The sequence below is a fragment of the Loxodonta africana genome, chromosome 4 (genome assembly GCF_030014295.1).
Source record: "Loxodonta africana isolate mLoxAfr1 chromosome 4, mLoxAfr1.hap2, whole genome shotgun sequence".
Lineage (NCBI taxonomy): Eukaryota > Metazoa > Chordata > Mammalia > Proboscidea > Elephantidae > Loxodonta > Loxodonta africana.
The window spans coordinates 144030362-144282429 of record NC_087345.1 but is presented as its reverse complement, the minus strand read 5'-3'; the positions used below and the strand labels follow the sequence as shown (position 1 = coordinate 144282429).

Sequence of the window (252068 nt, the reverse complement as noted above, 5' to 3'; positions counted from 1 at the left end):
AACTTAAAAGGGCCATTTCATATAAATCACTGCATAATGAAATCTTATTTGTCAGCTAACGCAGTAACTTATTTTTCTGTTATCTGGGAAGGCACAAGATGTCCTTCCCAATACTTGGTTATTTATTTCTCATAGGAGTCAAGGCTAACCCTGGGATTTTTTCCAAGGCCTTGGGCAATTGAGATTCAGTGGTCAAAACTGCAACTATTCCAACAAAACAGGGACTTATGTTCACTTTTTCCTGATAAGAATGCCAAAGATGTGGTGAAATCCACGTGAATTTGTTCACTGCAGATCAGTAAGCACAAGTAAGCTGGTGCTTACCTGTGCTTACTGGTCATCCATCCCTGTCAAGGACTGTAAATTTAAAAAGAGGCTTTGATTCTACAGGAAGGTGATGTGGGGTTGGGAGAGAGACAGGTGCCAGCCGTATCTAGCAGGATCTTTCATGTGGTGAAAAATGTGAAATTGTTTACTACAAATGGTTATCTTGCCTATTGGATAATTCACTCCTGTGAGTCTTGGTACTGATTTCATTCCTCTATATACAGGAATTCAATAAAAGTTGTAATCTATGGCTCATCACTGTAATAGTCTCTGATATGCAGTTCCTGGAAGTTTTATTTTTCTTTACCTAAGTGTTAAGAATATTGTGAATTCATCTCTTTATCCACACATACACTTTCTTAATCATTTAAGAGTCATTAACCACTTTGGGATGGATTGAATTGTGTCCCCCCAAAATTGTGTCTACTTGGCTAAGTCATGATTCCCAGTATTGTATGACTGTCTACCGTTTTGTCATCTGATGTGATTTCCCTATGTGTTATAAATCCTATCACTATGATATAACGAGATGGATTAGTGGCAGTTATATTGATGAGATCTAAAAGATTAGCTAGGGTCTTAAGCCAATCTCTTTTGAGATTTTAAGAGAGAAGCAAGCAGAGAGACATGGGGGACCTCATACTACCAAGAAAGCAGCACTGGGAGCAGAGCACATCCTTTGGACCTGATGTTCCTGCACTGAGATGCTCCCAAACCAAAAGAAGACTGATGACAAGGACCTTCCTTCAGAGCTGACAGAGAGAGAAAGCCTTCCTTTGGAGCTGGTGCCTTGAATGCGTATTTCTAGCCTACTGGACTGTGAGAGAATAAACTTTGTTAAAGCCATCTACTTGTGGTATTTGTGATGGAGTCTTCCTCTGGAAAAATACACATGTACATTACATTTTGCATCTGAGGGATCATCCATTTAGAGGCATCATAAATATCCCCTAGGTTAGGAACTCCTGCATTAAGTATTTATTCAATGCCTACTATGAACTAGAGGCTGAGGGGGAAAAAAAGATGAATAATGTAGAGTTCTGCCCTTAAGAGGTCCACAACCTAGTAAGATTATAGAGCAATAAACAATTACAACCCACAGTGATATGTGCTAAGAGAAGGGTAATAGAGTACTGTGGTACCCCAGAGTAGAGGGATGTAATCCAGATTGCAGCAGTAAGGAAAGATAGCTCAAAGAAGTGACATCTATACTGGGACTTCAAACAAGTAGAAGAAAGCAAGGTCACCTAGAAGGATAGGGAAGAACTTTCTAGGCAGAGGGAAAAGGTCCAGAAGGCATTAGAGTATATTAAGTTCATGGAACTCAAAACCGTTTAGTGCACTATGCTAGTCATCTGTCTTTTGGCTCTCCGTTCCTGCTTTTCTCTGTATTATAGGGGCTGAAAGTTGGCAAATCACATTTTCAAGGATGATATCTAGAATTCTGGTTTGGGCAGAGTGGAGCCAGTCACTGCAGAGCCAGAAATGGCGAGCAGATGAACAGTTTATGAGGGCATAGGTGTGGGTAAGTGATCTACCATAAACTAGGAAATAAATTTTTAAAAAATTATCTTAACTATCCTGTTTTTTCTTCAACATGAACTACCTAGATTTTAAACATATTTGTATTTTATGGTGCAGGGTTAAGTGCTAGACTGCTAACCAAAAAGTTGGCAGTTTTAACCCACCAGCTGCTCTGTGGGAGAAAGATGTGGCAGTCTGGTTCTGTGAAAATTATAGCCTTGGAAACCCTATGGGGCAGTTCTACTGTGTCCTATAGGGTCTCTATAAGTTGGAATCTATTCGATGGCAACAGGTTTGTTTTTTTTGTTGGTCCTAAGACCCTTTAAAATACTAATTTTAGTATCTTTTACTATAAGAAAAGTTGTACTTCTCAAAAGTATTAGGAGGAACTGGTACCTATTTCATCACATTCAGGCCTTGAGGAGTTCTAGGCATCAACTTCCAGGTCTCTCATTCATTCATCAAATATTACTTATCACCTACCAGGTTCTCAGCTCTTTTCTGGGTGTTAGGGGCTTAAGTGTAGACAGGATAAATAAGATCTCTACCTTCGTGGAATTTACGTTCTAATTGGCATACAGACAAAAAAAAACAAGTAAAGAAAATAATGACCAATTAGATAAGAGTAATGAAAGAAATAAGCAGGGTGCAGATAGTGAATAATGGTTGAGGGCTACCTACTTTAGATAAAGTGGTCAGGGGTGATTTTCAAGCTGAAACCTAAGGAAGTGGAAAGAGCTGTGTGAAGAAGTGCAGGGGGTAAGTTACGGTTGGTAGTTATGGGACCAAAAAGAGTGCAAAGGCCCTTCAGTGGTTAAAAGCCTGACCAGATTCTAGGAACCGAAAGATTATTGTGTTTGGAGTGTGGTGAGCAAGGAGTATAGCAATGCAGAAGCTAGATTAAACAGCACGTTATAGACAATACTAAGGAATCTGTATTTTATTCTAAATGCAAAAGATATGTAGAAGCATGAACATGCATTTTAAAAAGATAATGGACAGAACAGATAAGAGGGGAATAAGAAAAGAGGCCAGAAAATCAGTTAGGAAACTGTTGCACTGGTCCAGAAGAGATAAAGGTGGCCTGGACTAAGTTGTTGTTGTTGTTAGGTGCTGTCGAGTCGGTACGACTCATAGGGATCTCATGCACAAGAGAACGAAACACTGCCTGGCCCTGGGCCATCCTTACAATCGTTGTTATGTTTGAGCTCATTGTTGCAGCCACTGTGTCAAGCCACCTCATTGAGGATCTTCCTCTTTTCCGCTGACCTTGTACTTTGCCAAGCATGATGTCCTTCTCCAGGGACGATCCCTCCTGACAACATGTCCAAAGTATGTAACACTTGCTTCTAAGGAGCATTCTGGTTGTACTTCTTCTAAGACAGATTTGTTCGTTCTTTTGGCAGTCCATGGTATATTCAATATTCTTCGCCAAAACCACAATTCAAAGGCATCAATTCTTCTTCGGTCTTCCTTATTCATTGTCCAGCTTTCACATGCATATGATGTGATTGAAAATACCATAGCTTGGGTCAGGGGCACCCTAGTCTTCAAGGTGACATCTTTGCTCTTCAACACTTTCAAGAGGTCCTTTGCAGCAGATTTACCCAATGCAACGCGTCTTTTGATTTCTTGACTGCTGCCTCCATGGCTGTTGATTGTGGAACCAAGTAAAGTGAAATCCTTGACAACTTCAATCTTTTCTCCGTTTATCATGATGTTGCTCATTGGTCCAGTTATGAGGATTTTTGTTTTCTTTATGTTGAGGTGCAATCCATACTGAAGGCTGTGGCCTTTGATCTTCATTAGTAAGTGCTTCAAGTCCTCTTTATTTTCAGCAAGCAAGGTTGTGTCATCCACGTAACGCAGGTTGTTAATGAGTCTTCATCCAAACCTGATGCCCTGTTCTTCTTCATATAGTCCAGCTTCTCGTATTATTTGCTCAGTATACAGATTAAATAGGTATGGTGAAAGAATACAACCCTGATGCACAACTTTCCTGACTTTAAACCCATCAGTATCCCCTTGTTCTGTCCGAACAACTGCCCCACGTCTGTCAGTTTGTCGTACTGTGGGGGCTTGCATTTTGCTGTGATGCTGGAAGCTACGCCACTGGTATTGAGATACCAGCAGGGTCACCCATGGAGAACAGGTTTCAGCCAGGCTTCCAGACTAAGACAGACTAGGAAGAAGGACCCAGCAGTCTATTTCTGAAAAGTATTAGCCAGTGAAAACCTGGACTAAGGCTCACTGTAATTTTCTTTCTTTAGACTCAGTCTCTTCCTTGGTAAAGTGCGGATGGAGACTTAGAAGAAACAGATCAGCAAACAATTACTCCCAAGTATAGACTTCTACTGGACTTCTGCTTTGTGTAAAGATTTGGAGTACTTTCAAGATTGATGGGTTTTCCACTCCTCTCCACCAACCAACCTACTTCCCCCAAACCTAAGGTTTCAGTGTAGCAGGAACTGCAATCTATGGTCTCTGATATACTGAACCAATTAGTGGCTTTCAAGTCACTTCACCATAAATATATTTGTTTCCAACCAAGCTGCTTGGCAACTAGCATAGATGGGGGTGGAAGAGCCAAGAACATGTACAAAACAATTTGAGATTGACTCAATCTGTTTTTTTTTTTTTTTTTGGTACTTTTACAGGACCTGTAAAACAGTTGCCATTGAGTTGGCATCAACTCATGGTGACCCCATGTGTGCCAGAGTAGAACTGTGCTCCATAGCGTTTACAAGGGCTTTTTTTTATTTTAATTTATTTTTATTAACTTTTATTGAGCTTCAAGTGAACGTTTACAAATCAAGTCAGATTGTCACATATAAGTTTATATACATCTTACTCCGTACACCCACTTACTCTCCCCCTAATGAGTCAGCCCTTCCAGTCTCTCCTTTCGTGACATTTTTGCCAGCTTCCAACTCTATCCTCCCATCCCCCCTCCAGACAGGAGATGCCAACACAGTCTCAAGTGTCTGCCTGATATAATTAGCTCGCTCTTCATCAGCATCTCTCTCCTACCCGCTGTCCAGTCCCTTTCATGTCTGATGAGTTGTCTTCGGGGATGGTTCCCGTCCTGTGCCAACAGAAGGTTTGGGGACCATGACCGCCGGGATTCCTCTAGTCACATCCAGACCATTAAGTATGGTCTTTTTATGAGAATTTGGGGTCTGCATCCCACTGATCTCCTGCTCCCTCAGGGGTTCTCTGTTGTGCTCCCTATCAGGGCAGTCATCGATTGTGGCTGGGCACCAACTAGTTCTTCTGGTCTCAGGATGATGTAGGTCTCTGGTTCATGTGACCCTTTCTGTCTGTTGGGCTCTTAGTTGTCGTGTGACCTTGGTGTTCTTCATTCTCCTTTGCTCCAGGTGGGTTGAGACCAATTAATGCATCTTAGATGGCCGCTTCTTAGCATTTAAGACCCCAGACGCAACATTTCAAAGTGGGATGCAGAATGTTTTCATAATAGAATTATTTTGCCAATTGACTTAGAAGTCCCAAGGGCTTTTTTAAAAAAATAATTTTTATTGTGCTTTAAGTCAAAGTTTACAAATCAAGTCAGTCTCTCACATATAAACTTATATACACCTGACTACATACTCCTGCTTACTCTCCCCGTAATGAATCAACCCACTTCCTCCTTCCATGACCATTTTGCCAGCTTCTAACCCTCTCTACCCTCCCAGCTCCCCTCCAGACAGGACATGCCAACATAATCTCAAGTGTCCACCTGATGCAAGTAGCTCACTCCTCATCAGCATCTCTCTCCAACCCATTGTCCAGTCCAATCCGTGCCTGATGAGTTGGCTACGGGAATGGTTCCTGTCCTGGGCCAACAGGTTTGTGGGTCATGACCGCTGGAATTCTTCTAGTCTTAGTAAGACCATTAAGTCTGGTCTTTTTATGAGAATTCGGGGTCTGTATCCCACTGTGTTCCTGCTCCTTCAGGGGTTCTCTGTTGTGTTCCCTGTCAGGGCAGTCATTGGTTGTAGCCAGGAACCATCTAGTTCTTCTGGTCTCAGGATGATGTAGTCACTGGTTCATGTGGCCCTGTCTGTCTCTTGGGCTCGTAATCACCTTGTGTCCTTGGTGTTCTTCATTCTCCTTGATCCAGGTGGGTTGAGACTCATTGATGCATCTTAGATGGCCGCTTGCTAGAGTTTAAGACCCCAGATGCCACACTTCAATGTGGAATGCAGAATATTTTCTTAATTTATTTTGCCAATTAACTTATATGTTCCCTGAAGCCATAGTCCCCAAACCCCCGCCCTTGCTCCGCTGACCTTCGAAGCATTCAGTTTATTCAGGAAACTTCTTTGCTTTTGGTTTAGTCCAATTTTCCTGACCTCCTCTGTATTGAGTGTTGTCCTTCCCTTCACCTAAAGTAGTTCTTATCTACTATCTAATCAGTAAATAACCCTCTCCCACCCTCCCTCCCTCCCCCCCTCATAACCACAAAAGAATGTGTTCTTCTCAGTTTAAACTATTTCTCAAGATCTTATAATAGTGGTTTTATACAATATTTGCCCTTTTGCATCTGACTAATTTCACTCAGCATAATGACTTCCAGGTTCCTCCATGTTATGAAATGTTTCACGGATTCGTCACTGTTCTTTACTGATGTGTAGTTGGCTGATTTTTGAGAAGAAGATTATCAGGACTTTCTTCTAAGGTGTCTCTGGGTGGATTTGAACCCCCAACCTTTTGGTTAACAGCCAAACACATTAACCATTTGCACCACCCAGGGACTTCTATAGGACATGTATTGCCAACAAAACCAAATTAAACTTCAGCACAAGGGATGGGACTGAGGAGCCTTATTAGCCTTAAATTCAATTCCGTTATCCCAAGACTTTTAAGTCTTTCAGTAACTGTATCTGAATATTAATGAAATATTCACTTAAAAGATAATATAATTCAGCTGATATGCTTAATAGCCTCTTCAGCTCACCCAGAACCTAATGGCATTACATGGGCTAGTTTGTATTTTGTTATTATTGGTTTTTTAAAAATGGGTCAGTATTTCATGTTAATTGAAAAATACAGGTATTTGACTACTTCAAAACAGATAAAGCAATAGCAGGAACTTCTTAAGGCATCATCTCTTTAGCCAACTGAAAAGTCAGTTACACCAACTGTTATATAACTAGTTCAGCAGTTCAGTAAACTTTGTACTTGACTTTGTCTACTTGTAAAATTCAGTTAAGGTTTGTATGTAAATTGACGCTGATTCTTCTCCCTCCTCCAAAAAAATTCTATTGTCATACCCTCTTAAACTGGTTTTATGGGGTAAAGAAACAATGTAAAAGTTGTTAAATTCTTTCCTGTATCTGAATGATTTAAACATGGAGTTCTGCCTACCAGGATTCGCTTTGAACAGTTATTATCTAGCTCTATTTGAGGCAAATCTTGAAGGAAATACCAAATCTTTATTGGCTGTTAAGAATACAAATCTATGGCAGGCTGAAACAGTTTTAAGTGTCAACACCTTTAAGGAAATCACTTGTCTAGAAGGCCTCTTCTTTAGTAAACCTCAGGGTTTACTCCCCTTGGGTTAAAAGAACACAAGCCTCTGCTTATGCTTCTCCACACAGAAAGCCAGAGATTCCAAAAAAAAAAAAGAAGAGGGGCGGAGAAATGGAGGGCAAACGAATAGTTTCCTCTATGCTTATGGCCTGAGCACTTTTATACACTGGTCAGGCACTATTTTTATACCTGGCTTAAGTTTTAGCTCTCAGTAGGTGCAGATGTGCTTCCAAATCAAATCTGGCCTTCCCCATTATTTATGCTAAGGGTTATTTTTTCTTAAGAGGCTTTTTTTTTTGCCCTTCTCCCACATTTCCTAAGGTCACACATGGGTATGATCAACGCACCAAAAGCAAGAATGACATAGGACAGGGGAAAAAAAAAAGGAATTTCCGAACTCTTTCCTTTTTGTCCCAGAACAAAGGAGGCAGGACAGAAACAAAACAAAGTTACAATTAGTAAAAATAGGGGCAATTGCAGGTAGTGCTCAAGCATCCGGAGGCTGGTTGCCTGGACGCCTGGAACACACGCCCAGTTGCAGCTCTAAAGTCCCACCAGCCCATCCCGTCCGGAGGCAAAAGCGAGTGTCACGCCACATTACGTAACCTCCTCAGTCAGCAATCCCAAGCCACGCACGAAGAGCTGCAAATCCGCGAGACACGAGAGTAGGGTCTGCGGGACTGGGAAACAGGCCTTCCCCAGTCCGCATTCCTCTCACAAGCAGCAAACTGAGCGCCTGCAGTTTTCCAGACACTCGCGGCAGAGTCAACACTCCCCCCCACGTCCCACGTGGCCGCTACAAGCACAAGACAGCGCGCACAGCTCAAAGTCCAAAGGTGGCATGCGGCCTTTGGAGGCGACTGAGCTCCCACAGATGTTGCAGTAGTTAGCTGACAGTCACTGTCTAGCTTCTGGCCATACTTCCTTCCCACTTAATCGCTAGAGCCGGACCACCGCCTCCGCCCCTCAACCACCGTGGCAGAGGACTCGGTGGGTAACCGGAATCTAAGCTGTTTACGCCCAACCTCTTCTCGCGTGAAGTCTGAGAGGAAGATGATTGGGCGAGTGATGGGGAAGTAGCCAATGAGAGAGAAGGAGGAGCGTGATCGCTGGTCCGCCGTTGCACCTCCCCCTAAGTCCCGCCCCCCAGGCTGCGGAGGGCTCCTGTTGCCCGCCCCGCCTCTCTCCCCCCTCCCTTCCCGTCCTTCTCTTCCCCCTCCCTTCCCGGCTCTTCTCTTCCCGTCTGAGGTGGCGCGCAGGTTCGCCTTCTTCTCAGCTCCATTTTACCTCTCCGGTCTTCCTTTTTCTCTTGGGCTCCGAAATCGGCCTGAGCTCTTACACCGCCGCCTTAGGGTTGATATATAACCCCCTTGGCTGTCTAGAATCCCTGCGCTTTCTCCTTGATCTTGTCTTCCATCCTCTCCCTGTCCCCGCCATGAATGAGGAGTACGACGTGATCGTGCTGGGCACCGGCCTGACGGTGAGTTCTAGGCAGCGACCGCGGCCGAGGAACCCCGGAGCATGTGGCCCGGACGCGGGGCTAGGGGGCGGGGGAGCAGACCCCAGCCCAGGCCAGAGCTGTCCGGGGAAGTCAATGCGGCCGGGACAGGGGCGGCTGCGGCCGCGGGTGCTCCGGCCCGCACAGCTCCTTGTCTTGCCGGCAGGTTTTGCAGTCTCCTTCCCCAGGTCCCCCGCTAGTTTACCGCACTGTCTTCCGTTTCCTCCGACTTGTGGATGTGTAAGGTGTGGGCTCACCTTTGGACGTGGACACGAAGAGTCGGCCTGTCTGTGTTTCTGTTCCTGAATCCCCGGTTTGCAGGCATCTGGGCATTGCCTTGAGAGGGCGAGCCGGCCTGCGGTTTTGCATCTCTTTTCGTTAATACTTTGTCGTCTTTTTTTTTTTTTTTTTCTCGAAGAAGAAGAGGTGGTTCTCAAGGTTGTCGGTAAAGAGAATTTTCGCTGGTTGGAATGGGTGAGTTCTGAAGGAGTTTCAGCCTGCGGCAGAATCTAGCGCTCTCGTAACCTCATGGCAGTTTGTGTCGGTTGCAGGTTGGAATAGATTGTTTAATGTGGAAGGAAAGAACCAGGAAATTGAAAACCCAGAGCTTTAGTCGTGAAGCCGGTCAAGCAGATGATGAATACTGATGGCGAAATAAAAATAGGTGGAAAAAAGAGAGTTTCATTCTCCCACAGAGTTTAAAAAAAAAAAAAAGCCTGGTTTGGGGTGTTGATGCTCCTCCACCTCCCTTTTTGGTTTGATGACTCTTCGGATAGGAAACGGAAAAGCACAAGGCAGAGTGGGGGAGGGTGGAGGACACTTGTATTTCCTATTTAGTCGTCAACCACTAGCCAGTCTTTGGCTGCCAAAGCTAGGCAAAGATTTTGCGACAAGTCATTGGAGAATCACTGTTCGGTAATTGTTACAGCTTAATTAGTTTTCCTTTTTAGAGAAAATGAACAATTAGTTTCTTATTCTCCCAGCCTCAAATAAGAAACATTATCGATTCTTTTTAGCCACCTTCCCCACTCCACTTATTGAGCATTTGTAGAATGGAAATGAGTTTTGTCTTAAAACTTGTCTGTCAGATGCTTTTGCACCTGACCTTTGTCATCTTTTCCTTTTGTTTGGTTTGTCCCCTGTCTCCATTGTCTGTTCTACATGCTTTCCGCTAAGAAATGGATTGGTGATGGATTGGTAGAGGCCAAGTTCTCTCTCTACTACTGTATTCTCTTTAGGGATTTAGACGGTAAATCAGTAACAACATAATTACGTATTACTACATACAATAGCAGTACGAATGCAAGCTGTTCCTAATACCATGGTATCTTTATTTTCCTGGGCATCTGTCTGCTTAGAGACCTTTGGATAATATTCTGGAAATAACGCAGGCAGGTGTTGTATTTTGTACTTCTTTGTCTTCATACTTTTTTTTTTTTTTTTTTTGGAAAAAAAAATCCATTTGAAGAGAGGACCAGTTTGTCAAATTTCTTTGGAAATTTGGAATTCTGTCTTTGGACTACTTCTGTCTTAATAAGGTGAACATTGATGAAAATCTTCCGTATCTTATGAATCTGACCTCAAATTCCTGAGTCATTTAATGCAAACCACCACTTCAAATGAGCTGAAATGCTTTGTAATCTCTCAAGATCAAATTAATTTTTTCAGATAACATTAAAATAGCTATTTTAGGTTTCTCTAGACACGAAAAAAAAATCTTTGAACTTTTACTTGGCTAATTTTTTAGGAAACGGCTGTTAAGAATTAGAATAGCTTTTTATTCTGGTAAAATGATTTTTTAATCATTAAAATCACTGATACATCATTTTTGTGTTTATAATGATTTATGGTGATTTTTTTCTGAATGTTTCTGAATGTTTGAACAGTCTGGAAATACACATGTGACTGGCTAGGAAATAGTTCCAAATAGATGAGATCACTTATCTAGAAAGCCATTTAACTATTTTGAATGTGAGGGATTCAGTCTAATTTCTTTTTTGGTGGTGAGCTGAAACACTGTTGGATCCTAAATGAATAGTCCTATGCATTGCAGAATTTTATTCTGTTTTTTAAGTGTCTAATTGGAATTCAGAGCTGGGGCTTAGCAGTTTGTGGTGGATTTTGCCCATTGGAATGGGTACTACTGCTACCAGAAGGTTTTAAGAGCCGGTTAGTTCTATTGTTTTTCTAAGGTTATTATTGGTCTTTCAGATTTGCTTACAGTTAAACATGACAAGTGAGTGCAAATCTGTCATCATGCAGGTTAGCACCTGCCAGATTCAGAGGCATCACTTTGTATCAAAGATGGCAAGTCTCACTGTGTAACAGCCAAATGAAGAGAATGCACTTTATTTAAATTTTCACTTGAATAATTGTGAACTTTTTGATAAGTAGATAGATGCATACTCAACTAGAGATAAGACCAATTTCTGTTGTCACTTTATAGCTGGGATGATTTTAATACCCTGTGAACCTTCCTAGATTGTTTTGTGAGGCGATCGTTGAGAATTATATCAATTTAGGTCATTTTTGTTATTCCATCATTGATAGAAGAAGAGTAGTGGTGGACTGTTCCAACCACGGACCCAAATAATGGTCCCGGAGAGGATGGGAGAAAAATGTAGAACAAAGCTCAAATTCCTTAAAAAAAAAAAAAAAAAGGCCGGACTTACTGGATAGAGACTAGCAGAACCCCCAGAGACTATCGCCCTGAGATATTCTTTAAACTTGGAACTCAAACCATTACCAGAGGTCATCTTCCAGCCAAATAACAGATTGGCCCATAATATAAATAGTATCACCTGTGAGTAATGTGCTTCTCAAAATAATTGTCTAAATGAAACCAAATGGTTAACATTTACCCTAGACCAAAGATGAGAAGGCTAGGGGGTACAAGGGAAGCTAGATTAATGGAAACAGAACAACCAAAATGGAAATAACAAAAATGCTGATATATTGTGAAGAATGTAACCAGTGTCACTGAACAATATGTATAGAAATAGCTAAATGAGAATCTAATTTCCTGTGTAAACTTTCACAAAAAATACAATAAAATATTGAAAAAAAAGAGTAGTGGTGATAGAGTGATTTTAATAATGATAAATATTATACCCTTATTTTTAGTGTTACAGGAAATTCGCTTACTTAGTTAAGTCAAGAGACTACCAAAATTAAAACGCTTAAATTAGAATTAACTGAGTATTTGGAGTGAACATGCCGTTTAATTTTCTTTATTTTTAGTGCCTGAGTCTTAAAAATCCAAAGAAAGGCATTTAAAATTTCCGCTGCAGGTATGGGTACCAAATACTACCTGATACCTGCGTGTCAAATACTTTTTAGTGAGGTTTGCTTACTATTAAAGGGAAGTGTGAGGAAGTATTGGAGTTTCTCTGTTGCTTACTATTGTCATTGTGTTGTATCAGTTGAGACTAAATTAAGGTCATATTAATTCATAAATACTGATAATAATTTTAATGAAGAATGCATAAAAGGATTTGGTATAAACTGGAGTAAAGTCTTCATTCTCTCACTGCCTCAAAGAAATTTAGTATTCTGTATAAATGGAGTATTCCAACAATTGAGTTTTATAAGGAATTGAGGGTTATCCCTTTAAAGAACCAAAAGTTGTTTCTAAAAGCCTTTCTAAATGATATCACAACTTCTTAACTAAGCAACAGAAGTAATTTACTTGATAATTAAGATTTCACATTGTGAGGATTAATTATTGTCCTATGCAATTACTATGGGGCAGTTCTACTCTGTCCTAAAGGGTCACTATGAGTCAGAATTGACTGGATGGCAACAGGTTTGGTTTTTACTGGTTTTATCACTTAATGAAGCCATTAAGGCCTACTAAGCTTTGTAGGAACTTTTGCCCTCCTTGCTAACTTCTCAGATTGCTCTACTTTTTGAGTTCTTTTCTTTGTTTTTCAATCCACCCCCACCCCCTTACTTTGCTGTTAGGCTGGCAACTTTTACTTTGCTTTCAGCATGTGTGGGCAGCCTCACATCACCTAATTTGCTTTTTCTGATTGACTGTGGACTTGGAAATAAATTTATGAAGCTTGTTAGAAATAATATATAAAATAAGAGTAACTAGCTCCACAGCTATTTGTGCTGCCCAGAGGTCTTTTTTTGTTTTCCTGTTTTATATAGTAATTCTATTAAGGCGTTACGAATAGAAATGTGTATTTTAGTGATATTTAACCAGATTATTCTCAGTTTTAAACGTTTAAAAAATTGTTTTACATCCCGTGTAAAACATGCTTTTTTAAAAATTTTCTTCCTGAAGAATTTGTAATTTCAGAGAGGACGTTTTGTATGTTATTTAAAAATCCTGAACTGTAATTTAGATTGCGATTTAGATTTACTCAATCTTAGATTTGCTCCTTGAAACCCTTGCCATAGCAATGTTAAAGTTCTGTAGACAAAGAACTTTTACTGCAGTAGTGATTATAGGGCCAATATTTACAAATGTCTTACTTTTTGAAGGTATAAATGTCTTGTAGGCAGTCTGTATTTTAGATCAGCCTTAAGCATACTAGCCCAGTAGAAGATCCAGGTAAAATCAGATATATTTTAGCATACTAGTGTGATAGTGTGAAGTTTGGTATGAAGAAGGGGATGCATTCAGGGATAGGGAGGACTCATGGTTCAGTTTGCCTGGAACAGAAGGTATGAGGAGTAATGGGAGATAGAGGTGGAAAGAAGGCTTATTACCAAGACTGTTGAAGTACTAGGCTAAGAAATTTGAACTTTGTATTATAAACAGTGGGCTAAGATTTTGAGCAGGAGAATGGCATATTTAGAGGCAAATTTCAGGAAAAGCTATCTTTTAATGAGTAAGCTTTTTTTTTTTTTTAAGTTGTATCACTGACCTTTTTTTATGTTTTATATCTTTTTGTATTGTAAAAATAAAGAGAACACAACATTTGCCAGTTCGGCGTTCTTCACGTGCAGGATTCCATAAAACCAATTCAATCGTGCAACCATCACTAATAGCCATATTGAGTAAACTTTTAATGAGATGCGTTAGAGGGGCAGAGACATTTAAACACTCTGCTGAAAACTAAAAGTTTTTATTATTACGTTATTATTGTGATATATATACACCATTGTGATAGTTAAGTGATTTAAAATTTTCGTACTTAATAAAACTTCCTCATATAATTTGATAAGTAGCCTTGTGATCACACACTACGTTATTAGTACCTTGTTTTCCTAACCACATTTTTGTGTGTGGATTTATTTCTGTTAGTTTTCTGATCACAAGAGAACTTAAAAATACAGTAGTGGCCACTAGGCCGCCGCCGCCCGGGGCACCCGCCTCCCGCCCGCACCGGGGCCTGGCTGGCTGGCGCCAACCAGGCTGCTCCCACTGCGGGCGCTGGGCGCGGCCTGGCTCTTTGTAGTCCGCTTGCCGCCGCTGGGCTCCGGGCGAGAGGACGAGGAGGGGCCCCGAGGTGCTGTTGGGCCCCTCTCGGAGCGCCCTGGGTCGGCTCCATTTTGTGCAGGAACTAGCCCGGGGGACCTGCTCTGGAACCCCGGCCTGGATCCTGACGCGGCCATCTGGCTGGAGGAACCCCTTTGGCGTCAGCCGCCGCCTGGGGACCTACGGGTAGCGCCACCTTCCGGATCACCCGCAGGAGCTTGGCGGGCCGGCTGCTTTGTCTGCCCACTGCATTCCAGGCCCCACGTGGCGAGTGGGCGGCGGTGGCGGCCGTTGGGGCCGGTCAGAGGCCCAGAAAGTCCCTGGCGCGGCAAGTCGGGGTTTAACGTGGGGGTTGGCCACCGTGTACACGTGGTACTGACTTCTCGGCTGGAACGGGTGGTGGCGCTGCCCCCCACCCCCCACCGCCAGAATCGTGGGGAGGAAGCGAGGTCCCTGGGAGGAAGGAATGGATTTAGTTTCTCTCAGTCTGGTTTACTTGTTAGGAATGCAGCCATCTGGTGGCTTGTGGTCCCTAGTGGGAAAGAAGCCTCTCGGGTTAGACTAAGGTTGAAATTGGTAAAGATAAGACATCTTTTTAGACAGGTGTTCTTAAGCACCATTGACAACACAGTTCTGACAATATTTCACAACACTTGGAAGAGTGGAAGGATGGTATGACTCTTAATAGAATTGCAGTAGTGGAAAAGGAGACCCCCCCCACCCCCGCCCCGGCCCCTTTGTTGGCAGGGAATGGGAAAACTGAATGGTGACAATTCTACAACAGATGTTCTCAACTAGGAATTTCTGCAGGAGGTCCTTATGTTATACAGCTTCATGATAATACTGAGGACAGCATAAACGATCATGAAGACACAAATGGTTCAAAACAAAGTTTCAGAAAACAAGGTAAGTATCTTATATCTTCCAATTGCAGGTGTGGCAAGAATAATGAAAAATGCCATACCTCAAATGGGAAAGATTGCAAAAGATGCCAAAGAAAGTGTTCAAGAATGTGCGTGTGAGTTCATCAGCTTTATAACATCTGAAGCAAGTGAAAGATGCCATCAAGAGAAAAGGAAGACAGTCAGTGGAGAGGATAATCTCTTTATCATGTCTACCTTGGGCTTTGCAGGTGGTCAACAACCATGTTATGGTTTACACAGTATCATATCAGCAGATTTCTGATGTTCAACAAATTCAGTTTTCATGATCTGAAGACATGATGGAATGGGCAGTGCTGAAGTGAAAGATGCTGTACGATTCCAGAACAGAGACATGAGGGAAGAAGTGATGGTGAAGAGCTGTCTCTTTGTGTATTGAACAGCTGTGATGTAGCTTCCTGATGCTTGATTAGTCGAGGTGTTAATTCAGACTTGAAAATCTTTTTCATGCGTGATTTTAAAGGTATTAAACTATTTTTGTTTAGTACAAGAGTTTGTTGCTCTGTATGACTCCTGCATGCATTGTGTATTGCAATTTATTACTAAAGAGATTCGTAGAGTTTCTTATTTTAATATTGAATCATGTTACTTTTGTAATTCAGGTAAGCGGCTGAGTTAATTCATCGTGTTTGCCCTTCTCATAAAATCTAAGGGTAGAGTTAAAACAAAATACAGTAGTATTTGATAAGATGTTTTTCTAAAGTTTTAGTTGGTGTTTAGTTTGGTTACTTACTATATCAGAATATTAATAAACTTTGTTTTCTTCCAAGCCTAAGTTGCTTTCTTAAAGGCGGGGGCATTAACTTTTTGGGTTACTAGTATACCATTTAGGACCCCTGGTGGCACAATGGTTAACAGCTCAGCTGCTAACCTAAAGGTTGGCAGTTCCAATCCACCAGCCGCTCCTTGGAAACCCTGTAGGGCAGTTCTACTCTGTACTGTAGGGTTGTTATGAGTCGAAATCGACTCGATGGCAGTGGGTTTGGTTTACTTTTTTGTTTATTGTTATACGTGAAAGAGACTCAGGAAGCCAGTGTACCTCATGCACAACCACCACCCATCTGTCAGTGGAGGCTTGCCTGTTGCTATGATGTTGAACAAGTTTCAGCAGAGCTGCCAGACTAAGACAGATTAGGAAGAAAGGCCTGGCAATCTACATCCAAAAATAAGCCAGTGAAAATCCTATGGATCACAATGGGCTGAGCTGCAACCAATCATGGGGATGTCCCACGACCAGGCAGTGTTTTGTTCTGTTGTGCATGGGGTTGCCATGAGTCTCAGGTGACTCAAGGGCAGCTAACAACAACGGTAAGCGTTGTATGTAGGGTACTGAAGGGAAGCAAACTTCATTATCACTGATGCGGGCCTTCCCCCATTTCCCACACTCACTCATTTACACATACTGGAACTTTGCTACAGCTAAACTTTCAACAGTTTTTGTTGGTTACCTCTTTTTATGTACCCAAAAAAAAACCCAAACCCAGTGCCATCGAGTCGATTCTGACTCATAGCGACCCTATAGGGCAGAGTAAAACTGCCCTATAGTGTTTCCAAGGAGTGCCTGGTGGATTCGAACTGCCGACCCTTTGGTTCGCAGCCATAGCACTTAACCACTACGCCACCAGGGTTTCCTCTTTTTAGGTAGAGAACATGAAATACCAGATGAGTGGTGGATGCTGTTATAAAGAACTTGGATTCTGAAAATGGTTTCATAATATTAGTTTTTTATATGTGTTTGTATTTTTAGGTAATTTATGGGTGAATTCAAAGGATGGAGATTAAATATGGAGTACTCTCATTAGGTTTAAAACTAACACGTTGACTAATTTATGTAAACTTTCTGGTAAAAGTTAACAGTATTTTTCACATGTATGATGGGGAGACCAGATTTTTTAGTACAAAGGAAGAAAACTCTGCATTTTCTATGACTTTGATGTGCATTACTTGTTAATATGAGTTCACCAGATAGGTAGTAGATTTTAGTTTTGAGCTGTTAATTTTGGAAGATGTTAAAATTTTTAGAATCATTAATGTACACCTTATGCCCAGATATGATTGATGAATTTTATCAGTGAGTTAGTGACGTCTTCCCATGTTTTAAGGCAAAGTGTAAAGTACAGTGAAACCCGTGAGAGCTGGAACTTACGGAGGCTGCCTTGTTTTTCCAGTTCTTGCAAGTTTTCCTGCTTTTGACAGGGTGCAGTCTTACTTCTTTTCTGTCGTTCTCTATTAAACAAAAAATCCAAACCATTGGCATCGAGTTGATTCAGATTCATCGCAACCCTATAGCAACACCTTCTATTAGTGGAAAATATTTGAATTTTCCTTCTCTGATAGGTTTCTACCTTGCACAGTTTCTGGCTTTTAGAAGTGTTACTGCATTACATCTATGCTGCTATTATTTTATTCTTTTAGCAATGTAAAAGCAATCTTTTTTTTCCCCTATTAAAAAGAAAAAAATCCTGTTGCCGTGGAGTTGGTTCCAATGCACAGCAACCCTACAGGACAGGGTAGAATTGCCCCATAGGATTTCCAAGGCTGTAATCTTTTTTTTTTTTTAACCGTATTTTAAATAAAGGTTTGCAGAACAAACTAGCTTCTCATTAAACAATTAGTACACATATTGTTTTGTGACATTGGTTGCCAACCCCACAAATGTCAACACACCCTCCTCTTCTTGCTCTTGGGGTTCCCCATTACCAGCTTTCATGTCTTCTCCTACCTTCTCATCCTTGCCCCTGTCCTAGTGTTCCCATTTAGTCTTGTTTTATGGGCCTGTCTAATCTTTGACTAAAGTATGAACCTCAGGAGTGACTTCATTACTGAGCTAAAAGCGTGTCTGGGGGCCATACTCTTGGGGTTTCTCTAGTCTCTGTTAGACCAGTAAGTTTGGTCTTTTATTATTATTTTTTTTTTGTGAGTTAGAAATTTGTTCTACATTTTTCTCCAGCTCTGCCTAGGATCCTCTATTGTGATCCCTGTCAAAGCACTCAGTGGTGATAGCCGGCCACAATCTAGTTGTGCTGGACTAAGTCTGGTGGAGGCTGTGGAAGTTGTGATCTATTAGTCCTTTGGCCTGATCTTTCCCTTGTGTCTTTTGTTTTCTTCATTCTCCCTTGCTTCAGAGGGTGTGAGACCAGTGGAGTATCTTAGGTTAAAGCAATCTTTTTTATAGATGGAGTTAGAAGAATTAGTGAAACTGTCGATTTTTGATTAGCTTTGGCTAGCACCTTTAAAGGTAGTTCCTGTCAGCTCTTTGGACTCTACTCAATCTTTAAATTATTGAGCCCCTTATTTTAGGCCTTAGACTTCAGTGTGTGCTTTAGAGCCATGGTCCAGTGAATCATGCTAATTTACAATGGAGTGTGAAAAGTTATATATAGAAGCTATGCTAATTCCATCTGTAAAAGATAGCTTTTACTTGCTGTGGTTTTTGCTTCTGAAAGTTGAAGCCAGAAGTCTACTCTTGTCATCTGGGAATTTGACTATTTAGTCTTCTTCTGTTTTATATAGTGTAACCTATTTTTGGGTTGGTATGAGTCGGAATCGACTTGACTGCAGTGGGTTGTTTTGTTATTTGTAACCTATTTTTGAGGTAGTAAATATTATTCTACTTTCATATAATATGTTGAACCATATATGTTAGTGTTGCTTTAGCTTCTTTTTTTTTTTTTTTTTTGAACAAGTGAATTGTTTAAGAGTGTTATGGTTGATTTTTGTAATTTTAAAATACCTCCAGTTCTTTTTGCTTATAAAGACATTAAGAAAGTGAAAAGGCAGGCCATAGGATGGGAGAAGATATTCGCAATACGTATGGCTATCAAACTTATATATAAAGAACTTTTACAAAGTGGTGAGAAAAAGACAGAAAGCCAATCTTAAAAATGGGCAAATAATTTGAATAGACACTTACCTAAAGAAGATACCTGAATCAGTAAATTATAAAAAGGTGCTCAGCCTCATTAGTCACTGAGAAATACAAATAATAAAATACCACATCCTCACCAGGATAGCTAAAATTAGAAAAAAGACAAGTGTTGGGAAAGAATATGAAATGATAGGAACTATTGTACGTTGCTGGCAAAAGTGTAAATTGGTACATCCAAAAGTTGTTTGACATTATCTATGGAAGTTGAACACGCTCACGCAGCAGTATCACTCCTAGATACATACCTAACAGAGATACATACTAAAATAAGACGTATGAGAATGTTCATAGTCTGAAGCATTACTTGTAATAGTCAAAAACTGGAAACTACCCAAGTGTTCATCAGTCATAGAAATGATAAATTGTGGTATATTCATTCAGTGGAACCCTCTACAGATTTGTTACCAGAATTGTGGTCCATGGATCAGCCATATCTGCAGCCTGAGAATTTACTAGAAATGCAGAATCTTAGATGCCATCCCAGATATACTGAATCAGAATCAAATTTTGAGAAGTGCTGTTCTACTAGTGGTTCTCAGAATTTGTTCCTGACAAGCAGCATTAGTATCACCTGGGCGTGTGTTAGAAATGCAAATTCTCAGTCTCCACCCCAGACCTACTATATTGAAGTTCTGGGAATACCCAAAAAAAAAAAAATTCAGTTGCCATTGAGTCAATTCCAACTCATAGTGATTCTCCTATAGGACAGATTAGAATTGCCCCATAGAGTTTCCAAGGAGTGGCTGGTGGATTCAAACTGCACACCTTTTGGTTAGCAGCTAAGCTCTTAACCACTGCGCAACCAGGGCTCAGCAGTATGTTTTAATCAGGGTTTCCAACCAGTTCATTCTGGTTCGACCACTTGCTGAGAATTTGGATTTCTACCCACCCCCATATACTGAATTATAATGTACATTTTAACCAGATCTCCAGGTGATCCTTATTAAAATAAAGATCCAGATTCTGTATATCTGGGATGGAAAGTGAAATTCTCAGCAGAGGGTCAGACCAGATTGAACTGGTTGGAACCCTGGGTTTTAACAGGCCTTCTTGGTGATGTGGATGAATGCTAAAGTTTGAGATCTACTTAGAATTTACATTTCTAACAAGTTCATGGGTGACGGGTAATTGGGAACTAAACTTTGTGAACCACTGCTTGCTTGCAGAGTTGGCAAACTTTCTGTAAGGGCGAAGATAGTAAATATTTCAGGTTTTGTAGGCCATACAGTCTCTGTCACAGGCACTCTGCTGTTGTTACACAAAAACAGGCGTAGACAATAAGGAAGTAAACAGGCCATAAAACTTAAAAAAAAACAGCTGGCAGACTAGATTTGGCTCCTATAGTTTGGGGATCCTTACTCTAAAGCGGTACGATTGCAGTGCGTTAAAAATTGACTTGACAGTATCTAACAACTCCATAGCAATGAGAATGAATAAATTACAGTTATACACAAAACATGAATGAATCTTTCAAACATTTTGGTTAAAAGATGTCAGATACAAAATGTACACACCATATGATTCCGTTTATACAGAGTTCAAAGCAGGCAAAACTAATGTTTGGTGTTTAGAAATCAGGAGAATGGCTATGGGATAGGGATGGTTCTAACTAGAATGGTGCAGGAGGGGGCATTCTGGAGTGCTGATAATGTTTTATTTTTGATCTTGGGTTCAGTTACTGGATGTATTTCACTTAGTAAGAATTTATGGAGCTGTACACTTCCAATATGCTTTGTTTTACATCAATAAAAAGTTTTCTAAAAAAGAACTTCAGTTTTTAAAATTTGTCTTGATTGCCATAGGTTGGGGAAGATGAATTCTGTGGACTCTTTTGAGGCCAAAATAGCATTAGGTTCAGAATGATCTAGTAATGCATGTTAGAAACCACTGCAGTGTATCTGAATGCGATACAAGGTTGCAGGTAAACAGGGGCTTAGGACCTGAAATGAATGGATTTATAGCTAAACTATCTTTAGGAAAGATTGGAAATTAAATAAAATAATGTCATAATTGAGGACTGTGGTATCAAATACTAATATTGATATGCCATTAGATTCATTTTCTCAGGAACAAACATAGATTTTCCTTATACCACTGGTGAAGATTAATAAAACTAGGAATAATTAAATATTTGGAGCTCAAATTATTATGTAACCCTCTCCTTCATTTTTGTCTTCCGGTGACTTAATGTTTTCAGCTGTTTGGTGTTTTAGCTTTTATTTACGGGAATTAGACCAGATTGTTTTTTTAATTAAAAAAAAAAAAGTTGTATAGATAATAGTTGCCTAGTCACTTCTTCATTAAACACTAACCTAAAACGCGGTGAGATGTATCTTTAATGGGTATGCTTTTCAAACCAAGTTACATGTACCCTTAGGGAAGTGATGGGTGCTATGTAGTATGCAAAAAAATAGAAAGTTACAACATATAGCGATGTACTCATCTGTACTAATATTCAAACCTGATGGTTAGTAATTGAAAACATTAAAAAATACTAAAATGAATAAATACTTTATGGAGGAAAATGTGACATTTCTTTGAATTTAAAAAATAAAGGTGTAAAGAGTTCTGAGGGCATGAGATAGTACTTTTCTGCTATCTAGAGTCCTTTGGATAAATTTGAGAAGCATGAGGGATTTATTAAGATACGTGGACTTTTCTTTGTCTTTTTATAAAATAAAGCACTGATCACCTGAACCCTGCTACAATGATTTTAAGTGAATATATACCCCATTTCTGTTTTTCTTCTCTTTAGTTGTATTCATTCTTGATTTTTTTCCCCCCTTCTTGCTTTGGTTTGTCTTAATATATCCATGATTTATTTACCTTTTTCTTGAGAGTGGGCATTTATAATCCTCTGTGGATTATTAATTTATTAATGGTTATCCTGGATCCTTCCTTTAGAGTACTGGGTCTCAAACTTTCTGGTCTCTGAATCAGTTTACATACTTTTTTTTTTTTATTGTGGTGAAAATACAAGAAAATGCCAATTCAGTGACCTCCACATGCACAGTTCAGTGACACTGATTACATTGTACATGTTGTGCAACCATTCTCACTGTCTTTTTCAAAAATAGCCCACTGTTATTAGCATAAACTCAATGCCCCCTAAGCCAAAACTTTCCCTTCCCCCTTCCTCCCATCCCAGGTAACCACTAGTAATCTTTGGCCTCTATATATTTCCTTAGCTCATGTAAGTGAGATCACATAGCATTTGCCCTTTTGTGACTGACTGATTTTGTTCAGCATAATGTTTTCAAGGTTCCATGTCCTCTTCTGAATCTTGCTTGAACTTCCGTCAGTTCCTTGTTGATGTACTTCTCCAGCCGCTTTTGAATGATCTGCAGCAAAATTTTATTTGTATATGATATTGTTCGATAATTTCCACTTTCTGTTGCATCACCTTTCTTTGGAATAGGCACAGACATGGATCTCTTCCAGTTGGTTGGCCAGGAAGCTGTCTTCTAAATTTCTTGGCATAGATGAGTGAGCACTTCCAGCTCTGCATCTGTTTGTTGAAACATCTCAGTTGGTATTCTGTCAATTCCTGGAGCTTTGTTTTTTGCCAGTGTCTTCTGTGAAGCTTAGATTTCCTCCTTCAGGAGCATTGGTTCCTGATCTTATGCTACCTCCTGAAATGGTTGAACGTCGACCAATTTTTTTGGTACAGTGACTCTATATGTTCCTTCCATCTTCTTTTGATGCTTCTTGCGTCATTCAGTAGTTTGCCCGTAGAGTCTTTCAATATTGCAACTAGTGGCTTGAATTTTTTCAGTTCTCTCAGCTCGAGAAATGCTAAGTGTGTTCTTCGCTTTTTGTTTTCTAACTCCGGGTCTTTGCACTTTTCATTCTAATACTCTGTCTTCTTGAGTCACCCTTTGAAATCTTCTGTTCAGTTCTTTTGCTTCATCATGTCTTCCTTTTGCTTTAGCTACTACTCTGCATTCAAGAGCAAGCTTCAGGGTCTCTTCTGACATTCATTTTGGTCTTTTCTTTCTTTTCTGTCTTTTTAATGACCTTTTGCTTTCTTCATGTTTGATGTCCTTGCACAATTCGTTTGCATGTGAAAGCTGGACAGGGAATAAGGAAGACTGAAGAATTGATATCTTTGAATTGTGTTGGTGAAGAATATTGACTATACCATGGACTGTCAGAAGAACGAACAAATCTGTCTTGGAAGAAATATACCCCGAATGCTCCTTAGAAGCAAGGATGGTGAAACTTCATCTCATGTACTTTGGACATGTTATCAGGAGAGACCAGTCCCTGGAGAGTGTAAAGTTGAGGGTCAGTGAAAAAAAGGAGGACTTTCAATGAGATGGATTGGCACAGTGGCTGCAACAAAGAGCTCAAGCATAATGATTGTAAGGATAGTGCAGGACCCGACAGTGTTTCTTTCCGTTGTACATGGAGTAGCTTTGAGTTGGAACCAACTCAAATGCACCTAACAACAACAGCAACAACATGTAACTAGAACTGGGGTTGCTGAGTCATGTGGTAGTTCTGTGTTCAACTTTTTGTGGAAATGCCAAACTGATTGACACAGTGGCTGCACCATTTTACATTGCTACCAGGAATTGATTGAGTTTTGACTTCTCCAGAACCCAGGCAACATCTGTTGTTTTCTTTTTTGGTTGTTTGTTTTTTATCATTACTGTTCTGATGAGCATGAGGTGATAACTCATTGTTTTAGGGTTTTTTTTTAATAAGATAATTTTAGATTTATAGAAAAGGTACAAAAGTAGTGCAGAGTTCCCATATCCCCTTCACCTGGTTTCCTGTAAAGTTAAGATCTTACATAATGATAATAAAATTATTAAAAATTAAGAAATCAACACTGGCACAATACTGTTACCTAAACTATGTACTTTGTTTGGATTTCACCAGGTTTCCCACAAATGTCCTTTTCTCCTATAGGATTCAATCCAGGACACCACATTGCTAAACTGAATAGACATGTTTTCTTTGTTTCCTTGAATCTGTGACAGTTTCTCAAGTCTTTCCTTGCTTTTATAACCTCAACACTTTTTAAAAAAATTTTTGTGATCTTTTTTTTTTCTAAACCTGTTTCCGTCGAGTCGATTCCAACTCATAGTTAGCAGCTGTAGCACTTAACCACTGTGCCACCAGGGTTTCCTTTTTTTTTTTTTTGCTTTAGGTGAAGGTTTACAGAGCAAATTAGTTTCCCATTCAATAGTTCATTCACAAATTGTTCCATGACATTGTTTGCAATTCTCACAATGTGTCAGCACTCTCCCTGTTAACACCCTGGGTTCCTCATTTCCATTTGTCTGGTTTTCCTGCCCTTTCTTGCTTTCTCATCTTTGCATTTGGGCATACGTTGTCCTTTGGTCTCATATAGATGATTGTTCTAAGGAACACTTTCCTCACATGTGTCATTGTTTTATTTGTAGGCCTGTCTGTTGTTTGGCTGAAAGGTGATCTCCAGAAATGTTTTCATTTCCAAGTTAGAAGGGTGTCTAAGGGCTGTCAGTCTTAGGGGTTACTCCAGTCTTTCCCAGACCAGTAAATCTGGTCTTTTTTTATTAATTTAAATTTTGTTATACACATTTTTTTTTTCGCCATTCTAACCGGGACTTTTCTCTTGTGATTCTGGTCAGAGTGGCCGATAGTGGTAGCTGGGCATCATCTAGTTGTTCTGGTCTCAGTCTGGAGGAGGCTGTGGTTCCTGTGGTCCGTTAGTCTTTAGGACTGATTGTGTCCTTGAGTCTTTGGTTTTCTTCAGTCTCTTTTGCTCCAGACAGAAAGAGACCAATAATTGTACCTTCAATGGCCCATACAAGCTTTCAAGACTGCAGATGCTACTTAGCAAAGTAGGGTGTGGAAGGTTTTCTTCATGAGCTATATTAGGCTAGTCGACTAAGGTGTCCCCTGAGACTATGGTCCTCAGCCTTCAAGCCCAGTAACTCAGTCCCTCAGGGTATTTGGATATGGCTAGGCTGTTTCCATGACTGTGCTACCTCATATATATAATATGAATATTCACATATATAGTATCCATTTTATATATGAATATACATGCAGCACATACAAATAAGTGTATGGAAGTATTCACAGCCAAACTTGCATATGCATGTGAGTACTCTCCCATACACCCTCCCACACCTAATAGGATTTATATCTGCCTGTGTATTCAGTGGTCATTATTGTTTGTTAATACCATTGGATTATGTGTGTAATAGTATTTACCTTCTTGGCCTTTTATTTGTGTACCTCTCAATGTTTTCCCTTGCCTTGGTTATGTTAGGATCTGTTTATACTCTTAAAAATTGAAAAGCCTCTAGAGCTTTTGTTTATAAGGGTTATGTCTATAAATATTTGTCATATTTGAAACCAACACTGAAATATTTAAAAAATATTATTTCACTTAAAAATAACAGCATAATGTTTTTAATGAAATATAACTACTGCATTCTCCAAAAAAAAAAAAAAACTGTGAGAAGAGTACTATTGTTTTACATTTTTTGGCACATCTCCTTAATATCTACCTCAATAAAAGATAGCTGAATTCTTATATCTGGCTAAAGTGTATCAGCAAAATCAGACCTCACACAGATGCGTAGTTGAGAAGGAGAGGAGTATTTTAATAGCCATTTTATATTATTATGGATTTTTTTGATATATACTGGAACACAAGTGATATATATATATCTTTTTTTATTCTGCTTTAGGTGAAAGTTTACAGAGCAAATTAGTTTCTCATTAAACAATTAATACACAAATTATTTTGTGACGTAGGTTGCCAACCCCGTGGTGTATCAACAGTCTCCCCTTCTTCATCCTGGGTTACCGTTCGTCCAGTTTTCCTCTCCCTTGCTGCCTTCTTGTCATTGCTTTTGGGCTGGTGTGGCCATTTAATCTCCTATTCATGTTTGAACTATGAAGCATGTTTCTTATGTGTGTTATGATTGGCTCTATAGACCTGTCTAGTCTTTGGCTAAAGGTGAACCTTGGGAGTGACTTCAATACTGAGGTAAAAGGGTGTCCAGGTGCCATACTCTTGGGGTATCTCCAGTCTCTGTTAGGCCAGCAAATCTGGCCTTTTTTTGTGTGTGTGTGAATTTGAATTTTGTTGTACATTTTTCTCCCGCTCTGTCTGGGACTCTCTATTGTGATCCCTGTCAGAGCAGTTGGTGGTGGTAGCTGGGGTAGTTGTTCTGGGCTTAGTCTGGCAAAGATTGTGGTAGTTGTGGGCCTTTAGTCCTTTGGGCTAATCTTTGTCTTGTGCCTTTGGATTTCTTCATTCTCCTTTGCTTTAGTCAGGATAGGACCAGTAGATGTATCTTAGATGTCTGCTCACAGGCTTTTAGCATCCCAGACGCCACTCAACCACAGTTGGATGTAGAACATTTTCTTTATAAACTGTGTTATGCCAATTGAGCTAGATGTCCCCTGAGACCATGGTTTCCAGCCCTCAGCCCAGTTGCTGGGTCCCTCAGGGAGTTTGGAAGTATCTGTGAAGTGTCTTTGACTTTGCCTTGGGCGGGTTGTGTTGACTTTCCCATTATTGTGTACTGTAGGAAACCCTGGTGGTGTAGTGGTTAAGTGCTACAGCTGCTAACCAAAGGGTCGGCAGTTTGAATCCGCCAGGCGCTCCTTGGAAACTCTATGGGGCAGTTCTACTGTGTCCTACAGGGTCGCTATGAGTCAGAATCGGCTCGACGGCACTGGGTTTGGTTTTTGGTTTTGGTCTTACCCTGCAGCAATGTTACCACTTTTTTACTACCTAGTTAGTGTTTTTCCCTTCCCACCCCTCCCATCCATGTAACCATCAAAGATTGTTTCTTTTTCTTGAGTTTTTATAATAGTGGTCTCATACAGTATGGTATATATTTTTAAAGCTTAATTGCAGTGTGATATCTGCAAGTCCATCAATGAATGTTTCATATTGTTACATTAAAATCCATTGATCTAGCTTGCACTTTGAATTCATCTTTTATCCCTCTGCATGATTTTGTAAAATCATTCATTGGTCATTTGGGGGATATTGGTTTAGTGAATAATACAGATCTTCCAAATGGTGTAACACGTTTCATTGTATAGTGTTAAAAATCATATTTATTAATATTATCACTGATAAAATCTAATTTTTTTTTTTAAAGTTTCGGTGACCTGTTATGCCCACAGTGGTAGATATGTTTTACGAAATACTGATTTTTAATTGAAATCTTGACTTTTCGTTATTGGCAACAAATACGGTCAGTTGTTTTCCTTGACATTCATTTTTGAGAAAATGTCTGTCAAACACCTAAGTCTAAATAACCATAGTTCGACAGTTATCTTAAGTAAAAATTCTGTTCCATAAAAAAAAGCTACTTCAGATTATAAATCAATCACGCAAAAGCTTTTATTTTTTTAGATACAAGATTTTTATATGTACTTCCCATTTTGTCACATAGAATATTAAAAAGATGTGTATTCAAGGGTTTAGATTTAATAAAGTCAATTTTTAATGCTTTATCAAGGACCTTGTTCATTGAAATGGCCCTTTATTTATTTATTTATTTTTATGACTGCCTCGTAATTAAGAATACAATAGCTGCTAGTACAGTTTAGAGTCACTGTCTTAATTCGTTTTATCCAGCATGGATCTTGCACCATCAGTGTGAATGCCAACACAGTTTAAAAAAAAAAAAAAAGATGAATAGTATCTTAGTGTTATTATGAAAATAGCTTTAACATTAGGACCTACAGGGGTGCACAGACCACACGTTAAGAACTGTTGCTTTAGGGTTTCATCCATATCTTCTAGAGAAGATTATCGCACATATAGAAGTGTAAATTACTAAAAGAATGTTTAATAACAGACTTTTAAAAAAGAAAGTACCTATTTTAAACATATTGTGCCACTTTTCTTCCATTGAAAATACTTATACTTTCACTGTAGGAATGTATCCTGTCAGGCATAATGTCAGTGAATGGAAAGAAAGTTCTTCACATGGATCGAAACCCATATTACGGAGGAGAAAGTGCGTCTATAACACCACTGGAAGATGTAAGTATTAGTAAAGATTACTGTGACCTTTATACTTCGGAGTATTTCACTTGAGAATCTCAACTTTATTCCTTATATGTGAATTTGATTTTGCTTTATTAAACTAGGAAACCCTGGTGGCGGAGTGGTTAACTGCTACGGCTGCTAACCAAAGGGTCGGCAGTTCGAATCCACCAGGCGCTCCTTGGAAACTCTGTGGGGCAGTTCTACTCTGTCCTATAGGGTCGCTATGAGTTGGGATCGACTCAATAGCACTGGGTTTGGTTTTGGCTTTTTGGTTTATTAAACTAATAGAATATATGGAACCCTATAATTTTTCAGGAACTTCTAGTTTGTGGCTTGTAAAAATTTAAATTGTCACCTTTGCTGCTATCTAGAGCAAAATTATCTATTATTTCTCAAACTTAATAGAGTACAGACTGAAAAGAGTTGGTAGAGGCTCACATTTTAATGAAGGTGTAGTATATGCCAGGTACCATGGCAGTGCTTTCTACATGGTCTCATTCATTCTGTCAGTCACCCAGTCAAAGAGATATTTTTATCCCCATTTTTCACAGGACAAAATAGTCTCTGTAGGGTTTGCATTGCAAAGATGGATTGTGAACCTAGCTTATATGACTAAAACTTTCCTCCTTTTGCTATACTGCCCTGTTGCCAACTCTTTATGAACAAAGACACATAAAGCATTTCAAAAGTGTGTGTTTTACTAAACATATGTATTTCTCTGTGTGGAATTTGTTATGCATCCACATATACAGATATGAGCTCTACTGTTTTTTATAGGCAATGATATAAGTCATCAGTGACTTTTTAGATAATCAGTGATAATTATACTAAAAAATGTTTAGAATGTATTCAGGCATACAGAAGAGTTGAAAGAATAATACAATGCGTTGAAAACCTTCCACTTGGATTCAAGAGTTAACATTTTGCTATATTTGTTTCACGTCTCTTTGTTGTTGTTAGTTTTGAACCATTGAAAGTTAAGCAGACATATTTGACCTAAATATTTCATCATTGATATAAAAATAATATTCTACATAATCATAATACCATTATCATACTTAAGAAAATAAGCAGTAAAATCCAGGCCATACTCAAATGTCCCCAGTGATCCCAAGAACGTCTTAATGTCTTATATGGCTGTATAGAAGGTTTTTTTTGTTAAACCAAGATTAACTAAAGGTTCAAGCATTACATTTGGTGGTATTTCTCTTTACTCTTAATCTATGAAGTTTTTTTTTTTTTTTTGAAAAGCCCAGTCTGATTTATAAGAAAGTATTGTTAAGTACTTAATATTTTATCACATCAGGAGATACATAATGTCTGGTTAACTCACTGTTAATGCTGCTAAGTTTGATCCCTTGGTTGAGGTCATGACCACCAGATCTCTACATTATAATTGGTCTGGAGTGATATGTTTGCAATTAATAAGTAATCTGTGGCGTGATACGTTGACACCATTTATTAGCTGATCTTTAATGAGATGAGCAAGCTGCCTTCTTTCCCTTTTTTTGGTAAATATACTCAGAGACTCATAAGTTTCTATTGAGTGAGTTTATACCAACTTTGCTTTTTCTGTTCCATCTTAGCAATATAGAATTCATGAGCTTGAATCATATTCTCAGACTTTATACTACATGCTGCCTTTTACCTAGAGCTCCTATTAGAACAACAACAAAAAAAAAACCAACAAACTAGTTATAGTCAAGTTGATTCTGATTCATGGGAACCCCATGTGTTACAGAGTAGAACTGTACTTCATAGGGTTTTCAGTGGCTGTGATATTTTAGAAGTAGATAGTGAGACATCTATGGGTAGATTCAAACTCCCAGCCTTTCTGTTAGTAGCTGAGCATTTAACCTTAACTGTTTTACACCTTAGAGCTCCCCTTAGGTCATATAAATTAAAGATTAACTGGAACTAATTTTAATTGCGTTTTCTGATTTGAAGAAACCAAATTTTATTTTTAGCTCCTTACATCATCACAGAAACAAAAGTAAGCCGCTGTTAGCTTTTTGTTCAGGAGAAAATTGAATTTCAGTGATTTCTACAAATAAGGGATGCACCAAGAGACCTAATGTGTCATTGGCAAATAGTTTTGTATTCATGCTTTTCTGCTAGGAAAAAAACCCAAACCTTTGCAATATTTGTTTATTTTAGCATTCATTAGTAATGTATTTAATTTATACATATACATGTATTAGAGCCTTGCTAAAAATTTTATGTGATACTAAATGAAATTCCCTTGTTGGACTTCACTTCATGTAGTAGTGTTAGTTATTAGACCAAAACCACTTCATCAAAAAACAAATGCATGTCGTGATGAAAAATTAAAAATGAATTTTGTTACATTATGGGTATTTTTTGCTTTGATTTTAGTTATACAAAAGATTTAAAATACCAGGATCACCACCAGCATCAATGGGGAGAGGAAGAGACTGGAATGTTGACTTAATTCCCAAGTTCCTTATGGCTAATGGTAAAGAATTCTAACTTAAATTTATGTTAGAAACTAACTCTTGATTATTATCCCTAGGTATGTAGGTACATCTAAATGGGTTTTGTTGAATGGCGATAATATAGTGAGTAATATGGTCCTTTAAGGGTGTCAGAAGACAGTAAGTTAAGAATGGAGAGAAGAAGGTGTGACTTATTAGTAATTGGTTCTAGAGAAACAAAACTATGATGTGGCACAATATATACCAAATTGTAAGCTTGTTTTCTATTTCTTTGCCAGCATTACATAAATTATTGTACAGTATGTTTTAATGTCTGGCTGCATAAAGCTCTCCACATTATTTATTTCTTTTCTCAGAAAACAAATTTTGGCTACCCCAGTGGCCAAATAAGTTTTAATTTTGTTGGTTTTTCAAACAACTTTGCTAGTTTTGTTATACCAAAATTTCTTTGTCTCATAGGCGGGTAATATTTCTAATTGTAACCCTGGCTTTTTCTTTATCTGAAGTTAATGCTCACTTTAATAAATGTAGATTGGCTTGAAACTGAAAAGCACAAATTACTAAAAAGTTTTACCTGTGAGATGCCACTCTTTACAATATAAGAACTGTAAAGAAATCCAAACCCATTTATAATAATACTACAATTCTAAATTTCAGACCATAGCATTTATGAAGGCCAGCTGATAAGGTTATTAACCTTGAAGTTGTAACATTTGGAAAAAAAAAAAAAAAGACTCTTCTTACTGTGCTAAGCAATAGTATGCATTCTGGTTGTCCTGTTTAAGATATGGTTTTGGAGATTTTATTTGTAGGAGTTACTAGAAAATGTTAAGAAAATATTGGGAAGCTGTATTAGTAAATGTGCTTTTATTTCTGCTAATATTTAAGGGTGGTAACATTTAAGTTATAGTTTGAATTATGTCACTCTTACAGGTCAACTGGTTAAGATGCTGCTTTATACAGAGGTCACCCGCTACATGGATTTCAAAGTAACTGAAGGGAGCTTTGTCTATAAGGGAGGAAGAATCTACAAGGTTCCTTCCACTGAAGCAGAAGCCCTGGCATCTAGTAAGTAATTTTATTTTGTTTTCTCAGAATAAGATTTTATAATGGAAAAAAATCTTAGAGATAAAATTTAATACCCCCTAAGCCATCTGTAGGAAACCCTGGTAGCATAGTGGTTAAGAGCTATGGCTGCTAACCAAAAGGTTGGCAGTTTGAATCCACCAGGTGCTTCTTGGAAACCATATGGGGCCATTCTCGTCTGTCTTACAGGGTCACTCTGAGTTGGAATCATCTCGATGGCAATGGGCTTGATTTTTTTTTTTTTTCTTCAAGCCATCTGTGGAGCCCTGGTAGTGCAGTGGTTAAGAGTTTGGCTGCTAATCAAAAGGTTGGTGATTCAAATCCACCAGCCACTCCTTACAAACCCTACTCTGTCTTATAGGGTCATTATGAGTCGAAATTGACTCGACAGCAACGGGTTTGTTTTTTTTAGTAAGCCATGCATACATGCATCCATCCATCCATCCATCTATTCAGTCAGCAAATATTTATTGAATGTCTGTTATATGTCAGTCACTGTTTTACGCAATGGGGTGTATTAGTGAATGAAATATTTTTAAAAATCCCTACCTTTTTGAATCTTAGAGTTTAAATGACTATTTGTAAATAAGTGATCTAGTAGTGCCCTTTCCATAATAATTCATAATCACTATCATTTTTTGAATCTTTTGCATCCCTTATTTGTAGAAATCACTGAAATTCAATTTTCTTCTGAACAAAAAGCTAACAGAGGCTTACTTTTATTTCTGTGATGATGTAAGGAGCTAAAAATAAAATTTGGTTTCTTCAAATCAGAAAACGCAATTAAAATTAGTTCCAGTTAATCTTTAATTTATATGACCTAAGGGGAGCTCTAAGATGTAAAACAGTTAAGGTTAAATGCTCAGCTACTAACAGAAAGGCTTTGTGCTAAACACTTCACATCTATTTTCTTTCTTATTTAACTTTTGAAACATGAGAAACACAGGTGAGATCACATAAGTAACTGTCAGGATTGGACTTGAAGCCCTGGTAGTATTGCTCCAGAACTTCTTTGCTTAACCATTTTATTAAGCTGACCCCTGCATTGTATTATCCCAACCCACCAAAAAAGAAAAGAACTCCATTCTGGTGATGCTTGTCTTCTAGTTGTTGCTGTTGTCATTCCTCAAGATCTCTGTTTTTAGGAATTCCCGGTGGGTTTGAAGTGATTTTATTCTTTGCCCAAAATTATTTCCTCTACTGGCTCATTGAAGATTCCAGGTTAACAATTACCTCTGGTATCTCTTTGAAATAGCAGATACCCCTGGAAAAGACCTCCTGTCCTTCAAGGTATTTTAGTTGTCATGAAGAGCAGTTCGAGGCAGGGTAGATGTGTATAACTGAAAAGTAGAGGAGTTTTACAGACCGTAAGTGCTCTAGGAGTTTAGAGGTGGGAAAGGCTTAGATTAGGAGAAAAAAAGTGCCTTTACATTCTCTACTAATTATTTGGGCATCAGTGTTGAAACTTTTCTTACTTTTAAGCTTATTTTGAATTATTTTGGCAGTTTCTCTAAGTTCATTTATTTACGTTGTGTTATTAGAGAAGAAAACATTGGGCAAAAAATGTCGAAAGATGCTATTCAGAAAATAAATACCATTAAGAATTGTGACTTGGTTAGAAATGACAATTAGGGAAGGAGAAGAATGATTCCTGATTAAGTTGGAGCTAGTGATGTAATCATAGCCTGAAATTATTTTTAAATCTTTTAAATGACAGTATAAGTTTTGTCTAAATAAAGATTTTCATAAATAGGAATTCAAGAGTTTGAATAGAATCCTTTTTAACAAAATTTGTTTTATTATTTTTTAATTTTTGTTGTTTACTCTTAGAGCTCTTATCTATAGTAATAGCTTCACCTACTTCATTTAATAAAAATTTGAGGACTTATCTTTTGGCAGAATTTTTTTTTTACCTCTTTGATTTAATTTTTTCAAATATGTGAAACCTTTACATGACTGAAAGTCAAACTGATATAAAAAGATATACTCAGTGTCTTATCTCTTATCCTTCTTTATTTTTTTTACCCGATGGATAGCCATTTTCATTTGTTTCGAGTTAATCTTTTGTAAAAATAAGCAAATGTGTTTATGTATGTAAAGTTAGGCTTTTTGAGGTATAATTTACCTGCAGAAAAATTCACCCTTTTTAGTATACAGTTTTATTAATTTTAACCAAATTACTACCTGATCAGCAGCTGTTCTTATGTTAATAGACAGGATTTTAAAGTAGGCAAGAAAATTCTAGAGAGGATGAATGAATGGGACAAGGAAAGGTATAAAGGTGAAGTTCCGGAGAAGAATGGATAAAAACAAGTTATTTAATAATTTTAATAATAGCTTTTTATTTTTTTTTAACATTTATATACCAGGCATATATGTATTGAGTTCTGAATGTGTATTGTCTAACTTTATTTTAGATAATACTTCACTACAGCCCTGTGACGTGGGCACTATTATTATCTTCATTTTAGAAATGGGAAAACAGCTATACAGGTGTGAAGGAAAAGCCGAAAGCTCCATCACTAGTGACCGACAGAACTGGATTGAAGCCAGGTTTATCTGACCCTAGAACTTGACATTCTTACTGTCATACAGCAGTGTAGACAGCTTTTTAGATACTTTGCAAATATCACACACCCTCTAATTCTTTTTTTCTTCATGTCAAAATTTCTAGTTACCGTAGCTATTTGTTGTATGTTATCTAGATCTCATGGCCAGTCTTCTTTGGAAATTCTCTGATGTACCAAGATCCTGTATATAATACGACAGCTACACTGGACACCATACTCCAAATGTTTTCTGTTAATTCAGTGTCAGTGGGACCGTTAGTTTCTTAGAACAATATATTTTCATTAATGTAGCCTAAATTTATATTGACTTTTTTAGGAAATGTATACATTGTTCTTTTGGCAGTTCCTGAGGTCAACTAAAACATCAAGGTTCCAATAAATATTTGTTGATTAGCCAAACTAAAATAGTTAAATCAGTGAAAATATATTTGACCTCTGGAGTAATGTTGAACACAGATACTATGTCCAGAGATATCTTGAGAAAGTTTTGTGAATACCTTTGAAATGTACCCAGCAAAATATGTCTTAAATCTTTAGCTTGTTTGTTTATTCTAAATCTTACTGCTGTGAGGTATCTATTTGTCTAGAGTGTTAGTACCTTTGATATCAGCAAGTCACTTTTTAAAAAAAAGCTACATCGTGTGGACTTATCATAGTTTGTTTATCATTCACTCACCTATTGAGGGACATCTTGGTTGCTTCTAAAGCAGATCATTTTTGGTATCACAAAACAAGTGAATGGGCGCTATGAAGTAGGCGTGACTGCTGCAGCACCCAGTTGCTAACCATCTGGAATGTAGTCATTTAGGTCTACCTTTTTTTTTTAATTACAGGTAGTGCCTGACTTACGACACGGTACTGTCCCGTTGACCCTGTCTTAAGTCGGTTCTGACATAAGTTGAATACCTCATTTTTTTGTTTAAGTTTTCATTTTTATTGCCTTTTCTTATCAGTATCTTTATAAATCTGATCTTTATTTGTCTTTGGGGTTTGGCATGAGATTGCTAACATCAGCAGATTACCCACTACAACATCGTACATAGTATATAGTACTAATGATAAGATGTGCCCAAAAAAAGTGATGGTCGAAAGTGTGGTTCGCTGTAGCTGGAATACGTGGTAAGTTGGGGACTACCTGTATGTATTGTGCACCGTATCTTAGTGTTCTTAGGACATTTATTCTACTCTTAATTTTTTTTTCCCCCAATAGTCTGTGGTCGAATCATATACCTATGACTGGAAAGCTTTTATCTGGTCTCTTATTGAAACTGCTCTGTATTTGGTAGTTCTTCATGTTTTAAAAATCCTGGTATAAGTTATATTTTTTAATAAATAAATATCAGTATATAGGTGAGTGAAGAAAGTAAAACAGCATTTGAAATGCAATTAAGACTCTTATTACTCAGAGTAGCATAATCCTGAAAGAGATTTTTCCTAAATCTTTTATCATATATGTGAATATTCTTTATATACCATATATCCAGTATATAAAAGTCACCTTTTATTTTCACTCTCATCATGTGTTAATTCATGGATTAAGTATGTATTGCGCACTTGCTATGTGCCAAGTATTCTTCTTCTAGGTTGGGCGCTGGGAAAGGTACAACAGAGGGGAAAAAAGAAAACTAAAAATTCTTTATCTTACAGAGCTTACATTAGTGGGAGACCAACAATAAACAAACAGATGAGGAAAAATAAGTCAGATGGTGATAAATAAATGCTATGGAGAAAGAAAAAATGGGAAGGGAATTGGGGGAATACAGTTTTAAATAGGATGATCAAGGAAGGCCTCATATAAAAATTATGCAAATTACTATTTGAACCTTTCAATTATGATTTTTTTTTTTTTTTTTTTTCAGAATGAGCACTGCATGTCTAAAATGTTTGCAACAGCAGTGCTCCTGGTTCTGATGCCATATCAGCTAGTAACTGAGACCAGTAACTTGGTGCCATGCATAACAACATAAAAATAAGGGATGGAGAAAGAGCTAGAGCATCTTTACCGTGCCGTAGAACAGAAGCAGGGCTGATATCTGTTACTAACAGGCTTAAGGACTAGGTAAATGAAGAGGAGGAAAGAAAAAAGGAAATGTAAAAAAAACATGATAGATTTTTATTTTGATTAATTGAAAAAGAAGTTATGAGATACTCCAAAATAAACTGTCGATAATAGCTTTATGTCCCAGCAGGCAGTGTCCACCACAGTATACATGGGTTATAAGGGCATTTGAAACAGTGTCTTATGTTTCATTTTGGCTGTCTTATTCCTGCCCCTGACAACTAAACTTGTGTCTTAAGTAGAGTGTTGATAAGGTAATGGAATATTTGTTTTTAGCCATATGCCTTTCCTGTGAATATATTCAGTCCATTTTTTTTAGCTGGGTTATAAATCTTTTTTTTTTTTTTTTTTAACTTTTATTGAGCTTCAAGTGAACGTTTACAAATCAAGTCAGACTGTCACATATAAGTTTATATACACCTTACTCCGTTCTGCCACTTGCTCTCCCCCTAATGAGTCAGCCCTTCCAGTCTCTCCTTTCGTGACAATTTTGCCAGCTTCCAAATCTCTCTATCCTCCCATCCCCCCATAAATCTTAATTTAAAAAAATTAAATGTAGTCAGCTATCATTAATAGCCTCATGATCATTTTAAGTTTTATTAGCTTCAACTATAAAATAGTCTTGGGGGGAAATAATATTAAAAATATTGAAACATTAAATTGTCAACAGATATAAAAGAAGTGTTTGAAAGTTTTCTTGCTTTTAAAGCTATGGTTGTTTTTAAAGTAGCTGTACAGTTTAGGAAAGGGGAAGAAGGGAGGTAAAAACAACTTTCTTTTTCTATTGGCCACTTGTCTTTTTACCAACTATATACTAAAAAAAATACTATATACTAGTAGTTTGAATACTGACTCGTAGGAAGAGCTGAGGATTTATGAAGTGGTAGTTTATAACTGTCTCCATCTGCTTTTAATTAAAGCAGTGAGCTGATTATCTGGGACTTCATTAAATAATGTAAGTAACTAGCAACATAACATCTAAATTTCACTGAGGTCAGTTTGTTCTTGGAATCTAAGCTTCTTTTCTATTCAATGCCAGAGGGTATCTGAGCATATAGGAAAGGAAAGGGAAGAATTTTAGGCAATTCCAGAATTTTCGGCAGTTGGCTGGGTATAGATCAGAGTTGTCAAGGGAAGAACATACAGGTAGATGTTCAAGGATAATATTCTTCTAGAGTTGTTATTTACCTTTTACTTAAAGATGTAATTAGACTTGTATTACATTAAAGCCCTGATTATAATTACTTGTATTTTAAAATTGAAGTAACTGACCTGTTGTAATTATATCAGCTTATTTTTATTTTAAAAAGTATTGCGAAAACCAGAAAGCCATGTTACCAAAGTCCTGTATCTTATATTGCACAATGAACTAAAAGAGACTCAGTTAATAACATAGCCATTTAAAATTTCTGCTCATCTATTCCCTTTTACTCAGTACTCTATTGTAAGTATGTACTTTTTAAAAAAATCTTTTTTAGGCTTAATGGGGCTGTTTGAAAAACGTCGCTTTCGAAAATTCCTAGTGTATGTTGCCAACTTCGATGAAAAAGATCCTAGAACTTTTGAGGGTGTTGATCCTAAGAAGACTACAATGCGAGATGTGTATAAGAAATTTGACTTGGGCCAAGATGTTATAGATTTTACTGGTCATGCCCTTGCACTTTACAGAACTGATGAGTAAGTTTTTTGGTTTTTAGATTTGTTTTTGTTTTTTTTTTGGAACTTTCTTACTGAATTTTCCAATTCTCTAAACAGAAAATCCTAACAAAACAAACTTAAACCATGTTATACTGTGAAAGAAGAGGGTCTAGCTGCAAATTAGTTTTAGAACCTTTTAAGTGAAATATGTTAGGTTGTAGATTTAAATCACTTCTGAAAAAAAAGAGCTTTAAATTGAAAACCAAGAATTAAAACTAAAACCTTTTTCTAATATTCATTTACTTTTCTCCAGTTATTTAGATCAACCATGTTGTGAAACTATTAATAGGATTAAACTTTACAGTGAGTCTTTGGCAAGATATGGTAAAAGCCCATACCTTTATCCACTTTATGGCCTTGGAGAACTGCCACAAGGATTTGCAAGGTAAGAGCCCACATTTAACTTGTTAGCTAAACCTGACTCATCCTGACTCTCATCTTCAGCGTAAGTATATGAGATATGGTTGTGAATAATGAAATGAGATATGGCTGTAATGAGCTGCTTTTTATTTCTCTTTTTATGTGTTATTAATTTTTTATTGTGGTTAAAATATATATAATAGCATATGCCCACTTAATTTCTACATGTACAGTTCAGTGATGTTTATCACATTCTTCAAGTTGTGCAACCATTCTCGCTGTCTATTCTAAATCATTCCACCACCATTAACATAAACTCAGTGCCTCCTAAGCAAAAACTGTCCTTCCCCTCCTATTTCTCACCCCTGGTAAAAAATTTGGTTTCTGTGTATTTGCCTATTTCATGTAAGTGAGATCATTACAGTATGTGTCACTTTGTGACTGACTGATTTCACTCAGCATGATGTTTTCAAGATGTTCCCTGTTGTGGCATGCATCAGGATTTCATTTGCCTTTACGGCTGAGTAGAGCTCCATTGTGCGTATATACCACATTTTGTTTGTCCCTTCATCTATTGGTGGACATTTTGGATGTTTCCACCTTTTGGCTATTGTGAAAAGTGCTTCAGTGAACATTGGTGTACAGGTTTCCGTTTGCCTTCCTGCTGTCACCTCTGGGTATATACCTAGGCTTGAGATTGCTGGGTCGTGTGGTAGTTCTATGTTCGACTTTTTGAGGAACCGACAGACTGTTTTCTGCAGAAGCTGACCATTTTACATTCCCATCAGCAGTGGATGAGGGTTCCAATTTCCCCACAGCTTTCCCAAAACCTGTTTTTCATTTTTTGGATCATTTGCATTCTAATAGGGGTGAGTTGTATCTGGTTTTAATTTGCATCTCTCTAATGGCTAATGAATTTGAGCATCTTTTCATATGCTTTTTGGCCATTTGAATGTCTTCTTTGATGAATTGGCTTGTTCAAGTCCTTTGCCCATTTTTTTATTGGTTTTTTTGTCTTGTTGTTGTAGAAGTTTTTTTGTATGTATTGTTTGGATATTAGACCCTTATCAGATACATGGTTCTCCAAAATTTTCTCCTAATCCGTAGATTGTCTTTTCACTTTTTGATAAAAGTCCTTTGATTCACAAAAGTATTTCATTTTTATGAGGTCCCACTTATCTATTTTGGCTTTTGATGCTTATGTTTTTGTTGTCATGTCCAGTAATACACAGTTAAAAACTAGGCCCTGCAGCCATGCCTCTATATTTTCTTCTATGAATTTTACAGTTTTAGGTTTCACATTTAGGTCCCTGATCGATTTTGAGTTGATTTTTTATATGGTATGAAGCATGGATCCTGATTTATTCTTCTGCATGTGGAAATCCAATTTTCCCAGCATCATTTATTGAAGAAAATTTTGCTTCCCCATTGAATATGCTTAAACATCCTTGTCGAAAATCATTTGATCAAAAATCATTCCACTGGTCAACATTTCTTTTATACCAGTACCAGACTGTTTTAATTACTGTAGCTTTATAGTATGTTTTGGAATCAGGAAGTGTGAGTCCTCTTACTTATTATTCTTCAAGATTGCTTTAGCTATTCAGGGTCCCTTGCCCTTCCGTGTAAATTTAGGGATTGACTTTTCTATTTCTGTCAAGAAGGCTTATTGGGGTTTTGATGTGGATTGCATTGAATTTATAGATTGCTTTGGGTACTGTTGACATCTTAGCTATATTAAGCTTCCCAATCCATGAACATGGAATGTTTTTCCATTTATTTAATTTTTGGGTTAGTTTATTTTAGTAATGTTTTATAGTTTTCTGTATACAAGTCTTTCATCTTAATGGTTAAATTTATTCCTAGGTACTTTATTCTTTTAGATGCTGTTATAAATGGTAGTGTTTCCTTAATTTCCTTTTCCACTTGCTCATTACCGATGTACAGAAACCCAACTGAGTTTTGTGTGTTGACCTTGTACTTTGCCACTTTTCTGAATTCATTTAATGCTTTTTATTTTTAAAAACTTTTATGATTGAAATTAAATTTGTACACAATGAAATGTACAGATCTTGAGTAAAAAAATCAGTTGATTTTTGATAAATGTTGTCTTAGTTATTCAGTGCTGTCATAACAGAAATACCACAAGTGGATGGCTTTAACAAAGAGGTATTTCTTCACAATAAAGTAGGCTAGAAGTACAAATTCAGGGCGTCGGCTCCAGGGGAGACTTTCTCTCTCTGTTGGCTCTGGTGAAAAGTCCTTGTTCTCAATCTTCCCCTGGCTGAGGAGCTTCTCAGGTACAGGGACCGCATGTTCAAAGGATGCGCCCTGCTCCTGGTGCTGCCTTCTTGGTGGTATGAGGTCCCCAAATCTCTGTTTGCTTCTCTTTCATCTCTTGAGAGATGAAAGGCGGTGCAGGCCACACCCCAGGGAAAATCCCTTTACTTTGGATCAGGGATATGGCTTGAGCAAGAGTGTTACATCCCACCCTGATCATTTTAACCATAGGCAGAGATTATGTATAACACATAGGAAAATCACAAAATGGAGGAAAACCACACATAGCCTAAACAAGTTGACACATATTTTGGGGGGACACAAATCAATCCATTACAAATGTATAGACTTATGTAACAAAAACCCCAATAAAATATAGAACATTTTTGTTACCCAGAAACTTCCCTTGTAGCATGTCATGATCAATCCCCACCTCCCATAGACAACTATATTTTTCATTTTGTAGTGATTTTTACCACTATAGATTACTTTTACCTGTTCTTGAAGTTCATATAAAGGGAGTAATATGTACTCATTTTTGTCTGGCTTTTGCTTAACAGTATTTTTGAGACTCATTCATGTGGATCCATGTACTGGTAGATTTTTTTTTATTGTTGAGTAGTATTTCATTATATGAAAACACTACAGCTTGTGTATCCATTCCCCTGATGGTGAACATCTGAATTTTTTGGCTATTATGAATGATGCTTCTATGAAATTTTGTGTATAAGTCTTTCTATGGACATAGGTTTTTATTTCTTTTGGCTAAATGTCCAGGTGTGGAATTGTTAGTTGATATGGCAAATATGTGCTTAACTTCATAAAAACTGCCAAACAGTTTTCCAGAGTGATTCTGTCATTTTATATACTCTAATTTTTTTTTTTTAAGCAGTATATGAGTTCCAGTTGTTCTACATTCTTGCAACATTTAGTTTTCTCTTTTTAATTTTAACCATTCAATAATTGGATGTGAAATGCTATCTCATTGTGATTTTAACTCGAATTTCATGAGAGCTAATGTTAATCACCTTTTTGTGTGCTTCTTGGCCATTTGTATGTATTTGTGGTATGATGTTCATGTTTTTTGCACATTAAAAAAATGAATTGTCTTTTTGATTTGTAGGAGATCTCGATGTATTCTGGCAGAAAGTGTTTTGTCAAGTATACATATTGTGAACATTTTCTCTCATACTTTGTCTTGCCTTTTGATAAATCAGTTTTAAATTTTAATCAGATCTAATACATCAAAAAAGTTTTTCATACTTAGTACCTTTTGAGTCCTATCTAAGAAATCCTTGCCTACCCCAAGACACAAAGATAGTCTCCTGTGTTTTTTTCCTAGAAGCCTTATAGTTTCAATATTGTGTTAAAACTTTTAAAGTTTGGGATCTATCTCGAAATAATTTTGGTGTGTGGGGTGAGGTAGGGCTCGTGGTTCATTTTTTCACACTGATGTGTAGTTGTTGTAGTACTGTTTGTTGGAAAGTCTTCCTTTTCAGGTAAGCCTTGGTGCCTTTTTGGAAGATCAGTGATTTGTTCTAATGATCTGTTTACCTTTCCTATGCCATTAATACATTGCCATGATTATTATAGTTTTATAATAAGTCATGAATCAGATAATGTAAGTCCTCATTTGTTTGTTTTTCAAAATTGTTTTAGCTATTTTAGGTTCCTTGCATTTCCGTATACATTTTAGAATCAGGCTGTCAATTTCTAGGAAAAAAAAGCTTGCTAGGATTTTCATTGGAATTGAGTTATACCTACAGATCAGTTAGGGGGAGAATTGTCACCTTAATAATAATTTCGTCTTCCAGTCCATGAACAAGCTATATCTATCCACCTATTAGACTTTATCTCAGTAGTGTTTTGTAGCTTTCATGGTAGAGATCCAGCACTTTTTTTGTTGTTGTTAAATTTATTCATAAGTATGTTGTTATTTTCATGCTGCTGTTAGTGAAATTTATTTTTAATTTTATGGGGCTTTAGGTCGGCGCTTACAGCTCAATCAAGTTAGTTTCTCATTCAAAAATTTATACATGTACTCTTTTATGACTTTGGTTGCAGTCCCCACAGTGTGACACCCCGGGTTCCCTGTGTCCATTCGTCCGGTTTCCGTCCCTTCCTGCCTTATTATCTTGCTTTTAGGCAGGAGTTGCTCATTTGGTCTTGTATACTTGATTGAACTAAGAAGCACATTCCTCATGTGTTACTGTTTGTTTTATAGGCCCGTCTATGTCTGAAAGGTGGACTTTGGGAGTGGTTTCAGTTCTGAGTTAGCAGAATGCCTAGGGGTCATAGTCTCAGGGATTCCTCCAGTCTGTCAGACCAGTAAGTCTTATTTTTTGTTTTGTGAATTTGCATTTTGTTTGGATTTTTCCTCCTGCTCTATTGTGATCCCTGTCAGAGTGGTTAGTGGTGGTAGCCGGGTACCATCTAGTTCTTCTGGGGTCAGGATGAAGGAGGCTCTGGTTTACATGTTCCTTTAGTCCGTTGGGCTAATATTTTCCTTGTGTCTTTGGTTTTCTTCATTCTCTTTTGCTCTGGATGGGGTGGGACCAATAGTTTTATCTTAGATGGTCACTTGGAAACTTTTAAGACCCCAGAGGCTACTCACCAAAGTAGGAATGTAGAACATTTTCTTTATGAACTGTGTTATGCCAGTTGACCTAGCTATCCCCCGAGGCCATGGACCCCAGCCCTTAGCCCCAGTAACTTGGTCCCTCAAGGTATTTGGATGTATCTAGGAAACTTCTGTGACTTTACCTTGGTCAGATTGTGCTGACTTCTCTTATATTGTGTGTTGTCTTTCCCTTCACCAAAGTTGACACTTGTCTACTATCTGGTCAGTGATTTCCCCTCCCGCTCTGTCCATCAAAAGAATTTTTTTCTGTGTTACACCTTCCCTTGAGTTCTCATAATAGTGGTCTCATATAATATTTGCCCTTTTGTGATTGACTTACTTCATTCAGCATAATGCCTTCCAGATTCATCCATGTTGTGAGATGTTTCGAGGATTCACCATTGCGTGGTATTCCATTGTATGTATGTACCATAATTTGTTTATCCATTCATCTGTTGCCGGGCACGTAGGTTGTTCCCATCTTTCTGCTGTGGTGAATAGTACTGCAATGAATGTGGGTGTGCAAATGTCTATTCTTGTAATGGCTTTTATTTCTTTATGATATGTTCCCAGGAGTGGGGTTGCTGGAGAGTATGGTATTGCTATTTCTAACTTTAAAGGAGATGCCATATTGTCTTCCACAGTTGTTTTACTGTTTTACATTCCCACCAGCAGTGCATAAGAGTTCTAGTCTCCCCACAGCCTGTCCAATATTTGTTATTTCCTTTTTTTTTTTTTTTTTTAGTGCCATTATTGTCAGGGTGATATAATATGTCACTGTAGTTTTGATTTACATTCCTCTAATGGCTGGTGACTGCGAGCATTTCCTCCTATGTCTGTTAGCCACCAGAAAGTCTTTGGTGAAATGTCTGTACATATCCTTTGCCCATTTTTAAATTGGATTATTTGTCTTTTGTTGTTGAGGTGTCTAATATTTTATAGGTTTTAGAGATTAGACCCTTGTTGAATATGTTGTAGCCAAAAAATTTTCCCAGTCTGTAGGTTCTCTTTTTACTCTTTTGGTGAAGTCTTTTGATGAGCTTAAGTATTTAATTTTTAGGAACTCCCAGTTACCTAGTTTCTTTTCTGGTGTTCATGCACTGTTATTGTTTGTATTCTATTTATGCCATGTATTAGAGCCCTTAGCATTGTCCCTGTTTTTCTAACATGATCTTTATTTTTTTAGGTTTTATCTTTAGGTCTTTGATTCAGTTTGAGTTAGTTTTTTGTGTATGGTGTGAGGTATGGATCTTTTTTCATTTTTTTACAGGTGGACATCCAGTTATGCTAGCACCATTTGTTAAAGAGACTGTCTTTTCCTCACTTGAAGGATTTTGTCAAATATCAGCTGCTCACAGACAGTTGGATTTATGTCTGGGTTCCCAATTCTGTTCCATTTGTCTGTGTTCTTATACTAGTACCAGGCTGTTTTGATTACCATGGCTGTATAATAGGTTCTAAGATCAGGTAGTGTGAGGCCTCCCACTTTGTTGTTCTTCAGTAATCCTTTACTTATCTGGGGCCTCTTCCCTTTCCATATAAAGTTGGTGATTTGTTTCTCCATCTCATTAAAGAATACTATTGGAATTTGGATTAGGATTGTATTTTATGTGTAGATTGCTTTGGGTAGTATTGACATTTTCACAGCGTTGAGTCCTTCTATTCATGAGCAGGGTATGTTTTTCCATTTATGTAGATCTCTTTGTAGATGCATCTGTCTACATAGTCTGTCTTCCTATTCTTTCCATGTGTGCATCTGTGTCTATTCTGTCTTTTTAGAACTCAGAAGTGATTAGGCTTAGTATCCACTCTATACTGGTGATTGATTATATTACATTAGATTACATTATGGAAGGTCATTACGTTACATATTAGGTGTCGTCCCTGGGTGGTGCATATGTTAAGTGCTCAACTGTTAGTGATAAGATTGGCAGTTCAAACCCACCCAGAGGCATCTTGGTAGACAGGCCTAGTGATCTGCTTCTGGTGGGTCACATCTTGAAAACCCTATGGAGCAGTTCTATTCTGTACACATGGAGTCGCCATGAGTTGGAATAGACTCGACGGCAATAACAACAACATGTAATTACAGTACGTTAGATTACATTATGGAAGGTAATCTGCTCTACCCAAGACCAACTTGATTTATTCACGTGTAACTACTCCATGACAGCAGCTAGACTAGTGTTTGGTTAAACACCTGGGAAACGTTGCCTAGCCAAGTTGGCACATAAAATTCCGCACCCCCCCACCCCCCGCCTTTATTATAACACTTGTTAGGACTTCCAGAGGAATGTTGAATAGAAGTGGTGAGAATGGACATCCTTGTATTGTTCCCAGTCCTAGGAGGAATTTATTCATTATTTTGTTATTATATATATTTTCTGTAGATTTTTTTTTTTTAATCAGATTAAGCTCCCTTCTATTCATAGTTTGCTGATAGTTTTTATCATGAATAGGTGTTGTCACTGAGTTAATCCTGTGGCTTTTCTTTGTGCTGTTAATGTGGTGAATTTCATAGATTGATTTTTGAATATTAAACCTTGTATTCTAGGATAAGCCACATCTAGAATCTCATCCAATTGGTTCCTTTCAGGAGTCTCACTTCTCCATTTTCCATTGCTTTTAGTTACCCTCCAGTGCCTTCTGATAGTTTTTCCCCCCGTGCAGAGTTGTATTTATCTGCAGGAGGATTAGGCCAGTATAAGCTACTCCTCCATTTTTGGTCAATCAGTGCTTATTTTGACTTGTATGTAACTGTGCCACTTATTTATCCCTCAGTTTGTCGTTTTGTCTTTTATAACTGATGCTTTAAGAACTCTTAAGCCAAAGCCTTTTCGAAGGAAATTGAGCAAATGTGTATTGTCTATAACTCATTAAGTTCTAAGGAAAGAGACAATTAATTGGAATTTAAAATTTTTTCTAGGCTAAGTGCTATTTATGGAGGTACCTACATGCTGAATAAACCAATTGAAGAAATCATTGTGCAAAATGGAAAAGTGATTGGTGTAAAATCTGAAGGAGAGGTGAGTAGCTTTTATAATTTAAACAATATTGTGTTCTCACAAAGAAAATTGTATTAACTGATAAGTACTTATTTTGGTGCAGACATTGATGCTAGATTCCAGACTTTATATGAATTTTTTATGCTACGTTGATGCTCATAATGACTAGGGACTAGTGACAGATGGTGTGCTTTATTGTAAAAAATCCACAGATCTTAGTGTTTGCGATTATGTTGATTGCATATTTTATGTAGTGTGGGTAGCAACCTCTCAGATATTCATTTAAACTTAGCTTTATTTGAACCACTTAAAACTTATTGGTTGAAATTGAGCTTGGCCAATATTGAACACTTTATTACCTGATTTGGCGTTTAGCTGTGGACCTAGCCATCCCATCCACAGGTGGAGCTTTGAGCGGTGTTTCTCAAATTTGGAAATCATGTTCAAGTGCATATGCTGATTCAGTAGGTCTGAGGAGGGTCTGCATTTTCTTACCGTCCCTTGCCAGTGCTGCTAGTCTGCAAACCACTCCTTACAGCAAAAAATAAAGATAAAAAAGTTACTCATTCTTTCCCTTTTATCCCCAAAATGCTTAATTCTTTTGCCATCTGACTCAGTTACCACCCTGAACAGTTCTTGCAGTACAGGATGCACTTTAAAGTCCTACTTTTAAAATTCTTTTATTTCTAAATTCTAAAAGTCTACGCTTTATCTTTTCAACCTGAAGCATTGAGTGAGTTAGAAGACAGAAACCTCCTGGAGGGGTGTATTTTCATTTGTTTAGATCTCACTGGGAAAAAGATTCTTTTTTATATGGGTAGTAATGTGCATAAGGGAGAGAAAAACTGGCCTAGGGCGAAAAAGCATAATAAGAAAGTATCGAGCAAATACTTTATATGCATTATCTTATTTATTCCTTATAACAATCTTACATGGTAGGTGTTACCTCCACTTTACAAATGTACTTAGATTAAGGAACTTCCACAAGGATACACAATTGAGTGAAAGGCTGAGGTAGAATTTGAACCAAGGCATTCTGTCCTCACAGCCCTCAGTTGTAATCCACTTTGGGATAGAATTCTTGTGCCTGTAGGATAGTGTTGTTAGGTGCTGTTGAGTCAGCTCTGATTCATTGTGACCTTACCCACAACAGAACAAAATGTTGCCCAGTCCTGTGCCGTCCTCAAAGTTGTTGCTATGTGTTTTTTTTTTTTTTAAGCTTCAAGTGAACATTTACCATTCCAATCAGTCTGTCACATGTAGGTTTACATACATCTTACTCCCTTCTCCCACTTGCTCTCCCCCTATTGAGTCAGCCCTTACAGTCTCTCGTTTCGTGCCAATTTTACCATCTTCCCTCTCTCTCTATCTTCCCATCCCCCCTCCAGTCAAGAGTTGCCAACACACTCTTACGTGTCCACCTGATTTAATTAGCTCACTCTTCATCAGTATCTCTCTCCCCCCCACTGACCAGTCCTTTTCATGCCTGATGATTTGTCTTCGGGGTTGGTTCCTGTCCTGTGCCATCAGAAGTTCTGGGGAGCATTGTCTCTGGGATTCCTCTAGTCGCAATCATACCATTAGGTATGGTCTTTTCATGAGAATTTGGGGTCTGTATCCCATTGGTCTCCTGCTCCCTCAGGAGTTGTCTGTTGTGTTCCCTGACAGGGCAGACATCGATTGTGGCCGGGCACCAACTAGTTCTTCTGGTCTCAGGATAATGTAGGTCTCTGGTTCAAGTGGCCCTTTCTCTCTCTTGGGTTCTTAGTTGTCATGTGACCTTGGTGTTTTTCCTTTGCCTTTGCTCCCGGTGGGTTGAGACCAATTAATGTATTTTAGATGGCCGCTTGTTGGCATTTAGGACCCCAGGCGCCACAATTCAAAGTGGGATGCAGAGTGTTTTCATAATAGAATTGTTTTGCCCATTGACTTAGAAGTCCCCTCAAACCAAGTTCCCCAGACCCCAGCCCCTGCTTCGCTGACCTTTGAAGCTTTCATTTTATCTCGGAAACCTCTTTACTTTTAATCCAGTCCAATTAGGCTGACCTTCCTTGTTTTGAGTGTTGTCTTTCCCTTCACCCAAAGCAGTTCCCATCCACAGATTGATCAGTAAAAAGCCCTCTCCCTCCCTCCCTCCCTCCCTCCCTCCCTCCCTCCCTCCCCCCTTTGTAACCACGTAAGTATGTGTTCTTCTCCGTTTTTTCTATTTCTCAAGATCTTATAATAGTGGTCTTATACAATATTTGTCCTTTTGCAACTGACTCATTTCGCTCAGCATAATGCCTTCCAGATTCCTCCATGTTATGAAATGTTTCAGAGATTTGTTTGTTACAGCCACTGTGTCAGTTCACCTCATTGAGAGTCTTCCTCTTTTTCAGTGACCCTTTTTCTACTTTACCAAGTATGATGTCTTTCTGCAGTGATTGGCTTTGATTGGCTTCTCCTGATGATACGTCCAAAGCAGGGCTTTGAACCGGGTCTGCCGTGTTCAGTCATGGCCAAGGAATCAACACCAGACAGACCCAAGTTTTAAAAATTTGGGTGATTCGCCATGGTATCCGGAATGGGAATAATGACCGGTTGAAGCCCAGCTAGAAACTTAATCTCCCTCTTAGAAAACAAGGGCAGAAGCAGCGCGGCCCTGCTCAAAGATGGCGCTGATCTTGCTGCTTTGAATGTGCGTCGTTGTGGACAGTCCTGCCAGTAATCCAGTCTTACACATCAGGCTTCCAAAAGGGCTCACTAAGCCTCTTTCAAGTTTTGCATTCCAGGGCTTTGACCAGTAATTTTTCCTGTTCTGGGTACCATGGTGAATCAGCCAAGTTGTAAAACTTCGGGTTTGTTCCTGTTTCGCTTTGTTGGCTGTGATTGAACTGGTTCAAACTGGTTCGAAGTCCTGGTCCAAAGTAAGTGAGACAAAGTCTTGCCATCCTTTCTTCTAAGTAGCATTCTGGCTGTACTTCCTCCAAGGCATTTGTTTGTTCTTCTGGCAGTCCTTGGTATATTAAGTATCTTTCACCAGCAAAATTCAAACGCGTCAATTCTTCTTTGGTCTTCCTTTTTATTGTCCAGTTTTTGCATGCATATGAGGTGATTAAAAATACATTGGCTTGAATCAGACGCACCTTAGTCATCAACGTGGTGTCTTTGTTTTTTTTTTTTTTAACCTTCAAGAGAAGATTTTTCCAGTGCAATATGTCGTTTGATTGCTTGACTGCTACTTCCATGGGCATTGTTCCATTGTTGATCCAAGAAGAATGAAATCGTTGAGAACTTCAGTTTTTCCACCATTTATCATGATGTTGTTTACTGGTTCAGTTGTAAGGATTTTTACTTTCTTTATGTAGGATATTGGCTTTGTAAATTTTATCTTTTTTTTTTTTTTTAATTTTTATTATGCCTTAAGTGAAAGTTTACAAATCAAGTCAGTCTCTCATACAAAAATTTATATAGACCTTGCTATATACTCTTAGATGCTCTCCCCCTAATGAGACAGCCTGCTCCTTCCCTCCACTCTCTTTATGTCCATTCTGCCAGCTTCTAACCCCCTTTGTGCTTTCATCTCCCCTCCAGATAGGAGATGCCAACATAGTTTCAAGTGTCTACTTGATCCAAGAAGCTCAGTCTTCACCAGCATCTTTTTCTATCCCATTGTCCAGTCCAATCCCTGTCTGAAGAGTTGGCTTTGGGAGTGGTTCCTGTCCTGGGCTAACAGAAGGTCTGGGGGCCATGACCACCACAGTCCTTCTAGTCTCAGTCAGACCACTAAGTCTGGTCTTTTTACGAGAATTTGAGGTCTGCATCCCACTGTTGCCCTGCTCCCTCAGGGATTCTCTGTTGTGTTCCCTGTCAGGGCTGTCATTGGTTATAGCTGGGCACCATCTCGTTCTTCTGGTCTTAGGCTGATGTAGCCTCTGGTTTATGTGGCCCTTTCTGTCTCTTGGCCTCGTAATTACCTTGTGTCCTTGATGTTCTTCATTCTCCTTTGGTCCAGGTGGGTTCAGACCAATTGATGCATCTTAGATGGCCACTTGCTAGCGCTTAAGACCCCAGAAGCTCATTTTCCAAAGTGGGATGCAGAATGTTTTCTTAATAGATTTTATTATGCCAGTTGACTTAGATGTCCCCTGAAACCATGGTCCCCAAGCCCCCACCCCTGCTACACAGGCTTTTGAAGCATTCATTTAAGAATATGGAATGCTTCACGAATTTGCGTGTTATCTTTGTGCAGGGGCCATGCTAATCTTATCTGTATTGTTACAATTTTAGTGTATGTGCTGCCGAAGTGAGCACTGTTTTATCTTCTGATGGGCATTTTTACATTTTTAAGTGTTAATAGGATCTTTATAGTTTAAGCATGTATTTTATGAATAACCTCCAAACAACTTCATAAACCCCTTTTCATCTTGCCTCTGTCATAGTGTGATTGGCTCATCTACTTTAAATGAATTAGAAACTACAAAATGAATAAGATTTTGTTTGATACGTTCATTGCAAGATTTTAGTTATGCCAATTTAACCCTTAGGTTATCAGAACTGTTGTCATCACCGTTCACCAGCTGGCTCCAAAGAACTCCCCCTGCCCCCCGTTTTTTTTTTAGTATTTTAAGTCATTTTATGAAATTATAAAGGGGTAGTGAAAAACTTTATTAAAATTATAAGAATTTGAACATATAAACTTCTTTATAGAAAAAAAAAAATTTGAAAGGTGAAAGAATTGTTAACAGATGAAAGAATATTGACATATGTCCTGTTTGCAAAACAAGATGGGCCCAGGCTTTTGTTGTAAAACATGGTGTGATGAGGTCCTTGTTGTTAAATGACTAACTACATGAATGTCTTGGTTATCTAGTATTGCTATAATAGAAATTCCACAAGCGGATGGCTTTAACAAACAGACGTTTATTCCCTCACAGTCTAGTAGGCTAGAAGTCCAAATTCAGGGTGTCATCTCCAGGGGAAGGCTTTCTCTGTTGGCTTGGAGCAAGGCTGTTGTCATCAACCTTCCCGTGGTCTAGGACCTTCTCAGCACAGGGTCCAAAGGACGCACTGTTCTCTTTGATTTTGTTTCTTGGTGGTACGAGGTCCCCCATGTCTCTCCGCTCGCTTCTTTTATATCTCAAAAGAGATTGACTTAAGACACAATCCGGTTTTTGTAGATTGAGTCTTGCCTCATAACTGCCACTGATCCCATCTCATTATCATAGAGGTAGGATTTATAACACATAGGAAAATCACATCAGATGACAAAATGGTGGACAGTCACACAATGCTGGGAATCATGGCCTGGGCAAGTTGACATACATTTTGGGGGGACACAGTTCAATCCATGACAATGAGAATACCATACTTTCTTTTTGTCCTTAGAACTATATTGTTCACTCATGAATTCTTAAGTTTGAGAAAATTATTTAGGATATTGTCATCTGAAGACTCATAGTCTGAGATGTCACTTATTTAATGAATTTCACCATTATCGTTAGAGTTTAGAGTACTGCTGTATATTCACATTCATCTTCTGATTCATGTAATAAACGTGACACATTTACATCTGTTAATTTTATTCTCTTTGCCCATATGGGCAGAAAATGAAAAATACCGAATTCTTGGTTGTATTTATTGAAAGCTAAAAAAGTGGACTACAAAAATGGTGCAGTACAGTTAGAAAAATGAAGGATGACGTTTTATTCCTTTTTACCTCATCCTTCTAGTTGATTCTGCCATTGTTTTATTATTTAATTCCTAGTACGATCACTAAGATGTCATCGTAAATTGTCTCTTTCCATTTTTTTAGATTTCTAAGAAAGAATAAAATCATGAAATATAAACTGTTACAAATTGAACTCAAAAAAGAAATGTAAAAACTATATATATATGTGTGTGTATTTTTTTTTTTTTAGTATTCCTGATAGTTTTCCAAGGGTGTTAGGAACTGTATTATCTACTTACCTACTTTAACTAGTTGGCCATCTGAACCTTTATTATCGTTTAAGTCTGTTGTGGAGCCCTGGTGGTATAGTGGTCAAGAGCTATGGCTGCTAACCAAAAGGTCAGCAGTTGGAATCCACCATCCACTCCTTTGTAACAACCGTGTGCATTTAGCATAATAGGGTTTAGGAGATATGGATAAATACTTTAATCTAGTATCTCAAAGTTCTTTTTATTGCAGAGCTTCCTTTAATCTCATTCTTCTTTGCTTCACACAGCTGCTTCCTCTTAGGAAACCTCTGGGCTTTGATGTAAGACAGAAGGCTATACTACTGTCAATCGGCCAGGTTATATACCATTTATCTCGCAGCCAAGATTTTACTTGGAAAGCATAGCCTTAAGAAGAAAGTGATTTTGGTCTGTTTATAATAGCTGTACTATTTATTGAGCATTTACTGCACATCGGGTAGCTTTACGTATCATGGAAGCCCTTACGTATGTTTCATTGAATCCTAACAATAATCCTTTGAGATTGGGTAGATCCAGAATTTGAACCCTTATCTGACCAATTCTAAAATGTGTGCCTCTGAACACTATGTAACAGTTTCCTATTTTTTTTAATAAGATTTAGAATTCATATATCTGTCCAAGAAGAATTGCTGGCAAAGCTAGTTTTGATAGTTATCTGTAGTTCAATAAGTATCTACAATTAACTTTTGTATTTCTTAGGTTATGAAGATAACAGATTGTTTTCCAGGGAAAGTGGCATCAATATACTGTTTAAAAATATTACGGACAGTGAATACTGTCTTTTTTTAACGTTTTGTTACAGATTGCTCGCTGTAAACAGCTCATCTGTGATCCCAGCTATGTTAAAGATAGGGTACAAAAGGTGGGCCAGGTGATCAGAGTTATATGTATCCTAAGCCACCCAATCAAAAACACCAATGATGCCAACTCATGCCAGATCATTATTCCACAGAACCAAGTCAACCGAAAGTCAGGTGAGTTTTGAAGACGAACAGATGTTTGTAGAATTTGGTAGAACCATTTGCTTAATATTTTATCCCAACTTTCTAATTTTATATGCTGTATTGTAGGGAGGAGACTTTAGTTTACATTTAGGACACAAAATGTGGTTCCTTTTAGCTCATAGTCATCTTGAAGCATTGTGTTGAAACGAAGAAACTTGACTAGGAGCTTGGGTTCTGATCTCAGCTCTGCCTTTTACTTGTGTTCGTGACTCTTGGAATTTACTACCTCATCTGTAGAATCAAGAGGCTAGGGATGAACTGACGATCTCTTCCAGCTCTGACATGTGTCTGTGGAGGTTTATGCTTATTTGTTTAATTGACTCCACTGAACTTCTGAACTGATACAGCTGCTTTTTGTCATTATTTATAAACTTAATACTTTTAAGATCATAATTCCTAATCTGTTTTCTTTAACCAATGGTTTTCAAGCATCAGATGTTCCCATCTTTCAATTATATCTTTTATTTATCTAAAATTCAACTTAAAAGGGGCTATCGGCTTTTAAATGGACAGTAAAGAGCTATCTGTATTATGTTCCCCCCCCATATCAAATCACAGATTATCACTAGAACAAAGGGATGTGAACTGAAATAATCTTCCAATAGTTCCCCAGAAGGTAAAAAGAATAAAGGAAGTCCAAGGTATTTTCTATATTGGAAATTTTACAGTTACTTTAGAGTAGAGGTGTACAGACCAAGTAGAATCTCTGGAATTATATCAGTTTATTATGTCAACTCAGGAATAGTTTATACTGATTTGCAATTGTGTATTACTTTAATAAATGGGAAAATCAGCCCTTAATAAATCTTAGCTATTCAACACCTTTCAAAATGCAGTGTCCAAAGGGTAGAAAGCTGACATGTTGGTCAGGCTTTTCACAGCTAGCTGTGACAGGCTGGGAAGAATCCAGTAGCTTACTGCCACCTAAATCCTTACAATTCCAATTGTTAAATATTGGTGTACTTTATGTATGACCCTGTTTACTTCCGTATAGAATTTAAGCTTAGAAGGGACTGCCTTTTTCAGATGATAATATGTGAGACCTACAGATGTCCAAGGTTTACAAACTTTAGGACATAAGATGATTTCATTTGTTTTTAGATATCTATGTTTGCATGATTTCTTCTGCACACAATGTGGCAGCACAAGGGAAGTACATTGCCATAGCTAGTACAACTGTGGAAACCAAGGAACCTGAGAAAGAAATCAGACCAGCTTTGGAGCTCCTGGAACCAATTGAACAGAAGTAAGTGATGCAGTCATATTAAAATCAACTAAGGTGCAAACTGAGTTCTTTGATTTTGGCCCCATGGTAGGGTGAACATGAGAAAAATGAAAGTAGCCATTGGCTGCTGTGTGGGGTCCTGAATGAGGAGTGTCTCATCTCTACCAGTCTTATCCCTTGTTTGAAAGTCAGGCAAAGCGATGATTTAATACGGGGTCTGCTAACCTACTTCTTTTTCCCCTCCAGATTTGTTAGCATCAGTGACCTCTTTGTACCAAAAGATTTAGGAACAGAAAGCCAGGTGAGTGTGGAGACAGAAGTATTACCAGGCTTTACTGGGGAGACATGCCTCAATAGTCTTTAAGTCTCTGTAATTTTTATTTCCAGATCTTTATTTCTCGTGCTTATGATGCTACAACTCACTTTGAGACAACCTGCGATGACATTAAAGACATCTATAAGAGGATGACAGGATCCGAATTTGACTTTGAAGAGATGAAGCGCAAGAAAAATGACATCTATGGGGAAGACTAACAGCAGTACATGTTATCGTCTAATTAGAACAAATCTAAAATTTGGCAAATAATGCATATTGTATGAAATCAATATTGTAAGGCCTGCTTTTGTAATCAAAAATGAGAGATTGAAGAGTACTGTACCAGTAAATATTCCTCCCCTTCATCTTTTTAATATCATGTATTAACTCTTTTTCATGGAGTGGCTGTATTCAGAATTGGCAGTTTCCCACATTCTGTTCAATTTAACCAATACTGGCTTTTTTGTTTTCCTAGCAAAGAATCAGTTTTAAAAAAACATTGTGATACTGATACAGACAACTTGATACAGTATTTGTATCTTTTAATCGGTGTAGCCTTTGCAGTTATGTGCTTCTGCTGCTCAAGAGCTGGATCAGTACAATTTGTGTGCCGTCTGTCCTCTTGACATGAAGGAGATTCTAAATTGAATATTCCAGCATCCCTAGGTTTTTCCCTGTAACTTTACATTTTGTGTTACTCCAAGTATTATAACGATGCCCAGATAGCATAGCCACAAGTTTGGTTTTTGTGGGCATAGAATTCTAACTAAACTCCTGATTTTGGGAGTCATTTGGGGAAAGCCTGTGTGGCTAATGGTTCCATATAGTGTTTTAATCTAATAAAACTGATGAGCGAAAAGGGGAAAGAAACCTATCATAAAGCAGGTGGAATGCAGAAGCATCTTTTGTACCCCAGGTGTGGCCTCTTCATGGACCAAGCTGCAATGCAGTATTGATTTGACAGAGCCTCTGCTTCAATGACGTCTCCCTCAAAATGGCTCCAAATGATTTCTGTACTGCAAAATAAAGCCAAACTCTGGAAACCAGTACTCTGTTTATTGGTCTGTCTGTGCCCTGATCTTTATTAAGTACTGTTATGACTACCACAAAGCCACTGCTTATATCCTTCAGTAGAGCCGAAAACTTGCCAGGAAAGATGCCAAAGTAAAAAGCCATGCCCGGTAGCTAAAAGTATATACCCTTCCTAATTTAGATGGGTAAAAGGCCCGTCATCTGGCTTCACTGTGAGTAGACCCCAAATTCTTGACATAATTATTAGACTCATTATTCTTAGTAGTTGTTTAGAAAAGTATTCTCTTCCACACAAATCCAAGTACTGCCTTTGATAATTTGCTTACGGCAGCCATTATAGTACTTGAATATTTTCATGTAATTAATGCTATAGTCAAAAATTACTGGTACCGTTTCTCCCTTGATAGAACTATCAAGTCTTTTGTATATGCAGCTGTTTGCCACAGATGAATGAGGACATTTCAACCGTACAGGTATACGTTGCTTAACATCCACAAAACGTTCTGTGAAATAGGATGTTACGTGATTTGAACGTTGTGCAAACACCGTATTATATACAGGTAGTCCCTGTACAATCCGGAGTTGAATCTCCACAAAGCCTGTTAAAACTTTATGGGAGCCCACAGGATAAAGCCTGAGAGCTGTATCCCCTGGATACAGAAGGTTGGCCTTGCAGAGTGTGTGGCTGGGCAGGGCAGGGGCTGCACCCACGGCCACATTGGGACTTTGTGCTGGTGCAGGGCTGGGGGAAGGGGGAGTGGATGGGGGACTGGGAGGTACAGAACCCGAGTGCAGCTGGCAGTGGCAGCCCTGGCTACCGCTGCCCAGTTGGTGTGGCTGCTTTCTGATCACATGCGGCTGCTGTCATTGCCTGGTGCCAGAAGCCCATGAGCACCTGGCCCATCCGGCGCCAGCCAGTGGAGTGGAGGAGCCACGGCAGACACTGCCCTGTGCAAGAAGTCAAAGGCTGCACAGTGAGTGAAGCCAGGAGGTGGCAGAGGTGGCCCTGAGGGCATTGGGATTCGCCCTGGAGCCCCCGCTGCCTGTTTACTCTGGGACTTTGGGGTCTTTAAAACCGCTCGGGGGAAATAACAAAAGGATGGCTGCTTTCCCCTAAAAAACAAACAAAAAACCTTATGGGACCAGGACAAAGATGTGATTGGATGTTGCCTGAATGGATATTAAGCGATGTATACTTGTATTTTTTAAGACTATTTTTGACTCTTACAATTAAGTATGAAGGAGACAAAGGTAGATGATCTGTGAAAGGCCTTACTTAGAAGAAGAATTGAGATGGTTATTCTGATCGTCTGATTTTAGCTCAGTTTCCCAGCCTCACACTACTGACATTTTGGGCTGCGTAATTCTTTGTTGTGGGGGCTGTCTTGCGCATTGTAGGATGTTCTGCAGCATCTCGTTACTTACCTACTAGTTGTGACCATCAAAAATGTCTCCAGACACTGTCAAATGTTCCCTCTGGGGTAAACCTGCCCTACTTGAGAGCGACTGCTTTAGCTATACAATAAAATTAAAATTCCAGCAAGCCTTTCCCTTCTCATAATACTTCAAATTATGAACTTATATTAACACAGGCAAAGGCACAAGGTGAGTTAGTACTAAGTGAAGAGGAAAACTTTTACATTCATTTAACATATGTATTCATCACCTACTTAAGTGCTATGCCAACGGAGTACTGAGATGGTTAAGGCACAGTTAGTCTCTGGAAAGCTCACAGTCTACGGGAGACATGGTTTGGTTAAACGCTAAAAATAGTTATAGAAAAGGTGGTACGGAAACTGAGGAAGGTGGCCCTGTCGGTGTAGGAAGGCTTTTCAGGAAGGGGAGATTAACATTTCAGGTAAGATCTGAAGGATGACTATGTTAAGCAGACAGTGCCTGGTAGGTAGTAGGTGCTTAATAAATGTTAAGTTTCTTTTTCTTTAGTAATTTTAAATTCAGCATACCAAATACAATTAATGGCCTCTTAATAGATTCTTGCCCTTGGGGGCAAAAATAAAATGATCAGCTTTCTATGCAAAAATCGTGTCAGTAATTCAAACCATCAGTCCTTCTCCTGCTGAGAAAATAGTAAAATTGGGATTTTTGTTTAAGGAGGAATTTTACAAAGCATATTGAATGACTTTTGAAAGAAGCTTCTATATAGGTCTAATATAAGCTATATATTATATTCACCTATATAGGTGAAAAGAAATCACTTGAAATTTTCTCTTACTGAGGAAACGTATACCAGAAAGTACTGGGCAGGTCTGTGGTAATGAGATGTAACAGCAAGGCCAAAATGATATAAATGGTAGGAACTGATTCCTCTGCAAGCTAGTTATTGTGGCTAAATGGTTTAAAAATTGTTAAAACATTCTCTACAAGTTCAATTTTGCTTATAGAGTCACTGCAGAAACCACTGAGTGATTTTTAGTTGTCTTTATTAAAAAAGGAAACAAATTAGGTACAAAAACCTTTGTTCCAAATAGATACTGTGTATCTTACAAAAAAGTTTTTGGCTTGGTTTTGAGTTTTAAAGATTACTGTAGAAATTATTTCTAATATCATAAATATATGATGATTTCTTCCTCAGGGTTGACTGTGTAGTGCACTATTTACAAAAACCGAGTAAGTGAAAAATGACAATTTATACATCCACCATTTGGAAAAAAATGTTTAGCTTTATGTAGTGTTGTTGCTTTAATAACAGCAAATGAATTCATTTAAGATTAGAGTGTTTACGAGGGTGGTAAAACCTTTCAAACATACCATTAACATGCATTACATATGCCTTACTAACATTAACATGCAAAAACATATTTCTGCTTTGAATCAGTAAACATGTTAGCTAATTTCTTATTTTTAATATTAAGCTCAATTCATGGTTTTGAAGGCATTCTGTTTAAAATGAAAATTTAAGACAATACTATTTAACACTGAAACCCAAAGCTAACGGACAACTACTGTACCACTGTGAAGTCAAACATTTTAGCAAAATATAAAAAATGAAAGGACAACTTCCCATACGGTGTAAAACACTGGGTTTTTTCAAACATGAGAAGACAGTTCATGTGTATTTCAAAGTTTTCCAAAGAAGAGGGAAAATATTAATTCGTTGTCACTGCCCACGTTTATGCAAGCTGCAGTTGAATCACCTGGATAAACACAAAATTGATGATAATTCTATCTTTAAAACAAAACTACCAAGAAATATCATAAAGGCATGCTATCTACAGGGGAAAACACGTAGGTATCTTAAGGCTACATTATCTTTTGTCCTGGTAATCTATGTCAACTGAAAGCATAAATGCATATCCTTTAAAGTTGGTAATTTGAAGTAATTTGGTTATTTTATTAATGATACTCTAGAAATTCCCATTTATGCCCAACTAACAGCAGTTTCCACCCCCAAAGAAATATTTTAAATTTATAGCATGATGTATAAAGAACAGAGCTTCAAAACAACTGGTTTCCTTACACACACGCCAATCTGCTTTTAACAATTCCACTCAAGTGGGAGAGCTATATATAAAGTGTTCTTACCAATAGCTACTCCTAAAAGGAGCTGCTACTTTTTGTATATTTTCAATAAAGTTATTTACATCTGTAACAAGGATTCCACTATTTTCAAAGACCTCTCTGGAGACAGTAGGCTTATCTGTAAAAAGAAAATGACAACTTCAGTCATTCCTTTAAGGGAGGGCGTAGATAATATTCACATAAAACAGATTAAGTATAAAATTGGACAAACACCTGTAGGAGCTGGTTAAATTTAATGGAAAGAACTATGTTACAGGACTACTTACTAGACAAAAAAAGTAACATTTCCCTAACCCTGGCCTTATGTGGATTTATCAAAATACAACAGGTTAAAACTTTATCCCTGATTCCTGATGGCTGGAGAGATTGATCTTAGGGTATCCAATAACTACTTAGGGAGGGCATTTCTAGAGCTGACCTATTCTGATATGAGCTGAATAATGAAAATGAGGCAGAACTCAGGCTCTGAATTTACCTGTTAGGAAAACAGCAAACCTGGCATCGATATGCTGAATTTGCAGGTTTAACAAACATTTCAAATTTTCTGCTTTTGTTGATGATTGAGAGTCACACTGGTGGTAATGAAGCAACTCAATGATATTTGCACTCTGACATGATTTCATTATTAAGTTCTTTTTATGTGCAACTGAATCCACTCTGGAAAATATTTTACATGGAAATGTTAATAACCAAATTTAGATTCCAGTATTTACGTTTACGACAGTTTATGTTCTACTACATCTTAACTTTCAGTGATTTTATTTCTAGACTTTGTCTTCAATATACTACTTGTATTTTTATTTAGTTTAACCACTTCTGTAAAAACATTCAAACTCATGAGGTTCTTCTCTTTCCTTTTGATGCTCTTTTTCATGGCACAGTGGGCTTCCTACAAGCCTAGAAGTCAGTGTCCTGTAGATGAGAAAAGTTGTCTTGACAAACATGAGAATGAGATCAAAACCACACACTGATGTAGGTAAGCTAATCACCATCAATCAGCAAACATCTATTTCAGCACTCTGACAGGTGCTACAGGAAAAAAAGATGTGAGATATATACATACTTTAAGGAAGAACAAGGTACTTTTTGAGTCACAGAATTGCCTGAAAACAGCACAACTGCACTGATTTCTTTTTGTAAACACAGATTTTAAATGTGGGTCTTATTCCAAGGAAGAGAGACAGCCACACATTTATCTACTACCACTTTCTGCACCCTGTATCATATACAATGATTCCAAATATTTTAGTATCTTCGAAACCTCCATCTGACACACATTTTGGTAAGATCGCCACCAAGTTCATTAAAACTATGATGGCAGCCAGAGTTCTCTTAATTTCGTACCTCCTGAAAACTTGGCTGCTACCTATCTTTTTTCCTTCCTCTTTTAGAGGAAGATGAATCCTTAACTCTTTCTGCATTCAACTTTTTAACATCTCTGCTCTTGATTCCACCTCTAGTCTTCTCCATCGCTTACGTTCTCCCTCCTGGCATGGTGGAGAAAACCAACATCACCCATATTCCCACAACCCTAGTGATAATCACTATTAACACTATTGTCATGGATTGAATTATGTCCCCCCAAAAATGTGTCTACCAACTTAGGCCATGTGTGGTTGTCCTCCATTTTGTGATTGTAATTTTATGTTGAGAGGATTAGGGTGGGATTGTAACACCACTCTCACTCAGGTCACCTCCCTGATCCAGTGTACAGGGAGTTTCCTTGGGGTGTGGCCTGCATCACCTTTTATCTGGCAAGAGATGAAGGGGAAGCAAGCAGAGAGTTGGGGACCTCATACCACCAAGAAAGGAGCACCAAGAGCAGAGCACGTCCTTTGGACCTGGGGTCCCTCGGGCGCCTGAGAAGCTCCTCCACGATGGGAAGATTGAAGACTAGAGGACCTTCCTCCAGAGCCGACAGAGAGAGAAAGTCTTCCCCTGGAGCTGATGCCTTGAATTTGGACTTTCAGCCTACTGTACTGTGAGGAAATAAGTTTCTCTTTGTTAAAGCCATCCACTTGTATTTCTGTCAGGGCAGCACTAGATGACTAAGACAACCATGATGATGAATTTCCTTCCAGGCTTTTCCCTAAGTATATGTACATTTCTATATGATTAGCCTCATAGTGTACATAGTTCTATGACAGCAACTTTTCTGTTTCTTCCTCTTTACTGCGCACAGACTTTTTAAATGCTTTTACTTACTGTGTAAGTTTTGTATGGCAATATTTCATATAAATTTAAAATATATATATATATGTATCTACAGGCTGTCCCTGGATCATGAATGTACAACTTACATAAACCAACTCCCTCATAAAGCCTATTAAAAATTCAAGGTACATACAATGGTTCATAATAACAAATGGTGCACATCAAAATACTAATATTACTATATTATGTTAAAGATGTTTTAGTGTATCTGGAAGTGTTTCTTTAATGTTTTTTAAATATAGAAAGGTAAACTATATATTATATACTGAGACAAACATTTGACTGATATTAGATACTAACTGCACCAAACTGTTCCGACTTATGTACAAATTCGACTTAGAAACAGATTTAGGAACTAAACTCTTATCATCAGGGACTGACTGTATATCTACATAGTCCGTATGTCTGTCTCTTACTCTTGCCTAGAGATGAATTTGAGGTTGGTTTTGCGATTGCTGATATCACCCACAGCCATAAATATCTTTGTAAAAATAGTGGTTTTTAAAAGCTAAGGTTGTTTTAGTTTAGTTTTGGACAAATTCCCCCAAATGTCAAAGCATATGATGAGTTTTTGGATGCCTGTTACATAATGCCAGATTGGTACAGTTTGAAGAGCATATTAGAATGGCAACAGTCATGTATTTCTGTTTACTCAACGTTCTACAAATGCTAAAGTATTTTAATTTATACTTATTTTGTAGGTGTGCTACACCACCTAAGAGCTTTAATTTGCCTCACTAATTACTACTGAAACTGGAATTTCCCCCAAAAGTGCTGGTTAATGCCTTTGTGATCTCTGTTGATCACTGTCTACCCCTTAAACCTTCCTCCTTTATCTTCCTTGACAATGTCATCTCTTGGTTCTACTAACTCTTTGTTCTTTCTTGTTCTCCTTTACTAGTTCCTCTCCTAAGTAAAGGCTGTTCCTTAAATTCTATTCCTAGACATCTTTCCTTCAAAGATCTCATGCACTTTCACAATTTGAGCTACTATCTCTCTGAGGCTTTTTTAATTTTGAAGAAAGCAGTATGGTAAATAGAAACTAACAGTCATTTTAGAGATAAATATTCTGGGGTTGAAGCCCAAATGAGTGAAGTGAAGATAAACTATCTACCTCCGAGGTATAAAGTTTGAGATCAAAAGAACTGCCGTAAAACACCTAACAGTGCTTGAAATACCGTACTTAACAAATGGGTCACTGGATATTCTTTCCAGTCTGCCTCTGGAGCTCCAGACTAAAATTTCCATTCTTGTTTTGATCAGTTTCACTAGGACTTCTTTGATATGAAAGAGATACTTCATAAGCCCCAGGTCTCTTCATCCAAGGAATCAGTAAAAAAATTTTAAAAGAATCACAGCTGAAGATTTAAAGAGATTTGCCTATTTGTAACATAACTGCTTCAGGATAAAATTGAGTTAAGGCTAGATTCTGGTTTCATTTTTTCATCCTTTTTACTAACTGTGACAACTTAATATATGAATAAATATCCAAAAAAGTTAGTTAAGCACACCAAACCAAACCCATTGCCGTTGAGTCGATTCCGACTCATAGCGACCCTACAGGACAGAGTAGAACCGGCCCACAGAGTTTCCAAGGAACGCCTGGTGGATTTGAACTGCCGACCCTTTTTTGCTTAGCAGCCATAGCACTTACCCACTACACCACCAGGGTTTCCAGTTAAGTACACAGCTTCCTTTATTGAAAGCCCTGCTACAAAAAAACAAAATCCCACTCTCACTAGTGCAATAGTGCATTTCAAAGATTCAGCAACTATGGTTCCTCAACCCAGTTCCACCTACTCACACCACAGCGATAAGAACTACACAGAAATAAGAGCACAACAATTATCAGCCATTAAAGCTCTGAATACTTAACCGTCAACAGACCTAAATATTGTGCTTAGTGATGTAGGTGATTTACATTCCAGCACAAGCTTATCTTGTCGCAGACCCACGCTAGCTGCAGTCTAGTCTAGAGCATACTGCATACTGTAGGATGGATCACATGGTATTTCCACCCTCCCCCAATAAAAAGTGCCGGGAAGGGAAGAATCCACACACAGGTAAACAAACACCTTACCTTACATAAAGGTCTTACCTTACGTCTTCTTTTAGCTTTTTATTTTCTCTATAGTGAAGCAACCACTTCCATCTTCCATTTCCATTTAGTTTTTCCAGGGTTTTGACAATTTCCTTCAGTTGAACTACAGAGTAAGTTTGGCAAGAGAAGATGTGTTTTGAGTTTTCTTCTCATCTGTGCAAAGCCCAGTAATTATTCTTGTAAAAAATAAGAGCGCACATTTGAGGGTCTCATCATCGCCACTTGTGCTGGGCGGTATCCCGCTCTCACTAGTGCATAGTGCATTTCAAAGATTCAGCAACTATGATTCCTCAACCCAGTTCCACCTACTCACACCACAGAGATGAGAACTACACAGAAATAAGAGCACTACAATTACCATCAATTAAAGCTCTGAATATTTAAAAATCATGTTGAGGCACCAAAAATAGAAGGTCCCATTGTGACACAGAAAAGATAGGTCTCAGTTTCTAAATACAGAACCTACAGATACTTTTTAACTCCAGTTTCCATATAGAATTCATGTTTTTCCTTGTTAAGGTATATCCTCCTTATTTTCTAATCCAGAAGTGGTATCCACATTTAGTTCTGATACGGTAACAGAGCAAGGGCAGGTTTTGATTACATGTAAAAGCATCTGCCCCACGCTCTTTCGTTTATACACTATGTAAGTTACTGGTCAGTGTTCAAGAAGACAATAAAGACAACTTTTAGTAGTCATTTTCAGATTGCTATGGTATCAGTGAGATAGTTGGGGTGATGGCAATAGAAATAGAGAAGAGAAGGCCGATTCTAAACATGTAGCTGGCTTTAATTGGCAAATGGAAAAGTCAAATATAATAAAATCTCAAATTTGTATGAATAGGAATTCAGGCGCACTAAAAGGTCAGCAGTTCGAATGCGCCAGGTGCTCCTTGTAACTCTACAGGGCAGTTCTACTCTGCCCTATAGGGTCGCTACGAGTCGGAATCGACTCGACTGCATCGGGTTTGGTTTTTTGGGGGTTAAGAGGAAGGGTACTTAAAAGAGAAGCAGGTCTGGTAGTGAAGATAATTAAAACAAAAGTGGTTAAGAACATGGGCTCTGGGAATAAGGATTATATCAAACTATATAAAAAAAAAAATGCTTAGCATAGTGCACGGCGCAAATTAAGCCCTCAAAGGTGGCAACTATTATCTGGAGTTGATAGCTTCTTTTCGAGGAAATATTTGGGTCATTGGGTGAGGAGAAATTGCATTAGAGTAAACTTCAAAGAAAGAAAAATAACAGACCAACCTAATGTTAAAGTTTCTAATACTTTGTCATCTGACACCACAAAGCCTCCTGCACGAAACAGCTCTTGGTAGGTGTAGTCAAGGACATCTTCAGGACTGTCTACTCCAGCAAAGATCACATTGGGGAAATGCTTCAGCTTCAGCAAAGAAGGAATCTGTTCAACAGAAAATGACCCCCCAGTGAAGACAGGTTGATCGGGTCGTGTTTTTCTTTTTTAAAACACTTGCCTTTTGTTTCTTTTCTACCCAAAGGTTTCAAGGTCCAGGAAGAAAAGCTGAACATACCTTTTAACCTTTATTACTGACTGGTAATTTTGCCACACATAAGGAATGTATTTACTCAGTTCATCATCAATGGCTGCAAACTCATCAAAATTAGTTAATTAAAAACAAGTCTCTAAAGGCTCTCAAAAGGCGGAAATAAAAATAATTAAGTAAGGAAAGAGCATACCTGAGGTTTTGGGGACCTGTAAAGTAGCTAGCTATTTCATATGACGTCACACCATCATTCCCTTGTCCCAGTGTCAGTACGTTAACGGTCCATGTTACTACCCATGGACAACAGCAGAATCATATACCCACCTTATGTCCCTAAGTTGAAACTTACTGGCACCAGCATTACTTTTACTGAATAAGTAAATATCGTTAACAGTATAACTTAGAAAATAGGAGGTCCAGTTGCAATATAGAAAAAACAGGTATAGCTTTCTATTCATAAAACCGACAAATACAATTAGGGAGCACATAAAAGATAAACTGAGGACTCAGTCTATTTTTTGGCTACAGATTTAAGAAAGTTTCCAAATTAACTAAGGGACAACTATGAAAAGAGGTAAGATACTGGTAAATTTCCTCATCTGAGATATAAAACTGCATCTCTCAATATCTATCAATAAGAAATCTGTCTTTAAAAGGGAGAATTACAAGGACCTAAAATATAATTTGCCCTACCAATACCTTTGTATTATTACAACACAGTAGATCATCTTGATCCCATTATTTTCCCACTTAAAGATTCAATGGTAATATGTTTTAACTTCTTCCCTAAATAATAAAGGCAGTGAAAAGTCTGATAATTACAGAATAACATGAAATGCCAGGACTTCGTTTCTTTTTAAGAGATTTTAGACTTACTTGATGCAGATGGGATGATATGTCCTCGTTTCTGATGATGACTATGAGGGTATCATTCTCCCTGTGAAAAGCCTGACAGAAACGCTGAGGTTCAATTTCTATATGGCCTCCTTTCCTCAGAATATTCTGAAAGATCACAAGTAGCCATTTCTAAACAATGGGACACCTACACGGAACTACTTTTATGGTTTGCTAAAAATCCATGGAAAGAGCACAATTTATCCTATTTACTAAATTATATCCTATCAAGGCAACATAAATGGCAATTTGTCTTATTACTAAATAAACTCTTTTATATATAAAACAGATGGCTCTTGGGTATCATTAACAACTGCTTTTAGACAGCAAGGCACTTCGTAATCTTTTGTTCGTAAAGTATCAATGGCCCATTTTTTTAAAAAACATATCAATATATATAAACAAGTCTCATCTTCTTCAACGGAATTACCTTTGAGATGTTAGATATTTACCCTAAACATGCCACTTCTAGTCAAACATTTCGAGAACTTTTTTTCTTCTTTTATTATCCATAATACCTATACATTCCTTTGAGTCTCATTAACGGGACTGGTTTCATAGTCCCTTGAATCTAGGTAAGGGAAATATGAATCTAGGTACCTGAGTAAGATAGGAGATGTAGTTGAAACCTGCTCCACAGAGAGGACTTGGTTATAAAGCATTGTGGAGATGCAATTTACTACCATATCAAACAGACTAGCTTCAGAGTAAGACTGTTTGTATAATTACAGAAATTCCTTAACCCTACCTTCCCTTGAGAGTCCTGGTGGTGCAGTGTTTAAGAGCTCAGCTGCAAACCAAAGGTGTGCAGTTCGAATCCACCAGCCACTCCTTGGAAACCCTATGGGGCAGTTCTACTCGGTCCTGTAGGGTTGCTGTGAGTTGTAGTCAACTCGGCAAAATGGGAAACTTGCCCTTGTGACTTTGACATTATGTTCTCTGTCTTGAGGGTTCTGGATGTTTCCGTTGCACACTCTCTGATGTTTTGTTTCCTAGTTCTATCAAAACCACTGTGCCTGACCACCACTTGTTGTTTTCCTTTATAGTGTTATTTTCATCAGTTTCTCTTAGATTTCAAAACAACTCAAATTTTGACTATTTTAGTTCATTACTCAAAATGTATGGTACAATTTTAAAGCAAATTATTATAGACAAGATTTGTTTTTACACTGAGCCTACTTAAAAAAAAAATCTAAATATTGAATATTTAGCCCTCACTTATAAACTCTTTGAATGAATAAATTTCCTCATACACTCAACATTTTCATCGAATCCTATGGAATATTTTGTCTATGCACTCAGAATTTCCACAGTAATAAAGGACTCTGTAGATCCTCCCCATTTTAAAAATAAGTAAGGACCCAGAGAAGCTAAGTTATTTACCTAACAACCCACAGCTCATTAATGCTTCCTGATTCTCCAGGACACAATCATTATCATTGGGGATAGCTTTCTGACCTTTTAAAAACATTTAAACATTTCAGAGTACCATATTCTCAAGTTTATTTTATAACGTGTCTACTTTCTCACTTGAAGATTAGTTTTACCTTTGCACAAAATCTGCTATTTTCTATTGTAAGCAATGGTCATTAAAAAAATATTATTATGAAATAGTCTATTCCCAAAATAGAAGAGGATATAAAATCTGAGAGGATAAAATGAAGAAACTAAGGTGAGTCAAGTCAGATTCTAAATCCTCCCAAGTCAGAATTTCAGCATGGTTATATCACTTAAATTTAAGGAACATGTACTCACCAAAATATGTTAACCTAATATTCAAATTTTTAAAACTCAACCCAAACCAAAAGGGGTCCTCTCATCTATCCACACTAAGAGAGGAACACAGGTAATAATCATTTTTTTTTTTTTAAATCTGTATTTTAGCTTTGGAGTATGTTTGTCTTTACATTAGAGAATCTAGGTTTGTCTACACTGGTAACTTTTTGTGAAAATTAGTCACTGCGTGGAGAAGTTTTATTTCATTCCTAATACTGGAACATAGTACAAATCTTTAGATCCTTGTAGTGTAACATTTAATATGCAGATAAAGACTGAGCTGTGAAATTTAATATGTGTGAAGTAAAAATGCCATCTCATTCCATGATTTCTTTTTAGAGCCAAGAATATGAAATTACTTCTAAAATAAACGAAAACTACAAGTCAACCAAAATACTATGAACTATTAAGAAAAAAACCTAGCACTTTACCTTTGTTCTTAAAAAGAATGACTTGTCTTCTGTTTCCACAAGGTAGAACAGGAAGGTACTTTTACAAGCCTCTTTCATGACACTTTTCAGTTTGACATGTAAATTGGTACATAAGTCTGTAATCATGTCTTCATAGGAGGCTGGCCTTCTCGGGAAAGATGAAAACATCTCTTGAGATGTGGCCTCTCCAGAAACAACATTCAGCTCTTTATCTTGGAAAACTATTTGGTTGTTATTCATCACCTTGTTGAATTCAGCATATTCATTGAGAATAACAGAGATATCATTCCGAGATTCTTTCAAAATACTGTTATATTTCAGTTTGTTGAGGTGGAACGAAACAGTCTGATTTCCTTCAGAACTTGGAAGATGGTATCTACTGTGACTAGATCTCTCCTTCCAAAAGGAAGAACTGTCCAAATCGATAGGCATGTGGCTTCTCATGTGCTGACTCTGTTGTCTAGGGTCTGAGTGCACAACTGTTACCAGAAGGGGGCTTCTGCTCCTGGATGTAGGGTGCAGACCAGGAGATTCAGGTATTTTTGTTAAAGGGAAAGCTCCGACAGCTACCTGGATAGGTGACTCCTTTGGAAAGGCATTGGTAGGAGAGGTAGAATGCTGAGATCCGCCATTTTTCACAAGCTGTTTTAATTTATGTGCGAAGCGCAGATATTCCAGGTCTAAAGTGTTCTGGGTGAGGTCATCTGCCATCTGCCACATACTTGTCCAGGAGCTGACCGGGCCACATTTTGCAGTGAAATTGGGGTGCCTTCTCAAGCGATGCAAAGTTCTCGTGGTATCTTTGAACACTTTAGTTATAGTAAAGTTGGCATAGGTCCTGGGGATACCATGGAGGTCTCTGATTTGGATATAACAGGGCACGCACTTATCTTCTTCCTCTAATCCACTGGACCAGTTTCTGGAAGGGAGGTTTGTCTCCAACCGTGGTACTTTGTTAGAGTTGCCCCAGTCTTCATTATCACTATTGTTTACACTCACGAAAGAGTTATAATCATCTTTAGCAGCATCTTCTCTTTTTCTGGTGTGACTACATCTCAAAGTGCAAGAATCCTCCATGTCTACTTTGGGATTTCTACAATCACCAAAAGGGTCTAGATCAGAGTCTCCAGAAAGTGGTTCATACTGGATGTCGGAATTCACACTGACATCCATGTCTCTATCCAGGGTTTCAGAACCATCCTCAGCCCCAAGCCTTTCACTAGTGCTCTTATCTTCTGTATGTTCTTTAGAGTCTCCACAAACAACGGAGTCAAAAGATTTTGGAACAAAGGAAGCAAAAGGCTCTTTGTTTTCACTGGTGTCTGCTGTATTTTGGTTAGAATCAGCACATATGGGAAAAAATCCCTCATTCAAAAGATCTTTTGTTTCAGATATTGACTTATCTTGTTGCACGTGGAATATCTGTTCACCTTTTTGAGATGTGTTAGATTGAAGGCCAATACCTCCTAGATCTACAGTTTCTTTATGTAACTCAGCTTTAGTTTCACTATTTTTAAGCAAATTGGCCATGTTGACTACTGATATTTCCTGTGTTTGAAACCCCATCTCTACATTTATTGGTCTTGTAGCACTATCTGAGGAAGAACCAAGTTTTGGGATCTCTGAGTGCTCGTATGTCTGTGTAATAATAGCTCCATCAACTGAGTCAGAATTCAAGGACTTGATCTTCAAATAATTATCTTCATTTGTTTTCCAATCACTGCTAAAAAGATTTTTCTCAATATTTTTAGGGCTAGTCGGCTGTTTCAAGGACACACTGACTATGCCACTTGAGGCAGTTGTAGAAAGAAATGTGTCAGCCAAAGACTTATGTTCAATAATCTTTCTAGGACTCAGTGGAGGGTCACTGGTCTCTGAGGTGAAATGTTCTATGTCCAAATTTCTGTTCTCTATACTAATCGACTGTAATGGACTTCCTGGTTTCACCAGTTTTTCAAGAGAAGGCTTGGAATCATCTCCATATTTGGCAGCTGAGGCAGGCTGGTTTAATTCTGCATCACAGCACTGCACCTCTTCTGTGAATGATAAAACCTTGTCATGCTCACTTTGGAAAATTTCCTCAGTTACTTTACCAGGAAAGGTTAAATGTTTATCTTTTCCTCCTGAATGACTACTCAATATTGGAGGCATTTCAGCATAATGCTGTACTTGCACCTGAGTTAAGTTATCTTGTCCCGCTGGGCGGGTAGGACCAACAAAAGGATTTTCTTTTTCTGTTATGGCTAAATCTACGGACTCAACCTGGGAGGTCTGGATACTGTTCTCACATTGCGTATCAGGAAGTTTTAAACTATGAGGAGAGACAGCCTGAGATGGTCGTGCTTCCTCAGCTGGTACTAGGGGTTCTGGACTAGAGGCTGGTGACACTTCCTCAATTAAAGAACCAAAGGGAAAGTCTGAAGTAACATCAACTGCCTCTGAAGTCTCAAAGGTGGAACTGTCCTTAGAAAGTACTGAAGGAACTGGTTGAAAATCACCTCTTCTCTCCTTATCTTCTAACGGCTCCTCTGACAGTGATGTATAAACAGCAGAATTCACTTCTCTGTTTTCCGGGAGCATCACCTCTCCTGGATCAATTATTTCTTCAGTTATATTCCGAAGTTCTAAACTTGATAATGGCACCTCTTGAAGTTGCTCTATTTCATCGGCTGGAATTTGTTCCCTGGGACTTGTAGGTGGCGATATTGTTAGTGTTAGGTCAATGTCAGAATCTTCCTCTGATAATTCTAGGCTGACCTCCTCTCTATTCATAGACAGGCTTGTTTGCTTGGTAAATGATGAATTAAAGGATTCAAAATGTATATTTTCACTACTTAGAAAACCCTTGTCATTCTTCCTTAGTTCTACAGAGCCATCTGATATGTTACTTCTTGATGAAATGCAGTTAAGTGGGTAATTTCTTCCCAAGATGGTAGAGGCTGATGATGAGACTACTTCTTCAAACTGTGTTGGCTCTACAGTATCCGCCGAAGATATGCTGGGGAGACTTTGAGTTTGCATGGAAGTGTCTTCACAGAGTCCCACTTCTTTACTGGGTAACGGGTAACTAGAATTGTTAACTAACGACGGTGCCTCCTTTACCACTGAATTATCAGAAGACGACGATGACGCCGGAAGAGGACTCTCTTTCTGTAACGAACACATTTCTTTAGCAAGTGTTTCTCTGCTTACTGAGGAGGCACAAAGATACTTACTGCCTTTTTGTTCTGACATTGCTAGAGACGGAATGTCCCTAAGACCTTGTGTCTGTGCCTTTTCAAATGTAGACACGGGTGATACTTGTTTAATCAACTCCGTATTAAAGGTTGTAGATTTATCAGCTATATTTACGACTTCTGTCTGTATCGGTACATAGGCGTTTTTTTCTAGAGTGAAAGTAACTGGTTCAAGATTAATCATTACATACCCCACGTCATCATCTTTCCCTTCTGATGAAGGCTGACATTCTTTGTTTATGGGGCTGTTATGCTGGGTAAAGCCCTGTATAACCCCCGTTTTTGCTTGCATTGCTGCAGGAAGAACGTCAACTTCGCTTTCAAGAGTGCTATACGCAGACTTCTGACAAGTCACTGACTGATTGTTGATCCCATCATAAGTCTTGGTGAATGTGCTTTGTGTAACAGTATCATCATGAGAAGTCATTCTTGTGCTCTCCAGTGGCTGAAAGGTTTTATCTTCTTCAGGGATAGAAGGCCCGTTAGTTTGGGCACCTCCATTGCTAGAGAGCACAACATCAGAAGTTTCTCGTTTATCTGACTCTTCTTCTTCAGCCTTTTTTCCAATGACCTGAAATGACAAAACAAAAAATCAGAAAAAGATTTTTTTTTATATAATTACATATGTGAAGAACAGAAAAGACAAAGATCAATTTTGGTTTGTATCTCTTCTTTTTAATCTTCTAATCTGAAAGAATATTCATGATAGAGATCAAGTAAATTCTTCTCTTTTTAGATAGGCTTAAGATACCCCCAAAATAGAAGCTTTTTTCTTTAAAAAATATACACAGATAACAACTCCAAAACCTTCCTGATCACACAGCCAGGTTTTAAAAAATGGAGCTCTTGGAAGAAAAGTGGCTAGACAAATGACATTTTAAGACCTGAAAATGCAGACTGTTCACATCACTTAGTTCAGAAATTTAGCACTGGAAAAAAAGTACTCGATTTTAATTAGAAGATAATTTTAAAGCAAAGAATAGATTTTTTTTAACACTAGCTTTCAATTAGATTATAAATACACTATACTCTAGAGCTGTAGTATGAGAAAGCAGTAAATTAATTACTATCCCCTGTACTAGGAATACAACGATTAACTGTCTTCCCAAGGTATCAATCTCTACTCCAGTAAATAAAAGTCTCTTACCCCTGAGTTATCTTCTTTGCTTATAACTGTATATAATCTTTCTCATAACATCTCCTCTTCCAGAGCAAAAGAAAACTTACCAATGTGATTTGCATTAACAAACAACAGGGACTGATTTAAACAGTAAACCAAAAAAACCCATTGTCACCCAGTTGATTCTGACTCATAGTGACCCCACAGGACAGAGCAGAACTGCCCCCTTGGGTCAAAGCTGTATGTAATCTTTACAGAAGCAGAAAGCCACATCTTTCTCCTGCGGAACGGCTAGTGGGTTCAAATGGCCAACCTTTCGGTTAGCAGCTGAGCACTTAACCACTACGCCACTGAGGCTCCGATTTAAACAGCAGCAAGAAGAATTTATGTTGAACATTAGCAAAAATACCTCTGGACAATTCTGATAGTGTCATAAACAGGATTTTGCTTTTTTTTTAAAGGTTGAAGCAGGATCTTGTCCAGAACATGGTAAAATGGATTGATTATGCAATTGGGCATACTTCTCTAATTCTTTGGAACACTATATTCACAGATTTACTACCATGTCCTGACGCATACATGTTGGAAGTCAGTACCTCTGTTTCAAACTTCTTGTTAAGGACATTTCTGCCGTAAGCAAAAGAAAGAAACTGAGACTCAAGAATTTTAAAAGGACATGACTGACCAGACATAAAGCATTATAAAAGTCTTACCGGTGAGAGTCATTCTGATAACTTTCCCGCAGCCCTCTCAATCACACTGTGGCTGTTAGCATTTGGCCACAGTCCTGAATCTGAATCTCACCATGCCTGGCTTGGCCTTTTCTTACATCTCCTGACTTCAAGACACTCTACCTCACTTCAGGTCTTGGTGAAATGCAAGTTGTGACAATCTTGCCATATATATATATATATAAAATTTGTTACAGGTAAAATGTAATGTTTCTAACATAACATCCGATGATTTAAAAAGGAATACTGAATTAAATACGGGACAAGAAGCAACATGCTACTGGCTTCTAAGGCTTATCACGCTCTAATCCTTTTCACATCCTAGCCTATCTGTAGAGGAAGGGAATGGTATAGCACGGGTATATGTACGTGTGCCCGAAAAATGGAGGCACAATAGCTAAGATGATGATGGAAAAAATGTTCCAAGTATATGCTGGAGAAATGGTTAGGAATCATTAATCTTAATAATCCACTTTTTATGCTTCTTCATACACAATTTCATGTGTGCCAAAAACATTCCTAAAATCAGTACTACCGACAGTTAATTACATATTACAACAAAAAGTACTTTATAAGTATATGGATAGTAATCGAAATCTGCCAAACTAACCTATAAATATTCTCTTATTCTAAGGTTGTGATACTTCACTGGATTTTGTTTCTCTTTGAGAATTATATGAAATTTATGGGCCCCATGTAAAAAAGGAAACATATACATAATACAATACATGTATGTGTCTACACATACATAAACACATAATACATCCATATATCTAGAGAGAGACTTTAACGCTGAGAAACACACGGGTTGTCTAGATTTGAATCTTGGCTGGACAATTTACTATGCGGCTTTAGTCACAAGGCTGCTGAGAGAATTTAATTAATGTGAGTAAAGGGCTTAGAATACTATCTGGCACAGAGTGCTCAATCAATGTTGGTTTTTCTGATGACGATGACCATCTGAAGGAATCCACAGACCCTCTGAAGCTCACCCAGGAACCCTAGGTACAGAAGCACTGTCTATTCAATATTAAGACAGACACTGGTAGCTGCTGCTTAAGTGCATGGAAGAGTAGAAGCTTAAAAAGACATACATTTTGTCAACCCGTTTCCTTAAAATTTTGAAATAACTTTTTGATTTGCCCTGTTAGAATTTGGGTTATCTGACGTGTCTGAACATCAGCTGAGAACAACGGAACAGAACAAAATTTATTTTCCGTATTTACAGTTACCAGCAATGACTCCTCTCATAGGTCTGACATTTACTGTTAAAATTTTTTTTCCTTAAAAACTTTTTTAATGTAATCAATTTTAGTTTACTCTAAGGCTTATCAAAGCATTTCTGATATTTTTTCTTGCCACACTGGATCCTTAAACAATACTTTAGCTAAGATATAATAGGTATTATTCATTTCTTTTAAAAGGTAATAAACTCAGAATAAGTAACGTGCCCCATACTGCATAACTAATAAGTGACAAAATTATGATTGGCACTGAGATCATCTGACCCCTATGATTTTTTCCTAGTTCTAGGTCTTCAATTGGGACGGTCAGTACGCTCTAGCTCCAGTCCACTGGAGTGATACTTTACAAAAACCAGGTTTTTGGTATTATAATTGTTCACACAGCTGGAGAATCCACTTGCTTAAAATAAACCAATGCCTTATTTTGAATGTGATTTTACATACCAAAAAAAGAGAACTCCTTCCAAGATACTGCCAGCATTTATAGTATTCAGCCTTATTTACCTCATTACTGCAGGAAGAGATGAAATTCTGGCTTCCTGAGTTATTATGATGATTTTCTCTTGCAAAAACATCTTTTTGCTCATTCTGTACATAGAGATCCAAGCCTCCTGCAGGTGGTGGTTTAATTAAAGGAAACACTGCATTTGTGTCAGGGAAGGACATTTCGGTAGCTTGACTCCTGGAGGCTTCCTTATTCTCCAGCAGAGGGTCTGCAGAACATCTTTCCACATTGAAGGACTCCTCCATTTCACCAAATTCAAAAGATTCTATTGTGCTATTTATAGATACATATTTCGCTGGGTTGCTGTGTTCTACCACTTTTCGGGATGATCGTATAACTTTGTTCTGATTGCTGTAAAACAGGGCTACCCACATATGAAGTAAAAGCTTCACTTCCTCCACATTATCAGGCAAATCAGTATTCCAGGGCCTGAGATTTAAGAAAAAATAATACTTGAAAAGTTATTTTAATGCATGATCTTACTATCATAATCAAAGCACCTTTTATTAACTTCAGTTCTTTGTTTTTAAAATTGCACCAATATGAAACCATGAGTAAGATAAATGTGAAGTTGACAAAATTAAAGTATCTGTATAATTTTTCTCTACCTACATTCTCTTTCAGAGATAAGGATAAACTCCTAGAATGACAGCACTGAAAAAAAAATTTTTTAATGAATCTAATTCATTCATTTTACAGAGAAGGGAACTGAGAATCAGAACAGTTAAGTGACTTCCTCCCAACTACAAAACCCACAAATGGTGGCACCATGATCAGAACATGGGTCCCGACTCCTAGTCTAGTAACTTTCTCCTACACCACACAAACACAGTATACTTGTTATGTGAATGCTGCTTTACGCAACTACCCAAATCCTTATTCCCTGGCTTTTGCCAGGTCTGGCTGGCTCTCATTTCTCCTTATTTTTGTATCTCTCTTCTAATAGTTGGGAAAGTCTGAAGATTAAAGTATCTCTGTAGGCAATTCAGCAGAACTAGATTGTATTTCTGGAAAATAACCTGAAATAAGGGGAGATACAAAACATTTCTGAGCCTGTGACAGACAAGAGGATAGCAGAGAGCTGGAGGGGGATGGGTCAGAGAGGCTGCAGAGTTAGGCTACAGTTAAACAGGATGAAGGCTAAGAAAATGACCCCTGTGAGTATATGTAAACACACTGTATGTGAACATGAGCAAGAAAAGAAGTCAGATACATGTAGAATCAATTTGGTCACATGTGAAAATTTCACTAAAAGGTAGCTGAATGTCATCTCACACAGTTACTGCTTCCTGCTAAGAGTTGCTGTTGGTTGCCGCGGAGTTGATTTGGACTCATGGTGACCCCATGTGTGTCAGGGTAGACCTGTACTCCATAAGGTTTTCAAGGCTGTGACCTTTCCGAAGTAGATTGCCAGGCCTATCTTCTAAGGCACCTCTGGGTAGATCTGAACCACTAACCTCTAGGCTAGTAGTTGAGTGGCTTAACCATTTGTGCCTTATTAACCTTAGTTCTTTGTTTTTAAACTGCATCAACATGAAACAATGAATAAGATAAATATGAAGCTGACTTAACAAAATTAAAGTACTAGAGCTTTGGACTAGTACCCAAAGGATTCCACCGCTAAGACTCATGGTTACCATTTATTAGTAACTAGTCACAGTGTAAAATCCTAATGTATGTAACAACCTTACATAGCCATTACTAAATCCATATTAAAGTGCTGTCTACAGACTATCCTCCTCTACTGGCATCACCTGGAAGAAATTTGTTAAGATATGCAGACTTTCTGGCCCCACCCCAAACAGACTGAGTCAGAAGCTGCAGTTCAGTAAGATCCTGAGATGAGTCATATACACAATGAAGTCGGAGAACGGTAGCTCTGAAGCCCCAGGTTACAAAAGCTAATAAGTGGGAAGGGCCTAGATTCAAACCTACATGAGTTTAAACTCCAAAGTCTGAACTTTTCACCACCCTGCTATTATTGCCCTGATGCCTTTTTAAAGAAGATTTATAGACCACCCCTTTGGAAAACTGCTCACTCATATCAATCTGACCAACTTAACAAGAAATAATTCTTTAAAAGTATCTTCTGGAATTCAGTCTGGAAAGCATTAGTTCTATATCTCTCTATTTTATATTAACATCTCATCTAAATATTAAAATTCAAAGACCACCAACACTTATGAAATAGCACCTCAAAGTGGAAAGCCATTCACAAACCTGAAGTTATCTTTAAAAAGTTCTCCATGTCATCACTGACAGACAATGGCAAAACGAGTACCTTATTCTTAATTGCCAGTAAACACATTTGCTTGGCTTTACACACATTTCTCCTCCTCTAGTTAGGCACAAGTACCCTTTGTCACTGCATTTATCTCAACAAAAAAGTTAAATTGGTTTTCAAGTTTCACTCATACTTACCCATGTAAAGCTCTTATTACAGTTTTCTCTAGTGGGTTGTTAGTATATTTGCTATCTAAGCTGAATACATATTCTGTTTCACATTTGAAAGTGACCTTAAAGGAGCCATCACAGCTAAACACGGTATGAGAGCAACAGAAGTCTTTTAGGCTAGAAGACATCAATCTATTCTTCCGCTTTGCCAAGGGATCAAAGACCTTTTGCAGGGGGGAGGTGTTCTGCTGATGCCGAAACGGCATTACTTTTCCCACTGGGGTTCCTGCTTCAGGGCCTTTTGTTCCATTCTTAGCGAAGACAGGGCCTTGGACTCCTCTCTGCTGTAGATGTTTCTTTGAATGTTCTGCAAGGAGTAGGGCGTATGAATGCTCCACAACAACACAAGAGCTTTGGCTTGCATCTGAAGTTTGTAGAGTTTCCTCAGTAAGTGCTGACTGGGCTTGGCTACAAGGAACCAAGCTCTCTTCATCTTGACTAACAGTTAAGTCTGATGTTGAATTAGTCTTCCTGTCAGCGGATGGCTTAGGTAACAGTCCACCTTTTTGACTTTTAATTCCTCTGTGATATTCATGGTCAGATGTACCTTGCAAAGAATTTTCATTAGACAGCAAAACATCATTCTGTAGCAATTCAGAGGTACAGGGAAGGTTTCTAGGCTCAGATGATGGTGTGGAAGAGGTAGCAGAGCTTAATGCTAGATCAGCTAACATATTTAGGGCCTGGGAGTCATAGTTGACAATGGAGTTTTCAGGAAGATCTTTCTGAGCCACTGTGGTATTTTCCGGTTGAGCTCTATTTATGCTAATAATATTTTCTTGACCATCTGATAAAATTTCTGATTGAAGCTGTGAGGCAGTTTCTCCTTTGGCTTCAACATAAAGGGAGAAAAAAAAAAATAACACTTGATTTTCATAGAATTAATTCTTTGCCATGTTACTATGCTTTAGTGAAAATTAATGGTGAGATGAACGTATCCAAGAAAAATCTCCTGTTCATTCAGAGACTGTATATTAAAAATTTTACCATCGGACTGAAGTCTTTTCCAGCTCTCAGATCTATCATACTTTACTGACCAGAGGAACAAGTCTTAAAGTGTGTGCATGTTCATTTAAAAAGAAATTGCTCTTCAAAATGCATGTATTAAACTGCATATGAGACACATTGCTAAACTAAAGAAATACACAAAGTGACAAAAAGCAGAAACAAAAACAAACAAAAAAAGAGTCCTGCCCTCAGGGAGCTTATAATGTAGTGAATTTATAAAATCCAGGAACCTATAAGTTTGAAGTGCGTATTATGTTAACATCATTTTCTTAGAAATCATTTCCCTTAACAAGTGATTACAGAAACCACCTAAATTCAAACTAGAGATGACTTTTAACCATGTTGATCTTTAGTTATAAAATGTAATGTTAAGAATAAAAAATTAGAAAAGTCATGAGTATTTAGAATCATCAGTTAATTTCATCACCTTTTACAATTTCATTTTCAGCAATGAAAACATTTCCCCTCTACTTTATTCACAAAATAGCAAATCGTATCTACTGACAATTCTCCCTTCTGAAGGTAATCAAGTCTACCCTTTAATCAAAATGGTTACATTCTCAACTGGCTTATTTGGCCATTCTCAGACATGAATTAAGCCTCCTCAAAAGCTGTTATTATGAAGGGTAATAAAGGTCATAACTATACTCAGCAACGACTCTCTGTTGCAGGTAGGTGGATGAACAGGAAAGCCAACTGTGTCCCTCTTTATAATTGATAGTGGCAGGTCTGAAATGAATTAACAACCTGTATGCAGAGGCCAATGACTAGTGCATTTAAAAACAAGAAGAAAATTCTGGCCTAATGAGACTATCAAATAGAATGGGAAGGCATATATACGTGGGAGGGTAAAATGGATCAACCACTGCCTGGTTTTTATTTAAAATAGCAAACCCAAAAAGGTTAGGTGGAAGAATGTGAACCAAAGCAAAGAATCTTATTCTTAGCCTCACTGGTGTACTGGAAACGTGAAATTCATTTTATGATTTGACACATTTATTGGCACTAATTTCATCCTATCTTTGTTAATATTATGGCTTTCATATTTTTATGTATCTCTTATACAGAATATCAGTTACAAGTATGGCTTAATATAAAGAATACTGATGTCGAAAGAAATGACTATTCTTCGTTCATTTAAATAAATATGTGTAGTTTCAGGTAAATCATTTAATAACTGACTTGTTAATTCTCATTCAAAGATATACCACTAATAATAATATATCTATATTAAAAGACACAGACAAGACGATGCCAAAGAAATTATATTTAAAAAAATACAAAGTTCAGCGAATAAAACACTTTAATAAAAATTTTTAAAAAGATAAAGTTATTAGTCTCAGTAACAACATGACTGACAGAAAAATTCTCATAAATTCTGATAATCAAATTAAAACTCAAAATATTTTAAATCTGTAATTTTCAAACTGAGGCCAACATGGTTATATTCCATCTGCTTTCCTAAACTCTTGATACTTCAAGTATAAAGAAATAAAACAGATTAGTATAGGTGGTTAAGAAATGCTGGAAAAATCAAGAAATTTAAAAGGTAAGTAGCCTTAAAGTTTTAACTCAGGTTGTGGCTGCACAATATATACAGACATTTACAATATAAATCAGTCTATTTTTTAACATACATTTTGACAGCTTTTCATCTTCTGGGCTCACTTTTCTGCCAATTACCCAATTGTACACCTCCTCCCATTAATCAGTTAGTCAACAAATATCTGAGAGCCAACTCAGTAGAAAAAAATTCCTATTTTTAGACACTGCTAAAAATATAAGACATTATGTATGTATATATTTTCATAATGCTTAAATACTATTTGGAAAGATAAGACCAAGGCAGCAAATGATAAGAAAATAGCATGAATTAAATTCTATAATATCTGTAAAAACCTAAAAGGAAATGAAAGAAAAGAGAGATTAGTGAGGGTCAGGGTGAAGTTAAGAAAGGAATTAGACCTGGAAGAGATGCTGGTGTGTGCTCAGTTTAATAGAGGTGAAGTCTGAGGTGATAACAGGACCTTCAAGTAAGAAGAACCTATCTAACGCATAAACCCACCGCTGTTGAGTCATTTCTGACTCATAGCAACCTTACAGGACAGAGCAGAATTGCCCCATAGGGTTTCCAAGGAGTGGCTGGCAGATTTGAACTGCCAGCCTTTTGGTTAGCAGCTAGCTAAACGTTTAACCACTTGCACCACCAGGGCTCCAAGAGGACATATCTAGTATGAAAATCTGGAATTAGAGCAGTCAGTTGTTTGTTCATATGACTAAACTTTATTATTCACTTAAGCAAAATTAGAAAAGTCAAACTGCCTTTAAAATTAATGTCTTTTAAAACCAAATACAGGATTCTGGATTACTGTCTGTTTTGAATAGAGTGTGTTTACAATTCCCTTTAGGCCCGTAAACTTCTAACTTTCTATTTCTCCTAACTGATTACAGTCCAGAAGAGTACTGCCAGATACAATGTTCATGTTCATATAGCCACAAATGACTAGTCATCTGTATTTCAACTCCTATAGACAATTCATGTTCAGGTTTATGCAAACTAGTAAGTAGGGTCTATTTTGTGAAGGCTTGAATCTTTGTACTTTCCTAATTTATTTACAATAGGAAACCAAGTTACTTATTCCTGTGTCTGAATTAAAGAATACAGAAAGAGGTATTGATAAATCTTAACTGCTTTTATATTATTTCAATATGCTACCTTGCAACCTCTGTTAGAACTGTATTATGGTATTTAAATTCACAGGAAGAGTATTTCTTACCAGGCTGTGGCTGCTTTCTGATTCTGTGATTCTGATTGCCTTTTACTATATTTACCCTCTGTTTTTGTGGAGATTTCTTCACAGGTGGCTTAGCCTTTGGAACAGTTTTGACTGGAGATTTCTCTCGTTTCCTTGCCCTTTTAGCATTCGTTGCCACTGGAACATCTTTAGAAATAGGAGCATCTTGGTTTTTCCTATCCAATTTGGTTGTCTGTACAAACTGTGCAGTCAGCACTTCAGCACCTTATGTAGAAAAGACACCATTTTTTTTTTAGGGGTAGGGGCTCAGGTATTTATCGGCATATTTTTTTCTTTTATTTTTGTTTTTTTTGGGGGGTAACTTTATGAATGTGGTATAAAATATAGAGTTCTAAGTATGTCATTAAAAGTTTTGTTTTGCATGAGTTAAAAATTCTCACATTAAAAAAACGTGAACTTTCCAAGTGTCTCTGCCAATACACAGTCAGGTAAAGAAGAGAAATGTCAGAGTAATAACTTTATAAAAACAAAGTGCAACTTAATTTTTAAGATCTCTATAACCTTTACTGACTGATATGGCAGGTAAGACTAAATCTGCTAGCTCACAGCACTGAGAGATGTATGATATGGTTTAAAGAAAAGCAACACAGCTCCTATAAGGTGATGTTAGAAACTATACTCACACTGTAGAGACTGTATATAAAAAACATTACATATTTTACTTTACTGCTCCTACACATCTAAGTCTTAATATCATCTGAAAAATAATCTTTTAAGAGAAGACCGGGGAAGGTACACTGAAGAAAAGCCTTCACCTGCTTTTATTTCCTACAAATCTACTATAATTGCTAATCTCTCTCACAAAATGCTCTGCTTTGCTATTCATGTGAAAAGGAAACAGCTGAAGGTAAAGGTAGGTGGGAAAGAAAACACCAACTAACTGCTTATATTACATAGTAGAAAATGTGTCCATCTTATAGAGTTAAAAAATGTTAACAAAAACTCTCTTTTGAAAACTTATCTCCTCACTGGCTTTCCATAAAGTCATTTGTTCCCACAGAAAAATTTCAGCCCCTAAAAACATCATAAAACACACACATATGAATGTTGGCTAGTATTTTTAAATTACATTATAAAGAAAACACTATTTTTAAATGGAAACACTGAATATGATATTAAACAGTATAAAATTGTGTTGACTGTTCATGAAAAGTGGATACTCACTTCATTAGAAAAATTTGGGGGGTTCTTTGGGGATTAGAGAAAGAAATGCTTCCCAAGAAAAAGAAAAAACACTTTCAAAATCTTTACTGTTACACATTTCCCTGGGTCTAATTATCTTCCTCCCTACTAAACTATTACAGGTAGGAAAGCTGTAACAAAACACATTTTATTCCTTTTTAAGGAACATATTTTTGTTCGTTGTTTTAGAAATAAGACTTCTCATTCCACTCCAGCTACATTTTCTAAAAGCTTCAGTATAAGGAGAGGTAAAATATAAATTAAACAGGAAAACAGTTAAGACCAAATTAAAAGAGGAAAACAAGATCAGACAACCAAGACTTAGGGGGAAAAGGTGATGGTATCTGCACAAGCTAGAAGGAAACCTCTCTCCCAAAACCACATCCTAGGAGAAGGAGAATGAAACAGGTTGATCCGGTAGGGAGCACTGTTTCTGTGCATCACTCAGTGCCATGTTTCTCCAACTGCATGTAATAATCCACTGGTGATTTATAAAATACATTTAATAGGCCACAACCAGAATTTTTTTTCAATGAAACAGATAACAATAGAACATATGAGATTGTATCACATGTAGGTTAAATGCTGTTTTTTCAAGTTTCTGTCTCAGTCATGTATGAATTTGTGTGCACTGGGCTACAATATAAAACCTATTTCTTAAAACTGATTGTAATACTGTTCGAGAAACAGTGAAAATGCTTATGTTGAATTATAGATAATTTATTCAATACCATAAGGAAAATTGGTTTACATGGAACAAAACTCAATACAGTTGCCCTGGAATATATTTAAATAACTGTATCATTCGATTCTGGAAACCCTGGTGGCGTAGTGGCTAAGTGCTACGGCTGCTAACCAAAATGTCAGCAGTTAGAATCCACCGGGGTTTGGTTTTTTGGTTTACAGTTTGATTCGCCACTTTGTACTGTGATACTTTCTTTCACCCTCCTAAATACACACACACAAAACCAACAGCTCTCTAACCATAACAGACTGGGAATAACTGCTTGTTAAGCCATAGAGTAAAATCCTAATTAGACTCCCGAGAATCTGAACATTCTAGATATTTCTTTAGGCACCAAAACTTTTAATTCAAAACATTATAGACAGACTCTCTCTGAAACAGGGATTAGCAAGATTTTTCTGTGCGGGCCAGAGAGTAAGCACTTTCAGCTCTGAAAGCCACATGGTCTCCGTCCCAACCACTCGACTCTGCCAGTGGAAGTTGAAAGTGACCTTTCAGTTATAGTTTGCTGAGCCCTTCTCTCAGACATAGCAGAGAGTTCTCATTTTTAAACAAAATATACTAAACATAATTTGAGATGACTCTAAGCCAAAATCATATTGTTTGTTCTGCTTTTCAACTGTTAAACAGTAAATGGCTCTGTATGGTTTCATTCTCACTCAGTTTCCAAGAGGCAATAAAACCATTTGTGGAACTTTTTCAATATACCTATTTCCAGGCCACTGGATATTCAGTGGAAACCCTGGTGGTGCAGTGGTTAAGAGCTTGGCTGCTAACCAAAAGGTCAGCAGTTCAAATCCACCAGGTGCTCTTCGGAAACTCCATGCGGAAGTTCTACTCTGTCCTTACAGGGTTGCTATGAGTCGGAATCGACTTGACAGCAATGGGTTAGGTTTTTGGATATTGTTTCCAATAGGTCCTTGGTAGGATTCAGGTGACTATTTTAAAAACTTATATACACAAAGGATTGGAAACTCTACCCCAGACTGCCTTAGTTTTGCAGGTCCCAGGCTTTTTTTGGGGGGGGGGGCGGTTCTTTATATGTGTTTACTCTATCAGCTATCATTTTTTGTTAATGTCAGTGTGCCTGATTTTAAAAAATCCTCTTTTCCCACTCTTATTTGGATGCCTTGACAACTAGATAAAACTAACTGGTACCTAAATACCAGTTGAAATGGTACTAAATAATAACAAGCGAAGATCTGAGCAGTTTTACAAGTAAAATAAGAAGCTTTTGGTAAATGGGCTTTTAAGGAATCACATAGGTTTTCCTACTTCTTGATTCTTATTCATTATTTAGATTGCTTCTCAAACTTCAGCGTGGAGACAAATCACCTGGAGAAAAATGCTGGCATTTCTAACAAGCTCCTGTTACTGCCAAGCCACAATCCACTTCTGAGTAGCACTGACCCAGCAGACTACAACCAGAATTACCCAGAATACAACAGTTAGTTTTATCTGCTAATTTAATAATTCATATAAATTGTGCTTACCTCTTTTTCTTTTCTGAGGAAACTGCCCTTTAGCCAATTTAAGAGTTGTGGCAGAGTCCGAGCCATTGTTTGTTCCAGCAGTTGATCTTTTGGGAAAAGGGCGACACAGGTTCACCCTTTTACTTTGTATCATGAGTGGCATGCTTGCCTTCCTCTTTGGCTGAACTCTCAGATTCGCTGCTGGATGTAACGGGACCATACTGCCTTTCCTTGCTTTAAAAACTTCTTCGGAATTCTTTTCTGTTTCTGTTTCTTTTCTTACTTCTGCCTCTGAGTCAAGAAATTCAGGATCTGGAGTCATAACTAAAGAAAATCCAGCATCACAAATTCCATCTGAAACACAAGGAGACTGAGGATGCTCTGCTAATAAATCTAAAGCAGCAGATACTTCCAAAATGTAACCACCAGGATCTGAAAAATAAGACTTTAATTGAGTTAAAGATTGTAAAGGGCACTTTTCAGCTGCAGGAACCAAGTCAAAACCATTGGACAGCTTGCCAAAGAATGCAGTCTCTTTAATTCCATCCTGAGAAGCAGCAGCCAGTGAAGGGCTCTTGTCCACTTTGTACAGCTCCTGGAAATTCTGCTTTACTAATGTGTTTGGGCGGATTCCTTCTTCAGTAAATGATTTCTTTGCTGCTAGCAGGGCACAATGAAGGGTAGGTAAAATAGGTGTCACCTTCAATGAAATGGTATCTTCAATTTTCAAATCTTTCATCCCTAAAATATACACGTGTATATTAAAAACCTGAAGCGTTTCGTTTTTACAAAAACATGCAGAAAAAAAATGCTTTAGATTTCAGAATTATGGGATGGTTAAATATGCTACAGTATTTTCAAATGATAGTCTAAATGGCAATTAACGGAAGACTTAAGGGTCCACTTAAAGAAATGGATATATATATCCAAGTATTTAAAAAATAATACTTAACTATATATTTAAAAGCATGCAAACACAAAAAGAGAGAGAAAGAGAACTGAAAAAGAGTAAATTCAAAATGTAATTACTAGGTTAAAAAGAATAAGTGAAATTCGATTTCCAGGTACATCTTATCCAACAAGGAGCTCAGAGTGCATTCAATGGCCACCATACCAATAGTAACAGCCTTCATACCTTGTCTATTTTGACTGGATATTAAAATAAAAATTCCGTCCTCTGCATTTCATTATTTTAAAATAAGTACTAAGTGAAGGAAAAATAAAATATAAAAAAAAGTCTAGGTAGAGAGAATCTATGAAGGCCCTGAATCATGTTTATTTGGTAGAATATTAACTATTATTGCTCAGTAACAAAGGTTGCCAAACAAAAGGTTTCTGATCTGTTCCGTTCATTAAATGAGTACAGCTAAGCTCATCAAACTGGTAATCGAGTTCATCAGAAGAGAGTACAACTGTATCCAAATTAGCAATGACAAAACATGTTAATAATGAACTATCAGTCAGAATGTGAAAATCGTTTAATCACACCTTCTCCTCACTTACCAACTATCTCATTTTCTGACGTCTCGCATTTATGATAACAGTAAAAAATCTATTATCTATTTTGTGCACTAACGAAGTACATCTGGCAATAATGAATGCTGACGTGCCAGGCAAAAATAATGCTGGCTGTGATGGTTAAGTTCATGTGTCAACTTGGCTGGGCCACGATCCTCGGTAGTTTGGCAGTTATGTAATATAATCTGGCAGTTATGTATGATGTGGTCATCCTCCATTTTGTGGTATGATGAGATCAACCTCCATCTTTGTATAATGCCGATTTCACATAACAAACTGGTCTTTGGAACTTAACTATGTTAATAAGTGAGGAGAGGGTATATATGATACAGGGTACTATAATAGGAATCCTGGCAACACAGTGGTTAAAGCACTCAGCTGTTAGCTGAAAGGTCAGTGGTTCGAACCCACCAGCTGCTCCATGGGAGAAAGATGTGGTAGTCTGCTCCTGTAAATATTTACAGGCTTGGAATCCCTGTGGGGCAGTTCTACCCTGTCCTATAAGGTTGCTATGAGTCAGAATTGACTCAACAGCAATAGGTAGGTTTGGTTTTTTTGCTTTAGCGAGGTCATCCCTAGATCCATAAAAACATTTTGGGATGCATACTTCTATATGTAGATATTTATAAAGCTAAGGCAGAGAATTTGCCTTATTCTATAATACAGATTACATGAAAAGTTAAAGCATAAATTAAAAATATAAGCTAAATTCTTAAAAGAATTGTAAGAAAATTGTATTTATCTATTCATTTGCTCATTCATTCAACATATATTGAGAGCCTACAATAAGCCAAGCACTGTAGGTATCATGAAGACAAAATAAACACGATTCTCAGAAAGAGTCTATGTGGGAAAGAAATATAAATATAACCAACATTAAGATCACATAATAGGGGAAACTGATACAGTATAGGGAAGGACAGATATTCAAGATAGACTTTCCTGATAGTGATGTCTGAGGCTGTGTGTGAAATGGTTTTAGGTAAAGGGAACACTATGTATAAAAATCTTGAAGCTGAATAGCCTAGTTCCAATCAAGAAACTGAATGATGACTGAAAATCAATAGTAATTGGATATAAGGCTGGAGATGCAGGCAGAGACCAGATCGTATAAGGCCTTGAAGGCCTTGTTAGAGAGTATGGATTTTAACTTAAGGAAGATGGGAAGTCACCAAAGGGTTATTAACAGGGTAACAATACAGTATCAGGGAGAAGAATGGATGAGGGCAAGAGTAAACGTTATAAGATCATAGAGCAGGCTTTTGCAGTGGTCCTGAGACAGTGGTAAGAAATAACAATAACTTTGACTAGAGAGGTAGCAATGGCTATGGGGAGATATGGAAGGATTCAGAAGATATTTACAAAGTTAAACTGACAGGACTTAGCAATAGACTGGATCTAGGGAGTAAGAAAGAAGACATTAAGAATAAGTCCTAGGTTTCTGGCTTAGATAGTGAGGCCACTCACAGTAATAGAGAATAATGAAGGAAGACGCCAAAGCTCTAGGGGAAGTTCATGAATTTGGTTTTGGACAGGGTGAATTTGAGCCAAGTTTGAGATATTTAACCGGTAATGTCAGACAGTTGGATATATGGGTCTGAAGTTTAGAGGAAAGGATAAGCCTGCAAAGGAGATAAAGCAGGATCAACCAGGAAGGTTAACAGAAGAGAATGATTTAAAAGGAAGGAAACAGTTACAGTGTCATCCGCTACTGAAAGGTCAAGTAAAATGATGACTAAAAAATATCCAACAGATTTTGTGAACTGTTAAGTCATTGTATCTTTACCTGTTGGCAGGGAAGAATGGAATACATGCAACCCATGTAGACCCATCTGTTCATCTTCCAAACCTATATAGAACGAGAATCAGAAGAAGACAGCTTAAGGTTGTTGATCTTATAAAACAAAAGTAAACACACTGAAAATATTTTTTTTTTCAATAAAGTTGTCCTTACCTGTATCTGATATTAAGGCTGATGATGTAAGTAAAATGAAAACCCCTCGATCTTCTAAGCATTTGATGATTGCCTTAAAAGAAATATTAAAAAAAAAAAAAAGGTAGATTCTTCAATCCCTCTTTCCTTCTCCCTCTTCTACACTGCTTAAATGGGATTTTGAGCTCATGAAAAGAAAAAAAAAATTGAAATTTTAACGTTTATGGGAATCAGGAATTTTGTGCCAATATCAGGAACAGTAAGTTCCTTAGCTCTCAAATAGTCTTGCCCTTATTAGGGCTACATATAATAATAACAGCAAGAGTTAGTTTTAGAATAACATTTAGCTACATAACAGATCAATCAGAAAAGACTTATCTCATTGTCTCAGTAAGATAGCTGAAATTTCACACTGTTGCCTAAACGGCCCATCTGTTAGCATTTAGCCACTATAAGTGCAAGATGACCAGACCTACGACTAGCAGCTTGAGTTCATGTTTAATCAAAGCATATCACAGAAACTTGAAATTGGAAAGAATGAAGATATCAGCCCATAAATAATCCTTCCTACAATATCCTAAGAGATCAAAAATAATGGAAAACAATTATATCCTCTGGCAAGAGGAAATGCACAGGGAAATAAATTCCTCCTCTCTTACGTGACTCTCCATCACAGTCTTCGGTGGAATCTTGAGCTCAAGAAAAAAAAATCCTCGAAATTTTGGTGTTTACAGAAGCTAGGGGAATTCTGTCCCTAGGTAGCAGGGGAAGCAAGGCTCTTATATGGGACAACTCTAGCTGTCAGAAAGCACTTTCTTCTCTTAAGCCAACATTAGTCAGAAGGAATAGATAGGCTTTAAATGTCTAAAAGCTGTCATTCTAAATAATAAGGTTAACAGTCTTCTGTTGTTCACTATTTCAAAAAACTATATACTCATGACAGAGATCAAATGCAATGTTCAAACAATTTTTCGGTTAAAATAAAGCCTAGATAAAATGACAAAATATTTTTACTTTAAAAACGGATATGATACGAGTTTACAAATACAGTAAATCAACAAATTGTTTAACAATAAAAATATGAAATAAAAGACCTCTTTTCTAGTTACCATATTAGAACTAAGTAACAACACTGATAACCTCACTCAGAGAAAAAATTGCTATTCTGAGTCTCTATACCTTTCTATTATAGCCCTTATGCATTTATGACATTTGATGGTTTACATTTTTGTGTCCTTCACAGTCCCCTGATGGCAGTAATTATTTTGTATCTTTGCTTCTGGCACATAGTAGGCACCCATAAAATAATTATGGAATAAACATATCAACAGTTATATATCCTGAGAGTTGCAGTATCTGTTAAACTGCAAACAAGTATAATTTTTGTTTCATCTTCCACCACTGATTGCAAAAGGCAGAAAAGACAATACTTAGCCTCTACATTGTTCTACATTTTCGTTCTGTATATAAAGGAAAAGTAAAATCCTTGTATCTACTAAAGCCATGCATTTCTATCTTCAAAAATATAGGCAAATAAGAGAGACATGAATTATATTCTATTAGTGTCTCAAATTTTGTATTGATAGGGTTTACAAAGTTCCCATTTTAACTTTGAGGGCAGAAATCACAGAGTCTTTTAAATAGCTACTTTTTGCCTCTTCGACACAAACACAGAAAAATACACTCTTTTAAAAAGAGACCTTGCTCTGTATTGCTCTTGAAGTTCGATGTTCTAGGTACAATCTCACATACACTTTGTTCAAGGGACATTTATTCCTTGTCCACTGTATAGCAAGCACTAAGAGTCAAAAATGATTAAGAGTTGATAACTGCCCTCAAAGAACTCAATGTTTAGTTGGGGAGACAGATATACAAACAAACATTTATAAAATAACAGAGCAAGAAAAGGCACATGGAGCACTGGGGAGGAAGTAGCATATATGTAATTTCTGTTAACAATTATTATTAATAAACAGGTTTCAAAACAAAGTTCTACACTGTCTGTACTACTTTCAATACTATAATCACAGTTCCGAGCCTAATGCATTTTCTAAAAGTATCTTAGTGCTTTCTTTAATTTCCAAATATAAAATGGACTATGCACTTCAAAAAAACAAAAAAAAAACTACGACTACAATCCTACAGTAGATGGTTATCTATTCAGAAACCAATTTCCCCCATTACATCTTCTTAACTGCACTCATGATTTTTCTCTGAAGAGACAGTTCTCAACTCTGTTATGAAGCACTACTGCAGATTGGGTAGGACTAACCTCATACCCGATTCTGTAAGATGAGCTCGGAATGGCTTAAGTAATCAGTGTAATCCACTCCCTTTTCAGTGACTAGCTGAGGAATGCGCAGATGACATAAACCGATCTAATGAGACTGATGAAGAGCAAAGACCACAGCCTTCAGTATGGATTGCACCTCAACATAAAGAAAACAAAAATCCTCACAAATGGACCAATGAGCAACATCATGATAAATGGAGAAAAAACTGAAGGTGTCAAGGATTTCATTTTACTTGGATCCACAATCAACAGCCATGGAAGCAGCAGTCAAGAAATCAAAAGACACATTGCACTGGGCAAATCTGCTGCAAAGCTTCAAAGTGTTGAAGAGCAAAGATGTCACCTTGAAGACTAAAGTGCACCTGACCCAAGCCATGGTATTTTCAATCGCATATGCATGTGAAAGCTGGACAATGAATAAGGAAGACTGAAGAAGAGTTGACTCCTTTGAATTGTGGTGTTGGCGAAAAATACTGAATATACCATGGACTGCCAAAAGAACAAACAAATCTGTCTCGGAAGAAGTGCGGCCAGAATGCTCCTCAGAGGCAAGGACGGCGAGACTGCGTCTTACGTACTTTGGACATGCTGTCAGGAGGGATCAGTCCCTGGAGAAGGACATCATGCTTGGCAGAGTACAGGGTCAGCGGAAAAGAGGAAGACCCTCAACGAAGTACACTGACACAGTGGCTGCAACAATGAGCTCAAGCATAATGATTGTAAAGATGGCGCAGGACCAGGCAGTGTTTCGTTCTGTTGTGCATAGGGTCACTATGAGTTGGAACCAACTCGAAGGCACCTAACAACAACGAGACTGAAGTAATGGTTTGGAGGAGTTCTTTCCCTTTCCCCTGGATGGAAAAGGGAGGAAGCATGTAGCTCTGACTGACTGCTGCTGGTGTCCTCCTTTGACCAGTCTAAGGACAAAAACTACTACACAGAGGATGGTAAAGCTGAAAGAGTCCCAGAAAAAGAGCCGGAGTTTTGAACAAACAGCACTTGAACCTGCCTTACCATCTAGAATTAAAAAGTTATATAAGCCAATTAAATCCTGTTATTATTTACGCCAGTTTGGGTTTGTCACATGCAACCTGAAGTATCTTTTTTTTTCAAATTGTACTTTAGATGAAAGTGTACAGAGCAAACTAGCTTTTCATTAATACACATATTGTTTTATGACACTGGTTGCCAGCCCCACGACATGTCAACACTCTCCCCTTCTCGACCTTGGGTCCCCCATTACCAGCTTTCCTGTCCCCTCCTACCTTCTCATCCTTGCCCCTGGGCTGGTGTGCCCACTTAGTCTCATTTTGTTTTACAGGCCTGTCTAATCTTTGGCTGAAGGGTGAACCTCAGGAGTGACTTCATTACTGAGCTAAAACGGGGGGTTCCAGGGTCACACTTTTGGGGTTTCTCCAGTCTCTGTCAGACCAGTAACTCTGGATTTTTTTTTTTTTTTTAGTTAGAATTTTGTTCTACATTTTTCTTCTGCTCTGTCCTGGCCCTCTGTTGTGATCCCTGTCAGAGCAGTCAGTGGTGGTAGCTGGGCACCAGTTGGTTGTGTTGGACTCAGTCTGGCAGAAGCTGACTTGTGGTCCATTAGTCCTTTGGACTAATCTTTCCCTTGTGTCTTTGGTTTTCTTCATTCTCCCTTACGCCAGACAGGTTGAGACCAGTGGAGTATCTCAGATGGCCGCTCACAAGCTTTTAAGACCCCAAACGGTACTCACCAAAGTAGAATGTAGAACATTTTCTTTATAAACTATGTTATACCTACTGAGCTAGATGTTCCCCGAGACCATCCGTGGTCCCCATAGCCCTTAGCCCAGTAATCTGGTCCCTCAGGGAGTTTGGATGTGTCTATGCAGCTTCCATGACCTTGCCTTTGACAACTGGGCAACCTGAAGTATCTTAACTGATACTATCACTAAGACTAGCTACTTTTACAGCTTATATATTTAATTTATTAATTTTTTTATCATCTTTGGGGATGACAGTCATGTTACTACAGAGTCAGGCTCACTTGGTCACTGGCCAACATTTGTACTATTTCCTTTGTGACATTCAGAAATTATTCACTAGAAAGTCAGTTTGAGAGTCTGGTTCAACCATCTATTCTTATCATCCCTTAACCCTGGTTAACATAACGGAAAGAACTCTTTGGATGCTGATATACTTCTCTGTAGAGTCTTAACTTTCTACGCCACAAAAACAGTAGAAGCAGCAACTTTTTCTTCCTTATAAACCTGTGGATTATGATACTGGTCACTTTTCAAAAAGTATCTCTCCCTTGGGATTCTACTAAGCAGAAGCTCCAGGGATCTACTCAATTCTTTTGCCAGACAGAGAAAAAAAACAAAAAAAAGATTTGAGGAAAACTATTCTTTTTGTTTTTTATAATCAGGAGTATAAGCTGACTACTAATAAAAAGGAGATAAAAACTAAAAGTATACTGGTGGTCAATAAATATTAAACAATGAAAATTCTTTTAGCAAGCTAATTTAATCTAAGCACAGCCAACTTATTAGATATCAATTTCTTAATTTAAAGAAAGAATAATAATTATTGTTTCTTACCAATTCTTCATTTTTAATGTATTCTGTTAGTTTATCTATTTTTTCCCCTTGTTTGTTTGATAGTTCTACCTTATACAAATTCAAGCACATATCTTGGAGACAAACTGTAGAGAAAAATTAGAAAACAACACAGTATTTATTTTAAACATGCTATTATATTTTCATAATCTGTTTTATACGTTAGAAAGATGAAAGAACTAAAAATACTACTAAAACTTTATATATTCTTGGTTATAAGTTACCTTACTAAAAAGTTAGAGAATAAATTATTTTAAAATAATACTATCATTTATATTGAAACCATTATAGGATTAACAAACAATACATAAATAACATAAACATCAGTGTTCCATGCATTAACCTAAATAAGAAATTTTCTTCTTACGCTTTTTTGGTTATCTTCTGAGTTTCAAAATACTTAAGAAAAAATAGTAATAACTCTGTTGAGAGGAATAGTTGAGTTTCCAACTATTTTAAGCATGTCTCTGCTTATTTCCCTCAGTATTCTACATTACAGTGATAAAACGACCTTTCAGTCACTAGATTATCTCAAAGAACTATAAAAACATAACAACCATTAAACTTTCACAAAAGACCCTTTTTATGAATCACTCATAAGTTGGAATTGACAGGGTAACAACAGGTTTGGTTTTTTTTTTAAAGACATAATAATTAGCAGTGTGTGCACATGCTTGAAAGAAGAAAACAACCCAAAACCAGTGCTATCGAGTTGATTCTGGTTTATAGCAAACCTACAGGAAGGCGTAGAACTGCCTGATATTTGGAAGAAAGCTCTGAAAATAACTGGAACAAAGCCTAGGACATGCAGTGTATCACTACTTTCAAACAGACCTTTTTGCTCCACGTAATTCTGTTTTTTAAAGGCAGCTTCAGGAAGTCTCTTTTTCAAAGAAGACACTCTCATTACATACTTAAAATCTAGTTCCAATGGCCTAAAACACAAAACAACACCAAGCAGTGTAATAAATACTGAAACTGTGCATATAACAACATTATTCTTTGTTTTCTAATACAAACAAAAATATCATAAATACAAAAAAGTCCTTAAACTGATAAAACAGGTTAAATAATATGCATTATTTGTAAATATTATAGATTTTCAAATATATGACCTATAGACCACCGCCTGCCAGTTTGTTCACATTCTCTGTATGTGTCTATTTTTGGTAAAATCAAAATATCCAGATGGGTCAAAAAGAAATGATTTATACTGAAGTTGAGATTTTTAAAAAATCATGCTTTGTAAGAGTTGAAAACTCTTGACAGTACTGGCCTAGCTACCAAGCAGTGCCACAAAATGAACCACATCCAGGTTTTTTGTTATCATTTCCTCTGACTCATTTTTCCTTTTTTAAATTCCTTTTGAAATACTTTTAGACTTACAGAAAAGCTGCAAGAGTAGTACAAAGAATTGTTTTATACCCATCATCTAGATTCCCCAAATGTTAACATTTTACCAAGTTTGCTTTATCAATTCTTTCCCTCTATATATGCCTATTATTTTTTTCTGAACCTTTTGAAAGTAAGTTGCAAACATGTTGCTCCATCACCTCTAAATATTTCCGTGTGTCTCCAAAATAAAAACATTTTCTTATACAACCACATAACAATTAGCAAAATCAAGAAACTAACAATTGTTGTTGCTGTTAGGTGCCCTCGAGTCAGTTCCGACCCACGGTGACCCCATGTACGACAACGCAACACTGCCTGGTCCTGTACCATCCTCACAATCGTCGCTATGCTTGAGCCCACTGTTGCAGCCCAGTGCCTATCCTCTCATTAAGCATCTTCTTCGCTGATGCTGTACTTTAGCAAGCCTTATGTACTTCTTCAGGGACTAATCCCTGATAACATGTCCAAAGTGCTTAAGGCGAAGTCTCACCATCCTCCCTTTTAACAAGTATTCTTGGCTGTACTTTCTTCAAGACAGATTTGTTCATTCTTCTGGCAGTCCATGGAATATTCAATATCCTTCACCAACATCATAATTCAAAGGTGTCAATTTTTCTTCAGTCTTCCTTACTCACTGTCCAACTTCTGCACGCATATGAGGCAATTAAAAACACGATGGCTTAGTTCAGGTGCACCTTAGTCCTCAAAGTGGCATCTCTGCATTTTAACACTTTCAGGAGGTCTTTTGCAGATCTGCCCAATGCAACACGTTGTTTGATTTCCTGACTGCTGCTCCCATGAGTGTTGATTATGGATCCAAGTAAAATTAAATCCTTGACAATTTTAATCTTTTCTCTGTTTATCACAATGTTGCTTATTGGTCCAGTTGTGAGGATTTTTTTATGTTGAAAGTGTGATCCATAGTGAAGGCTGTAGTCTTTGATCTTCACCAGTAATTGCTTCAAGTCCTCTGTACTTTTGGTTTGGCAAGCAAGGTTGTGTTATCTGCATATCGCAGGTTGTTAACGTGTCTTCCTCCTGATGCTGCCTCCTTCTTCATATAGTCCAGCTTCTCGGATTATTTGCTCAGCATACAGACTGAATAAGTATGGTGAATGGATACAACTCTGACACACACCTTTCCGATTTTAAACCAGGCAGTATTCCCTTGTTCTGTTTGACACCTGCCTCTTGATGTATGTACAGGTGTCGCATGAGCACCATTAGTGTTCTGGAATTCTTATTCTTTGCAATGTTATCCAGATTTGTTATGATCCACACAGTTGAATGCCTTTGCATAATCAATAAAATACAGGTAAACATCTTTCTGGTATCCTCTGCTTTCAGTCGAGATCCATTTGACATTAGCAATGATATCCTTTGTTCCATGTCCTCTTCTGAATCTGGCTTGAATTTCTGGCAATTCCCTGTTGATGTACTGTTGCAACCATTTTTGAATGATCGTCAGCAAAATTTTACTTGTGTGTGATATTAATGATATTGTTCCATAATTTATACATTTTGTTGGATCACTTTTATTTGGAATGGGCACAAATACAGATCTCTTCCAGTCGGCTGACCAAGTAGCTGTCTCTCTAATTTCTTGGCATAGACGAGTAAGCACTTCCAGCATTGCATATGTAAGTTTGTTGAAACATCTCAATTGGTATGCCATCAATTCCTAAGCCTTGTTTTTGGCCAATGCCTTCAGTGCTGCTTGGACTTCTTCCTTCAATACCATCGGTTCTTGATCATATGCTACCTCCTGAAATGGTTGAACGTTGACCAATTCTTTTTGCTACAGTGACTCTGTGTATTCCTTCCATCTTTTTTTTTGATGATTCCTGCATCGTTCAATATTTTTCCTGTATAATCTTTCAAAAATTGCAATTCGAAGCTTGAACTCTTTCTTCAGTTCTTTCAGCTTGAGAAATATCAAGCACGTTCTTCCCTTTTGGTTTTCTAACTCCAGGTCCACGTACATTTTATTAGAATACTTTTTCTTCTTGAACCACCCTTTGAAATCTTTGGTTCAGTTCTTTTACATCATTTTTTCCTTTTGCCTTAGCTACTCAATGTTCAAAAGCAAGTTTCAGAGTCTTTTATGACATCCAGTTAGGTCTTTTCTTTCTCTCTTGTCTCTTCAATGACCTCTTGCTTTCTTCATGTATGATGTCATTCCACAACTCTTCTGGTCTTCAGTCATCAGTATTCAATGCCTCAAATATATTCTTGAGATGGTCTCTAAATTCAGGTGGGATATGCTCTAGGTAGTACTTTGGCTCTGGAAGACTTGTTTTAATTTTCTTCAGCTTCAATTTAAATTTGCATATGAGCAATTGACAGTCTGTTTCGCAGTCGGCCCCTAGCCTTGTTCTGACTGATATCAAGAGTTACTCCACTGTCTCTTTCCACAGATGTAGTTCCTTTGATTCCTGTGTATTCCGTCTGGTGTGGTCCACATGTATAGTTGCCGTTTATGCTGTTAAAAAAAAAAAAAAGGTATTTCCAATGAATAGATTATTGGTCTTGCAAAATTCTATCATGTGATCTCTGGCATTATTTCTATCACCAAGGCCATATTTTCCAACTTCTGATCCTTATTTGTTTCCAACTTCCACATTCCAATCACCAGTAATTGTCAATGCATCTTGACTGCATCTCTGATCAATTTCAGACTGCAGAAGTTGGTAAAAATTTTCAGTTTCTTCATCTTTGATATCAGCTGTTGGTACGTAAATCCGAATAATTTATTTTATTAACTGGTCTTCCTTGTAGGTATATAGGTATTATCACTCACAGTGTTGTACTTCTGGATAGATCATGAAATACCCTCTTTGACAATGAACGCGAAACCATTCCTTTTCAATTTGTCATTCCCAGCGTCGTAGACCATGATTGTTTGATTCAAAATGGCCAATACCAGTCCACTTCAGCTCACTAATACCTAGGGTATCAACATTTATGGGGTCCATTTCATTTTTGACAACTTCTAATTTTCCTAAATTCATACTTCATACATCCCACGTTCCAAATGTTAATAATGGCTGTTTGCAGCTGTTTCTTCTCATTTTGAGTAGTGCCACATCAGCAAATTAAGGTCCTGAAAGCTTTACTCCATCCAAGTCACTAACGTTGACACTACTTTGAAGAGGCAGCTCTTCGCCGGCCATATTTTGAGTGCCTTCCAACCGGAGGGGCTCATCTTCCAGCACTGTATTAGGCAACGTTCTGCTACTATTCTAAAGGTTTTCGCTGGCTAATTTTTTAGAAGTAGATTGCCAGGTCCTTCTTCCTAGTCTGTCTTAGTCTGGAAGCTCCGCTGGAAACTGTCCACCATGAGTGACTCTGTTGGTAACTGAAATAGTGATGGCACAACTTCTGGCATCACAGCAACAGGTAAGTCACCACAGTATGGCAAACTGACAAAAATAGTACTATTATTTAACCTGCAGACCGTATCTAAATTTCACCAACTTCCTTTATAGCAAGAGGAAGCCCGCTGGCACTGTGGTTAAGCGCTTGGCTGCTAACGTATATGGTTGGGAGTTCGAACCCATCACCCAACCTCCAAGAAAAAGATGTGGCAGTCTGCTCCCATCACGATTTATAGCCTAGGAAACCCTATGGGGAAGTTCTACTCTGTCCTGTAAGGTTGCTGTGAGTCGGAATTGACTGAATGGTAATGGTTTGGTTTTTCAGTTACAGCAGAAGAAAACAAAAAATTTTTTTTTCCTGGTCCAGGATCCAACCCAGAATCACACGCTGCATTTAGTTTTCAGTCTCCTTGAATTAGTTGGTATTTTTGAATACAGACTATTCATTTTGCAGAAAGCCCCTCATTCTAGATACATCAGATGTTTCCTCCTGATTAGATTTTTGACAGGGACACCACACAAGTTGAGGTAGTGTCATCCTCTGTGAATATCAGGAAGCACATAATACCGATCTCCCACTACCAGTGCCATTAACTTAAACACTTGGTTAAGATGGTTTATCTGTCAGTTTTCTCCACTATAAAGTCTATATTTTTCCCTTTGTGATTATTAAGCAAGTTGTAGAAGAATACTTTGAGACTATCCAAATACCATCAAACTTTCACCTACCTTACTACTTTTAGCATCCATTGATTGATTATTATGGTGTTCCCAAAAGCTGATCATCTAATTCATCATTCTTTCTCCATTTATTAGTTGTACTCTACAATGAGGAAAAACTTTCCCTTCTCTCCCATTTAGTCAGTCACAGAAATCTTTAGCTTTTCCCTTAACATTTCAATTAAACTACATCTACCTTACAATGGTTTTGGGTACAATCTAACAACAGACTGAGCAAAAAGATTTCATAAGATGCCCTTCACAGTTCCTCAGAAGAAAATATTATGATAATTCAATATAATATAAATGCATATAACTACTATATTTAATACTGTTCAAGGAAAATCACATGAAATTTAGAAACTCAGATACTGAAAATCTTAATGATTCAATAATGGGATTAAGTAGCTATACTCTGCTATATCTGCCATCTAGGCAAATCTGATTTGTTTCTTGGGGAAAGTCAAATTTCTAGTATTAAATAATTTATCCTGAGAGGTCATCATCCCATTAATGGATTAGGATACTAATATTGAAAGCAGTTTGTCTAAGGTTATAAAACTAGTTTATTTCAAAGCCAAAGCCATAACTTAGGTTAGTCTTTAGATCTTTTGTATCATGGCCCTGTGCTCTATACATCTAAACCAAACCAAACCCAAACCCAATTCCAACTCATAGTGACCTCCTAGTGTTTTCAAGACTATAAATCTCTATGGAAGCAGACTGCCACATCTTTCTCCCCTGGAGCTGCTGGTGGTTTTGAACCACTAACCTTTAGGTTAGCGGTTGATCACTTTAACCATTGCACCACTAGGGCTCCCTCTATACATCTACCCATTTAAAAGTACCCTAATCTAAAACTAAGTAAACTGTTATGTTTTATACCAATTTCATACCATGAATCACCATTAAGACTTCAAAATGAGAATTAAAAAAAAAACTTTTTTTTTTTTTTTTTTAAATCCAATCATTAGCAAAGGACAAAAATTCAATACTTACAGCTGTGTTGGAATCACCGTACCGTAAGCGGACCAAAGAGTTATATCACACAGCAGACAGCCTTGAATAATTAATTTCCCCTTCCAAGGAGAGACGAGAACTTTAAGAAATAAATGTAATGAAAAAACAGATTATTTTATTTATTGATAACACATTTACTCTAAATAAAAACCTAAAGGAATAACCACTGATATAATTTCTTACCATTTTCATGGAGTTCAAGTCTAGAAAAAAAAGAGAGAAAATTTTACAGCAGCAAAGGAAACAAATCCAATAAAACAAAGTATGTGCATAATTACTTACATGCTTTTATGAGTTGCCATTGTTTTAGGTTCCCTGTATTGAAAAGCTACAATTACATAAGGACAGATCTGTCTGGGTCGCTCAATAACAGTGGTGCCTGAAAGTTCATAGAGGTAATACTGAAAAAAGAAAAATAAGTATAATCAGGGTAGCATGATGAAATCACATTTGCACCAAGTTTACCTCAACCCTACCCAACCTTGGAATTTACATTAGATTCAGAAAAATATTTATTCACAGATGACTATACCTGACTCAGTTCAAAGGCGCGAAAATGACTTGTCCTGGGAGAAACTTTGTTAGTATTTGTAGCCACGTGGCAATCATAGCCAGAAGACGGCCTAGTATAGTTAGTTGTATAATTTTCAGGTACAAACTTTACTTTTCCCTAGAATGAAAATATTAAAATTAATCAGATGTGCTCAAATAGTAGTAACCTTTACCCTAGGATTCATTTAAAAGTAGTCTATGGAAGGTGTGGATGTGTTTCGACTAATAGTTAACTGTGTTAAGAATTATGCTTCTTAGAAAAACAATAACCTAATGGCCGCCAACAATAGCTTTAATTATCCACGAATTCCTTAAAATTGTTTTAAAAATCTGTTGTGTTCGGGCATCTTGCTGAGGCAAATGTCCATACCTTTTATCACAATACCGAAGGAATACACAAATGACCATATTTTTATGCAAATAATGTGTCTTCTATGTTTGTTTGCCAGTTGTGTCCTCCCTCCACAAGGTATTTTCATAAATGCTGCCATGCCAGTTTTTCTACATGCTGCTGTAAAGAAGAAATTAGCACAGCGTGCTTACGAAAATACCTTGCGGAGGGAGGGTGCAGTTGGCAAGCAGATGTAGAAGGCACGTGTTATTTGTGTAAAAATATGGTACCTCAAATTTAAGAGGACCATTGCTTTAAAAGAAAAACTACACAGCCCACCACAGATATCAGCTGATTATTCAATAACTGTAACATAAAAGATGATAAATGAACTTGAAAATTTCCAAAGATGAGTTTCTACACTGAAGTATTAAATTATCAATTGTAAATTATAGACCAAGACACTTGTATTCAGCCAGGGTCCAGTAAATCAATAAGGGCCAAATGGGCCAGGCAATGCCCAGATTATGAAGATTAGTTCCTAAGTCTGTCTTTAAGCTGAATTTGTAGTTACGTCTGAACAGGTATATACGGTTCTTATTCAGCATCAATTAGTCAAATGTTTGTCTTAGTATATAGCATATATTTTACCTTCCTATGCATATAAAGGAGCCCTGCTGGTGCAGTGGTTAGGAGCTTCAGCTGCTAACCAAAAGGTCAGCAGTTCGAATCCACCAGCTGCTCCTTGGAAACCCTATGGGGCAGTTCTACTCTGTCCCATAGGGTAGCTATGAGTCAGAATCAACTCAACAGCAATGAATTTTTTATGCATGGAAATACACTTAAGAAACACTTCCAAACCGCACAGTGTTTTCATGAGTGTCACAAAGTAGTGTGTGCATTTGTTATTATGAACCCTTGCATTTAACTCAAAGTTTTAATATAATAGGCTTTATGGCAGTTCATTCTTAGGTAAGAGTTGGCCATAAGTCAGACATTCATAACCCAGGGACTGCCTGTATTCAAGTTCTTAGCAGGCCGCTGACCTTGATTACTGAACTGTTGACAGTAATTCCCATTATAGATTCTTCCTCGTCAAGAGTTACGTGTCTCCCCAAAAAATAAAAAGAGCAATCAAGCTTATCATATGAAATATTATGCAATGATTTTAAAAGTGTTCTGAATAATATTTAATAACATAAGAAAATGTTCATAACATAACGTTATGTTAAAAAGTAGCATGTAAGTTTATATAATATAAACTAATTACGGGTTTAAAAAAAATCAATAAATCTATACAAGCAGTCCCCGGGTTACAAAGGTCAGACTAACAGACAACTCATACCTCTGATGTTACACACATCTGCCCTCACTTGGACTGAAGGAACTCCTACTGCAACACAAACTCTCCACCAAAATCACCATCACCTGCTGCATGTGCAGCTTTAATCACTGAAAAGTTTCGAGCCTTTTCTTGCACTAAAATAAGGCTGAATAAGAACCACATGCACCTGTTTCGACTTCCATACAAATTTGACTTAAAGACACAGTTAGGAATGGATTTTTGTTTGTAACTCGGGGACTGCCTGCATATTCAAAGGGGAAAAATACACAAAACATACCCAAGTGGGGTGCGGGATTATAGGTAATTTTAATTTTTATCCTTACAAGATGAATATAATTACTTTTTATAAAAAAGATTTTTTAATTTTTGTTTTTAAAATTCCAACTTTTGATTTATAAACCCACCAAAGGCAATACTTAGAAGCTAAGAAAATATAAATAGTACTTCACAAAGAGCATTCAGTAAGCAACTTTATCGTCTCCCCATCAAACATCTGGGTATGGCTGGCTTTTGAGCAATAAAATATGAAGGGCTGAGAGCAAAGAGGCAAAATTAAATAGCAATTAAAAAAAATTAAATGGCAAAAAGCCAAGGCTGAGGTATAGTCTAGAATAAATTAAAAAAAAAAACAAATTCATGTTTGTTATGTATCTAAGTTGACAGGAATACTTTCTGCATACTTTCTTCTATCATGGAACAAGAGAAGGAAGGTTAAGGGTGGAAAAGCAGTGATTATACTTCAATGCAATGCTACTTTTCCTCCAAGTCTTGGGCACAAACTTTGGAATATAAAGAATTCAATCTTGTGGGGAAAAAAAAGTTGGTATTGTCAGGTCTATAACCAAAAAACTTCAGATAGTAAGAAAGGTAAAACAAAAATAAGACAAGACCACAAAACATATCCTCAAGAGCCCAATAACCGCTAAAATCAGAGCTTCCTACTTATTCAGGTAAAAATTCTAATTGCAGGATTGATTCATACTGAACTATTTACGGATATGTAAGAATTTCTGAGATCATAATTTACAGATGACACATGAACCTGTGAACAAGCAATAACTATTAAGAAAATCAACTAGGCTGAGGTCTGGATGTTTGAAGAATAAACAAAGACTTCTTATTTTGATAATTTAAACCAGACAATGAAACCCGCTTTCTGAAATTCATGTTTTATAACTATAATCATACCGTTTTATAAGCAGCTTCTTGTTTTGTTATTTAATGTTTAAAAAGCAGTACCATAAGACAGGGTGAGAAAGACTTCTCACTGAATACTCTTACTGTTTTGAGGTTTTAAAAAAACGTTCCGAGACTAATTACTAAATGAAGAAAAAAGTTTTGTTTTTAAGAGAAAGAAAAAAAAAATCAGTCATTTTCATCTGAATTTGGGTAGCTGTCTTTGTTGAAGACTAAGCTACTGATGTGAAAAGAACACTGTCATACATAGGTAACCTTCAGTTTTTTTTAAAAAAAAAAAAACATAAAAGTACATCTGGGCTTTACCTTAATTAGATTAAAAATGACAACATAACCAGATTTTCCATGATACCAGGGTCTTGGGTGAAGATAGTCAGAGTATTTGGAAATGTATACACCTATAGAAGCATAAAATATAGATTAGTTTACACTTTAAAAAGACTGCACATACAAAATTCACATGTAGGGCTACCTTTAACTATACAAGACTACACAAAGAATAAAGGTTAGCTTTAAAAATTTGTTTTGATACAGCTTTCTTAAAAACAAACAAACGAAAAACACCATTTGTGATATTCTAAAGCTCTGGAAACTTTAGGGCTAACAGAAGAAGGAATGTATTTGTGTAACAATCAATTTTCTAGTTTTGTACAATAATTGAAAAAAGAAAAAAAAGTATCAAATTTCTGAAAAATCCCAAATTTGTCTCTTTTTTCTCCATGCAATCAAAAAGACCACTTAGAAAGCTGTTCTAATAGTTTAAACAGGAGAGAAGGATCCCAATAAGAGCAAGAGCAGTGAGAATAAAGGAAACACAGATTTCACAGATACTCTTCAATGGAGTGATCTTTTTTGAAAAATAAAAGACAGTGGGTGAGAAAACTTTGAAACAGTGGAAAAAGCAGGGACTTTGTGGTAAGACACTTGGGTCGCAGTTCCAGCTTTTCCACTTAATAACCACAGACTTATAAGCAAGTCACCTTAAAGGCGAAGGGTATCTCAGCAAGGCTGGGGTCATGGATACATACACAATAGTGTTCTAATGAAAATTTAAAAGATAATAATAAACTTTTAAAACTAAAAAGCTCTGTATTAATATATTACTATTATACACACAACTACCCATTTCCATGCAAGCCGAAAACTACAAAATATACACAGAAAGTCCCAGACCCAGGATCACTGCCACTGAGTTGATTCTGACTCATAGTGACCATGTAAGACAGGGTAGAACTGCCCCGTAGGGTTTCCAAGGACCACCTGGTGGGTTCAAACTGCAGACCTTTTGGTTAGCTGCCAAGCTCTTAACCACTGTGCCACCAGAGCTTCACAAAGAAGTAGTGCTATTTTATTATCAATTCCAATACATGTGTTTATGGAGAATGTGTAATAATCTGGCCTCTTACCTCTACCACTCTACGAAGCCACTCCCTCAAACAAAATAATATGATTGTTAACTATGTAGAAAAATGCCCTTATTTTTTAGAGATACATACTGCAATGTTTACTTATACTTTATTTTCAAATTCTTCAGCAAAGGGAAAAAAAAAAAAGCAAATAATGCAAAATATTACCCGTTAAACCTACGTGATCAAAAGTGGAAATTACTCAAACACCTATCAACTGATGAATGAATAAACAAAATATGGCATAGCCATGCAATGGAATATTATTCAGCAGTAAAAAGAAACGAAGAACTGTTACAACATGAGTAAAGGTTGAAAACATTATGCTAAGTGAAAGACATCATCACAAATGACTGTATATTGTATAATTTCATTTATATAAAATGCCCGGAATAAGCACATCAACAGAGACAGAAAGTGGATTAGTGGCTGCCTAGGGCTGTGGGTGAAGGAAATGGGGAGTGACTACTAATGGATACAGGATTTCATTTGGGGGTAATGAAAATGTCCTAAAATTAATTGTGATGATGCTCACACAACTCTGTGAATACACTACAAACACTGAATTGTACACTTTAAAAGGGTGAATTGTATGGTACATGAACTATATCTCAATAAAGCTGATTAAAAAAATTGGTCAGCAGGAATTTAGCCATCAAGCCCAATGATCTTTCTCAGTCTTGATCATCTCTAAATTTTGTAGCACCTAGCACTACCAAATACTCATCCCTGAGATCCTTCTGCTTTCTGTAAAACTCTACTTCCTGATTCTGCCTCCACTGGACTGCTCTGACCTGCTCATCTTTCTCTCCCATCCCCCTGTGTTCATCCCCCACCTCCATTCCCATAACGATCCAAAAGTTCTGTTCTTTGCCATCTTCTCCTTCTATACAGCCCCATGTAACAATGTCTTGGCTTCAACTAGCACCCTACCTTCACCACCTCCAGGCTCAGTCCCATCCCCAATCTAACCCCTTTCCCAATTGTTTTTACCATCCACTGGGTATCTTCCAGAAGCACTTATGGAAATTTTCATTATTTTCTCAAATTTAATTCATAAAAGTAGTAGTGTCCATTCATTGAAAGCTTATTGTATACCAGCTTCTGAGCTAAGCACTTTACATAGTCCTGTTCAACATTGACAACTCTATAAAACAGTTTATCTGTTTCACTGATGAGAACATTAAAGCTTAAACAAATTTAGCCCTAACCCGTGTTTTTAACCATTAGATTACCTTACTCTGTAACTTATTAGCTTCCCTCCTTCTGTGTCTCTTTTCTATTAATAATATCACTAGACTATCAGTTTAAAACCTTAGTTGTGATTATTTCCTCTCTCTTACCTTTCACATTCCATAGTTGCTAGGTTTGGCCAGTTCTACCTATTCTCTATTCCTTTTGCCATTATGACAGTTTAGAAGAGACTCTCATTGCCCCCTGGATGACTGTACTAATCTCTTGGGACTGAAAGATACCTTCAATATCTTTTCTAGTTCAACCAAACTTTTAAAAAGTTTGATCTACTCCTACTGAAAAACTTTAAGTTTTAAGCTCCTTAGTAGGTTTAAAGTTCTGACTCTAAAGACTATGTCATTAAGTGAAACTGGTTTTTAATAGAAGTATTTTACAAAATTAACTAAACCTTACTTCATTTTGAAAAGAAAATTGTTTTTTTCTTTAAAGACTTACCTTCAGCTGGATCACCCAGAGTGGTGATTGTACTGCTTCCAACACAGAGTCCACGCTGACATACCAACTTTGCCTTTAAACAAAAGATATTACTTTGCTTCTCATTATTATTCTTTGGAAAGACAATGAAATAATGCTATGCTCTATTTGCTTTAAAATAAATGTAAAATCTGTACATTGTATGTATTCATGGCACAAAGCAAGTTTATGTAAAACAATGTTTTGGTTAATAGTTCAAAGTTTTCCATAAATTTTACCATTTCCGCTATGAGTCGGAATTGACTCGACGGCAATGGGTTTGGTTTTTTTTTTTTTGGTTTTATTAACAAAATGCCACCAGCAAAACCAAGTTAAACAAGTTCACAGGCAAGTCCTCTCCTGAGAATTTCTTTTCCAATTATAGTTTTGGAACCACTAAGTTTGAAAATCCAAACATCTTTAGTGAGAACTTGTAGCATATCTTATTTGGATTTAAATGACTCAGTAAATAAAAAAAGAGAGCACTCTTCTGGTATTACTATATAACTCTCATATTATAATTTTGTTATGTTAACGTTAATTATTCTTAAGCAAACTTACCCTTGTTCTTTACAAAGCATTAACCCATCCAAAGCATTACCTCTGGATTATTTTAAGTTTCAATCATAGATCCCTAGTACTGTTAAAATTGTATCTAGGAAGCTATACACGTCTTTGGAAGACATACGCTGCATGCAGTAGTTTTAACTTCTCCCACAATTAGGTACAAACAACAAAACGGACATTTAATCTTCAAAGACAAGGATGAAAAAATTCCAAGAAGCTAGAATACAAAATTTATCTTATCTTATCCCCCAAAACCATATGATTTAAACTTCAGAAACCTCCACAGGAAACAGAAAGTAGCTATATAAACAATGACCCAAAATGGAGAAATATCCATTCAAGCCATTAAAAAAAAAAGTATCATCGACACTGAAGAAATCAGATTAACCCAAATCACACCATCGGTTTACAAATGTATTTAGGAAAAAGGAGGAAAAAAAAGTAGCAATGAAATCTCTTTCAATGATGAGCTTTCAATATCATTTACACTGCCACCATGCTAAGTAACAATCCTATAGTTCCACAGAACTGAAATACAAATATTTAATAAGACGGTATGATTAGTTTTATACATTAATACCACAAGAGTAATTTTCAACAACCTAATTCCCTTACCTGATTTTCAGTTTCAAACAGAAGAAACCCGTAAGTTTCTTGAAGTTCTTCCTGAGTATAGTTACTTGCTTTTTTTTGTTGATAAAAAGTTTTGTACTGTATAAAGAGAGAATGACCAAATGCTATAAACATGCTATTTGCCTTGAAAATTATTTTTTAAAAGTATCATCTGAAATCCTTCTGCTAAAAAAACTAATGAAATTTATTATTTTTCTACTTCCTAGAATATATTATTACCCTTCAAGTGACTATTTCCAAGGATCTTTTATGTCATCTGAAAGGTGACAGCTAGTAAGAGCTCGACTTATGTTATGGATTGAAATTATGTCCCCCCAAAATATGTTGTAAATCCTAACCTCTATGCCTGTGGTTATAATCCTATTTGAGAAGAGGCTGTCTTTGTCATGTTAATGAGACATGATTAGCATAGGATATACCTTGAATCAACCTCTTTTGAGATATAAAAGAGATTAGGACAAGGTCAGCAGTTCAAATTCACCAGCCACTTCTTGGAAACCTGATGGGGGCAGTTCTATACGGTCACTATGCCTTGGAATTGACTTGACGGCAAAGAGGTTTTTTTTTTTTTTTTGGTTAGGAGAAGCAAGCAGAGATGGGGGAAGAGAGATGCTAAGCCACATGAAGATCACCCAGGAGCAGAAGCTCAAAGAGACAAGGACCTTCCTCCAGAGCCAACAGAGAAAGAAAGCCTTCCACTAGAGCTGGCGGCCTGAATTTGGACTTCTAGCCTCCTAAACCGTGAGAAAATAAATTTTTGTTTGTTAAAGGCACCGATTTACAATATTTCTGTTATAGATAACTAAGGCAGAATTTGGTACTAAGAAGTGGGTGTGCTGTTCTAACAAATACCTATGATGTGAAAGTGGTTTTGGAAATGGGTACCAGGTGGAGGCTGGAAGAGTTTTAAGTTGCCTAATAGTAAAAGCCTATACTGTCTTGAAGAGACTGTTGGTAGAATTATGGACGCCAAAGGCAATTCTGGTGAGGGCTCTAAAGGAAGTGAGAAGAGCTACAGAGAAAGTCTCTATCGTTTTAGAGAATACATATGGCACCAGCAGCAGAATGCTGCTAGAAATGTGGACGTTAAATGTGCTTCTGGTGAGGCTTTAAAAGAAAATGACGAACACGGATAATGGAGGAAAGGCGATGTTTTTTATGCAGTGGCAAAAAACTCATCTAAATTATGTCCAAATATTTCACTGAAGGTAGAACTTGTAAGTGATGAACTTAGATATCTGGCTGATTAGACTTTGAAGCAAGATCTTAAAGGGGCTGTGTGGTTTCCCCCTGCCACTTACAGTAAAATGCAAGAGGAATGAGGTAGACTTAAAAATGAACTGTGCAAAATGAAAACAGGACTTAAAGGTGTGGAAAACTATTGTACAAACTAAGGACGCATGTTCTAGAATGTTCACCAAGGATGTGACTACGCAATCTTTTGTTAAAGAGATTAAGCCTGCAACTGATGTTGTTAGGTGCCATCAAGTCAGTTCTGACTCATAGCAACCCAATGTACAAAAGAATGAAACACTGCCCAGGGTCCTGCGCCATCCTCAAAATCTTGCTATGCTTAAGCCCACTGTTGCAGCCACCATATCAATCCATCTCATTGAGGGTCTTCCTCTTTTTTGCTGACCCTCTACTTTACCAAGCATGGTGTCCTTCTCCAGTGACTGATCCCTCCTGATAACATGTCCAAAGTATGTGGGACGTAGTCTCACCATCCTTGCTTCTAAGGAGCATTCTGGTTGTACTTCCTCTAAGACTGATGGACCTAATCAACTACCGCAGCAGAAAACCCATAAGGTTAGACTGAAGGGGACAAAGAAAGAATGAAAGGAAAGAACGCTGTCTCTTGGAATTCTACAGGCAGAAAACAGGCCAAAGGAGCTACATCTGTTGTTCTCCAAGAAAAGAATCATCCCTGGAGCAGCTTGGAGATCATCAGAACTGCTGGAAGGAGCATAGAAAGCAGGGCCTTCTCAGTTTCAAAGGGTGGGGCCACAGCCTCTTAGGTTTCAAAGAGTCATCTTTGCCAAATCGGCTCTGCAGTGTGGGGCTGCTGTTAAGGTGTGCTAGGGGGATGGGGCCACAGCCCAAAGTGAGAGGGTGGGGCTGTCATGCCCAAGGGGGAAAAAATGGGGCCTGCTGGGGCCAAAGGGGTGGGGTCATCGCTCAGATGGACTAGGAGAATGGAGCCAGACAGCAGAGGTGCCATCCCAGAGGGCGTGGAGGCGGAGCTGAAGCCCAGGGACAAGGAGACTTCACCCAGAATCCAGAAGGCATGGCCAACACCCAGAGTCTGGAGAGCAGAGCCATTGCCTAGATGGTCTCACAGAAGAGAGGGTTATTTTCAAGACTTGAGAGTTAATGTAATTTGTTCTGCTGGGTTTTGGATTTGCTTAGTGCCTGTTATCCCTTCAATTTCTCCCATCCGTAATAGAAATGTCTGCCTTGTACTTGTTCCACCACTGTATTTAGAAACAGACAGCTTGTAGTTTAGATTTCACAGATTCACAGATGAAAAGGAATTTTTTCCCCAGGATGGACTACGCTTAAAAATCTCTCTCATATTTGATTTAGATGATTCAGAAGACGAGATTCTGGACTTAAGTTGACCTAAGAAGACTTGTGGGATGATGTGATGGGGTGAATGTGTTTTGCGTGTGGCAAGGACATGAATTTCGGAAGACCGAACGGTAGAATGTTATGGATTGAATTGTGTCCACCCAAAGTATGTGTTACAAATCCTAACCTCTATGCCTGTGATTATAATCCCATGTGCGAATGAGTTGTCTTTGTTTTGGTAATGAGACAGGATTGCCAGCCAGCCACTGCCTTCGAGTTTATCTTGAGTCAAATCTCTTTTGATATATAAAAAAGATAGGACAAGCAAGCACTCAGAGACAGGGGAAGAGAGATGCCATGCAGTGACACATGAAAATCACCTGGGAACAGAAGCTCGAAGAGACAAGAATCTTCCTCCAGAGCCAACAGAGACAGGAAGCCTTCCCCTAGACCCTGCACCCTGAATTTGAACTTCTAGCCTCCTAACTGTGAGAAAATACACTTCTATTTGTTAAAGCCACCCACTGGTGGTATTTGTTATAGCAGCACTTGATAACTAAGACAGGTTATCTACTAAAACAATGGCTTCACTTCTTTTATAACTGAAATAAAACTGACAGTGTGTACCAAGTACCTCACCTCATTTAAGAAAATATGATTTTTCACCAAAGTCACTTGACTGTACTGAAAACCATGCTCAGATGTAGAATCCAAGTAAGAAGTATGAAGAATTGAAACTGCCCTCTGGAAGACAGAGTCTGAACTCAAGGACACTGTCTCAAAAACTGTAAAACAGAAACAAAAATAATGCAACTGTTTAAGATAACCAAAGAAAGGGGTTAAAAATGGTGCACTAAATAATACTTAATTTACATGTTATGACTACCATAGAGGTACTATCTTAATTAACTAAGTTAAAAGACCTCTCACATGAAGAAATAAGTGAATTACAACTGAGAGTGAAATTACTTTTAATACAAGAGCTAAAATACACCCTTGCCAGATCCTTTATGCCTTTTGGTTTAAAGCTGTGCACTGTAACCACAGTTGGTTAAAAAAAAAAAAAAAAAAAACTGACTCAACTGCAGTGTCAAGTTGGTAGCCAGCACTCAGACCAGTGTTCTCATTTAGTTTTTTAACCTATGCCACATTCTGATAAAACTCGCTCTTCTCGTCTTCTCATCAAATTCCCAAGTAAGGTTCCTTTTAAGTGGCCTACAATTGTCCACTCACTAAACATATTAAAATCATTGTATCTTTGGGATTTCCTCACCAACCAAGTCTATTTAGCTTTATTTATTTCCTATGCTTTGTGTTGTAAAATCTTTTTTTTTCATTTTACAAAGCTTTTACACTTTATTGTAATGCAAAATGTAAAAAAAGAAAAACACATTTACAAGAACTACGTTACGTTTTTTTGAAAGAACTTTTCCCAAACTATACCTATGTGTCATCCCAGAGATTCTGGTCTGTCCCTCCCATGAGAGGCATGCTTCCTAAATGAGAATTACTGATTCAATCCAACATTTCTCTTGATTGACCCTTTATGCCTTTTGATTTTACAAGTCTTTACTTTAGCAAGAATTGAGCCTAATGAATGCTCAGAACATTTAACTATTTGGACTGATTACTCTCTTTGTATTTTCTCTATTCTCTTTCCAAGATTGGGAGGAAGGTACAAAGCCATTATTTATAATTAAGAAAAGAATGGAATAACATACAGCTCTGTGAATTTTAGCCATATTAAAAAAAACTAGAACTCCACTGCATTAATGTTCGAAAGCTAAAGAAAAAAAGTATTTTAATTAAAATTATGAACAACAGATATCAAAAAACCTGACTATCACAGAAATGGAAAAAAAAGAAAACCTAAGCAGAATTAATTTAGACTAAACTGTCTTTCTAACACTTCAATTATCAAGATAATTTAAAAACCCTTTAATAAAGAAAATTTCTAGTATCAAAAATTAAAGATTGTAAACAGCCAGGAAGGAAAGAAAAGAGGATGAAATGTTTAAGAATATTCTGAAGTTAGTATACCTGATTTACATTTATTCTGTTTTACTTTTGCTCAGTTTCACTTTCTCTTTCAGTATCAGTATACTAGTGCTGTAAAAAACAAGGATATTCCGGATAGGTTCCTACAGCAGAACTTCAGGGTAACAGTTAAAATTATGGCATTTTTAGCTGCATCACTCCAAACAAACTGGGAAGCCTCGTCATTTGCAAATTCATCTTACCAATAAACTGCACTGCTAGTCCAAACACAAATCAGGAATCCTTTAGAAATTATAATTTTGGAAAGTTTATATTTAATATCTTTTAAGAGGGTAAGAGAATTTCTAAAAATTTAAGTATATTCTGAGACCCAATATTTGAGAACTATGTTGCTTATAGTTAAAGAGATAAAACTTGTCATAGCTCTGGAAATAAACATTCTATGTTTATCAACTTCTCTAAAATTCTGCCAAGAGGTTAATATGGGATTTTAAGTTTGGGAAACACAAAATACTACATATATTCCCATTTTTGAATGTCAAGCTACACCATAATAAACCGAAAACTGTGAGGAATAGTGCAACAAAGAATACGATAGTGCCAATAAAATAAAAATAGTTCAATTAAAAAAAAAAAATCTATTTAGCTTTTTTAACAGTGTTTCCCAAACACATGTGGTCAGAGAACACTTTATTTAGGCCAGTGTTGGGAATACTGTTTCAGAGGTTACAAAAACCTAATGATTTAACACAAACAACAAAGAACGTGTAGAAAATGAATTATTTTGTGCTTAAATATTACTTCCAGAACTATTTTTATAGTTAAAAATGCTTCCTCTTTAGGTAAGCACTCTCCAAACAGCAGTATATTTATAAAAATAATGGCTACATGGTTAGCAGAAAGAAAAGCATGTCAAAAGTGAGGCAAATCTTGAATCTTTAATGACTTTATACAGTGAAACCTGTGAGAGCGATAACTTAACGAGTATGCCTTCTTTTTCCAGGTCTCAAAAATATTCCTCCTTTGACAGGGTGCAGTTTTACCACTTTTATATCACTTGTTTTAATGGGAAATATTTGACTTTTCCTTCTCTGAGAGGTCTCTCCTCCTTACACAGGTTCTACTGGTATCCCAGAGCCTAACTAGTATCCAGAACAATATGAGCTTCATTTTTGCTAAGCAATACATACACTTTATTTAAACATTCAACGTTATGTAAGTATTAAGAAAATGAAAAGGGGATTATTCCACAAACAAACCTAAAACAACATCTAAGAAGGTAAGTTGAAAAGTTCATGTCTATAAAATGTAAAGAGTGTCCTTTAGGTCCCTTTGATGACTGAATTATTTCCTGCTTTGAATTTTTTTTTTTTTATACCATGTATTTTCAGCAATGGAAGGCATGGTGAGTAACTGAGTGTGTCTGAATTTTTGGTAGGTATTATGGGTAATATGTCAGACACCTATATCCCTATGGGCTCTGGGAGTATGACTGGTGGGATCACAACTGCACACAATGAATGGCGCCTGAAAATGAGGTATTCATGTGAACACGGAATCACTGCAAGGAAGGCAACTTCCAAGTAACACACAGGAAAACATGGAAATGTAAGCTTATCTCCCACTAAAAAAGCCACAAGTGACAAAAGTTTTGCAAAATTATACCTCCAGGATACACCACCTAATACAATACCCTGTAAAAACAGTAATTTGGGGTACATGCCTGTTTCTTCAAACAATTTTCAGGCCCTAGCCTTGCAGTAGCATGCACTATAAATGGGAAAGCAGTTTCCCAAGAAACCCCCCCAGTATAAATGGGAAAACAGTTTCCCAAGAAACCCCAGAAGCATAAAATGTAGGTGGGAGCTGTATGTCCCAGGGGTCACCAAAGGGTTAAGGAACCAATAAATAGCATATGGAGAAAGTGAAAGTTTAAGTTCAATCACAATGGCTCTGGAAACTAAGTTAATATTTTCTCCTGGCTCTTGGCACGTTTCTCCCCTATTTGTGGATTTGGTCTTAAAATTTAAGCAAAGCCTGACACGGGTCAGATTCTGCTCAAGTTGCCCTACATTTATGCTTATCTCTGCTTTTTCTCAAAATTAATCTCAGAGATACTGGGCTTGTCTGGTTTTGGACATTTCTGTCTCAATTTCTAATAAGCGGGGTAAGAAAATTATAAACCAACTTTCAATGCTATGCCACAGGTACCTGTTTTCCATTCCATAAACATCTGGTCTGAAAACAGATGATGAGATGAACTAATTCAACTTAGGTGTCAAATCTAAGTTGCCAAATAATTTGAACAAAAACTAACCACTTTTACATCTCCCCCAGAATTTTTATGACCACATGTTCTGTTTGCATTAAGCAATACCACTCATCAAAGACAGAAACACCCAGAACTCAACAATATCTGCCATAAAGGCCCTTATTAGTGTGCTGCTTGTAAGTACTACAACCCACATCTTACCATCAATGCCAATATATTTTATCTAGTCTAAGTAGGCAATTTGTGAAGATGTTGAAGGAAGAGACCATTCCTTACTCACTTAATCCTAAAATGTAGTATCTTTAAGATATTAAAGGATTTCCAGTTTAAGATGATTACAACTTTTTTAGAGCGCAATTTGGCAGGACCTAACAAAAACTTAAATGTGGAGACCTTACACCCTGTAACTACTCCATTTTTAGGAATCCATTCAACAGAAATACTTGCATTTAAGTACACATGATACAGCATCTGTAAGAACAAAAACACTGGCGATAATCTAAATTGCCATCAACAGAGAACACCTTGCAACTACTACATATAAACATGGGCAAATCTGTATACACTGACATATAAAGGCGTCTATTATAGACTACTGAGTTAACAACATGCATTACATAATGTCATTTTGGTGAAAAAATATAAAACAATGTGTTTGAAAGTGCACAGAAAGATCTAGAAGGATGAGAAACCAAACTTTAATAATGGTTACACCAATGGTTATTGAGATTGGGAGTCGTTAAAGGGCAACTTATATTTTTCCCTTACATATTTTACAACTTAGTTTTTTTCTTACACAAGCATGTTATTTTTATTATTTAAAATACTGCAATTCAAAACAAAAATGAATAATAATTTCAAAGAAATACAAATACAAGAATCTGACAATTTGCCTTGAATATACACCTTTCATGCAATCAGAAACTTTAATCATCTATCAATTTTGGATTAAAGATTATAAAAAGGTTGTAGATACTGGAAATTTTTTTTTAAAGTTCTTTCATCTTACATAATCTAAATCAAAATTTTTTTAAAAATTATAACTTATAACACTTAGTTTAATACCCACTCTTTTCTGATATGAACCCTGTCTTGATCTTCTCTAAAAGAGAATGTAGCTGGGAGGGTGGTCTTAATTCATTTTCACCAAGTATACCCCCAGAATCCTTGTCAAAGTCCTGTTCTCTGTTAATGTCATAAATGCTAAAATAAAAAAAGAAAAAAGAAATCATAATGTAATTCTATTCATGGCATATGTAATATATAAATAAATATTCACTGAGTACCTAATTTATATTAGGTATAATTCTATAATGTTTATTTTCCTCCTTTTGACAAGTCACCACAAGCTAAGGGCTAAATTTCTCTTTAAGCAGTAACACACATAATCTGAAACACTTTTCATCCAATATGCTTTGTCTTCTAAAGGAAATTTTATTCACAGAAATAAACTATGCTTATAGTAATCACTTTTGCCTCACTGGGGAAAAAAATCTTTTAAAATGAAGAATAGGGACTATAGAATCACATCCATATTCCATTGGTTGGAGATAATAAAATGAAGTACAACACAAATAAAATCTCTCTACCCCCCAAATATTAGTAGTATACAATTAACCTATTCATTGAACAGAACTATTAATGGTGTCTACTATGTATGCTATATCCTGGATTTAGCAAGACAAATGAGATACAGGCTCCACAATGAAAGAGCTCTTAGAAAAGGAAGACAAACTTGTAAAAGAAACCACTGCTACAAGGACATGACAGAGCAGGGACATAGAGGAAAGACCAACTTCATGGGGATGGGTTGTACCAAGAAAGGGTCCACAGAGGCGCTGATACTTGAAATCTGAGTAGGTAGCCAAATGATAAGGAAGCTGAAAAATGGTACTAGTATGTACATTTTCTAGGCAGTAAAAACACTGTGAGCAAAGGCACAGAAATACAAACGTGATATAGTTAAGGAACTGCTTCAAGTAGTTTTTCAGATGACTGATCAAGGCAGGAAGAGGGAAAAGAATAAAACAGCACAGAGAGAGATAAAAAACATGGTTCTCAGTTTTCATCATGAACCTTACAGTATTGTGTTCTAGACAATTATTATTTGAGAATTTCAATATGTTTTATAAAAATCAGCATGTAGTTGGCATCTTCTGTCTGGAAGGGATATAGGAGGGTACAGAGGGTTAGAAACTGGCAAAATTGTCACGAAAGGAGAAACTGGAAGGAGGGAGCGGGCTGACTCATTAGGGGGAGAGTAACTGGGAGTATGGAGTAAGGTGTATATAAGCTTATATGTGACAGGCTGACTTGATTTGTAAAAGTTCACTTAAAGCTCAATAAAAATTATTTTTAAAAAATCAGCATGTAGAATTTAATAAAACTATACCTTTTTAAGACAAAACTATTGATCTCTTCCCATCTAGAGCAAAGGAGAATGAAGGAAACCAGAGACTCAAAGAAATTAGTCCACAGGACTAATGGCCCACACAAACCACAGCCTCTTCTAGCCTGAGACTAGAAGAACTAGATGGTGCCCAGCTACCATTAGCAACCGTTCTGACCAAGGACTCAATAGAAGATCCCGGACAGAATGAGAGAAAAATGTAGAACAAAACTCAAATTCATAAAAAAGACCAGACTTTACTGGACTGATACAGACTACAGGAATCCCCGAGACTATCGCCTTAAGATACTCTCTTAACCTGATACTGAAGCCACTCCTGGAAGGTCACCTTTCAGCCAAATTGATAGACTGGCCTATAAAATAAGCAATAACACCCGTGAGGAATGTGTTCTTTTAGACAATCAACCTATAAGAGATGAAACGGTCAACATTTACCCAAAAGCAGAGATGAAAAGGCAAGCAGGGTCAGGGAAACTAGACGGATGGAAACGGGGCAGGTGGGGTGGAAATGGTGAGAGTGCTCACACGTTGTGTGGACGGTAACCAAGGCCATGGAACAATCTGTGTATAAATTGTTGAATGGGAATCTAATTTGCTGTGTAAACTTTCACCTAAAAAATATTTTTAAAAAATTAGAAAATGAAATTTAAAAAAACACCTTTTTTCATAAAGGAGTTGAGGTAGAAATATTAGAACATATTAAAGATTTTCTAGAAAAAGTGGCTATATTGAAGCTGGGAGGGGTGGAGATAGTTACTCCATTATGGTAATTTCACTCCCTTCGGTTAGTGATTGTTTTAGGAATAAAAATTTGACTCAATTCTGGCAATGTGATGTGAATGGAGATCTACAGAGAATCCTGGGTAAGTTTTCTTAGAGGATAGGAGAAAAAGGTGTACCCTCCTGCCTCCATCTTGTTATACTCTTGGAACCTTGTCTGAGGGTGTGTTGCCTGGAACTCCTTGTAACCAAGAGGGAACTGATCAGCCAACAGATCAATACTATCTTCAACTGATTATTGACAATGGAATAGAACAGATGGAAAGAAGGATCCCTGATGAAAGTCCTTGAAGTGTTGAATTAACCTGGAGCTATTTTACCTCTGAACTTTTTTTTTTAATGGGCACAATGTAGATTTATTTTTCACATAGGAGTTACGATTTTTTTTTTTTAATTGTGCTTTAGGTGAAAGTTTACAAATCAAGTCAGTCTCTCACACAAAATGCCATACACACCCCGCCATGTACTCCCAGCTGCTCTCCCCTTAATGAGACAGCACACTCCTTCTCTCCACCCCGTATGCCCCATGTCCATTCAACCAGCTCCTGTCCCCCTCTTCCTTCTCATCTCGCCACCAGGCAGGAGTCACCCACATAGATAGTCTCATTTGTCTACTTGAGCCATGAAGCCCGCTCCTGACCAGTATCATTGTCTATCTCATAGTCCAGGCCAATCCCTGTCCGTAGAGTTGGTTTCGGGAATGGTTCCAATCTTGTCTATCAAAGGGTCTGGAGACCATGACCATCAGGGTCCCTCCACTCTCAGTCAGACCAGTAAGCCTGGTCTTTTAATGAGAGTTTAAGATCTGCATCCCACTGTTCTCCTGCTCCCTCAGGGATTCTCTGTTGTGTTCTCTGTCAGGGTCATAATCAGTGGTAGCCAGACACCATGTAGTCCTTCTGGTCTCAGGTTGATTGAGTCTCTGGTTTATGTGGCCCTTTCTGTCTCTTGGGCTCCTATTTACCTTGTGTCTTTGGTGTTCTTCATTCTCCTTTGCTCCAGGTGTGTTGAGACCAATTTATGCATCTTAGATGGCCACTTGCTAGTGTTTAAGACCCCAGATGCCTCTCACCAAAGTGGAATGCAGAACATCTTCTTAATACGTTTTGTTATGCCAATTGACCCAAATGTCCCCTAAAACCATGGTCTCCAGACCCCCATCCTTGTTACTCTGGCCTTCTAAGCTTTTGGTTGTATTAAGGAAACTTCTTTGCTTTTTGTTTAGTCCAGCTGTACTGACTAGCCCTGTTATGTGTTGCCCTTCCCTTCAGCTAAAAAAAAATTTTGTCTAGTATCTAGTTAGTGAATATCCCTCTCCCTTCCTCCCCACCCTTGTAACCTAACCATCAAAGAATATTTTCTTATGTGTTTAAACTTTATCTAGATTTTTTATAATAGTGGTCTCATACAGTATTTGTCCTCTTACAACTAATTTCACTTAGCATAATGCCTTCCAGATTCCTCCATGTTATGAAACGTTTCAGAGATTCATCATTGTTCTTAATCATTGCATAGCATTCCATCGTGTGAATGTATCATAATTTATTTATCCATTCATCCGCTGATGGGCACGTTGGTTGCCTCCATCTTTTTGCTATTGTAAACAGTGCTGCAATGCACATGGCTGTGCATGTATCTGTTCATGTGAAGGTTCTTCTTCAGGGTATATTCCAAGAGGTGGAACTGCTGGGTCGTATGGAAGTTCTATTTCTAGCTTTTTAAGGAAGCGCCAAATTGATTTCCAAAGTGGCTGTACCATTTTACATTCCCACCAGCAGTGTTTAAGTGCTTCAGTCTCTCCACATCCCCTCCAACATTTATTTTGTGTTTTTTGGATTAATGCCAGCCTTGCTGGGATGAGATGGAATCTCACTGTAGTTTTGATTTGCATTTCTCTAGTAGCTAATGATCGTGGGCATTTCCTCACGTATTTGTTAGCAGCCTGAAAGTCTTCTTTGGTGAAGTGTCTGTTCATAGTCTTTGCCCATTTTTTAATTGGGTTGTCCTTTTGTTGTTGAGTTTTTGCAGTATCATGTAGATTTTAGATATCAGACGCTGATCAGAAATGTCATAGCTATAAACTTTTTCCCAATCTGTAGGTAATCTTTTCAATCTTTTGGTGAAGTCTTCGGATGAGAATTGGTGTTTGACTTTTAGGCACTCCCAGTAATCTAATTTCACTTCTGGTGTTTGTACATTGTTAGTAATGTTTTGCATACTGTTCATGCCATGTATTAGGGCTCCTTTAGTTGTCCCTATTTTTATTCCATGATTTTTATCATTTTAGATTTTATATTTAGGTCTCTGATCCATCTTGAGCTCGTTTTTGTGCATGGAGTGAGGTATGGGTCTTGTTTCATTTTTCTGCAGATGGATATCCAGTTATGCCAGCACCACTTAAAGAGGCTGTGTTTTCCCCATTTAAGACTTTCGGTGTTTGTCAAGTATCAGCAGCTCATATATGAATGGATATACGTCTGGATTCTCAGTTTCTGTTCCATTGGTCTATTTATCTGTTGTTGTATCAGTACCAGGCTGTTTTGACTACTGTAGTGGTAAAATGTGTTCAAAAATCAGGTAGTGCAAGGCCTCTCACTTTGTTCTTCTTTTTCAGTAATGCTTTACTTATCCAGGGCCTCTTTCCCTTCCACATGCAGTTGGTGATTTGTTTCTCCATCGCACTAAAAAATGTCATGGGTATTGGGATCAGGATTGCATTGTATCTACAGACTGCTTTTGGTAGAACAGATATTTTTAGAACAGTTTTTTTTAGAACCTACAAGGGTGGTTGTCAGTATTTAGAGCAAAACTTCAGAATTATATGTCAAACAATTGTGTTCAGGATAATCTCCTTCTCAGGATGAAGTGTGGGAGTACAACATGTGATAAAGGCAAGACAAGGTTTTGAGCCTTGGTCCTTCTAGTTTTGTAAGCTTCAGCAAGCTACTTGATCTTTCTTCCTTTTGTTTTCCCTTCTTTTAAAAAATAAGTTTTACCAAAGCAATTACACTAAATAAAAAGCCTACATACCACTATGATTATCCAGTCCCTGCCTCATCCCCCAGGGAGCCCCTATTTCCATTCCTCTGATGCAACCACTTTCAATTTTAGCTTGTTTCGGTATAACTCTGTATTTCTAAACAAAATACTTGTACAAAATTTTAGCTATTCCTTAAATGAAAAACATCCCCCTCCCGAGAAACTAAGACAAACAAAATTTTTCTCTGCTTATTCTCATAACATTAATTTTATAATATCAACATTCGATATTTCAACACTTATATATATATTAATCACAGCTGAGCCATATAGGGTAGTCAATTTCCTTTCTCACATGTTTTGTTTTCCTGAATTTAAAATTCCCTCTGCTTAATTTTCAGTTGTCAATCACTAATTCTGCCTAATATTCTTCTAAAGAACTAAAAATCTCCTCTGAATACATTCAAAATTTCTTTTTTTTTTTTTTAAAGAGACAGCCTTCTTGAAGCACTATGTCCTCTGGCTTCAATCTGAACTTGTGCTCTGTAGAAATACTGCCTAAGTATGTAACCTTAGGCAAGTTACTTACTTCAGTTGTTTTCTCGTATCTTCTTCCTCCTTGGGTTTTTCTGGTTAATATTGTGGTAGAGTGGCTTCCTGAGTAACAACCACGCCAGGTGAATTGTTTTTATTCTACTCTTACATTTAATTGATAGTTTGGCTGCAAATAAAATTCTATTGAAGATAATTTTAAAAGCACTATTCCATTGTTTTCCAGCTTCTAATACTACAACTAAAAATTCTGATTGATTATTCATTCTTTGTATATAATCTTTTCCTTTTGCTTTATTTAAAATTAATTTTTTAGAGAGAAATATTTATTACATCATGACTAAATTTAAGTCTATGAGTGAGATTTAAATATTTCAAGGATGAATGCATTGAGCAATACTGTTAAAGAATAAACACAAAAACTGTCAAAATTGCAATGAGAAACTGATCAATCCACAATTACAGTGGAAGATTTTAACTCAAAGAAAGTTAATTATGAAATTAAGACTTGAACCACAAAATTTCTAAAAAGCTTATTTTGTATGTCTAACTCTGTACCCAGCAATTAAAGAATACATATTCCTCTCAAACACACAAACAGCATTTAAGAAATCTGGTCAGCTGTATTGGTAACTAGTACCTTCTTGATGTAAGCAATCATAAAACAAGACAAATATACGAGGCGAATGTTTTCAGTCACAGAAGTGCAAGACTGTGCTCCCTAGGAGAAGTAAACTCATGAGATGAGCCGCGCTAACATCCTAGCTCTCTCCCTGGGACAGTTTCTGGACCTCAGCACAGTGAACCAGAGATCAAGCAGAACTTGGGGGTTCTACTAAACTGAGGAGAAAAAAAATCAGAGTTTGGTGCAAGAGAAGCAGGACACTATAATGGAGGGAGTTGTACAGAGTAGGGGCCCAATCAGTCAGTGTGGAAGTTCCTTCCCTGCAAGTCTTCGGCTGAAAAATGGGCTGGGTATATTATATCAATATAATACTGATAAGCAAGATTACATTAGGCTTACTAGAGTGAGACTGCAATAATGTTAAAGATGGAACAGATACCCTAGAAGACATGTAGTGCTGGGGATGTTAAGATATCAAATTAATCTACAGATTCAACACTATCCCAGTTTGCAAAAACTGATGACCTGATTCTAACACTTCTGTGGAAATTGAAAGGATTTAGAATAGCCTAAACAATTCTGAAAAAGAAGAACGAAGTTGAAGGACTCACATTACCTGATTTCAAGAGTTACTACAAAGCTACAGCAGTCAAGAGGGTGTGGCACTGATATAATACATATACATCAATGAAACATATTCAGAGTCCAAATATGGATTTTCAGCAGCATTACCAATAGAACTCAATAGGCAAAGAATGTCTTTGTAAAAACCATAAAAAAGAACAATTAAAATGGGGAACAAAGTGAACCATGACCATACCTCAAACCATACCTGTTGTTATTTTCTTGTTGTGTGCCATTGAACTGATTGTGACTCACAGCAACCCTACAGGACAGAACAGAACTGCCCTACAGGGTTTCCTAGGCTGAAATCTTCACAGAAACAGATTGTCATGTCTTTTCTCCCATGGAGCCGCTAGGGGGCTCACCTAAAATGTCTCTACAGTTGCCTGTTCTGGAGATTTTGTATAAATGAAATCATATGTGGTCGTTTGTGATTGGCTTCTTTCACTCAGCGTAATGTTTCCACGGTTCATCTATGTTGTAGCATGTATTAGTATTACTTTTTTTTTTTTTTAACTGCTGAATAACTTCCACTACATATATACACCTTTTTTTTTTTTTTTATTCATCAGCTGATGGACATTTGGGTTGTTTCCACTTTTTGGCTATTAAGAATAATATTGTCATGAACGTTCATGCACACATTTTTTGTGTACACGTAATGGAGACATATGTAGATGTATTTTGTATAGACATATCTTCATTTCTCTTGGATGTACACGTAGGAGTAGAATTGCTGAAACATATGAACCTATGTTCAACCACTTGAGAAGCTGCAAGACGTATTTTCCAAAGCGGCTGCAGTAGAGTTCTCTACTTCTGGGATTGGACAGTTGCTGCAGATCCTGAGATATGCCTCCTCTGCACAATGCTATCTTTCTTATAGAATTGTTATGACTTCCCATCAGGGTTTCCTAAAAACACTTTAGCAAATATTTATTTCACAAATTAATCCATAGGGAACCTATGGTCTAGAAAGGGAGAGTGTTGATATGTTGTGGGGGTGTTAACCAATGTCATAAAACAGTATGTGTACCACTTAATGAGAAACTAGTTTGTTCTGCAAACCATCTAAAGTACAACAAAAAATAATAATAAAATTAATCAATTCATTTTTCAGGTCACTTCACTTCTCCACTTAAAATGCTTCAGAAGCTTCTCTTTACACTCAGAATACGGTCCATACTCCTTGCCATGATCGTGCATACTGCGGTTCCTGCTTACTTCTTATGCTTTGTCTTCCACTACTAACTTCTGGCTACCAAAGATCTTCCATTTCAAGCACTTTCCTATGTTAAGATCTTTGTACACGCTGTTATTTCTGACTAGAATGCTCTTTCTCCCATTCTTCCCATGGCTTAGTTCCTTCTCTTCCTTTAGTGAAACTTAAGTTATCTCCTCAGATAAATCTATGATCAACCCACCTAGAACAAATGTCTCCTTTAAAGCACTCATTACAACATGCAATAATTTCATCAATTTACTTTTTGGGGTCTATCTTCTCCACTGGAATGCAAGGACCATAAACGCAGATACTGTTGTTTATTTTGTTTACCTCCTGCATAGCACCACAGTAAATACTTAGTTATCTTTGGATGGGAGAAATTACAGGTAATTTTTGCCTTCTTTTTTACAGCTCTATGTATTATCTGAAATTTTAAATAATCATAATGTTTTCTAAAGTCAAGATAAACAAAAAAACCAACCTGTTGCCGTTGAGTCGATTACGACTCATAGCGACCCTTTGGGCCGGAGCAGAACTGCCCCATAGAGTTTCTAAGGAGCACCTGGTGGATTTGAACTGTCAACCTTTTGGTTAGCAGCTGTAGCACTTAACCACTATACCACCAGGGTTCCCAAATTCAAGATAATCATGCACAGATACAATAAAAACCAAGGTACCACTTGCTATTATTTGAATTTCAAAGCCCATATGCAATCAGTTTTTTTCAAAAAATGACCTGAAATGTTGCAAGTCTACACAAAAAAGGTGCCGTTAAGAATACCACCTCTCCAGCAGTTCTGCAAGAGTTCACTGTCATACATTTGATTCATTTAACTCCCCCGATAATCCCATGAGATATTTATTGTAAGTAAAGGTACTGTGAACACTCTGAAATACCACACAAACGTGTCTGTCATCGCCTGATCTCTGTAGCGGAGATATGACTTTGTTGACCAAAGCTTTTACTCCAAACACCCCTATCTGAAGGTAAGATACTCCACCGTTTATGTCCATTTTCTTCCCATCTCTTTCCCACCCAGTACTGTAGAGAAAAGCCACCTTCAGTAGGAAGGCTCAGCCCCCAAGAAGGTGTTTAAAGGTGTCCCTCAGACACCTGCCAGAAGACGTGGCGGCTGGGTCTATATTAGAGTACTGCCAGTCAGGAAAACGCCCCCTCCCCATGCCCAGCACCTCCCTTCTTTACCTCATGATTCGTGGGGGAGGGGGCTCTGCCTTTGCTGAGCCAGCCTGGCCCGCCCCCTCCCGCCCCAGCAGACACTAGCGCAGGCAGCGAGGGGCGGGGCGCGCGGCGCACTGAGAAGGCGCCTTTTGAAAGTAAACACGTGACGGAGGCGCAGCCAAGCTCCGCGAGCCCAGGGCGCGCACGGCTCTACCACAGACAGTGGTATAACCACTAATAAAAGCCTTGCTTTTAGTCTTCTCTAGAGGGTGGGGGAAACCCTGGTGGCGTAGTGGTTAAGTGCTAGGTTGAATCCACCAGGCGCTCCTTGGAAACTCTATGGGGCAGTTCTACTGTGTCCTGTAGGGTCACTATGAGTCGGAATCGACTTGATGGCACTGGGTTTGGTTGGTTTGGGTTTAGAGGTTGGGAAGCAACGTGTTTTTGGTCCTCTATTCTTTCAAGTCTGACGATAACTTCGTTAGGTGGATGGTTTGACTTTCATTTTACAAATATCTTCCCAAGTTTCAGTTTTCTTTAGTGTCTAGCCTGCGGACATCCTGTAATGATGCCAGATTACAAATCCCAGGTCTAATCCAAAACTCATGTTCTTTTCACTACAGTGACCCCCAATTTATTCTAGCTCATTATTCCTACTAAGCATTTTCACTATCGTCTATGTAGCCTCACTGGCCACCGTTTCACGGGCCTTAAGGTTTTTTTTGTTTGTTTAATTTACAATAATTAAAGGCCTGTTGAATATGCTTTTGCATATTCAAACCGATGAGACCCCCATAGGATAAGGACAGGACCTGGAATACGGATCAGAGTGCTTGCCCCTCTCACTAAGCCATGCAGAGTTAACCAAGGCACTCACCAAAATTAAAAACCGAACTGAAAAAGTAGTGGTGGTGAAATACCTGAATCTGACTTAAGGACACCTTTACTTTCCACTCATTAATATTATCTTTAAATCAAAGTAATTTAGGATATGCAGATGCATTTCTGTAGTATATCTGCATTTGGAGAGGAACCCTGGGGCGCAGTGGTTAAGCGCTGGACTGTTGGAACCCAGCCCACCAGCCGCTCTGCTGAAAAAGATGTGGCAGTCCGCTTCCCTAAAAAGTTACAGCCTTGGAAACCCTATGGGACACTTCTACTCTGCCCTACAGGATCAAGAGAGTCAGAATCAACTCTAGGGCAAGGGGATATCTGCATTTGGTAGATGAAAACCTGACTGGTAGATCTTAAAGAATCTTTACCTTTATTGTGCTGAACACACAGAAAACATATAGCAAAGTCTGAACTCACAAAGCAAACTAATGAGGATCATGTAGATCAACTGACTATATGACTTTAAAACAGCAAAATCATTTAGCATAACTACTGGAAAAAATGATGGGAGTGGATTTGGTTTGGTTAAAATCAATTATACTAAAACTTTTTTTTACTTAACTGGCTTGCATACTTTTGGGTTTAGTACTGAATTTTTGAAGATCGTTTTAACATTCTCAAAATTCAATCTAATTGCAAAAAGCATTTTTCTGTATGCAAACAGATTTTTATATCTTATAGTTTGTTTTCTCTCTAGCTATGCTGTGTAAAAAGTCAACAGATTTCTTGGACACCGTATTTTTTACATTCAAGATTGTGCACCTTTTACTTTTTCAGATTAGAATCATTTCTGACTTCATATGGTGACTTTTCTGGCCACTGTTTTGGCTCCTCATCAAACTGAGTTTACCAATTTGTGCTTTAGCACCGAACTATCAGCATGTAATATAATGGCCACATCGAACTCATTTATATTTATTACAGGGTAATGCCAAGTAGTGCTGTCCCTCTTATAAGAAAATCCAAGAAATAAATTTCTCTCAGAAACCATTACATTTTTAAGTCCTTCCTTTGGATTTTCTTGAATATTACATATGACAAAACAAAGTGACATCCGTGCCAGAATAAAAATGATTTTTATTGCTACTCCTTCCCACCCCAAATGCCCTGGGCAAAGAGCAGACCTATTCAAGAGAACTGGCTCACAGTGAAGTAGGCGGTATCCACAAGGTAATACCTCAATTAGACAAAAGAGGCTTCAGGACTTGGAGTCTTGAATATTTTTTCTCTCAGTGAGGGAGCAGGTGTACATCAAAGGTTCTAAACAGAGTCTATTTTGCCATGCCAAGGAGGGTGGCAAGTCCTTATACAGAATTATCAGCAAGGGATTTAGATCTCCAATTAAATGCTGGCAAAATCTTATTGGGAGAAGATAGGACATATACCCCAGACACATTTCTTAAGATAAACGCCATTGCTGTCAACTCAATGCTGACTCATAGCAACCCTAAAGGACAGAGTAGAACTGCCCCATAGGGTCTTCAAGGAGCACCTGGTGGATGTGAACTGCCAACCTTCTGGTTAGCAGCTGTAGCTCTTAACCACTACAATACAGGGTTTTCTCTCAAGATAACAGTAGTAATTTAAAAAAAAAGAAACCAAATTTAAAAACAAAAAGCCAAATGATTTAATCAATAAAGGCCAAAGCTGGTTCTCTGAAAAGACTAATAACAAAATAGATGATCCTTTAGCAGATATGATCAAGATAAAAAGAAAAAAAAAAACATCAGGAACAACAACATAAAAAGACATAACCACAAATACAGCAGAAAAACTATTAAAAGCAGCCAGAATAAAAGGAATTAACAACAGAAAAGGAATTGACAGACTGACAGCTGACTTTTCAACAGCAATCATGGCAGTCAAGACAGTGGTCTTCAATGTGTTAAAACAGAAAGCCCTAAACGTCTATACTCAGCAAAAACATTTTTGAAGAAGGAGAATGAAATAAAGACATTTTCAGGTGACACTGAGAGAGTTCATTATCAATTAAAGCCATGTCAAAGGATGTGCTTTAAGCAGATGAAAATAATCCCAGATTGATGGTCTAAGATAAAAGCAGCAATTAAAAACGAGGAAAGTTGAAAGGGCCACGTGAACTAGAGACTTACATCATCCTGAGACCAGAATAACTAGATGGTGCCTGGCCACAACCGATGACTGCCCTGACAGGGAGCACAACAGAGAACCCCTGAGGGAGCAGGAGAACAGTGGGATGCAGACCCCAAATTCTCATAAAAAGACCAGACTTTATGGTCTGACTGAGACTAGAAGAATCCCAGCGGTCATGGCCCCCAAACCTTCTGTTGGCCCAGGACAGGAACCATTCCCGAAGACTACTCATCAGACATGGAAGGGACTAGACAATGGATTGGAGAGAGATGCTGATGAAGAGTGAGCTACTTGTATCAGGTGGACACTGGAAACTGTATTGGCATCTCCTGTTTGGAGGGCAGATGGCAGGGTAGAGAGGGTTAGAAACTGGCAAAACGGTCACAGAAAGAGAGACTGGAAGGAGGGAGCAGACTGACTCACTAGGGCGAGAGTAAATGGGAGTATGTAGTAAGGTGTATATAAGCTTATATGTGACAGACTAACTCGATTTGTAAACTTTCACTTAAAGCACAATAAAAATTATTTTTAAAAAATGAGGGAAGTTATAAAAATGTGGGAAATGTAAATAAATACTGACTGTAAGACACACTAGTAATTCTAAACAGGTTCCCTCTCTGGTAGAAATTTTTCAAAGTAAAGAATTAAAACATGATAACAACATATATGTCATGAAGGGGTTAAATAATGTTAAAATTCTAAAGTCCTTATATTATTGGAGAGGAAGTTAAGGTATTTGTTAATTTTAGATCGTGCAAAGTCAAGGATACATGCGGGACAGTTCTAGGATAATCATCAAAAGAAGATATATAGTTTTGAAAATTTAACTTCCAAATGTCTATATATAAATAATAGAAAAACTAAAGAAAAAGAAATATGTAATAGTTAGGACAAACAGAAATCAAAATAAAAGCGCAGTGCAGTGAGTTACTTAATATGGCCCTTCTAGTCACAGTCTTTGTAACTCCCACCAAATGATGGGGTGGGATTATGCAAATGAGGTGCCTGTGGCCAAAAGGGGATTGGATAGCTTGCTAATAATGTAAATAAGGAGCACAGCACTCTGTAGTGGGTGGGACCATGCAAATAAGTGTATGGAATCCTAATGACGGGATCGGTCAGTTTTGCCATCCCATTAGACTTAAAAGAGAGGCAATCCCAGAGTAGAGGAGCACTTGACTACCACCAAGAAGAGATGGGAGCTGGGATCCCTGTGCTGAGACCCTCCTAGACTGGGGGGGGGGGGGGGAGAGAGAAAGAAAGAATACAGAGAGAAATGGTGGTGCAGCAGTAGCAAGAGTGAGAAGCAGCGGCAACAGAGGCCACAAAACCAGGAGACCGTCAAGAGATGGTGCGGTGGGCTTCCCGGTCCATGGAATGAGAGCTGAGTGCCTTCAGGCCTAGGCCTCCTGTCATAGTGAGGTGGCCCCTGGCACTTACTGGTGGAGCTAAAGAGCTTTGTAACATTTGCCTGAGCAGGGCATAGGCTGAGGAGCCAAGGGCCAGAGACAGGCTTGCCTGCAAGCATGGCTAAGAAGAGGCTATCCTAATCAAAGAACTACATCCTGAGTATGTCCTGAACTGTAACCTGTTATTTCAACAGAGAAGTTCAGAGTGTTATGGGAGGGACAGACGGTGTCAGAATTGGTAGAAAGGCTGGAAAGAGGAGGTATGTCTGACCTCCACCTTAGAGCCTTGGGCTGCTGATGCTGAGAATGATTCTCACTCCTCGTAGACAGGGAGGTCAGACACCTCTGCCACACTACTTTTACGAAGAGTAATTACATTAAATATAAATGGACTGTATGTCCCAGCTAAAAGGAAGTATCTTTAAACTGCATTTTAAAAAATTTCAACAGATGCCCTTTAAGAGAGATACATGCAAAACATGCAACTGTATGCGAATCTATAATTACCTCAAAATAAAGTTTAATAAGAGAAAAAACAAAAAAACAACCAAAAAGAAACATATGATGGAGATAATAAGAAAGCCTAAAAAAGATTCACTGAAAAGACTAACTGATAAACCGCAGATAACATGGATTAAGTGAAAGGGGGCTGGGGAGAGAGATACAAATATTCAATATAAAAAATGTAACAGGAGCCATAATTATACTTGCTTCAGACATTAAAGACAGTAACAGCATTTTTAACAACCCTGTGAAAATAAGTATTAAAGTTAGACAAAATGGACAGGATCATAGAAAAATCTAATTTACCAAAAGTGACCAAAAAAAAAAAAAAAATCAAAATAACGCTGTAATGACTAAATAAGTTAAACCACTAGTCTAAAATCTTCCACCAACAAAACTTCAGTCCCAAGGGGATTTACTCGTAAATTCTACCACATGAGAATAAACTTAAATTGCATCTATACTCCACACTATACTTAAACACCAATTCCAAGTATATAAACATGAAATGAAAATCTAATACTTTCTGAAAAAATATAGGAAAATTTTATTACAATCTTGGGGTAGAGAAAGATTTCTTGGGGTAGAGAAAGATTTCTTAGATCACAGAAAGCACAAGCCATCAAGGAAAAGACTGATGAATTCAACTATATTAAAACTAAGAATTTTTGCTCATCAAAAAACACTACAAAGAAAGATATCTGCAATACATTTAACTACCAAACGGCTTAGTATTCAGAGTAAGCAAAGTCCTACAGTCGAACAACTCAAAACAAAGGACAGAACAGTTCGGGGAAAAAAAAAAAATCCTTAAACATATGTAAAGATGCTCAACTTTAGTCATAATAAAATACAAATTTAAACTAAACTGAGAATATTTTTCACTTATCACATAATCAAAAATCCCCAAGTTTGGCAAGGCATTCTGTTGGAGAGGCTGTGGGTAACAGTCACTCCAGGTAAGAATGCTTAAATAAAGTTATTATTTTTTTAATCAATAGGAAGAGTTTATCAACTTGTATATACAGTAAAACCTGCAAAGGCCAAAACCTGTGTAAGGCAAGAATCTATCAGAGAAGGAAAACTCAAATATTTTCCACTAAAACGAGGGATAGAAAAGTACACTCTGTCAAAGGCAGAAAACTTGTGAGACCTGCAAAAACAAGGCAGTCTTGTCAAGCTCTGGCTCTCACAGGTTTCACTGTACATATACTTTAAACTCCTACAATTTGATAAGAAAAAACAATCACCCAATAAAAAGGTAGGAAAAACATTATTAAACATTACACAGAAGAAAACATTTGCTGGCCAATTAACATATGAAATGACAACCAACTTCTTTAAGTAATTCAGTCAGAAAAATGTGGTTTAAAACTACAAGAGTGTATTATTTCACTTCCACCAGACTGGCAAAAATTCAAAAGCTGGATAACGCCATATGTGGAGGGAAGAGGAGCAATGGGAGGTTACATTTGCCATTGGTGGAATATAAACCAAAACAACCATTTCAGAAAAGTTACATTATCTAGTAAAGTTGAACATGCACATATTCTTCCCGGGACCCAGCAATTTCACTACGAATTTGCCCTAGCAAAAGTACTATATACTGTACAGCGAAACCTCTGAGAGCTGGAACTCGACAGCATTGCCTTGTACTCCCAGGTCTCACCAAGATTTACTCCTTCGACAGGGTACAGTCACCACTTTCCTATCACTCGTTTTAGCGGAAAATACTTGAGTTTTCCTTCTCTGACACGTTTCCCCATCTTAGTCATCTAGTGCTGCATAACAGAAATACCACGAGTGGATGGCTTTAACAAAGAGAAGTTTATTTTCTCAGTAAAGTAAGTTGAAAGTCCAAATTCAGGGTCTCAGCTCCAGGGGAAGGCTTTCCCCCTCTCTGTTGGCCTTCTCATCAATCTTCCCCCAGACTAGGAGCTTCTCTGTGCAGGGACCCCGGGTCCACAGGATGCACTCTGCTCCAGGCACTGCTTTCTAGGTGGTATGAGGTTCCTCAGTCTCTCTGCTCCCTTCTTTCTTTTACATCTCAAAAGACTGCCTCAAGACACAATTCAACTTTGTAGACAGAGTCCTGCCTTACTAACACAACTACCACCCATCGTCCCTCATTAACATCACAGACAGCATTTACAAAATATAGAAAAGTCTCACAATACCGGGAATCATGACTCAGTAAAACTGATATATATATTTTGGGGGTGGACATAATTTAATCCATGACACCCCCTTACAAAGGTTTCAGGATTTGCTGGTTTTACTGTATTTGTACTTGAAGACCTGAACAAGAAGGTTACGAAAGCACTAATTGTAATAGCCTAAAATGGTTCCCAGAGTGGTCATGTTAATGTATATCATTTCTTAAAACTGTTATACAATGAAATATGTCACCAATCAAATCTGCATGATTCAGTGAACCAGTATTTTCCAAACGACCAACGTACGTGTGAAAGATTCCTTCGAAGTGCAAGACAGACCAATGGATCTTAATGTCACAGAGTACAAAAAGTCCACTGATATGGTTTGAAATTCTACACTGCAGCTAACCTTTGAGAAACTGTTAGGTTTTGATGAGTTATCAAAGAAGAATACCTATAGTTACCTGAAAAAGCTATTATAATATTCTTCCCTTTTCCAAGTATACAGCTGAGTAGGCAGGATTTTCTTCACATACTTCAACCAAAACAACATATTACAAAAGACTGAATGCAGAAACAGACATGAGCCACTGGTCTAAAATAGTAAAATTTGCAAAAATGTAAAACAATGCCACTCTCCTAAGTTTTTTTTGTTTGGGAAAAGAGTTAATTTTCATTGAAATGTTATCTATGTTAAGATGCAATAGGTTTGTTGTTATTATTTTTAAATGTACCGATATATATTTTTAGACGGCACTGGGTTTTTGGGTAATATATATTTTAAATATTTATCATTTTTAATATCTACTATGGTTTTAAAAGTGTAAAAGACTCCTGAGACCATAAAGTTTCTGAATTACCGAATTACACGCTTCAACATGGATTAATTTCAGAAACATAATGTTGATCAAAAGCAACCCACAAATACACGATATGATTCTAAATAAAGCTCAAAAACAGGCAAATGTAAACAATGTGTTGGTTAAAGTCACACATATAGCTGATAAAAGTATAAAGAAAAGCAAGACAATAATTAAGATAAAATCCAAGATGACCAAAGCAATAGCGGTGGGAAATGCTTTGTTTCAAGAGGCACACAAAGGGCTTCTAAAGAACTTGTGATGTTTGACTCGACAGAACTGGGTGACTGGGTTTTACTAAGTAGGATACACAGATTTTTTTTTTTTTTTTTAAACTGGGCATCTCAATGGCGTATTTCACAACAAAAATTCTAAGACAAAAAACAGGTAGAGATACACCTATTCCCCAGAAAGAAAAACTCCAAAGGACCTCTCTTCTCAAATTAATCTGCAAATTCAATGCGATCACAAACTATACCCTAATGAAATTTTCTATAGACTGTTTTGTAAAAACATGACTCTAAATTTCATCTGCAAGAGAAAATGGAAAAGGAAAACCCACAACTTTTTTAAAAACAAAGTACCAAAATATATTATAAAGCTACAATAATTAAAACAGTATGGTAATACCTAAATGAGTCAGAGAAGTATGTTCAGAATGCAATAAAAAATGAGCAAAGGGTATGAAGCAGCAGAATGTTCAACTTTCTTATTCACCAAGGATCATATAAAATTTAAATGAGATAGTCTTTTCAGTTACAAAATTGACAAAATATAAAAATACATATATTGTTAACATACAGTGCTGGCTAGCAGGGAGACAGAAACACACCTTTTTGAGAGAGTGAATATAAAACGGTACAATCATCTGAGGGAAATTCAAAAGCATATTATCCCACATTCTCATAAGAAATCAATTCTACAGAAATAGAAAATACAACCTTTCAAACACTGTCTTTTTCTTAAAATAATTGTGGACAAACATATTTTCACTTTTTATTTCTTCTCTGGCCTGTCTTAGCTTTGTTACAAACCTGGTGGGCAGGGTTACAGCCAGCTTCACATCCTGTAATATTAAATACCACGATCCTCCCCTTTTTCCATTTTAATCCTTCTGGAACACCATGGGCCCTCAGGTCACTAAATGGTAAACCACAATAACGTTATATACTTGGTACAGTATTTTTCAAAAAGTTTACCATTCTAATTTTATCTTACAGGGAGAATTAAGAAGGGTAAGAAAAGCTTACCTAAATCTACAGATTACAAATAAAGTGGTGATTAAGAGAAATCTGAGGACTTTTAAAATATCTTCCTCAAATTATGAGGTTAATATGCCACGTTTTCCCACAAAATGCTGTTTAGTGCCACCTTCAGACAAAATGCTGAGTTGCACAGGCCAACATTATGACATTCCTTGTGCATTACCCAATTTTTTTGTTTAATAATCTTCCATGCAGATAGACCTCTTTCTTTTACATCTACTGAAAAAATAGGTCAAGCACTGCCCTGAAGTCTCTTCAGAAAGAAACCTGAGCACCAGACTTTCACAAAGACCCTGTAGGTGCAGAGTGTGATCAATATCACCGAAAAATACAAGTAGAAATTGAATTGGTGAAAGTTTTGCTGTGTATGCTCTAAAAAAAAAAAAGAAACCGTATAAAATTACTTTCCAGCGAGTCCAAACTAAGTGAGTAATATCTGCCAACTATTTAAAACACAGCCATAACACCCATGAGGATGAAGCTGTCCTCTGACGAGTAACTCAAAACAAATGCTTCAACTGTTCTACGCTTTTGCTCTCAAAACCGTGAAGAACGACGAATATTGAAGCCCTATAAACCGGTTGCCATCAAGTCGATTGCGACTCAAAGCGACCCTTCAGGACAGAGAAAGGCTGTGTCCCACGGGTTTCCAAAGCTATGATCTTTATGGAGAACCCTAGTGGCCCAACGGTTCAGAGCTTGGCTGCTAACCAAAAGGCTGGCAGTTCGAATCCATCTGCCACTCCTTGGAAACCCTATGGGGCAGTTCTAGTCTGCCCTATAGGAGTGCCATAGGACCCCAACAGGTTTGGTCTAGTTGCTTTTTTAATCTTTAGGAAAGCCCACTGCCACATCTTTCTGCAGCGGCTGGTGGATTCGAACTCCCGACCTCTCCGTTAGCAGCGGAGCGCTTTAACCACTGCACCACGAGGGTTCCTTGAAGCCCTATACGAACTAGTAAAATGGTGACTTCCTAGAAACAATTTAGATCTACGTTTGCAGCGCTGAGAATGCCGACAGGTTGCAAAAGACCGAGTTATTCAAAAAGGAGAGATGATTCCAGAAAAACAGCAACCCCTCTCACTCCAGCTCAGGGCTTCAACCGATTCCTTCCGGTTGGGCTGGCAGCTGAGAATCTGCCTTTCCACCCGATACACTGAATCACAATCTACATTTTAACAAGACACCCACGTAATTCTTATGCATGATAAATTGAGAACCACTGGACCATACATAAAAATAATTTGGGGGATCTTGTTCAAAGATAGATTGTGATTCAGTACATCTGGGGTGGAAATGCAAATTCTTAGCAGGGGGTCCAAACAGAGCAGCTGGCTAGAAGCCCTGGGGCAAACATGCATCAACGCGTTCATCAGTCATCCAAGAAAAACATGCAAAACCAATCATAATTTTAAAAAGTGTAACAGCAAAGCCACCAACAGCAACTACAAAAGTCCCAAGCAGCTATATCATGCATTCAGCCTTAGAAGACTGGAGCTTTGCCTTCCTTCCAATCGTCTACACAGGCGCACAAAACAGCGCGCCCCAAAACCGATGAAGTTTTACCTGTACTTTGTGCTGCCGCCGCCCCTGAAGACTTCAGAGAATTGTTCGATTTCTTTCCCATGCTTTTAGATTTTGTCTGCTCCTTTCACACATGTGCTTCCTTTCTCTCGGTCCCTCCTGGCCAAATGTAACACATATAACATATATTTTCGAATTATATTTTTTTAAGTGACGTCTTTCTTCCTCTTTGTAATAAAAACCTCCAGTAGCTTCTGTATATTCCCCTTCTCCTGAATTTCCAATAGGCGATCTCAACCCCAAGTTTTCAAAAGCTCTCCAAAATTCTACCTCAAAAGAACCCAAGCCTATTCACGTTGCAGCTCGCCTGCAATACAGCCAATCTTTTCTCTCTGTCGTTCTGCCAAGAGCGCGGGGAGGAGATGACTACGAGTAAAAGCGGGGACGACTTAGGAGAGTGGGAAGCCCCGAGTCCCGGTTTCGGCGGCGGCGCCTGAGCCACTGTGTGTCGCTCTCGAATCGACGCCGCTCTAAGGTGCTCAAAGGACGGAGGAATGGTGGGTCAAGGACGAGACTCGAAGCCGTCAGGTCCCCCGCGCTTTTCAGCAAAGCCTCCAATTCTTCCCCGAAAAGGCCATAGAAAAGCAAGAACCCCGTGACGCTACACGGCCTGAGGTAACATGTCGACTTTCTTACACACGATCGCAAGCAACCGGAAGTAAAACCTCGCGGCCGAAGGAAAATGAGAAAAATAAAAGAGAAAGTGAAAACTGAACTATAACATCATCCTTAGAGGTAGGAACGAATCACAGAGCAGATACCGAAGCGCAGGCGCGGGTCGCGTTCGGCGTACACGCGGCACTTGCCTCTTCCCTCTGCGCAGGCGCGAGGGGCTAGCGGGGCCCAATGATTGGCTTTGCTGGCTGGCGCACCGCCAGATGCAGCAGGCGCGGGCGGGAAGACCCTGTACGCGTCTTGTGGAGTGCTTACGCGGGCTATCGGTGGCGCTGGTTTTTACCACAGACGTGGGTCTTGGCTCCTTTAAGGGTCTCCCAGCGCAACTGCCGCGACGCTTGTTTTTTTCCTTGCCAAAATGTGTTAATTCCCAAATATCATCCTTGTTTCAATTTAATAGGTGTTGAACACATGTAACATTTGTGGATGTGCTAGTTCCCTAGGAAAACGCCTCTAGAAGGTTATGATCTATACAGAGAGAACTAAGATGACCATAACCCAAACCAAACCAAACTTGTTGAGTTGGTTCCAACTCATAGGGACCCTACAGGACAGAGTAGAACAGCCCCATAGGGTTTCCAAGAAGCTGCTGGTAGATTGGAACAGTGGACCTTTTGGTTTAGCAGCTGCAGGTCGCTATAGCTCTTAACCACTGTACCACCAGAGCTCAAGATGACCATAAACCAAAACCAAAAACTAAACCCAGTGCCATCTAGTCAATTCCGACTCATAGCAACCATCTAGGACAGAGTAGAACTGCCTCATGGAGTTTCCAAGGAGTGCGTGGTGGATTTGAACTGCTAACCTTCGGTTGGCAGCTGTAGCACTTAGCCACTATGCCACCAGGGTTTCCAAAATGACCCTACCAAATCAAAACCAAACCCAGTGCTGTCCAGTCAATTCCGACTCATAGCAACCCTATAGGACAGAGTAGAACTGCCCCATAGAGTTTCCATTGAGCGCCTGGGGGATTGGAACTGCCGACCCTTTGGTTAGCAGCCCTAGCACTTAACCACTACACCACCAGGGTTTCCAAGATGACCATAAATAACATTAACTCAGCTCTCTCCTTATCTGTGATAAATACCAATGAGAAGTATAAAGTGCTACAGATACCCTGAGCCAGGCACTGTGCGGTGCAATGGAAATACGAAGAGATTCATTCAGTTGAAGCCGTGTGCCAGGTTATTGTCTTAGGCACCAGGATTACATATGAGGACAAGATCGACAAGGTCCTTGCGTGTAAGGGAACTTACTCTAGAGCTGAAGGCCAAGCAGGTAAACAGCAACAAAATATAATTTCAGATAAGGATATGTTCTATGAAAACAAACTGGAAATGCTGGAGAATGGGGGCAGAAGCTGGAGGCCAGGGACAGAAGAGGCAGAGCTGAATAAGGTACATTTGAAGTCAAACAAAAAAAAATTTTTTTTTTGAAGTCAAACCTGAATGACACAAACTGGATCAACCTGTCCTTGGAAGATCTGGTCGCTATGAGTTGGAATCGACTTGGGCAGTGGGTTTGGTTTTGGAAGATCTGGAGGAAGAGCTTGACAAGTGGAAGGTAAAGGAAGTGCAAAGGCCCTGAGAAGTGAAGTTAAGCATGCTCAAGAACTGAAGAGGTCTGGCTGGAGAAGCAGGGAATAAACCATAAAATAAAAAAAGTGCACAAAATCAGAATGTACAGTTTATCACAAAGCAAACATTCATGAAAACACCACCTCAGTCAAGAAATAGAGCATGCTAGTATCCCAAAGTCTCCCGTTTTCTCTCAATCACTACCCCCTTCTCTACCACTAAAGATAACCGCTATTCTAACTTCCATGATAATCTTTTTTATTTTTCTTTACAGAGTTGCCATTGAAGTATGCATCCCTAAACTTTCATAGTTTAATTTTGCTTGTGTTTTGAATTTTATATGAATTGCTTTGTGTCTGATTACTTTGGAGAAATACTATATGAGATTCATCATGTTTTGTGTGTTTTTTCATTTTCATTGCAATATAAGTAGGTGTGGATATAGCACATTTTATTTTTTTTTATTGTGTTCTAGGTGAAAGTTTACAACTCACATTAGTTTCTTATACAAAAATTTATGCACACATTGTTATGTGACCCTAGTTGCTATTCCTATACTGTGACAGCACACTCTTCCACCTCAGATTTACCATGCCCATTCAACCAGCTCCTATCACTTTCTGCCATCTCATCTCACCTCCGTAGCACTTTTTTTTAATCCACCGTACGGTTCATCAACATCTGGATTGTTCCTAGTCTTGGCTATTAAGAATAATGCTGCTATTGAACCAGGTGGTCATGAGAAGGTCATTAACCGTTAACCATCCCATAATAGTTGTTTTTCAGAAAGCCTACTCTTGCTACATTTTTGCTACAGCACTTCAACCTGATTGGTCGAATCCCCAGGTCTCTTCTCTTTTCCTAGTGCGAGGCTGAGGCCCAGGCGTATTATGAATTCGCTGGCTATGTGACCTTCCAGAGGTGACAGTAGCAAGCAAATCACCATTTTAGGACCACACAACAAGAATTAGGCATCCGACACTTGCGGACTTCATGTGCATCTTCCTATCGCAAGACTGAAGATCCTCCCCTTGCTGTCCATGCATATGTATGTCACTCCCTATAAAAGGTGCAAATCTACCCTAGTTGGGGGAGCTGGCAGCCTTAGGTCACAAGACCCTGCCTGTCTCCCAGTTTGCAAACTGCGAATAAATCTTTCTGTCCTTCCAACTCTGCATCTGGCTGGCTTTAATTCTCTTGTCTGCTTGACAAGAACCTATTTATTAGTTCATGACTTCACTATGAATGTACTTACTTCTCTTCTGGTGCACATGTATACTCATTTTTGTTTGGTGTATACCTAGGAGTAGAAGGCAGGCACGCTGGGTATAATAGCTGGGGGTTTTATTTGAGTACATATTTATTCCTGTCCCCCTCTGTGGTGCAATCCTTTGAGTGGCTTTTTGCCTTGATTCTTTGGCAAAAGAGTTTGGGAGATTTTCCCCTAAACCCTCAGAAATTGTTATTTTTGCCCTAGTTCTTTAGAGAAACAGCCTGGGGGAAAGGAGTGCTACTCCCAGGTTGTTGATTACCCCAGAGGGTTTGTTACTTTTGTTCAGGGGATTCCCCAGGTTGATTGACACTTCCTGGGTAAGCTGTAAACAACTTAATGCTTTGAGACTTTTATCTGGTAATTAACAAGACCTGAGTTGATTGACATCTCATGGGTGACTGACGTTTGGTTGAATTCTGGTCTGGTGAGGGAGGCCCTGCCTTGTAACTAAGGGGGAGTGGGATATACGAACAGCTAAAATAGGGAAGTTTTAGCAGCCGCCTAGTTGAGAAAGAGATGTTGGGTAAGTGCTGGGCTGGTAGAGAAGCAGAACCACAGGGGAGCTAAATGATCCTGAAGCTGCTACATTGGCTGTGAGCTAAGCCAGTTAGTAGCAGAGAGGGCTGATGCAGGAGAGGCCTAATGTGAGAGAGCAGCTATGAGAGCTGAGCAAGCTGCTATACTGGCTGTGAGCTGGCCCAGTTAGCTGCCTAATGGCAGAGAGGAATAGTGGAGAGCTGCTGCTGGGACAGAGGCTGAAAGTAGAATCCCAAAGTGGGAGAAAGGAAAAGAGGAGGAAAAGGAGAAGGCAGCAGTGGGGGTGTTGGTAGAAGAGGAGAAGGGGGCTCTGAATTCCTCCACAGCTTTGCTCCCTCTGAGGAGTAAGGCCCATGATGAAGGCCCCATGGAGGCAGTGGAGGTGGAGCTGGAATTGCACCCCCTGCAGAACAGGTAGGCTCTGTGGCTCTTTAAGAATGACTTCAGCCAGGTCTTGCATCTGGTCACCAAGTTTGACACTGTGGAGGACTTTTGGGAGACGTACAGTCACATCCAGCTGGCCAGTAAACTCTACTGGTTGCAACTACACTCTGTTCAAGGATGGCATCCATCCCATGTGGATTAAGCATCAGGATTAAGCAGGGTGGCCACTTGCTGGTCAGCCTCGCCAAGCACCAGTGCCACAGCGAGCTGGACCTTCTCTGGAGACACTGTTGTGTCTGATACGGGAGAGCTTTGAGGAACATAGAAGGAGGCATGTGGGGCTGTCGTCAACATTTGCACCAAAGGGCACAAGATTACTGTGTGGACACGGGAGGTGAAGAGCCAGGCCAGCGTGCTGCCACCAAGAGCACCAGGAACAAGTTTGCAGTGTATAGGGGTCTTGGGAACACTCACATTTCAATTTCACGACCAGAGCCTGTGTGTGTGTGTGTGTGTGTGTGTGTGTGTGTGTGTACATGATGGGGGGAGGGCAGCTTACACAGCTGCTCCTTGACATGACTTGGGGGGCAAACAGCTGGTTCTTCCTGTGTCCTGGAGTGAATATGAACACTTCTTAATATGATTGGGGGCTAGGCATGAGGCTAGCTCTGTGGGGGAGGGCCCAGCATTACCTGGAGCCAGAGCCGGGGGGAAGAGATTGAGGGAACTTCTAGGTTTCCTTTTTTCATCTGGGGGTAGGGTATTAGCTGGGCCAATTAGTGGTAGAGAAGTCAACAGCAGAGAGCCTGACAGTGGGGAGCCCAATGGCCAAAAGCCCAACAGCAGAGAGGCCTGCACAGCAGAGAGGGCAGCTACTGGCAGAGAAGCTGAGTTATGGCACATGCCTGGCAGAGAAGGCAGTTGCCTGGCAGAGAAGGCGGCTGCCTGGCAGAGAAGGCGGCTGCCTGGCAGAGAAGCTGCATCCACTGATCACAGGAGGAGGGCAATGGTGTTAGACAAGAACGGTGCTGGACAAGAACACGTTAAGTGTACCAGAATATGCATAGTAAGAGTACCAGAAAGTGAGGAGAGAAGGGAGAAGAAAAATATTCTAAGAAATAATGGCTAAGAACTTCCTAAACTTACTGAAAAACAATAAATTACATATCCAGGAAACACAATGATCTCCAAGTAGGGTAACTGCAAAGAGATCTACAAACATACACATCGTAGTAAAAATGCTAAAGTTAAAAAACAAGGAGAAAATCTTGAAAGCAGCAAGAGAAAAATGTCTGCGTCTTCTGTAAAGAAGTTTATCAATTTTATTGATCTTCTCAAAGAACCAGCTTTTGGTTTCACTGATTTTCTGTCTTCTGTCTCATTTATTTCTGTATTTCCCTTTATTTTCTTCCTTCTCTTTTTTTCTAATTAAGGTAGAAATTTAAAACATTGATATGAGAACTTCTTTTCTAATAAAAGCCTCAAATTTTATATATTATTCTTGAAATGCTGCTTTAGATACAGTCCACCAATTTTAATATGTTGTGTTTTATTTTCAGTCAGTTCAAAGCATGTGCTAATGTCCTTTCTGATTTTTTCTTTGACACCTGGATTATTTAAAATTATGTTGTTTACTTTTAAATACTTGAGTATTTTCTAGATAACACTCTTGTTGATTATTGATTCCATTTTGGTCAGAGAACATACTTTTTATTATTCTAATCCTTGTAAATTTGTTGGGAGTAGTTTTATGGCCCAGAATAAGGTCTATCTTAGTGAATGTGTGTACTGGAAAAGAATGTCCATTTTGCTGTTGTTCTCCTGAGTATTATATAAATGTTAATTAGGTTAAGTTGATTGATAAAGTTGTTCAATTCTTCTATATCATTACTGGTTTTCTGTCTGTGTGTTCTATCAATTAGTAAGAGAAGTGCTGAAATCTCCAGCTAGGATTGTGGATTTGACTAATTCTCCTTTCTGCTGTATTAATTTTTACTACGTGTATTTTTAAATTCTGTTGCTAGGTGCATACAGATTTAATGCTGGCGAATTGATTTGATGAATTGGTTATTATGAAATATCACTCTGTCTATGATAATATTTATTGTTCTGAAGTCTATGTGGTATACTGTAGCCCCTCCAGCTTTATTTTATTATTTGCATTGTCTATTTTCCCCATCATTTTAGTTTTAGCCTATCCATATCTTTACAGTTAAAGTGGGTTTCTTTTAGAGAGCATATAGTCAGGTCTTGCTTTTTTTAACTTAATTTGGTAATTTCAGATTTTTAGTTGGAGTATTTAGACAATTTATCCTTAATGTAATTATCAATATGGTTAGGTTTAATTTATCTATTACTATTTGTTTTGTATTTTCCCCTTCTATTCTTTGATTCCTTTTTAATTTTTTTTTTGTCTTTTTTTAATTGAATTTAGTGTTTTATTTAATGATACTATTATGTATCCACCATTAACTTATTGGACACGCTGGTAGCGTTGCTATGAGTCAGAATCAACTTGATGGCAACGGGTTTGGTTTTTTTTTTTGGTTTCCATGGTGTGGTGGTTTACAGCTACAGCTGCTAACCAAAAGGTTGGCAGTTCAAACCCACCAGGCGCTCCTTTGAAACTCTATGGGGCAGTTCTAATCTGTCCTATAGGGTTGCTACGAGTCAGAATTGACTCGATGGCAGCAGGTATATTGACTTATTAAGGAGCCATAGTGGTGAAATGGTTAAGCAGGAGAAAGACCCGGTTATCTGCTCATGTAAAGACTACAGCCTTGAAAACCCTATGGGGAAGTTCTACTCTGTCACACGGTCTTGCTATGAGGTCTTGCTATGAGTTGGAATCAACTCGGCGGCACCTAACAACAACGTTGGCTTATTAGGTCCCCAGGTGGTGCAAATGGTTTTCGCTTGACTCCTGTCTTAGTCATCTAATGCTGCTATAACAGAAATACCAGAAGTGGATGGCTTTAACAAAGAGAAGTTTATTCTCTCGCAGTCCAGTAGGCTAAAAGTCTGGATTCAGGGCGCCGGCTCCAGGCGAAGGCTTTCTCTGTCGGCTCTGGAGGAAGGTCCTTTTTATCAGCCTTTTCTTGGTCCGGGAACATCTCAGTGTAGGAACCTCAGGTCCAAGGGACACACTCTGTTCCTGGCACTGCTTTCTTGGTGGTATGAGTTTCCCAAATCTCTCTGCTCACTTCTCTGTTTTATATTTCAAAGAGACTGCCTTAAGACACAATCTAATCTTGTATATCTCATCAACATAGCTGCCACTAATCCATCTCATTTCATCATAATGATAGGTTTTACAACACATAGAGAAATCACATAAAATGGTGAATAATCACACAATACTGGGACTCACAGCCCAGCTAAGTTGACAGATATTTTGGGGGGACACAATTCAATCCATGACAACTCCTAACCTAAAGGGTGGCAGTTCAAACCCACCCAGTGGTACCATGGAAGAAAGGGCCTGCCAGTCTGCTTCCATTAAGATTAAAGCCAACAAACCCTATTGTCTTAGTCATCTAGTGCTATTATAATAGAAATACAAGTGGATGGCTTCAACAAACAGAAGTTTATCCTCTCACAGTATAGGAGGCTAGAAGTCTGAATTTGGGGCATTAGCTCCTGGGGAACGTTTTGTCTCTCGTTGACTCTGGAGGAAGGTCTTTGTCATCAGTCTTCTCCTGGTCCAGGAGCTTCTCAGTGCAGGAACCCCTGGTCCAAAGGATGCACTATTCTCCTGGCTCTTGTTTCTTGGTGGTTTGAGGTTTCCCCGTCTCTGCTCATTTCTCTATTTTATATTTCATAAGAGATTGACTTAAGACACAACCTAATCTTGTAGATTGAGTCCTGCCTCATTAATATAACTGCCTCTAATCCTTCCTCACTAGCATCACAGAGGTAGCATTTATAACACATAGGGAAATCATATCAGATGAGAAAATAGTAGACAATTACACAATACTGGAATCATGGCCCAGCTAAGTTGACACACATTTTGGGGGGACACAATTCAATTCATGACAGCTATGGAGCAGTTCTGCTCTGTAACACATGGGGTCATAATGGGGTCGCCATGAGTCAGAATTGACTCAACGGCAACTAATAACAACAATAACTTTGGCTTATTAGCTGTTCCTCTGTTTTTTTTATTTAGTGGATGCTGTATTTCTGGGTATGGTTTACATGATTTATTTTTAACTTATCACAGTCAAATTCGAAATTATACCATTTCATGTATAATTTAAGAACCTTACAATAGAATTCTTCCTTTTCCCCCTTCCTGGTTTTTGTGCACGTGGTAGGGTAGGTTCTGAGGAGGATCAGCAGTCCTTTGCAAAGCAATTACCTCAGGTGGGGAAACTTTTGAGTTGAAAGGAGGAGTTTCTAATAATTATGCTGGGACAAGAGGCTTAAACCAGAATTCTCTCAGGTAAACCTTAGCTATGTGTGTTTTCAACTTTACTAGGTTTTGTCAAATTGGTTATAATGGAAATTAAACTACTATTAAATAATGATCAGGTCAAGGATGAGATCTGGTGGTGCAGTGGTTAAAGCACTCATCTGATAACTGAGAGGTTGGTGGTTCTATCCCACCAGTTACTCCATGGGAGAAAGATGTGGCAGTCTGCTTCCATAAAGATTTACAGCCTTGGAAATCCTATGGGGCAGTTCTACTCTGTCCTTTTGGGTTGCTACAAGTTGGAATTGACTTGATGACAGTGGATTTAGTTTAGTTTGGGTTATCAGGTCAAGGAAGAAATCAAGAGTGAAATTAAAAAATACCTGGTGATAAATGAAAATGAAAACATATCATACCAAAACTCAGGGAATGCAGTGAAGGCAGTCCTCAGAGAAAAATTTGTAGCAATAAATGTCTACATTAAAGAGAAGAAAAATTTCAAATAAATAGTCTAACTCTACAGCTTGAAGAACTAGAAAGGAAAGGAGAGCAAACTAAACTTAAAGCTACTAGAAGAAAAGAAATAAGATCAGAGCAGAAATAAATGAAATACAGAACAGGAAAACAGTAGAGAAAATCAACAAATTCAGAAGCTGGTTCTTTGAAAAGATGAGTAAAATTGACAAACCACTTGCTAGGCTGACAAAGAAAGATGCAAATAACCAAAATAAGAAAGGAAAGGTAAAACATTACAAATGACCCAACTGAAGTAAAAAGGATCATATCAGAATACTATGAACAACTGTACTCCAACAAAATTTATAACTGATTAAATGGATAAATTCCTAGAGACACATAACCTACCTAAACTGATTCAAAAGGAAGTAGAAAACCTCAACAGACCATAACAAGTGAAGAGATTGAATCAGTAATAAAAAGCCTTCCAACAAAGAAAAGTCCAGGACAGATGGCTTTGCTGGGGAATTCTATTGTACATTTAGAGAACTGACACCAATCCTATTTAAACTCTTCCCAAAAATACAGGAAGAAAGAATACTTCCTAATTCTTTCTACCAAGCCAGCATTATTCTGGCACCAAAACGAAAGACACCACAATATCCATTATGAATATAGATGCCAAAATTTTCAACAAAATACTAGCAAACAGAATCCAACAGCATATTAAAAGAATTATACATCATGATCAGGTTGGATTTATTCCAGGAATGTGAAGTTGGCTGAACATTAGAAAACCAGTCAATGTAATACACCACATTAATTGAACAATGGAAAAGAAACAGATGATCATCTCAATTGATGCAAAAAAAAGGCATCCGATAGAATTCAGCACCTTTTTTTTTTTTTTATTGTCCTTTAAGGGAACGTTTACAAACTAAGTCAGTCTCTCATACAAAAACTTGTATACAACTTGCTGTATACTCCTAGTTGCTCTCCCTCTAATGAGACAGCACACTCCTTCCCTCCACTCTCTCTTTTCATGTCCATTCGGCCAGCTTCTGCCCCCCTCTGCCCTCTCATCTCTTCTCCAAACAGGAGCTGCCCATACAGTCTCATATGTCTACCTGATCCAAAGAGCTCACCCTTCACCAGTATCATTTTTTATCCCATAGTCCAGTCCAATCCCTGTCTGAAGAGTTGGCTTTGGGGATGGTTCCTGTCTTGGGCTAACAGAAGGTCTGGGGATCATGACCTCTGGGGTCCTTCTAGTCTCAGTCAGACCATTAAGTCTGGTCTTTTTACAAGAATTTAGGGTCTGCAAGATAAAAAAAAATTTTTTTTTTTTTTTTTATCCCACTGCTCTCCGGCTCCCTCAGAGGTTCTCTGTTGTGTTCCCTGTCAGGGCAGTCATTGGTCATAGCCAGGCACCATATAGTTTTTCTGGTCTTACGCTGATGTAGTCTCTGCTTTATATGACCCTTTCTTTCTCTTTGGTCAGCACCCTTTCTAGATAAAAACTCTTTAACAAGATAAGAATAAAAGGAAAGTTACACAACATGATTAAGGGCATTTATGAAAAAGCAACTGCCAACATTATACTCAATGGAGAAAGATTGAGAACTTTCCCCTTGAAAACGGGAACGAGACAAGGATGCTCACTCTCACCACTCCTATTCAATATTGCACTCAAAGTCCTAGTCAGAGCAATAAGGCAAGAAAAAGAATTAAAAGGTATTAGAATTACCCCTACTTGCAGATGACATGATCTTATATATAACAAAACCCAGTGCCGCCGAGTCGATTCTGACTCATAGCAACCCTATAGGACAGAGTAGAACTGCCTTGTAGAGTTTCCAAGGAGCGCCTGGCAGATTTGAACTGCCAACCTTATATATAGAAAATCCAAAATAATCTACAAAAAAGCTTCTAGAACTCATAGAGGGAATTTAGAGAAGTTGCAGGATAGAAGGTCAACACACAAAAATCAGCTGGGTTTCTATGCCCCAGCAATTAGAAATCTGAAAAGGAATATTAAGAAAACAACTCCATTTATAATAACATCTAAGATAATTAAATACCTAGGAATAAATTTAGCCAGGGATGTGAAAGATGTATATAATGAAACTGATAAAACACTCCTGAAAGAGACTAAAGAAGACCTAAAGAGATGGAAAAGACATTGTGTGCTCATGGATTGGAAAACTTAATATAGTTGAGATGTCAATACTACTCAAAGCTCTCTGTAGATACACCGCAATACCAATTAAAAGCAACAGCATTTTTTACACAAAAGGAAATATTAATGCTCAATTTTATATGGAAAGATAAGAGACCCTGAATAGCCAAAGTAATTTTGAAGAACAACAAAGTAAGAGCTTCATTCTTCCTGACTTCAAAACATATTACACAGCTTGGTACTGTTTTAACAATAGATACATAGACCAATAGAATAGAATTGAAAATCCAGAAATAAATTCAAACATCTATTGTCAATTGATTTTCAACATTCAGCCAAATCCATTCAATAGGGAAGGAACAGTCTCTTTAACAAATGGTACTGGTACAATTCAATTTTCACATGCAGGAAAATGAAACAAGATCCATACCTCACACCATACACAAAAACTAATTCAAAATGGACCAAGGACCCAACTGTTAAATCTAAAACCATAAAGTTCTTGGAAAAAAATATAGAAGCAAAGCTATGGTACCTAATTTTTTTCAATAATATATTATTAAACACAACAACAAATACACTGGCAACAGAAAACAAAATAGATAACTGGGACCTCATAAAAGTTAAATACTTATGTTCCTCAAAAGATTGTATTAAAAGAATCAAGAGACAACCTACAGACTGGGAAAAATACGTGAGAATGATATAACCAATAAGTGTCTAACATCTAAATACATAGAAAGCTTCTATAACTTAACAACAAAAAGACAAATAACTCAATCAAAAGCTGGGCAAAGGACATGAACAGGCACTTTGCCAAAGAGGATATTCAAATGGCCAAAGGACACATGAAAAGATGCTCAACATAATTAGCCATCAGAGCTGTGGAAATCAAAACCATGATGAGAAACCTTTTCACTCCCGTTAGGATGGTTAAGATTAAAAAAAAACCAACCAATGAACCAACCAAATAAACAAAAAATAGCAAGTGTTAGAGGGGATGTGGAAAAATTGAAACCCTCATCCATTGCTGGTGGGAAAGCAAAATTGGACAGCCATTGTGGAAAACAGTTTGACAGTTCCTAAAAAAAAAAAAAAAAACTAGAGGTAGAGTTGCCATATGACTCAGTAATTCCATTCCTAGGTATATACCCTAGGGATCTAAAAGCAGTGACATGAACAGGTATATGAACACCTATGTTCATTGCAGCAGTATTCACTTCACCAAAAAGATGGAAACAACCTAAGTGCCCATCAGTGGATGAAAGGATAAGTAAAATGTGGTACATACATACAATGGAATACTACTCAGTGATAAAGAGAAATGAATTTCTGAAATATTCTGGAACACGGACGAACCTGAAAGACATTATGTTGAGCAAAATAAGTCAATCAAGAAAATAAAAAATATTTTATGTTCTCAATTTTCTGAAATGTCCACCACCATCCACTGCTGTCCAGTTGGTTGTGACTCATGGCAACCCTATAGAAACCCTAAGAAACCCTATAGAAACCCAAAGCTGTAAATCTTCATGGAAGTAGACTGCCACATCTTTCTCTCACGAAGTGGCCTGTGCGTTTGAACCACCAACCTTTCGGTTCGCAGCTGAGCTCTTTAACCACTGTGCCATCAGGGCTCCTTTATGAAGTGACATGAACAGGTAAATATACAGAAACTAATGTTCATTAGATTGATTTCTTGATTTCTTGACTGCTGCTTCCATGGCTGTTGATTGTGGATCCAAGTAAAATGAAATCCTTGACAACTTCAATCTTTTCTCCGTTTATCATGATGTTGCTCATTGGTCCAGTTGTGAGGATTTTTGTTTTCTTTATGTTGAGGTGTAATCCATACTGAAGGCTGTGGTATTTGATCTTCATTAGTATGTGCTTCAAGTCCTCTTCACTTTCAGCAAGCAAGGTTGTGTCATCTGCATAATGCAGGTTGTTAATGAGTCTTCCTCTAATCCTGATGCCCCATTCTTCTTCATATAGTCCAGCTTCTCGTATTATCTGTTCAGCATACAGATTGAATAGGTATGGTGAGAGAATACAACCCTGATGCACACCTTTCCTGACTTTAAACCAATCAGCATCCCCTTGTTCTGTCTGAACAACTGCCTCTTGATCTATGTAAAGGTTCCTCATGAGCACAATTAAGTGTTCTGGAATTCCCATTCTTCGCAGTATTATACATAGTTTGTTATGATCCACACAGTCGATTGCCTTTGCATAATCAATAAAACACAGGTAAACATCCTTCTGGTATTTTCTGCTTTCAGCCAGGATCCATCTGACATCAGCAATGATATCCCTGGCTCCATGTCCTCTTCTGAAACCGGCCTGAATTTCTGGCAGTTCCCTGTCGATATACTGCTGCACTCGTTTTTCAATGATCTTCAGCAAAATTTTGCTTGTGTGTGATATTAATGATATTGTTCTATAATTTCCACATTCGGTTGGATCACCTTTCTTGGGAATAGGCATAAATATGGATCTCTTCCAATCAGTTGGCCAGGAAGCTGTCTTCCACATTTCTCGGCATAAACAAGTGAGCACTTCCAGCGCTGCACCTGTTTGTTGAAACATCTCAATTGATATTCCATCAATTCCTGGAGCCTTGTTTTTTGCCAATGCCTTCAGAGCAGCTTGGACTTCTTCCTTCAATACCATCGGTTCCTGATCATATGCCACCTCTTAAAATGGTTGAATATCGACTAATTCTTTTTGGTATAATGACTCTGTGTATTCCTTCCAACTTCTTTTGATGCTTCCCGTGTCGTTTAATATTTTCCCCATGGAATCCTTCACTATTGCAACTCAAAGCTTGAATTTTTCTTCAGTTCTTTCAGCTTGAGAAACGCCGAGTGTATTCTTCCCTTTTGGTTTTCCATCTCCAGCTCTTTGCACATGTTATTATAATACTTTACTTTGCATTGGGCAAATCTGCTTCAAAGGACCTCTTCAAAGTGTTGAAGAGAAAAGATGTCACCCTGAAGACTAAGGTGTGCCATGGTATTTTCAATCACATCATATGCATGTGAAAGCTGGACACTGAATAAGGAAGACCAAAGAAGAGTTGATGCCTTTAAATTGTGGTGTTGGTGAAGAATATTGAACATACCACGGACTGCCAAAAGAACGAACAAATCTGTCTCAGAAGAAGTATGGCCAGAATGCTCCTTAGAGGCAAGGATGGCGAGACTGTGTCTTACATACTTTGGACATGTTGTCAGCAGGGAACAGTCTCTGGAGAAGGACATCATGCTTGGCAGAGTACAGGGTCAGTGGAAAAGAGGAAGACCCTCAATGAGGTGGATTGACACAGTGGCGGCAACAATGAGCTCAAGCATAACAACGATTGTAAGAATGGCTCAGGACCGGGCAGTGTTTCATTCTGTTGTGCATAGGGCTGCTATGAGTCGGAACCGACTCGACGGCACCTAACAACAACCATGTTCATTAGTGATTACCAGGGATGGGGAGGGGGAAGGGAATTCACTTTCTAGATAGTAGACACTTGTTGTTTTTGTTCATGGGAAAGGTAACACCAAATGAGGGTGAAGCATACACAGCTTGATGAAGGTAAATGATGTCATTAAAATGTATACAAGAAAAAAGGACCTGTTGGTAATTGCTACGGCATATATAATTTTGAAAACAACAGCAAAAGCAACCAGAAATTGTATGTGTGGGTATATATGTATGCATGTAGGTATATAAGTGTATACCAAAAACCAAGCACACTGCCATCGCGTCAATTCCAACTCATAATGACCCTACAGGGCAGAGTAAAACTGTCTCATAGGGTGTCCAAGGCTGTAAATCTTTATGAAAGTAGACTGCCACATCTTTCTCCCACAGAATGGCTGGTGGGTTTTAACCACCAACCTTTCAGTTAGCAGCCCAGCACTTTAACCACTGCATCACTAGGGCTCCTTATATATGTGTTTAGGTATGTATATATATAAAAAATAGGTGTATACATATATATGTATATGCATCTATATGACTGTAGGCATATATATTCACATATATAATAAAGCACAGATGGGGCACAGTTATGGATACTTTTTAGACATAACCAAACAACTCGAGGGATTGGTTTTCTGGATTTGAAGAATTAAAGCATGGTTTTGTGGAACATCTCCGTCAATTGGCATAATATAGTTCATAAAGTTATGTTTTGCATCCTAGTTTGGTGAGTAATATATGGGGTCTTAACAGCTTGTGAATGGCCATGCTTGTCTGGAGCAAGAAAAAAGGAAATCAAAGACAAAGAAGAAACTACCCTACAAGAAAAATAGTCTACACGAATCATGGTCTCATATACCCTGAAACCAGAAGAACTACTGACCATTCAAATCAGGGCCACAATAGATGGACCCTGATAGAAAGGAAGAAAAAAGTGGAACTGAGCCTCAAGTTTCTAAAAAACAAAACAAAAACAGACTTACCGGCACACTGACCAATGGAACAGAATCGAGAACCCAGATGTAAATCCATCCGCCTACAGTCACCTGATCTTGGACAAAGGCCCAAAGTCCATTAAATGAGAAGACAGTTTTTTAACAGTGTTGGCAAAACTGGATCGCCATCTGTTAAAAAAAAAGAAACAGGACCCACACCCCACACCATACACAAAAACTAATTCAAAATGGATTAAATGCCTAAATATCAAACCAAAAACAATAAAGATCATGGAAGAAAAAACAAGGTCAATGCTAGGGGTCCAAACATACGGCATAAATAGGATACAAACCATAACTAGCAATATACAAATACCAGAAGATAAACTAGATAACTGGGATCTTCTAAAAATTAAACACTTACGCTCATCAAAAGACTTCAGTAAAAGAGTAAGAAAGAGAGTCTACAGACTGGGAAAACATTTTTGGCTATGACATATCTGACAGAGGTATAACCTTTCTAAAATCTATAAGAAAATTCAACACCTTTGCAACAAAAAGACAAATAATCTATTTAAAAAATGGACAAAGGAAATGAACAGACACTTCACCAAAGAAAACATTCAGGCAGCTAACAGACACATGAAGAAATGCTCGAGATCACTAGCCATTACAGAAATGCAAATCAAAAGTACAATGCGATACTATCTCACCCCGATATTACTGGCACTAATCAAAAAAACAGAAAATAACAAATGTGGGAGAGGTTTTGGGGGGATTGGAACTCTTACGCACTGCTGGTGGAAATGTAAAATGGTATAGCCACTTCAGAAAATGGTATGGCGCTTCCTTAAAAAATTAGAAATACCATATTTCTAGGAATCCCACTCCTAGGAATATATCCTAGAAAAATAAGAGCTGTCATGCAAATAAACATATGCACACCCATGTTCGCTGCAACATTATTCACAACAGCAAAAAGGTGGAAACAACCTAAGTGCCCATCAACAGAAGAATGGATAAACAAACTATGGTACATACACACATTGGAATACTACACAACGGTAAAGAACAATGATGAATCTGCAAAGCATCTCATGACACGAATGAATCTGGAGGGCATTATGCTGAGCGAAATAAGTCAATCACAAAAGGCAAATATTGTATGAGACTCCTATTATAAAAACCCAAAAAAGGTTTCACACAGAAAGAAACAATCTTTGATGGTTACAAGGAAGGGGAGAGGGAAAAACACTAACTAGATAACAGATAAGTGGTAACTTTGGTGAAGGGTAAGTCAGTAAACAACACTAGGGAAGTCAGGACAACTTGACTAAGGCAAAGTCGTAGAAGCTTCACAGACATAACCAAACTCCCTGAGGGACCGAGTTACTGGGCTGAGGACTGGGGACCATGGTCTCGGGGGACATCTAGCTCAACTGGCGTAAACCAAAAAAAAAAAAAATTCAAGCCCATTGCTGTCGAGTTAATTCCAACTCATAGTGACCCTATAGGACAGATTAGAACTGCCCCATAGGATTTCCAAGGAGTAGCTGGTATATTCGAACTGTTGACCTTTTGGTTAGGAAACTGAACTCTTAACCACTTTGCCACCAGGGATTCCAATTGGCATAACATAGTTTATAAAGAAAATATTCTACGTCTGACTGTGGTGAGTAGCATCTGGGGTCTTAAAAGCCCGTGAGCGGCCATCTAAGATATATCTACTGGTTCCATCCTAGCTGGAGCAAAGAATGAAGAAAACCAAAGACACAAGGGAAAGATTAGTCCAAAGGACTAATGGACCACAAGTACCACAGCCTCCACCAGACTGAGTCCAGCACAACTAGATGATGCCTGGCTACCACCACCAACTGGTCTGACAGGGGTCACAAAAAGGGTCCCGAACAGAGCCGGAGAAAAATGTAGAACAAAATTCAAATTCACACACATACACAAAAAAGACCAGACTTACTGGTCTGACAGATACTGGAGAAACACTGAGAATGTGGCCTCTGGACACCTTTTTAACTCAATAGTGAAGTCACTCCTGAAGTTTGCTGTTCAGTGAAAGATTAGACAGATCCATAAAACAAACAATAACATGTGAGGAATGTACTTCATAGTTCAATCATATGTACGAGATTAACTGGGCACATCGGCCCAAAAGCAAAGACAAGAAGGCTGGAAGGGACAGGAAAACTGGGTGAATGGGAATGGGAAATCTGGGATGGAGAAGGGGAAAGTGTTGACACATTGCGGGGTTGACAACCAACGTCACAAAACAATTTGCGTATTACCTGTTTAATGAGAAACTAATTTGCTCTGTAAACTTTCACCAAAAGCACAAAAAAAAAAAAAAAAAGACACTGCATTGGTTGAGACTGGAGGACTCCCCAAGACTATTGCCCTGAGATACTCTTCAAACCTTGAACTGAAACTGCTAACCTGAAGTCACCTTGTAGCTAAATAACAGATTGGCTCACAAAACAATGAGTATCACCCCTAAGTACTGTGCTCCTTTAAAAAAATCCCCTATATAAATGGTCAACAATCACTTTAAAACAATGTTGAGAATGCAAGGGAGCAGGGAAACTAGATTAATGGAAACGGAGTAGCCAGAAGGGAAATAATGAGAATGCTCACGCATTGTGAAAAATGTAACCAATGTCACGGAACAATTTGTGTAGAAATTGTTTAATGGGAACTGACTAAACTGCTGTGTGAACCTTCACCAAAAGCACAATAAAATATTATTTAAAAAAATTAGTTACCAATTTGCCCTTCCACTAGTTATAGATAAGAGTTCTCATTTTCTTGCATCCTCACCAACAGTTGTTATTGTCAAACTTTAAAATTTTTGCTATCTGATGGTATAAGATGGCATTTTATTGGCATATCCAATGTTTATTAAGTATTTTATTTTCTTTGTGAATTGCCCGTTTGTATCATTTGCTTAATATTTTAAAATTAGTTTCTTTTTTATTGATTATTAGAACTATATCAAACTGAAGACTATCCTTTTGTTGGTTACAAGCATTGCAAAGATCTTCTTCCAGTGTGTGGCTTACTTTCTCACTTGATTTATAGGGTCTTTTGTCCTACAAGACTACTATTTCAGTACAGTCACACTGATCAATCTTATCCTTTCCAGTTTGTACTTTTTTTTATCTTAAGAATTCCTTCTTTATCATGATGTCATAACAATTTTTTTTCTTGTTTTAGTTACATTTTTGCTTTACGCCCTTAGTTCTTTAATCCATCAGGAATTAATTTTTATGTATGATGTGTGGTAAAGGAGCCCTGATGGCACAGTGGTTTGAGCGCTCGGCTGCTAACCAAACTGTCGGCAGTTTGAACCTACCAGCCACTCCATAGGAGACAGATGTGGCCGTCTATCCTGTAAAGATTACAGCCTTGGAAACCCTATGGGGGCAGTTATACTTTGTCCTATAGGGTTGCTGTGAGTTGGAATTGACTTGATGGCAGTGGGTTTGGTTGGTTTTGGATACAAGGTAGGAAGCAAATTTTTCTTTTTTCATGTAGGTATGGCTCAGTATGATTTATTTATTCTCCTTTCCAATTTATTTGTAATACTACTTCTGTTGAAGACCAGGCTCCCTCATGTAAATGAATCTGTTTCTGAAGGGCTCCTTTTTATATTCCTGGTTATCATGCTATTTTAATTACTCTAGCTTCATAGAAAGTCTTGTTATTCTGTAGGCAATCTGCTCTTATTACATCTCTAACTCTTTAAGACATCTTGTTTCACGGTGTCAAAACCAAAAAAAAAAAAAAAAAGACCTGTTGCCATTGAGTTGATTCTGACTCATAGCGACCCTATAGGATAGAGTAGAACTGCCCCATTGGGTTTCCAAGGAACGGCTGGTGGGTTCAAACTGCCAGCCTTTTTTTTTTTTTTTACTTTTTATTGTGCCTTAAGTGGAAGTTTACAAATCAAGTCAGTCTCTCATACAAAAATTTATACACAGCTTGCTATATACTCCTAGTTGCTCTCCCCCTAATGAGAGAGCACACCCCTTCCCTCCACTCTCTACTTCGTGTCCATTCGGCCAGCTTCTGACCCCTTCTGCCCTCTCATCTCCCCTCCAAACAGGAACTGCCCACATAGTCTCATGTGTCTACTTGATCCAAGAAGCTCATTCTTTACCAGTGTCATTTTCTATCCCATAGTCCATTCCAATCCCTGTCTGAAGAGTTGGCTTTTGGGAATGGTTCCTGTCTTGGGCTAACAGAAGGTCTGGGGACCATGACCCCCAGGGTCCTTCTAGTCTCAGTTAGACCATTAAGTCTGGTCTTTTCACAAGAATTTGAGGTCTGCATCCCACTGTTCTCCTGCTCCCTCAGGGGTTCTCTGTTGTGTTCCCTGTCAGGGCAGTCATCAGTTGTAGCCGGGCACCATCTAGTTCTTCTGGTCTCAGGCTAATGGAGTCTCTGGTTTATGTGGCCCTTTCTGTCTCTTGGGCTCATAATTACCTTGTGTCTTTGGTGTTCTTCATTCTCCTTTGCTCCAGGTGGGTTGAGACCACAAACTGCCAGCCTTTTGATTAGCAGCCAAACTTTTAACCACTGCACCACCACTGCTCCCAAAGTGATTAAAAAAAAAACAAAAACCAAACCCAGTCCCTTCAAGTCGATTCCGACTCATAGTGACCCTATAGGGCAGAGTAGAACTGCCCCACAGAGTATCCAAGGAGCGTCTGGCGGATTCGAACTGCTGACCCTTTGATTAGCGGCTGTAGCATTTAACCACTATGCCACCAGGGTTTCTGCCCAAGGTGATTAGGAGTCCCTAAATATACCACTTTCCAAATAGCTGTCGTAACAGATTTTAAAACTCTTGCAAAAGAGTTAAGATCTTATAAATGACAGTTATAAAAAAATGTGGTTGTTAGTTTAAGGATTACCTACCTTAGAATAAAGATTGTGGTTGCTGTTAGCTGCTGTCGAGTCTATTCCTACTCAAGGTGAGTTAATCAGTAAAAATTTTCTAAATGAATAACAAAACTGTTATTAATATAATAGAGATTCATGTAGTAGATTCAAAAGATAATTGAAACCAAATATGCAATAAAAGATTAATACAAAAATAAATACATGATTATTGCTATTTAATTGGTATTTTGGGAACAATTCTATTTCAGTTTAGAGAAGAATTAACTTGGACCCAAATTTCATCCTGTACATTGCAATTAATTCCATATGGGTCAAAGTTATCAACAACAGAATAATAAACATATTCTAGCTCTTGGTGGGGAAATAACATTCTGAATATTGCAGAAAGACAAAATACCCTTAGAAAATATATTTCTGAATATATAAAAAGTTAGAAAGGCTTTTTCACAATAAGATATTGAAATCAAGTAACATAATTGAAAAAAAGTACAATGTAATAAGCAAATATTTACTTTCTAACATACTTGTATATATATATATATATATATATATATATATATATATATATCTTTGGAAACTGTATGGGGCAGTTCTACTCGGTCCTATAGGGTCGCTATGAGTCCACTAGATGGCAATGGGTACTGTCTTAGTTATCTAGTGCTGCTATAACAGAAATACCACAAGTGGATGGCTTTAACAAAGAGAAATTTATTTTCTTACATTCTAGTAGACTAGAAGTCCAAATTCAGGGTGTCAGCTCCAGGGCAAGGCTTTCTCTCTCTGTCTGCTCTGGAGGAAGATCCTTCCAGTCAATCTTTCCCTGGACCAGGAACTTCTCTGTGCAGGAACCCCTCATCCAAAGGACGTGTTCTGCTCCCAGTGCTTCTTTCTTGGTAGTATGAGGTCCCCAACTCTCTGCTTGCTTCCCTTTCCTTTTATCTCTGGTAAGATAAAAAGTGGTGCAGGCCACACCCGAGGGAAACTCCCTTTACATTGGATCAAGGATGTGATCTTAGTAAGGGTATTACAATCTCGCCCTAATCCTCTTTAACATAAAATTACAATCACAAAGTGGAGGACAACCACACAATACTGGGAATCATGGCCCAACCAAATTGATACACACATATTTTCGGAGACACAATTCAATCCACGACAGGTACGTACTTACATATATATATATATATTTATATATATATATATATTTATATATATATATTTATATATATATATTTATATATATATTTATATTTATGTATTTATATAAACCAGGGAGGGATTACCCAATAAGCAACGTAAACATGTACTTAGGGCATCAACAAAACAGGGGCACCTGTTGTCCAAAACAAAGACCCAAAGATACCAAGCAGACAAGACACAAGGAAAAGTTAGTGCACAAGAAAGACTTGATTCATTGTCCTTATTATGTATGAAAGTATATATTGTTGGGTAGCTTCATTGTAATGAACCCATTGAAGAATTTGTAAGAGCAAAGAATAAAAAAATTGTTTGTAATTATAACATATTAAAGACGAAGGAAACCCTGGTGGTGTAGTGGTAAAGAACTGTGTCTGCTAACCAAAAGGTTGGCAATTCAAATCTACCAGGTGCTCCTTGGAAACTCTATGGAGCAGTTCTACTCTGTCCTATAGTGTCACTATGAGTCAGAATCAACTTGGCGGCAACGGGTTTTTTTTTTGTTTGTTTGTTTACAGATGAAAGATCCATCTAAAAATAAAATATAGTAATTTGTTGTAATATTTGTTTTCTGACCAATAACTTTTGTTTTATGACACCTTTTCATTTGTTCATTTATAATTACAGCATTTATTATGGAAATAAGCATCAAAACTGAAATATGAGCTGTTTAAAGTAAAATTGGTGAAAGTCAATTTTTCATTGTGGCTGATCAGCAGAATTTTACATTGACTGTTGAAGTAACTAAATTCACTAACTAATTTTCTTTGTTGTAGAATACGTGGAATTTTTTTTTTTACAGAAAATGTGGTGGTGGTATTGTGTGCCATGGAGTTGATTCTGACTCTTAGCAACCCTAGAGGACAGAGTAGGACTGCCCTGTAGGGTTTCCAAGGAGTAGCTGGTGGATTCGAACTGCTGACCTTTTAGCTAGTAGTCTGAGCTCTTAACCACTTCATCACCAGGGCTCCAGAAAATGTGGATATAGTAAAAAATCTTAGTATTCTGCATCCACTGAAAATGTTTTAATCCACTTCATCTTTTCTGCTAAAATGGCATATGCTACCTTTGCATTCAACTGCTAATATTATAGGCAAATTTAAAAAGTTGCATCATGGATAGCTAAGACACACACACGTATGTATACCTGTATATATCTAACACATTTGAATGCGTGAATAAGCAGAGGAGGAGGCACCACAGATTATCAGTGTTTAGGGCCCTCAAATGCCTTAATTGGGCCCTGATAAAAACCCACTGTTGTCGATTCCGACTCATAACAACCTTACAGGACAGGGTAGAACTGCCCCACGGGGTCTCCAAGGCTATAAATCTTTACAGAACCAGACTGCCACATCTGTCTCCCTCTGACCATCCGGTTCAAACTGCCAACCTTTCGGTTAGAAGTCAAGCTCTTAATCTCTGTGCCACCAGACCTCCTTATATATATACATATATGAATATACACATATGTGAATACATACATATATGAATCCCCCACGTGTCTGTCAGTTTGTTGTACTGTGGGGGCTTGCGTGTTGCTATGATGCTGAAAGATATGCCACCGGTATTTGGATACCAGCAGGGTCACCCATGGTGGACAGGTTTCAGCTGAGCTTCCAGACTATGACAGACTAGAGAGAAGGACCTGGCAGTCTATTTCTGAAAAGAATTAGCCAGTGAAAACTTTATGAATAGCAGTGGAACATTGTCTGATATAGTGTCAGAAGATAAGCCCCCCAGGTTGGAAGACACTCAAAAGATGACTGGAGAAGAGCTGCCTACTCAGAGTCAACCATAATGACGTGGATGGAGTCAGCTTTCAGGACCTTCATTTGCTGATGTGGCACGACTCAAAATGAGAAGAAACAGCTGCAAACATCCATTAATAATCAGAACCTGGAACGTACAAAGTAAGAATATAGGAAAATTGGAAATTATCAAAAATGAAATGGAACACATAAATATCGATATCCTAGGCATTAGTGAGCTGAAATAGACTGGTATTGGCCATTTTGATTTGGACAATCATATGGTCTACTATGCTGGGAATGACAACTTGAAGAGGAATAGTGTTGCATTCATCACCAAAAAGAACATTTCAAGACCTATCCTGAAGTACAACGCTATCAGTGATAGGATAATATCCATACGCCTACAAGGAAGACCAGTTAATATGACTATTATTCAAATTTATGCACCAACCACTAAGGCCAAAGATGAAGATATTTACCAACTTCTGCACTCTGAAATTGATCAAACATGCAATCAGGATGCATTGACAATTACTGGTGACTGGGATGCAAAAGTTGGAAACAAGGAAGGATCAATAGTTGGAAAATATGGCCTTGGTGATAGAAATGATGTTGGAAATTACATGATAGAATTTTGCAAGACCAGTGACTTCTTTATTGCAAGTATCTTTTTTTATCAACATAAATGGCAACTACACACAGGGACCTTGCCAGATGGAATACACAGGAATCAAATAGACTACATCTGTGGAAAGAGACAATGGAAAAGCTCAATATCATCAGTCAGAACACAGCTAGGAGCCGAATGGGGAACAGACTATCAATTGCTCATATGCAAGTCCAAGTTGAAACTGAAGAAAATTAGAACAAGTCTATGAAAGCCAAAGTACGACCCTGAGTATATCCCACCTGAATTTAGAGACTATCTCAAGAATAGATTTGACACATTGAACACTAATGACCGAAGACCAGACAAGTTGTGGAATGGCAGCAAGGACATCATACATGAAGAAAGCAAGAGGTTATTAAAAAGACAGGAAAGAAAGAAAAGGGGAAAATAAATGTCAGATGAGACGCTGAAACTTAATCTCGAACGTTGAGCAGCTAAAGCAAAAGGAAGAAATGATGAAGTAAAAGAACTGAACAGAAGATTTCAAAGGGCGGCCCGAGAATACAAAGTAAAGTTTTATGATGACATGTGTAAAGACCTGGAGATAGAAAGCCAAAAGGGAAGAACACACTTGACATTTGTCAAGCTGAAAGAACTGAAGAAAAAATTTAAGCCTCGAGTTGCAGTAGTGAAGGATTCTATTGGGAAAATATTACAAGATGCAGGAAGCATCAAAAGGAGATGGAAGGAATACACAGAGTCATTATACCAAAAAGAAATGGTGGACCTTCAATCATTTCAAGAGGTGGCATATGATCAGGAACCAATGGTACTGAAGGAAGAAGTCCAAGCTTCTCTGAAGGCATTGGCAAAAAACAAGGCTCCAGGAATTGACGGAGTATCAGTTGAGATGTTTCAACAGATGCAGCGCTAGAGGTGCCTTCTCATCTAGGCCAAGAAATATGGAAGACAGCTACCTGGCCAACCGACTTGGAGAGATCCACATTTATGCCTATTCCTAAGAAAGGTGATCCAACTGAATGTGGAAATTATAGAACAATATCATTAATATCACATACAAGTTAAATTTTGCTGAAGATCTTTCAGAAGGAGCTACAGCAGTATATCAACAGGGAACTCCTAGAAATTCAGGCCGGATTCAGAAGGGGATGTGGACCCAGGGATATCATTGATGTCAGATGGATCCTGGCTGACAGCAAAGACTACCAGAAAGATGTTTACCTGTGTATTATTGACTACACTAATGCATTCGACTGTGTGGATCATAACAAATTATGGATAACATTGTGAAGAACGGGAATTCCAGAACACGTAATTATTCTCATGAGAAACCTGTACATAGATCAAGAGGCAGTTGTTGGGACAGAACAAGGTGATACTATGTGGTTCAAAGTCAGTGAAGGTGTGTGTTAGGGTTGTATTCTTTAACCATACCTATTCAATCTGTATGCTAAGCAGATAATCCAAGAAGCTGGGCTATATGAAGAAGAACAGGGCATCAGGATTGGAGGAAGACTCATTAACAGCCCTCGTTACAAAAATGAGACAACCTTGCTTGCTCAAAGTAAAGAGGACTTGAAGCACTTCCTGATGAAGATCAAAGACCATACCCTTCAGTGTGGATTACACCTCAACATAAGGAAAACAAAAATCCTCACAACTGGACCAATAAGCAACATCATGGTAAACAGGGAAACAACTGAAGTTGTCAAGGATTTCATTTTACTTGGATCCACAGTCAACACCCATGGATGTAGCAAAGAAATCAAAAGACAAACTTCATTGGGCAAATCCGCTGCAAAAGACCCTTTAAAGTGTTGAAAAACAAAGATGTCACCTTGAAGTCTAAGGTGCACCTGACCCAAGTCATGGTATTTTCAATTGCCTCATTTTGTCACTGACTGCCAAAAAGACAAACAAATCTGTCTTGGAAGAAAGTACAACCAGAATGCTCCTTAGAAGCTAGGATGTCGAGACTGTGTCTTACATACTTTGGACTGGTTGTCAGGAAGGATCAGTCCCTGGAGAAGGAGATCATGCTTGGTAAATTACAGAATCAGAGGAAAACCTTCAAGGAGATGAAATGACACAGTGGTTGCAACAATGGGCTCAAGCATAACAACAAAAGTGAGCATGGAGCAGGACCAGGCAGTGTTTCGTTCTGTGGTACACAGGATCGCTATGAGTTAGAACTGACTCAATGGCACCTAACAACAACGTATACGAATATACACATTTACAAACATATGTGAATACTCAAGTATGAATATACATATGTAATACCTACTATATGGTCTGTATAATCTATACTCAGATACTGATGATAATTTGTACTGAAGAAAGCACACACATACAGCTTTGTCACAGGAGAAAATGTGTCAACCCACAGCAAATATATCAATACAAAAATCTATTAAATTTAGTAAAAAAAGCAAGAAAACTTTCAAGAACCTAATATTGGTAGACGAGTGGCAAAGCGTACAAGAACACATTGCTAATAGCCTTGAAAGTTCAAGCCTAGGCATGAGGCTCTGAATTCCCATGAATTTTGAATTCCAACAGATGTTCAAATCCCTCCTAAATACAGCGCCGGTGCTCCAGACTGAAGATGAAGACTGGAGTCGGAGAAGCTGTGCAAGGGGTGAGAGATGAAAACTGCTCTCTGCTTAGTTTTTACCTATTTCCAGACCGGATGACTCCTGGTATTTTAAATTTTGAGCCCAAACTAACTTCTGCACTTCACGCTAAGCACAGATCAGGTTGGATGAGGAATCTCGTCAAGAGGCTGCAGAGAATTTTAGCAAGGTTGTTTTGTTGTTAGGTTCCTTCCACTCGATTTGTCCTAGCGACACGATGTGACAAGAGTAAAATTGCCCCATAGGGTTTTCTAGGCGTTTTTTTTTTTTTTTTTTTAATCTTTACTGGACCAGGTGAAGCCTTCTGAATTTTGTAAGCTACTTTGTAAACACTCTTAGTGAATTGTTTACTTGGAATAATTCGGGAACACGAATTTCTGCCATGCCGTGCCCCGGCTTTAATCTGAAACGAAATCTAGGAGAAACACTGGATTTTAAAACTGTCCCTAAAGACTTGGAGGTGAGTTTTTAAAAAAGTGGACTTCAAATATTTGAAATTTATGATTTTTCTCCGAAGATTAAAGAAACAGGATTCACACCAACTCCGGTAGGAAGTGCTTCTTGAACATTTAAAGCATGAGGAACTCAGGACTTTTCTTGAGGTCGATAAATGTGAAAGATCGGGGTGAGTTTTCGTGCCTGGACACTTGTTATGTAGATACAAACATACGTACTCCCTCGGCTGAGTCCGGAGGCTCGTAAAAGTGACGCGGCGCTTCGCTGACTGGCTAGGGAACGCGCAAGGACCAGCTGGAGGAAACTACAACTCCCAGTGCGCACCGGCAGACCTCCGGCCAGGCGTCCAGCCTCGAGCGCGCTATTGGTCCGCGGCGGCGCCGGGCATCCGCCCAGCCGGGTCTGGCGCGATCCCCGGCCCAAGTCCGGGGCACCAAGAGTCGCCGGGACGCGGAGCTGGAGTTCTTCCCTGCCAGCAAGCGGTATGGAGCTGCGGCCCGCGGACGGCCCTTTCTTGGGCGATGTGGGTACGTGGGGAGCGGAGGGTACAGGCTCGGGGCTCGGGACACGAGGAATTGGGGGACTGGCAAAAGAGCAGAGTGCCTGAGCCCCCAGGTTCATCTGAGACAACGGCGGTTAAGGTAGTTACTAGTAACGGCTTTTTAGGATGAATGGGTGCTTTTGATGACGTTTATTTCGGAGATGGGTGACGCGCCCTGCCGAGCTTGTCGTGAGGTGCTTTTTGGTGGGCCCAGGTTGAAGGGGCATCTTCTTATAAAGAAGAGTCCCGGTGATCCCAAGCATCTAAGACGTGATCTTCTATCCAGCGCCTTATCCTAGGTCAGCGCATTGCAGAGATGGTCATCAGTGTGATGATGCCACAGTCGTAGGATTTCAGAGCTGTGAACCCTCCAGAGCGCCGGGCACCTTGAAGAAAGTTGTGTGGCGTGTGTGCATAATTATTGCCAAATTTTGGGGGGGGGGGGGGAATCTAGAAATTGCTGTGGGAACCGAAAAATTTTCCCAGCACCCTGAGAGAATGTCTTGGTGCGGTGTTATTTGCATCCTACAGTTGCACCCAGGCGTGATAGAGGGAAGCCCCTCTAGAATGAGGTTATGCCCTTGTGACATGATGTCACATTGTGTAAAAAATATGATCACAGTTTTTTACTAAATCTACCATTTCGGCAACCCAAGAATACAAAGGGTGCGAAGGCAAAGGGACGTATCTTTGGGGAAGCAAACTTTTTCCTGTTTTAAAAACCTAAAGCAAAGCTACTGCCTTTGAGTGGATTCCAACTCCAACTCATAGCAACCCTATAGGAAAGAGTACAACTGCCCCATAGGGTTCCCAAAGCTGTAAATCTTTGCCGAAGCAGACTGCCACATCTTTCTCCCATTGAGCTGCTGGCGGGTTGGAACCTGACCTTTTGGTTAGCAGCCAAGCAGTTTAACCACGGTGCCACCAAGGCTCCTTTCTTCCTGTATGCAAAGTAGTAATCTGGCAAGTGAAACGAACTGTGAAAGCACGTTTAAGGCCTGGAAGAAAAAAAAAAATCTAAGGTATTTTTACATATAAAAATAGTAATGCAAATGAAAGCAAAACGTCTTAAGGGTAAATTTAGCCTAAAAAGAGGAAATTGCAGTCATAGCAAGGCAAGGATATTTTAATTGATTTTGCAAACAACTGCTTGCTTTTGCACCCCAGGCAAGCACAAGACTTTGACCCTGACCCTGTAATCTGTATTTAATTGGTTCAATTGAATAAGCAGTAACCACTGAAGCCTAAATAAGTACATACTTTAGTATTTTGTTCATGTAGAGGGTTCGGTAGCATACCGTCACTTCTGATCATGTTTTCTGAATAGTTTGTTAAAGAATGTTTTAGAAGAAAAGCACATTCTGAACTAACGGATTCACAACTTCTGGGGTTCGTGGGTATTTTTTACTTTGCCATTGTTTTATTTAATAACATATTCTCCAGAAATATATTCTGCCGACATTTTTATTCCAAACGCTAATGAATAAGCTGAATATGTTGGATTCAAAACAATATTGCTATCCTAGCAGAAGTAGAGGCTGATCGTAGGGACATCAACACATTTTTTCAAATTTTTATTGTGCTTTAAGTGAAAGCTTACAAATCAAGTCAGTCTCTCATACAAAAATTTATATACACCTTGCTATGTACTCCTAGTTGCTCTCCCCCTAATGAGACAGCACACCCCTTCCCTCCACTCTCTATTTTCGAGTCCATTCAGCCAGCTTCTCACCCCCTCTGCCCTCTCATCTCCCCTTCAGATAGGAGCTGCCCACATAGTCTCATGTGTCTACTTGATCCAAGAAGCTCACTCTTCACCAGTATCATTTTCTATCCCATAGTCCAGTCCAATCCCTGTGTGAAGAGTTGGCTTTGGGAATGGTTCCCATCTTGGGCTAACAGAAGGCCTGGGGACCATAACCTCCAGGGTCCTTCTAGTCTCAGACTGTTAAGCCTCGTCTTTTTATGAGAATTTGAGGTCTGCATCCCACTCCTCTTCTGCTCCCTCAGGGGTTTTCTGTTGTGTTCCCTGTCAGGGCAGTCATTGGTTGTAGCTGGGCACCATCTAGTTCTTCTGGTCTCAGGCTGATGTAGTCTCTGGTTTAAGTGGCCCTTTCTGTCTCTTGGGCTCATCATTACCTTGTATCTTTGGTGTTTTTCATTCTCCTTTGCTCCAGGTGGGTTGAGACCAATTGATGCATCTTAGATGGCTACTGCTAGTGTTTAGGACCCCAGATGCCACTCTCCAAAGTGGGATGCAGAATGTTTTCTTAATAGATTTTATTACGTCTATTGACTTAGATGTCCCCTGAAGCCACGGTCCCCAAATCCCTGCCCCTTCTATGCAGGCCTTTGACGTGTTCAGTTTATTCAGGAAACTGCTTTTGGTTTAGTACAGTAGTACTGACCTTTCCTGTATTGTGTGTTGTCTTTCCCTTCACCTAAAATAGTTATCTACTATCTAATTAGTGAAAACCCTTCTCCCTCCCTCCCTCCCCACTCTCGTAACCATCAAAGAATATTTTCTTCTCTGTTTAAACTATTTTTTGAGTTTGTATAATAGTGATCTCATACAATATTTGTCCTTTTGCAGCTGACTAATTTCACTCAACGTAATGCCTTCCAGATTTCTCCATGTTATGGAATGTTTCACGTATTCATCATTGTTCTTTATCAATGCGTAGCATTCCATTATGTGAATATACCATAATTTAATTTCTCCATTCATCCATTGATGGGCACCCTTGGTTGCTTCCATCTTTTTCCTATTGTAAACAGTGCTACAGTGAACATAGGTGTACATATACCTGTTCGTGTAAATGCTCTTATTTCTCTAGGATATATTCCAAGGAGTGGGATCGCTGAATCATATGGTAGTTCTATTTCTAGTTTTTTAAGGAAACGCCAAATCGATTTCCAAAGTGGTTGGGATATCAACACATTTTAACTTTTGACTTCAAATTCTTTATGTTGTATGGTGTACTACAACCAAAACATTTAAGTTTTTCATTTGTTTATATAACAGCTCACAGAGGTAAAGATTACAGAGTCTTACAACATGGTCTTATCAATAAGTACAGAGAATTTAGGAAAAGTCACACCCTAAAATGAATCCCAATGTTTATAAGTTAATACATGTAATACAAATCATTATTAACCCAAAGTAAATGTCTGTTTCCAGAGTTGAAGCCTCATTGCCATATTCAGCATGCAGAGTGAAGAATTCTGACTTGGAATTAAGGGGCTGGTGGAAGATGGAAAGGGTGACTTAGGGAATTTGAGGCTAAGCAAAGTGAACTGCTGATGCTCTTCAATTGTCCTTAACTAAGAACTCTGAAATATAGTTCATTGCCCTGTGGGGTGTTTAGAAGGTGAGGTGAGGAAAGATAAAGGAGAGGCAGCTCCTGGGACTGCAATAAAGAGCCACTGACCTATAAGGTTATGTGCCTGGCACTAGCTACAAGCCCTGCAACAGCTGTGAGATGGACACTGTTATTGATAACTTAGAAATAAAACCAAGATCTGACAGCTAAAAAGTGAGAAAGCTGTGGTTTAAACCCAAGTGTATTGTTACTGTTTTGGTTTTGATTTTCGGTTGTGCTTGTCTTAGTCTATAAGGCTCATATGCTTTCTATCAAATAGGTTAACCTCCAGTCGATTTGTAGGGGTACTTGGTATGCTGGAATGATTTCGCAACTGTAATGGATAGGCAATGTCTGCTGTGAGTTTCCGAGGGAAAGTGGTAGCACTTTAACCACATATTTCCCATATCTGAATTATACCATACTGCCTTTTTGCAGTGCAGTGAATTATTTACATGGCCCTTCTAGCCATTGTCTTTGTAAATCCCATACAGCGATGGGGTGGGACCATGTGAATAAGGTGCTTGTGGCCCACCAATTGATTGGACAGATTGCTAATAATGCAAATAAGATACATGGCACACTTATGGGGGTGGGGCCATGCAAATAAGGGCTATGGAACCCTAATGAGGGGATTACTCAGTTTTGGCATCCCGTTAGGCTTAAAATGAGCCATTCCAGAGGCAGAAAGGGGGGAGCTCACTACCATCGACCAGAAAAGCTGGGAGGACAGTGTGTCCTTTGAACCTGGAGTCCCTGTGCTAAGAACCTCCTGGACCCAGGAGACAGAGAGCAATAAAACTGGAGATGGTGTAAGACAGTGAGAACTAGTGGGAAGCATAGCAGAGAACTGGCAGCAGCAGAACCAGGAGACTGGTAGGAGATGGCGCGTTAGGCTTCCTAGCCCACAGAGTGAGAAAGCTGAATGCCTTTGGCAGGAGGCTTGCTGGCAGAATGGAATGCCTTTGGGCACTTCGCAGAGCTAGGCTTGCTGATCCACGGAGCTAGAGAGCTGAGCGCCTTTGGGCTGAGGCTTACTGGTGGAGTGGGGTGCCTCTGGGCACTTATTGGTGGAGCTAAGGAGCTTTGTAACACTTGCCCGAGCTGGGTAGAGGCTGGCCCAAGAGACCCAAGGTGCTGAGAGCTGAGAGGCCAAGGGCTGAGGGAGAAACTGGTCTGTGGGCATGGCCAAGAAGCTGTCCTGACCAAAGATCTGTATCCTGAGTTATTCTTGATCCTGAATTGTAGCCTATTAAAAACTTTCCTGATAAAACCCATAACTGTGAGTAGGGTCTGTGAGTTCTGTGTGGCCATTGCAAGGAATTATCAAACCCAGCAGAGAAGTAGAGAGTGCCATGGGTGGGATGGCTGGTGTCAGAATTGGTAAAAAGTTTGGAGAGAGGAGGTCTTTCTGACCACCGCCTCATAGGAATCAGCTTTGGGCTGTTGATGCTGTTAATGATTCCCCCTCCTCCTTTTTGTGAAGTCAGGCAAGGAGGTCAGATGCTGCCACCATGCCATTTTTACACTTTTCCACTGTGAGAAACGTATTGCTCTCGAGAGTCCACACTTAGGATCTTGGGCTGACCTGTATCCCTTGCTCAGTGATAGATAATCATAGGAACATATATAAAAGTTAATTGTTTAATCTGTGGAATTTGATTTTTTAAAACGATAGTTATATCAGAAGCACTTCGAGAGATCTAGATGATCAGTACCTTTGCTGGGCATTAAACTTTATTAATATCTTCTCAAATTGTGTTTCTGTCTCAGAGAAAGCTGCATTCTTGAAATCTCTAAGAAATTTCCTTAAGCGAGGAATCTGTGGGCACTGTGTTACACTGCTAATAAAAATGTCTGAAGGAGATTAAAAGCAAATCCTTTTAAGATGACATTAAACTGCCTCCTTTGCATGAGACCAGAAGAGCTGCATGGTGCCTGGGTACCATTACTGATCATTTCGATCAAAGATTCCATAGAAGAAGCTTGATCAAAAGGAGGTGTGACGGTTAAGGTTATGTGCCAACATGGGTAGGCCGTGATTCTCAGTGGTTCAGCAGATATGATGTAATCACTATCCATGATGTGATCTTTTGTGAGCAGCCAATACGTTGAAAAGGGAGTTTCCTTGGGTGTGTGTCCTGCACCCAATATATGTCGATGTTCTGGCAGAGCTTGCCCTGTTTCGATCCTGCATCTGACTCGTCATCCTCTAACCTCCGGTTCTCAGAACGTGAGCCAGCAGCCTGCCATCTGACCTGAAAAGTTTGGGTTCATCAGCCCTTGCAACCGTGTGAGTCAGGAGAATCATCCAGCCTGACGCCTGACCTTCAGATTTGGGACTTGATAACTTCCACAACGACATGAGCCATTTCCTTGAATTAAATCTGTATGTATATTTATATGTATATGCTTCATTTGTTTTGCCCCTCTAGAGAACCTAGCCTAAGATGGGGGGAAACGAAGAATAGAATTTCAGATTTTCATGAAATCCAGACTTTCTGGATCCATAGAGGCTGGATGAACCCCCCGAACTATTTCCCTGAGATAATCTTTAAACCTTAAACCAAAAAATACCCCCTTAAGTCTTCTTAAAACCAAACAGTAGTTTAGCTTTACTATTAAAGAATGTCTGCCTTGAGCATCGTGCTCCTTTAAGATCTATCTATATGGGATCAAATTGACAACAGCAACTCAAAAGATTAGGTAGGAAACTTAGGGGGTGGTGAGTTTATGTTAATGGGGGAGGAAAAACTCAGAAAAAGGGGGTGAGAATGGTTGCACAACTCAAAGAATGTAATCAGTGTCTGTGAACTGTACATGTAGAAACTGTTGGTGTATGTTTTGCTGGGTATATTCCCAATAACAACAACAAAAACAAAATATTTAAAAAAATGATTTTAATACCAATTGGGATTCAGAAGCAATAATTGTGGCCAGTAGTGGTTGCCATCTGTAGCTATACAAATAAGCTTTACTTTTTTTGGTATAATGGTTTTTTTGGAGGATGGGGAGGGGTTGGGAGTGATTCAGTTGAGGATCGAGGAATAATAGATCAGAGTGAGGTGTCTTCGCTAGACTGCAAAGGCCCTCTAGGAGGAAAGAAAAAGGGATAGCTGCTCTGAGAAGCTGGTTCTAGACACATTAGGAGGTGAAGATTTGGGCAGTGCTTTCTTGTTATCAGTAAGCAACTGAACAGTCATTCACAGTGTTGACTGAACATTGTAACCTGAGGATTTTTAAAAAAAATACTGATGACTGGGTCTCATCTGTTCCCAGAGATTCTGGTTTAATTGTTCTGGGGCACAGCCTGGGTGTCATATATTTTAAAAGCTTTGTAGGTGATTCTAACTTGCAACCAAAGTTGAGAAACCCTATAGAGCAGTTCTACTTTGTCCTATAGGGTCGCTATGAGTCGGAATTGACTTGATGGCAGTGGGTTTTTGGCGATTTGATGGTAGAATTCTTGCCCTCCCTGTGGTAGACCCACATTTAATTCTTGACCAGTGCACCTCCAGTGCAGTGAAGGTGTATGTTGGAGGCTGTCACTGGAGGCCTGTGCATTTCTAAGGTGTTGAAAAGGTTTCAGTGGGGCTTCCAGAGTAAGATGGACTAGGAAGAAGGAGCTGGTAACCTACTTCTGAAAATCAGCAAGCGAAAACACAATGGATTACAATGGTCTGTTGTGCATAGGGCTACCATGAGTCAGGGACGGCAGCTAACAACAACGCTCGTGTTACACTCCATATGTAGAAACCAGAAATGGTGGCCTGTTGGGGGTGAGGGAGGGGGTAAGCTCTGTTCACATCAATATTAAGAATCACTCAGAACCACTGAGAAAGACATCAGGAAGAAATTCTTTTGGGATGCAAACCTGAAGTTACCTGTGATTCTTGTATATACTGTAAAACAGTGAAATCCGTTAGATGTTTGTGAGCAGTCAAGCTTCGAGAATTCAACTTTGATGGGTTGGAAAGGCAAAGCCAAAAATAATAGTTCCACTCTGGGCTACAGTAAATTTAACATGGTTATGAGTAACTACAGCCAAGAATCCCAGTGATGCTGAATGGCCCGAAATGGTTTTTGGTTTTGCACTAGGACAGATAATTTATCCATGTCCGGGTAGGCCAGTTCCTAAATATGGAACAAACACACACACACAGCCTGGTGTTGTAGAAAGAAGACTGGTTTGGGAATCAGGGTTTTTGGGCTGTGTGATCTTAGGCAAGTCTTTTTCTGTATTTCAGTTTTCTAAAATGGATTAAATTAGAGATCGTAAGAGATTTCTTGTTAGTTTTTAAAATATAATATTTTAATAGTTATAACACTGTACATTAAAACAAAACAAAACTAAACAAACTTGTTGCCATCGAGTCGTTTCCAACTCAAAGCGACCCTATACAACAGAGTAGAACTGCCCCCATAGAGTTTCCAAGGAGCGCCCGGTGGATTCAAACTGCTAACCTTTTGGTTAGCAGCTGTAGCTCTTAACCACTATGCCACCAGGGTTTCCAACAGGGTACATAGTTTTTAAAATTCAATAGAACCACAAGGCTTATCTTGAAAAATTTCTGTATTCTCTGATTCTCACTACCCAGAGGCCACTTTGAACTCCCTTAGCTGTTCATCTGGTTTACCTCCATCTGTCTAAGTAATGTGCTGACAGCTCAATTTCTTGATTTTTAAATTTGACCTTCTCTACAGACATCATAGAGGGCAGTGGTTCAATGGTAGAATTCTCACCTTCCACGCAGAGACCCGGTTTGATTCCTAGCCAGTGCACCTGAAGTGCAGCCACTGGCAGTCTGTCAGTGGAGCTTTGTGTGTTGCTGTGATGCTGAACAGGTTTCGGTGATACTTCCAAACTAAGACGGCCTGGGAAGAAAGGCCTGGCGATCAACTTCCAAAAAATCAACTATTGAAAACCCTATGGGGCACAGATCTTTCCTGACACACAAGGGGTCACCATGAGTCCAAACTGACTCAATGGCAACTGATTTATAGACATCTTACTAGGGGAAATGAAGCTGTAGCCCACTTCATGCTCCTACCCTCCCACGTATATTTCCTTGTAGAATCTTCCAATATAATTATATAAATTTAGCATTTAAATTAGTATCCAGTATTTACATTATTATGATTATGTGAATATTGTTCACAGCTGAGCCACTTACTATACTAGGATTACACTTCCTTGTAAAACTTTTTGCTTTTCTTGGAGATAATAACTGCTTTTTGTTTGTTTGCTTGTATAACTTTCTATGTACACAATTACTAATTCATTTCCAGACACTCTGCCAGAGCTTTAACAGCCCTCTCAGGAACCTTAGGTTCTGTTTTCTTTCCTTTTTTTATTTATTTTTTGGGAGATACTCTTTGCTGCAGCCTTGCACCTTCTGCTCTAACCGAACAGGTTGCTCTAAGGCCTGCTCTCTGGCTGCCACCCTGGAGTCTCTCTTGACTCACATCCTGGGACTTCATATCACCTCTCTTCTGTGTTCCGTGGCTATTCATAAGGTTGCAGTAGTATATGACAAGGAACTGCCAGAAATTCAGGCTGGATTCAGAACAGGACATGGAACCAGGGGTGTCATTGCTGATGTCAGATGGATCCTGGCTGAAAGCAGAGAATACCAGAAGGATGTTTACCTGTGTTTTATTGACTATTCAAAGGCATTCGACCGTGTGGATCATAACAAATTATGGATAACATTGCTAAGAATTGGAATTCCAGAACACTTAATCGTGCTCACGAGGAACCTTTACATAGATCAGGCGGCAGTTGTTTGGCCAGAACAAGGGGATATACCATGTGGTTTAAAGTAAGGAAAGGTGTGCATCAGGGTTGTATCATTTCACCATACCTTTTCAATCTGTATGCTCAGCAAATAATCCAAGAAGCTGGACTGTATGAAGAAGAATGGGGCATCAGGCTTGGAGAAAGACCCATTAGCAACCTGCTTGCTGAAAGTAAAAAGGACTTGCTGAAAAGTTACTTGAAACACTTACTAATGAAGGTCAAAGACCACAGCCTTCAGTGTGGATTACTCAAGATAAAGAAAACAAAAATCCTTATAGCTGGACCAGTAAGCAACATCATGTTAAATGGAGAAAAGGTTGAAATTGTCAAGGATTTCATTTTACTTGGATCCACAATCAACACCTATGTAAGTGGCAGTCAAGAAATCAAAAGACACATTGCATTGGGCAAATCTGCTGCAAAGGACCTCTTGAAAGTGTTGAAAAGCAAAGATGTCACCTTGAAGACTAAGGTGTGCCTGACCCAAGCCATGGTACTTTCAGTCGCATCATATGCATGTGAAAGCTGGACGATGAATAAGGAAGATTGAAGAATTGACGCCTTTGAATTGTGGTGTTGGCAAAGAATATTGAATATACCATCAACTGCCAAAAGAACGAACAAATCTGTCTTGGAAGAAGTACAGCCAGAATACTGCTTAGAAGCAAGGATGGCGAGACTGCGTCTTACATACTTTGGACATGTTGTCAGGAGGGATCAGTCCCTGGAGAAGGAAATCACGTTTGGTAAAGTACAGGGTCATGGGAAAAGAGGAAGGCCCTGAATGAGATGGATTGACACAGTGGCTGCAACAATGGGCTCAAACATAACAATGATTGTAAGGATGGCACAGGACTGGGCAGTGTTTCTTTCTGTGGTACACAGTGTCACTATGAGTCGGAACCGACTCAACGGCACCTAACAACAACTCTTCTGTGTTGAATTCTAGATTCCGTATCTTCCTCTTTTTTTTTTTAAACAATTTATTTTATTTTTTGTTGTTTTTGAGAGTATACACAGAACACACCCCATTTCAACAGTTTCTATACGTATAATTCAATGACATCGATTGCATTCTTTTAGTTGTACACCCATTCTCACCCACCTTTTCTGAGTTGTTCCTCCACCATTAACATAAACTCACTGCCCCTTAAGGTTCCTATCTAGTCTTTCAAGTTGCTTTTGTCAATTTAAGCTAAACTATTGTTCTTGTCAATTTGGTCCCATATAGATAGATCTTAGAAAGTGTAATGCTCAAGGCAGACATTTTTACTAGTTAAGCTAAACTACTGTTTGGTTTTAAGAAGACTTCAGGGGATATTTTTGGTTTAAGATTTAAACCTTATTTCAGGGCAATAGTTTCAGGGGTTCATCCCACCCCATATTTTCCTTTTTTTTTTTTTAGGTCTTCTTTCTTTTTTTTTAATTGTGCTTTAAAGTTTACAGAGGAAATTAGTTTTTCATTAGAAAATTAATACACATATTATTGTTTTGTGGCATTGGTTGCTAACCCCATGATGTGTCAACAATCTCTCCTTCTCAACCTTGGGTTCCCCATTACCAGCTTGCCTGTGCCCTCCTGCCTTCTCGTCCTTGCCCCTGGGCTGGTATGTCCATTTAGTCTCATTTTGTTTTATGGTCCTGTCTAATCTTTGGCTGAATGGTATACCTCAAGAATGACTTCAGTACTGAGTTAAAAGCATCTTCAGGGGCCATACTCTTGGGGTTCCTCCAATCTCTTTCATTTGAGGGACTTTGGGCCCTTGTCCAAGATCAGATGGCCATTGTTGTTTTCGTTGTTGTTAGGTGCCACTGAGTTGGTTCTGATTCATAGCGACCCTTTGCAGAACAGAGTGAAACACTGCCCGGTCCTTTGCCAGCCTCACAATTATTACCATGCTTGAGCCCATTGTTGCAGCCACTGTGTCAATTCATCTCATTGAGGGAATTCTGTCTTAGTGCTGCTATAACAGAAATACCACAAGTGGATGGCTTTAACAAAGAGAAGTTTATTCTCTCACAGTCCAGTAGGCTAGAAGTCCAAATGCAGGGCGCCAGCTCCAGCTTTCTCTCTCTGTCGGCTCTGAAGGAAGGTCCTTGTGATGCATCAGTCTTCCCTTGGTCTGGGAGCATCTCAGCACAGGGACCTCAGGTCCAAAGGACATGCTCTACTCCTGGTGCTGCTTTTTTGGTGGTATGAGGCCTCCAACCCTCTGCTTGCTTCCCTTTCCTTTTACCTCTTGAGAGGTAAAAGGTGATGCCGGCCACACTCCCTTTACATTGGATCAGGGAGGTGACCTGAGTAAGGGTGGTATTACAATCCCACCCTAATCCTTTTAACCACAGGCAGAGATTAAGATTTATAACATATAAGAAAATCACAAAATGGAGGACAACCACACATGGCCTAACCAAGATGACACATATTTTGGGGGACACAATTCAATCCGTTACAAGGGTCTTCTTCTTTTTCTCTGACCCTGTACTTTACCAAGCATGATGTCCTTCTCCAGGGACTGATCCCTTCTGATAACATGTTTAAAGTATATGAGACGTAGTCTTGCCATCCTTGCTTCTAAGCAGCATCCTGGTTGTACTTCTTCCAAGACAGATGTGTTCGTTCTTCTGGCAGTTCATAGTATAGTCAATATTCTGTGCCAACACCACAATTCAGAAGTATCAGTTCTTCTTCAGTCTTCCTTATTCATTGTCCAGCTTTTGCATGCATGTGAGGCAATTGAAAACACCATGGCTTGGGTCAGGCATACCTTAGTCCTCAAGGTGACATCTTTACTTTTCAACATGTTGAAGTGGTCTTTTGCAGTTGATATGCCCCGTGCAATGTGCCTTTTGATTTCTTGACTGCTGTTTCCATGCGTGTCCAAGTAAAATGAAATTCTTGACAACCTCAATCTTTTCTCCATCAATCATGAGGTTGCTTATTGGTCCAGTTGTGAGAATTTTTGTTTTCTTTATGTTGAGGTATAATTCATACTGAAGGCTGTGGTCTTTGATCTTCATTAGTAAGTGCTTCAAGTCCTCTTCACTTTCAGCAAGCAAAGTTGTGTCATCTGCATGATGCAGGTTGTTAATGAGTCTTCCTCCAATCCTGATGTCCCATTCTTCATATAGTCCAGCTTCTTGGATTATTTGCTCAGCACACAGAGTGAATGAGTATGGTGAAAGGATACAACGCTGATGCACACTTTTCCTGTCTTTAAACCATGCAGTATCCCCTTGTTCTCGTCGAACACCTGCCTTCTGATGCATGTACAGATTCCTCGTGAGGATAATTAAGTGATCCAGAATTCCTATTCTTCACAGCGTTATCCGTAATTTGTTATGATCCACACAGTTGAATACCTTAGCATAGTAAATAAAACACAGGTAAACATCTTTCTGGTATTCTCTGCATTCAGCCAGGATCCATCTGACATCAGGCATGATATCCCTTGTTCCACATCATGTTTTGAATCCTGCTTGAATTTCTGGCAGTGCCCTGTTAATATACTGCTGCAGTGGCTTTTGAATGATCTTCAAAATTTTGCTTGCGTGTGGTATTAATGATATTGTTCGATAATTTCTGCATTCGGTTGGATCACCTTTTTTGGGAATAAGCATAAATATGGATCTCATCTAGTCGTTTGGCCAGGTAGCTGTATTCCAAATTTCTTGGCGTTGATGGGTGAGCACTTCCAGTGCTGCAACCGTTTGTTGAAACATCTCAAAAAGAATTGGTTGATGTTCTCAACCGTTTCAGAAGGTAACATATTATCAGGTGACTGTAGGTGGATGGATTTACATCTGGGTTCTCAGTTCTGTTACATTGGTCAATACATCTGTCGTTATACCAGTAACAGGCTGTTTTGATTACTGAAGCTGTATAGTAGGTTCTGAGGTCAGGTAGTGTGAGTCCTACTTTATTCTTTTTCTTCAATAGTGCTTTACTTCTCCAAGACTTTAATAATTATTTTTTGTTTGGTTTTTACATATTGCCTTAGTTTCTGTGCATCTGGAAATGTCGTAATTTCACCATCATATTTGAACGAGAGTTTTGCAGGATATGTTATTCTTGGTTGGCAGTTTTTTTCTTTCAAGGTTTTATATATGTCATTCCATTGCCTTCTCGCCTGCATGGTTTCTGTCAAGTAATCAGAGCTCAGTCTTATTGTTTCCCCTCTGTATGTGACTTTTCGTTTTTGTTGAGCTGCTCTTGGGATTCTTTGTCTATGGTTTTAGTGAATGTGATTATGATATATGCCTTGGTGATTTTCTTTTGGGGTCTATCCTATATGGAGTTCGTTGAGCTTCTTAGATGGTCAGCATTTCATCCTTCATGATGTTAGGGAAGTTTTCCATCAGCAATTCTTCAGTGATCCTGTTTTCCATTTTGTCCTCCTGTTCTGGAAGTGCAGTCACTTTCAAATTTTTGCTTTGGATTGTATCCCACATATTGTCAATGTTTCTTCATTCTTTTTTGTGATCTTTCCTCAAAGTTATATCCAAGTGTTTGTCTTCAATTTTGCTGATCTTGTCTTCCATTGTTTCAGATCTGCTCTTCGGCCCTTCTATGACACTGTGCATTTCTGAAATTGTTTTATCTTTTAGATTTCTAATGTTGTTTTTCTATGATTTCTAGTTGTGAATTTATTTTGGCATTTTGTTCCTGTATTATTTTCCTTTTTTTTTCTGTATTTTCCATGAATTCTTCTGCCTTTTTCATGAATGTGTCTATTTTTCCTCATTTTTGTCTGCTTTTTGCTTCAAGTCTTGGATAGCTCTGAATATTAGAGATTTGAATTCCCTATCAAGTAGTTCTAGTGCCTTTTCTACCAGAAAGTCTTCTGGTGTTTTATTTTGGGTGCCTACTGAAACCATCCCGTCCTTTGTTTAATATGTTTTGGTATTGTTTGCTGTCTTCGGGACATTCAGTAATTATTTTCTTCATTTCTTGATTGTAGATTTGTTTGTTTCTTCCTGCTTTTTTGTTTTATTTGGTCATGTCTGAGCAGGCAGGCTATGCATTCTTTGTTGTTTGTTCATCTGTGAGCACGATAGTCTTCATCTCCTTATCCAATGGGCGGGGACAGTTGCTCAGCTATGGTACAGCAAGGCAGGTCCAGCTGAAGGGGAGGAGTTGGGATGGGTTGTTTGTGGTGCGTACTAGGGCCATCAGCGTGGGCTGGGAATCAGTGCTGGACAGGTTCTGGTAGGCTGTGCCTCTGGTGCTCAGGGATGTGATGTTCAGCACATGGTGCAGGTAGGCAGGAAGGAGGGAAGAGGTTGTGATGTGTGGAGCTAAGATGGGTATGAGAAAGAAGAGAGGGAGGAGAGAGAAACAGGAGCCAAACACAAACAAAACAAAAATAGAGTGCCAAGGGAGCTTGACATTGGAGTGGATAGATGAGAAACAAGAAATGGAGGAAAACAAAGGAAAAAAAAAAAAAAAAGAGAAAAGGAAAAAATACATAACAAAAATTAGGAAAAAAAGAAAAGAAAAGCTCCCAGGGATCCCACTGGTGTGGCTGCAAAGACCAGGGAAGTGGCTCCCAGGCTGCGCAGTACAGCCTGTCTAGAAGGGGCTCCCAAGCCACGAAAAGAAAAAGAAAACAAACCAAACAAAAAAAAAGGAAATGCCCCCAGGGATCCCACAGACGCAGCTGCGGAGACCAGGTAAGTGGCTCTCAAGCCAGGCAGTACAGTTTGGCTAGAAAGGGCTCCCAAGCTTCGAAAAGAAAAAGAAAGCAAACAAAAAAATAAATAAATAAAGGTCCCGGGGATCCTACCAGCGTGGTGGCGCGGTCCGGGGAAGCAGTTCCCTAGCCGAGTGGCACTTCACCGCCTTTCAAAAAGAGGCAAAGCTGGCACACAAAGCGCGAGGTGTTTGAGAGAAAGGAGGGGTGGTGGTGAGAGGTGGGGAGGAATCCAAAAGAAGCCGAAAAAAGCAATATCAGCAACAAACAAATGGCACTGATGGAGCGGGCCATTGTGGACGGGGAGAATCCAAGGGATATGGGGCCGGAGCTGGTGTTTCCCGGCCAAGAGACTGGCCGGCGGGAAGTGGCAGAGGTATTGGGGGGGGGGTGGGGGAGAAGTATGGGGGCGGGTAGGAAAGCATATATTGCTGTTTACTGGGTGCTCTGTCTCCTGCTGGAGCTCCCTGAAATTGCTTTCCCATATTCCCTGTCTGCTGATCTCGGATGTGGGTGGAGCGAATCCAAGCAGCATGGACCCTGCACTTCCTGGTCGGGAGAGCGACCACAGCCAGGCAGGAAGCAGCAGAAGAGGCTGAGCAGTGGGAAGTGTTGGGGGGTGGGAAAGTATCATTGGTTACCAGATGCTGTCTCCTGCTGGGAGCTCGGTGAAGCTGCTTTTCCATATTCCCTGTCCACCAGTCTCCGACAGGAGTCCAAGATGGCGAATCTGTGCTGCATTAGCCAATAGGTGAGCACTGCTTATCTCTCCTCACTGTTTGTTCTCTGTCAGTTTCTTATTCCATTTGGTGGTTGGCTGAGTCTTTCATCTCTTCATTTGACCCTTAGGGTTCCAGGATTGACGTTTGTCTGATTTATTTAGTTTTTGGGTCTGTGTGGTAGAGGGATGGTGTGGTGCTTCTGTCTATAGCAAAATGTCGGATCCCCTTCCTAACAATAGTTTTAAAGAAGTTTTTACTAGAATTCCTAATTTTCTGTTTGTTTTGATCTTGTTTCTCTCTTGTTATTCTAAAATAAACCTTAGCTGTCCATTTATATTTAAGAGAGAGGCACTGAAATTTCTGGAAGCTCTGGTGTCTAATGGTAGGTTTCAGGCAGGGTAATTTAATTGGGTGGAGACTTGCCTTTGCCATGAAGGTATCTGTAGATCTTAAATGTCAGCATTTGTAGATCTTTTCTCTTGGGACTGACTGTTTCCTGGAAAGGAATTCTTCAGTCTTCTTTCTGGGGAGTCACAAGCCAGCTGTCAACCTTCTGGGAGCTAAGGGCAAGGAGCAGAAGTTAGGCTTTCAGTTCCCGTTGCTTTTGCTATGGGGACTCATTCACCCTGGTCTTCCTCATCCCCACCAGCTTGGGGTCTGTTATTCTGGAGCTTCTGACTGAGAAAGCCAACTTCCAGTCTTCTGCTGGGGTCCGGGAGCGGTAGTTGCCTGGCTACAGGAGGTGAGAGGCTTGGGGTAGGGGTGTCTTGCTGTTCTTTATGAAGATTTGCAAATCCCTCTTTTTTCAGCCCTACCCCAAATCCCTTTTTCAGAGGTACTTGTCACCTCCAATTCTGAAAACTTTTGATTCTGCAGCCCAGATTTGGCCTGCTCTTCATTAGCTTTCATAGCCCCACTTCCGGGCGCTAAGCTTATCCTTCTTCGCTCTGCTAAGTTATTACTCATATCAGCTGGCTTTCCAGCTTCTAAAATATTCATGAAATCACGCTGCAGATGTTGTCTCCCGACTTGTTCTCTTTGTGTGGATTTATACCCCTCCCTCTGTTACTGTCAATTTAGTGGGATCTTTGGAAGGGGCCAGAGAAGTATGTTCAGTTCTCCATATTTAACTAGAAATGCTCCCAGCTCTATTATAATTATTAATATTTTTTGTGGAACAAGTTTGTTTGTTTAAGGAGAATCCAATAGAATTGTGGTCCAGGGTATTTTCTAAAGAGTATTTAGAAGATATTTAGAGTGAGAAGATTATCCTAAAATGGGAATGCAAAGAAGGACTGTTAACAAACAAATCCAAAAAGCCTGTGTAGAGCAAATGAAAATATTAAAGGAAATAATCATGTTACAGACATTTATTGAGCACTTCCGTGTGCGAAACGTTGTATATCATTATTTTATTCATAAAACAGCTCCCTGAAATATTATCTCCAAGTATAAGAAAACCAAGGTCTAGGTGATTTAAAATTAAAAACTTCCCTCAAGTCCTTCAGTTACGAAGGGGACGATCTAGGATTACACCTCAGGTCTATTTGATTCAAAGCCCCAGCTTCTACCACTGTGCTGTGGGGTTAGGGAATTAGGGACTGGGGGAGGGGATTACCATCCTCTCCCACCACACACCCTTGGTAATGAGCAGAGAGGGGCCAAAAGGAAGGGAAGAAGCAGGGAGTAGGCATTCTGGGGAGTAGTAGCATATAACTGGATGAGTGATGAGAGGTGGTTGTGCAGAGTCAGGGGAGGAAAGGTTGAAGATGACAGTGTCCGTTTAAGTGTGCCTTTGGGTTTAGGAAGATCTGTTTGTAGAAGGAAACTCGTTAATGCCTTCTTTCCTCATTTCCTGGTTGTCTTTCACTTCTTAGATTATTTATTTTCACTTTTTTCTATGTCTTTTGCTTTCACTTTCTTTTTCACCGTTACTGAATTTTGACTGTCTGGCACCTATAAGAAGATACATTGTTTATATTTAAATTTTGCTTAACTTGGTGCATTTTTAAACCATACTGTGTGCGCCAGGCACTCCTTGGAAACTCTATGGGGCAGTTCTACTCTGTCCTACAGGGTTGCTATGAGTCGAAATCGACTCGACGGCACTGGATTCTGGGTGTATGTGCCCCACTGCATTTTTAAACCATACTATGTGCCATTTTGGAGCCCTGGTGGTGCAGTGGTTAAAGAGCTTGGTTGCTAACCAGAAGGTCAGCAGTTCGAATCCACCAGCTGCTCCCTGGAAACTATGCAGCCGTTCTCCTCTGTCCTAGAGGGTCACTATGAGTGGACATCGACTCAGTGGCAATGGGTTTGGTTTTATGTGCCATTTGATCCCAGTTTTATTGACAAAGAATATTTAGGACACTCAATTAAAACATTTAAAAAGACATGAATAGACATTTCTCCAAAGAAGATATACCAAACCAAAACCAAACCCACTGCCGTCGAGTCAATTCCAACTGGGGCAGTTCTACTCTGTCCTATAGGGTCACTATGAGTCGAAAGGAAGATATACGAATGGCCAATAAGAATATGGAAAGATGCTAAACATCATTAGTCATCAGGGAAATGCAAATCAAAACTACAAACAGATAACACTTTGAACCTCCTAGGATGGCAATTATTAAAAAAACAAAACAGAAAATAGCAAGTGTTGGTGAGGATGTGGAGCAATCAGAACCTTCATGCATTGCTGGTGGGAATGAAAGATGGTGCAGCCACTGTGGAAAACATTTTGATGGTTTCTAAAAAAGCTAAACACAGAAATACCATATAACTCAACAATTCCACTCCTAGGTATATACCCCAAAGAATCAAAATCAGGGACTCAAGAAGACACATGTACACCAATGTTCATGTGCAGCATTATTCATAATAGCGACAGGTTGGAAACCCAAGTGGCCATCAACAGATGAGTGGATACATAAAATGTGGTATGCACATACAATGGAATATGATTCAGTTATAAAGAGAAATGAAGTCCTGATGCATTTTACAACATGGACAAACCTTGAAAACATTATGCTCAGTGAAATAAGCCAGACACAAAAGGACAAATATTATATGATTCCACTTAGATGAACTATCTGGAAAAGGCCAATTCATGACAAAAGAAGATTGATGTTACCAGTGGGTGAGGGGAGGGGACGATGGGGGGAAAAAATCATTATAGTGTCCACTTAAAATTGGTGAATTGTATTTTATATGAGTTATTCTTCAGTAAAGATTTAAAAAATTTCAAAGTACAGTATTGAAAAATATCTTAAAATACAATAAAACACTCAGCCCAAATTCTTCAGTAATGGTTTCTATATATATATATTCTTTTTTTCCTGAGAATCAAGGTGATTGCTAATTGAAAAACTATAACTCAGACTGCATTATTAAAAATTGGTAAGAATGATGAACACCATTTATTAAGTATCCACTTTGTGCTAGGCTTCTCACATATACTATGTCCTTAATTACTACAACAGTCCTGCAGAGCATTTTTTATAGTGAGAAAACTGTGGCTAAGAAAGTATGAGTTATCCAAGGTTACATAGCAGGTGCTGAGGCCAGGACTGACATCCAGATCTTTTTGCTGCCAAAGATCATGATGTTTTTCACTGTGCCTATGAGTCAGAGTCAACTAGACTCGACAGCAACAGGGTGTGTGTGTGTGTGTGTGTGTGTGAGTGAGTGTGTGAGTGTGTATGTGTGTGTGTGTGACCGACCTCCAGAGGTTACTGGTGCTTCTAGGAGTTAAGATTTCCTGGGGAACTGCAGCACAAATCACCATTGTGATGCAGGCCCAGGCTTACGGATTTACCTTCAGTTACCACCATTTCTCTTCCCTGGTTTCAAGTTTGTCGATGTCCTTAGGCTTCGATCTTTACCTTGCTGCTCTCTTGTCCTTATGGGTTTATGCCCCTTTTTTATTCCTTTACTATCATTTTAGTGTGGTTTACAGAAGAGGCAGAGATGAATGGGTGGGTATAATGTGTTGTGCTTTTTTAGAAGTGTCAGTAGTAAAGGATTTCTAAAGTCCTTTGTGACTCTAAAATTCATAGACATACATGTGTGCAAATCCTTAGCTTAGGGAATAAGTCACAGGATACCTGTTTTTCCCTGATGTCTAAATGTTAGCCTGTCCAGTGCAGGCCTTCAGAAAACCATCTCCACCGTGGCTTCCAGTGCCTGTTTATGGTTCTTGCATTCACCACATGGTGATTTCTGCAGCATGTGTGATATGCCACAGCCGCCTTCTTGTCAGTTTGCCTCCTCGTTTCTCTCTCCCTTGTATTATGTTTATTGGTTGGGTATGGTGGAGGGCTAGCCCTCCTCATTTCAAGAATGTTCACTGGGATATTTTTGGGGAAGGGCATATTCCAGGGCCTGCGGATTATTTTCAGTCAGCAGCTGCAGCAAAAAATGACATTTCTGTAGAAAGGACCTCAGGCTCTCCTTAACGATTTACTTTGAACAAAATTCCCAGCCTAGATAACATTTAAGTGTGCATCTTTGATATTTTATCCTGATTCAAAACCAGCGTGTTGGATCAGCTTTGTCTTGAGGTCTCTGTAGCGTATTGAAAACACTCTTTGTTAGAGCGGGGCTGCTGCCTTCAAGGAGGCTGGCCCAGCTGGGAGAGGAGCAACTTGGAGATCAGAGATAGTCATGTCCGTGTCCAGCAGAGTGGGCATAGACAGAGCAGCATCAGTTATGGTCTCTGGACATGTAGCTCAACTGTGTATACGAGACTAAATGGGCATATCAGCCCATAGGCAAGGACAAAAAGGCAGGAGGGGACAGGAAATCTGGACAAATGGAAATGGGGAACCCAAGGTCAAGAAGGGGAGAGTGTTGACACGTCATGGGGTTGGCAACCAATGTCACAAAACAATATGTGTATTAATTGTTTAATGAGAAACTAATTTGCTCTGTAAACCTTCATCTAAAGAACAATTAAAAAAGAATTTGTTGAAAAAAAGTAAAAAATTATGGTCTCTAGAGAGTTTGGTAATGGCTGATAGTGTTATCTAAGCTTTGCAAGTGGGCAGAGGTCCTGGGTGGGCCATATATATCTCAGATACAGACTCCCTGGTACTGCAGGGCCCTGCCTGAAGAGCTACCATTTGGACTCAAAGAACTGGACTCCAGGACTTTAGGATGACCAAGTGGGATCCTGGTAAAGTGACTCTCCAGAAACTCCTGAATTTAACAGTCTGCTTTGGTGGGCTGATAATTGCTGACCTGACACACCACTGAACGATTTATAAGAAATTCAGGGCTTAGTCTCAGGGGTCTGGGGTACTGTGCAGGTGAGCTAGGCAGGGACTTAGTCAGTCACGGGGGACTTAGACGAGGATTGAGTTACTGGACCTGGAATACAGGATGAAGTTTGTTATGGAACGAAGACACTCAGATGATAGAGCTGGAATACAAGATCAAAACAGGACTAGTAGAAATACGGATAATGATAGTAATGATCCTGTAATAGTAACAGTGGCTGTCATTTATTGAGCATGTATAATTTGGCCAGACTTTGTGCAGAATAACATACAGGCACTATTTTATTCAGTCTTACGCAGCATGTCTCTGTTTTATAAGTGAGAAAACAGGATTTGAGAGGGTTCTTTGCCCAAGGTGGCAGAGCTAGTTGTAAGTGACAGAGACAGGATTTGAACTCACGAGCTGTGTGTTTCCTGAGGCTTGTCACCACATATACCAGCTCCCTAAGGGTAGCTTGATGCTGAGCCATTTGAAGTACTAAGCTAGGGAAGTTGGTCTTGGGGCAGGGCCCAGCCCTCAGATGTGAGGGTTTCAGGGTCCCCAGCTAAGGGTAAAAGAAGGGTGCAGGAGCAGGGAGCCAGAAAGGTTTTCATCTTGGTATATAGGCTCCATTAGTAAGTAATACCATGGGGCAGGAGAGTGGCGGAAATATTTTCAAGTGCTAGTCATATTTTCTTAAATTGACCTCTAAAGGTGCCTAGAAGATACAACATTTGGTGATTTGTGCTCCAATACTGATAACTGGATTCTGCCTCCTTCCTGTGCTTCAGTTGAGGTTCATGGCGATACGTATGTTATTGCTCACGTTCACCTCCTGCTTGCGAGCCCAAACTAATGAATGGCTAACTAATGAATAAGCCAAACTAATGAAATGGTTTTCTTCTTGAAAATCAGAGACTTTCTTGGACCTAATCTCCTAAGGAGTATGAACTTTATTTTGGAGAAAGGAGCGATTGGAGGATTTTGAGCAGGCCCCTACATGATGGTCCTGTGTTTTACTTGTATTAGGGAAGGAGTGATCAGAGACCAATTAGGTAGCAGCTGCTGGGATTTAGAGACAGAACTCTAATCCTAGAGGGAATTTGCCAGAACAGGCTAAGGTCTTGGGTTTCCAAGACAGCACAAAGGAGGTAGTGTAGAGACCTGAGGGCATCTTATCACAACTGGGGTTCAGGGTGGAGATGCAGGGAGGACATTCTAGGCAGGGGGAACGACACACACAAAGGTGCAGAAATTTGAAACTATTGACACAGGCTGTATTAGTCACTTTACTGTGTGCCTTTTTCCTATGCTTACCCTTTCCAGATTGCAAGCAGATGGCCTCTTTTTACTTTAATAACCACATATTGACCTTTTCCTTATCTTTTCACTAGAGGAATGTTGAAATTTCTATCGTAGGGCCTAGTCTACAGTTCATGTAGCTCTGTGGCGCTTGGGTGTGTACCTTAGGAGGGTCCCAGGTGGCTCCAATACCATTCTTCATGCAGAGTGACTCTCCCCTCCCCTTTGAGTTTCCAAATGACCTCCCAGAATGTTCAGTGGTGTTCTGAAAGGTTGTTGAGGTGCATCACGGGTGTTGACTCGCCTCCTACCCCCTGCTCCTTTCTCTGCCCTGCGGTAAAGTTGTACTAACTTGTGGTTGGTACCAACTGCGGGTGACCTCCTACCTCCATCCCCAGCGCTCCTTGGTCTTTCTGTTCTTTTCTTTGTTGTCACATCTGCTGCTTCTGATCTCTGCCCTCATTGCTGCTGCTAAGACCCCTGCAGTTGATGCTTATTTATTAGAAAATACGGTTTCCAGTAAGTTGAATTTCCTCTGTAACTGGTGGTAAAGAAATGAAATTATATTTTCTCTTAAAATTTTTTGTCAACTTTTTTTTTTTTAATTTAGTAATTCCTTCATTCATTCGGAAACCCTGGCGGCATAAGTGGTTAAGTGCTATGCCTGCTAACCAAGAGGTTGACAGTTCGAATCCACTAGGTGCTCCTTGGAAACTCTATGGTGCAGTTCTACTGTGTTCTATAGGGTCGCTATGAGTTGGAATTGACTCGAAGGCAGTGGGTTTTTTTGGATTCCATTCATTCATTCATTTACTTATTCATTCAGCAAGCAAGTGGATTTGAGCACCTTTGTTGAGCCGTGTACTGTATACTGGGCGCTGGGAATAAAGAGGTGAATAAGCAATGCTTGTCAGAGACTCACCTGCAGCTCTGCCTCTGTAATGCTTTCCCTACCGTCTCAGGGCACTTGAGTGATCTCGCTTCGAAGTTTCCATTACTTGAAATGATGGCCTCCAGTAGTGCAGTTATCATGTTGTTTCACTTATTTGCACATTCCCCTCATCCCTGACTGTGCACTGCTTATTGTCACATTTTAGTGTTCATCTTTGTATATGGCAGTGGAAGAGGCTAAATATATCTAGATTTGCTGTTGAGTGGAGGCATGTCCAGAGCTGCAGAAGACTTTCCGTGGGCCTGCTTCAGGGTCTTGTCCAGCTCAGGTTGCCTTCTTGAGCTGCACTTTTCTTTCTTGCTACAAGACCTAGGGACTCACCCTGCTTTCCTCTTCTTTTTAAAGTGGCAGCCTCTGGTTCTATTCCTTGGAGTTTTGCTCCCCGCAAATTAACTTTAAAGTGATACATAGTTTCACTGTACCCCAAGGCAGGCACATGGGGTTACTGTGAATTGCTACAGATGGGAAGTAGAACGTTCTAGGAGCTTGGTTTTTAGATTTGTGGGAATAAAATCGTCCTCCGTGTTTCAGCCTCTGCCCCCTCCATGGTCACAGGTGTTAACAAGTAAGAATCTCTTCAGGTTGCCATTTCATAGGGTCACACAGGCCCTTTGGCTAGTGGAGGAGACAGATAAGGTACAACTGGGGGGTTTGTAATAGTATAAAAAACAGCATTTATTGAGGAGTTATTCTGTGCCAGGCCTCCACTAAATGTTTGCAATTAATTCATATGATTTTCATAGCCCACTTTTGAGTAGAAGCGGTTATTAGATAGATGAAGAAAGTGATACTCAGGGTAGTTATGTTCTTGTGCAAGCTGATCAGTGGCTGAGCTGGGTTTCAGACCCCAGCAGTTCTGGCTCTAGAGGCTGTGCTACTAGCCACTGCACTGTACTGCCTTAAAGTGCAGTGTAGAGGTGGAGGTGGGGACTATAACGTGGTAGAAATGAGGTGATTGTCTAAGAGTAGACAAGCAATCATCAGCGCACAATGCAGAGGAAATTCCCCCCAGAATGGTTTGTCAAAGTGCTTTTCATAAGGTTTGGGAACTATCTAGTTGATCAGAAGGAAATGTAATAATAAAACAGTTATGGAGCCCTCATCCATTGCTGATGAGATCGTAAAGTTGTACAGCCACTTGGAAAACAGTTTGATGGTTTCTCAAAAAGTTAAACAGAAATACCATATGATCCAGCAACTCCACTCCTAGGTATACCCACAAGGCTTGAAAGCAGGGACTCAAGTAGTTAGTTGTACACCAATGTTCATTGCAGTATTATTCATGATAGCTAAAAGGAAACAACTCCAGTGCCCATCAACAGATGGAGAAATAAAATGTTGGTGTACACATACAATGGAATATTATTCAGCTGTAAAGAGAAGTGAAGTGCTAATACATGCTACGACATGGACGAACCTTGAAAACATTTTGCTGAATGAAATAAGTCAGCCACAAAAAGACAAATATTGCATGATCCCACTTACGTGAAATAACTAAGCAAATGTCTTATTGGGATTACCAGTAGTTGCCAGGGACAGGAGGGGGAGGGCGAAAGAGAGAGTCATTGCTTATGGGGCACTGAGCATCTGTTAAGCGTGATGCAAAACTTTGGAAACACTTAGTGGTGATAGCTGCACAACATGATGAACGTGATTAGTGTCTCTCGATTGTACATGTAAAAAATGTTGAGATGGCAGATGTTTTTTCGTGGGTATGCTTGTTGTTGTTAGGTGCCGTCGAGTCGGTACCGACTCATAGTGACAGTACATACTACAGGACAAAACACTACCTGGTTCTGCACCATGCTCACAGTCGTTATTATGCTTAAGCACATTGTTGCAGCCACTGTGTCCATCCATCATGTTGAGGGTCTTCCTCTTTTTTGCTGACCCTCTACTTTTCCAAGCATGATGTCCTTCTCCAGGGACTCATCCCTCCTGATAACCACGTCCAAAGTGTCTAAGATGCAGTCTCGTCATCCTTGCTTCTAAGCAGCATTCTGGTTGTACTTCTTCCAAGACCAATTTGTTCATTCTTTTGGCAGTCCATGGTATAGTCGGTATTCTGTGCCAGTACCACAAATCAAAGCCGTCAATTCTTTTTTGGTCTTCCTTATTCATTGTCCAGCTTTCGCATGCAAAAGATGTGATTAAAAATACCATGGCTTGGGTCAGGCGCACCGCAGTCTTCAAGGTGACATCTTTGCTTTTCAACAGCGTAAAGAGGTCTTTAGCAGCAGATTGGCCCAACGCCATGGGTCTCTTGATTTCTTGACTGCTGCTTCCACGGGTATTGATTGTGGATCCAAGTAAAATGAAATCCTTGACGTCAGTCTTTTCTCTGTTTATCATGATGTTGCTTATTGGTCCCATTATGAGGATTTTTATTTTCTTTATGTTGAGGTGTAATCCGTACTGAAGGCTGTGGTATTTGATCTTCATCAATAAGTGCTTCAAGTCCTCTTCACTTTCAGCAAGCAAGGTTGTGTCATCTGCATAATACAGGTTGTTAATAAGTCTTCCTCCAATCCTGATGCCCTGTTCTTCTTCATACAGTCCAGCTCCTCGGATTATCTGCTCAGCATATAGATCGAACAGGTATGGTGAAAGAATATAACCCTGATGCACACCTTTCCTGACTTTAAATCACCCAGTATCCCCTTGTTCTGTTGGAACAACCGCCTCTCGATCTATGTACAGGTTCCACATGAGCACAATTAAGTGTTCTGGAATTCTCATTCTCCGCAAAGTTATCCATAATTTGTCATGATCCACACAGTCGAATGCCTTTGCATAGTCAATAAAACACAGGTAAACACCTTTCTGGTATTCTCTGCTTTCAGCCAGGATCCATTTGACATCAGCAATCATATCCCTGGTTCCACGTCCTCTTGTGAATTCGGCTTGGATTTCTGGCAGTTCTCTGTCGATACACTGCTGCAGCCGCTTTTGAATCATCTTCAGCAAAATTGTACTTGCATGTGATATTAATGATACTGTTTGATAATTTCCATATTTAGTTGGGTCACTTTTCTTGGAAAGAGGCATAAATATGGATCTCTTCCAGTCAATTGGGCAGGTAGCTGTCTTCCATGTTTCTTGGCACAGACGAGTGAGCACTTCCAGTGCTGCATCCATTTGCTGAAACATCTCAATTGATATTTCATCAATTCCTGGAGCCTTGCTTTTCACTGGTGCCTTCAGAGCAACTTGGACTTCTTCCTTCAGTACCATTAGTTCCTGATCATGTGCTACTACTTGAAATGGTTGAACATCGACCAATTGTTTTTGGTATAATGACTCTGTGTATTCTTTGCATCTTCTTTTGATGCTTCCTGCATCATTTAATATTTCCCCCTATGAAATCCTTCACTATTGCAACTCAAGGCTTGAATTTTTTCTTGAATTCATTCAGCTTAAGAAATGCCGAGCTTGTTCTTCCCTTTTGTGTTTCTATCTTCAGGTCTTTGCACATGTCATTATAATACTTGACTTTGTCTTCTTGAGCCACCCTTTGAAATCTTCCATTCAGTTCTTTTACTTCATCATTTCTTCATTTTGCTTTAGCTACTCGATGTTCAGGATCAAGTTTCAGAGTCTCTTCTGACACTCATTTAAGTCTTTTCTTTCTTTCTTGTCTTTTTAATGACCTCTTGCTTTCTTCATGGATGATGTCCTTGATGTCATTCCATAACTCGTCTGGTCTTTGGTCATCACTGTTCAATGCATCAAATCTATTCTTGAGATGGTCTCTAAATTCAGGTGGGATATACTCAAGGTTGGACTTTGGCTCTCATTGACTTGTTCTAATTTTCTTCAGTTTCAGCTTGAACCTTGCATATGAGCAGTTGATGGTGTGTTCCGCAGTCGGCCCCTGGCCTTGTTCTCACTGATTATGTTGAGCTTTTCTATCGTCTCTTTCCACAGATGTAGTCGATTTGATTCCTGTGTAGTCCATCTGGCGAGGTCCATGTGTATAGTCGCCATTTACAGTGATGAAAAATGGTATTTGCAATGAAGAAGTTGTTGGTCTTGCAAAATTCTACCATGCAATCACTGGCATTGTTTCTATCACCAAGGCCATATTTTCCAGCTACTGATCCTTTTTTATTTCCAACTTTGGCATTCTAATCACCAGTAATTATCAATGTGTCGTGATTGCATGTTTGATCAATTTCAGACTGCAGAAGCTGGTAAAAATCTTCAGTTTCTTTGTCTTTGGCCTTAGTGATTGGTGTGTAAATTTGAATAGTAGTTTTATTAACTAGTCTTCCTTTTAAGTGCATGGATATTATCCTATCACTGACAGCATTCTACTTCAGAATAGATCTTGAAATGTTCTTTTTGACAGTGAATACAGTGCCATTCCTCTTCAAATTGTCATCCCCACCATACTAGACCAGATGATTGTCTGATTCAAAATGGCCAGTAGCAGTCCATTTCAGCTCACTGATGCCTAGGATATCAATGTTTATGGCTCCATTTCATTTTTGACAATTTCAAATTTTCCTAGATTCATACTTCGTACATTCCATGTTCCGATTATTAATGGATGTCTGCAGCTGTTTCTTCTCATTTTGAGTCATGCCACATCAGCAAATGAAGGTCCTGAAAGCTTGACTCCATCCACGTCCTTAAGGTCAACTTTACTTTGAGGAGGCAGCTCTTCACCAGTTGTCTTTTGAGTGCCTTTCAACCTGGGGGACTTACCTTCTGGCACTATATCAGAAAATGTTCCGCTGTTGTTCATAAGGTTTTTCACTGGCTAATTCTTTCCAGAAATAGACTTCCAGGTCCCTCTTCCTAGTCTGTCACAGTCTAGAAGCTCAGCTGAAACCTGTCCACCATGGGTGACTCTGTTTGTATCCGAATACTGGTGGCATAGCTTCCAGCATCACAGCAACATGAAAGCCCCCACAGTACGACAAACTGACAGACACGTGGGGGGTGTGTATGCTTACCATAATAAAAAAATGATAATAGGATATTTGAAAAATCAGAAAAAAGAAAACTTCATTATGAAGATGTGTGTAATGTGGTCTTGTCTACTTGAGGTAGGGGATGTGACAATAAGGATAGGTCATTGTTAATCCAGCACCGTTGCCATTTATCACACATTTTTTATGTGTCTGTAAACTCTACTGGATCTCAGATGGTGTGATAGGTTCTAAGAAAACATAGGCATAGTTTCTGAATTTGGAAAGTTTATAGTCTACTTACTGGCTTTTGTTTGCATCTAGTTTAGACAATGGAGAAATACCTATCTTACACAGTAGGAAGCCCAAAGGTTAGACGGGTGTCTTAGTCATCTAGTGCTGCTGTAACAGAAATAGCACAAATGGATGGCTTTAACAAAGAGAAATTTATTTCCTCACAGTACAGTAGGCTAAAAGTCTAAAATCAGGGCATCAGCTCCAGGGAAACGCTTTCTCTCTTCGTAGGCTCAGGAGGAAGGTCCTTGTCTGCAATCTTCCCCTGGTCAAGGAGCTTCTCAGGTGCAGGGACCCCAGGTCCAAAGGATGCGCTCTGCTCCCGGCACTGCTTTCTTGGTGGTATGAGGTCTCCCTGTCTCTCTGCTCATTTTTTTATTTTGTATCTCAAGAGATTGCCTCAAGACACAATCCAGGCTTACACACTGAGTCCTGCCTCACTAACGCAACTGTTGCCCGTCTTCCCTCACTAACATCACAGAGGCAGGATTTACAACGTACAGGAAAAGACAACATATGGGAATCATGGTCCAGCCAAACTGATACACACATTTTAAGGGGACATAATTCAATCCATGACAGTAGGCTTCAGGCAACTCTTCATTTTTCTCAAGACCCGGCTACTTTGCATCTTCTGGCTTTGCCATTTATTGGCTCCATCTTCAGGCTGGAAGCCAGATGGTTCAGCATCTCCAAATTCACATCTAGGCAATATCCTAAGGAAGAAGGGAGACAGTCTTCCCTGTATCTTCTTATGAGTAAGGAGAGTTTTGAAGCTTTGAGGTCTCTCAGCAGGTTCCTCCTCACTTCTCATTAGCTAGAGTTAGGTCAGATGTTCTAGGGGAAATAGAATTACTGTGATTAACTTAGATGAATTATTAATTATTAATGGATGGGTCTGGGAATCAACCAGGATGACCACTGTATGTTTTATTTCTGCTGCCTAGCGGATAGCAGGCAAAGAGGTGGTGACCATACAGCATGATAATGCGTGGTGCAAACACACTATTGGAGCACAGAGGAGGGGTTTGGATAGGGCCTAAAGTGGGGCCAGGAGATTGCAGAGTGGATGATGGAGGGGGGATGTGTGGTCAGAGAGGTGAGGAAGATCCAGATCACAAAGACCTGTATATGCTGTTGGGGGACAGCCTTAGCAAGGGAAGACCCTCGCTGTGTGTTCTGGCAGATAATCCGAAGAACTGACACATAGCCCTTTCCAGATTCACGTGCTCAGGGAAACTTACTGACACAGGCAAGCAGCTGCTCTCCAGTGATGGCCGGCTGGAGTATTTTCTGCAACCACCTAGCAAGGGACCTAAGCTTACATACCATTCCAGCTGGAACCAAGGCTCATTGTTTTCTCCCACGTCCTCCGGCAGTCAGCGTTCCCAGGGACTTCACGTCCAGGCCCAGATGTTTTCCTTCTTCTTGCTAAGGCATTCCTCGGCCTTGGCTGCTGGCTCAGTTGTGCCATTCTTGGCCTTGTACCTTAGCCTGAGTCCATCCCAGATTCATCCCCAGCATGCTTCGGGGAAGAGCAAAGCTCATTCTATTAGGGAGGGGATGCATATAGCTGAACAGCATTACCCTACAGTCCACCCCTGCATACTCTCCTAATGTCCTTACAATCTTACCGCCCCCTCTTCCGCAAAAGCCCTTGGACTTGGTATGCAGAGGAGAATTGCAAAACCAGACCACATACTCAGTATAACCAGCAACACAGCCAATATCATCCAGAAGCCTGTCTGCCAGGAGGACGGGGAGGGGGGAATTGTAGCCAGCTGGAGACAGGGTCAGCGGCGTCATGTTTGCCAGCAGTGATATGTTGTTCCAAGTCCTACAGAGCCAAAGACACATTTTTAGAGGCATCAGGGCTATGCATGCAATATTCAGTTTTTATGATGGCACAGGGGCATCCTACCCTGAAGGATGCTACCTACCCTTTGGGTAACAGGCTGTGGTCCAATTCGCACGGCTGACCTTGTATTAATACTCCTAAAGCCTGCATTTGTTTTACAGCGACCTTCGCCTGCTGGAAGGCCTCCTCTTCCTTTGTCTCTCAGTCCCATACTGCTGCTTTTTTCACATTCTCTATCTCTCTGTCTCTCTTCTTAAACCCTCACTTCGCAGAACTCTCCCCAGTTTCACCTGTTTCTCACTTATTCTCTTCTGCTCTAGCCCCCCATGTCACTTTCTCATACAATCTTTTTGTTTCTCTCTCCTTCAGCCTCACTTCTTTTCTTCACTAACCTATATAGCGGCCATAGGGTGTGGACTAAATGGGATGTGAAGAGGTACTAGTACCCCAGGAGCCCGACAGTTGCCTGTAGTTGCTTCACAGTTTCTGGGCATGGGTAGGCTTGGACTTTATCCATCACCGCTTCAGGCCTCACTTGCAGCTTACCCAACCAGATAACACCCAAGTGCTTGACCGACAAACCAGGCCCCTGCGTTTCTCCCTTGTTCATTACCCATCCCAGTGACTGGAGGTGAGTGACTGCCCCACCAGCTGCAGTCTGTAAAGAAGCAAACAAGTCAGAGGTCAGCATGACATCATCAATATAGTGGAGTACAGCCACCTTAGTAGGGGGAATCCACCACTTGAGGTCAGTAGCAACCATGCCATGGCATATGGTGGGGCTATGCCAGTACCCTTGTGGGAGCACGGTAAAAGTCCACTGCCTCACCTTCCAACTGAAGGCAAACTGGTCCTGGCTTTCTGAGTGTAGAGGGATGCTAAAGAAAGCATTAGCCAAGTGGTAAGTGCCCAGTGCTTCCCCCATTTGCCCCATCATCTGCGTGATGTTGGGTACAGATGCAAACAACGGGGGAGTCACCTTATTCAATTCCCAGTAGTCTACCGTCATTCTCCAGGAGCCGTCAGACGTGCGCATTGGCCAGCCAGGAGCATTGAAGGGGCTTTTGGCCGGTCTCAGAATCCCCACTGGGTATAGCTCCCGCATGACCTCAGTGATTTCTTGGTCTCCGTTTTTTTTTCTTTTTTTTTTTGCAAGGGAGGTGGTACTGCCATGACCTGAGCTGGGGAGTGCAACTGCACAGCGGACCATTTACCATTACCTTGTACTACAGTTTTTACGGCTCTCACTTGCAGGTGGAACTCATCGGAGGTCTGCAGCTCCAGCCCCAACAATGTATCTCTGCCCAGAATGTATTCTGGTATCAGGGCTATGTATACTTGGCAGGCCTTTGGGGGTAGCCTACCAATCTGTAGCACTAGTTTGATTTGGCATGCTCTGACGGCCCCACCCCTGTACCCATCAATAGCTGTTAGTGGCCATTTAAACCTGTTTGGGTTACCATACATCAGGGTGCATTTTGCTCCAGTGTCCACCAAAGCCAAAACATGTTGCTTGTTAGTGGGGGTCCAGTGTATGATCATTTCAGTGTGTGACTTCCGGTCCCCTGTCACTCAATGGAGGGCTTCCTGCACCTGTGGTGCACCTTGGCCACACCCCTAGTCAAGGGGTGAGGGAGACTCTTACCCTTCGGTGGGGGAGCCATAGGTTTGGCCTCCTCTCGTGGGCTCCAGTCAGTGCCTTTGTGGAATCCAGATCTTTTGTCAGGAACAATTCTACACCAAAGAAACACATTTTACAGAATAGACAGTTTGATCAAACATATGACACAAATAAGAAATGCCCTTGCAGGGAACTGCCACATTGAGACCCCAGACTGCTTGTCTGAGATGCATGGTTCAGGCTGGGGTTGTCTTGTCCCCTCCCATCAGCCATTTAAATCTGTCCATTGAAGTGCTCAATTGCCCTTGTGTCTTGGGGTGATAAAGAGTGTGAGGAGTTCGTTTAAGATTCAGTAGAAGCCTCTGTATAGGATAAAAATCTTCGATATGATTTACCTACTGAGAACACCCCTGGCCTGTTGGCTTGGGAATCTGTCTCAGCACAGGTTTTAGCCTTGGCCAGGGTCTCACAGGTGGGTTAGCTTTGCTGTGCTATCCAGCATTTTCTGATGACAGTGGCAGTCCATGCGTGTAGGCCCAGTCTAGGATCGTGTGTGAATCTCCAAGGGCGGTCCCCTCTTAAATCCAGAAGGTGGTTGGTTGATTGCACATCTCTTTGCTCTGGAGTGGACAGTGCTTCAGCGTCTGCAGTCAGCTGGTAAGACCAGTCTGCTCGTTGGGTGTTTTCCACTCTGAGCCTAGGGACTTTTCTGATGACTAGCCACACAAGTAACAAAAGCTTATCAGGAGCAGAACTGATTTCGTTATTTTTTTTTCCGGATGTCTCGTTTCTGTAGGGGCTTGCTTTATATGTCAGCCCGAGGGTTATCAGTGGCCAGATTGAATGACCAGGCTATTAGCTATAGCCTACGTCACAGTTTCCTTGTGCCCCTCTAAAAATGGCCCTAACTGCTGCAATTCCCATCAGGACTTGAAGGCAAAAGTTTACAAAGGTGTGCATTAATACATCAACATCGTCAGTACATACGATAAGGATTTGTAGGAGCCCCAAGGAACTTATCCATGGTCAGGCTGGGGCAAGTGTCTCAGTGATAGTGACCTCAGACCCAAAGTATACCTCATTGGACTTTAATTGTAACACAAGGCCTTTGCTCCTTGCTGGTGACAGAGAAATTAGGCTTAACCCTCAATCTTAATTATTTCTGAAGGAAGATCTGGGAAACGTTGGCAGAGACCTCACTCATTTGTGGGGCCATGCCTCCCTCGCACCAAGTGCAAGCATGGGTCCAGCCCAGTTGCCTGGTAACCTGGAGTTGGGCCCCCCTCTTTTAGTTTTCCCCTTACCATCGCAGCTGCGGCTAGGTTGCTGTTCAGTTATCTTGGCCAGGGCAGCAATCAGGGAATTCTGAGGTCTCTTCAAGGTTGCTAAACAGAAGCTATCTGGAAGGGCTTTTTACTCCTTTTTTTTTTTTTCTTTTTTCCCTGCTGTTTTAACTCTTGCTTTGCACTGGGTGTTACAGGGTGTTCTCAGCCCCAGGGACTTGTTCATCCCCTCCAACTAGCTCCGGTCTCATGTTCTACCGACTAAGCTAGCTGGCCACCCTGGGATTTCTCCCACAGAAAAGCATACAGGCCAGGCCTCCCCCCACATAGAGTTCGCTGGCCACCCCGGGATTTCCCCCGAAGATGCCTCTTCTGCAAACAGGGCACTAATGTTTCAATGGAGGAGGAATATGCTGCCCGCAAATCGTCCAGTTGCAGCTCTGCTTCCAGCTGCCTAACTAGGGCCCTAGTGGCTGGCTCCGTATCGGATGCCCCTCTCAGTGCTGCCAGTAGAAGCCACCCCACACAAGCTACCTCAGCAGGGCAATCTGGCTTTTGCTTTGGGGCCTCCCATGAATATCTCCATGCCCATGACAACGGCCACGCAACTCCCGCAACCAAAACAAGAACATCCTTCTTTTCTTTTTCAACATGTAAAGACTCTAGTAACTGCAACAATCCCTGTGGTGTTTTTGGGGCATCCCCATACTCACACACAGGTCTCCAGGCATCAACAGCCTGGGCTAGTGGTCCCAGGGCATGCGTCCCTGGCCACCCTGGGATTTCCCCCAGCAGAGTCCGCTTTTCCCCACGCATCTGGGAAGGCACGGTGAGGCACAGTGACTACGCGACTTGTCAGGGGACAGCCCTAGCAAAGAAAGACTAGGCAGATAATCCAGGGAACTGACACATAGCCCTCTCCAGATTCATGTGTTCAGGGAAACTGACACGGGCAAAAAGCTGCTCTCCAGTGGCAGCTGTCTGAAGTGGATCCGCTCCGCAACCACCTAGCAAGGGACCCAAGCTTATATACCATTCCAGCTGGGACCAAGGCTCATCGTTTTCTCCCACGTCCTCTGGCAGTCAGCATTCCCAGGGACTTCATGTCCAGGCCCAGATATTTTCCTTCTTGCCGCTAAGGCATTCCTCGGCCTTGGTCACTGGCCCAGTCATGCCACTCCTGGCCTTGTACCTTAGCCTGAGTCCATCCCCAATTCATCCCCAGCATGCTTTGGGGGAGAGCAAAGCTGATTCCATTAAGAGAGGATGCATGTAGCTGAGTAGCATTACCCTACATATGTCATGCCAAGGAGCTTGGACTCTGCAGGCAGTAGGGATGACTAAGGCTTTTAAAGTAGGAGTGTTTGAGGCAGTACATGATCATGTACAATGCCTTGGATATTGCAAAGGTGCCCTGAGTCTTACCTATTCATTCGTGCTGGATAGAAATGACATGGTGTTAACAGCAGTACCATTTTCCTTTCCAGGGTTCTGGGTGGAACGGACCCCTGTGCATGAAGCAGCCCAGCGGGGTGAGACGCTACAGCTGCAGCAGCTGATAGAGGGCGGCGCCTGTGTCAACCAGGTCACAGTGGACTCCATCACGCCCCTGCACGCAGCCAGTCTGCAGGGCCAGGCGCAGTGCGTGCAGCTGCTACTTGCCGCCGGGGCCCGGGTGAGTGGCTCCTTCAGCATCTCCTTCAGCATCGACCTCAAGGCTGGCTGTAGCCATGGGAATGGGTGGGGAAAAGTCAGGAGACTGCATAGAGTGAGGAAAAGAAAGGGTTTGGGTTAGCATTCTGTGATATACAAATACATGGAAAGAAAGGAAAGCAGTGAAGGGTACTGAGAAGGAAAGGTAGAGGAAACCAGAATAGGCTATAGTGGAAGCTAAGGGAACAGGGAACAGTAGACACTGTCCAGCCCACTGGGGACCAGGAAGATAAGGACTGAGAAGCGTTCACGGATTTGGCTATTGGGAAGTCACTGGTGGTCAGAGGGAAGACAGATGAAGCAAAATAGTGGCCACAGAACTTAGAATTCAAGGGGTGGGCAAAAAGTGGAGAGTGTGGACAGCTTAGGCTTTGAACAGTTTGGATATGAAGGTAGTCAATGAGGAACTGAAACAAGTTTCATCATGTACCAAATAGAAGCTGAATATGAACATACTCTAAGTAGAATTTGCCAGTTTAGGGAGTTGCCTTTTTCCTCCCCTACAATTTCCAAACTAAAAGAGGCATGTTAAGCAGTTTCAGGCACTCCTTTTATCTGAGGCCTGAGTTAAAAACCCACTTTTACACCCTGTCTTTCCCAGCTTGCGACCTAGTGTTCTTCTTTCCTACTCCGACCTCCTTAGGTGTTGAGGCAGTGGCGAGAGTGAGGCTGAAGTTTATTCTGCTCTTGAGGGAAAAGATCCCCAAACAGGACCACTTCTATACTTAGGAGGCTCACAGGGACTGCCTCAATCCTTATTTGTTTTTATTTTTGGACTCATTGGACTAGCACAGTGCCTTAGCACATAACAGAAAGCCAGTGCTTCTAAGAAGTATCTTTGTAGAGATGAACCTGGATGAAGAGAAGGTGAATTGCACAGCTTTTTTGCCCTGCCGTTTGACACTTGTTTCTTTCTCCCCATGAGGTGGATGCCCGCAACATCGACGGCAGCACCCCTCTCTGCGATGCCTGTGCCTCGGGCAGCATCGAGTGTGTGAAGCTGTTGCTCTCCTATGGGGCAAAGGTCAACCCACCCCTGTACACAGCATCCCCACTGCACGAGGCCTGCATGAGTGGTGAGTCGGGCCGAGGGGCATCTTGGCCCCGCTGTGCTCCCAGGCTGCTGCTTCCCTGAGAGAACAATCCCCAGTACCACTTCAGGGCCTGCTGTCCCTTGTATTTCTTACAGTCAGCACCACACGTGACTCCCTTTTCTTTTTGCTCCTAAGAAGTTTCACTTTTCTTTCTGGGATGAAAGGAGTTTGGGAAGGAGGCAATACAGACAGCAGGTGGAAGCCAGTGCTAGAGAAGGAGAGTTCTTTCTGGCTCTGGGTCACTCAGCTGTGGAGATCTTAAGATTTTCTGAGTTGAGGTACAGTCTTCATCCAGAGCTGTGGGCAGTTGTTTCTGTAATGTAGATTCTATTTCTTACCTGAGTCTCCTAGTACGTTTCAAATGTTAGTAACAGAGGTCAGTCAGCTCTGTAGGCTCTCACTTGTCTTTGCTGTAGTTTTGCCCTTGTAAGCGCCTCATCTATTTGGACGGTGTCTTAGTTTCCTACTGCTGCTGTAACAGAAGTATCAGAAGTGTGTGGCTTTAAAGAACAGAAATTACTTTCACACAGTTCTGGAGGCTGAAAGTGCAAATCAGCGTCTTGGCTGTGTGGGTTCCTTCCTCGTAAGTAGTTCTGGGCATTCCTAGGTTGTTTGGCATGCAAACGATCCACATGTGGTGTCCGTCTGGCCCAGTGTTGTGGGCCTCTGTGTCTAACCTGCCCTTTGTATAACTCAGGAGTGATTTCGATTTAGAACCAACCCTGCTTGGGTATGATCTAATTAATGTAACAAAAACCCTGTCTTCAAATAGGATTACATCTGCAGGTATAGGGGTTAGGATTCCAACACATATTTTTGGGCAACACAATCCAATTCATAATAGGAGGCGAGACCCAAACATGTGCAGGATGACTAGGGCCAGAGGGCTGGGCCAAGGAGAGCTGGGACAGCGTGCTCTCAGGAGGGTTGGAGCTAGTCTTGAAGGCTTTAGAGAGCAGGTGGGGTTAGAACTGGACCTCAGAGAACAGGTACATTGCAGATGGTGGGAGCATAAGAAGAAGGCCGCTCCAAGCATTGGGAAAATTACTTGTCCAGTCTCACCAGATCACGTGCTCCAGTGTAGGAGCAACAACAGGTAAGACTGGAAATTTGGGGTGAGACCAGCTGGTGGAAAATTTTTAAGGAGTTTGGATTCTGCCCTTTTGAGCAAAGGTTGTGAAACTCTGATCTATGTTTTGATTGGCTGGCATGGTGTGTGTCTTTGAATGCACTTGGTGGGGCGTGCACTCCTATGTGGCTCTATACAGTGTCACTGCTCCCAACATCTCACACCCTCATTCACGTGTTAGGCCATCTTCTGACACTGTCAGGCACTGGGCATTGCTTCAGGCAGCTGTCGAAGGTTTTTGAACAGATGTTGAATGACAGGAAACAAAATTTTAGAAAGGCTAATTTAGCAACCATTTGTGTATCAAAAGACTGAAATGATGTATTGTGTGTGTGGCATGGTGATGGGCAAAATAGGACAGATTCACTTAAAAAGCATTGAGGGAAGAATCAATAGGATTTGGTATGATAGGGAGTGGGAAGGGAGCAAAAAATTGGAGCAGGAACTGATGCTATTGGATGAAATGGGTTAGCTAGTGGTAGGGACCCTGGGAAAGGGGAACGGGGAATGTGACTAGTTTAAAAGATACCAAATTTGTAGTGAAGCAATACCCAGTGCCTGTGGGTGTTGGAAGATGGCCTAATATGTGAATCAGGGTGTGAGATGATGGGAACACTAACCCTGTGTGGAGCCACATAAGAGTGCACACCCACCAAGCGCATTCAAAGACAAACACACACCACGCCGGCCAATCAAAACATAGGCCACAGTTTTGCAGCCTTTGCCCAAAAGGGCAGGATCCAAACTCCTTAGGCTGTCACTTAAAGACATCCAAATGAGATTGGTCAGCAGATGGTCATAGATGTGGACCTGGGTTTCAGGGCTACAGGTGGTAATTTGGTTGTTATCTACAACAAAGAGGTAATTAAGTTTGAGAAAGGTGGCATCTCAGAACATACCAAAGATGGAGAGCAGAGCAGAGAACCAAGGCCTAGACATTGATCCAAATCTACATTGCAGATACAGGAAAGAGGAGCCCAGGAAAGAGGCAGAAAAGGGGTTGTTAGAGAGGCCAGAGAGGAATCAACTTAATAAGAAAGTAGAAGGGTAAGTCGTCAGGAAGTCTTAAACTCAGGATACCAGTAGCTATATGTCCTTACCACCAGGCTTGGTGCCACCCCAGGCAGTTTGTGGATTAGGAGGTGGTGAACACTTTCTTTCCCACTGAAGACCCCTGGAAACAGTGAAGAGCCTTCTCTCACTAGTCAAGGTTGTATTCCCAAACTTTGTTTTCACAGCAAGAGAGTTGGCCATGCCCTGCTTTTCTCCCACTACCATGTGGGCACAGAAGCCCTGGTGGCGCAGTGGTTAAAGCAATCAACTGCTAATCAGAAGGTTGGCAGTTCGAAACCACTGTCGACTCCACGGGAGAAAGATGTGGCAGTCTGCTTCCGTAGAGAAGGCCTGTGGGGGTCGCTATGAGTCAGAACTGACTTGATGACAGTGGGTTTACCAGGTAGAGACGGTGAACAATCTCACTCCTCTAAATAAAAGAAGAACCTTCTTCTTGCTTCCCCAGGGCCATACGGAAGTGGTAGGCTACCCTTAGGTAGGCCTGTAGTTCCCATTTTTTCTTATCTACCCCTGCAACTAAGCATGGGGTTTACCTCTTCCAGCTACCATGTCTGTTGTGTTTATTACTTTACATGTGTATCTATATTGATTCTTTTCCATTTATTTTAAGGAAGTTCTGAATGTGTGAGGCTTCTTATTGATGTTGGGGCCAACCTTGAAGCACATGATTGCCACTTTGGGACTCCTCTGCATGTTGCCTGTGCAAGGGAGCATCTGGACTGTGTTAAGGTGTTGCTCAACGCAGGTATGTTGGTGTTTACCTGCACTGTGTATCAGCAGAAAGTTGGGCAGGGCAGTCAGATAGAGCAGGGTTTGAACCGGCTCTTCTACTGGCCGCCCAACACCTCAGTTTCTGTATCTGTAAAATAGAAAAATTTAAACCTATTTTGTAGGGGTGTTGGGAGGATTAGCGATAACATTTCCACACTACCTTGTGCATAGTAGATGCTGAAAAAATGCTACTAATTATTATTAAATGTCACAGGGAACCATCCACAATACCTGTCTAAGAAGGTTACTGTCTAAATCAGAAAGAGATGGGACTCTAACATGAAATGGAGTGAGCAGAGCCGAGGCATTTGGAATCCAAGTAATGGAAAGGTATTCTTAAAAAGGCTCAGGATAGAGAGGTTCCCAGTGTTATCATGGGGCTCAGTTTCTTTGAGGGTAACAACAACAAAAAGCCAACCAACCGAAGACTAGGTGCAGGACGTGTCTACAACAGAAGTTTCACAATGTGACCAGGGTGGATATTGGCAAGGTGCTTTGATTGTGAATCCAACTTAAATATTTTGTTGAGGGAAATTTTAGTTTAGTCATTTCATTCATTCTGGGTACGATTTAGAATAAAACAATTTAGGATAAAGAACAGAATTGTTAAGAAATAGAAAGATTATGAATTCTCTTCAGATGATGGTCACTGGAAGTTAAGTTATATGTAGTTTTCTATTAGTGAGTCTTATTCACTTTTATGTGCCACTTTTAAGTCTTTTTAGTGAAAAACATTCATTTTGTGTATGGTTATCTATTGGAATATTTTCTTTATTTTTCATACGATGGTAAAATATGTAGATTAGGAGCAATCATAAGCCAGGTTACCTGTCTGATGGTTGTATCCTGTTTCTCCCAACATAGAGCAATGTCATTATTGTTGAGTTTTTAAAATAAAAAATGTTGTAATACGACAACCCTCTGTATACAGATTTTGGTGTATACTTAATTGCATTTTTTCTTTAGTTCCTTTTTTTGTGTCGCTTTATAGAGGAAAGGCTCACATTTGTGTTTTTAACCCAACAACCTTTATGCATTAGTTTGAACTTTGTATCAGTTATTACTCCTTTGTAAGTAACAACCCGACCTGTTGCCCTCGAGTTGATTCCAACTCATAGCAACCCTCTAGGACAGAGTAAAACTGCCTGCCCCGTATGGTTTCCAAGGCTGTAATCTTTACAGAAGCAGACTGCCACGTCTTTCTCCCACAGAGAAGCTAGTGGGTTTGAACTGCCCACCTTTTGATTAGCAACCGAGTACTCAACCACTGTGCCATCAGAGCTTCTTTTGTAAGTAATAGGAAACCAGATTCAAGCTGGGTAAACAATAAAGGGGATTTCTTGGTTTAGATAATCTGAAGGAGGTTTAAAGATTAGTTTCATTCATTGGTTCAACAATGTTATCAGGATCTCAGTTTCTTTAAATTTTGCTGTTCCTTTTTTTTTTTAATTGTGTTTTAGGTGAAAGTTTACAGCACAAATTAGTTTCTCATTCAAAAATTTATACACAGATTGTTTTGTGACATTGGTTGCAGTCCCTGCAATGTGTCAGTACTCTTCCCTGTTTCCTTTCTACCCCGATTTATCCATGTCCATTTGTCCGGTTTTTCTGTCCTTTCCTGCCTTCTCATCTTTGCATTTGGGCAGGTGTTGCCCATTTGGTCTGGTATACTTGATGGAACTAAGAAGCATGTTCTTCCCATGGGTAATGGTTTTATAGGCCTGTCTAATCTTTGGTTGAAAGATGGACTTCGGGCATGGCTTCACTTCTGAGTTAGCAGGGTGTCTTGGGGTCAAAGTCTTAGGGATTCTTCCAGTTGCTGTCAGACCAGTAAGTCTTGTCTTTTTTTCTGAATTTGACTGTTGTTCCACATTTTTCTCCTGCTCTGTCTGGAACCCTCTTTTATGTTCCCTGTCAGAGCAGTTGGTGGTGGTAGCTGAGCACCATCTAGTTCTGGGCTGAGACTGATAGAGGTTGTGGTTCCTGTGATTCATTAGTCTTTGGACTAATATATTCCTTGTGTCTTTGGTTTTCTTCGTTTTCCTTTGCTTCAAAGGTAGTGTGACCAATAGATGTATTTTAGATGTCCACTTGCAAGTTTTTAAGACCCCAGATGCTACTTACCAAAATAGAATGTAAAACATTTTATGAAGTATGTTATGCCATTTGTCTCCTGAGAACATGGTCTCCAGCCCTCAGCCCCAATAACTCAGTCCCTCAAGATGTTTGGATGTATATAGGAAGCTTCTATAGCTTTGCCTTGATCAAGCTGTGCTCCGACTTCCCTTCATGAATTTTGCTGTTCTGCTTTCCACAGCGTTAGCTTCATCCCAAGCCTGGCTTCCCTAACATAGTAAAACATAGTAAGTCCCCGAGTTAGGAACATCTGATTTATAGACAACTTATACTTGCCTGTTAATGTTATGTAAATTTGCCCTCACTTGAAAATGTTTGAACTCCTACTCACAACAAGTTTTTCATTATAATAACCTTCACTTGCTGCATGTGCAGCTTTTAAATCACTGAACAGGCTTGGAGCCTTTTCTTCAGGGCTTTGGTTTGAATCCCTGCTGAGATTTTGCATTTCTAACAAGTCTTCAGGTGATGCTAATGCTGCTGGTTAGGGACCAATTCTGAAAACCACTAGTAGAGCAGTGGTTCTCAAAATTTATTATACATAAGAATCACCTGGGGATCTTGTTAAACTTTAGATTCTGATTTAGTATATCTGGAGTGGAAATGCTTTTCTTACACTAAGGGTAAAAAAAAAAAAAATTTTTTTTAAGGGTAAGCAAGGCTAAATAAGAATCTTATGCACCTGGTCCAACTTACCTACAAATTCGATTTAAAGTCACATATAGGAATGGATCTTGTTTGTAACCTGGGGACTGCCTGTAGTGGCAAAATGGCTGCAGCAGATTGAAGCTTAAAATCCAAATCAGTTTCTAGAAGGAGAGCAAGGCTTCTGGTTACTTTTTCAGAAGAGTGAAAAATTCCCTTTCCCAGATGTCTCTGGCATACCTCCCCTCATGTCTCATTGGGCAAATTGGGTCCCATGTCCAAACCTAAACCACTCCCTTTGGCCGGAACATTGCCAGGTTCTGATGAACTTGCACCTGGATTATTTGAACCAATTACTATGGTAGGGGAGAGGGATTAGACCAGTCAGGGCCCATACCTGGAGCTGGAGGTCAGTCAGTCCTACTCACCCCTATCCCAACATCCTGTTCCAAATTGCAAGGCCAGGAGTACAGTGAGGGCCGTTGGAAGGGAAGTGAAAAGGCAACCATAATGTCTACGTAGCCTTTATCAGGATACCCGGTAGATTTCAAAGGGAATTTCCATACATCTGGGGAATGAAATGATGGGTGAGTAGAATTCTCTTGAGGAAGTCTGATTGATGTGATTGGTAGTGTTAGTACTTGATGCTTGCTGATACCATCACATTGTTAGCACCTTTTCAAAATAAAACTTAATCCTTGACTGATAGTCTAATCTTACTGGATGGGCTCATTTAACATCCCTTGTCAGATCAAATGGATTTTTTTTTTTTTTAAAGAAAACTATTTTCTAATTATGGAAAATTTCAAATATTCAGAAATATAGGGAGAAGATGAAAACATATCCCTATGTACTCACGAATAGATTCTTTTAGAGGTGGGTACTGCATACCTTTGGAAAATCAAAGGAAAGCTATGACCATATCCCTAGAAAACATGCATGCGGGCTATTTTGCATGTTATTTCAAGCAGGCAGGGGCCCTGCCTGAGAAGTGAGCTGTGGTGCAGCCACGTGGTACCTTACAGTGGTGTACACAAAGACCGTAGTTCATTTTGCAGGCAGTGGGTCCAAGTCGCTGAGCTGTAGATTAACTTTGCAAGCGAGGAGGGCTGGGCAAGGTGAAAGCCCAGTTATTATGTGATTTAATTTATAATCTGATCACTAACAGTAAATATTTAACTCTGCTAGAAGCATTCAGAGGTAGCTAATTGAAGATTGTTAGGCTTTTACTTTTTCAGCACTGTCCTTGTCACATTTTTTTCAATTATTGTTTCAACAGGCGTATATTGAGCTATTTGTGCTTGCTTATGTTCTATGTGTTTTTGGGGTACAGAGGTACATGTGACAGCCCCTTCTTTGGGTTTTTACCTGCATCCACTTTAATCCTGTTTTGCTTTGAAACCAGGTTTTTGGTAACGAGCACATTGTGACCCCATTTCTCTGAAGCATAAAGTTGAGAATTTTTTTTATGCCCAGGTGGCACTAGTTGTTTTTCTGGCTTCTCTGTCTCTGTGTCTCTCTCTCACATACACACACTTCATATTCCTTAGTTCAAAGCCCATTATCATCATTGGTCCACACAAAGCCACTCTTTCCTCCCTCCCTTCTTTCTTCTATCCTTTTTTCCACCACCCTGCCCTCTAACCATTCTGTTGTGTTAATTTACATCCTTTTATCTCTGTGTTTTTGTAAGATGCATCTTGTCATTTGAGACATATACTTTTAATTGACGTGAATGGTATCGTGTTAGGTATCTTACTGTATTTTTTGTTTTGTCACTCAGCGCTGTATTTTCAGGATCCATCTGTGTGGCTCTGTGTACATCTGGTCTGTTGTTGCTAACTGCTGCAGAGGATTCTGCTTCCCTTCTTATTCGTCATCCCTTCTTTAACACCTGATCAAATGATGCCAAGAACTTATTTTGAAAAAATCCCACTTTGTACCTTGGGAAGGCCACCCCTTTGAAAGAATCACCCTGCCCAAGGCCTCCTGTATTGAGTAATTATAGCAAACAGGACCGAACTCTCTAAATTTATTACTAAGTGGGGGCATGCTGCCAACAGGACTGTACCTCGTTCTGACTCATGGTGACCCCTTGGGTGTTAGGGTAGAACTTGTGCTCTGTAGGGTTTTCAGCAACAACAACTGACTCTCTAAATTTATTACTAAGTGAGGGCATGCTGCTAATCTGATTTTTTTGACCTCGCTTTTGATAATATTTTGTGATTGTGGTTTAAGTCTTATTAATTTGGAGGATTACTTTACCGATAATAGGATATTTGCTTGGCTTCAGGAGTCGGCTTTGAAGCGTTGGTATTTTCTTCAAAAGAAATTCTGAGGCTCGAGGAGATCTCGTTGAACAGAATTGGTGATGGCTGTGCCCTAAAAGGACATTTTTCAACATATTTTTTATCAGTCTTTATTTTTGTGTCTGCCTTAAGCATTATACTCTTTTAAGAACTACAGTAAAACCTGTGAAAGCTAGAATCTGTGTATGACGGAAAACTCAAATATTTTCCTTTAAAAAGAGGAAAAAGAAAAGTGGTAAGACTGCACCCTGTCAAAGGTGGGGGACACCATAGAGTTGCAGAAAACAAGGCAGTCCCATCTAGTTCCAGCCTGCTTCCTATATGAAAAAAGTAACTCCTGCTTTCAGGTTTGGAGAAAGCTGCAGTAGAGTCTGATTTTGTCTTATGGATGGGGATGGCTTCTGTAAATTGTGCTGAGAGCAAAAGTGTGTCAGCTTTTCTCTTGGCTTAAAGTTCTCCCTTTGGTGGTATTTGTTCCCCGCTCTGGACCTCCAGGGGCCAATGTGAATGCAGCAAAACTTCACGAGACAGCCCTTCATCACGCAGCCAAGGTGAAGAACGTGGACCTCATTGAGATGCTCATTGAATTTGGAGGGAACATCTACGCCAGAGACAACCGAGGGAAGAAGCCTTCTGACTACACATGGAGCAGCAGCGCCCCAGCCAAGTGCTTTGAGTACTATGAAAGTGAGGCCAGGCTTTTCTCTGAAAGTATTTCTGCCCGGTAGGGGCTACCAGGGATCCCTGGGCCATCTTTCATCTTTTGCCGCTTGTTTGCTATCCCTCCTTGAGTTCCAGCTGGGGGCTCTGCCTGTAATTCCAGGGTCCTGACCCATCGCCTCTGAGATGCATCTTGAGTACTGTGTCTGCTGGAGCTGTTTGTGCTGCTGCATCTGCCCTGACAAGGTTCCCTTGTAATTGCAGCATTCACTAATGAGGTAGAGCCTGTGGCTGGCAGTGGCAGGAACTAGCACCTGCCCAGGCGCTAAACCTTCCACCAGTGCCTCATGTGTCTGCAAGTTTTACAAATGAGCCTACTTGCCACAGATTAGTTCTTTGCTGACAAATCTGTGTGCCAAATTATAACACTATGGCTCCAAATAAAATAAAATCCCAGTGGACTTCAACCAGATTCTACTTCCTGATCCTCCTTCCTCAGATCCCTGAGTGTCCTGTCTGGTAACCTTCCAGATAAGGCATACAGGACACATCCATCTCCAAGAGAAAGGGAGGCTTTTCCACTTCCCCCTTAGAATATATTGTGGTAGGGATATTATGCCATTTCCTTAAACTGTCTTTACATACTTCCTTGTTCTCTTTTTTTTTTTTTCCTTCAGAGACACCTCTGACCCTGTCACAGCTTTGCAGAGTGAGCTTGAGGAAGGCCACTGGCGTCAGAGGACTAGAGAAAGTCGCTAAGTTAAATATCCCTCCCCGGCTCATTGATTACCTTTCCTACAACTGAGCTTCGAGTACAGGAGACCAGGAACAGACTGGTGATTTACCCTGCACTGCTGCCCAGCTGTGCCCAGCGTGGGACAGAAGAGGATTCTGACTTGTTTGTCTGAAATGATGTCATAGATACAGAGAGAACAAAGGTCCCTTGAGTCCGTTTTGGCCCTCCTGTTTTGTCTTTTCTCCAGAATCCTGGAGGTATTTCCAAGGCACTAAGAAAGGTCCTGCTTCCACTTCCGTTGTGGGTGTGACCCTGTGCTGGTTCTCCCCCGGAACTTGTGCTTTAACTCCAGCATGGTCACAGTGACCCGTTTTCCTCTTTTTACCGACTTTCTTCAAGGGCTTTAGGACAAAGGTGGATTGTTCTCTTTCCTCAAGGGCTTAGGACAAAGGTGGATTGTTCTCGAAGCAAAGGGGAAGGCCAGGCAAGCCTGGGGATTCAGGGTGCTGCTGTTGATTTTCATAGACCCATCACTCAGGGAGCTTCTTACTGGTCTTAGTGGGGGAAAGGTCAGGCTTTTTGTTCCCCACAGGTAGCACAGTGTCTCTGAGGAAGTTTTCCTTCAGTTTGAAGTCTCAGCTCTTGTAAAAAGTTATATAGGATAAAAAAATTTTACAGTATATGTAGGATGCACACTAAGGTATTGTTAAAGAGTCTTTAAAACAAAAGATAATGTGAAGCCATGTTAGCTTATCTTCTCATGGGTAGTTATTAAGCCCTTTGCAATGTAAAGAACTGTTAGGAAACTCTGTAAGGATTATTTCCCACCCATTTCTATGGTTGCCAAATGAATTCTTCTCCCACCCTAAATTTTGTTAATTTCTTGAAGCTCTAAAAGGTAGTAGAAGTCGCCAGAACGAAGTGGGTTCCATCAACCATTTATTCATCCAGTTTGCAGATATTTACGAAACATCTGTTATGCTTAAGGCAGTGCGTTCAGTGCTTGAACTAGATAGGAGTCAAGACTCGTGATCCAAGGCAGGAAAACAAAATGTTTGTTTCACAATTCGTTCCTATAGTAATAACGATAACCCTGATTCTGTATCATTAACCATGAGGGGAAATAGTAGGTAGTATATTCAGACTGCATTTACCTACCTAAGGTTCTGTATCTTTATTTTATTTTAAGTAGGAGTTAAGTTAGAGAAATTTGCATAATTAGTTCAGGTATATTTGGTTTCTGAGGAAACCGAGAAGACACCACTTGCGTACACCAGTGCGAGTCATGCCTGAAGCCAGCGTGCCCAGGAACGGGAACAGAAGGATGGACAGATACTCCCAGGATCTGCTTGGGCCTCCCAGCCCCAGAGAGTGCGTGGAATAGGTTTCGATCAAGTTGGCCAAGCTGATGCCAACTGCACTGCACCACCAGAGGCATCTCTCTGCAGGATTACATGGGGTCACAGGTCTGGTGGGAAATCTCATGCTGGCTGCCATGGGTATTTTCCATCTCCAGTGCTTCAGCCACTCGTACAGTGGTGCTTCATCTTATCCTGAGAATTTGGGTACAGTCTTAAATACACGTCCTGGGTAAATGGATGTTTCTGGATGCAATAGTAAAAACAGCTTTGGGTTCTACCCCTTTCATCTTTGTAACAGAAACTTGCCTCTAGCAATTAAATCTGATAACATCTCTACACAATATAGCACCTAGCACAGAATCAGGTCTCACCTTCTTGTTGCTCAGTAATAGTTGTTGAATAAAGTTCATCCTGTGTTCATGTGACCTGTTCTTGTTGGGAGCAGAAGCACTGGCATGGGCTTCATCCCGTGTGAGTGGAGAGGGGTGTTAGAAGGTCACCCCTGTCCAGGAATCATACCTACCTGCCTCTTCTCCTGGTGCTGATTTCAGGGCAGCCCTCATGTGGACTTTCAAGGGGGAAGAGACCCTGCCCAAACAGATGACTGGAGTTCAGGCCTCCTCTACTCTGAGGTCATGGTGTGACTAGAGACAAGTTTGTCCACTCTTCTGGGCCTTTATTTTCCCAGCTGCAAAACGGATAACAGGTCAGACTTTGGGCATTAAAAGGATTTGATGATCATCCACGGAACCAATCTCTTTGTTTTACAAGTAAGGAAATGAGGTCCCACTGGCTTTATAAGCTTTTTTGTGAGGCTGAAATTAGGTGATTGAAAGATACTTTGAAAAGTCAAAAGTGCTGTGCACATGTAAGTTGTACACTTAGGATTGTACTATGGTGTTGTTGATGTTTATAGATTTTATAGCTGTATAAGCTATTCTGGTCTGAGTTTGGGATAGTACCACCTATTTTAGGAATAATACATACAGAAGACTTCTCAGTTTACATTTTAAAACTTAATGTACAGTTGACAAATTTGAAGGCGACATTTGCAACTGTATAACATTATTGGTAATCAAAGTATATAAAGATCTCTTATAAGTCAGTAAGCTAGAGCTTAACAACCCAATAGAAAAAAACAGGTGAAGAATATGAACAGAAAATATAAAAAGAGGAAACCTTAAATATCCAATAATAACTGGAAAGGATGCTCAGTAGTGATCAGGGAAATGCAAATTAATGAATATTTAATTCAATGATGTGGCACCATTATTTACCATCATGTTGAAAAATAATGAGAGTTTCCTGATGTTGATGGACCATATGGGCAAATGGGAACTCACAGACCACTTCTGAGGGATAAAAAATTAATACATCTACTTTGGAGAGCTATTTTATGATATCTAGTGCAATTTGACAGCTTTGAATTGAATTGTGTTGGCGAAGAATATTGAATATGCCATAGACTGCCAAAAGAATGAACAAGTCAACCGGAATGCTCCTTAGAAGCAAGGATAGCAAGATTACGTCTCATATAGTTTGGACGTGTTCTCAGGAGGGATCAGTCCCTGGAGAAAGACATCATGCTTGGTAAAATAGAGGGTCAGCAAAAAGAGGAAGACCCTCATCTGGTGCAATGATGGGCTCAAGCACGGCAACAGTTGTGAGCATGGCGCAGGACCGAGCAGTGCTTCATTCTGTTGTGCATAGGGTCACTAGGAGTCAGAACTGACTCGATGGCACATAACAGTACGGTTGAAGGAAACTGGTGGTGCAGTGGTTAAGCACTCAGCTGCCAGGCGAAAGGTCAGTGGTTCTAACTAATTGCTCCGTGAGAGAAAGATGTGGCAGGCTGCTTCCGTAAATATTTACAGGCTTGGAAACCCCATGGGGCAGTTCTATTACGTCCTATAGGGTTATTATAAGTCAGAATTGATGGAAATTTTTTTCTTTTTTGGTTAGTTGAATGTGTGCATACTCCCTGTCCTCAGTAATTCTACTTTTATAAATACTGAGCCCTAGAGAAACCCTCAGACAACCCAAGGAGATGTGTATGAGGATGTTAAGTACAGCAATATTTGCAATAGCAAAAGGCCCTATCAGGATAAATTACGGAATGTTATTCATCTAATTACCTATACTATATAAAAGTTAAGAGGAATTAGAGTTACATGTGTTAACACAAATAGATGGTAGGTGAAATGGATAGTAGATTTTGTTTTAACACAAAAATGTAATGGTAGGTGAAAAAAGCAAACCTTATTTATGTACAGTATGAATCCATTTGTGTAAACTTAACTGCAGAACTATATAAGTATGGATACCTGTGTGTATTAGTCAGAAACCGTGGTGATGTAGTGGTTAAGTGCTACACTGTTAACCAAAAGGCTGGCAGTTTGAATCTACCAGGTGCTCCTTGGAAACCCTATGGGGCAGTTCTGCTCTGTCCTATGGGGTTGCTATGAACTGGGATCGACTCAACAGCAACAGGTTTTTTTTTTTTTTAATGCGTATTGGGGTTTTTCAGAGAAACAGAACCAAAAGGATACACACAGATCAATTTTAAGGAGCTGGCTCACACGATTGCAGGGACTGGCAAGTCCAATATCTGTAGACCCGGCAGGCTGGAAAATCCAGCTGCATATTTATGTTACAGCCTTAAGGCTAAATTCTCTCCATTAGAAACCTCAGCTTTTGCTCTTGGGGCCTTCCACTGATGGATCAGGCTCACCCACATTATCAAGGGTAATCTCCTTAAGATCACAACAAAATACCTTCACGGCAACCTCTGGAGTAGCATTTGACCAAGTAACTGGGTGCTGTAGACTAGCCAAGCTGACACAAGATTAATCATCCCGCTATATATGTAATGGATGCTTAAAATCACAGAAATCACATAGCAATGTCATGGCTGTGGTTACATCTAGGGAGTGAGGAATGGAAATGTGACTTGGGGATGGGGAACAAAGGGAACTTCGACTCTATAATATTTCTTTAAAAAAGATATGAAGCAAAAACGATAGAATGCTACTATTTGTTTTTGTTGGATGGCAAATTGATGGTGGTGGTTTTAGAGTCGACTCCAACTCATGGTAACCTTATGTATAGCAAATCAGGCCTGGTCCTGTGCCACCTTCATGATCATTGGTATGTTCGAGTCTATGGCAAATAGGCAAGTAGGCACATGGGTATTACTTTCCATATGCTTCAGTATTTTTTTTTCCCGTAATAAACATTTAATGCACAAAGGACCAGGCAAGGGCAAAAATATCTATTAAAAAAAAAAGGAAGAGTTATTTATGTGACTGTTACAAACTGTATTCTGTTTAAAAATATATGTAGCTGTGAGTGATATACTTGACCTGTCAGATTTCTATTGATGATAAGATTGTGCTTTTGATTATAAGACCTTGTTTTCACAACAAGTGTTGACACTTTTTTTTTTTTTTTTAATACTGCCCTTGAAAAGTCCTGGAAACCTGGTGGCATAGTGCTTAAGAATTGGGCTGCTAACCAAAAGGTCGGCAGTTCAGATCCACCAGGCGCTTCTTGGAAACCCTGTGGGACAATTCTGCTCTGTCCTACAGAGTCGCTATGAGCCTGAATCGACTCCACGGCAATGGGTTTTGTTTTTTAAAAGCCCTAGATTGTGCTGTTGGGCTCACCGAGCCTACCCTTTCTCATCTGAAGGAGAATGTCAGATGGAATCTCTTTAACCGGTCAGTGAGGGACACACTTCCCTGGATGATTTTGGAGCTTCTAGATGTGGCTTTGGGCAAAGTCCTCAGCTTCAAACGGTACCTTGTGGAGAGCTCAAAGGCAATTCCTCTGAGTTGGGGAACCATTCCGCAGGAACCAGACACAGCTGTACAAATGGTCCCCCCGGCCTGCGCTGGGCGAGCCTCAGGGCCACCCCGTTCCTGGGCGCCGCCTGCCCCCTGCAGATGAAGGCGTGGGGCGACCTGGAGAAGAGGAAGTGGGCCTCACGGGATCCCAGCTGCAGCTGTGCTCTCCTGCTTGGTCCAGCAATTCCCTATGGTCTCCGGGGAAGGAAGCAGAGTCTCGTTTCTTCCCTCCTTTGTTACTCACACTTGCACAGAAATACCACATAGGAAGTCCCATGGGCACTTCTAGATGAGTCTGCAGAGAGCTCTGAAGTTGTCTGGGACAAAAAGAGTATTTGCTTGTTTGATTTCCTCCACTGGGTTATTTAGAACTATTGTCATTCTTTCCAGTGAGCAGCACCCTTTTAAGCAATTGAGTTCCTGTATTTGTGAAAATTAGCATGAAACTGGCTCCAAACACAAAGCTGCTCAACAGCCAGCTCATACTGTGAGCAGCTGTGTGTGCCCTACAGCTGTCAGGCGGGAGCCTCCTAAAGGCTGAGGGCTGCTTTCCCTCCCTCAGGGCAGCACCGCAGCATCAGCTTTTCTCCCTGTAACGGCCTAGAAAATATTTCCAAACCCTGGAATCGTTGCTTTTTCTCATTTCTCAACGTTGGTACCACATGGTTCATTGATAGCTGGGCCCGAGTTGTTAATATTGGCTTGGAAGTCTTGTGATCTTCATTGGTTTGGATGAGAATGTGTCTTAAATTGGTCCAATCTAAACAGGGTGCCTCTAAAAACCCAGTGTCTCTAAACTGTGAATAAAAGAGAAAACATTCACGAAGGGTGTTTCTCTCTCCTACACACACACACACATTTATTTATATAAAATTTCACTTTCCAGCAGATGGTCTCTAGCAGAGGCAGGTTACTCAGTAAGCAGGGTAACCATGGGCTTACTTACTAATCCGTAGTGAACAGTTTCACATGTTTTTCGCCACATAAGCACAAGTATGCCCTGCTTACCTTGCTCACTGGGACATCTGTCCCCATCTCTATCAGGGATTATAAATTTGAAAACAGGCTGCCATTCTGTAGGAAGCTGCTATGGGGCTGGGAGAGAGGCATATCTAGAAGCAGAATCTTTGATGTGGTGAAAAAATGTGAAACTGTTCACTATAAATGATCCAAGCAAGGTGAGCACCATACTTGCCTTGCCTATTGGATAATCTGTCCCTGATTTCCAGGTGTGCGGTTTTGGTGAACCACAGACTTCAGAGCTAGGGGAGAATTTGTCACTGAACTCTGAGCCAGGATATGCATTCTGGGTGATCAACAAAGAAAACTCCCACTGCTTCTTACAGTTAACCTGAATTTGGAAGCTCCTTCTGCTGTGTTAAAAGGCAGAGGACTGAGATGAGACCAGAAGCAGGGCACTCACTCCTCCCACCCATCCACCCACCCTTCCTTCCTTCCTTCTTTCTTGCTTTTTAAACCGGTTATTCTGTTTTAAGTTTTCCTTGCTGGGAACCAAGGATACCAAAACAAAAAACTCAAAAAATAAAACAAATACCGTAAAAAGAAATCTTGGACCAGATCTACTGGACTGGTTGAGAATGGAGGACTCCCTGATACTAATACCCTGAAATACTCTTTATACCCTAAACAGAAACTAACCCGAGAGTTCATCTTACAGCTCAATAACAAGTTGGCTCAAAAAATAATATCACCCGTAAGCACTGTGCTCCTTTAAAAAATTACCTATATGAGACCAAACGGTCAACAACTACTTTAAAACAAAAAAGAGAATGTAAAGGGGCAGGGAGACTAGATTAATGAAAATGGAACAACCAGATGGTAATGTTCATGCATTGCAAAGAATGTAACCAATGTCACTGAGCAAGTTGTGCAGAAATTGTTGAATGGCAACCTAAACTGCCGTGCAAGCCTTCTCAGACAACACAATAAAATATAACTAAACAAATCTTGGCTTTGAAGGATTTCAGACTCTCTCCCTCAGGGAGCAGACACAGGAAAAATACCACATCTGGTAAAATAGCAGATTTGGGGCATGAGCCCTAAACAGGAGAACAACTAACTCTGTAGGCATGCTGGGGAAACGCCACAGAAGAGTATAGGGGTAGAGAGAGAAGGGAGGAGATAACCTTTGACCTTGTTTGGTCTTGAGCTAATGAAGGCAATATCATAACATTAAGTAAAAACCACTTCATTTTTATATTCATGGTGCTTTGTAGTTTGCAAAGCTTTAAAAGGGCTCAAATATTGGCAGCACTTTTCTGGAGTGAATGTAAAGATACAAAAGACTCGATGCAGTTCTCTATCGCAGCATGCCTTTTCTCTCAAGTATAGAAACAAAATGATGAGGTTTAATCCCATGGAATTTTACATATTTGTAATAGGGCTTACTGTAATCCCTTCTTATGCTTATGTTTCCAAAGACCTAAAAGAGACTTTTATCATAAAGGGCAAAACTGGGCCATTCAGAGAGTGGGGATTTTGCCTGTCAACCTGAAGGAATCTATGTGTTGCAGAATAGGCATACCAAACAAAAACCAAGCCCATTACTGTCAAGTAGATTCAGACTCAAGGTGACCCCACATGTTACAGAGTAGGACTGCCTTACAGCGTTTTCTTGGCTATAACCTTTATGGAAACCCTGGTGGCGTAGTGGCTAAGTGCTACGGCTGCTAACAAAACGGTTGGCAGTTTGAATCCGCCAGGCGCTCCTTGGAAACTCTATGGGGCAGTTCTACTCTGTCCTATAGGGTCCCTATGAGTCAGAATTGACTCGACGGCACTGGATTCCGGGTAACCTTTAAGGAAGCAGATAGTCACGCCTTTCTTCTGTGGTACTACCAGGTGAATTCTAACCGCTAACCTTTAGGTTAGTAGTCAAGCGCAAACTGTTTGCCTCACCCAGGGAAGTTAGAATAGGCGTAAACCAAAAGCAAACCTGTTGCCATCAAGTCAATTCTGCCTCATAGTGACCCTATAGGACAGAGTAGAACTGCCCCATAGAATTTCCAATGAGCACCTGGTGGATTCGAACTGCCAGCCTTTTGGTTAGCAGACGTAGCTCTTAACCATTACGCCAACAGGCATAGGTAACTTAAAAAAAAAAAAAAAAGAAATCGATTAATAGAAAAAAATCCATCAAAAACTACCTTCAAAGAGTCTGTAAGTTTTATTTCTTCTTTGGGGCCAGAGGAGTACCTTGCTTCTTTTAAAATAGCACAGAGTGTAAAACTGTATTCAATAAATATACCAAAATATGATTTAGTTCCATATAATACCCAACTGGAAATGGGCTAAGAAGGGTGGGCAAAAAGAAGATAGAGGGACTAGGAAATGAGGCATTGAAGAAGGGGGGAAGGAAGAGAGGGGGCTAGGGAGGAAACGTGCGATGTTCTAGGTCATGGGTTGTATGGGTTACTAAATTTACTAACTGCCATTTACCATGTCACCTGAGTGAATACCAACCATAACTCTAATCTGTAGAGTTAGAAACTTTCCACTTAGAACAGGTTAATGATAGGGCACAGTTTTGGACAAATATGGTACTGACCAGAGCAATATTATCCAAATGGCTGTATGATATCAAACCCAAATCCCCACACCTGGCCACTTACCTGTGCTTTTCCCACCAATGGGTGGCTCCCAGACCCCAGAAGCCGTATCTAAAAGGCCTGGCTTACAAAGAAGTTCCCCAGACTCTCTGACTTAGCCCATGGATCAATACACTGATCTGCATTGCTTTAAAATCGGAGCAACACAATTACTAAGACTTGATGAAGTTGAATGATTTCTTTAATAACAAGTAAGCTGTGACCCAAGATGGGAGCCAGCTCTTATTTTGAACACATTTCTTCATGGAAACAGAGATTACAAGTGACATATGGGTTCCCAGGCTAGCCTACAGCAACGGGTTCCTTTTCATTTAAGAAACATTGAATTGCTTGCCTGTGATGGCTAAAGTATACTGCTAGGCTCTTCCTCGGTTTGAAAAAAAAAAAAGAAAATCCTTGGTTAAAGAGGAGTAAAACCTAGAGTAAGGCAACCACATTATCGCGCACACAGACGGCTTTGCTCAGGGCTGTGGAAAGACTACTTTGGAGTGAGCAATCACATTCCATTAAGGAATTAGAGTGTAGTTGAAAGGCTGAACAGTTACCATGAGGAAACATGATTGAATCGGCTTGAAATTAAAACAAAATAAAATTTAAATATAGGCTTTAGATTTGTATTAAAAATGGGGAAAAGGCTGGAGGAACTTGGAGATGCAGAAAGTACTTTTGGTATTCGGAAGGGCTTTAGAAGTTTGTAACATGGGTCATTCTCCAATGTGACTTCAAAATGTAGGTTGTTCCTTTTCCGTGACACAAGAGTAGCACCTGGCTGTTGAAAGGATTCTGACTCATGAGGCCCTATAGGACAGAGTAGAGCTGTCCTATAGGGTTTCCAAGGAGAGGATGGTGGCTTTCAACTGCCAACATTTTGGTTAGCAGCTGAGCTCTTAACCACTGCACCGCTAGAAAGGCCAATTTAGGGCTCACTATCAAATTTTTTTTTTATCAAATGAGTCGGAATCGACTCAGTGGCAGTGGGTTTGGTTTGGCTTTGGTTTATTGAATGAAGAATGTGTGAGAGAAAATGATTAGACAGGGAAAGAAGTTTCTTAAGTTATTGGGCAAAAGTTGGATGAGAATGAAACGATTTACGGTTAAGGGATGTTGGAAATCTGGCCCAGTGAAGCTTAGTTACTATCTGGATTAATTTTCAGGGTCATGATGTCTCAGAGTGGGTTGGAAGAAAGGGAATCATGAGTTGGGAGTATTTTTCAGGTCTGATTGTCCTAAGTGAACAAGGTGACATCTACACATGAATTTAGGACCCATCATTTGCCAAACAATAGGGTTGGTTAAAACTTGGCGTTTCATAAGTTGTAATCGACTGAATGGCAACTGGTATGGTATAGAGACAGAAAGTCGATTTGTAGTTGCTGAGGGCTGGGGTGGAGGACCCCTGGCGGCACAACAGTTAAGCATTCAGCTGCTAACCAAAATGTTGGCTTCCTAACCCACCTAGTAACTCCCTGAGAGAAGGCTGGCGATCTGCTTCTGTAAATATTACACCTTGAAAATGCTTTGGTACAGTTCTGCTCTGCCACATGGGGCTGCTATGAGTAGGAATCGACTTGACAGCACCTAACAATAACAAGGGCTGAGGGCCGGGGCAGGGGGAGGTTGGGGAAGGATGGAGAAAGACTATTAATGGGTTGGGTTCGGTATGGGGTGATGCAATGTTTTAAAATTGATTGTGGTGATGGTTCCCAACTCTGTGAGTATCCTAAAACCATTGAATTGTACACCTTAAGTGGGTGAATTACATGGTATGTGAATCTCGGTAAAGCTGTTAAACAAAACAAAACAAAAATATTTGGTACTTATTTAAATATGTAGAGTAAGTTGCTAAACGTTGTCTTCTGTCAGGGAGTAATGTAGGAAAGCAGCTAGGTTGAGATTTCCAGGACCTCGGGTCAGAGGGACCTGATACATGTCTGACACCCAGATTTACATGTGAGGAAGCTAAGGTCAGTCTACCTTTCTAGAATTCCTAATCTTCTACACCAGTGGTTCTCCGACTTTTAGCATGCATCGGAATCACCTGTAGAAGGGCTTGTTAAGATGCAGACTGCTAGGCCTCACTCCCAGAGTTTTTGATTCAGTAGCCCTGGGGTAGGAGTCCCTGGGCGGCGCCAACAGTTAACTTCTTAACTACCAGCCCATCCAGAGGTGCCTCAAAGAAAGGCCTGGTGATCTGCTTCCGAAAGGTCAGAGCCTTGAAAACCCTATAGAATAGCTCTACTCTGCCCACATGGGGTTGCCATGAGTTGGAATCAATTCAACTGCAACACACACACACACACGCACGCACGCACGCGCGCGCACATAACGTCTGGGTGGGGCCCAAGAATTTGCTTCTCTAGTAAGTTTCAGGTGTTGCTGCTGGGGGGGTAGGGAAGGACTAGACTTTGAGAACCATTGTTCCAATTCACTGCATTTCCTACTTTACCATGCTCTCACTTGAGTGTCTAGCCCTAATTTAATGAAGCGTCCTAGACATCTGGTTCCACTCTGTCCTGTAGGGTCACTGTGAGTCGGAATCCACTTGATGGCAAACAAAAACAACAACAAAGATGTCTAGTACTTTTGGGAGTCCTGTGCTTGAATCCCATGGAGGCTGGAGATCTGGGGCCACAGCTGAGGCCCATTTTCCATTGTAGACTGTTCTGTGTTTCCTGGAGAAATCACTCTTAACCAGGTTTCTAAAGCTGGAGCCCCTGGAAATGTGCTTTGCAGATCTTGGCTACAAAGAATATTATTTTGTCTTTCCCTTTGCTGCTTGTTTAGACTTCCCGCTGCAGCCAAGTATTTGAACTTTGTAACCCAAGGCTGTAATTGCTTGTACTTTGTGCTGACAGACCAGCACTGATTACCTCAGGCCAGGTGTGGATCATTATTTTCTTCCTGTCCTCCTGCTGAAGTAAATGATTGATGAATGGAAAAGATCCCAAGACATTAGATAAATCTCTATCTCACCAGTGAGTAAGGACATGCCAGCTTTAATTGTGTTCCATTTTGCATATGTCGTATTTCCAACTGAATCAAGGCCCTTTGTAAAGTTTCGCTTTCGGGCAGCTTCTTGAAGAAAAGGAGGGGAGCTGCCTCCATTTTTTTCACACTGAAAAGCAAAGAGGTAGAATAAAAATATAACTTGGAGAACTAGCCCTGCCCGCCAGAAAGTCACTTTGAGACAGGGCCTCCACATGTCATTCTTAACCCTCAGGATGTAATACCTGCTCATGTTGGGAAGTAACTGTATCTCAAAAAAATGGCAGGATGGGCCAGTTTCTCTCTGTTTTGGGAATATCCTAAACTGAATTCTTGGCTACAGGTTATTTCCTCAGCAGGTCCTGTTGTCTAATCAGATTTGGGCTTGTGGCATGTTCCCAGAGGGACACATTGAAGAAGGCAGCTACCTAGGTGAGGATTTCTTTACACGGTGGTGAGGAAGGCTGCAGCCAGAGTATGGACTACTTCCTGCCCAGTGCAGCCAAGACTTCTAACCTGGCTTAGACAGTATGCCCTACGAAAAAAAAAAACCCGAACCAAGCCCATTGCCATCGATTTGATTCTGACTCGTGGCGACCCTATGGGACAGAGTAGAACTATTTCATATGGTTTCCAAGGAGCGCCTGGTGGATCTGAATTGCTGACCTTTTGGTTAGCAGCTGTAACCCTTTACTACTACACCACTTCCAGAGATAATGACCATTAATATTATGTTTCTTTATCTCTGTCTAAAACCAGTTGCTGTCAAGTCTATTCTGACTCATGGCGATCCAATGTGTGTCAAAGTAGAACTATGCTGCATAGGGTTTTCAAGGCTGTGACCTTTTAGAAATAGATTGCCAGGCCTTTCCTCCAAGGTGCCTCTGGGAGGATTCGACCCTCTAACCTTTCGGTTAGTAGCCATGCATGTTAACTGTTTTACTATTAAATATACATGTATTGAATGTCCAATACATGTCAGGTTCTGAACTCGGTATTGGGAAGGGGAGTGCAAAGACCTTAGCTTTTCTCTAGGATCTTCCTATCTAGGAGAGGGTAAAAGAAGTCTAAATATGACTATCAATCTCAGTAAAAGTCAAAATGGAATGAATGCCATACAAGAGGAAAAAGTGTTAGAGTTTTTTTTTAATGTCGGTGTCTGGAGATGCATCATGAGGGAGGGAACATTGAATTAGGCTTAAAAAATTAGGTAAGATTTAAATAGGGAGCAGGAAAAAGGGCAAGGAGCGACCTGACAGGGAACTTCTTGTAAGTTTTTTGTTCCCTTGCTGAATGAATCTGTGAAAGCTCTTTCTGAGAGTAAAAGGTAGAGCAGGCATTTTGAACCCCCAGCAGGCCTCTTTGGCACATGGAGTTTCCTCCAGGTGGATTTACAGTTGGGGACACAATCAGAATTTTCCTTACAAATCCTGGAGCTGCCGTGACTTACCTGAAACACCCTTCTCTCCTGGACTGGGAAAGAAGTAAGCAGCCAGGAAGGTACAGACTTCTTGACAAGACATTTAAAGCCTTAAGGGGTTTTGCAATTGACCCTGCTTCTTGGAGCAGGAAGCCAGAAGGAATGACATGACCAAATGAAACAGTGAAAGATGGTCTCAGACTTCAGAGCTGGTGGAAATGAGGTCTGGGAGTCTGGTGTCCTATCAGTGTTCTAAATGTTTTATTTTCTATGCAGAATTTAACATTAACTGAGTCAAGATTCCCAGAGTAAATAATTTCCATTTTCTCCACTGGGGCTCAGGATTGCAAGTCCTTGCTGGCATTCATAGTTAGAGAGAATCTTTTGTTCTTTGGTTATTGCCTCGCTGGAATAGTTCTGTCTACTTTGATGTAACCCAAATAATGATGGAAGAGGTGTCACACACTGCTTCCACTTACGTTCTACTGGCGAGAACAGGTTCCACCTAGATGAAAGAAGGCTGAGAAATGCCATGTGTTATGGATTGAATTGCCATGTGTTATGGATTGAATACAGGCCATGATTCCCTGTATTGTGTGATTGCTCACCATTTTGTCAACTGATGTGATTATCCTATATGCTGTAAATCCTGCCTCTGTGCTGTTAATGAGGTGCGATTAATGAGGCAGGACTCAATCTATATCTACTGAATCTTAGATTGTGTTTTAAGTCAATCTCTTTTGCAATATAAAAAAGAAGCAAGCAGAGAGACAAGGGGACCTCATGCCATCAAGAAACCCGAGCCAGGAGAATAGTGTATCCTTTGGACCCAGGGTCCCTATGCTAAGAAGCTTCCAGACCAGGGGAAGATTGATAAGGACCTTCCTCCAGAGTTGACAGAAAGAGAAAGCCTTCCCCTGGAGCTGGCACCCCGAATTTGGACTTTATCTTGAATAGTGTAAGCAAAGTGGCATAAATGAACAAAGACAGAGCCCCAAACAGTGCCCCATCAGTGTGTTTTTGTCCTCAAAATTGAAGGCGGCAGTTTAAATTAAATCAGAGAGAACAAATTAGAGAAAGTCAATTTGCATGTCCCAGGTCTATGCCTGCTTCCTAAATTAGAACATAAATCAAAGGTAATTTCAGGATTGAATGCTCAAAGGCACCTCCCTGGACAGGGTTTAGAGACTGTGCCAGCGATGGCTGATTGCTGTAACGGGAGGTGGACTGTCACTTCTTGTCCTGCAGACCTAGGATTTCAACCATTTGCTATATTACATATGCCTCTGTGGGATACTTCCCTTGAACCACCTTGTGGTATATTTATATGAATACTTGTTTCTTTCCTTTATACTGTAAGCACCTGGGGACCGTGTTTTATTCATCTAACACAGTGTCTGACACAGAGGTAGTCATAAAAAAAAATCATGGCTGTTGAGTTGATTCTGACTCATAGCGTCCCTATAGGACAGAGTAGAACTGCTCCACAGAGTTTCCAAGGAGTGCCTGATGCATTCGAACCGTCAACCATTTGGTTACATAGTGGTTAAATGCCTAAAGTACAGGTAGATGCCCCCGCTACAGGGCTGCCATGTACTGCAACGCAGGCTGTGCACACACAGCTCCATATGGACCAGCATGTGACTGGAGCTTCATGGAGCCATGCAGGGCTATGCACAGTTGGTTGGCTATGTTCCTTATGTAAAAGAGAGCATTTGGGACATGACTTTTCATTTCCCAAAAGTTTCTATGCTCTGTACCCATCGCTGGGCAAAACTCTAAATACCTTAAGTGCCCTGGTGACATTATGGTTAAGTGCTGGGGTGCTAACTGAAAGGTCAGTGGTTTGAACCCACCACCTGCTTAATGGGAGAAAGATGTGGCAGTCTGCTTCTATATAGATTTACAGCCTTGGAAACCCTATGGGGGCAGTTCTGCTCTGTCTCATAGGGTTGCTATAAGCTGTAATTTACTTGGCAGCAAAAGGTTTTTGGTTTTGTTGAGTACTATTATGGCCATTAGACTGTGAATAACAGAAACTTGACCTCATGTCCTAAACACAAGAAGGTTTATTTTTTTACATGGCAAGTCTGGAGGTAGACAGCTGCTGATGTTGGTTTAGAGTAAGGGTTGACAATCTTTCTCATAAACAACCAGATAGTATATGTTTTCAGCTTTGTGAGCCATTTCATCTTTGTTACAACTACTCAACTCTGCCATTATAATGTGGAGGCAGTCACAGACAATATGTAAATGAATGAGCCTGGCTGTGTTCCAACAAAATTTTACTTACAAAAAAATCTTTAAAAAGGTACAAAAAACTAGGTAGTGGCCCAGATTTGGCTCATGGGCCAGGGCCAAAGTTTTATAATTTCTTGACCTTTTCCTCACGGCCCCAAGATAGCTGCTACAGCTCCAGTCATCATGTCCATGTTCCAGGCATTTTCTGGGGGAAGGAGCAGGGGCAAAAAATTCTGCCAGCTAAACAAGCCCCCTTTACTGGAGACCCTATCTAATGGCTTCTATTTATATCTCATTGCCATTTCGCATCTGCAAGAAGCCTGAGACATACATTTTTGTTTTTCAGTTGGGCACCTTGCCATTCCATATAGAGGTTCTCTTATTAACGAAGAATGGAAGACTAGATAGTGATAGGAAAGGAAGAATAGATAACAGCTGCTGCATGTGCTGCTGCTTCTTTTTCTTTAACTTTTCAGCTCCTAGGCTAATAATGCGTGCTGAGTACATCACAGGCAATCAATCAATAAAGGCTCCACAGCTTATCTCTAATCACCTCTAACTTCTCTTCATTATTAAATCCTTAGAGGAAAGTATGTGGTCTAACTTTGCAAAAAGACTACTCAAATTTTCTGATTCCTGATAAAGAAAAAAAAAAGACCCAAAACAGAAACCTGTTTTCATGCTGCATAGATTTCCAGGTGGGGAGCCAAAGAAGGAAAGGAACAAGCAAGGCAGGAAAGAATATTGCTCACTCAGCAATAATTGTTGGCAGCTCTAGGATAGTAGTGATGTGAAGGCTCATGTGGCTTTGGGGATGACTGATGATGCGTGATGGGTACCAGGGATTACCTGTCCTGTTTGTTTGTTCAAGGATTTGGGGAAGCGGCACCTACAATGTCTCTTGATCATCCATTTCAAAGTTCCCTCATCCAAAATGTTTTGGGAAAAGGCAGGGGTTCGCCTCGAACCCCCACGTTTTCTTTGTTTTCCATGAGTCTTTCTAAACTATAGTGCTGAGATCCTGCAGACACGTGCCTGGTTTGGGGAGGTACGTAAATTCCAAAACACCAAGCCCTTTGCTGTTGAGTTGATTCTGACTCATACCGACCCTATAGGACAGAGTAAAACTGCCCCATAAGGTTTATAAGGAGTGGCTGGTGGATTTGAACTGCTTACCTTCTGGTTAGCAGCTGAGTTTTTAACCGCTGTGCCACCAGGGCTCCAGGAGGTACATGGTCCTGCAGAAAGTTCTTGAACTCCTAGACCCAGGAGACCCATGTTCTTCCAGGGCCTAAAGTATAATCATTTTTTCTTTCTTTCTCTCTCCCCATTGTTTTTCCTGTTGTCCCATTCCTTTTTTCCAGAACAAGTGAATTTTTTAGGGGGTGGGGTCTATGGTGAGGACAAAAGTCCCTGGGTGGCTTAAATGGTTTGTGCTCAGCTACTAACTGAAAGGTTGGCTGTTCAAATGCACCCAGCAGCACTGCAGAAGAAAGGCCTGGTGATCTGCTTCCATAAGATTTAAAAAAAAAAAAAGCAAGCCCATTGCTATGGAGTTGATTCTGACTCGTGACAACCCCAGGTGTTACAGAGTAGAACTGCTCCATAGGGTTTTCGTGGCTGTAATCTTTATGGAAGTAGATTGCCAGACCTTTCTTCTGCAGCACCACTGGGTGAATTCACACCACCAATCTTTAGGTTAGTAGCTGAGAGCAAACCATTTGCACTACCGAGGGATCTGTTCCATAAGATTACAGCCAATGAAATCCCTAAGGAGCAGTGGAACACATGGGTCACTTTGAGTTGGAATTGCCTTGACAACAATGGGGTTTGGTTTGGTTATGATGAGAACAAGGACAGGTACAAGAAGAAGGATTCTCTGAGTTAGCATTAGAATCAAGGAGAGTTGATATAGAAAAGAAGGAAATTACTGTGTACCCTTAAAGCCTTTTGCTTGATATAGAAGTGGCCCAAGATGGTGGTCTGAGTCCCTGATTTTCACGTTTCATTGGCAGCCCTCTCTGACGGCCATCTTATCAATGGCTCCCTTCTCTTTCCAACTCTTTCCTCACTGGTGCCCTCTCTCTCTCCATCATCCCATGTTTTCTGACACATTTCTGTACATGCCTGTTCCACAGGGCAGACTCGAAGGAGCAGGTTAGTGTGTGGTTCCTGGATATTTGTGGGTTTGGGGATGGAGAATTTTTGTCTCGCAACATAATCCGAAAGCTTTCCTTCAAGACATCTACACTGACATGAGGAGGTGTGCTGCTGGCTTAAAATGACAATGGCAGCAGCAGCAGGAGCAGCAGCAACAACCTCAACTACAACAACACTGACAACACATTTGTGAGCATTCTCTGTCTATCCTCTTCTCACTGTGAAAAATAATTCAGATTGTCTAGAAGGCCTCTTAGTTAAAAGGTAAGATCCTTTTCATCCTTCGGGACTCAGCTCATGTATGACCTTTGTGAAACCTGCCTAAAATGCTTTCAGGACTGAAAAATCATTCCCTTTCTGTGTTTCCACATGTGTTGCTTAGAACTCTATCCAAAGTGCTTTGATAATAATTCTATAATTATCATACTTATCCTAATAACTTATTAGCGTACTTGTAAAGTTCCGTAAACTCTATGCATCTTGAGGATAGGGACTAGGTCACGGTCACAGAGCCCCATAATCCTGGTGCCCAGCACCCAGCCTGACTCAGAGAAGGAGATCTGTATGTGCCTGCTGAGTGAGGGGCAGGATGAACAGTGTTTCTTAGGAATGTGTGTCACCCGTGGGTCCTGTGTACTAATGGCATGTGGGAGGGAGGCAGGGATGGATTACCCAATAAAGAAGGTACACATGGGCTTGGTTGTGTTTACTTATTAATCTGTAGTGCACAAGTAAGCCTGTGCATACCTTGTTACTTGTTAATCCGCCCCTGGAGGGAGGTCTACTGGTCCCTACTTGTGTGCACTCTGCAAAGGACAGAGTCTGAACAGCTCAGCAGTTGTTTTTCTTCATCATTTCCATGTAGACCTTTAGCCATCATGCAGCCGTCAGGGAGCCTGACTTTATATTTCAGACCATGCATGGGGAGGTCGGGTGAATCAGTAACTGCTCTGAACTTGTTCAATGGACAAGGGACAAATCCCTGATCTAGATTTCCATGAATCTTCCAGAAACAGCCCTCTGGCCCATATGTTGGCCAACACCAACTATTCTCCCATGGCTGCCCTTGGGAGTTTCTAAACATCAAACCAGGAGCAACCAGGAGGCCCTGGAAGAGAGCCCTGGCTCTTGAGACAAGTTGAGAGCACTTATAAGGTTGAAGAGGCTATGTTGTTGTTAGCTGCCACCAAGTCAGTTCCAACTAATGGTGACCCCATGTGTGCAGAGCAGAACAGCTCCATAGGGTTTTCAACGGCTGTGACATTTTGGATGTAGATTACCAGGCCTGTCTTCTGAGGCACCTCTGGGTGAGTTTGAACCACGAGCTTTTGGGCTAGCATTCAAGCACTTAAACATTTGTGCCACTCAGGGACTCCTAAAGAGACTATACCAGACTCACTTGTTGCCGTTGAGTTGATTTCAACTCATAGCGACCATACAGGTAAGAGTAGAACTGCCCCCTAGGGTTTCTGAGGAGTGGCTGGTGGATTTGAACTGCCGACATTTTGGTTAGCAGGTGAACTCTTAACCACTATGCCACCAGGGCTCCGAAGAGGCTATAAGACCTTGTAGTTAAAGCCAGAGAGCCAGCAAAATCTAGAGATAAAGAGGCTGACTTTTATCTTGCGTCAGATACATCAGAAACCAGTCCTGGTGTGTCGGGTTATCGGCGATGGGCCCGCTGACTCCAGGGAGGATCACAGAGTAGGTAACCATGATGCCCTGTGCTCTGAGCCCCCTTCTGTGGCTGTCCCTTAAAGCCAGCACTCTCAGTGCTCAGTCCCCCAGACTTCCTTCCTCCCAAGGCTGCATTTAGGCCCTGGGTCTGACCCTTAGTCTTGGGCTCCTGGTTAGAAGATACCCTGATGACCATTCCCTCTAGGCACCCCACCTGCCCATCCCGTGCTGCTTCTGCTCTGAGACACACCCCCACCCCATCAGCGACATCCAGCCTGTTTAGAGACCTGACTGGGACTGACTGAGTCCATAGGGCATCTGCCTCACCTTTGGACAGCTCAGAATTTACTCCGAGATGATACTGAAGCTTTTACTTGCTGGCCCTTGCCATATCTTTTGGTGTCAAACAGAGCAAGTTTAATTTTCTCCCACTTGGCAATCCTGCAGATCTTAACAGTAATGATGATGCTTCTAGCTCCTGTTTCCTGAGTACCTTAGTGTGTGTCACACCATCCTCACAACAGCCAGACTGGGGAGGTGCTGCTATCTTCCTGTTTTATAGATGACAAAGGCTCTCGGGGGTTCAATCATTTGCTCGAGATTACATTCCAAGTACGAGGAGGAGTGGGAGAGGAACCCAGATGTACCTGACTTCTATTTTCTTTTTACTGCTTCAGCATATTCTTACTGCTTCAACATACATAGAGATGGCCAACATGTCCCACTGTCCATCTTCCCACATGCCCTCTGTGTTTTCTTCTCTCAAGGCCAAAGATCTCCATTTCCCTCAACTGTTCTTTGTGTCACTCCACCCTTCTCGCTGCACTGCCTGAACATGCCCCCTCCTGTATCTGATTTGTCTCAAAGAATTGATAAGCCAGTCCAAATCAGTGAAGACAAACGACAATGGGGTCACGGTGTTTCTTATCACTAGAAGTGCGTTTTTAACTTGGTGACATAGGACCCTTCAGGTCCACATTACAACTCGTATGCTGTAGGCATTTTCGATTTCATGGGCCCCTTCCTCCATTAAAAAAACAAACTATAGTTTAAGACTTTGCTGGTACAAAGACGAATACAATCCAGGCTGAATTCATTATTATCCTTGAGTTCCCTATTACCAGCTTTCCTGTCCCTTCCTGCCTTCTCGGCTCTGCCCCTGAGCTGGTGTGCCCCTTTAGTCTCACTTTGTTTCATGGGCCTGTCTAATCTTTGGTTGAAGGGTGAGCCGCAGGAGTGACTTCAGTACTGAGTTAAAAGGTGTCTGGGGGCCATACTCTTGAGGTTTCTCCAATGTCTGTTGGACCAGTAAGTCTGGTCTGTTTTTGTGAGTTAGAATTTTGTTCTACATTTTTTCTCCAGCTCTGTCCAGGACCCTCTATTGTGATCCCTGTGAGAGCAGTTGGTGGTGGTAGCCAGGTACCATCTAGTTGTGCTGGACTGAGTCTGGTGGAGGCTGCGGTACTTGTGGTCCATTAGTCCTTTTAGGCTAATCTTTCTCTTGTGTCTTTGGTTTTCTTCACTCTCCCATGAAAATGAGGACATTTGTGAATTCAGCTTTTTAAATGTCACCATTAAGTTCCTTTAAGCTTGGGAGTCCTTTGCATATCCTTTGCTTTCTTGAATAGTCCCAGAGCTCACCCAAAAATATTTGTCAGCTGCTAGTCGGGCAAAAATTTATTGGCTTGAGTCGTTGACTTCGTTAATTTCATTAATCAATGACCCTTTGGGAGTGAAAGGTGTAGGTTAAGGGGCAGAACTCAGAGAAGCTGGGCAGACTCCGCAGAATTTGGGCCCAGCCTGACATTTACATATTTGGCCACATGGCAGCGCTCACGCATCAGTCTGCCACACAGGGAAGGAGGCCTGGCCTGGTTTTGGAGAATATGATCTCCCGTCTTTAGTAAGGTCTGGCTTCTCAGCGTGGGTCGGCCAGAGAGGCCTGGCTGGGGTTTGCCAAGCTGTCTGAGGCCTGGGTCAGAAAAAAGCAGGGTATTTATCGAGAAGGCTCCTCTCTCCCTGTGACCTTCAGTAATCCCTGTAATTACGGGGACACTGGTGGTAGCACAGTCCCAGGAACACTGGTCTGGGAGGTAGAGAGTCTGGGCTGTCACCTTACATGTTAATGTCACTACTGAGCTGCGTGGCCTTGAGGAAGAAGTGTCACTTCCCTGGGCCTCAAATTCCTTATCTGAAATACTAAGGGGTTGGCCTAGTCACTTTCTGCTCTCAAATTTTAATTCTGCAGGTAACACACCAGGCTGAAGCTCACATTTCACAACACTACAGTGGGTGAGAGAGTTGCTTTCTGCTGTCTGCTTGGCCATGACCTGGCTGGGGGACCCTGAGCTCTCCCTCTCTGGCTCTCACTGCCTTTATCTGTAAAGAAGTGGCTGATGTTACCTCTAACTTTTCAGTGGGTCACTGGCCTGTCTGGGTGTGTGTCCAGGGGCTTACGCAGCCTTTGCCTTCTGCCCCCGACCCCAGACACTGGCAGAGAAATGTCTGCCTTGGGGCTGTCTCAGAGGAAGGGGGGCTGGATGCAGGCTGCCAGGTGATGCCAGCTCTGGCGACTAGAGCCTTCAACCTTCTTGCTGCTGAGGCCTGGGAGGAGCTGCTGAGCTCTGAGGGTGCAGAGAAAGCCAGCAGGCCTGAGCCCCAGGCTCAGGTTCCACCCATTCATCCAACAACAGATCTCACTTGCCTGGTTCAGATGCCACTGCAATGAGTACTTCTGACTGATTGTGCTTTATCTGAAGTGTCCCCACAATGCTGTGAGCTTCTAGACAGCAGGGATCTTGAATTTCAACATTTTGGTCTCTCCAGCTTCTGGCCAGTGCCTGGCAGCATCACCCACCCATAAACAGGGGTAAGAGTCAGCTGGGCACTGATTAAAAATGCAGAGTTCTAGGCCTCAGTCCGGGGATAGATTTCACAGGTCTGGGATGGGGCCCAGAAACCTGCATTCTTCTACCCAATATCCAGGTGAAAGAATGTGATAGAAAGGTGTTGAAAGAACAAATAATTTTCATTAATGGGCGTTGTTTATTATTATTTTTTTCCCTATTCTTTCTGGTTTCTTAAGTGATATCTTAGTATCTCGGGATTCTGGGAAGGGGGGATGTAAAAATGCCAGTTTTTCAGAAGCAGGCATTTTCAGTCTTATGTTTAGTCTAGGGCAGTGGTTCTCAGCCTCTCCCGGGCCACAGCCACTGTGGAATGCTGGTGGCAGAGCATCCTCCCTGGCACCCTGTAACCTCCCCTGGCAGCCCTTACCCCACTGCCTGCTTTTGCCAGCCGGCCCTTAAGTGCCAGGGTAGGAGGTCGTCCTGGAGTGTTCCAAGCTGGCTGCACACACTCATGGTGTTTCCCTTGCCCTGTGGGCTTTAGAGGCTGGAGGCTAAATTCTGCCTTTCAGTGGTCCCCAGCAAAAGAGAGACAGTCAGCTCATGAAATATGTCTGTCCAGGGCTAACAGCACAATATAAAACACAAAACAAAGAATTACGCTAAAGTAAGGGGTTCTTCCTCTGGGATTCGGTAGCATCCCATTTTCTTCTTTCTTCTCTTCTGACTCATGGATCAACCACCAAACCCTAAACCATACCTATTGTTGCTGTTGGGTGCCAACAACTTGATCCGGGCTCAGTGACCCCATGTGACAGAGTAGAACTGCCCCATAGGGTTTCCTAGGTTTAATCTTTACAGGGAGCAGACTGCCAGCAGAGCAGCTGGGTGGGTTCGAACTGCAGACTTTGGTTAGCAGCTGAGTGGTTAACTCTTGCTGCTTCCTGCTTCCTGCCAGCCAGCCCAGCTTCCCTTTAGGATGTTGCCCCTGTCCTGAAGGTCAAGTTGCCGAGGCCCCACTTGTACCCCCCTTGTCAGGACACCCCCTACCTCCCCTACAGCCTGTGCGTTCTCTTTCCTCTCTGCAAAACCAGTCATAACAAGTTCACAGAAAAGGAAGGGGGGAAAAAGTAAAAAATGTATCTTGGCTTCAAAACCTAGAAACTGATTCGCTTCCAAACCACTTAAAACAAAGAAGTGACAAGGCCCTTATGTATGGGCCCAAGCACTCAGCTTCAGTGAGGTCTTCCTTCCCCCCATCCCCCGGACTTGGAGAGAGGGCGATCTCTGTTGGGGGAGGGGGTTGGGAATGGGGGAGTGGCGGGGGCGGGGGGGGGGGCGGCGGGGGCAGTTCCCGTGCAGCAGAGCTGAATGTTTAGCCTGCGGATAAGGCTTCACAAACGGAGAACTCAAAGGAGAGGAAATGGATGTCTGGAGGAGCTGGGCTGCTTTTTCGGTGGTTAATAGTTAGACCTGCTTTTTCATCGTGTCTCTTGCTCTCCTCCTCCCCTTCCTCAGCCCGCCAGCCGACCTCAGCCTCTCCTGAGAGCGTCTCGACTCCCCCCGCCCATAACTCCTTCCACATGTTTCCCGCTCCAGGCCTGTGAATTTCAGCCTTTTTCTCCAAGGACAGAGAAATCAGGGCTCGGGCTCCTGGATCCCAGGTTCCCCAGCTCATTCGCTTCTTCTGAAAATGATCGCCCTCTCTTTCCCACTAGGAGCCCTGGTGGCGCAGTGGTTAAGAGCTCGACTGCTCACCAAGAGGTCAGCAGTTCCAAGCCACCAGCCGCTCCTTAGAAGCTCTATGGGGCAGTTCTGTTCCGTCCTGTAGCGTCGCTATGAGTTGGAATCGACTGGATGGCAGCGGGTTCGGTTTTGGTTTTGATGGGGTGTGCAGTGGGCAGGTGAGGCGGCCCAGTCAGTGCAGGAAGAGGGGTCTGGAAGGTTAGGTCAGCCTGCTGCTGCAGTGATTTGTGACTCTTGAGAAAAGGTGGGTCCTGCAGCACTGAGCAGGTCCCGTTTCTCATTACCCTGCTGGAAAAGCAGACAATAGCTGCCTCTAACCAAGTCTTTTGGAAGAAAGGCCTGGTGATCTACTTCTAAAAAATCGCCACTGAAAACCCTATGAAACACAGTTCTACTCTGATGCACACGGTGTTGTCATGAGTTGGGGTCGACTCCAAGGCAACCGGTTTTAACCGTGTCTTTTAGAATAGAAGAGGTAAGAGGATGGATTTATTCATTCATTCATTCATCCATCCATTCATTCACTCACTCATTCATCATTTCAGCATTTTAATAAGCACCTCCTCCAGGCCAGCCTCTTCCTGTAGATTGACAGGCAGGTTGTTCCAGACACGGGCTTGAGATAGAACCAGGCTTTGTGCACAGGGGTCTGGAGGCAGCTCTGAGCTCCAGCTCAGCCAGGCTACAAAATCACAAGGGGAGGCACCGACCGGCTGCAGCTGTTACTCATTACGGCGCCTACACCGAGAGCCCTGTCTGCCTGGGGGAGTGGTGGTTCTTTCTCGCTGGCTCGCAAGAGGAAATGCTGATGCCTGCCCCAACTGGAGAAAAGTGCAGGCCAGTGTGGTTTCAGGAAGCCAGCCAAGGTCCTGCCTCGCAGCTGCCGGGACCATGTGAGCTGACTCTGAATCTGGGCTCCGAAGCCCCGTTCAGCAGAGCCCTTCCGGAGCTGTAGTACCCAAGGACCTGGCTGCCCATATTTTTTTCCTCCTCTGAACACTAAAAAAAAAAAACTAGGTACCCTTTAAAGCTCTGCCCAGTACTTCCCTCCTCCTTGCCATAGTGCCCTTGATGAAAAGTAGAGCCAGCCTCCTAACTGAACTTCACTTCTTTATGTTGTTGTTAGGTGCCTTCAAGAAGTTGATTTCAACTCATAGTGACCTCATGTGAAAAAGTAAACTGCCCCATAGGGTTTTCCAGGCTGTAATCTTTATGGGAGCAGATCACCAGGTCTTTCTCCCTCAGAGCCACTGGGTGGTTTCGAACCTCCAACCTTTCGCTTAGCAGATGAGCACTTAACTGTTGTGCCACCAGGGCTCTTTTGCCTCTTTATAAAAACCGAAAAAACAAACCAAACCGGTTGCTGTTGAGTCTATTCCAACTCATAGCGAACCTATAGGACAGAGTCAAAGCGCCCCGTGCGGTTTCCAAGGAGCGCCAGATGCATTCAAACTGCTGACCCTTGCTTGGCAGCCCTAGTTTTTAACCATAAGCCACCAGGGTTTCCTTGCCTCTTTTAGTAGCTGTGTAGTTCTGGGCAAATTATTTAACCTTCCAAGTTTCAGTTTCCTCATCAGGAACATGGGGATAAATGTAGCTCCTACCTCTAAAATTCTTAAAATGCTTATTATTATTCACTTTTCCAAAGATGGTTTCAAAGAAAAATGCTGAAGAAACAGATCATAGTCATATCTTTATTATTATTCATTTATTATAATATCAAAACCAGTTGCCATAGAGTTGGTTCTGACTCATGGGGTCCCCATGTGTGTCAGAGTAGAACTGTGCTCCATAGGGTTTTCAATGACTGATTTTTGCAAGTAGATCATCAGGCCTTCCGAGATGCCTCTGGGTGTACTCAACCTCCAACCTTTTGGTTAGCAGCTGAGTGTGTTAACAGTTTGTACCACCCAGGGGCTCCATATTATAGTTTATACTCTACGTATTTATAATTTATTATAATATTTATTATAAAACTTTTATCGTACTTCTGTAAGGTGCCAGGTAGAATTCTAAGTAAGTGTTATCTCATTAAATTCCAAAAAAATCTCTCTGATGTAGATATTACTATTATCCCTGGTGTGCAGGTGAGGGAAAAGAGGCACAGAGATGCTGAAAACCTTGCACAAAGCCACACACCCATGAAGGGGTAGAGCTGGGACTTCAGTTTGAGTGTTGGACTGCAGAGCCTAGGCTTTTAATCACGACCCCGTTCCACCTTCCAGTACAGGGAAGATGGTCGGCTACAGAGCTTCCGCCTGCTTCAGAGCACTGTGCCTTCACCTTCGGAGACAGATGCTGAGTCCTGCCTGCGCCTCACCTGCCTCCCGTGGGTAGCCAGGTGGGGCCCTTGTACAAAGTTAAGCAGTTGCTAGATGATTGCCTGTTAACTGCCCAACTGAAGGAAAAGGACCTTGCTCTCACACCAGCATTCTTGCAGCTTTCAAAATTTTCTTTCTGGCTCTACCCCTATCTAGAGATCTCCAGGCTCATTCCCACCTTATGGTCATCTGAGAGTTGCTGGGTTTCCACCGGGCTTTCTCCTCACTAGGCCTCTCTGAGACACACCCTGAAAAATGAGTTGGCAGAGTTTCCCCGACTCGAGTTTTGTAGAGCTCCACAAATACCCTGCTAAAAACTCTTGGTCCTCAGGTAAAATCGAAACTCCTATGCACAGTATTCAAGGCCCTGCCCACCTGCCCCTACTCCCCTACTTACTTGTCCAGCCTCATCTTTCCTGGAGCTCCTCTAAGAGTCTTTCCCCCGCCCCCCTCCCCCAACTCCCCAGGCGGCTGTTGCCTCAGCAATGCTCTCACTGCAGGGACTTTTACTGCAGCACCTATAACTCCTCACTCAGCCCTCGGTTTACACTTCTCTGTCTGCCCCAGTTAACTCTTTAGGGCAGCAACCCTCTCCCTCTCTGAAGCATCTTTGTATTCCTCATTATTGTAGGAAATTGTGGTGTGCCTGAGGGTGATGACCATCTCACAGATGAGAGGATTAAAACTAGAAGTGAAAAGAGATATATCATCAATCACTGAGAACATCAACATGAGAAATAGAAGGGGAACACAGGGCCTTGGGAAATGGTGTCCTGGATACAGTTATTTGTGGAGCTCTGGTGGTGCAGCGTTTGGCTGCTAATCACAAGGTCAGCCGCTCCTTGGAAACTCTATGGGGCAGTTCTATTCTGTCCTATAGGGTCACTATGAGTCAGAATCAACTCGAAGGCAATGGGTTTTAGTATAGGGCTTCCCCACCCACATCCGCCCCAGTGCCAATTAAGAAAGAATGAAGAAAGGAAGTCAATTAAAAAAAAAAAAAGAGGAGGCTTGCCACACACAGCCAAGGACTGACAAAAGAGCCCCAAAGCCTAAATTACTGAACTACCCAATAGATGAGCATCCCTTACAGAGAAAATCTACCTTCTCTCTCCCTCGCCAGATTTCTATAGCCAGGCAGTGGGAGGGAGTGCATAAAAATGAAAACAAAACAAAACAAAAAACCCCAAACCAAACAAACCACATCCCCCAAATCCCCAAACACCCTCATTACAGTTATCTACAGGATTAAATAATTGATGGGGACCACACAATTTTAAACTCAGGCTCATGTGAGCAGACATGCTTCTGGTCCTGAGGGGAGAAACCCAATGGCATTCAAAGACCAGAGGGCAAGTAAATGGAAATTTGGCAAGACTGGTGCAGGCTGCTGTTTGTGGCTGCAGCCAGACCAGGAAAACTGAGATGGTGTGAGCAGAAATGCTGGAAGGGGAAGTCTTTTCCAAGAAATTACAGAGGCATTTTCTTCCAAGGGGCTGGGGGCCTCTGCAGACATGAGCTCATTTCTCCCCTGATAGCCTCCAGGGAGACTTGGGGCCAGGGGGTCTCTGCCCAGTCCCAAGCTCAAAGACGACTCAAGCTCAGCCGATTTTCCTAAATTGTACCTGAAATTTGCTGACAGTGGAGGGGACAGAAAGTTCCCCCACATGGCAGAAACCTCCTCCAAGCTTTAAACCAAAAAAAAGCTTTAGAGATCCTTAAAAATACTTGAAGTTCTCCAGGACAAAAAAGACTGGAAAAAAAGTTACTCAAAAAGAATTGTTTCATTCTTTACTAAGGGGGTCGATTCATCCCAGTTGGCCTTGGCTAAGAGCATAGGGAACAGGACCCAGCTGTGTGAAGGGAGAGAGGCAAGATGTCCAGTGTGTTGGGTAAAGAGCATTCTGGTGATTCAACAGAATGAGCCTCTTCTATGCCGTTAGCACTTTGCTGATCAGACAAAGACCTTGTCAGCAAGCAGCATACTGTACTCTCCAGCTGGGGAGCAGGCTCTCACACAGGAATGTAACAAAGTCAATTCAGGAGAAGTTTAGTGGCCATGGGTGGTCCAGGAAGGCTTTGTGGAGCTATCATTGTGTCATTGTTGTTATTTGCTATTGATTAACCCCCAACTCATGGGGACCCCGTGCACAATGGAAGGAAGCAGTGCCTGGTGTTGCACCATCCCAATGACTGATTGTGGATTGGACTGTTGTGATCCATATGATTTTCACAGTATTCACAGATTTTTGGAAGTAGATCATCAGGCCTTTCTTCCTACTCTGTCTTGTCTAGAAGCCCCTTTGAAACCTGTTCAGCATCAGCAACACACAAGCCTCCACTGACAGGGGTGGTGGCTGTGCATGAGGTACATTGGCCGGGAATTGAACCCAGGTCTCTCGCATGGAAGGCAAGAATTCTACCACTGAACCACCAATGCCCCCATGGAACTCTCATTGCTCCCATTTATTGGGTGCTAACTATGTGCCAGGCACTGTGCTAAGTGATCTATATACATCATCCCATTTAACCCCCAGAACAACCCTGGGGTCTACTCAGCAGCATTTCTCATTCAGGACACTTAGTGAGGTGCCAATCACATTCAACAGACTTTTGCTGTGTGAATGGTTGACAGTGATGCCCATTTTAAAATAAGGAAATCGAAGCCACAAAGGAAAGGTAATTTACCACCAGTTGCTGAGAATATCAAGGAGGGCAGCCAATTCAGAAAGAGGGTTAAGAGCCCAGACCTAGAAGACAGACAACCTGGACTGGACCTGGCTGTGCCTCTGAGTGTCGCCATGGGAAGATCACAAACTCCAATGTATTGATTTGAATATGAATTTTAAAATATTTCTTTCTGGGGGTGATTGAGAGGACTGAATAAAATAAAATGAAAGTTGGTTAGCAGAGGGCTGGCCTTTTGTAAGCATTCAAGAAATTATTTATTATTTAAGGCTCTTCCCTCCAGTGCTAGGCCTGTGAGAGTCTAACAGATGAATGCTTGATACCCTTAGATGACTTTTTGTCATCCCTTCTTTGGTGCTACTCCTTCCTAAAACTTTGGGTTAGGCTTCAGAGTCTGCCCATGTTAATACAAAATAACATGGATGGGAACCTAACTAAGGCTTTTTCGCACGGACATTCAAGTTGTTAAGAGAAAACAGGCCTATTAATTAGTCAACATGATTTATGTTAGAACCTGGATAGAATGTCTTGACTGTTGTCATTGAAAGACTAGAATAAGGAACCAAGGGCTTTAGGAGCTCACCTTATCTAACTACTTAGAAATATAATAAGGATATTAGGGTTAGGGATTGGAAAAAGAAAGAAACAGCTAAGGCCACAACCCAGAAGAATGAAAACTGGTTTTTAATCAAGGTCTTATTTGGATCTCAGTTAAGAATGCTAAATATTCATTACCTTAACTAAAATTCCATATCTTGTGTTGAGTCCCTGGATGGCATAAATGGTTATGCCCTGGACTACTCACCAAGGAGTAGGAGATTTGAGTTCACCCAGAGATGCCTCTAAAGAAAGACCTGGTGATCTCTTTCCAAAAGATCACAGCCATTGAAAACCCTATGAGGTGCAGTTCTACTCTGAAACACACAGGGTTACAGTGAGTTTGGTATTTTGGTGTTGTATCAGGCATTGGACCTTATAGGAGGGTATTGATTAAATCTGAACCTTAGTTATTAGATCTGTGAAAATCCAACGCTTTATCCTTTATGGATACAGTGAAGGCAGAACGCTTACCTAAGGAAACCGAAGACCATCTCTGACCCCAGCGTGGTAAAGCGTGCCCTAATTAGAGTGTCTAATAGTTCTTCCATATTTACGCCCATTCCAAAGAAAGGTGATCCAACTGAATGCAGAAAGTATCGAACAATACCATTAATATCACATGCAAGTAAAATTTTGCTGAAGCTAATTCAATAGTGGCTGCAGCAGCGTATCGACAGGGAACTGCTAGAAATTCAAGCCAGATTCAGAAGAGGACGTGGAATCAGGGTTGTCATTGCTGATGTCAGATGGATCCTGGCTGAGAGCAGAGAATACCAGAAAAGGGTTTACCTATGTTTTATTGACTATGCAAAGCTGCTCGACTGCCTGGATCATAACTAATTATGGATAACATTTTGGAGAATGGGAATTCCAGAACACTTAATTGTGCTCATGAGAAACCTGTACATAGACCAAGAGCCAGTTGTTCGGATAGAACAAAGAGATACCGTGTGGTTTAAAGTCAGGAAAGATGTGCATCAGGGTTGTATTTTTTCACCATACTTATTCAATCTGTATACTGAGCAAATAATCCAAGAAGCTGGACTCTATGAAGAAGAATGGGGCATCAGGCTTGGAGGAAAACTCATCAACAACCTGCATTATGCAGATGACACAACCTTGGTTGCTGAAAGTAAAGAGGACTTGAAGCACTTACTAATGAAGATCAAAGACCACAGCCTTCAGTATGGATTACACCTCAACATAAAGAAAACAGAAATCCTCACAACAGGATCAATAAGCAACATCATAATAAATGGAGAAAAGATTCAAGTTGTCAAGGATTTCATTTTACTTGGATCCACAATCAATACCCATGGAAGTAACAGTCAGGAAATCAAAAGACGCATTGCATTGGGCAAATTGGCTGCAAAAGATCTCTTTAAAGTGTTAAAAAGCAAAGATGTCATCTTGAAGACTAAGGTGCGTCTGACCCAAGCCATGATTTTCAGTCATCTCATATGCATGTGAAAGCTGGACAATGAATAAGGAAGACAGAAGAAGAATTGATACCTTTGAATTATGGTGTTGGTGAAGAATACGGAATATACTGTGGACCACCAAAAGAACAAACAAATCTGTCTTGGAAGAAGTACGGCCAGAATGCTCCTTAGATGCAAGGATGGTGAAATTTCGTCTCACACACTTTGGACGTGTTGTCAGGAGGGATCAGTGCCTGGAGAAGAACATCATGCTTGGTAAAGTAGAGGGTCAGTGAAAAAGAGGAAGACACTCAACGAGATGGATTGACAGTGGCTGCAACAGTGGGCTCAAGCATAACAACTATTGTGATGATGGTACAGGACCAGGCAGTGTTTCGTTCTGTTGTACATGGGGTTGCTATGAGTTGGAAGCAACTTGACGGCATCTAACAATAGTTCTTCCTTGGTTCCCAGGCCATACAGCAGAGATACCCATGTCTGGGATGGCTGGGGGAAAGGGAAGAGCCCAATTACTGTAGGTCTCTGTAAGAAGATGAATGTTTTCCAGTGCAACAACTTCCCATTGCCTTTGCTGCCAATCTAAAGAAACTGGAGGGGTCTTAGGAGCTGGGAGCCAGGGCGATGCCTTTAGCCCAACTGTGGTTTGTAGCTGAAATGCAGGTGGAGATGAGGGTACAGCTCTATAGAGAACATGACCGACAGCAGCTACTCCCTTTCAGTCCTTCTCTTTTCCTATTCCCAGTGCTTATTTTGGCTCCAGGCAGTGGACCCTTCTGGGGAATGAGGAACATAGTGGAACAGGAGCAGGGAGGACCCAAAACCCAGTGCCGTCGAGCAGGGAGGAGGCATTTGAAAACCACAGGGTTAGTGATGAGATGGTGAAAAACAAACCTAACCAAAATACAGAGTCTAGGGTGGGTCGGTTATGGTGGATTTCTGGACTATTCCATGACGAGCGAGGCCAGTGTACAGAGTGGAAACACACCCAGATTCTTGGTTCCTGCCAGACCTCGATTTCCTGAAAAACCTTCCACAAAAAGATCCCAAAACTTCAGCTAAGTGGCTATAAAAGATCACCTCCTCCTCCCCCATAATCATGAGCAGAAGCTTTGAATTCACTTATAATGAACATGGCTCATAGACTGTTGGGGACTATTATTCTCTTTCCCAGCCCCAAGCTGGTTCTCTGGGCTCTGTGAGCCATGAGGATTTCCAGTACCCAGCACAGACTGTACCTGTTCTTTGTTCTTCTCTCTGGGCTGTCTATTCTACGTTCTGATTGGCTGGAGCAGCAGAGCCAGCGCCTCCGGCCTACACCGCCTCTGGCCTACACCGCCTCCGGCCTACACCGCCTCCGGCCTACACCGCCTCACAGAGCCTGGAGTTCATCTGTCTTTTTGAATCACTGAAAGTGAGAAGAAAGCCTTGTCGTCATAATCTCCTAAACTAGAGGCTTTCAACTTGTCCTTGTAAATGTGCATCTTTGGTTCTGTTTTGCCAGAAAGGAGGTGAAGGAGGGTGGAGTAGAGAAATGGAAGGGATACCAGGTTCAGCCTCAGATGGGATCAGGTGGGAGGCATTGTGAAGGAGCAAACACTGCCCCTCTGGGAGCCCTCCCTCAGACTTTCGCTGTCATTCTGTTGGAACCGGAAACCTCAAGGGACCTGGCCTAGTTGCACAGCTTTTCAAAGATTTTGGTGGATTGCTTACTTGTTTACATTATTTTCCTGATCATCAGGGCTGAGGGGGTCTGCCTGTCCCTTGGCTGATGAGGTCCCTGAACTAACTGCCCCTTCGCAAGTGTCTTAGGGTTCCCTAGAGAAGCAGAACCAATAAGACTTCAGAGAGTAAAAAGTCAACGGCCACTCCTCTGCGGCTTCCTAGGCTGCCCTCTCTACCTCCCTCCCATCAAACAAAACAAAGCAAACAAGTAAAGAAAAACTTTTAGAACTACCCATAACTTGCCAGCTTAGGAGGAAAATCTATCTTGGCTAATGGGAAAGCTGTTGGACTCAAGGGAGATTATGAGTACAGGCCCTCTCTCTGCTTCCTGATTATAAAATTGAGATGGTTTGGCCGTAGACCTTAATAAGGAGCAGGACAAAAATACCAGGACTAAGTTAGAATGGGTTGAGAAATTTCTCCAGACATCAATCTTATTTCTTCTAAACTTCTCTATAAAGGTGCCTGGTGTTTTCAGGCCAATCCTGGCCTAGTTTTCACCATCTTTAGTTGTCAAGAGCAATCACAAGACCATCTTCTTGTGCTTGAGATCTGACAGTTGTCTCTGAGTGATTAGTGGTGCATGGTCCTGATGGGTAGGCCCAGGTCTGGAAAGGGAGCCATAGACGTAATTTTAATACAACAGAACTGTTTGGGAATGCCGATGCCTCATACCCAGCAATGCCTTTAGGTTTCCAAGTAAGACCCAAAGCAGCGAAGAGTTTCCTCGATTGGCCAACTCTTTGAGCTGCTCACATGAGAAAAGATGTAGACAAGGACTACTAGCTTGTTTGCTCAGTTTCTCTTTTCCCCTTCCCCAAACTTTCAATGTGACTTGAAGTCAAGCTTTGACTGGGTCTCGTATTTTACCTTAAGGGCAGGGATGACACCTTATTCGTCTTTGTACCCTCAGGACTTAGCGTGAAATCTAGTACATAGTAGGTTCTTGCTTTAGTCATCTAGTGCTGCTATAACAGAAATACCACAAGTGGATGGTTTTAACAAAGAGAAATTTATTCTCTCACAGTCTAGTAGGTTATAAGTCCAAATTCAGGGTGTCAGCTCCAGGGGAAGGCTTGCTTTCTCTGTCAGCTCTGGAGAAAGGTCCTTGTCATCAGTCTTCCCTCAGTCTGGGAGCATCTCAGTGCAGGAATATCAGGTCCAAAGGACAGCTCTTCTTCCGGTGCTGCCTTCTTGGTGGTATGAGGTCCCCCACTCTGCTGCTTCCCTTTTCTTTTTATCTTTTGAGAGATAAAAGTTGGTGCAGGCCACACCCTAGGGAAACTCCCTTTACATTGCATCAGGGACGTGACCTGGCTAAGGGTGGTGTTACAATCTCAGCCAATTCCTCTTTAACATAAAATTACAATCACAAAATGGAGGACAACCACAGAATACTGGGAATCATGGCCTAACCAAGTTGATACACACATTTTTTGGAGGACATAATTCAATTTATGACAGTTCTTAAAATGTTGAGTGAATGAAGAATGAAGGGCTGGAAATGACAGAGGGAGAGGAAGAGGAAGAGAGGCAGAGAAGTTACCTGCAGAAAGTCAGACAGGTGGGGGAATGGAGAAGGGAAGGTGGGATTGGCAATCTAAGTGGTAACGGTAAAAAACTCCCTTTTCTCACATACCTCGGCTGCTATCTGGAAACCCCATTGTCTCTCCTTCTGCAGTCTTTCCTAGATCTTTACTTAAGGTAATGAGAGAGCAAATTACCCAAAGAGAAAATAGGTTTCTCTACTCAGATGGCTGAGGGAGGTGAAAGGGGCTCCAGGGCACAATAAGCTGGCCTTCAAACACACATCCACTCCTCATTTACACTACACATAGGCTCTGGACTGCTGCAAACAGACTGGCATGCTAGGCAGTGCTGACAAAGAGTGGTGAGTCATTCATTCTTCATGGAATAGCTATTTTCTTCCAGGAAAACGTATTAAACAGGAACACACAGATATACAATCTTAGTAATCTAGTGCTGCTGTAACAGAAATACCACAAGTGGATGTCTTTAACAAACAGAAATGTATTTTCTCTTAGTTTAGGAGGCTAGAAGTCCAAATTCAGGTGTCAGCTCCAGGAGAAGGGTTTCTATGTCTGTCAGCTGTGGGAGAAGGTCCTTGTTTCTTCTGAGCTTCTGCTCCTTGGCAATTTTCATGTGGCTTGACATCTCTCTTACTCCATCTCTCCTCTGCTGGCTTATTTAATCTCTTTTATATCTCAGAAGAAATTGACTCAATACTCCCTGCGCTAATCCTGCCTCATTAACATAACAAACACAACCCATTCCCAAATGGGATTATAACTACAGGCATAGAGGTTAGGATTTACAACACATATTTTGGGGGGACATAATTCAATCTGTAACATACACATTCAGTGTATATACAAGAATGCATAGACTGGGCACCTCAACAATAGACCTGATGTTAGAGGGCATTGCCGTCCATGGTTCCTCTAGCTCATGGTGCAACAGAGCCTGTGGGTGTCTGGAAGAGTACGATGAGATGGAGATGAGATTCACTGAGGAGCTTCTTCCCTTTTGTAGTGCCGAATCAAACCAAACCAAACCTGTTGCCGACAAGTCAATTCTGACTCATAGTGACCCTGTAGGACCGAGTAGAACTGCCCCATAGGATTTCCAAGGAGTGACTGGTAGATTTGAACTGCCAACCTTTTGGTTAGCAGTCGAGCTCTTAACCACTGTGCCTACCAAAGTGACCAGGAATGAAGACTCTGGTCACCTGAAGGTTCCTGCACTGGTGAAGAGACATGAAGAATATGTAAGTCTACAAATATTTCAATTAATTGTATGCCTTATAGATTGTGAACAAAGCATTAGAGTCTTCAGATGAATCATGTAGCAGTTGTATTGGTTATGTTTGTTTTAAAAAAATGATCATTCACTTACTTATGAAATATGTAATGAATTCTCACCACTGGGCTGGTGCTAGGATGTAGTAACGAACAAGGCAGGCATGGCTCCTGCCCATAGGGATGTCAACTTTCTTCTCTGCCCAAACCCAAGCATTTCCCAAAAGCTTGTGTATTTTGAGTTCTCTCACAAATAATATGTCCATGTACCCAAGCCAAAAGTTCCCAGAAGGAGAAAAAGGTTGATATTAAAATCCTCCCAGCCCTGCTCTTCTACTAACCTAGAACCATTGGTGCTGGATAGGTTCTTGGGGTCATCCAGTGCAGTGTTTTTTTTTTCAGGTCTGAAGATCTACTGCCAGTTTAAAAAAAAAAAAAGAAGGATTAAAGATTACTGGCTTTCTAAACCTGGGTTCAAATCTTAAGCTGCACATCACTAACTGTGTGAACGTGGGCAAGTTATTTAACTTATCTGAGCTCAGTTTCCTCAACTGTAAGATGGAGATAATAATAGAAACTACCAGAGGTTAGAACAGTGCCTGACCCCTAGCATTTTATTATTATTTCTGATAACTCCCAAGCATTTTACTGGGAGCCTGAAAAAGTCTTCATTCAGGTAATTGACTGCATTTTTATCTTGTTAGAATATCACTCTGCACTCTTCTGGAGCACAGGCACAGAGAATTGACAGGAGATGTAACTCAGGATCTTGGAATCCCTGGGTGGTGCAAACAATTAATACACTTAGCTGCTAACCAGAAGGTTGGAGGTGTGAGTCCATCCAGAGGCACCTCGGAGGAAAGCCCTGGTGATCTAATTCCAAAAAATCAGCCATTGAAAACCCTATGGAGCACAGTTCTACTCTGATACACATGGAGTTGCTGAGTCAGAGTCGACTCAGAGGCAACTGGTTACTGGTTAACTTAGGCTCGAAATGCAAACCCAGGGTACGTTCTGCTGGTGGGAGGCTGTCTGGAAGGGTGAACAGTGTGGACACCAAGGTCAGCTGTCATTCAGATGGTGTGGAGCAGAATAGGTCGTGGAGAGGCCTTGCTATCTCCTAGGAAAGACGGTGGGTGGAGATGAGATCTAGGCTTGGGGAAGTTGGGCTTTCTCCTTAGCACCATCACTGATTAACTGTTCAGAGATGGATCAGTGGTTTTCTCTTTCTGGCCTTGGTTTTCTTTTCTTTAAAATGGATGTACCAGTCTTGCCACATTTCCATCTCTAACCTGTCCAAAGGTAAATTCTAGCAGTTGAGAAGTATGCACAACTTTCCAGAAGAAAAGTGAGACTAAGACATGACTCAGAGCCCCCAGCACTGTGAGCCTCTCATAAATGTTAAACATCAACTGCACCACAGAGCCCTCTTGACCTCTCTTCACATTCTTCTCCTCAGCTTTGGATTCCTAAACTGCAAAACAAGGACTTTCCTAATAATTCTTGACCATGTGCCAGGCCCTGGAATAAATGCTAACCCCCAGCTATGAGGACTGTTGACATTCCTGTTGGCCATGGCTGTTTAGCCTGTGCACTCGGGTGTTTAATAAATAATTGTGAGCTGTTAATGATGAGGTAAGCAGCACGCCCAGCCTGCCTTACATGGTTTTAAGGGCCCCTTAGTGAGCAAATAGCTCAGTAGGTAAAACAGGAAGTTGCTGGGTTGGGGAGAAAGCTGAATAAGAACGCATTCCAAAGGCCTCTGACTTAAGGCAGGGTGCTGTCCTCACCTGCCGAGTGACTCACTGATTGTCAGGGACAGGTTGCCCAATAAAGGCATGCAACAGAAAATTTCAGAACATAACGGATGCCGTTTTCATACTATGTCCACGCATTCACTTTTTTTTTTTTAAATTGTGGTTTAGATGAAGGTTTACAAAGCAAATTAGTTTCTTATTAAACAATTAATACACATATTGTTTTGTGACATTGGTTGCCAACTTCACAACACGTCAATACTCTCCCCTTCTTGCCCTTGGGTTCCCTGTTATCAGCTTTCCTATCCCTTCCTGCCTTCTCACCGTTGCCACTGGGGTGGTGTGCCCATTTAATCTTGCTTTGTTTTATGGGCCTGACTGATCTTTGGCTGAAAGGCGAACTTCAGGAGTGACTTCAGTACTGAGTTAAAAGGGTGTCCCGGGGCCATACTCTCTGAGTTTCTCCAGTCTCTGTCAGACCAGTAAGTCTGGGTTTTTTTTTTGTGAGTTAGAATTTTGTTCTACATTTTTCTCCAGCTCTGTCCAAGATCCTCTATTGTGATCCCTGTGAGAGCAGTTGGTGGTGGTAGCCAGGCATCATCTAGTTGTGCTGGACTGAGTCTGGTGGAGGCTGTGATACTTGTGGCCCATTAATCCTCTGGAATAATCAATCTTTCCTTTGTGTCTTTGGTTGTCTTCATTCTCCCTTGTTCCAGTTGGGGTGGGATCAGTGGAGTATCTTAGATGGCTACTTACAAGTTTTTAAGGCACCCGATGCTACTCGCCAAAGTAGGATGTAGAAGATTCTCTTTATAAACTATGTTATGCCAATTGAATTAGATGTCCCCCAAGACCGTGGTGCCCAGCCCTCTGCCCAGTAATTTGGTCCCTCAAGGAGTTTGTATGTGTCTATGAAGCTTCTATGACCTTGCCTTGGAAGTTGTGCTGACTTCCCCAGTGTTTTGTACTGTTTTATCCTTCACCAAATTTACCGTTTATCTATTGCCTAGTTAGTGTTTCTCCCTCCCCACTCCTCCCCTCCCTCATAACCATCAAAGATTGTTTCTTTCTATGTGTAAACCTTTTCAGGAGTTTTTATAATAGTGGTCTCATACAATATTTGCCCTTTTGTGATTGACTTATTTCACTGAGCATAATGCCTTCCAGATTTAGCCATGTTGTGAGATGCTTCGCAGATTCATCATTGTTCTTTATTGTTGCATAGTATTCCGTTGTGTGCATGTACCATAGTTTGTTTATCCATTCATCTGTTGATGGACACTTAGCTTGTTTCCATCTTTTTGCTGTTGTGCATAATGCATTCACTTAATCTTGTAGGACGTAGTGCAGTAGATTGTTGTCCAGAAGCAGTTGATTTTTTTTTTCTACTGTTCAGTTACTCTGCACATTTTTTGCCACCTCTACTCACTGATAGGCAGTTCTTAAGACATATTTAGGCAATGACTGAGTATTATAATGTCTTTCTAATACAGGTTGGGAGGCACATGCTGTAGCAATGAGTGCAATTCTGGAATTGTACTCTCAGATTCTACATGCCTTAGAAAATACTGCTGAAGACCAGACACAAAAAGGAGATACAAAAAGAGAAGCTGAAAACATCACTAACAAAATGGAAACACTAGAGTACGTAATTATGCTGGTCACGTGGAATAAGACATTGCAGCATTTTTATTGGATAAGTCAGTCTCTTCAAGACTCAGAAGTAAATTTAAAGACATGCACGGAGTCTATCAGTCACAAGCAGGGTATTTACATACTTTAAGAGAAGATTTTGAAAATTTTGGAAGCACAACAAAACAAATACTGCCAAATATTGATCATCAAGCAGTTCACCATCGCAGAAACATTAGAAAGAAACAGATAAATGACAGAAGTGCTTAAAAGTATCATTGAGGGCCAGAGATCAATTTCATGTAACCATATACTACACTATCATTGACAGACTTGAATCTTACATGAGAAGAAGGGTGAAAGTGTATGAAGCTCTTTCAAACAGATTTTCTCGCTAGAACAATGTGGGTATACCCTGCACCCACTAAAAATTTTATAATCCAGTTTGTCTCATTCCGCTAAAATGGCATACACCACTTTTGCATTCAATCGCTAGTATTATAGTTGCATTTAAAAAGAAGTCAAGTCATGGATAGCTAGGGCACACACACAGACACACGGATATATACATGTATAGATGTAACTCCCGTATCCTGTTCGAATGCGTGAGTAGGCACCACAGAGTATCAGTGTTTGGGCCCTCACATGCCTTATTCTGGCCCTGCTGATTGTAGGGGGGAGAGAGAGGTTCTGAATGGCTGGTAGCACATACTGCACCCCCTGGAAGATGAGGGACCCCTCTCCTAGCCACCTTGCTGAGTTTCAGAGGCAGCCAATAGAAAGCTCTGGGTTTGAAAACCGGAAGTATTTTTTAATTTAAATCCGAATCTTTCCTCCACTGCTCTCACAGATGACTAAGAAAAGGGTTTGTGCTTCTTATGTTCTTAATACTTCCCGACTCTTACATCCTGGAGGTAGTGGGCTAAGGTGAGAGTGACCAAATAATTATTGTCTAAATCAGCACATTTTCAGGTCAAAGGGAGTGCTCATTGATGGCACTGGGACAGCAGGAATAGTGGGGACCAGATGGTCACCTTAGTTACAGTGGAGGGATCCCCAACCTCCAGTAGAGGGACCCAGTAGATTTGAGTCCTAGTCCCAACGCTGCTGTTGATCTTTCTGGGCCTCAGTTTCCATCTGTAAAATTCTATTTTAACATGATAAATTTTACCCTCAGTTATCCAATAAATGTTAGCTGCTTCACAGTAGTCTATCTCATTTGAGGAGGAGGGGGCAGATAGATTTCTTTTATTTCAGTTTTGAATTTCTTATGCTTCAAAGCTTCTCATTTGGTACCAACGACATTTTGACTCATAGCTAGTCTATGCGACAGAGTCGAACTGTCCCATAGGGTTTTCTTGCCTGTAATCGTTACGGAGGCAGAGCTGCTGGGTGGTTCAAACTGCCAACCTTTCAGTTAGCAGCTGAGTGCTTAACCGTTGAGCCACTAGACTCCATCATTTGTTTTAGAATAGCTTCTAGAAGGAAGAACATTCTTTGTTGAACTTAGCTTTTAAGGAACCCAGCTGTATTGCCAACATGTGGGCATTGATGGTGTTGGTCCACACAATCAAGGTTTTAATAGTGAAATATAAGGCATGGATTCCCCTCCTCTCTATCCCGGCTGCTAGAGTGGAGGAGTGGTTCCTCAAGCTCTCATCCCCCTAAATCTTCTCCCATTTACTGCTCTAACGTCCCACCCGACCCCTGCCAAATAAAACAAAGTAAACAAAGCTGTAAATGATCTAAGACCAGAATAGAGCCTTCTTGATTTCAACCTTGCAGCCATCATGGTTCATAATCGAATTGCTGAATTCGTCTTCCCAGCACACACACCTTCCCATTTTACTCCACTTTGTCAAAGGTATCACCATCCTCTGAGTCAGCGTGGGGTCCTTGCTGACTCCTTTTCGCCTTCTTCCTTCTAATCCCATCCCGCCATTCTTCCTTTGACGTGTCTCTCAAACTCCTTCCTCCTCCTTTTGGCCTCAATCTGGCCTTGCTCAGGCTTACCTCACTGCTTCTGGTCTCTCCGATTCTCAGTATCTTCCACATAATGCTGCCAGACAACCTTCCGATAGTGTCTTATTCATCATGTTACTCATTTTGTTCAAGAACCTATAATGTGTATGTAAGATTCTCAGAATTTAGTGGGGACATGCTGGGATGTTATGATAGACCTTTTGGGAAACTCAAGCCCTATGGCTCCAGAATATCTACATAGAAGGACTTGGTGTGACAATCTGGTTGGCAGGGAGAGATTAGGAGTAGTCTTGGAGCTGTACTTGTATAGCAAGCACACTGTTTTTACTTCCTTTCTAATAATAATAATAAGCCAAACCAGTTGCTGTCGAGTTGACTCCAACTCACAGTGAACCCATGTGTGTCAGAGTAGAACTGTGCCCTATAGGGTTTTCAATGGCTGATTTTTCGGAAGTAAATTGCCAGGCTTTCTTCTGAGGTGCCTTTGGGTGGACTTGAATCTCCAACATTTCAGTTAGCAACTGAGTGCTTAACTGTTTGGGTCACCCAATAGATCCATAAAAATAGCAAAGGTTTCTAAAGATGCCTTTATTAGAATGCTTCTTGGTTAAAAAAACAGAAAATCCACATCTAACTGGGGTAAACAAAAGGGAATTGGTCAGTTCACACAACTAAAATATCCCAAGGTAGGGCAAGCTTCTGCGTTGATTTGCCCCAGAAGTTCTTAATCTCATCAGGACTGAAGGTCCATTCATCTGCCTCCTCTGTGGGTCAGTTTTGCCCACAGGCTGGCTTCCTTCTCGGCTGTGTTGGGAGGGTTGCCAGCACCTCCGGGGGCCATGGGCTTCCTTGGTCACACCTAGGAGGAGGGAGAGGGCTCCTCTTTTAGGTTTTGTACCTACCCCTGAGCCACACCTATGACAAGGGAAATCACTCAGACAATAACGGTGCCCTGGAGCTTGGGGGCAGTCTCAGCCCCACCGAAACTGTAGGATGCTACAGAGTGGACATGGATGGATGGACCCACAGTTTGTCCACCACAACCTGAGACTAAGACAACCGCATCAAAGGCCTGGAAAATCAAGAGATGGCTTGGGGTGAGGGGGGTTGAAGGGGAGTATTATGAGTATGGGGATGCTAAAGCCCCCACCTCCTGCTTGGCCCCCAATTCCTGTACTTTTGCACCAGAAAGTGCTGGCCCAGGCTAGAGAGGTAAGGTTTGGAAAATAGCTCAGGGGAGGGGCACTTCTCTGAAAGAGCCATATGTTTTCTTTGAAAAAGAAGAAATGGTAGTTCTAGAAAGGATTAGGCTTGAATCCAAACAGGTTCCTGATAACACATTACCACTGTCAGTTGGCATCAAGTCAATTCATGGAGACCCCATGTGTGTCAGAGTAGAACTGTGCTCCATAGGGTTTTCAATGGCTAATTTTTGGGGAAGTAGATCATCAGACCTTTCTTTTGAGACACCTCAGGTGGACTCGAACTGCCAACCTTTTGGTTAGCAGCCAAGTGTATCAACTGTCACACCCAGGAACTCTTGAAAACACATTATTTCTATAGAAAAAAAGGGCGAGGCATACAGGTGGTGGGGCCACCTGTTAGCTCCTGCCCTGGGACGACGGTGATCAGTGTTGTCCTGTGTGCCTGCCCCGTCAGGATTGGAATGATTTAACTTCCGCTTGTGCACACTCCTACCTCTTTCTTGACACCTACCACAGCTTTTAAAATTATCCTTTTGCATAATACTTTACTCTCAGCTCGATGTGACCTCAGAATAGGTACAGACACCTGTGTACCTCAATTTCCTCAGAGAATTAGCAGGGATGAGTCAGCAGGACACCATGAAAGAGGCTTCTAGTCACCAGCCTTACTTTTGAGGACCAAACTGGTAAATGATTTACCTCAGACTTGATTATAAGTGCTTTTGGTTTTTCATGGCAGAGAGGCAGGAAACGGCAGCTCTGTGGCATCCCCAGCCCCTGCCCAGTCTGTGATAAAAAGTGACCTCTACATTCTTTGCTTTCTTTATGCAGGAAATGACAGGCCGCACCTTGCTTTACTCTACGACCAGCCCAATACCCTTTCCTATTTTGGAAAACTCATGTAATCCATTTAGCAAAAGAAAGATGACCTGGCTCCAATTGCGACTATGAAATTTGTTACTGCTGCACCCCAGCACTGATTGGCACTCAGTAAGCATTTGTCAGTGCCTGTCTGTCAGTTTGTCATACTGTTTGGTGGCTTGTGTGCTGCTATGTTGCTGGAAGCAGGGTCACTCCTGGTGAACAGGTTTCAGCAGAGCTTCCAGACTAAGCTTCCAGAAAGCTTGATGATCTATGTTCAAAAATTAGTCAGGGAAAATCTTATGGATCACAGCAGA

The 252068-nt window shown here is 40.1% G+C and overlaps 3 protein-coding genes, 2 non-coding genes and 2 pseudogenes across 12 annotated transcripts; 4 read left to right on the top strand and 3 right to left on the bottom strand.

The window, feature by feature from the left end:
• The first annotated feature begins 8602 nt into the window (after nucleotides 1-8602).
• Nucleotides 8603-55889, top strand: GDI2 (GDP dissociation inhibitor 2). The gene is made up of 11 exons (XM_010590764.3): nucleotides 8603-8866; nucleotides 28093-28200; nucleotides 30583-30682; nucleotides 31596-31730; nucleotides 37856-38054; nucleotides 38329-38460; nucleotides 46262-46361; nucleotides 53101-53272; nucleotides 54404-54548; nucleotides 54774-54828; nucleotides 54915-55889. The coding sequence occupies exons 1-11, from the start codon at nucleotides 8822-8824 to the stop codon at nucleotides 55059-55061; spliced, it is 1338 nt and encodes a 445-aa protein (XP_010589066.1). The 5' UTR covers nucleotides 8603-8821; the 3' UTR covers nucleotides 55062-55889.
• Nucleotides 15055-18892, top strand: LOC135231266 (nuclear transcription factor Y subunit beta-like; annotated as a pseudogene).
• On the bottom strand, nucleotides 50527-50633 carry LOC111750875 (U6 spliceosomal RNA). The gene has a single exon (XR_002785932.1). It is a non-coding gene; the product is annotated as a U6 spliceosomal RNA (small nuclear RNA).
• Nucleotides 55890-58299: 2410 nt separating the features above from the next.
• On the bottom strand, nucleotides 58300-136134 carry TASOR2 (transcription activation suppressor family member 2). Of its 8 annotated transcripts, XM_023548952.2 has the most exons (26): nucleotides 135714-136134; nucleotides 135426-135542; nucleotides 110654-110799; nucleotides 107426-107521; nucleotides 106226-106298; nucleotides 103437-103528; nucleotides 100238-100375; nucleotides 99988-100106; nucleotides 99889-99908; nucleotides 99685-99784; nucleotides 94028-94128; nucleotides 93176-93279; nucleotides 88328-88400; nucleotides 88160-88222; nucleotides 84877-85596; nucleotides 81418-81660; nucleotides 77600-78464; nucleotides 75178-75607; nucleotides 68343-72149; nucleotides 66118-66243; nucleotides 64985-65138; nucleotides 63728-63833; nucleotides 63284-63340; nucleotides 59891-60072; nucleotides 59419-59533; nucleotides 58300-59030 (listed from the first exon to the last, which is right to left on the bottom strand). In XM_023548952.2, exons 2-26 carry the CDS (start codon nucleotides 135484-135486, stop codon nucleotides 59027-59029), a joined length of 7995 nt encoding a protein of 2664 aa, XP_023404720.1. In that variant the 5' UTR covers nucleotides 135487-135542; nucleotides 135714-136134; the 3' UTR covers nucleotides 58300-59026. The 8 variants fall into 8 exon arrangements, with proteins under 8 accessions (XP_023404720.1, XP_064140892.1, XP_023404721.1 ...); XM_064284822.1 differs by having other exon boundaries at nucleotides 135426-136134; XM_023548953.2 differs by having other exon boundaries at nucleotides 66118-66189; nucleotides 135426-136134.
• A 155-nt stretch (nucleotides 136135-136289) lies between these two features.
• LOC111750839 (eukaryotic translation initiation factor 4E1-like) lies at nucleotides 136290-143297 on the top strand (annotated as a pseudogene).
• Nucleotides 143298-163258: 19961 nt separating this feature from the next.
• Nucleotides 163259-217151, top strand: ASB13 (ankyrin repeat and SOCS box containing 13). Its single transcript, XM_064284821.1, has 6 exons — nucleotides 163259-163468; nucleotides 198032-198219; nucleotides 199183-199333; nucleotides 202165-202299; nucleotides 207911-208102; nucleotides 208753-217151. The coding sequence occupies exons 1-6, from the start codon at nucleotides 163426-163428 to the stop codon at nucleotides 208878-208880; spliced, it is 837 nt and encodes a 278-aa protein (XP_064140891.1). The 5' UTR covers nucleotides 163259-163425; the 3' UTR covers nucleotides 208881-217151.
• A 20260-nt stretch (nucleotides 217152-237411) lies between these two features.
• Nucleotides 237412-237482, bottom strand: TRNAG-UCC (transfer RNA glycine (anticodon UCC)). The gene has a single exon. It is a non-coding gene; the product is annotated as a tRNA-Gly (tRNA).
• Between the last annotated feature and the right edge of the window lie 14586 nt (nucleotides 237483-252068).

Bases quoted from the DNA above. Each gene is read 5' to 3' on its own strand.
- GDI2 (XM_010590764.3), top strand. From the start codon at position 8,822: ATGAATGAGGAGTACGACGTGATCGTGCTGGGCACCGGCCTGACG. The intron at 8,867-28,092 runs GTGAGTTCTAGG...CTTTCACTGTAG, and splicing joins TGCTGGGCACCGGCCTGACG to GAATGTATCCTGTCAGGCAT. The intron at 30,683-31,595 runs GTAAAGAATTCT...TCACTCTTACAG, and splicing joins CAAGTTCCTTATGGCTAATG to GTCAACTGGTTAAGATGCTG.
- TASOR2 (XM_064284822.1), bottom strand. From the start codon at position 135,486: ATGGGAAAGAAATCGAACAATTCTCTGAAGTCTTCAGGGGCGGCGGCA. The intron at 107,522-110,653 runs GTGAGGTACTTG...CTCTTTATACAG, and splicing joins ATCATATTTTCTTAAATGAG to TACAAAACTTTTTATCAACA. The intron at 63,341-63,727 runs GTAAGACCTTTA...GTTTTTTTGTAG, and splicing joins AAGCTAAAAGAAGACGTAAG to CAGGGCTTTCAATAAAGGAA.
- ASB13 (XM_064284821.1), top strand. From the start codon at position 163,426: ATGGAGCTGCGGCCCGCGGACGGCCCTTTCTTGGGCGATGTGG. The intron at 163,469-198,031 runs GTACGTGGGGAG...TTTCCTTTCCAG, and splicing joins CCCTTTCTTGGGCGATGTGG to GGTTCTGGGTGGAACGGACC. The intron at 208,103-208,752 runs GTGAGGCCAGGC...TTTTTCCTTCAG, and splicing joins GTGCTTTGAGTACTATGAAA to AGACACCTCTGACCCTGTCA.